Consider the following 270,043-nt stretch of genomic DNA (forward strand, 5'->3'; position numbering starts at 1 on the left):
GCAGGAAGGATATTTAGGGTTGAGTTGGGATGGATGACGGTTGGATATCTAAGCAGGTCATCAGGAACAGGAGAAGGGAGCTTTTCGTTTGGGAAATTGACCAGAGTCCAAGGCTAATTATTAAAAGTTCAAAAATAAGGTGGGCATGGTGGTGAAGGCCTTTAACGCTAGCATTTGGGAGGCAGAGGCAGGCGGATCTCTGTGAGTTCAAGTCCAGTTCCAAGGAAGCCAGGGCTACATAGTGAGACCTGTATTGAAAAAAAACAAAAAAGTTATTGATTGATTCATTGATTGTAGTTCTGAGGCTGGGAACCAAGACAGGGCCTTACAAATGTCTAGGGATGCGACTCCAGTAGAATACATCCCAGCCCCATGTCTGCACAGTTCGCTGTTTACTTATTTTCATTGGCTTGTCTGAGACAGGGTCTCACGTAGCCAGGATGGCCCCAAACTCACGTGACTGAGGATGACCTTGAACTCCTAATTCTTTTGCCTCTGCCTTCTAAATCCCCGGCTGACATACGTCACTACACCTGGCTGCCAACATATTGACTTTTTTGAAAAAGCGAAGGGATTTTTGAGGAGGAGAAGAAACAGGCAAACATTCTAAGGCCCTTTTTATAACATCAGAGAAACAGGAATAGCACCACTAAAGCCCGTGGGGGGGGGTGCCTGCTGTTTGTGGCAGCTGTGAGCCAGCTGCTGACGGCTGGCCCTGGCCTCTCTGATGTAAGGACACGTCCCCCATCCCAACGGTTTATTGTTAACCAAACACACTGCCTCCCTGGATCTCCCCCAGCTGGGACCCAAAGCTGAGTGGAACAGATTATGCACCTTTTGTTATATTTGCTTCAACGCAAACTAGTAAAGCTCAGGGCCGAACCGTGATGAGATGAGCAGCGCTTGTCTGTTTCACCATCTGCTTTCATCATTCTGCTGCTTCCAGGGTGGTCAAGGTCTCTTTCCTTTACACCCACAGACACGCCTCCATCCTGTAGTCCTCTTCTACTCCCCTAGAAGCTGGCTTGCAGTAAATTCTCACCCTTTATTGAACAGATGCATGGTTGGAGGAATATGATAGACCACTGGGAAAATCTAGCTGCTGACATGTTTTCATTCTGGTGTGTGTGTGTGTGTGTGTGTGTGTGTGTGTCTTTCCTGCACCAAAGGAAATATTTGTTTTACCTCCTTATCCATTTTGTGGACCCTTCTTCAGCAGCTGAAACAGTGGAGCAACACATTTTAGGGAGCAGACTGAGCCACGGAAAACTCAAAGATAAAAATCTGAACCCCGGAGATGGCGTGTGCAAGCGGCAAAGGGAAAGGAGCTGCAGATTTCCACTGAAATGCAGTGAAGGTTTCTGGAAGAATTGCTGGGCTCCGGGTCTGAGCATCAGTCAGGGTTGGTAAGGCACTGCACAGGCCCGAGCACACACCCTCTTGGAATTGGTGGCCGTTTGGTAGAAAGAAGAACCCTGAGAAAAGCTTGCTGACGTGGATATTTTTTGCAACACAGCTTTGCAGGAGTAAGGCCCCTTTGCAAAAATTCTCTGAGAGGGAGGGAGGGAGGCACCAGATGAGTCAGATCAGTATTCACGGGGCTACCCCGTGGGACATGACTTGACTCATCCGCAAATACTGACATTCCTTTTGAAGAAGTGGACTGCAAGTACTTTCCTGGTGGGAAAGCCATGGCCGTACTGACTTAACAATTGCTTTAGGAAGCATGTACTCACAAAAGCAAATCATCCATAGAAACTCCTCTTTAATACGTAATCTGTGAATGTCCTCTGTTAGGGAGCCGGCTGAATAAGTTATAGTACAGGCATACATTGGAAAATAGGGCAGCTCTGTGAGGAAAAAAGATCTTAGGAAATGTTAACAACTCAAAAAAGAAAAAAAAATATATATATATATATATATATATATATAATTTGATCCTTTGTGCACAAAAAATTCTTTCTTTTCTTCTTTCTTTTTTTCCTTTGAAACAGGTTATAATACTGATTGGCCTGGAACTCTCCTGTGTAGACTTAGGATGGCTTCAAATTTAAAATCAGTGCTCTGCCTATGCCTTCCAAGTGCTGGGTTAAAGGTGTATGTCACCATGCCCAGCCCCCACCCTTTTTTTTTTTTTTTAAGAAAAATAAGGTCTTGCTGTTGGAGGCCAGGTTGGCCTCCAGCCCACGCTTATTCTGCTTTGGCCTCTCGTGAGCTGGAATTACAGGCGTATACGACTAAACCTAACGTGTGCACAGAAATGTGCTATTGAAAATTCCACAGGAAAAGGCTAACAATGGCTTCCTGAGAGGATGGGAAAGTAATTACTGGGATGGGAAAGGAAGTACGATTTCCTCACCTGGGCATGGTGGAGCATGTCTGTAATACCAGTGTCCTGGAGGCTGAGGCAGGAGAATCACCGTTGAGTGTGAGATCAGCTGGAGCTAGCAAGACTCTGTTTCAAGGCACAAAAGTAGCTGCGCATGTCGGTGCATGACTATATTCCAAAAGAGAACGAGTAAAATGGCTTCATTCCAGTGTTTTACTATTTGCCGTCTGTACCTTGTCTGTTAATGTAGATCAGGCGCTGCTGGTGAGTGGCACAGCAGGTAAAGGTGCTTGCCACCAAGCCTGATGACCTGAGTTTGATCCCAAATGTTCATGGTGGAAAAGAGAACTGACTCCAAAAGTTGTCCTCTGACCTCTGCACATGCATACCTGTGTGCACACACGCACACACTTAAACACTATGTAACTAGTTATTTTTAATAAAGATTTGTTTATTTATTTATTTAGGGAGACAGGGTTTCTCTGTTTTGGCTGTCTTGGAACTCACTCTGTAGACCAGGCTGGCCTCGAACTCGCAGAGATCCTCCTGCTTCTGCCCCCTGAGTGCTGGGATTAAAGGCGTTTATTTAATGTGTGTGAGTGTTCTCCTTGCATGCATGTATGAAGAGGGCATCGGGCCCCCTGGAATTAGAGTTAGGGAGGGCCATGATCTAGCATACGGGGCTGAGAGCTAAACCAGGTGCCAGAAGAGAAGGTGGCTGATTTTCTGAAGCCAGAGGTGTAAGTGGCTGTGAACCACCCAGCTGTGGGTATTGGGAACCACACTTGGTCCTCTGCAAGAACAGCCAGCATTTTAAACCACTAGTAATAGTTATACAGTATGTAGGGTTTTGTTTGTTTTTCCCCTTTTTTTATTTTTAGACAGGGTATCATTGTGTAGTCCTGGCTGGCTTGGAACTGGCTAGGACCCGGCTTCAAACTGCCTGTCTCTGCCTCCCAAGCGCTGGGATCAAAGGTGTGCACCAAAATGCCTGCCAAATATACAATTATGTGCAGGGCTTCACTCTCATTTTTTTTGTTTTGTTTTGCTTTTCAAGACAGGGTCTCTCTGTGTAGTCCTGGCTGTGCCAGAACTCACTCTGTAGAGCGGGCTGGCCTCGAACTCACAGAAATTCTCCTAGCCTCTGCCTCCTGAGCGCTGGGATTAGAGGCATGTGCTACCACCGCCTGGCTGAGGTTCGCTCTTCTTTAACCTCAGGTGAGGAAGCCGATTGGAGTCTTGGGGACGGGATGTGTTTTATTCACTGGCCCCTAAACAACATGGCAATTTCCAGCTGAACAGGTTGGTGAGTTTTCTGACTTGGTTGATGACACCTGGATCTCCACAAGGCAGTATTTAATTCTTCTTAACGATAGTGGACACCGGACCGGAAGTGACCTTTCGCTGAGTCCGTCCAGCTAGGGAACCCCGAGCCCGGTTTCCTAAGCAGGGAAAAGGTTTTCAGCGTCTCTGTGGGAAAGGGAATTGGGGTGGCTCCAGGGACGGCTGAGGGCCAGATGTGGAAGGAGGGCAGCCTGTGCGTCTCTACAGACCTCTGTAGGGCCTTTCTGCGCACGCTCAGAACTGCCTACTCCTTGGCTGTCCACCATGAAGAACATTTTCCCCGTTAGGGAGAATTGCCATAGTTACCCCCATTCCTGCCTCCAACAAAAGGTTCTGGGTGCGGTGGGGTCCAGGGACCTGGAGCTAAGGGCAGGTGCCGGCAGAGGCCTGGAGCGAACCCTGGCGGGCCTCCTCTTGGCCTTCCTCTCTAAGAGATGGGGTTCCGTGATCCCCCTGATTGCTCACCTACTATCCGAGAACCCGAGAGAAGAGCAATCCTGATGCCACACTCTTTGAGGCCGGAGTCGGCTAGCCTTCTGCTGGAGGGGACACAGGGAGAAGTGATTTTAGAGAGGTGACGAAAAGCCTTTTTTATTTATATTTCTCACCTTAATCTTGCCCTGTCCTGACAACTCCGCGAGAAACCCGGGCCCTGTGCAGGCTGTTATTCCATCTCTTTGTGCCTCCTCTGTCACCCCATCTCTTCCCTCCCTCCCACTAACAGCCCGACAAGCTTTGGGGACAGTGGGAACTCAGTGTACAAGTGGTTGAGCGGGCTCTCAAATCCCTTTCACAAAGACTGTACAGGGCAAGGCTCCTACAAGGACGCTAGGCACAGACCACAAAAAAAAAAAAAAAAAAAAAAAGTTTACATCCAATTCATGCTCCGTGTGGCCCTGAGCTTGATCTTAAAAGGCCAGAGTGGGTTTGTGGGTGAGGGAAAAGTAAAGGAAAGTAGAGCCGGGCACAGTCCGGGGACCTGATTCCTTTCCCCGGCTCACATTCCTCCCCTCCGCCCCAGTCCCGCTGCCGCGGCCTCCACCACCAAGGGGGGCCCTAGACTCCCGCTCCAACTATTCCAACCATCCTGAGCAGGGTGGGGCTCTCGGCTCTCGGGTCCCCCTCCGCTGCCCCTCCCGGGCTGGTCTCCCCTTCTGCCCCGGTCCCTCCCTTTCTGGGGTGGGGCCAGCCAATGGCCGACGTGACTCTGGGTTTGGCTCGGGAGCTGGGCAACTCGCGGATTCCCCGCCCCGCAGTTCTGGCCGGCGTCCCGGTGCGCACGGACGTGGCTCGAGTTTCCTCCGCTCCGGGCTGCGGCTCCCTTTCCCCTCTCTCGCTCCTCCTTCTCTCGGGGTCTCCCGCTCCAGTTCCACCCGGCCGGGGCTCCCCCCGCCGCAGCACGGCTCCGGGAAGCCATGGAGGATGTCACTCTCCATATCGTCGAGAGGCCGTATTCCGGATTCCCCGATGCCTCCTCCGAGGGCCCGGAGCCCACCCCGGGGGAGGCGCGGGCCGCCGAGGAGCCGTCGGGGACCGGCTCGGACGAGCTCATCAAGTCGGACCAGGTCAACGGCGTGCTGGTGCTGAGCCTCCTGGATAAGATCATCGGCGCCGTCGACCAGATCCAGCTGACCCAGGCCCAGCTGGAGGAGCGGCAGGCGGAGATGGAGGGCGCCGTGCAGAGCATCCAGGGCGAGCTGAGCAAGCTGGGCAAGGCGCACGCCACCACCAGCAACACCGTGAGCAAGCTGCTGGAGAAGGTGCGCAAGGTCAGCGTCAACGTGAAGACGGTACGCGGCAGCCTGGAGCGCCAGGCCGGCCAGATCAAGAAGCTGGAGGTCAACGAGGCGGAGCTGCTCAGGCGCCGCAACTTCAAAGTCATGATCTATCAGGTGAGACAGGGCGCCCGCGGCCCCGGCCCCGGGAGCTGAGGGGGGGATCCCCCCACCTCACCCCCGGCCGAGGCTCGTCTCTCCTGCCAGCCCGGCCTCGGTGAGAGGTGTCAGCTGGAGTGGGCTTCGGGGAGTGGCGGGGCTCTCGGGGGCACCCGGAGAGGCGCACCCCGCGTCACCCCACCTAGGCCCCACCCCGCGCTCTCTAACTCCTAGCGGGAGAGTTAGCGGGCTGGGCTTGGGAACGCTGGGCGCTCCCGGCTCGTCTCCGTTGAACGTCTTCGCACTCGGAGGGAGGTTTGGGGGCGGGGAGGGGATGGCCGAGGTCCCCGGTGGTCTTCGGGCGCCCCTCTGTAAGCAGACGCTGAAGCTGGGGCCCGGGGCCTGGGGCCTCCGGCGCTGAGGGCTCGATATAGCGGGTGATTCAAGGCTCAGGCACGCGGCGGCGGGGGCGCCGTGCAAGGGACACGACCGCCAGCCCCTTTCACCCTACCCCGCGCCCCCCGCGCCAGCCTCGGGCTGCCCACGCGCGTCCCCTTGCTGCTATCCGCCCCTGGCCTCCGGGCACTTTGGGGACACCCAGTCTCGAGGTGTGCGGGCGCCCTTGGCGCCTGCTGGGGCGGGCGTTAGAAGTGCAGAGTGGGGATAGTGGAGGGGGCGGGCTGGGCGCGGTGAATCACCCCTGCATCGCTGCGGGGGGCCGTGCCCCCGGAGGAGCGGTGAGGGGGCTGGTGGGCGGAGGCTGCCGCACTCAGGCTCCACCCGTTGCTTGCTTTCTACCTTTCTGGGTTCCTCCCGCCTGGATACAGCTGTGGCATCCTCACACCCCTAAAGCAGCTGGGAGTCTCAGTGTTGGTTTGCCCCATCCTTGACCCCGTTAAGAGTGAGTCTGAGCTGAGTGAGGAATTGGGGCTCTTGCCCTGGGAGGGAACGTGCGAGCCTTGGCCCCTCCTGTTTGGGCCTGGTTGTTGGGGTCATTTTATGCTCCTGATAAAAAGGGAAGAGGAGGTTTCCCATATGCCCCACCTTCAAGGACCTGTGTCAGGGAGCTGTGGTCACCAACTGCTCTGCGCCTTGCTTGATTGGGATGCTTCAGAGTAAGCAGGTGTGAGATGACGATCTTCACTTGGTTTTTCCCAAGTTCCCTTGGTTTTCCCAGGAGTCTGTGGGAGACCTGAGGAGACTTTCGTGGTAGGACAGCCCGAAACAGGATTGCTCCCGGCTCCTGCCTCTCCCTGCTGCTGAGCGGACTCTTTCAAGGGGCCTGTAAAAAGTTTTGCCTTGCTGATGCATACTGTCATTCCAGAGGCCAAGGCAGCCTGGGACACGTAAAACGACTGTGTCTAAATAGTAATAATAATAACAACAACAACAACAACAATAAAGTAGCTTTGCTTCTCCCAGTTATAGCACCCACTTGGTAGGAGAAAGCGTTTACTTAGAGCTGTGTCCACTCAGCTGTTGAGAGGCAGGAGGACTGGGACGATGCGGCCTTGTGAGACCCGTGTAGCCCTTGCAGGTGACATCTAGGGAAAGAGAACAGGACCTGGGACAATAAGCTAGCGCTCTCCTTCAAGACCTGTGCTTGTTACAAAGAACTTGGAGAGGTGACTTTCTCATTTTACCTCAGCCTGGAGGTAGGCCTCCCAGCCCTGGGGATGGGGATTTTTTTTTTTTTTTTTTTTTTTTTGAGAGAAAGGACAGGTATTGCATGGGTGGGAGACTGCTCTGCTGAGGTCTGAACCCCCTCTGTCCTGTTCTCTTCATCACTGGCACTTGACAGTGGTCACCATCTGAATAGTGGGGGGGTGGGGCACTCACCGTGTGGTTTTGACTACATCTGAACCAGTGGGAGAGGAGGGCAGAGTTGAGGAAGGGTGGCTTTGGGACTGGGACTACAGAGTTGGCTCCGTTATAAACAGCACTGAACGCTCTCCTGGAGAACCAGGCTCTCGTTCCTGGCACGCACATGATGGCTAACAACAATCTAACTCCAGTCCCAGGGGGTCTGACCCCCTCTTCTGCCTCTGCAGGGGCACTGCACACACGTGCTGCACAGACATGCACGCAGCGTAACACACGCACCTGCTTCCACTACCTGGGGTAGGGCTCAGGGTTGCACAGCTTCCCTGAGCTGCCCCACGGCTGTGCCCGGTGGGGGTGAGGGACTGGGGCCTCCGATGTTGGAGCAAGGACCTTTGGGTCTGCAAAGGTCCGCAGTCTGAGAAAAGAATGGGGTAAAAATAGCCATGTGTCTTGGCAGGCCTAATAGGGAAGACGGGGGCCGCAGAGTTTATGGGAAACTCAGGATAAGGAGATGGCCAGGCAGGAGAGAGCAAGAGAGGGGAGGGGAGGCTGGGGCTGGCTGGAAAGAGGCTCCCGGATGACAAAGGCTTTTAGAGGGGAAGCAGAAAGGAGAGTCTGTGTTCCCCACTGTAAGTGTGGGAGGCCATGATGCGGCACTGCAGGAGAAGGTGCCCAAGAGTCTGGAAGCCTCAGCAGTGGGATCAGGATGTCTGGCCACCCATGCCCTGTTTCCTGGGTAGGGGATACCTTGTACGGCCATACACAAAAGGGAGCAATTTGGCATCTCATTTTATCATACAGGGCTGCAGTTACCAGAAACAGCTAAAGAAGCAGAGCAGTGAGTTCTAGTGGTAACAGACCGCAGGCGTCTAGGAAGTCTGGGTAACTTGTGCGGATGGAGGCAGTTGCTCTGAAACGCTGTGCGACACCGGAGGGCTGAAATCCACACATCCACTTGTAACGGCGACGATTCCGATACTTTCAGGACTGGACTAGAATCTAGAAGGGGGAGAGAAAGTGGAAACAAATGCTTTCTGGAAGCTGTAATCTTTCCCGTCTCAAGCACGCTGGGCAAACTGATTCGCCCCATTCTATCTGCTCCAAGGGCTTGGGGAGAGGACCTAGAAGCATTGACGAGATTGGGTTTCTCACAGGCGTTAAAGGGGAGGACGGCATGGCTGGAATGAGGGCTTGCTGGCTTCTTCTCAAATCTTCACCAGCCTTTAATTCCTTCCTTCCTGCACTCCAAGTGAATCACAGATACCTTTCTCTAGAAGAACCCTAAACCTTTATCTAAAAATACTTTCTGCTTGTTGCTCTGGTCCCTTTTGCCCCTTGGCCTCATCACTGGGGAGTAAGTATGTCTTCTGTGTCATTTGTCCTACCTGCTAACTTTGGGCTGTTTTTCTTAGCCATGGAATCCAAAGTAGACAGGGAATTTTTCGGAGCATTCCCAGGACTAAAGGAAATCTTACTATCTGCCCACCTACCCCCATCAAATAAAAGTCAAAGTTAAAAAGATGAGATGAGGGCACAGAGCAGGCAACTGGCAGCAAGCAGGGACGGGATATTATGCTAAGCAGCCGCCTCAGAGAGTGAATTTCACCATCCTGTCTCTGGAGCCCCCTGAGCTAGATGATAACCAGCTTCATCCTCTCCACTGTGTCTCTTAGGAAGCTGGGGCCCAGTCAGGGGAAGTTACTTTGCTATTGTCACTTAAGCGATGAGGGGTTGGTTTAAAACTGGGCCCAGCTGAATATGGTGGCGCCCGGCTGGACTCCAAGCTCTCGGGAGGCCACGGAAGCAGGATTGTGGTTTTGAGATCAGCCTGTGCTACTTAGGGAGACCCTCTCAGAACAACCCCCACCACCCCAAAGGAGCAAACAACAGGGGATAGGAATCTAGCTTTACTGGTAGAATGCTTGCTTGGCATGCTGCCGCCGAGGACTCCATCTCTAGCACCTGGCTAGAGTGGGCGGTGCATGCCTAGAATCTCAGCACTCGGGAGGTAGAGGCAGGAGGATTAGTAGCCAGTTTGAGGCCAACATGAGCTGCATGAGACACAGACTCAACAAGGCCAGACCTCTCAAACTAGGCCAGAACCTTGGGTACGTTGCTCCTTCCTGGAATGCTCTGTGATATGTGAGTGCACATGCGTGCAGACACGTGTGCTGTGTTGTCTACAAGTGGCCAACGGTGGAATATTGATGGCCATTAGCTGCTCCAGCTCCTGAGTGCTGAAACAGAAGCAAAGCCATCCAACCACATGAGAGTAGGAGGCGGTGCCTGGGCCAGCCGTGGGTATCCCTGGCTTGGGCTTCCATTCTAGGAGTCATTTTCCATCTCCCTGCCACTTCGGTCTCTTCCCTGTACTCCACAGGTTGGGGCCTGTTGCTGCTATGGAGTTCTATGCACACATGCCTTACTGAACATCGCTGTTATCTGAGTCTGCTGTTCCCTTAACGCCCCTCTCCTGAGTTCTGACTGCCCAAAGCGAGAGTGTGAGCTTAGCTCTCGAGGGGGCCAGAAGCTGTCAGCGGCAACCTGTGGGCCCACCTTTCCTGAAGACGGCTTGTTTCTAGATTCTGCTTTCTCTGTGTTACAGTGTCTGCTATCCTAAGCCCTGGACAACAAGGGAGGCAGGAGGTAGAAACTTGGCCAAAGGGAAGTAGCCAGCGTGTCCCTCTTCTGCGCCTGCCCCTTTTCTTATCCAGGGTGGCACCCATGCCTGCTCACTCCGCCTCAGGGCATAACAAGAAGGGAGCGTGTGTCTCTTCCACTCAGTGGAGCCTCCCTGTTAGAATTTACCAACTGGTCTCAGAACATTCCTTCTCCATGCCTGGCAGCCCCTCTCCCCTTTCTCTCCAGCCCCTCAGTAGCCATGGCCATCTCACACAGACGCTGCAAGTCTTCTCACTGTGGAGGCCCAGTGAGAGGACTGAGGAACATTCTGGAGGACAGGAAGGAGGTGGATGGGGGCTCAGTGGAAGCTCTGTTTATTAATTCATGGGCTTGGGTTCCTCCCACCCTTTCTGGCTCTAGGGCCTTCCGAAAGAGGCATTTCAAATGTGGTTTCGGCACACCCTAATCCATGGGGGGGGGGCTTTCCCTCTTCAACCAGACCCCACTCTGCATGTTACAGAGGCCTCTTTCTGTCAATCTCCCCGCACCCATCCCAAGTGCCATTTAAACCCCCTTTTCCTCGTCTTAGCCCAAGAAGAAGCCGAATGCACCCCCTGGGCCGGCCACACCCAAGATCGTGCCTCTTGACCTTCTGCCTGAGACTGAGCCCTTTCACCTGAAGCCTGAGACAGTGCCTGACCGCCCAGCCTTTGAGCAGATGCCCAGCCCACTGCCCTATTACCCAGAGCCTGGGCCCAGACCCACCCAAGAGGAGCCAGCGGCTGGTGGGAGTATCTAGGATTTCCTGGGATGAGGGGCCCAGGGTGTCCCTCCCGGCTCCCATCAGCTCATCGTTTGATGGAAGTCAGTGCCTTAATGGCCTCTTCTTTCGAGCTGTTGTCCATTACGGGCTGGCAATGGGTGTTGGGAAAATGCTTGGATGGTGCAGTGCTCAGGCAAATGTGGTGTGTGCCTTGTGGGTGGGGAGCAAAAAGAGGGTCCTCCCTCCCTTCCTTGGGTAGTGGTGGGGATGTTTTGTTCTCCCTGAGCCTCGCGCATGTTAAGCAAATGCTCAACCGCAGAACCATATCCCTTAATTTCTTTTTAAACTGTAGCTCTCCCTGCACCCAGGCTTCAGCTGCACCCAAAGGCTACATTGCATGAAGCTGCATGAAACTGGGCGTGTCTTCTGAGTCTTCTTTTTCCCTACCCCCTCACTCCCTACCCCTCAGGGACAGACTGGTTGGCTCAAAGCCTCTTTGGAGGGGGGCCTTCATGAGGCCCAGGCCTGGGAGTTGTTCTGTGCCCTCTTCACCCACTCCCCGAAGCTGAGGAAAACATTTACACTTACTTTTTTTTTTTTTTTTCATTTTCTTTTAGAAAATGTTTTGCCAAGGGATCCCTTATGTTTGCCAGGTCCTGCCTTGGGTGGGGCACCCCAAAGCTGCCAGCTCAGAGAGGCCCAAAGGGAGGACATTTTAGCTGACTCCACTGCACAAGGCTTCTCGACTTCTCTCTGTATTTCTTCCTCCACGATCATTTCCCTAAGGGGACCCTTGTACATTTTTTTTTTCCATTTACCTCCTCATGAAAATTTAATACTATAGATATACTGTGTGATCATTTATGTACGGAAGCTCTTTGGAGCACCGCAAACCATTCTGCCACCTTCTGGGAGGCAATTTTTGTCCTCTCAGGAACAATGCTATCCCTGCCGAGAAAGCGTGCTATACAAGAGAGCACCTTTCTGTTGGGCACACGCCTGTAATCCCAGCACTCAGGGAGGCAGAGGTAGGGGGATCTCTGTGAGTTCGAGGCAAGCCTGGTCTACAAAGTGAGTCCAGGACAGCCAAGGCTACACAGAGAAACCCTGTCTCGAAAAACTGAAGGGGGCAGAGGAGAAAGAAAGCACCTTTCTGCCTTTGATGTTTCATCTCCTGAAGCAGAGGTCCTGGGCTTTTAGGACACCCCCTTCACTTCTTCCTCATGATTCATCTTTTGCTCCATGATGCATCCTCTTCTAATAAGCTCTCTAAGCAGATCTTAGGTCCCAGAAACATCTCCACCAGCTGTAGACAGAACTGGTTAGAACCAAGCTGAGAGAGACTCTTAACCACAGCTGGATAATACTTGTCCTCCTCATATGAAATGCCAAGGGCATAATGGGCATTCAATTAGAGTATATATATATATTCTTTTCAGAGACCTTGTGCTTGCTAGGCAAGTGCTTGTGTGTGTGTGTGTGTGTGTGTGTAACAGCCCTGGCTGTCCCTGGAACTTCCTCTGTAGACCAGACTGGCATCGAACTCACAGAGATGCACTTACCTCTGCCTCCTGTGTGCTGGGATTAAAGGTGTGTGCTACCATGCCCAGAGATTCTAATCTTACAGTGACCTTTCTAAACCAGGTCTTACTTTCTGCAGCAGGACTGGGAGGTGAAGTGTAAGAGGTAGGAACTTCCCTTAGGGCCTCTCTGGCGATATCCCGGACTGGTGCCTTCCTGGCTTGGGGAGCTGTGTGTGCTTGGCAGGGGCTGGAGGAGCTGTGTATGCTTTTGTTCAGACCTGGTCATTAAAGGTAACTCTGGAAACCAAGCCTGTTGGGAGTGGTGGTTTTGTTTAATAAAAAACGGGAAAGCAGAACAATCAGAACCCTTCCTTCTTGCTTTCCGAGAGGCCCCGTCCATTGCCCTAATCACTCTGCCAGGGGAAGAGGAGTAAGACAAAGGTGCCTTGGCCTGGGTGCCCAGAGTAGGGGAGGTGCTTTTGGACTGTGTTGTTGGCTGTTGTAGCAACAAGCAGACTGGGTGGGCCCAAGACAGCACTCCAAGCCTGTGAGTCATGAGGGAAGCCTGCCTTGGAAATGGGGGTGGAAAAGAGAAATCCATTAACGGAGGGGGAGAGCTGACGGCAACGTGCCGTGCTCAGGGCCAGCCTACAGGACATAGTTCAGGGACTCGGGCCAAGCAGTTTCTTCCTTCCCTTCCACCCAGAAGATGGTGCCTCTGGTAGAAGCCATCACTCCAGGAAAAGCCCACCATGGCCTCTTTTTTAGAAAAGCCCAGGCATAAACTTCTCCTCCCTGAGACTGCTCCTGCTCGACACTGTAGGTGGAAGAAGCCCGTGGTGTTCTCCTCAGCCTTATTTTCTCAGCCCAGATAGCAAAGACCTTTACCTAGGAAGCTAGAGGAGCTGGCGCTGTGGTGCATATCTGTAATCCCAGCACCCTGGGAGGCAGAGTCAGACTGCTCTCTTGTGAGTTCAAGGCCAGCCGGGTCTACAAAATGAGTCCAGGACAGTCGAGGCTACACAGAAAAACCCTGTCTTGAAAAGCCAAACAGAAATAACAACCACACACACACACACAAACTCAACAACAACAACAAAGAAAGATAGAAAGCTAGAGACCAGAGAAACCAGCTAGCTTTATTTTCAGGGGTTGAGACAGAACCAGGGGAGAGTCATGGGGGTGGGAGTGGGACAGGGATTTGTCCTCCCGGAGTTGAGACTGTTTTACGACTATTCCGTATTCCATCTGCACAGCTGGACTTTAGTAAAAGAGTGTGGTGTGTGTGTGCTCTTTCCCACCCAGCCCTGGTTGGCCTCAAATTCACAGAGATCCACCTGCCTCTGCCTCCAGAGTGCTGGGATTAAAGACTTGCACTACCAAGGCTGACCCAAGAGATTTGTTTTGTTTTGTTTTTGTTCTTTTTTTAATATGGTACTACACGTGAATCTGGGCTGAGATGCACCTTTGGGAGTACTAAGATGATGTGTGTGTAAACCCTAACGATGTCAGTCCAGATATAAGTCTCCAGGTGCAGGCAGAATGACTGCAAGACACTCGGGGGGTACCACTGAAGCCAGGAGAATGCTGGGAGAGGCTAGGACCTTCCTACACTCAGTATAAGAAAAACATTCATTCCTTCAATGCCTTGGTGAATAAGAGGCCGAGGGATGACACATGTCATAGGATTCCAGGGATAATATTAAGCCCCACTTGTGGCAGTTGGAGACTACAAATCCCAGCATGCCTTGTGCTCAGGCTACCTTGCCTGCTGGGAGGTGTAGTAGTGTAATAGATAGCATGGGGTGGCTTGGTGCCCATAGTGCTAATGCCCAGTTGGGAGACGAGATGGAGACAGCATTCCCTTTTTGTCCCTGCTAATGTTATTGACAAGGAGGGAAGGAAGCTGGGAGGAGGTGTTCCTAGTTTCTAGTGTAAACCAGGAAATGCTAGGGGATGTGAATGGGAGGGAAGAGGAAGGGAATTGGGGTGGGGAAGGAATTTCTGTAGCAGGTGGTATAAAGATTTCATGTAGCCTATGAATATGTGCGTGTACTTTCTGTGAGACGGGTCGATTTATGTTGCCTCATTTTCTCAAGAGATGGGGTTTTCTTATAATTCTGGAAATGACCTTGAAAAAACATTTTAGAAAAAAAATGGCCCCCTCCCCCAATTGCTTGGACTTAAATACTTCAAAAGAGTCTCGGCCTTTTCAGGAACGCCACTTCTGTTCTGTGCTCACCCACGCCTACTCTTTGGTAGCAGTGTAGTAGGGGACCTAAAATGATGAAATGTTGATCCTCCCAAGTCAGGTTGAAAACCCTCCCCGCAGTCACGACCAGGACGGGTGCTAGGGTCTCTGAGAGGAAGAGGAGAGCTAAGCGTTGGCTTTGCGATCCAGGATTATTAGGCGGCCCAGGACGGGTTCACCACCCTCCCCACTCCTGGCTCTTTTAAGTTTTGGCCTGGGTAAGAAAGCAAGAGTAAAAACACAGTCGTTACCCACCTACCCCCGCTCATCCCAGGCCAGGGAAAACAGAACCAGAAGAAAAGTCCAGACTGGGAGAAAACAGGTCCTTGGAGTTCAGCCAACATCTTCCCTTTCCTCCATTAACTTACACGTGGGGGTTGGGGGGACGTCCACAGGAGGAGTCAAATAGCATGAGAAAGTCAAGGGCGGAAACCGGTCTGTGGGCCAAGCTCTCCTGGTTCAAGTCCTGAGAACACACTTCCTTGACCTTAGCTTAAAGTTAGTTACCCTACTCGGGCGGGGGTGGGGTGGGGGACCCCTTGGGATCCGCTGTGAGACCAACCCCCTAGCTCAGTCAACTTCTAAAACTCTCCTCAAGAGGCTTTCTGCCCCGTTTGGCGCAGCGTGTAAATCGGGGCGCCAGAGGGCGCTCTGCCATTTCCAAAGTTAAACTGTCTCTTCCGAAGTCACAGAGGCTTAAAGCTCTCAACGGGGGCAGCCACAGTGTGCGAGGGACTGAGGGTCCCGGAAGTTCGGCTTCTGACCCCGAAGCTCTGCTCTCTCCCAGTGCTGACTGTAACTACCATTCGACGCCCAGGTGGCGACCAGTTCCGTACCAGGCACGGGGGCGGGGGTGGGGGTGGGTCGCCACAGAGGTCCCCACGATCTCCCCAGCAAGCCGGGCGCCCCGCTCGGTTTCTCCCCGGGGTCCCCTCGCCCCGCCCTCTCCGGCGGCCTTTTCTCACCCCGCCTCTGCTCTCCTCTTAGGACGAAGTCAAGCTGCCGGCCAAACTGAGCGTCAGCAAGTCGCTGAAGGAGTCGGAGGCGCTGCCGGAGAAGGAGGGCGACGAGCTGGGCGAGGGCGAGCGGCCCGAGGAGGACGCCGCGATCGAGCTGTCGTCGGACGAGGCGGTGGAGGTGGAGGAGGTGATCGAGGAGTCCCGCGCCGAGCGCATCAAGCGCAGCGGCCTGCGGCGCGTCGACGACTTCAAGAAGGCCTTCTCCAAGGAGAAGATGGAGAAGACCAAGGTGCGCACGCGCGAGAACCTGGAGAAGACGCGCCTGAAGACCAAGGAGAACCTGGAGAAGACGCGCCACACGCTGGAGAAGCGCATGAACAAGCTGGGCACCCGCCTGGTGCCCGCCGAGCGGCGCGAGAAGCTCAAGACCTCGCGGGACAAGCTGCGCAAGTCCTTCACGCCCGACCACGTGGTGTACGCGCGCTCCAAGACCGCCGTCTACAAGGTGCCGCCCTTCACCTTCCACGTCAAGAAGATCCGCGAGGGCGAGGTGGAGGTGCTGAAGGCCACCGAGATGGTGGAGGTGGCGCCCGACGACGACGACGACGACGAGGCCGGCGCGGGGGAGGGGCGCGGCGGGGCCGCCGACCTGCTGCGCGGGAGCAGCCCCGACGTGCACACCCTGCTGGAGATCACCGAGGAGTCGGACGCCGTCCTGGTGGACAAGAGCGACAGCGACTGAGCGGGGGACCCTGGAGGCCTGCGCCTGATCCTGCCGCCCCCGCCCCGCTCCGCCCCGCCCACCTCCCTCATCTTTTCAAACTGTCTCTTTTGCATTCTCCTCGGGCCCCTGTCTGGTTGGGCTGTTTCTAAGCTGAAAACGCGTCCCCCGGAAGAGCACCCCCTCCAGAGCACAGCTTTAGACCGAGGGGAGGTGGTCTCCCGCCACGGACAAACGGCTCAGGCCCTGGTTGTCCTGGCCCAGGATTCTTTTCTCTGACCTTAGTTAGGCCCTGTTTGGGGGAGGGGGGATCTGCCTGCCCCTCGGTCTCCCCGCCACAGCTTCTTCCTACGCAGCTGCACCATCCTGCTTCCTGAGCTCTTTTCCCTTAGCTTCACCCCCGGGGAGACCCCCAAAGCCAAAATTTCTGCAAGAGGAAAGAGTGATTCTTTACAACCCTTGGTGGGGGCGGCCTTTTAGAGGGCCGGCTTGCTATCCCAACTCCCTGAGAGACTTGAGGCAGGAGACAGTGAGTTCAAAGCCAGCCTGAGTAATTTAGTGAGACCCTGTTTCAAAATAAGAAGAGATGGCTGGGGTGTATCGGTGATGGGACCCTTAGAAAGTGGTGGCCGATTCGGAGTACCCTGAAGAAAGAATGAGTGTAGGGAGACCTTTGCCCGCTGGAAGGCCTGAGGGTTCTGGGGGGAACCTAAGGCAGCAGGGTGCGGTGGAGGCTGAGTGTGACCCTGTCCCACCAAAGTAAGCAGGAGGCAATCGGTGCCTGGGAAAAGATGGTAGGCGTGTATGGGGAGGGGACATATTTACGATTGTACCAAATCTGCACCCAGGAGCACGTGAGTACGGCTTTGTGAAGAAGAGGGGGGGGGAGATAAGAGAAAGTTGAAAGGGGATAAGAAAGGAATGCCCCCATTAGCAGCACAAAGAAAGTCAAGAGCAGAATCCCGCTTTGGGAGGGGCTCGGGACGGCCGGACAATTTCCAGAACAGGCGGGCAACCAGTTCTAGAAAGTGTGCTGGGAGAAGAGGTAAGCCGCGCTCCTCCAGGGTCTGCGAACAGCCTGCTGGGTAGCCCTGTTTTCCAAGCCCAGAGAATTAGGGTTCCAGCAGGGGGCAGCAGCAAGCCGTGGAGAGCAGGCAGTTAGGCGAGAGGTGGGAGGGAGGGAGCAAGGTGCCAGGCGAGGGCGGAGAGTCCTCGCGGGAAGCTGGAGCAGCAGCGCCTGCTGACCTGCCCTTCCCCGCGACCTCCCAGCTGCTTCTAGCGTGGATCCTTCTCTAGCGTAAAACTGCAGAACTTTCCAAGGCCTCCCTAGGTTCCTTGCCTTTGGGGGCACCTTACCCGAAAGTTGAGGGGAAGGGAGGGTGCTGAGGCTTGATTCTAATAGGTGAGGTTTTCTTCTGAGGACATACTGGTTCTCCCCCCCCAACCCCCTTTTCTCTTCATTAAAGGCTGGTCAGGAGCAAAGACAAGGCTTCCCCCAAAGGATGGCCAGAGGCTACTTTCTTCTCCCCACCAGCTTATCTTCCCTGCTCTGCCTTTTAGAATTGCAGCTAATTGATATTGGGGGGGGGGGGTAGGGCGGGGTATAAAAACCACAAACCTTTTATACAATACAAAGCTTCGCTTTTTTATTTTATTTTTAATTTTCCTTTTTTTCCTTGGTTTCCTTCCCCCCTCAGAATGATTGGAGACATGCAAGCTGAGGAGGGCGGGAATGTAGGGTGAGGTCCCTTGGTGCTGATGGGCTGAAGTTGTGGGCGGATGCAGTTTCCTGTGGGGCTCTTCCTGAGGGGGCAGACCCTCGTGTTGCTGTGTTCTGGTGAGCAGCCGGACCAATAAACCTGCTTTTCTAAAAGGATTTGTGTAGGGTTATGTTGTCCAAAGCAGTTGCTGAGGGTGTTGCAGGGCTAAGGGAAACCAGGAGTGAAAAGGGGAAGAGAAGAGAGAAAAGGTACAGAGGGAAGGAAGGAGGGAGGAAACATTTTGGTATACATTTGCTCTGCTTCCTAGAGTGGGGCTGAGTGGATGAGGTTGATAACAGTAGCCAATGTATTGAACACTCTCTGCTGGGACACTTAATTGATCCGGTGGTACCCATCTGAGGTAGATTCTATCATTACTATCCCCTTCTCAGACATGCAGAGGAAACAGTGACATGTCTAAGGTCACACAGCAGGCAGGTGGCAAGACTGTCTGTCTCTACCAGCTGTTTAAGGGTTGCAGTCTGCGCTCTGGGTCCTTCGTAGATGTACTTCCGGGTGGACAAGGCCTTCATCCTCCAGGTGGTCCCCACCCCAATCATAGGCCTGGAAAAGGAGAGGCTGCCTCAGAGGACCTCGTGTGAGAGAAAGAACAGGAGTGTGTTTACACGCTAGCTGTACCCACACGCCAGTTGACATTCTCCAGCAACCCTGCGCCAAGCACCTATTTTGTCTCTGGCCACCTCTCCCCGGAGCAAGCGTACCCCGCCCACAAGTTATGAATTTCCCGAAACACTGGGCTTTTGTCATTTTGTGGGTTCTGCTTGTCTCAGAATCTCAGGGAGGGTGTCCCTTGCCAACGTAATGCCATTCCCGGGCTGTGCCCCACCCTCACGCTGTTACCTCAGACAGCTGAGCCCTCATGAGCTGTGCATAGATTGCTCTGGGCTTGTCTCCAGCAGCAGATTCCACGAGTCTAGAGTTCTAAGTCCTCCATAAAGAGTTGGCTTACCACCGAAAGAAGTGGACGCTGAGCTGTGCGCATGCCTTTAATCCCAGCGCTCAGGGAGGCAAAGGCAGGAGTATCTCTGTGAGATTGAGGCCTCCCTGGTCTATAAAGTGAGCCCAGGACAGCCAGGGCTACACAGAGAAACCCTGTCTTGAAAAACAAACAAAGAAAATAAAAGAAATAGGCACTGGTGCAGAAAATTCAGAGCCTTTCATGTTCCCATCTGCCAGGAGAGACAAACCCCAGCTCCCACTTCCTCGGGGAGGCACATTTGTGGCCGTGAAGCAGGGGAATGAATGATACCAGCAGCCCGGGTATAATCGGGCATGTCAAGATACCCAGCCATTTTCGATTTGTTCGCCCACCAGCTTTCCCTTCGTCTTCCATGAGCCCCTCTTTACCCCTTTTCATACTAGCAAGTCACTTCATGGTGGTGCTCACTTAGTTCCAGTCTGGACACTTCTTTTGGGAAGAGTTGTCCTGATTCTCTGACTAGCCACTTTCCTGGGTACCATGGCACCCCAGGGCATTCCTCCTGTACCTCCCAGGGTCCCCAAAGCTCTTCCAGAACCAGGATGACTCCTTTTCACTCTAATGAGACAGGCATGGCTGATCGTGGGCATCAGATTAAACATCCCATTGCCCACTGGTAGGAACAGATGGTATTCTGAGGTCCATACCCATTTGGTATCTTCCTCCAACAGGTCATGAACTTCCCTTCCTCACTGGAACTAATCCAGACAGTTACTCTGAGACAATCAAATAGGGTAATTGTCTGCCAAGGGATCCTGCTGATGTCACCGTGGACCTATGAAGCCCCTTTACAGCCTCAAATGGAGTTACCAGGCTTCTCCATGGCACCTTCCAAGTTCTTATTTCTCCTTTCTTAATGTTTGTGTGTGCACACGTGCTCCTATGTGTGTGTGTGTGTGTGTGTGTGTGTGTGTGTGTGTGTGTGTGTATGGAAGCTTCTGGTATCATACTTAGAAATCCCACATACCTGGAGACAGGGTTTCTCATTGGCTCGTAGCTCGCCAATCAGGCTAGCGCCCACTCCCCCCGCAGGGTTGGGATTTCAAATGGATGTCACTGTGTCGCCTGAAGATCACACTAATCATCTCTGACATCCCTTAGAACTTCACAGTAGCAAACCCCGGTTGAGCGATCAGATGAGTCTTCGAAATTCCTTGTCCTGCCAATGTTGTGAAACCCGTCTCTGAAAACAAACAGACAAAACGCTGCAGCTGAAAATATACGCAGAGGGGATTTCCATAACAGAAAACTCCCAGGCTGCAGAGTTGGCTCAGGAGTCAGGACAGCGCACGGCTCCTGCCTGGGACTTGAGCGTGGTTCCGAGCTTCTGTGTTGGGCGCCTCCCATCCACCTCTGACTTCAGCTGCGGTGGGGCCTCTAGCCTCCCAGGGCAGCTGCTCTCACGTGCATCTATCCAAACACAAACACGCACACACATTACGTACTAAAAACCAAGAAGTTGCTGCTCTTCCAGAGGGCATGGGTTCGACTCCCAGCACTTACACGGCAGCTCACAACCATCTGGGGCTCTTGTTCTAGGGAAACTGATGCCCTTTTCTGGTTTCTGAGGGTACCAGGGATGCACATGTATGCACGTGCATACATACATGCTGGCAAAACATGCTTATGCATGAAATAAAAATGAAAGAGATAAAATGAATGAGTAAGTAAGTCTCTAGGGAGAAAAAAACTCCCCTCAAGTAAATCCAGATGTAACTGATATGATACCAGGTTCTGATAAAATATAACCAGAAATACAGCCCTCCTGTTTCTTCTTCCTGTGTTGCAATGTACTAATCTGTAAATGACACACATGTTTGTGCGGCGGTGAAGATGATTGTCCGCAGCTGCAGGCTTATGGCCTAACAACTGAGCATCCCCAGGGACGGGTCTGCTTTCCAGACCCTTTTATCGAGAGTGCCAGGCATGATGCTTGTTGGCGCCTTTGGGCTTTCGGTGCCTCTGATGAAACAGTGATCACGTGATCACGTCTACCCCCCTCCCAGCCCCTTCCTCTCAACCTGAACTGTGGACTGAAGAGTGAAGGAGGCCAGGTGTGGTAGCACGTGGCTGTAATCTTAGCACTATGGAGGCAGAGACGGGAGGATCTCAAATTAGATCTTTGCCTGGACAACATGAGCAAGTTCAAGGCCAGCTTAAGCAACGTAATGAGAACTTTTCTTTTTCTTTCTTTCTTTCTTTCTTTCTTTCTCTCTCTCTCTCTCTCTCTCTCTCTCTCTCTTTCTCCTCCTCCTCTTCTTCTTTTTCTGTTGTTTGTTCTCGAGACAGGGTTTCTCCATGTAACAGCCTTGGCTGTCATGGAACTCGATTTGAGCAGACTGGCCTCAAATTCAGATATCCACCTCTGCCTTCCAAGTGCTGGGCTCACAGATGTATGCCACCACTGCCTGGCTAAGAACCTTTCTTTGTTTTTTGTTTTGTTTTGGTTTTTGGTTTTTTATTTTTTGAGATAGGGTTTCTCTGTGTAGCAGAGCCTGGCTGGCCTTAAACTCACAAGAGAAGCTTGCCTCTGCTTCCCAAGTGCTGGGATTAAGGGTATGTGCCACCACTGCCTGGCTCTGAGAACCTTTCTTAAGGAAAAAATAATTGAAATACTGGAGGTAAAGCTCAGTAATATGTTTTGTCTTGAATGACTAAGGAAGGCCCTACATTCATATGACAAAACCAAAACATACATACATACACACACACACACACACACACACACACACACACACACACACACACGGGGAGAGAGAGGATCATATGTAAGCCCAGCTCTTGGAAAGTAGAGCAGGAAGATCAAGAGCTCAGGGTCATTCTTGGCTACATAGTGAATTTGAGGCCAACCCAAGCTACAAAAAACTATATCTCAACACAGCATTCTAGAGAATCTCTGTGAGTTTGAGGCCAGTCTGGTCTACATAGAGAGTTATAGGACAGTTAGGGCAACATAGAGGAAACCTGTTTCACAAAATTAAAAAAAAAAATCCAAAACAAGGGGCTGGAGAGATGGCTCAGTGGTTAAGTGCACTGACTGCTCTTTCAGAGGACCTGGGTTCAATTCCCAGCACCACACGGCAGCTCACGCCTTTCTGTATCTCCAGTTCCAGGGGATCCGACACCTTCACAAAGACACACATGCAGGCAAAACACCAACACACACAAAGTAAAAATAAATAAAAATTTAAACCCAAACAAAAACAACCCCCCAACACACATGTACACAGGAACATACAGACACACAGACACACAGACAAGGGAATGAAAATCTGTGGATACAGCTCAGTTAGAGCATATATTTACAAGGCACTACATTCAGCCTCCCACCCCCGGCACTAAAGAAGAAGAAGAGAAAGAAGAGGAGGAGAAAGAAAGCATGAAGGAGGGTTGTTTGCCAAAAGGAAAAGGAGAAACTGAGTCAGTGATATCAACTGAAAGGGCAAGGAAGATATGCAGAGAAAGCAAGTGCTCTTTCTAAGTGATGTTTGTGGCTCCGTGTGAAGAGCCAGAGTCTAATGACAAGCTCCTCCCGCCCTTGATTTGAAAGGGTTTGCAATGAGTGGTAGAGACAGATGTTGGTGATAGCCCTAAAAGCCAGTACGAGCTGCAGCACACACCAAACGCTCAGACAGTGCTCCATGCCTGGCCTTCGGGGGGAATGCGGAAAACATAAAGAGTTGCTGTTGGAAACACAGGTGGCATTATGGCATTGGTGGCGTGCAGAAGGAGTAGCCTGTTGGGTGCTTTAGGTCACCATGCCTAAAAGTGTCTCCAGCGCCATTGCATCATTTCGTTGTTATTGTTGTTGTTCGTTTGTTTGTTTGTTTAAAAGTACAACCATTCCTTGCTGAAGTCCGCAGGCCATTTTCACACTGTGTGCGAGCCTCACGTAGTAAACCTACACAAACCGGGGGGGTCGCACGTCACCGGGAAGTAACAGTCTTAGGGGACCACCGGATGAGATCCATCAGGGACGGGAAGGTTGTCACGTGACACGGGACTGTGAGTGGCTAGTTTGAAGGGAAAAGGAGAGTTCCTGCTGGACAGCAGCCATGACAGGGTCACCGAGCACAGGCTGGGAAAGACTAGGAATGGGGCCTCTCCAGGGACTCTTACAGACATGACCGATGGACAAGCCTTCTCTGCCCTGATGACACTAATGGAACTCACTCTAACGGCTCTCAGGCTCTTTGTCTCGGTTTCAAATTCCACACTCCTGGCGGAGAGAATCTGATTAAGTCGGTGAACATTAATGCTCATTCTGGATTTAATAATCTATACAGGAGGATGGGACCTGTGTTATGTGTGTACGCGTTCCTGTGTTCAGGTGCACATGTGTGCAAAGGCTTGTGTGTACAGGCCAGGAGGCAACCTCTGGTGTCATTCCTGAGGAATTCTGGCCACCTTGTATTGTTTTCTTTTATATATATATATATATGTGTGTGTGTGTGTGTATTAATATATAATACTCATACATACATGTAATGTACTTGCTACCAAGAGCAAGCACAAGTGTTCATATATGTTGATTACATGCAAATGGTGAGATGAGGCAGGGTGGTTCCCTCAGGCAAAACAAACATCGGACAAAAAGGTAACAGAGAGACAGGACATTAATATAAAAGGCATCTTTATAAGTGAGGCGCGGTGGCACACGCCTGTAATCCCAGCACGCAGGGAGGCAGAGGCAGGCGGATCTCTGTGAGTTCAAGGCCTGCCCGGTCTACAAAGGGAGTCCAGGACAGCCAGGGATACACAGAGAAACCCTGTCTTGAAAACAAAACAAAACAAAAACAAGAAGACATCTTTATTTTTGTAGATCAGTTCTGGCCTCAAATTTACAGAGATGTGGCTGTCTCTGACTCTCAAGAGCACCACCATATCCAGCATTTATTTTTATTTATTTGTTTATTTTTTAGACAGGATTTCTTGTAGCCGAGGCTGGTTTCAAACTCACTAGGTAGCTGAAGATGACCAAAAATGTGTCCTGCCTCCCCAACCCAAGTGCTGGGATTACAGGCATATTCCACCATACCAAGCTGAGATATTGTTTTGTGGAAGAGGAAAACAAATGGGACACTTTACAGAAATGCTACAAGCCCCGGGAGGAAAGACATTTTTCTGTATTAAATGAAACTTAGCCGAAGAGAGGCCAATAAAAGTAGTTAGATTAGATGAACTGGCTGAAGGATGGAGTTAGGAAAAAAATAAATAAAAGGGCAAAATGTAGAATTAAAGACGATGGGCTGGGAGTGTGTGTGGCTCAGTGGTGGAGCATGTCCCCAACACACTAAAATCCATCAGTTAATGTTATAAACAACAACAACAACAACAACAAAAGGACAGGTGAGTCCTCCTTTAGATGACAGTGGGTCTAAACAGTGCGTAGTCAGAAAAGAGAGAGCCGTTTGTTGTGGTTTGAATGAAAGTGACACTCATATAGGCTTATATATTTGAATGCCAGGACACCTAGTTAGTGAAACTGGTTTAGGAAGGATTAGGAGACGTGGCCTTGGTGGATAAGGCATATTCCTGAGGGTGGGGCTTTGAGGTTTCTAAAGCCCACACAAACCAAGTCTAGTTCCGCTCTCTCTGCCTCCAACTTTCAGAGCGGATGTAAAGCTCTCAGTCACTGCTCCACCACCGTGCTTGCGTCCTGCTGCCATGCCCCCTGCCATGATCGTGGAATCACCCCCTGAAACTATAAGCAAGCCCCCAATCAAACGCTTCATTTGTGAACTCATTTTGTAAATTGCCTTAGTCATGGTGCCTCCTCACAGCGATAGGAAACGAAGACCCCTTCCTGCTGGTTCCGGTCTCCCCCGTAAGCATCCCTTTGGGCCATTCTGGTGTACATGGAATGCCCCTTGCTTTGAAACACGCTGTAGTACCTTGTAAATACATGCTCTATCACTGAGAAAAAAGGTTAATGGGGAGAGGGGACATAGTTCTCTTTAGCTACTTCCCACTGGTTAGCAGCAGTGTCGGGGGTGGAGGGAGGCACCAACAGCCTTCTTTCCTAGGAGCACCCCCTCCCCCCATAACTCTGGCATTTGTTCCCTCTCCAGAGTCCTCAGAATTAAACCGTCTGCAGCTGGCATAGGTCAAGCCCTCTCAGATCCTGCACCTCGAGGCACATCATCTGCTGCTGTGGACAATCTGGAGCAGCCCCACATCCCACACCTGGGATTAAAACAAAACCATCTTTACATAACATAACTGAGGGTGTTTTGTTTTGTTTGTTTTTCGAGACCAGGTTTCTCTGTGTAGCCTTGGCTATCCTGGACTCGGTTTGTAGACCAGGCTGGCCTTGAACTCACAGAGCTCTGCCTGCCTCTGTCTCCCCTAGTGCTGGGATTACAGGGGTGCACCACCTCACCCAGCTCATAACAGAGTTTTTAAAGACACGAAAAACTTCCAGTACATTTTAAAAAAGAATTCATTGTATGTTTATCCACAGGTAAACACTACCCACCAAATTGCTGTCTGATGAAGTTAAAGGAGTAAGTACATAGGTCTTTTTGTTTTGTTTTTATTTAAACACTTATCTTTAAATATTTACCCACAATTTAGTTCAGCAAGGCTTCATGATATACACCAATTTCCAAGTATAACAATCAAGTGGCCCAGGTGTAGTTCTGGAGATTATCGTAATCATTAGCAGGGAAAGAAGCAGGACCAGGACGGTGGGAACACGCCCTATCCAGAAGGCCGCCTCCTGGGCCTTCAAGGTGCTCCAGGATAAGCCCATCTCACAAAACAGGATTGCCTTTCCCAAGGGATGGCTCCTCAAATTTTTGTTTTTCAATTTGAGACCAGCTGCAGTGTCTTCTCTCCCTCCTTCCTTTAAACTTAAAAACAACAACAACAACAACAACAAACAACAAAGTAGAATGACATCATTTTCCACTTTCCTCCCTTTGATAACCCCTCCCCATGTACCCTTCCTCTTGCTCTCTCTCAAATTCACGGCCTCTTTTTCTTTGTCGTATATATGACATATATGACGTATATTTAACATACATACGCATACACATGTACATGTATATACTTCCCAAATATATAAAAGCAACCTGCTCAGACTAAAACATGTTACTTGTAGATTTATGATTCTAGGCCTGACCACTTGGTATTGGATCACCAGTTGGGGGGCTCTTCCCTCCCAGGAGAGGCAGTTTCTCCCGCTCCCAGCATTCCTTAGTTCTTTGTGTAGTGCTTTGTGAAAATTTCCCCTCCCATGCTAGCGTGTCAGTGTCACCCTCTTTCAGGTCTTGTTTAGGCAGCCATTTTGCTGCAACTTCACAGGTGTAGCTTCTCTGACGTTTCTAGGAGCCACAGTTTCACAACACACAACAGTTTCTCTGGCTCTTACAATGTTTTTATCCTCTCTTCAAAGATGTTCCCTAAGCCTTAGGTGCCAGAGTTGTGTTATAAAAATACCAGTTGGGGCTGGGCACCATACTTGGCCTCTACATTTTGATTGGTTGTGGATGGTATCTTCAGCCATAAAGACTTACTTTCTGCCTCTGGGAGGCAATCAAGGACAGCAGCAATGACCTGTTCTGGGAGTCTTTTGACTCTCTTGACCAATAATTTACAATAGGGCTTCTCATGCTCCGTGTTGGTGTTTGTTAGATGGTCTACAGGTCTTGGGGGAACTTTGCCATTCAATGCCTTCCTTTAAAAGATATGCTTTTTGTTTGTTTCTTTGAGAAAATATCTTCTATATTCCAGGCTGGCTTTGGACTTGATAGATAGCCAAGAATGGTCCTGAACTCCTGACCTTTCTGCCTCCTGGTCCTAAGGGCTAAGATTCTAGACGCGTACCGCCGCACCTGGCTTATGTGATGGTGGGGATAGAACCTAGGAGCGCTAACAACAGAAACTTAATGCAAGTTCACTGAGGGAAGAATTATAGTCTCTCTTTTCTGAGGAAGGTGTCAAGACTTGAGAGGGGTTAAGGAACAGCGTCTTATGTCATAGTCTAGATTAAAACCTAGTATGTCTCTCTCACAAAGTTCATGCAACCACTTCTACTGACCACTGTGCTGGTCAAGGGATGAAAGAATGTCTCAGAGGAAAATGTAGATGACCAACAGTATGTGATTCTACAGCCAAATCAAATTCCGGAGACAAGACATCAGCTCTGATAATGAGGCTCCTGGTGCCTGCAAGGGTCCTGTCCTACGGATAAGAGGGGCAGAAGCCACTTTGAAGCAAGCATGGTAAGGACAGGGTAATGATGAAATGGAGGTGGCTTGAGGAAATATCAGGGTTAAGACAGGAAAAACAGAGCATCTTCAGAGACAGGACAAGAGGGAGTCAGGAGAGAGGAGAAGAGGGCCAAAATCAGAAGCTTGTCTAGATATTCCTTCTCTTTTGGAGGGAAGGGAAGGGGAGGACAGGGTCTTACTATAGAGTCCTGGATGGCCTGGAACCCTGTGTGTAGACCAGGCTGGCCTCAAACTCAAAGTGCTCTGTGTCAGGATTAAAGGCAAGTGTCACATTCATGCCCATTCATTCATTAAAATATTTATTTTATTATTTTTTTTCAAGATAGGGTTTCTCTGTGTAGTCCTGGCTATCCTAGAACTCACTCTGTAGACCAGGCTGGCCTCAAACTCACAGAGATCCACCTGCCTCTGTCTCTCAAGTGCTAGGATTAAAACTGTGTGCCACCACTCAGCTTTCCTTCCTTCCTTCCTTCCTTCCTTCCTTCCTTCCTTCCTTCCTTCTTTTCTTTTCTTTCTTACTTAGCATTCTGCCTGCATATATGCCTGCAGGCCAGGAAAGGGCACCAGATCTCATTATAGATGGTTGTGAGCCACCTTGTGGTTGCTGGAAATTGAACTCAGGACCTCTGGAAGATCAGCCAGTGCTCTTAACCTCTGAGCCATTTCTCCAGTCCACTGCCCAGCTTTATTAAATTTTAATTATGTGCATGCATGTATCATATCTGTGTTTGAATATGTACACATGTACCCACAGAAGCCAGAAGTGGGTGTCAGCACTCTGGGATCTGGACAGTTATGCTATGCCTTGACCTAGGTGCTAGGAACCCATCTTGGGTGCCCTGAAAGAGGAGTATGGTGCTCTCTTAATCACTGAACCATTTCTCTAGCCTCTTTTTGTTTGTTTGTTTTTGGACAGGGTCTTATGTATCATATCCTAGCCTTGAACTCACCAAGTGGCCAAGGTTGACCTTGAACTCCAGATCCTCCTGACTCTACCTCTTAAATGCTGGGTTTAAAGGCCTGTGCCTCACACCCATTTTTATGTGATGGTGAGGCTCAAACCCAGGACTTCACCCAGGCTAGGCAAGCATTTTACCAACTGAGCTACATCCCTGGCCCTCCCTCCCTAGATATCAAGCACAAAACACAGGGTGTGCAGCATCGTGCTAGGCACTAGGGAGACAAAGGAACAGAAATTCCTTTTCCTGGAACTACCGGTGTGATGAGGACACAGATAAGACTGGGCAGATAAATATACGACTTTCGATGAGTTCTCAGGAAGCAGGATGGAGAGAAAGAGATGAAGAGGTGGCAAACAACGTTAGATAGAGGTGGTTAGATCAAGCCTGTCTGAGTAAGACAGAAAGTGTGAGAGAGAACTAGCTATGACAAAGCCAGGGAATGGACAGCAACAGTGCCAGCAAAGGCCCCCAACTGGGAAACGGTCTGCCTGCAACCCAATGGGCAGCAGGGAGCCTGGCAGTGAGCAGGTAGTAAGCTTTGGAGGGTGAGATAAAGAACTCTTCCTATCCTAGGGCCCTACAGGAAAGTCACTGCGGGAACAGAATGATACGCTATGAATAATGTTTTAAGCAATATAGGAAAAACCTTTGATGCTGAATGGCGAGCACCATTCTCTAGGCAGGAGGAAAGAGAGACGTTCCCATGTCCATGTTTGAGAGGTGTTGCACAGGAGAGTCTAAGGATGTCCCGGATAAAGAGACCTGCCGATTCTTCTGTGATGCTAAGGGCAAGAGTCGGGCAGGCCTGCCTGCATCTTTCTGTGCCTCTGTGCCTGAGACACGTGAGAATCCCAGCGCCTACACAGTTGCTTCTTGGGCTCGTTGATCACTATAGCAACTCACTACCTGCGCAGCATTTTTGAGGCAGGTCTCCAAATCTTGTCTTTGCCGTGCTTTCTCCTTTTGTAGAGGTCAAGAAAGGCCTCCGTGGAACAGAGGGTAAATAAAATGTTTCTGGAACCTTATGAAGTTGGAAAAGTCTCAGTTCTTGAGCTAGCCTACAGTTCCCAAATCTTTCAGGTAACAAATGGAAAACTAGCTTGGTTACCTGTTGCTGTGTGGTAACCCATCCCTAAATTTATTATTATTATTATTATTATTATTGGCTTTTTAAATATAGTTTTTATTATTACAATGTACTCATTTTGTATCCCAGCTGTAGCCCCCACTCTCATCCCTATTATTTTTTTAAAAACTAAAAAAAAAAAAAAAAAAAAAAGTCTAGAAAAGCTGGGCATGATGGTGCATGTCTTTAATCCTAGCACTCAGGAGGCAGAAGCAGGCAGAGGATCTCTCTGAGTTCAAGGTCAGCCTGGTCTATGAGTCCAGGACAGCCAGGGCTACACAGAGAAACCCTGTCTTGGGGGAAAAAAGCAGGGTGGGAGTAGAAAGCTAGAGAAATGGCTCATGGGTTAAAAACACTGGCTACTCTCCTGGAAGTCCTGAGTTTGGTTCCCAGGTACACATACATACACATCAGTGTTTTGGGGCTGGGGTTTCAGACAGGATTTCTCTGGGTACCCCTGATTGTCCTGCAACTCTTTGTAGACCAGGCTGGCCTAGAATTCAGAGATCCTCCTGCCTCTGCCTCCTGAGTTCTGGGATTAAAGGCATGTGCCACTACCGCCTTTTAAAAAAAATAATTATTCATTTTTACTTCATGTATGTGAGTATTTTGCCTGCATATATGTATGTGCACCAAGTACATGCGTTCACTGGAAGGAGACCAGAAGAACATTTGATCTTCTAGAAATGGAGTTACAGGTGACTGTGGGCAACTGCTTGGATGCTGGGAATGGAACCTAGGTCCTCCCCGAAAGCAATAAGTGAAGTCTTGTTGTTGGTTTTGGAGACAGCATTTCACTAGGTAGCTCTGGCTGGTCTGGAACTCGCTGTGTAAACCAGGCTGGCCTGGAACTCACAGAGACCCATCTGCCTCTGCCCTGAACGCTGGGTCACTACTCCTGACCCTCACTGAGTGCTCTTTACGGATCATTCATCTCTCCAGCCCCCATTCCTAAATTCGGTCATCCGAAGCAACGGCAGTTTGTTTTGCTCAAGATTTTGCTCTCTGGGTCTTAGCGCTAACTGATCACCTCTCTTGCCTGCGGCCTCTGCTAGGATGGTGTGACAGCTGGGCTCTGCGCTCACTGGCAGCTGGCCGACTTTCCAGTTAAGCTTGCTTTCGCCTGAGCTTTAGCTGGGAGGTCAGTTGGACCGCCTTCATGGAGCCTCCTCCGGGAGCTTGGACTTCCACACAACATGGTGGCTGGTTTCCAAGGGTGAATGTTCGAGCTAAGTCAGGTAGAGGCTGTGTGACCCCAGAAGCCACTTTTCCGCTTCGCCGTGTCTGTGAGAAGTGACTCATTCTGCTGGGTGTGGTGGTATATACCTGTAATCCCAACACTCAGGAGAGGGGGCCAGGAGGATCAGGAACTTGAGGTCATTTCAAGTTCAAGGCTGGCCTGGGCTACCTGAGACCCTGTCTCAGAGAACCAGGGGAAATAAAGCAAGTCCTTCAGAGAGGAGAGTGGGGTTTCACTAGTAATACAGACTGCGTAGAGATGGGAGGATTGCAAGGGTTTGCTAATGTGTAAGTTCATTGGATATAGGTTTTACTTTTGTGTTTTGAAAAGTGTAGCCACTGCTGAGATGGCTCAGCGGTGAAGAGCACTGGCTGCTCTTCCAGAGGTCCTGAGTTCAATCCCCAGCAACCACATGGTGGCTCAAGACCATCTATAATGAGATCTGGTGCCCTCTTCTGGCATTCGGGCACACACGCAGGCACAAAACTGTGTACATAATAAATAAATAAATTTAAAAAGAAAGTGTAGCCCAGGTTGGCCCTGTGTTTACTATGTATTACCACTACTACCCTGCACCTTCTGAGTGCTGGATTACAGATGTATAAAATAATTAGATTTTTTTTTGTTGCCATTTTGTTGTTGTGACACCTCCCAAGTGACAGGATTATAGCTCTGCTTCACCACACTAGAGAAGTCTTTCACTTCCTAAATCTTAGTTTTCTCGGCTGAGAAACAACTGTATGCTTGTAATCATACCCTTTGAGAGGTGGAGACAGGAGAATTAGAAGTACGTTTGAGACAAGCCTGGGCAATCGGAGACACTGATTCAGGAGAGGAAAAGAAAACCTCGGCATTGTAGCTCATACTTGCAATCTCAGAATCTGGTAGGCAGAGGCAAGGGGATCATGGCAAGTCTGAGGCCTGCCTGCTCTATGTAGCTTGTTTTAGGCTAGCCAGAGCTACAAAGCGAGACCCTGTCTCAAACCCTATCCCCAAGATGAGAATTATAATATCTGTCTGGGTTAGATGCCCAGTATAGTTTGTGGACATAGAAATTACTTAATAAATATTAAGCATTAATTTTATTTACTAGGAAGTAGGCCAAAAGATGGATTTATTGCGCTTTAAGGTGAGGAACGTTTTTTTCTAGGTGGGGAAAGGACCTGGTTATTCTAGATGGGGAAGAAGATCTGCTGAAGAGGCCTAGCAGAAGACATGAACTTCGCTGAAAATATCTAGAAAGCAAAGAGAAGGAGATTCTTAGAAGAATCATAGTTTTCTCACAGGGCAAGGGAGAAGATATTCTAGGTACAAGATAACCACAAAGATACAAAGTTACCGAGGAACTGACACATTCAAGAGGAAGGAGATACATTCAGTGTTGGAATTACTTGAGGTTCAGGCCACACTGGATTTGGTGAGTGAAATCAAGAAGAAAAAAGGGACATAGACTGAGCTCCTACTGTATGCCTGGCTCTGTGTTGGATGCTTATTAATGTATATTTAACTGATTGTTGATAGTTACAGAGGTTAAGCATTTATTGCAGGCCAGGGATGGGAGCATTTCTGCGGGTCTTTCAATTCTTTTAGTCTTCTGATGGCAGACAGATGCTATACCATCCCTATACCATCCCTGGCTTTCATCTTTCTTGAAAAAAAAAATTGTTTATTTATCTATGTATTTGTGTGTGTGTGTTCATGTGCCTGTATGCCATAGCATGCGTGGGGAGGTTAGAGAAAAACTTGGAGGACCTTCAGTCACGTGGGACCCCGGATGTTGAACTGTCAGGCTTGGTAACAAGTCAGAAAGCCTCCACCTTATCCTTTAACGTTGTTTCTTACCGAACTTAGAACTCAATGGTCAGTTGCTGGTCAGCAGGCTCTGGGGATCCATCTGTGTCTGCCCACTAATGCTAGGATCACACTTGGCCTTTTTCTTTTTCTTACTGTTTGTTGACACATACAGGTGCACTTGTGCCTGAGGTTAGGGGCATCCCTTGGACACTGGAGTTACAAGCAGTTGGAAGCTGCCTGATGTCGGTGGGTGTTAGGAGTTGAACCCTGGTCCTCTGCAAGAACAATGCACGTTCTTAACCACCGAGCCATCTCTCCAGCAATACCTGGCCTTTTTTCATGAGTGTCAGTGACCTGGGTTTAGGTCCCCCCTCCCTGGGTTTCTTTCGAGACAGGATTTCTCTGTGTAGACCAGGCTGGCCTTGAACTCAGAGATCCACCTGCTTCTATCTCCCCAAGTGCTGGGATTATAGGCCTGTGCCAGCTTGGGTTCAGGTCTTTAGGCTTGCATAGCAGGCACTGTACCACCTGAGCTATTTTCCTGCCCCCGAGCTGGGTTGATAAGCTTGAGTCACAATGCTTGTCCTTCTCCTTCCGTGTTCTATCAGTGGATAAATAACACGGCCTCTCCTGTTTGCTAACCAGGCTGGTGCAAAAAAGAAGAGTCAATGAGGAGGGCAAGGCGGCACATACCTGCAGTGCTAACCTTGGAGCCATTATAGGAATGTAGTTGTAGGCCAACCTGGGTTACAAAGAGAGACACTGACTAAAACAAACAACAGCAGCAAAAGGACAATGAATATATGTGCGTTGTCAGCAGGAAATCATAAAACGAATATTAAACTATATTGTCAGGGAGCTAATTGACCATATGGGCCATCAAGCTCAAAGAAAATCAGGTGATGTGGGGGATCCCCCTGCAGGGAAGAGGAACATTTGTGCTCTCCCTCTCCACCCCTCCCTAGGTAAATACAACAGTGTCCACACTGCGGTGGATGTCCTGGGCAACGGAGGACTTCCATCCAACATTAATGACCCTACTCAGAGGCATTCGCTTCTCGCTTTGAAATGGGTGTCAGCTGGGGAGAGTCGCTTAGTGGCTGCGTGTGCACTTAGCACGCAGCTCAGCAGCTGACCACATAGCAAGTGTGTTCAGGTCCCTGGGTTCTAGTCCACACATGGAGAGATCCGCTCCTGAAGGTGGATCTGAGGTGGTTATCTGAGATCCCAGTCTGGAGGCTTTGGACAGGCTTTAGGGAAGCCATGAGGAGATGTGAATAAAAGCTTGGGCTGTCTCTTTCCTGCGGCGTAGAATTTATAGTCTCTGCCAGTTCCACAGAAGGATCTGTGACCCAGGAAAGGTTAAGAGTCATTGACTTTTCTCACCAGAAATTAGTAACAGTATGTATCTTTGGGGAAAAGGGAGTGATGGAGGAAGGATAAGATTTTTATTTAAAAATTTCAACCCAGGGCTGGAGAGATGGCTCAGCAGTTAAGAGCACTGGCTGTTCCTCCAGAGGTCCTGAGTTCAATTCCTGAAAACCACAGGGTGGCTTATAACCATCTACAGCATGATCTAATGCCCTCTTCTGGCCTACAGGTGTACATGCAAATAGCGCACTCTTATTCATAAAATAGATAAATAAATCTTTAAAAAATATTTTTTTTCAACCTAGCCAGGCAGTTGTGGCACATGCCTTTAATACCAGCACTTGGGGATCAGAGGCAGGTGGGTCTCTGTGAGTTCCAGGACAGTCGGGGCTACACGGAGAAACCCTGTCTGGAAAAACAAAAACGAAAAACAATTTTTTTTTTTCAACCTAGATGGGGTGTGAGCACACTCAGGAGACAGGCTAGAAAATCTCTGAGATCCTGTCTCAAGTAACCATGACAATAAAGAAAACAAAAACTTCAAGCTTCCTGAACTATATGGGTGTACATTAGCTGTGGGTAAAAATCTGTCATTGGGGTTATCTGCACGGGGAGATAACAGCCTCTTTTAGATTTTATCCTTAAGCACAAGCTATACAAACTCTTGATAGACTGGTGAATCTGCCCCATCACCTATCCATCCAGAGCACTGCAGTGTGCAGAATTCATCCTGTTACCTGAAGGGGAGCATACACCTGTACCGTGAGCCACAGGTTTCAGCTCAGTCAGATTCTGCACGCCCGACAGACCAGACGGGAAAGATGCTGGACAAGTTCAAGAGCTTCAAGACCTCAGAAAAGGCTAAGTGAATATTATCCCTAACACCTGTCACCCCCGTCTTGGGCAGTGGTCGAAGACCTGCTGCAGAACTGTTTGTCTCAATCGGACACTTAAGCTTAACGCTAAAAGACTAATTAAAGATAACAAGGAATCCTAAACCCATCAGGAGAATATTTTACAAGCCATCTCTGTGTGTGTGTTAGTTCTAGTTTTTAAAGTCAGTACCTAATTTTTAAAAAAAAAGCATTTAATGTGTATGGATGTTTTTGTGTGCATGTATGTTTGTGCACCATACATGTGTTCCTGGTGTGGGCAGAGCCTCAGAGGAGGGCCTCAGGGCCTCTGGGACTGGAGTTACAGATGGCTGAGAGCCATCATGCCGGTGTCGGACGTGAATCCTCCACCAGAACCAGCCAGTCCCCTTAACTGCTTTGGTGTCCTTCCAGCCCCTCAAATAAGTACCTTTTAATGGAAACAAATTGGTCAAAACTCTGTTACAGAATTTTGTTTCTCGAGACAGGGTTTTTCTCTGTGTAGCTTTGGCTGTCCTAGACTTGCTTTGTAGACCAGGCTGGCCTCGAACTCAGAAATCTGCCTGCCCTTGCCTCTCAGCATGCTGGGATTACAGGCGTGCACCACCGAGCCCAGCTTTCTGTTACCGAATTTAAGACTCAACATAACAAAGTTTAATGGGGGGGGGGGGACCAAAAAACCCCAGACACGTGGAAATGGCAAACACTATGTATTCGTGTCAACTGTCCCGTGTAAGCTCTTTGCATTTTCTTGAGCTGATCAATAAACCTCGCTGTCGAGTTCCATGCTGGAAGCGATGGAGCAGCCACTGTTCTCCCCCACGCAATCTAGCAATCACTCTATTTCCACGTCATATTTCCGGGTGTGTGTCCAGACGCACGCAGAAATGCAAAGTTGAGAGCGGCCAGGAGTCGCCCATGTTCTTCTTGAGGTCCGCAGAAAACCCAAAAGCCCAAATGGGGTGATACCTGGGGACCGCCTAACTGGCTGACCCCCACGTGGTAAGAGGCTCGCGATCTCGCCTCCACGTGGTGCCAAGGGCCGGGAACAGGGAGAGCGGGCAGAAGCGAGCCGTATCGGGGCATTTAAAGTGTCTTGACGTCACGCGCTGCCAGGAACTCAGCTGAGTTTTCAGCAGGACATTCCGCGAACGTCTCCTCCCTCCCCCTGGGCTCCAGTGCGAGCTGGGCCTCCGCGCTTCGCTCCGTCGCGGAAGGAGGGACGCCGAGCTCCCGGAACAGCCAGCGCGGGGAGGCGTGCCCAGCGCGTCTCGGCTCCACCCCCTCGTGCAGGGGCGCTCCTCATTGGCCGCGGGGCGGGGCTCCGGCGGCCCGGCGCTCTCCGCGAGGCCGCGGGGTGGCCCAGCCAGCTGGCCATTCTTTAATTATGCACGGGGGCGTGTCTTGGCCGGTGGCGGCTGGGTGGGGATTGGCTGGAGGGGCTGTAATTCAGCGGTTTCCGGAGCTGCAGTGTAGACCGGGAGGGGGAGCCTGGGGGTTCCGACGACGCGGCGGAGGGAACGAGCCCCGACCGGATCGCTGAGAGCGCAGCCCCGCTCGGCGTCGCCCGACCGCGTCAGCTCGGAGAAGCCAGGCCAGGTCCTCGGGGACCCGGAGGCACCCGGAGCCAGCGCAGCCCGGCCAGTCGGGCCTCGGTCCCGGAGACAGGTGAAGGGGGTGCAGGGTGGGGCCGCCTCCCCGACGGCACGCCGGCGGGCGAGGGGGACCCCCACGGGGCGTCGCGCGGCCGCGGCTCTGGTGGTGCTTAGGGCCGTGAAGGGACACCTAACTGGGGCGAGAGGAGAGCGGGGGACTCAGAGGGGTCGCGCCGCCGGAGGGACGGCTGTGCGGATGACAGGAGCGGGCCTGCGAGGGTAAGGGGCGCCGGAAGTTTCCAGGGGGTGGTGCGGAGGGAGAGTGAGGAGTTCTGGGGGTGGGACCGCGGGGAAGGGCATCCCAGGCTGGGGTCACCCTCCAGGGGCTGCTCCTGGAGGCCACCAGAGCGACAGTCACGCCGGCGGAGATCCTTGGGGTTGGGGGTTTGGAAAGAGCCTCCTACCCGCCCCCGTGCTGGGCCTGGCGGCTCCGCGCTAAGTCACTTTCTTCGCCTTGCCCTGCTTTTGCTCCTTCAGTAGCCAGCTTAGGTGGTGTACCCTCTTAGGAGGTGGGAAATGTTGTGCCTCCCCCCTCCCCCGACCCCACCGCCCTCCCAGCCAATTGGGCTGGCTACTGGTGGGTACGATTCTTTTTCATAAGAATCAGATTTCCTATAGGAAATTGACAAACTTGTGTTCTTTCTAAATTCTTTCCCATCCCTTTCTATGTTAAGAACATTTTTTTTTTTTATTCAGAATAAATCCCTGGTCAAACCAGCTCTAAAGAGCAACAGACCTCTTTTCCTCTTTGACATTGTTCTCTCGTAAACACCTGGTAAACTCGACGAGACGATAAATAATTGAGCCATTGCATTTACTGGATTGTGGTGTTGCCTAATTGCATAGGACAGAGTGAGCCAATCAAGAGTGGGAGTTTTCTGTCTCCGAGCCAAGCTCTTGGGTAAATGCAGAAGCTAGGGAAACAAAGACTGGCTGGCCTGACTGAGTTCTGTGTGTAAGCTTTCCCTGTTGGGGGTGTGTGGCTGTAGATAAGTCATTAAGTTAGCAAAATTCAGACTGTCACTCGGGTCACTTTTTTTCCATACCTAAATCCACATCACTCTGTGACGTCAATTGATGTGTGCATCGTTAGAGTCAGTGGTTATTTGTTTTTCTTAATCAAAATGTGTGTAGTTTATACCTGCTGTTTGCCATGTGAACGGGCTTATTTATCCTGTGTGTGCTTTGTAAAGGTTGGGCTGCCAGTGCGGGTAAAGCATTGATTTTAATATCACAGCAATAAATCATCTCTCCACCTTTTATATGTGGAATTAGACTGTTAGGTCTTGAGCCATTTTTTTTTCTTTTCATATTAAATAATGTCTATGTTCCTTGAGGGAAACATGTTTATTTCCTTATTGCATGGGCTAGACCAGAACACTAGCAGAGTCTTTTTGTTTTAGATTTTTATCTTGATTTTATGTGTATAAGTGTTTTGCCTGCATGTATGTCTGTGTGCCATGTGTACCCAGTGTCCAAGGAGGCCAGAAGAGGACATTGGATGCTGTGGAACTAGTTACAGATGGTTGTGAACTTCCATGTGGGTTCTGGGAATTGAACCTAAGGCTTTTGGAAGAGCCGTTGGGAAGAAAATCTGGGATAAGAATAATGAAAAAGTTGGAGTGTTTGTTCTTAGTCTGTTAGCACACTCACCACAAAGAACCATTAGCAGATTCATGAATCTTTTATTTTCATGTGTAGTCCATTGGGGACGTATAACCACTTAGAAATAATCCACAAACAGGAGGACCTTCAAAGGGCCTGTGAGGTAGGTTGTTCACAGAATGTTAACCTCATTTTGTAGATAAGGAAATTGAGGCCAAAAGGACAAGACACTTGCCTAAGGCATAGTATGTCTTAGTGGTGAAACCTGTGCCTTCTCCATATTTCTTGATCCCTGCTTAAGTGTTCAGTTTCGGTTTAGAGTGAGTGTAGCCCCTGATGAGAAGTGTCAGTGGAATTCTGGATAGTGAAAAGTCTGGATAGCAGCAGGCTGAAAGAATCGGGGAGAAAACTACTTAGTGACTGCTAAGTGAAGCTAGCTAACCTACTGTTCTGTGGCTTACTTGGGAAGTCTTTTTTTTTTTTTTTTTTTTTCTTGCTAGCATACTTAACTGTCAAACTTCAGCTATTTATTAATGGAGATGTTTAGGCAAATTTTAGGTAATTGGTAGCTTTGACCTCAATGACATTTAAGCCAGAGAGCCTTGTGGTCAGTGGTCATTTCTGTCTGCAGAAAGTTCCTTTTTCTTTTGGCTTCTGTCTGTCTTGACATTCAACGGTGAGAAGGGCGGAGCTAGTGAACACCCGTCTACCGATCTACATGCCCAGGCCCAGCAGCTTTTGGCTGATGTTCTCTGAGAGATGGTGTGCAACTCAGAGAGTAAGTGCTCCTCCCAGCTTTGTGAAAGCTGCTTGTGGAAAGAGCCTCACTGCTCACTGCTCACTCTGGTGCAAAAAGTTGGGGTGGCCAGATTGTGTTTGGTGGCAAATTCTTAGAAATAATTTGTTTAAAGGAGTAACATTTGGGAGAGTGAATTTTCTCTATGGTTCTCGTTTTTCGTGTTAGATTTTGTATAATTTTATTCAGGTTAGCAAACATACCATACACACACACACCACAGACACACCATATACCACACACACACACACACATACACACACACGCAGATAGGCGGATGAGCCTTGCTGGTGGCACATATCTTGAACTTAGGAGGCAGAGGCAGGTGGATCTCTAAGAATTCAAGGTCAGCCTGGTCTACAAAGAGTTTCAGGCCAGCTGAAGCCCTGGCTCAGAATAAGCAAACAAACGAAACACTAAGCCCATGTCTGCAATTGTAGTATGTAGCTAAGCACAGAGGCAGGAAAACTGCTGAGTTTGAAGCTAGGCTGGGATACACAGTGAATTCCAGGCCTGCTCGGGGGAGAGAGTAAGACCCTGTTTCAAAATCAAAAACCAAAACCAAAAACAAAACAACCAAGAAAAGGCTAGGCAGATCCAGGGAGATGGTACATGCTTGTGACTCAAGTATTGGGGAGGCTGAGATAGGAGGACCACCACCAGTTTAAGGCCATTTGTTCTGCAGAGCTAGCTGGAGGCTACACAGCAAAACCTCATCTTAAGAGAAAACAGCCCTGCAGAGGCGGAAGGATTGTTGCAAGTTTTGAGGCCAGCCTGATCTGCATATTGAGTTCTGGACTGCCTGGGGGAATTTAGGAGAAGCCCGGGGTGAGGGAATCAACCCAGAACAACAACAAAAAACCCCTGCAGGCAGCAGATTGTAAAAGCTGGGCACGATCCAAGGAGAATGAATATTCAAAATCTCATCTCAGTTCTTATGGAACTGAAGAAGTGTTAGGGACCGGGGCCTATGCTACTGCAGTGTAGATTTAGGACTGAAGAGTGGCTCAAGACGAAGGCTACTTACAGAGGCAAAGAAATCTGGGATTGTATTCTGGATCAACTGCTTCCTGGTCAGCCCTGGCTGTAGACCAGCCTGGCCTCAAACTCACAGAGATCCACCTGCCTCTGCCTCCCCAGTGTTGGGATTAAAGGTGGACATCATCACTCCTTGGCTGAGCCTTTTTTTTTTTTTTTTTTTTTTTTTTAAGGTGAGAGGCAGGCCTCGTGGCACCTTCCTATAATCCCAGCAGTTAGGAGGCTGAGTCAGGAAGAAACATCCTGGGTTTTGGGTTAGTTTGAGCTATTCAGGGAGACCCTGTCTCAAAATGAAGCAAAGCAAAAAAGTCATTAAGATCATGCAAGCGAAATGTTTCCAGCTTGCTGCTGCATAGCTGTGTATCTAAGTTCTTAGGTGGGGTCCAAGAAAAGAGGTTCATTCTCTTCAGGGGTGAGAGGTTACCGGAGGGCTAGTTAGAGGGAACACCTGAGCACCTATGGGATGAATAGCAGTCCTAGGAATTCTTGCAGAGCAGTGAACAGTTGCTTAAAGGTGGAAGGAGCATGGATGCCCAGAGCTTAAAACAGCATAGTGTCTTGAGGGCTGTAAGTGGAAACTCTTAATTTAGGAGAAGGAAACGGAGGAAGGAAGCCACAGAGCCACATCTTTATCCCTTCTCTTCTGTCCATAGGAGACTAGGAATGCCCTTCAAATAGGTTGTATTGTTTTCACAAAAGCAACATACGCCATTATAAAAAGCTGAACTTGTTTTCCGGCTAACAGTTCGATGTGCATTTCTCCAGACGCCTTTTTAAATTTACCAGTTTGCCTTGGGTCTATTTGTTGAAAATCATTTTAACAGCTCAACAAAATAATATGGAAGGCAAATCCACCCCTAGAAGAAAATGATGTTTATCCCCTGCCTTTCTGTCCTGCTAGCTCTATCAGTGATTCTACTAACCACTGAACAATTTACCTGACCTTTGACCTTTTAATTGCATCAGTCAAGAAACTCACATTTTTGAGCTCTCCTAAAGTAACCATTGCAGTGTCAAAGCACTTGGGTAATTGCGCTTGCGGGTTCTGTGGTCTACAGCTATGATGGCATTTAAAGTAGTGCAATGAGTCCAGACACCTTGGGTTTGAATTTTCAGATGTGCCCCTTCTTTGTCCTTAAGGTTGGTTGCTTTAACTTCTCTGAGTTTCAATTTTTTTTTTTTTCTGTCTACAAACCGCCTACTAGGCCCACTCACAGAGTAGTTGTGAAGACTAAGCGAGATAATTTTTTATATCATAAGGTGTTTTGCACAGTGTCTTGCAAATAGCTAGCTTTCAAACACTATTAACTATTATTATTATTATTATTATTGAAATCTGAAGTCTTTTTCTCTCTTTCTCTCGCTACAAAGTTGGGCAAGTTATGATTCATGATACCATGAGTGACCCAAAGGAAAGAAAGAGTAATTGGGAGATTTTGACCCACCGGGAAAAAGCTAAATAAATAGGGACTGGGGATTTACACTGTGGTGGAGATGGAGGCTTTCGAGTAAAGATACAGACATGGCAAACTGTAAATTCCTGTTACACAAAGGCTCTTATGGTAAGCCTCTTTGTAGCTTCAAAGGTCTATGATTATACTTTAAGTCATAGTCAACACATTAAGACCTGATCACCGCTCAGTAATAGTCCCTTGGAGTTTTTCGTGCTGTAAGCTGGGAATGTAGCAGAGTTGGTAGGGCGCCTCCCTAGCATGCATAAAGCTATGGTCTCCATCCCTGGGACTCCACAAACCAGGATGTAGTGGCACACTCCTGTAAAACCCCAGCTCTTGGGAGATGGAGACGGAAGATCCTAAGTTTAAGGTCACCATGGGCTACCTGGGAGTAGGAGAGCAGCCTGGGCTCTCTGAGACACTGTCTTGAGAAACGGGTGGTGGTGGGTGCTGCCGGTGGCATGGCTCGGTGGGTGAAGGTGGTGGCTGCCAAGCTTGACCACCTGAGCTTGATTCCCGGAACCCCTGTGGTGCAAGCAAGAACCGAGTTCCACAAGGTGTCCTCTGATGTCCATGCCTGCAACAGTGTGTGTGTGTGCACACGCAAATACACGAGGAAATCAATGTAAATTTTTTTTTTTAAAAAAAGAGTAGAATTAGTCATATGGGTAGCATATGCCTGTAACCCCAGCAATGCCGAAGGCTGAGGCAGGAAGACTGGGTGTTTGAGATCAGCCTGGAGCCTACAGACGTTTTGCAAAAGGTCCAGAGACATGTATACCTACATGCACAGAGCTTTGGGTTCAGTCTCCAGTACCATAGAGAATCTTAAAACTGTAATTTATTATATATATGTATATGTACACATACAGAGAGACAGACAGACAGGGTCTCAGTATGTAGCTCTGGTGTTGGCAGGCCTGGAACTCATTCTAGATACATATCAAGTTGGCATCAAATTCACAGAGCTGTGTCTGCCTCTGCCTTCCTAGTATGCATATTAAAGGTATGTGTTACCACACACTGGTGCACACACACACAAAAGGTACAGCTACTATTGATTAGTTGAAGGGTAGAGGAATGATTAGCAACTTTTTCTTAGGAAGAAGCTAACAGGAGGACTTCTGTTTTGAATTAGGTGAGGAAAAATGGGTCAGCTCTTTTCTTTTCTTCTTTCTTTTCTATTTATATTTTAGAACGGTCCAAGGCTCCTGCTTCAGCCGCCTGGGAGGCTGGAACTACAGGCAGGAGCCACCGCTGTTCACTTCGCAGTTTGGTTTGGGGGTGGGAGGAGGAGTCCTGGAGGCTTGAATGACCCCCATGAATGACCAGGTGATGCTGAAAGTTGGTTTGCGGTGTTCCTTCACATATGTGTGCCGAGCATGTGTGAGGGCTTGTGTGGATGGATGTGCAGATGTTCACAGATGTTTTTCACTGGACGTGTAAAGCTTTATTTTTGTCTTATTGTAACTTTCCTTCGGACGCAACGAGTGCTCAGAATATGGCCTTATGGATAAGGGCCGCTTGTCTTCCCGGTGATTCAAACTCATTCGCTTCTTTAATTTTGGGTTGGGACAGAAGCCGGCAACCCCTGCAACCCGTGGGCCCATGTGGGGCAGGAGGAAGCCAGCTGAGCTTGAAAGAGAAAGTAAAACTTCTCGTAAATAATGTCTTCCCTATCGTGGAGGAGGGGCACAGTGTATTAGGGGGATGTTTGGGTAGTTTTTGTAGACGCCATTTCTAAAAACTGATGGGATTAGGGAAGGAAAACCCTGCCCCGTCTGTGCAAGCGTGTAGCCACCTGCTTTCCCGACGGCTGATTGATTTTACTAGTTTGCGGCGTCCCAAGTCCAGGCCTCTCTTTCTCGGTATGAGAGTCTGAGCCCTTGAGTCTGGACTGAGCCCCAGCTTATGTGAAAGCTTACTAAAATGCATGCTTCCCACATCTTGTCTAATGCTAACTTTGTTTTGCTTTTAGCAAACTCTTTTTTTTTTTCTTGGCAGAATCTAAACACATTAGATTTTTCCTTTGTCTCCCCATCCCACCCCTACAAAATCCTAAAAAAACCTCAAAACCCAAATGCAAGCTTTGTAATTACCTTTCCTGTAAACCAAACAATGTGAGTTATCATTAAAATAGTTAGCCTTCGAATTTTTTTTTTTTTCCTGCTTGTGGTTTGGACACAATAAATATTTAATGTAAGGCTGTTTCCTTGGCAAGTCAGTTTTGTTGTGGTCTTTTTGTCAACAAGTTTAGGGGGGAAAAAACCCTTTTAAACATTAATCAAAATAACTCATGTATAAGGGGGTTAGATAATTAAGGCATTCTGCCGAGTGCTTGTATATAAATATGTGTGTGTGTGTGTTGACAGGCTTCACGTCTGGCCCAGTGAACTCTCGGCATTTCCCGGCAGAAGCCTCTTTAATACTTACTCCTGATTACATGTGAAAAAAATCCAGTAGACTTCATTCAGCAGGGCAGGCTCTGCATAGGACACTGTGCTGGGGAGCATTCTGTGTGTGTGTCGGCGGGGAGGCCACGATTTCCAGCCCTAACGGCTGTGTTGAAGATTCTCAGGATCACCGAGTTATCAAGAGAGTCCACAGTCGGGGCCACTGCTCATGAGGCCAGGCCAGGAGGTATTGGGACTGCTGGACCCTGCTCCGTGAACCTGAAGCCGCCCTGAGAGCTGAATGTGGTGGGCCACACCTGTAATCCTTGTACTTGGGGGTCAGAAACTGGAGGATCTTGGTGAGCTTGAGGGCACTTGGGCTCCATAACAAGTACCAGAGCAGCCAGGGCTACAGAATGAGAGCGTGTCTCAAAGTGCCGACTGTGAGCAAGTAAATAAATGAATAAGTATATTTAATTCCCCCGGTGTTCTTTTTAAAAAGCTGCTTTCAAAGTAAAGCTTATTAACTAAAAAGTGATTGCCTTTTCTGCAGAATCGTCAGGGTGAGAAGTGTGCTGTAGGGTTTGGGGCTCAGCTTGGTCCAGTGTACCCGTGAGCTTTGCAAGGCCCTAAAAGGATGGCAGATCGGCTGTGGTGTGGCAGGCACTGTCTCAAAAATGAGAGAAGTTGTCTGTTTTTCCAAGGGGAAAAAATACTGGCAACGTTTGTTGCAATTTATAAAATCTGAACTTAGAAAAAAAAATTGTAAAAATTAAAAAAAATATACTCACCCTTTTCAGTAGTTTCCTGATACTAATGAGTGTAACTCTTCAGCGTTAACACGTGTGATTTTTGTTCCCTGTTTGGATGATGGGGAATAAAATGTATCAGCGTTTAGGTTTGTAAATCTTAAACCAAGCACATGGGGGGACATTCTATGGAGAGTTACAGGTAGAGCGGATCTTAATGTAGCTGTAAATGACCCCAGGGTCCACACCTACCTGAGCTACCAATTTCTTGCATAGCATTAAAGACTCCAAACTTCCTTGAAAGAATGTATAAAGAACCTGTTTGCTAGTTGCTATGTCTGGGTGATGCCAACTTTCACTCATGTACCAAAACAGCATATGCAACAGACATATGCAAGCAGTTCTGAGACACTAGCAGCTCCCTCCATCCTTCCTTCCCTCCTTAGATCTCATGCATCTTAGGCTGGCTTCACAATTGCTGTATAGTAGCCAAGGTTAGCCCTGAACACAGATCCTTCTGTCTCCACTTCTCACGTGCTGGGATGACAGGCCTCAGGCACCACATCCACCCAGCTTTAACACTTTTCTATTGAACCAGACATTAGATTTCTAAAACTTTCTCTAAAAAGAAAAAAATGCATTATTCGCTCCAGAACTTGGGAGGCAGAAGCAGGCAAATCTCTGTGAGTCTGAGGCCAGCCTGGTCTACAGAGTGAGTCCAGGACAGTCAAGGCTACACAGAGAAACCCTGTCTCAGAAAATAGAACAAACAAATTGCATTTCTATAATTACGATTGTGTGTGCGCGTGATGCGCCCGTGTAGGTATGTGTGGGGTGATCGAGAGCAGTTTTGTGCAGTGGGTTCTCTCTTCCACCTCTGTGTGGGTTCTGGGAACTTGGGTCACCAGGCTCGTGCAGCAAACAGCCCCCCCCCCCCCAACACACACAGCCGAGCCTACTCGCCAGCCCTAGATTTGTGAAACTTTGAGCGGTGCCACTTTTTCCACTAATTTCTCCCCTGTTGGGAAACGTGGTTACGCTTCAGAAGCTGTTGCTGTTACTTATGTTAATGTGCTCTAAGTTAACTGTTGAAGTGAATTTTGTTTGAGACAGGTGTCTTGCCTTGTAACCTAGGCTGGCCTCGGATTTAGGGGCCTTCCAGAGTGCTGGGATTACAGATGTGGGATCTCTTTGTCTGGTTTATACATATAATTTCTATTGCTAGGTAATATCTAGTAGTTTTTTTGTTTTGTTTTGTTTTGTTTTTGGTGTTTTGAGTCAAGGGTCTTATATCCCCAGGTGCCCTTGAACTCATGTATCTTAGGCTGGCTTCAAATTTGTGGTAATCCTCCTGCCTCCGCCTCCTTTGTGCTGGGATTATATGCTACCACGACGTGTCTGATAAACATGGCCTCTGTAAACAAAATTTACGGTACTCAAATATTGAGGTCACAGATAGTCCTGAGAACAATGCATTGGAGAACTGTTAATCTAAAGGTTAGTGTAAGCATTCTTGTGTGATTTGAGGAGGTAGGTTTGGGGAGAGAGATTGATTCCATGGCCCTGATCAAGTTGATCTAGAGCCATTTTAACCACTGTATAGAGATTGGTCCTTAGTTTGAGAAACACTTTTACAAGGGCCATAAATTCTTCAGATTAGTGAAGGCAGGTCCAGGGGTTTAGAAGTTGTCGTTTTGAAGATAAAATGCTTTGGCAATTTCTTCTTGACTTTTCCTCGTGTTTCCAAGAATGCATCTTGGATTGATCATGATTGACAGAAGAACTGTACACCTCCAGATTGGGGTTTAGTCTGGTTTTGCTGACAGGTGTCCAGAAGACTTTCTGGAAGCTTCTGAGTGCTTGGCTAATTTCTTCTTTCTTTCCTTCTGTCTTCATTTTCTTCTTCTTCCTCCTCTTTTTGAAACAGGGTTTGTTTTTTGAAGCACTGGCTGTCCTGGAACTCACTGTGTAAACCAGGCTGGCCTTGAACTCACATAGATCTGCTAACCTTGCCCCCAGAGTGCTGGGATTAAAGATCTTTAACACCAGACAGGGTTTCTCTGTGTACTGGCCCTGGCTGTCCTGGACTCACTTTGTCAGCTATAATTTTTAAAGATAATTCTTATGCAGAATTGCAGTCCAATTTTGTATGTTGACTTAAATCAGATATATAATCAAGTTAACTTTTCATTCTCTTCCTAAAGTGAAGGAAGACTCCTCCTCCTCCTCCTCCTCCTCCTCCTCCTCTTCTTCCTTCTTCTTCTTCTTCTTCTTCTTCTTCTTCTTCTTCTTCTTCTTCTTCTTCTTCTTCTTGTGATCGGATAACAAGTTCGAAAAGATACTTGTTAGGTGTTATCTGCTTGTAGTCTCTTTACTTTTTATCTGCTTGTCGGTCCGCTCTTCTTTGCTCTCCACAAGATGGGAATGGCTTTTTCTGGGAGTGTGCAGATGTTATCTGCCTGCCTCAGGGCTCCCTGTGGCGAGTGATTGGCCGGGCGATCCTTGGGAATTCCTGCCTCAGGCCACGGTCTGTATGGGTGTGAGTTTTAGAATTTAGGTTACTAGCTCTCCCAGAAACCTGCAGAGTGGTTCCGTCCGGTTTTTTCATTCCTTTCTTACTTTTTGTTCAAGATAGGGTTTCTCTGTTTCTCTGTGAGTTCCAGACTGTCCTGGAACTCACAGAGAAACAGAGACCAGGTTGTAGACCAGGTTGGCCTTGAACTCATGAATCTGCCTGGCTCCAGCTGGAGTGGCATCTGCCACCTGGCTTATGTGTTGCTAGGGATGGAAGCTATCGTGTGCTAGGTAAACAGTCTACTAACTGAGCGACATCCCCATCTCTAGGTGTGTCTTTTTGAAAGCTTTCCATAAAGTTAAATTAATACATCTCTCTCTCACCTTCACTCACACACACACACACACACACACACACACACACACGTTTGAGTCAGTGTCTCTCTATAAAGCTCTGCTGGGCCTGTTACTAGATGCATATTCACACTGCCCTCAAACTCATGGCAATCCCCCTATCTCTGCTTCCTGAGTGCTAGGACACCTGTAGGCTGACAAAGTCGAAAATACCTCCTACCTGTCCTCTTGGATTTCCCCATTGTTAACATCTTGTGTTAGTGCCAGACATTTGTTGCAATTGATAATAACAGCTGTATGTTGTTATCAGCTAAAGAGCACAGTTTCCATCACCGTTTACAATGTTAGGTATTCTTGGCTATTTTTTAGTGTGGTAGACAGGGTCTCAACTATAGCCCAAGCTGACTGTAAACTTGGAATCTGTCCATCTCAGGTTCCCGAGCCCTGGTGTTACAGATGTGCAGCTGTGCCTGGCCGTTTTGTGGAGCTCCACAAACGTGCTGGGTGTCCACTCCAACAGTATGATGTAAAGCGCGCACTGCCTCCAAAGCCCGGTACTCCACCCACCTACCCTTCCTGCAGTCCCTGCCAATCGCTCATCCTTTTTGCAATCTGCATAGTTCTGTCTTCCAGAATATTAAGATGACCACCATCGTGCAAGCAGTAGCCTTTTAGATGGCCGTCTTACAGTGGCCTCTCCAGGCTGCCTCCTTTTACTTGGCAGTATAAATTCAGCTTCCTCCTTGTGTTTGGTGGCTTGGTGCCCATTTCTTTTCCTTGCTGAGTAACCCTGCCTTATATGGTCCTTCCCTTGGCCTATGTACCCTCTCATCCCAAGGGCATCTTGCTTGCTTCATAGCTTGGGCCGTTACAAATAAAGCTACTTATTACTGTTTTGATTTGTGAGTCTCCATTGTGTGACGTGCTTTTGTTTCACATGTGTGGCCATCTGTGTGTTCTCTTTCATGTGGTTATCTGTTCAGACTTTCTTCCAGTTGTTTCGTTTTTTCTTTTGCTTACAACAACAACGGGGATTGCATTTAGGGTCCCCTTGCTGGGTGTAGTGTCACATGCCTTTGATCCCAGTACTCAGGAGTCAGAAGCAGGTGGATCTTTGAATTTGAGGGCAGACTAGTCAACAGAAAGAGTTCCAGGACAGCCAGGGCTAAACAAAGAAACCTTGTCTCAAAACAAACAAGCGTTTAGGGTCCCACATACTGCAGGTACTGGCAAATGCTCTCTATTACTGAGCTGCACCTCCAGTTTTGTTGTTGTTGTTGTTTTTCAAAATTCTTATTTGAGACCAGTGTCTCACTAAGTTGTCGAGGCTAGCTTTGAACTTATGTTGTAGCCCAGGCAGGGCATGTCCTCGGGAAGCACGTACCTTAGTTTCCCCAGAAGCTGGGCTTATAGGCCTGCTCTACCAGGCCCAACTCTCACCCATCTCTAAACTGAGAAATTTTTTTTTTTTTTTAAATTGTTGAGAGTTTTAAAAGTGTTCTCTGTATATTTTGGATATACGAGCATACATATCCTCATTTGGGTGTTTTTGTTTGTTCATGAAACTCGGAATTTTACACATGTTAGATTGAGCTATGCCGCCAGCCCAAATCCTAAGAGGATTTTAGGTGGTGTACAGTTTTTAGTTGTTTGTTTTTAAAGATTTTATTTATGATTAATACAGTGTTCTGTCTGCCGCATGCCCAAAGAGCTCACAGGATCTCATTCCAGGTGGTTGTGAGCCACCATGTCCTTGCTGGGAATTGAATTCAGGACCTCTGGAAGAGCAGCCAGTGCTCCTAACCTCTGAGCCATCTCTCCCTCCAGCTCCCAGTTCTTAGTTTTTCTTGTTCTAGAATGCAGTCTCATGCAGACGCTAATGCGGGGCGTTTGCAGCTGGTGAACTGGTTACAAGGAAATGAAATACTTGCATTTCACCAACGCGGGTAATCATAAACTTAACCTTTAGCTCCCATGTGCTTAGATAAGGCTGAGCACAGGGCTTCAGTCCCGGCTGCACACCTGCGTGCTGACACTGTTCAAAGTGGTGTGTGCTCTGAGACCTACACCCTGGATGATGTCTGACTCCTTAGGAGACAGCCCTTGCTGAGCCTTGCTGGTGCGGATCCTGCCCAGTTTTTTCTCTGTGTCCTGGGTTTGTTCTGGTTTGGTTCCTTAACTCAGCGTTCTCTACATAGCCCCGTGTGGCCTGGAAACCCAATATGTAGACCAGGCTGGTCTCAAACTTGCAGCGCTTGCAGCGATCCTTCTGCCTCTGTGGGATTTTTTTTTCCTTGAAACAGGATTTTGCCATGTATCTTCCAACTAGCTGTGCAGAACAAACTGGTGCTAGGGCCGTAACCTTGGGCGAGCGTTTGACTCCACGCCACACCCCAGTCTTCTAAATAACGTTTTGAGTGGGGGAGAGTCACCATTTCTAGAATTATTCTTCTTGGGCTTTTTTTTTTTTTTTTTTAACCTAAAACGTGTATGATGTATAAGAGGGATGCAGGTGCATGGGATGTGTGTGAAGGTCAGAGGTCAGCTTTGTGGTGTTAGTTCTCTTTCCGCCTTTCTGTTAGATCCAGGTCACTAGGCTTGTACAACAAGCACTCTTACCTGCTGTGCCGTCTCGTTCGCCCTCTTGGGGTCTCCAAACCTGAGAAGATAGCCTTTCAAGGGGTCCTAGTTGGTGTTTTGTTTTTTCAAGACAGGGTTTCTCTGTGTAGCCTTGGCTGTCCCAGACTGACTTGGTTGACCAGGCTGGCCTCGAACTCACAGAGATCCACCTGCCTCTGCCTCCCCTAGTGCTGGGATCACAGGCCTGCGCCACCGCACCCAGCTCTTGGGTGTTTCTTTTAATGAAAACATTTTTAATCGTTTTTATTTTATATGTATGGGTGTTTTGCTGCACGCATGCCTCCATCATGTGCATGCAATTCAGAGTCCAGAAAAGGACACTGGACACCCTGGAACTGGAGTTACAGGTGGTTGCAGGCTACCATGTGGGTGCTGGGATTCAAACCCAGGTTCTCTGGAAGAACACCCAGTGCTCAGTGAGCCATTTCTCTAGCCCCTTTTCTTGAATCTTATAGGCCACTCCTGGTGTCCTTCTTCTGAACTCAAAGGTTGAAGTGCCTTAGGCCTCTCTGGGTGGGGTTCTCTTCTCTTCCCTTTCTATATTCTCTGTGTAGGCTATTTCAGCCACTACTTTGATGTATGTATGTATGTTAATTGCTGAGGCGCAAACGCAGGGAAGACAAGATCTACCGTCTGAGCTAGGTCCCCCAGCTCACCTAGCCGTTGCTTTGGCCATGACGCTGATGCTGATTACCAGCTGCGTGTCTGCATAGCTGAGGGCTCCTAGCACCTGCCTCTCCTGCTGCTTTCGGGATATTTTCCCGTGGGTACCTTGTGTGTACTTGCCTCCCGGGCATCCTGTCAAAAACTTAACCCTACAGCTTTCTCTCTGACAGTCTGTGCCTCTCTCTCCGTCCGACTTTGAAATCAACGGCAGGCCTTGCTCTGCCGGCTCATTACTGTTGCTGTGATAACACACCATGACCAAGGGAACTCGTAAAACCACAAGGCAGAGAGAAGGAGGCAGACACAGGGGGAGGGGAGACAGACAGAGACAGAGAGAAACAGAGACAAGGAGAGACAGAGACAGAGGAGGAAGGAGAGAGAAGACACACTGGAGATGGTGCCAGTGCTCTGAAACCTCAAAGCCTCTCACCTGTGATATACTTCTTCCAACAAGGCCAAACCTCCTCCTCATCCTTTCCAAACAGTTCCAGCAATTGGGAGCCAAATATTCAAACATATGAATTTGTGAGGGCCATTCTCATTCAGACCACCATACTATGCAAGCCAGAAATCCTGCAATCATTCTTTCTCCCCTTATACTTCTGCTTCCTTTCAGATCACCAGTGGGTGTTGGTTTTGCCTCTCATGTTTTCTCAACTCCTTTTCATCTCCATGTCTCTTCTGTGGTGGAGATGCTAAAATTGTTCCTGCACAAAACTTCTAGAAATGCTGGATAAATGGAGCTCTCAAGTTAAAAGAGAAAAACTTAAGATCCAAAAGCAAACAGTCTCATCAAAAGAAAGAACAGAAGCCAGCCTGGCATGGTGGAGATGGCATCTGATTCCACACCTCTTCTAAGTACTGCTTCCCAATCACAGCCCTGAATCGCCTTTATCTCTCCCCCACCTCCCTGTTCCCCTCTCCCTCCCTTTCTCCCTCCCTCCCTCCCTTCCTTCCTTCCTTCCTTCTCTTGATAAGTTGCTCGGGCCAGCCTCAGTTTTGTAATCCTCCTGCCTCAGGTTTCTAAGTGCTTGGTTATAGGCCTGGGCCATCATGCTGGGCTTCAGGAGCTGCCCGCCCCCTCTCAACTTCTTTCCCTTCACCAGCTTGAACTTTCCCTTGACCTAGCTTCACTGTGTAACCCATAGCCCAGGCTGGCCTTGAACTTACCGTTCTCCTATGGTAAATTTCCCAGTGCTGAGATTGCAGGCATGGGTCAACACTCACTTTATAGACTTGTCACTGATTCTCCCACTATGAGCCAAGGCTTCTGACCCTTCTGTCTGCTGCACTTTCCACCTCCAGGTGTTTGAGGTTGTATGCCATACTACCCATTAGACACGAGATGTGCAGGCATCGGCTCTATTTCCTTAGCTACAATGGCTCAGCTACTGCCCTGTACTTTCTGGGTTCTAGAATTCTACTGATCTCTCTCTTTTTGTCCACTGGCATCTTATTTTTCATTTTTTGTCCATGTGTCATGTTAGCTTTTGGGACACATTCACCCAGAAGGTATGTGTCACATTCCTGTTTGCACATGCTTGTTTCCCTCTGCTTAGACTGGCTGCCCCTCTCTCTCCAGAATGACCATCTCTCACGTGCCCCTGTTCTCTTCGTGAAACCTGCTTTCTAGAGTAGCGCTGAGCCCACTTCCAGGAGCTCGCTCTTGTTCCCGAGCTGCCTTTCCATCAAAACAGTGTTTGGCGTGTTAGACATTAGGAGTCAGGTTGCATAGCCCTTGGGGGAACTCTTTTGCCTTATTAAATGCTGCCCCAAACTGCCTCTCAGGCTTCCTTCTTGTCATAGTGGGGGTTCTACTCCTTTACCTGTATTTCTTTGGGCTTAGCAAAGCACCTGGTAAAGAAGCACTCAAATATTCAGCAAGCCAGTGGAGACCTGTACGCCTGGCCTAAATCCATATGTAGGAAACCTCAAAGTATGCATTGTGCATTTTGATCTACCACAATTATACTCTTTCTTTTCCCTTTCTTTTTCTGAGACAGCCGCTGAGCAGCCTCAGCTACCCTCAAAGCCACAGAGTCTTAGTCATTTAAGTGGAGGTGTTGAGGAGGCAGCTGGACATCAGAGTCTGGCGTTGGCTGTGAGAGGATGGGGCTAGAGTGAGAATCTAGGGACCGCCAGTGCATAGAGGGTGTTCTTGAAGGAGCGAGACTGGATGAATCATTTAGAAAGTGAGTTGCAGAGAAAACAAGAGGTTTATATTAAGAGTTTTCACAGCAAGGCCTGTTCCTGTAAAATTGTGAAATATTTTCTCATGAAAATTGGACTCTGTAAAGATCGGATTCAGTTATTAGGTTGGAAAAAAAATGTCTTTGGAATCAACAAATGCAATGAACCACCTCAAACTTAGTGGTTTAAGGACATTTTCTTGTGTCCGCTGGCTCTGTGGGCAGGAATTCAGGTAGACATGGCAGAGGAGGCTTGTCTTTGCTATTTGATATCTGGGGTGTCAGCTGGGAAGCCTTGAACATCTGGGCTTTTCTTTATTTCCCAGCCAAAGCCTGGCCTAGAGTGATTGCAGATGGGATCGTAGATCAAGTGGCTGCACATGGCCTGCCTGCCTGCCTTGTTTTTCTTCCGGAATGGTTGACTGGGTTTTGGAGAACATTTTTCTTCTTTTAGGAAAATATAACAGGCATCGGAGATTCTATAACAAGCCTGGCCTCGTGGCACAAGTCTGGCATCCCAACTACTTGGGAGACTGAGGCAGGAGGACTCAAGGCCTGCTTAGACTACTGAGTGATTTCAGGACCAGCCTGAGCAATTTAGTGAGACTTTGTTCAAACAACAACAAACCCTGAAAAAACCTAGCATGTCAGGCAGGGCTCTAGGTTTAGTAAGTGAGACGGCATTTCAACACTTTGAGTGCTATGATGCCGGCCTAGGTAAGGCTTTAGCCAGGTCCAGCTGAAGAGGAGCAAGGGATGCAGGGGACAGGCTGTCCATCCACCACAAGCTGCTTGGATGTGAGGCTCTACTGCAAATCCGCGGTGACTTTAGGGGAAGAAGCTAGCTTTATTTTGGTTTTTGCAAGTGGAGGACAAAGTTTTGCATTGAATTCATGACTCTTTAGTTTCCCAAGAGCTGGGATTGCAGGTGTGCATCACCATATATCCTGAGGAAAGAAACCCTCCCTCCCTCCCTTCTTCGTTCCTTCCTTTTCTCCTCCTCCTTTTTGAGATAGGGGCTTACTTTATAATTCAGGCTGTCCTGGAACTCCTGGCCATTTTCCTGCCTCAGCCACCTGAGTGCTGATATTAAAGGTGGGTATGAACATATATGGATTCTCTGTCCACATTGGCCTGTGCTGAGTGGCTAAGGATTTCCTTAGGGTCCTTTAAAGAGATAGTGGCCTGAATAAATCTGGGAAATTTCTTTTTTTTTTTTTTTTCCTTCTTCCAGTAAGCATTGAGCTATATCATAGGCCTGTGACTTTGAAATTCCAAAATTTACATTTTCAGCTTTGTTTCAGATCCTTTATCTCTGCCTCCTGGAATGGGCACACAGGCCTATACTATGGGTGCTGGGGACCCAAACATAGGTCCTTATACCTGTGTGGCAAGGCTGTCTCCCCAGCCCCGAAATGTTTGGTTTTGGATTGAGTAACTTTTCTCTTGTTGAAAAATCCCTAAAGGGTCGATCTTCAGTCTTCCAAACAGAAAAACTTGGACTCCTCAAAGAATACTTTTTGGCTGTGAGCTAGTCCTCACGTGGGAGAATCTGGTCACCTTAATACAGAATAGTTCATCCATTCTACTACACTTTTGGTTCATCTGTCACAGCCGGACAGTCTCTCCTTGTACCTTAGAGTGCAGGCGTTCAAGGAATGAGTCCACTCATGCTGGAAGGCATGCATGCACGGGGGCCCGTGATGGAGGGGCTCGATGTCGCAGAGCTAGAATAGCCAAGGGAGTGCCAGGAGTTCAGCCAGCAAGCAGGTGGTGGCTGGACAGGAGCAGCTATCTAGGCCGTTGATCGCAGTAGCGACGCTCACGGGTGCTCGCCATGCCCACTTGCCGCATCCTGCTAGCGTGGTGTGATTTAGGTAAGGTCTGACATTGTCCCCGTGAGGGAGTGCAGTTGTCTTCCATTTTTCTGCTTAAGGAAATAGAGGCTGGGGAGGCCAGACAGCTGGCATGCATCTTGGAGAGGCGTCAGGAGCCACTGTCTCTTGCTTTCATAGCTGATGATTGTTAGTCTCGGAGTGAAAAATGGTCAGTGGGCCTTGAAGGAGGCGGATGGCAGGTCTTCAGAAAGCCTGTAGGGATGCAGGCAGAAGAGGGGAAACAGTTAAACTCGTGTGTAAGAACCCAGGAGTATTTAGAGATCCCAGACTTCTGGTTGACTTTTCTTTCAGCCTGACTCTTTCCCCAGGCGACCCTGGAGTTCTGTCAGCTGCAGTACTGCAAACTCTGGACATCTGACCCTTTATGGTTAAATGTCAATTTGCTTTGTCTCTGTGCAGCATTTATTATTGGGTTGTAGCAATCTCAGTGTCTTGAGGGAGTGGAGCTGAGTAAGCTTTAGAGGCCAAGCAGCCCCTCGCCCTCCTGGAGTCTTCGTTATGGCCAGACACATCTCCATCTCAGTGTCAAATGCAAACAGAACTAGGGGTTGTCCTTAACTCTCCCATTCTCCATGTCGCTTTTGCTGTTCAGTCTCTAAGCTTGGGTCCCCCTGCTTCATCTGTAGATGGTCACTTCAAAACATTCATGCCACCTCCCACTGGAGGTACACCTGAGAGAGCCTTTTTTTTTTTTTTTTTTTGGTTTTTGTTTTTTCGAGACAAGGTTTCTCCATGTAGCCCAGATTATCCTAGAACTTACTCTGTAGACCAAGCTGGCTCTAAACTCACAGAGATCTGCCTGCTTCTGCCTCCTGAGTGCTGAGGTGAAAAGAGTTCACCACCACTGTCTTCTGAAAGACGAATCACATTGTCACTTACGTATCTAACCTTTCAGGCTTCTCTGTCCCTGTTTCCTCTCATTGCGGCTTTCAGAGTCTTCCAGAAACCCCATCTCATGTCATAGTTTCTGTTCTGCTTTGTGACAAGCACCTGGACCCTAGAGACAAGTTAATATTCAGTAGATACGGCTGAGGACCAGCCCACGACTCTTCCTTTGAGATAGGGCCCTTTGCTGAACCTGTAGCTCCCCACTGCATTTCTTTCAGGCCGACGGTCCAGGAAGGCACAGCCAAGCCTGCTTAGCATGAGCTACCCCTCCAGCTCACAGAGCTCCAGACAGGGGCGGCTCCTCTGTGCGTTCAGCTCGGGTCTCTGGTGGGTTCCCATGTCTCCAGCTCAGCTGCTCTTCAGCGTCATCTGGGGAGCTTGCCCACTGGAAACCAGCTTGCCACCTTCATAGTCCCAGTGGCCTCTGCCTCTGTTCCCTGCACCTCCTCTTTTCCTCTTCTCTTTCCTTTCTCATCCTGTTCTGTGCTGTCCTGTCCTTCCAGTCCCCGACTTCCCTGTTTTGTTCATGTCCTAATGCTAACATGGAGCTATTGCAGGGACCTCTGGTACTAAAAGAATTATTCTAATGGGCAGAACTGGGAAGTGGATGTTAGGCCCTGGATTTAATCTTTGTGTAGAGATGTGTAGATATTTGAAGAGCCGCCCTGATGTAACTTATTTTTTTCTTTCCTAATGTCTCTTGCTGCTGTCCACTCTCCTCTTTGCTGACAAATTTGTTCAAGGACTTGTACTCCTTATATGCAGATCACCATCCACTATGTATTTGCTTTTTTTTTTTAACTGCATTTATTTATTTGTTTGTTTTGAGACAGGGTCTCACTATGTACCCTTGGCTGTTGTGGAACTTGCTCTGTAAATCAGGCTGGCTATAAATGCAGAGATCCACTCGCCTCTGCCTCCCAAGTGCTGGGATTAAAGGTGTGTGCCACCACCTCTCAGTTTAGAACTTTACTTAAATTGTGATCTACACAGTCACTGTGGCCTCCCAGATGTGGCCAGGCGCACCAAGACCAAAGGACCCTTTAGCTCAGTCACCACACATCTGTTGGAACACTAGGAAGGTTCTTTGGCTTAGCACCATGCTTGACTCATGGCTTGCTTACAGAATTCCCGAAGAGATTATTAGTAGCAGGAATTCTGACAGCAGGCTGTGTCAGGGTGCCACTTCCTGCCACGACTACGAATGAGACCTTGAATAAACAGTGTACAATTCTGTGCCTCCATTTCTCCCTGTAAAATGAAGATAAAATACTATCTTGACCAGTGAGAAGGCTCACCAGGTAAAGATGCTTGCTGCTGAGCCTAACAACCTATGTGTGATCCCCACCACCCACAGAGTGGATGGAAGGAGAGATCTGATTTCCTGAAGATTTTCTTCCAGCCATACACACACACACACACACACACACACACACACACACTTATCATCATCATCATCATCATCATCATCAAACACTGTTTTATAGGGGTAACACCAAGATAGGATGAATCAGTAAATGTATGTCAGATGCTCAAGACAATGCCTGGTCTGTGTTAAAAAGTACTATATAAGCCGGGAGCAGTGGCGCACTGCTTATACTGAGTGTAATCCCAGCACTTGGGTCAGGTGGATCTCTGTGAGTTCGAGGCCAGCCTGGTCTACAAAGTGAATCCAGGATAGCCAAGGCTACACAGAAAAACCCTATCTCAAAAAAAAAAAAAAAATTACTGTATAATATGTATCTATAGTCATTGCTCTTCTCTATTTTTTTTTCTTTCTTTCCTTCCCCCCTTTTTTTGAGACAGGGTCTCATGTAGCCCGTACAATAAGGATAACCTTGGGTCATCCACTTCCTGGGTGCTTGCCTCCACCTCCTGGGTGCTTGCATGTGCTGCCATGCCTGGCTTTTATGTGGCGTTGGGAACCCGGCCCAGGGCCTCGTATGTGCTAGGCCACCCCTTCCCAACTCAGCGGCACTTCCAGCTTACGGATTGTTCTTCAACCGGGGTTCTGACTCTCGCCTTTTTAAATATCAGTTAGTGGGTTTTTCATTGCAGTTGGTGGTGGTTGTTTTAAAACAGGGTCTAATGTAGTCCAGGCTGGCTTCAAACTCACTATTTAGAGGAGGGGGACCTTAAACTGGTAAGTTTAGCTTATCGCCTCTGAGCTCCAAGGGCTGGAATCGAAGGCGTGGGTTTCCATCTTTAGTGTTTTTTGGGCTATCCTGTGCCAAATATGTTTGGAGAGGTTTGATCATCCAGCCCTCCTGTCCTGAGGTGAAGTCACCAGACGCTGATTCCCCTCCTCAGGATATGACAGAATGGTCTATGACAATGCACATGCTTTTCCATATCAGGAGAGCTCTGTGATTGTGTCGGATAACGCCTAGCTAATTGAATGAACTGAGGTAGGTTTCTGGGCTTCCTTGGGCACTGAGAAATAGAATTCACGTTAAATACTTATGAGAGGGTCACAAACTCAGAACACAGCAAACTCACAGCACAGCAACCATGTGCACCCAGCGCTATAGGAAGGCTGCTGTTCACCTGTGACTTGAGTTTAGAATCATCCTTCCGAGGCGGGATAGTCCCTGTTCTGCTGAAGAGGAGGTGGGTTCAGCAGGCAAGTTCTTCCCCTAAGCAGATCACTCGCGGTAGGTAGGCAGTGTTTGCACCGCAGCCTCTGGGTCCTTTTGCCTCTAGGTTGGAGGGAATATGTCTGCTTAGGGGAAGGAAAGAATCTCAACCCGGTGAGGTGACTCTACATGCAAATTTAGTCTCTTGCTGCCTTTTATCTAGAGCTCTGGCTTTTTCTGAGGTAGCTCTGACCGTAAGCGTGTCTGGCTATGTCACTTTCCACCCCAAGGTTTGCTGTGCTCTTTCTCCTTTAATCTGCAGTAGTTGAGATCAGATATGGTGCATAGCCAACATCAGCTGTGGATAACACATCAGTGTGGCCCTTCCTCCCTCCTTCTTTCCTTCCTTCCTTCCTTCCTTCCTCCCTTCCTTCCTTCCTCCCTTCCTGCCTCCCTCCCTCCCTCCTTCCTTTCTTCCCTCCTCCCTCCCTCCCTCCTTCCTTCCTTCCTTCCCTTCTTCCTGCTGGTGTGATAACTCACACTTTATTCCCATAGGCAGGCAGAGCTCTGTGAGGTCAAGGTCAGTCTTTTTGAAGTATTGTGAAATGGAACAAGAATTATCTTTTTTTAGATAGGGTTATATGTAACTGAGGCCGGCCTTAAACTCCCAAGCCTCCTGTTTCTGCCTTCCAAGTTCTGGGATTAAGGGCAAGTCCCTTTACACCCTGCTTCAGAAATTACTTTGTATCACTTTCTATTGTGGGGTTTTTTTTTGTTGTTGTTGTTGTTGTTTTTGTTTTGTATATTTGAATTTTGTCCCTCTCTTCATCTTTCATCTTCTCTATCATAGTCCGCTGGTTCATACATGTGGAATATGGTTCTTAGCTTAGAATGTTTAGAAAGCTGTGTCATTAATATCACCCCCTTTAAAAAAATTTATTTATTATTTTTATAGTAATCTACCCGCATGTGAGCCAGAAGGCCAGAAGAGGGCACCAGATCTCTTTATAGATGGTTGTGAGCCACCATGTGGGTGCTGGGAATTGAAATCAGGACCTTTGGAAGAACAGCCAGTGTTCTTAACCGCTGAGCCACCTCTCTATCCCCCATTAACCCCTTTTGTCTGTGATTTCCTTGGTGTCTTTCAACTGATCTATATAAATGGTGACCGTCCCTTTAATGGCAGTCTTTCCATTAAGAAGTTCCGCCTTAGGCTGGAGTCGGTTTCCATCTGACTTATTGTGGGTAGGGCTATCCCCAAGGGTCTAAGAGGCTCCTGCTTTGAGAAGTCTAGAAAGTCTTTGGTGGCTTGCTGTTTCATGTTCCTTTTTTCTGAGTTTTAGAAACTAGGATCACCGGGGGCTAGAGGGATGGGTCAGCAGTTAAGAGCACTTACTGCTCTTGCGAAGAATGCGGGTCCAGTTCCCAGCACCACGTGGCCATCCATCAACCATCAGTAACTCCAGTTCCAGAGAATGCAACAGTCATGTCTGGCCTCTGCTGGCATACTCAGTGCAGACATGCAAACAGAATTCTCATATTTATAAAAGTAAATCTCTAAAACAAAAGAAGATAGGATCACACTGTCTTAGCTACTGCTTCTTGCCTCGGAGAGACCCCGTGGCCAAAACAGCCCTTACTAAAGAGAGCACTTAATTTGGAGTTTGCTTACAGTTTTAGAGGGTTAGTTAATGATCATCATGACAGCAAGTAGGCATCAAGTAGGCATCAAATAGGCCTGGGAGCAGTAGCTGAGAACTTTATGTCTGACCAGCAGGCAGCAGGCAGAGAGAGAGAGAGAGACTGGGCCTGATGCAAGCTTTTGAAACCTCAAAGCCCACTTCAGTGACACACCTCCTCCGACAGGCCTTGCCTCTTAACCCCTCCCAAGCACCTTCAAGAGCCGACAGGGGCCATTCTCATTCAAAGAACCACACTTTACCTTCCCTTTGTTCATTCGCATCGAGGTAATGTTCTGTCAGCTAAGCCTCATGGGAGCCAGCAGGGCAGAAAGCTTAGGTCATGCTCTAATCCAGCCACTGGAGCAAGGCTGTGACCTCTCTTCTGCCACCAGGCTGGTACTTGGCATTCAGACTGCTGGGCAGACCACTTTGTCTGCTTTGGCCTCCAGTGAAGTAGTTATTAAAGCGGAGGCCTCAAGTGATTTTGAAGACAAAACAACTTTAGTTAGAACTTACGCAGATTGGGCATGGTGTGCACTCTTGCAGCCTAGGCGCTCAGACTGAGGCAGGGAGATGAGAAGTTCAAGGCCAGCACTGACAGGCTCGTAAAAAGAACTTGCTGGGGTCGGTCGGATTAGCCTGTTTTTGTTGGTGTTTGTGGCGCGAAGGATGGAACCCAGGGCACCGAGCATGCTGGGTAAGCACCATGCCACCCAGCCACGTCCCCAGCCTCTAAATCGATTTAGAATCTGAAAAACAGAATTGAGATTGTAAAATGTCTCTTTTAAATGTTTTCCAGGAAAACAATTACAGCAAAGTTGGCAGTGGTTTCCTACAGTTTGGCTAGTTATCTCTAAAGGATCTGTTCTTGTGAAGAATGTTTGGTCCAATTGCTCTGTGCTTTCTGTTAATCCACATGGTTTGCATCTAAGCAGCATCTGAGGACACAGCTGTCAGACACTCAGGACTAAACCATTTCACCCAAACACCCATATTTTTTTCTGGAAATACAAACTGCTCTTTGCCTTTAATTTAGGATAATTTTCCTTCTTGTAGAATAGTTTGACAGTATTGCCTATCTTAGACCAAAACAAAACACAAAAATTAGTCGTTTTTTTTTTTTTTTTTTTTTTTTGAGACAGGGGTTTCTCTGTGTAGCCTTGGCTGTCCTGGACTCACTTTGTAGACCAGGCTGGCCTGGAGATCACTGAGATCCACATGCCTCTGCCTCCCAAGTGCTGGGACTACAGGTGTGCACCACCAGGTCCAGCTAAAAATTAGTCAGTTTTATGGAAAAAGGCAGAAGCCGGTCTCTGGTGTAAAAAAAAAGCCACATATCATACCATTTACCAGCTAAAAACATCCAGATATCCATGATGAAACAAGCCTTTGAGTTATAGACTAGAAATAAGTCAGTTGGTTAGCATTTTTTTATATTAGCTTAAAAATGTGCACCTGACTGGAGTCCATGACAGAACAGGTAGGGTGAGTGTAGTTTTATTTTTTTTTTTTTTTTTTAATCTTGGGACTGGCTCTGCATTTGTGTCCAAGATAAAAGATGAAATCCTCTGTTTTTGTCATTTATAGCACTGGAATTTATTATTTCAAGCAGATGATTTAATTAGGACCATAGTGCTTTTTTATAAATTGGCCCAGAGCAACGGTGTCCTTGTTTGAATACGTAGAAGTCAGGTGACATGTGTTATATTACACCTTCTTTTCTTTCTTTTTTGTTTAGGGTTTTTTGTTTGCTTGTTTATTTATTTATTTTGAGGTGGGGTCCATATGTATCTCTGGCTGGCCTGGAACTCACTGTGTAGACCAGGCTGGCCTGGAACTTGCAAATATCCGGCTGCCTCTGCCCCCAAGTATTAGGATTAAAGACATGTGCTCTCATGCCCAGCCTGTTACATTTTCTAGTAACCACATTAGAAGGTTTTCAGAAATGGGCAGAATAATTTTAACAATGTATTTAGCCCAACATTTCCAAAATAATATTTCAACATTGAGATTCACACACTCTTTTTCTCTCACTGTTTTAAAACGCTGCATATATGGGTGGGAATCATTTGTTATCACCTTTGCTAAGTGGTTGGCGTCTCCCGTGCTGAACAATGGAGTCTTTCGGTTCAGTGCAACCCTGTGCAGTGGTGTTTACATAAATTACCATATTTCTTTTGTTTTCTCCATGTGTGTGCTCGCGCATGTGTAGCTACATGTGTGTGCAGGTCAGAGGACAACCTCGGATGCCATGCCTTTCACCTTTGGTTAGACACAGCGCCTCTCCGCAGCCCGAGACTTTGCCTCGCAGGCTAGACTAACTGGCCATTGAACCTCCAGGGGTTCACGTGTCTCCACCCCAATCTCACAATCCCTGAGATTGTGGGCGGGTACCGCCACACCCCGCTCTTTATCAACATGTGAGTTCTGGGAAACCAAACTGAGGCCCTCAGCACTCCTGTGGCCTGTCATCTACTGGGCCTTCTTCCCAGCTTCACATTGACACGGATTGCTACGCAAATCAGGTCGCAAAAAACACCAAATCAGGTCGCAAAAAACACCGGACAACAGTAATGCTTTTAACCCCGGAGGACACCGATTCTGACCCGGCCTTGGTGTAAGAGGAGGGGCACCACACAAAGTCAAGTTGCTTCAGGCCGGAACGTGTGCTCTGGCAGGCCGCGCTTCTATTCCAGCCAGTGTTGGCCGTGCACAGGCCACTCCCTAATCCTGGGCTCTCACTCACAGCTATTTTTAGACCTTAAGATACTTGCTCTGGAGAGACATTTTCCTGAGTTGGTTAGCTGAGTTGGGTTCCCAGAGCTGAGCATTTCAGCGGGCCATTGCCCATCCCAGGATCAGCTTGTTTACGTGGTATGTAGCTTGCCTTCTTCGCCCCAGGCTTCGAATATGTGTGTACGTATTTAATTCCTTTGGCGTGGGCGAACTCCAAGCACATGCCACGCGTCCTTGGAAGCCTGCCGCTCTGTGTCCCTCCTCAGCACCCAGTCTGTCTGCATTTTGACTTCAGTGCAGGTTTTCTTTCCGTAGCCTCACAGACAGCCTGAGTGTAGCGGGGTGTGCAAAGGAGCTGACGTGTTCGTGCTGGGTGCTGAGCTCCTAGTTGAGGCCTTCAGGAATATTACTTCAGTGGCCCCGAGGGGAAGAAGTAATTATCTGCATTTTATAGATGAGGAAACAGAAACCCCGATGAAAGAAATCATTCAGCTTCACATAACAGCTTTTTAACCTCACTTACCTCTGATAGATAAAAAGTTTGTTGTTGTTCGGTCAGTTTAAAAAAAAAAACAACATATATTTTTAAGTTTCATTTTAATTTTATGTTATGAGTATTTTCTCCCAATGTATGCATATGTACCATTTGCCTGTCTGGTACTCTGAGAGGTCACAAGAGTGGGTCACATTAGATCCTCTGGAGCTGAGGCTATGGCTGGCTATGAGCCACCATGTGGGTGCTGGAACTTGAACCTGGGTCCTCTGCAAGAGCAGCCAGTACACTGAACTGCTGAGCCACCCTATCTGCGCCCTCCCCCCCTTCTCAGAGTAGGTCTTACTATGTTTATAGAGCTCAGGCTGGCCTTGACCTCTCCATCAGAATATCACTGGAGTGCTGGAATTACAGCTATGAGCCACTGTGCCCGGCTTGAACGTGGATTCTAGAGCTTGGGATCATGCCTAATCAAAACTTAAAAGAAACTGTGATGTAGCCATGTATGGCAGCTCATGCCTGAAATCCAGGCACTTAGGAGGCAGAGGCAGGAGATAACAAGGGTAGCCTGAGAGCCTGTTTCAAAAAATCAAGGGTGGAGAACTTGCATAGCCTGTGCAAGGCCCTGGGGCCAATCCCAGCATTAGGGTGCAAAGAGAGCCATGGTGGTAAGAATTGGTAATGTCTGTATGATGCAGAAGACTACAAGAAACATACAAGATCCTTCTCAAAGACACTGGATGTTTCCAGATTTTTTTTTTGTCCCCTATGAGGGCTTGTGGTGACCATATGTACATTTTGCTTCACAGTTGTGACCCCTGATTGCGGCAGGATGGCTCAGTGGAACCAGCTCCAGCAGCTGGACACGCGGTACCTGGAGCAGCTCCACCAGCTGTACAGCGACAGCTTCCCCATGGAGCTGCGGCAGTTCCTGGCACCGTGGATTGAGAGTCAAGACTGGTAAGTCCTTCTTGAGAAATCCCCTGAACTGGGGGAAGAGGGAGGGTTGGCTTGAGCCAGGGGACACAACTTTCTAGCTTCACACTTTCAAAGACAGATGAGGGCAGGTGTTGGGGAAAGATCCGGAGAGCAGAGGTAACGTAGCCTTTTAAAACATCCTCTGTGTCCAGAGTCCATCTGGGCCGCAGCCTCTTGGCACACTGGACCAGCCCGCCAGTAGATGCCCGGAAGTCAGATCTGCGTCTCACCCGGTGAGACCTCTGCATTTTCACTCTCCGATGGTGAGGTGTAGATTTCTTTTTTAAATGTGAGATTTTTATCTCAGAAGTTGGGGTCTACCACACACACACGGCTTCCCCTGTTAAAAAGGAGACACGGGGAAAGGGAAATAAGAGTCATAGAGGAAATGATGTCAGCTATTTACCTCACTTTAATGTATTCAGGCCCGTCTATTAGCTTTGGCTTAAATCCGGCCCATCTAAAGGTGACCTATTTTTTTCCAGAATCTATAACCTGCTTTGGTGAAGGGCCAAGAAGGTGATGGAGGACAGCCCAGCCCAGCACTGCTCATTCTGCTAATAAGCACTTATTTACACTAGTCTGACCACAGGATTGACTGAGAATAAGGCAAACAATCTATCTGTCCTTTTGTTTAAGACAAGGTTTTTCTGTATAGCCTTGGCTGTCCTATAGACCAGGCTGGCCTTGAATTCACAGCAATCTTCTTGCCTTTTTGAGTGCTGGGATTAAATGCGTGCACCATCATGCCCAACTTTGTCTGTCCTTTTTTAAAAAACAAAAGACAAAACATTTTTGTGTATGTGTGCACATATTTATATAGATGCGAGTGTGTGTGTGTGTGTAGGCCAGAGACAACCGTAAGTGTCATTTTGGGTCCTTTAAGACCAGGTCTCTGACTGGCCTAGAACTCACCAATTAGGGCAGACCCTCAGGGTCTATCTCTGTCTCCCAAATGCTGGAATTACAAGCCTGTGCTACCATGCCCAAGATTTTCTTTTTTTTTTTTAATTGAAAATAGATTTTTTAAAAATAGAGTATATCTGGCTATGGTTTCTCCTCCCCCAGCTCCTCTAGGATCTTCCCCAGTTCCCGTCCCTCCCAAATCCACACCCTTTCTCTCTCTTGCTAGAACACAAACAGGCACTAAAAACAGTAATGAAACAAAATAGACAAACAGACTGAAATAAGATGAAACAAACCGACAAAAGAAAAAGCACAAGAAACAGAGACACATGTTCCTGCACACACAGAAACCTTTTAAAAACACAATACTGAACATGATGATATATGCGCAGGAGACCTACAAGGAAAAAAAATTCCCAGAGACAGCATTAGGAAACAAGGAATCTCCAAAAATGCCACTAAGCTCGTCTTTCGTTTGCCACCTGCCTCTGGCAGCATTTTTATGTGTGTTCTATAGATAGGAACTCAGGTCCTCATTGCTTGTAAGGGGGGACCATATGCCCGGCCTTATCTGTCCTTTTCCTTTGTTTGGACATTATTTGTTTCTTTGTTTATTTATTATTATTGTGTGCATATGGTGTTGGGGGGGCCAGTGCGTGGACACACCACCACACACATGTGGAGGCCAGAAGACAGTGTCATGGAGTCAGTTCTCTGCTTTCACCTTTACGTAGGTTCCAAGGATTGAACTAATATTGTCAGGTTTCCTTACCAAGAACTTCTGTCTACTGAGCCATCTTGCTCTCCCCTGTTCTTGTTTTAAGACAAGGTCTCATTTAGTCTAGGCTAGCCCGGAACTTGCATATTCAGCTGAGGGTTCCCTTGAACTACTTATCCTCCTGCTTCTACCTCCAAGTATTAGGACTGTAGGCGTGTGCTATCATTCCAAGGTCTGGCTTGCTCGTCCTGTCTGTCTATCTGTCTGAGGCAAAGTCTTGCAGTCCAGCTCAGGCTGGCCTAGGACTCACTATGCAGCCCCAGGCTGCTCAAGTAGTTCTTGGATTATAGATGTTACATCACACCAGACTTATCTCTGTCCATTTTTGCTCAAATATTTTATTCATATAGACACTAAGAATAAATAATACTATCTGGAATCATTCTTATCTCTCTTCTTTTTCCATGCTGGGGATCAAACTAGGCAAGCCTGTGTCACCGATGGTGGCATTGTTGACCTAAGCAAGAGAAATGGAAAATGATGAGTGGGTTATAGCATCAGTTTGCCTTGTCCTCCCTGCTACCCCTTGATGGTGGAGTCTCTGTGTGTGTGTGCTTTAAATTCCTGTTGTCACTGCTCTTGACACAAAGTCCCCCCAGACTGGCCTGGAACTCTCTAGGTAGGGAAAGCTGGCCTTGAACTATAGATCCTCCTGCTCCACCTCCTGAGACAGCCATGGACAGATCTGTGCTCTCACACCAGGCTCTCCAAAGTACTCAATCCAGTTCACTTCCTTTTCCTAGGGCATACGCAGCCAGCAAAGAGTCACATGCCACATTGGTGTTTCATAACCTCTTGGGTGAGATTGACCAGCAGTACAGCCGATTCCTGCAAGAGTCCAACGTCCTCTACCAGCACAACCTGCGAAGAATCAAGCAGTTCCTGCAGGTGCGATGGGCAGCGGGGTGGGAAGCAGAGCGGAGCTATCAAGAGCTCTTTCCGGAAGTGTGTCTGTCCTCACTTGGCTGAACGATGAGAGCCTGTCTTGTACTCTCAATCAAAGAAGTAATTAGCTCCGTCTCAATTCCCTGTGCACGGGCCCCTGGGCACATTACCAAAAATTCACTTAAGCAATAAAGAGCTTAATGTTAGTCTCTCATGGCAGCGTGCTAATAACACCTGCTCATCATAGGCACGGGACTCTCAGTTCTAAATGTTAGAAATTTGGGCCATTAATTGGATACTCCTGGGTAAAGTCAACCACTTCCCTATAAATCCAGATGACCAACTCCCAGGATGGACTCCTGTGCCTCTGCCATCGCCGAGGCCGTCTTTTTCCTCCCTTTCCTCAGTCAGATTCCGAAGCCTTTGGTCTGTTGTTTCATGAAGGCTCTGCAGAAGTGAGTTTTACGTTAGCTTACATCCACACCTCCTGAGTCTGCTACAGCTTTCCACTCTCTTTCCGTCTTGCTTACAGAGCAGGTATCTTGAGAAGCCAATGGAAATTGCCCGGATCGTGGCTCGATGCCTGTGGGAAGAGTCTCGCCTCCTCCAGACAGCAGCCACGGCGGCCCAGGTGAGACTGAGAAGAAACGAGGTGCAGGGCAGGGGACAGGCACTGTCCACATAAATAAACAGTTACGGTTTAATGTGGCTAAAGAGGAGAGAGACACTGACTGGATGGAAGCCTTAAACAGACATTGAAAATAACAAAAAATTTCACACAGCCCCCTCCATCCCACCCCGCTAACCAACCAAGGATGTAACCAAGGATGAACTTGAACTCTGATTCTCCCGCTGCCTCCTCCGCTGAGCGCTGGGGCTAGAGGTGCACAGCGCCATATCCTGTATGTGAGGTGCTAGGGACAGCTCCAGAGCTCCATGCGTGCGAGACATCAAAGCTGCCCCCTCAGCCCTTGGTTGTCGTTGATGAGCCAGGCTCTTGCTGTGTTGAACAGCTGACTTCCAGTTCAGCTAATCTTCCTGTGTCTGCCACCCAGGTGCCGGGGTTACTGGCTTATGCCACCACACTCTCCACACCACTTTTTCTTGTTTTCATGTTCAGTTTTTTTGAGAAAGATCCACCTCCTGTTACCCATGCTGGGCTAGAACTCACTGTGTGGGCTGGGATGTTGCAAACTCATGGCAATCCTGCATCAGTCTCTGAGATTTCAGGCATGGGCCACCACACTCTGCTTGCATTTCAGACAGGGTCTCAAATACATAGCCCAGTGTGGTAAACTCTAGATCCTCCTGCCTCAGCCTTCCAAGTGCTGATATTAGCTATGCAAGCCATATGCCTGTCCCACAGGGACTTCCTAACGCCCAATCCCTGAGTTAGAGCTTGGGAGTATGCAGAGAACACCTCTTTAGCCAGCCATATGGAGCTTGAGAGACCCTAGACCACCGCTGGCTGATTGTTTCTAGAGACCAGGCCTTCATTCCTGCCCTAGGCAAGTTTAGGAAATAGAGGGGAGAGGCACAGCTTTGGGGCTGAGCCTTCTGAAAGCCTCTGTCTCCTCTGTGCCCTATCAGTCAGCACCGCCCCCATAGTGGGGAAGAATGTAGGGGCTCAGGTGTTTTCCCCAGTCTTCTGAGAGGTTTGCATTCTGTGGTTCGGGCAGCGGAGAGAAGCGGCAAGGATGTCAGTCTCTGACCCGTGGCAGTAGTGGAGAGAACGGACTGGCAGTGAGAGGTCGTAGAAGCAAAGGGTGGTGCTGGAGGGCTGGTTCAGCGGCTAAGAGCACTGCTGCCTTCAAAGCAGACCTGGGTTCAGCTCCCAGCACCCAAAAGGTGGCTTACAACATCCATAGCTCCAGTTCCAGGGCATCCAGCACCCACTTCAGGCAGCAAGCACTGATACGGTGTGTGCACACAAGTGCTGGTGAAACACTCATACACATAAAGTACATAAATTTAAAGAAGAGAATAGTCCAGCAGTTGGGGCCCGATCTGAGCCCTTGACAAGTGTGGTGTTTAGGTCCGTGTTTGATTAAAGTGTGGGCTCAGGGTGTGAGTGAGCTTTTCCAGCTTGGAGAACCGCACAGATAACATCTCTCCTCGTTCCCACACTCTCCAAGATTGCTATCTTCATCCTTGGGCTGCTGTCTTGTTCTTGTAGCTTCTTGTCTTTCCTGCCATCAGATGTCTGCTTCTGCTCCGTGCAAAGCCCGTCCTTTTACGGTTCATGTCCTAACTGACTCCTTAAGGCCTTGGCCTCTCCCTCTCCCCTGGCGGAAGCTATGGACGTGTGATTTTGAGAATCCTTGGGAAAAGATTTTTTTTTTCATGGAAATATTTTGCACTCTGCTGCCATCAGAATTTACTTATTAATATCCTCTCAGTGCTGGGATCAAGCCTGGGCTTCATTCATTTAAGCACAATCCCCGCTACTGAGCCGTGCCCCAAATTCTTCATAGATTTTTTTTCTGACAGTTTACCCATGAGGTGCTTGAAGGCTGAGACCATTCATAGTCTGGGCTCCTACTTTAATGCAGAGAACGGGTTTACAGTGTCTTCTGTTCATAAAAAGCCACTGACAGAATAGAGCAACTTTCGGTTCCCCCAGCATCCTCCCCTCTTGCACCACTGCGTGTTCCCCAGGTTCTGTGAATTCACCTGTGTTACAATCTTTTTTTTTTTTTTCAGCAAGGGGGCCAGGCCAACCACCCAACAGCTGCTGTGGTGACAGAGAAGCAGCAGATGCTGGAGCAGCATCTTCAGGACGTCCGGAAGCGTGTGCAGGTAACCAGGCCCAACCCAGAGAGCCGTGCTTGGGCTGTGGAGTGTGGCCTCGCGTGCACGTTTTCATTATCTTCAAAACTTTCTTTTCCCCTTTCTGAAGGAAACCTCTTTAAAAAAAAAAAAAAAAAAAAAAAACAACTTCCGTTTTTGGTTTGTTTGTTTGTTTAAACAGGATCTAGAACAGAAAATGAAGGTGGTGGAGAATCTGCAGGACGACTTCGACTTCAACTATAAAACCCTCAAGAGTCAAGGAGGCAAGTGAACAGTAGAGACGGTAAACTCTATAGAAAGCTAAGCCGTGCCATTGAGTTTCAGGACCTGCCTTCACTCATGTGGCTTCATGGTAGGGAAAGCGGGAACCTCTGTCATTTACTGGGGCACCCTTTTGTTTGCTTGTGCCGTGCAGCTCAGATTGACTTTGAGCCTGTTCCCATCTCTCCTCAGCTGTCTGAGTAGCAGGAACTGCGGGTGCACACAGGGTTTGAGGCCTCATTGAGAAGGCTTCAAGGCTTCCCCTCTGCTCAAGGAGTCTTTCCTCCCCCATCAGACATGCAGGATCTGAATGGAAACAACCAGTCCGTGACCCGACAGAAGATGCAGCAGCTGGAACAGATGCTCACGGCGCTGGACCAGATGCGGAGAGTAAGCATTCGTGGGGAGACTTGACGGTTTCTAGTGGGTTCCTTCTCTGGAACTGACCTGAGAATGTGGTTATGGACGTGGTCTGGGGAACTGTCTTCTAACTCTGTTTTGATTTCCAAACAGAGCATCGTGAGTGAGCTGGCAGGGCTTTTGTCAGCAATGGAGTATGTGCAGAAAACACTCACAGACGAAGAACTGGCCGACTGGAAGAGGCGACAGCAGATCGCGTGCATCGGAGGCCCTCCCAACATCTGCCTGGATCGTCTGGAAAACTGGTAAGAGCTGGAAGAAGAAAGGCTTCGTTTTCCTTCGAGAGAGCTGGGTTTAGTCACAGGCCTGCAGAGAGCTGCTCCCTGGCTCATGCTTCTGTTCTTCCTTTTTAGTGCTGGGGGTGGATGAACTACACTCTAGAACCATGAACTACACTCCTAACCCTGGCCAGAAGAGGGCAACAGAACCCCTTGAACTGGAGTTACATACAGGCAGTTGTGAGCTGCCCAGTATGGGTGCTGGGAACCAGACAAGAGCCCCAAGTGCTATCCGTGGACCATCTCTCCAGCCCCTCTGCTCACTTTTTTTGTGTGTACATATTATCAATATTTTGGCATAGCTCTGGTTCATCTTCGATGAATCGTCTTGGTGAGGCTCAACCCCTTCTCTTCTTTCAAGGGTCACTAAGGCCCACCGTAGTGAAGAGGCCTGGCCATGCTTGTGCAGGTTGAGAATGGCACAGCCGGCTCAAGCCCCCTCAGTCTCCTCCGACTCCCATGTTCTAATACATTGGCAACTTAGGATGAGGAAAGTGAGCACGAGCATGCTTCATATTTGGGCTTGAAGTCATTCACAATCCAGTGGCAACTCCACTAATGACCTCCAGCGATGTAAGCCTTAGCCTTCCTCCTCTGGACTGTGTGCTTCAGATTGTTGAAGTGGCCATTCTCATGCTCTGTGTGTGTTCCCTTCCATTATTTTAGACCCCACGTCCCGCTCTATTTCTGTGTGACAGGGTCTCCCTGCATAGCTCAGACTGGCCTTGAAGTCACTGTGCAGCCCAGGCACAAGGTCCCTCGGCTTGAGTCTCCCGAGCGCTGGGTTACAGCTAGACAACACAGGTGACGGGGGGCTCCCTTTCGTTCCCGGCAGGATAACGTCGTTGGCAGAATCTCAACTTCAGACCCGCCAGCAAATTAAGAAGCTGGAGGAACTGCAGCAGAAAGTGTCCTACAAGGGGGACCCTATCGTGCAGCACCGGCCAATGCTGGAGGAGAGGATCGTGGAGCTGTTCAGAAACCTGATGAAAAGGTAACCTTAAAAAGCAGGTGTTCTGGAGCAAAGAACGGGAAGGAGGTTGGTCGCCGCGCCTCTGACATGCCGCCCTCTTCTCTCCCAGCGCCTTCGTGGTGGAGCGGCAGCCCTGCATGCCAATGCACCCCGACCGGCCCTTGGTCATCAAGACTGGCGTCCAGTTCACTACCAAAGTCAGGTGCGCCCTGCCCTCGCACCGTGGGTGGGCCTCCGCTGATGCTTGGTCCTCTTCCTTGAGGGCTATAAGGGAAGGAGTAAGGCTCAGGGCTTTGACAGCCGTGGGCCCCCGTGGAGAGGGGAGGTGAATGGAGGTTCAGTGGTGTGGTAGCCAAGGGCCCCATCGAGGGGGGAGGTGAAGCCCACTCCTCACCTTGGACCAGAACAAGTGTGAGGGTTCCCCTGAACTGTGAAATCTCCCGCAGACGTAGAACTGCGTGGGATTTCGGGTCTGGGGGAAGGATTACCAGCCGCAGAGCGTGTTTGTGCAGCATCTGTCACTAAATGCTTTTTTCATTCGCTCCCTGGGAGGCTCTTACAACCTGGTTCACATTCTTAGGCCTTTCAGGACTTTTTGGCTGAAGGGTCAGTTTTCAGCTTTAATATCAAAGATGACTCTGGGTGGAGGTGGAGTTGGGTTTGTAAATATATTTAATTTCTTTTCTCCATCTATACAGGGTTTCTCTGTGTAGCCCTGGCTATCCTGGAACCCACTCTGTAGACCAGGCTGGTTTGAACCCAGAGATCCGCCTGCCTCTGCCTCCCAAGCGCTTCGAATAAAGGCGTGCGCCCACTCCCAGCAATATATTTACTTTGCAGGAATTGAAGTATTAGGGGTTTTATTTATTTTTTTAAACTAGAGGTCATGGTAAGAGGCCTACTAACTTTCCTTGACTATATGTTTTTAATAGGTTGCTGGTCAAGTTTCCTGAGTTGAATTATCAGCTTAAAATTAAAGTGTGCATTGATAAGTAAGTATTCTTTATATATATGTATATGTCTATATATGCATATATATTGTTTTAAAACAACTTTTAAATTTAAATATATTTTGCTCATATTCTTCCCCTCCCCCAAGTTCATCCAGATCTTCCCCTTCACCCTACTCAACCAACTTTAAGTTCTTTCTCAAAAAAACAAACCAAAACCCCAATATAACAACAAAAACCTAGAAAACAAAATGCAACACCCAAAAAGAAAAACAGAAGTCAAACACAACAAATCACCAAACGGTAACCAAACAAAAGCGTGCACATGATCTTCTTTATTTGTTCATCAGTGACCCCTGACAGGAGGCCTGTCCTAGAGTTGATATACCCAGCTCCATTCCATTAAGAAAACTGATTTTCCCTCTCCCAGCAGGTATAAGTGACAATTCCATCATTAATCTTTTGGCCTAGTGGTTGGGTTTACCTTCATTCATTCATTTTTTTTTTTTTATGTAACAAAATAAAGTATAAAAAAGTAAAACAAAAACCATCACATCAAAGTTGGACAAAGCAAACTAACAGAAGGGAAAGAACCCAAGAGAGACACAAGACCCAGAGCTCCGTTAATTTGCTCACTTAGGAAACCTGTAAAAACGCTAAACTGAAAGCCATAGTATCAGCATAGAGGACCCGGTGTGGACCCATGCAGGCCCTGGGCATGCTGCTTCTGCCTCTGTCAGTTCATATGAGCTTCGCTCATTGATTTAGAGGGCCTTGTGTTCTTGGTGTCCTCCAACCCCTTTGGTTCTTACATTCTTTCTGTGCCCATTCAGATATATATATATCAACAACTGTATTCAAAATCCTTGCAGAGTCTCATCAGTTTGCCCCAAGCATTGAAAATAAAAAAGGCTTGGGAGTGTATACAGCACAGTACCAGTGGGCTTGCCTAGCATGCCCGAGGCCCTGGGTTCAACTCGCGTACTGAAAAATAAAGATGCAATTAAATAAGTACTGCTTGCCAAGTTATATCACAGGTGGAAGAAATAAGCAAAGATAGCAAGGTAACTTAGTTTTCTTATTGTGTGCGTGCGTATGCGTGAGAGCAGAAGTCGACATGAAGTGTCTTCCTCTATCATGTCCACCTTCGTTTGTTAGACAAGGTCTCTCACTGACCCCGGGGCTCAGGCCGGCTGTCAGCCAGCCTATCTCTGTAGTTCCTAGCACTGGAGTTAAAGACACTTAATGCTGCACCCAGATTTTACGCAATTGCTGGGGACCCACACTAGGGTTCTCATGCTCGTGCAAAAATCACTTTACCCATTGAGCCAACCCTGCACCCCCTATCTCATTCCTAAGTGTTCAGTAGCAGTGGGCATTCACTCTGCTCTGGAGCAGGTCTCCAGAACGCAGTCACTTTACAAACCTGAAGCATTGTCCTGATTGAACAGTTGCTCTCATTCTCCTTTCCTTAGTTCTGACACTCACCACTTCCAAAAAAGTTTTGTTTGTTTGGTTTTTGAGCTAGGGTTTCTCTGTGTAGCCTTGGCTGTCCTGGACTCACTTTATAGACCAGGCTGGCCTCAAACTCATAAAGATCTATCCGCCTCTGCCTCCCTGAGTGCTGGGATTAAAGGTGTGCGCCACCACACTGACTTAACAATTTTTTTATATAAATAAAAATAGTAGGCATGGGTGTGGGAAGCCTCCCTGCCAGATGTTAAAGTGTAGCGCAGAGCTCCAGCTGTCAAAGAAGTACCGCCGGGACAAGAATGTGTTGACTAATCATGTGACAATCTGAAGTCTAGAAGCGGTCTTGAGGTTAGTAAAAGAGATCAGTGCATGTTAATATGGGTCTCACGAGGTGGAGAGGGCAGGGTACTCAATGAGCGGAAGTGGGAAGTGGGGCAGCGTCGTTCGGGTTGGAGCGGAAAGTGAGGGTGTCCCTGTTACGGACCATCAGAGGAAAGTCCAGTGTATTTACTGTATTTACACATTAGCAGAGGCGCTCACAGAACACAGGTAAATACATAAGAGCGGCACAGCAAAGCGACACCACCACTTTGAAAGAAATTCTGACAATTTCCTAAAAATTCTGACCTACCCTGTGACACAGCCCTCTCATTCCTTGTTGTTAACACGAGAGAAATGAAAAACGCACACGCACGTCCGCTAACGGGATGAACAGTGTGCAGTCCATCATACAGTGGAACACCGCGCATCACCAGAAGAAGGGGACTATTAGAAGTTGCAAGGCCTGAATAAATCGTAGTTAGGTCGAGTGAAGGCCACCAGGTCCCCTCCCCACAAAAGAGTATATATTTTATGCTTCCATGCATATATTTCCAAAAATGCAAGTAAATCTGTAGCGATGGAAAATGTTTGTCTGGGGCCAGGGTGGGCTGGAGCATGGGACGGGAGGTATCGCAGATGAGTTTGGGAACACTTGGGGCGATGACTATGTTCTGACTATGCTGATGAAACAGGTGTGCAGAGCATCTATAATCCATCCCGTGAGGCTGTAGAGTTTAAACTGTGTAATTTCTTGGTGCGAGTTATAGGTAAAAGTAATACAAAAAGGGAATATAAAACAGAAATACAATTTGGAAGGAGGGGGAGCTTTCTTATAATTGGTTTGAAACTGTTATGCATGGAAAGAGAAATGGTTTAAAGTTGATAATTTTCTTTTACATCAGGACATGCTATTTGTAAGTAAATATACAGCAATGGAAAATAAATTTCACTTCTTTGTTATTTTTTTGAGAGAGAGTCTTACTATTAAGCCCTGGCTGGCCTTGAATTCACAGTGATCCACCTGCCTCTGCCTCCCCAGTGCCATGGTTAAAGGTTTTTGCCACCTAGCTAAGAACTTGTAAAATAGCATTCTAAAAGAAGATAAATACAGAAACATTGTGATACAACCAGATGTGTCATCTGGTCAGAGACAGGGACTGCCGAGATTGCATGGGAACAGTGTTTCCAGCCCTGTCCTGGGAGGGGTTGTCAGTTGTCCGTAACAACATAGCTTTATGAAAGACCCAGTGTGGCTCAAATAATAAGGAAATTCCCAGCCCGTGTAACTGGAAATGCAGTTGGGGCAAGTACCTGACGATGAGGTCAGTGACTCACAGGTGTCTTCAGGAACCCAGGCTCTTCCATCCCATCTGCAGCGTCACCTGTAGACATGGCGTCCCTTCCAGGTCCCATGGCTGCAGGTAGCAGTTACCAAACGTCATACACCTTCTCACACACATCTGTGGGACACGAGCAGCCCGGAATAGAATTCCCTCCTTGGCCTGATTGAGACAAGGCAGACCAGCCAACTGCTTGGTCTTCAATCCCAGCACTAGGGAGGCAGAGGCAGGTGATCTCTCATTCAAGGCCAGCCTGGTCTACAGAGTGACTTTCAGGACAGCCACATCTACACAGAGAAACCCTGTCTGGGAAAACCAACAAAGCAAAGAGACGAGGCAGACCCTGTTCCCACCCAGTCTATGGCTTCCTCTGTTCTGATGACTGTAGTGACCTGGGTTCCCCGGAAGTAAGGATGGGCTCCGCCGTCCCAAGCTGAGCAGAGTGGAAAGAAGCTGTGGAGTGGACACTCAGCTGAGGCTCCTGTTCATACAGAGCTTTGTCTCACACCTGAAACGCAACTGAACATCTAAAAGCCTTTTCCACTGGAGTAGGTTAACAGGTAGTCAGTAGGTTCTGGGAAGAAGCAGAGTCTGTAATTTCAGTTTTATTAACCGTCATCTGTGTTCTCCACAGAGACTCTGGGGACGTCGCGGCCCTCAGAGGGTGAGTCCAGCCTCCTTTTGTTCTCTCTCATCCAGCTTTACCCTCTGGCTACTCAGCAGTCACTCAACATGTTGGTTTTTCTCCCATGACTCAGATCTCGGAAATTTAACATTCTGGGCACGAACACAAAAGTGATGAACATGGAAGAGTCCAACAATGGCAGCCTGTCTGCAGAATTCAAGCACTTGGTAGGTTATCAGGGGGAGGGGGCCCAGGCTCCCCTGAGCAGAGGGCCAGTGGTGGAGGGGCAGCTTGGGACGGCCTCGCATGACTCTTGGCTTCTTTTCCTTTCTTCCAGACCCTGAGGGAGCAGAGATGTGGGAATGGGGGCCGTGCCAATTGTGATGTAAGTTTTGTTCCGGCTGAAGACTAACTGACAGTGTTTTCTTTGAGAAAGAGAGAAAACTCTCTCTCTCTGTCTCTGTCTCTCTCTCTCTGTCTCTGTCTCTCTCTCTCTCTCTCTCTCTCTCTCTCTCTCCCTCTCCCAAAATTAAAGACTTTACCCAGCTATTTCAGCTGCTGTCATTTAGAAAAGTTGCTCTGGGCCAGTGTGATATGCTCGGAAGTCACAGGTGCCTCGGAGTTCTTGTGTGGGGAGCCTTTCCCTGAGTGTTGGGGAGTTGGCTCCCCTCCCCGCTTCAGCAGTTGGGAAGTCCCTTGCACAACTCTTACCCACACCCATTTGGTAGAAAAGAAGTTTCCACTATGCCTGGGGCTTCCCAAAGTCCCTTGCCACCACCTGCCAGCTGGCTCCATTTTCAGTGCCCTTGGTGAGACAGAAGGCATGAAGTCAGAGTTAAACTTAAGAAAACAACAGCCAAAAAAGCCCCCAGCACTCAGGAGCTGAGGCGGGGAGTTTGAGGTTATCCTGTCATTCAGCACCCACACGTCAAAGAACTGGAATTTGATTCCTGAGAATTCACTAGTAATTCCTGTACAGGCAGGTGGCTGCACTGCTTGACTGCTCGTGGCGGTGAAGGGTGTCACAGTCACTTTGGAAAGCGACTTGGCATGGAAATGAGCACACTCTGTAAACCAGCAGTTCCAGTCCCAGGACTGAACAGTAAAGAAAGCATAGGTGGACCAGGGACAAATACGGGTCACTCAAAACCCAGCCCAGCTCCACCAGCATTCTAGGGAGCCGGGAGCTGTGGTGCAGCCACAGCGCGGTACTCTACAGCTTTGGAAGAAGAACTGGGGCCGGATCACGTGATCACGGGCACACCAAGGGGGAGGTGAGCAGCAGGAGCATGCCGAGCAGGACCTTGTAAAATGTGCCTGCTTGGAGAAATAGCTGTGAACACGGTTAGGAGGAGCTAGGAAACGTAGAGCTGTAGACGCGGCGAGCTGCAAGGGGAGAGGAGGAAAATTCACGTGGGGAATTTCTGTAGTAATGGCTGATCCTTAAACCAGATGGTAACCCTGGCCGTAGCTCAGTGTGGGGTGCTCCTAGCATGCATGGGACCCTAGAGTTTGCTCCCTAGTGTACATGGAAGGAAGGAGGGAGAGAGAAAAGGAAGAGAAGAAGCCTAAGTAAGGCTGCCTGCCATCCATTCTCCCTCTGTCTCTCTTCCTCTCCTTCCCTTACTCCCTTTCTTTCTTTGTGTCTGTGTGTGTGTGTGTGGTCACGCATGTGCCATGATGCGCATGTGGAGGTCAAAGAGCCCCTTGTGGGACTGTTTTTTTCTTCCACCCCGTGAGTCCCAGGAGTCAGGTTCAGATTATCAGGCAAACGCCCTTACCTACCGAGCCATCTTGCCCCAAATAAGTAACTAAGCTGTGTGGTGCATCCCTGGATGTCTAGGGCTTTGTTATTCTTTGTGCCTTGAGTCTGTATATTATAAAGTATGATTGTGTATCATGTAGTACATAGTAAAAGATCGAGCCGAGGATCCTGTCTTGTGCTGAAGAGACAAGGCACAGCGCTGTGTCCCTGACACTGTCTGCGGCCACCTTTTCTAGTGTAGTGGGGTCGTTCGTTATATGTCACTTTCCTCTGCTGCTGCGGAGAACTCAGGGCTGTTCTCTGAAGAAGTGACCCCGCTGTTGTCGTAGGCCTCCCTGATCGTGACTGAGGAGCTGCACCTGATCACCTTCGAGACTGAGGTGTACCACCAAGGCCTCAAGATCGACCTGGAGGTGAGCCCTGCCTGGGACTAGGCATCCGGCATGCAGGGAAGACAGGACAAAATGCCTGCTGGGACAGTGGCTGTCTGCTAAGCCAGTCACTTAGTGTTAAAAATAGTGTTTATTTTTTATTATCTATTTCTGAAAAGTACTTGACAGGGCCCCCTGCCATTCCCCCCCTCGCCCCCCAAGACTAAAGTTTTGCTTGAGTAACTGATGAGAGTCTGTATTTAGTGACTGCCTAGGATCAATTTGAAGAAGTTTGGGCAGCTGAGTCTTAGCAGCCGCCATCTCAGTATTCAGAAAGTCACGTTTAGATTTTGTTTCCTTGATTTTTTTTTTTTTTTAAGTTAGATCTAGAAGAGCAGGCATCCTCGTGTTTTATTTCTAACACCCGAGTTTCATGGGAAGTTGCAGAGTCTTTGGATTTTGGAGATTGCCTATTTTGGAGGTCTCTCTATGGAAAGTCAGGGGCTGGGGGTGCCTAGCTTTGAACCGATTACATTTTGTAAGTCACTGGTTATGTCCTGATGTCAGCGAGTCACTCTGCTCAGGTGGGTCATTCTCCTGGTGTCGAGCTGCTTCAGTCTCTCTCCTGCCTAGACCTGGTGTCGGGTGTGGTTGTGGCGTTTTTTAAAATTCGATCCTGTTGAGAGACAGGTGAAGAGGTGTTTGACGCCAGGAGAGCCCAGCTGTCTCACTAAGCCCTTCCCACCTGTCTCCACGCTCTACAGACCCACTCCTTGCCAGTTGTGGTGATCTCCAACATCTGTCAGATGCCAAATGCTTGGGCATCGATCCTGTGGTACAACATGCTGACCAATAACCCCAAGGTGAGTTCCTGCCACACAGCCCCTCCGCCCGGAAATCCCTAAATCTTGCGGCCTCTCTGCCCCTGGCGCGGGTCTTCAGCATTGCTTTCTCATCTAAGCGAGCGAATTGTTCTTTTCAATAGAATGTGAACTTCTTCACCAAGCCCCCGATTGGAACCTGGGACCAAGTGGCTGAGGTGCTCAGCTGGCAGTTCTCGTCCACCACGAAGCGAGGGCTAAGCATCGAGCAGCTGACCACCCTGGCTGAGAAGCTTCTAGGTGGGAGTTTGGCAGCTTCAGACACATCTGGCCTGGGGTTTACTCATGCAGGCAGTGTTTTCCAGGGTCATAGGGCAAAGCACTATGCTGGGGCCAGGCTGCGAAGTCAGAGTATATTCTGGCATTTGTTTTTAGGACACATGGAGAGGGATGAAGGCGGCTTCTCCTCCTCCTCTTTTTTGAGGAGATATTTTAAATGTGTTTGAAGACAGGTTGGCATTCCCTGCCCATTTCGTTAAGAAGCCATAAACGCTAGCTTAGAGTTTTTCTTCCCTTGAAAAAAAAATCTGGACTAAAAAAGTAGCTCTGACCTGTGCTGCCACCAAATACAGCCTTCTAACCCCAGCTGTCGGCCTGTCAGTGTGTGACACCTGTCCTCAGACCCCACAAGGCAAGGAAGAGCAGGGACCCGGGAGGACATCTGTGCTAGCCTAATACAGGGGCCAAATGCTGGGCTTGGGTATTTGGGCTTGTTTGTGTACGTGAGCACACACATGCACCCACAACTGTGGCCCCCTGCAGGTACATGAAAGCAAATACACGGGCCTGATGTTTGCAAATTCTTGAGAAATAAAATCTGCCATCAAGGCTGAAGTTCTTCTGTTCTTTTTTTTTTTTTTTTTTTTCTCTTCTAGGACCTGGTGTGAACTACTCAGGGTGCCAGATTACGTGGGCTAAGTTTTGCAAAGTGAGTGATCCTGTTGATTTCTTTGGTTACCTCTCAGGAGGCAGGTGTGGAGTGCTCCTTTGTAAGGCGGTGCTTGTGAGGGGGCCGTGAATACTTTGAAAGTCTGGGACCTCTTTCTTCAGTGGTTAGTAGAGGCTGCCTGAGGAGAGAGGGGCCCAAGGTATTGGCAGAGTGCCAGGGTTCATCCCAGGAAAGGACTGGGATGAATGGGGGTGGACATGGCTTTCCCAATTTTTTTTTTCCAGGAAAACATGGCTGGCAAGGGCTTCTCCTTCTGGGTCTGGCTAGACAATATCATCGACCTTGTGAAAAAGTATATCTTGGCCCTTTGGAACGAAGGGTAAGGTTGAAACTTGGGCCCCACCGTGTAACCAAGTCACCTGCTCCCCCAGTGGCGGGGACAGCCTTCTGAGCCCAAACATGGGTGTTCCTTGGCTGTAGGTACATCATGGGTTTCATCAGCAAGGAGCGAGAGCGGGCCATCCTAAGCACGAAGCCCCCAGGCACCTTCCTGCTGCGATTCAGTGAGAGCAGCAAAGAAGGAGGGGTCACTTTCACTTGGGTGGAAAAGGACATCAGTGGTAAGACCTCCCACCTGCGCCTCCTGTCTCACTTGCTCCACCTGGTGGCCCCTGGCAGCACCCGGCTGCTTGGTGTTCTGGGTACTGCCGCCCCCTGGAGGGCAGAGAGGGCCTGTGCCTCCTTCTGAAGGGGTGGACTGCCGGTTGGTTCTGTTCACTCCATTTGGCTGATATTTGCATAGAAAAGTGTGATTTAAAATTTTATTTCCTCAGTCCCTTTTCTGCCTACCCCGTAAACACGTCTGAGGCAAGTGCTTGCCTGTGATCCAGCTGGATGGCCTCTCTAACAGCCAGCCTGGCCATTACCACAGTTCCAAGTCACTGGCGGGTGATCGGGGTCTCCAGCACTCGACTGGACTGGCCTAACCTTCCCTTCCCATGTCTTGTGACAGGCAAGACCCAGATCCAGTCTGTAGAACCATACACCAAACAGCAGCTGAACAACATGTCATTTGCTGAAATCATCATGGGCTATAAGATCATGGATGCTACCAACATCCTGGTGTCTCCGCTGGTCTACCTCTATCCCGACATCCCCAAGGAGGAGGCGTTCGGAAAGTACTGCCGACCGGAGAGCCAGGAGCACCCTGAGGCTGACCCAGGTAGTTGTTGATTTTCCATGGTTCTGGCTTCACTCGTGGGGAAGGTGCAGGTCCTTAAGGGATCTGGGTACAAGGACGTGGACACGACTGGATGTCTTGGGTCATTCCTTCTTATGGAAAAAAAAGCTGTTTATCAGGGGCTTTGACAGGGTGGCTGATGGGATTCAAGAGAAGAACAGAATTGGGCCTCACAGCGAGCTTGACAATGTGAAGATGACAATAGCAACACACATACACACACACACACACACACACACACACACTCGAAATCCTAGGAAGAGAAAATGGAGGCACTTCTCTGGTGCTTCTTACACCGTGGGTTGCAGAAGACTTGAGACAGAGTCGAGTCCAGCAGGCTTTCCTGTTAGGAGTCAGCAGTGCCAGGAGTCTGAAGAAAGGCTTTCTGGGGCCAGTGGCTGTTAGCAGCCTGGGGCAGAGCTCACAGCGGACTGAGGAGTATCGAGGTTGCAGGAGACGGCCAGAGGGAATTTGGGCTTGGCATTTCGCATGTGCAGCTGTTTAAACAAGATGCATTTTGCTATGTAGGAGTACGTGTGACTGTAAATCAGCATTTCTCAACCTTTCCCAGGGGTCACCTACAACCATCAGAAAACTCAGATATTTACACTAAGATTCGTAACAGTAGCATAATTACAGCTGTGAAGAATCAATGAAAATAATTTTGTGGTTGGGGATCACCACAACACAAGGAACTGTGTTAAAAGGTCGCAGTGTTAGGAAGGTTGAGAACCGCTGGTATAAATTATACCAAAAAATAGAAATTAGGTTAGGTTAATCTGTACTCCCTGGGGCTGTCCCTAGCATGAAGGACCACAGCCGTATGGTCTGTAAGCAATTAGTATTGGCTGCATTGACTCTGTCTCTGTCCGAACACTGGTGAGGAGTTCGGTTTGTCCGTCTGTGTTTGCTGTGACTATTCTTAATCATCGCACCATGCTGAGCCCTGTAATGCGATGTGTGAGCCGGCCTTCTTGCCCTGGCTACTTTTCACTGACTGCTTTCATTCACATAGCCCCAGTGTGTATAACACACACACACACACACACACACACACACACACGCATACACACACACTGCCCTCGCCATTCTTCGAGGAATGTCCAGTTCTCGGGCTGGAGGAGTCTGACGTGCTGACAACGGTTACTTTCCTCTCCCTTTGTTCTGCTGTGACTTCTCTCTCTGTGGAGGGGTTGAGCTCTCACTTCCTGTCTGTCCCTTATCTCTGCTTCCACCTTGCCTTCAGTTGGGAGATCTGTTTATCAGTCCCTCTCACACCACTCTTTGTTCTTTTCTTCGGGGAGGACTTTGAAGTCTGAGTGCTGATCACTTTTTTGACCAATTTTGCTATCAAGATCCAGGTCCCTGGTGCCGGGCTGCCACCTCCATCAACGCCCCTGCCGTAGGCTGCCCAGAGACACTCCTCAGGGACAAGGCACTGGGCATGGGAAAGGGATCTAGTGCCTGATGGGGTTGTCTGTGAGCATCAGGAGGGTGCAGGGATGGCTGGGGAGCCTGAGGAAGGTTAGGAGGTTCAGGTGAACCCCTCAGAGTTGGCCCCTTCTCTGTGTCTATGGCAGGGGTGTTATGGTGAAGAAATCACTTAGAGCCTCTTCCTGGGTCTTCCTCGGCTACCAGAAGTCCACACACTGTGTTCCCCTGGAGGGATTTTGAGCAAGTTTAGTCACAGCTTGTCCAGACCCAGACAGCAATAGGCCACTTTGAATTTCTTCCATCTTAGTTCTGTGTCCTACACTCCTCCCTACCTCGGGTTCAAACTGTGTTTCTCAGCTCTCTTGGTCATTGGAGAATGAAATTGTTCTCTCTCTTTCTTTTTAACTTATTGTATATGTGCACGTGTGTGTGGTTCTCGTTGGAGGTCAGACCTTGAGGGTGTCAGCTCTCTCCTTCCACCATGTGGTCCTGGGGATTGAGTGAAGGTCATCAGGCTTAGTGACAGACAACTTTAGCAGAGAGCTATCTTCTTGGTCCCCTCTGTCTTTCTAGGGTGGAAGTTCAGAACTTTTTAGGACCAGAATAGTTGGATTTGTAGAGAGCACAATTGCCCCAGGAATTCCTCTGGTTCCTTTGGTTCTGGTCTGGGTTAACCAGAAATGAACTTGGATTTTCATCTATGGCCTTTTTTTTTTTTTTTTCCAAGACAGGGTATCTTTGTGTGGCTTGGCTGTCCTGGACTTGATCTGTAGACCAGGCTGGACTGGAACTCAGGAGATCCACCTGCCTCTGCCTCCCTAGTTCTGGGATCAAAGGTGTACACCACCACGCCCAGCTTATGGCCACTTTTCAATGGCTTTCCCAGGTGTTTGCCGTGCGTCTTGCTGGCTGCATGTAAGCCCCAGGGTTCGGTCTGTGCTCTTCTCAGCCCACCGGCACGACCCCAGGCCTGCTACGTGCTTTGTTCAGCTCAGCTCCCAGGGTTTCATACCAGTGTCCCCAGGCTTCCTGATTTCTTGGCCTAACCTTTAGTCCTCCATTTCCAACATAAACAGCAGAGATGGAAGATAGCCAGCTCTGGCTCTCTCTCTTCCCTCCCACACTTGAGAGAGAAGGCGCCTTGGCCAGGTCCCCTGGCCATTGCACATGTATTCGGACCTGGGTGTCCTGTCTTCCCCAGTGGCCAGAATATGTTTTCTTACTTGAAAGTGGCTTTGGAGCCTCCAGCATTAGCCATCTTTGTGTTCTCCCAAACATTCAGTTTTGTTGGTGTCTGTGCTAGTCACCAGACAGGGCAGTCAATTCCAAGTGTGGCCAGGCCACAGGAGCAGCGTAACACCACACAAAGGTGGTTGGTCTCGCACGCAGAGTGAGGAAGGAAGCACTAGAGTTGACGGCAGGCTAGGTCCAGGTCCAGGTGGGGCAGGTGTTCCCAGAAGTCTCTGCAGCTCTGGAAACTCTGGAGGAGACAGAACTCCAAACTGCAAGATTGGATGTCAGACAGCATGCAATGAGGGGTAGAGAGAGGTGTCCGGGCAGTCTCTGTGTAAGCTGGCTCAAGAGCCCTGGGAAAGACAGATGGCTCTTCCTCTTGCGCTGTTCTTAAAGCAGGTCACAACCAGTTAAAGCCGGGTTTTCTTCTCTGCAGGTGCTGCCCCCTACCTGAAGACCAAGTTCATCTGTGTGACACCGTAAGTGGCTTCCCTTCCCAGTTCGGCATTCATTTCTAGTGTCCTCAGTTGTCCCCAGGACTAGGGGGGACTCGGGGAGAGAGTTACCCTTGAAGGGCCGGGAGCCCCTGGGCCCGTTTAGCGCTCAGAGTGACCTTGTGTGTTTTCAAAGCTTGAGTTTTATTTTTTCTGTTGGAGACCAGAGTTTGATGGCTTGTGTGTGTGTGTTTTGTTCTTTTTTTTTCCCCCTCCATTGTGTCTTGTCAACCCGGCCCTCCCCCCTCCTGCCGTTCCCCCTTCCTTACAGAACGACCTGCAGCAATACCATTGACCTGCCGATGTCCCCCCGCACTTTAGATTCATTGATGCAGTTTGGAAATAACGGTGAAGGTGCTGAGCCCTCTGCAGGAGGGCAGTTTGGTGAGTGTTTGGAGAGTCAGGCCCCTTTGATGCCCATGCAGAGCCCAGCGCCTGCCAGCCACACGGGGAGATGGGCCGTAGAGCTGGGCGCGGTGGCGCACGCCCTCAGTCCCAGCACTCAGAGGAGGCAGAGGCAGGCAGATCTCTGTGAGTTCGAGGCCAGCCTGCTCTATGAAGTGAGTCCAGGACAGCCAGAGCTACACAGAGAAACCCTGTCTTAAAAAACTGAAGGAAAAAAAAAAAAAAACAGGAGGGCGGAGAAAAAGAAAAAAAAAAGTGGCTTTACAGCCATGTTCTGCTGTGGAAACAATCCTCACACACGTGTAATTTTTTAGTAGCCACAGTATGGAGGGGCAAGTGACATTAATACCTTCTTCTGTAGGCCACACACTGTCCCTTCAGCGCCCCTGTGATGCCGAGATAGTCACTGGGCCATCTCCCCTTCCCTGCCTCCTCTGCTGAGTCTCTGAAGTGTGGTAGCCTTCGCACCGGGATCTAGACTAGTCTCAGGTGCTCAGTGGCTCTGTGTGACTAAGGCTAGCACATCCAGGGCAGCCCTAGACCCCTGAAACAGAGCTGGGCTGAGGTGGAGCCTGAGCTCTTCTGGAGGCCCCATAAGGGGCAAGAAATCTGGCTTTTCCGACCTTGCCCAGGCCCAAGGGGACAGCAGACTGGCCACCGGTGGCACCTGAACCCTGTCCGCTTGCAGAGGGGTCAGGGTTTGCGAGCTGGCTGTGGCCAGGTGGCTGAACCGGCGTTCTTCTCCGTCTGTCCCTGCAGAGTCGCTCACATTTGACATGGATCTGACCTCGGAGTGCGCTACCTCCCCCATGTGAGGAGCTGAAAACGGAAGCTGCAGAGAAGTGACTGAGACACCTGCCCCGTGTTCCACCCCTTAAGCAGCCAAACCCCAGATCATCTGAGACTCCTAACTTTGTGGTTCCAGATTTTTTTTTTTTTTTTTTATTTTCAATCTCCTACTTCTGCTATCTTTGAGCAATCTGGGCACTTTTTAAAATAGAGAAATGAGTGAGTGCGGGTGATGTGTTTTCACGTCAGGGGGAACGTGCTCTCTGAGGCCGTGATGGGGGATGTGAAAGCGGGAGGCTGGAGGGAGAGAAAGGAAACGCCTTGTGTTCTGTTGTGCTGCCCTCCTTTCTCAGCAGCTCGTGGTTTATTGTTAGAAAAGTGCCTCCTGGTGCCCATGGCATCCTTCTGCCCATTTCTGTGAGCTGATACCCTAGGCTGCCTGTAGCTGAGGACTCCTGGCACTGCACTTTTAACCTTGCTAATGTCCAAATAGAAGACAGGACTAAGCCCATAGGTTTTTCTATTTTAATTACAAAGGAAGAAAAAAAAAAGGTAATATGAATTAAAGGGCAAAACACACTGAAATAGCATAGCCTTTCTGTGTCAAAGAATCTCAGTTATCAGCCTCTTTGGTGCTTTAAGCGTTCAGCTGTCTTCAGGCCGATCATCTCTGTAAATCCTTAAAGGCTTTCAGATTAAATCTGTAAAGGCATCAGAGACTGTAGCCTGGCCTTGTGTTTGAACACGAAAGTCAGAGAGAACCTAGGTACCCCAGACTCTTTTCACAAACTGGCTTTTATTTTTGCCAGTACCCGTTGGAAGGGTAAGGGTAGACCAAGGGCATGGAAAACTTTTGTCATCACCCTACCCCAACCCAGACTGCAGACCCCAGAGCCAGCCTGCCCTGTGGGTGCCTTGCTGGGCCTGGGATCAGCTGGCTTTCTTTCCCACTTGACCTTGTTAGTGGTATGTCTCCTTCCCATATCCAAAGACCCCCTGTCCTGCTTGTGTTGGGAAACCTGGCCTCGGGACCTTGTGACAAGAGGGACTGAGTTACAGGTTTGACCCTGACTCAGACTACAGGTCCTCAGCAAAGCTCAGGGAGTATGGTCCTTATCCTGTTTGCCTGGTTCCCAGGGGTACCTGTAACCACAGGGCAAAAGCTGACTGATAAACTCCAGGTTTGCCCCTCCTGTGAGAGGTGTATCCTTGGCCTCCCCTGAGACTGGCGATTGTCTGCTCCCCACAGGGGCCCCCCAGGTCAGGTGGAGCAGAGTGCCTGCACCTACTGTGGCCTTCATGTCACCCGCTTGCCTCAGCCCATCAGCCTACTTGAACACTTAGTGGTTCAAGGCAAGCCTCCCCTGACACAGGGGCATGGCTAGATTCAGTGACTCAAAGCCACCTTGTTCAGTAGATCCGTGTCTGTGGAATTCTGTCTGTTTCACGCTAACTAACCAGTGTCTGAATTAAGAGTGGTGAAGGCATTGTCTCCAAGACAAACTGCTTGCCTTGGCTACCCCTGGCCTTCTGCTATGAGACAGTTATCACTCTCCCTTCCCCAGCAATGTTCTTTAGTACATAATAAACTGAAAGGGTATTTAGAAAGGCAGGGCTTGGGCACACTGACAGCTTGAGATCCTGGGGACCCAGGGTCAGTGTGAGGGCTTCTCTGGGGCACATGCCGAAAAACACGGGGCTCTGGGAAGTATGTGTACCTAGGTTAACCAACCATAGTGATGGCCCCAAGGAGTCCTCAGAACCGCCCACTTTCCCTCCCTTTGGCCCCCGTCTGTCCTCTGCCTTGCCCAGCCACGCCTGCAGATTGCTTAGCCTCCCACACAGTGGCTTGTATTCATTCTATCCTGGCCACTGCATTCAAATCCCAATGTATACTTTCTAGTGTAAAAATTTATATTATTGTGGGTTGTTTGTTGTTGTTTGTTTGTTTTTTGTATATTGCTGTAAGTACTTTAACTTCCAGAAATAAAGATTCTATAGGAACTGTCTGGTGGCAGTGGGGGCTGGCCGGCTGGTGGGACCACCTTTGCCCAACTTGTGTTCCAAGGACACCTTCTGTTGTGGAGTATCAGGAAGGGGTAGCACCCCAGTTTGGGCTGAGGTTCTCTGTTTGCTTCTCATTCCTGAGACGATGCAGCCCTCCCACCCCCACCTTAACATCAGCCACCATCCTCCTTCGGAGATGACCCAGGAGCCCGGGGTCATAGTCCAGTGGCAAGGCAGTGTCAGAGTGGCCTCCTCGCTCTGCCCTCCCAAAGCTGCTGTGTTTGTTCTGTAGTCAGATAAGCTGCCTGATGGAGGGTGGAAGGGCTGGGGTGTAGACCTAGGCCTCTCCTTCCACAGTTGGCCCATTATCACCTTCTTCTCAGCTCCATCACTGGGGACAACCTGCAGACGCTTCCCTGGCTGGTGGCTGCAGGGCCCCTGGGCAGTCAGCAGTGATAATTCAGGGAAAGGCCACAGACAAGCTGCCTGCTCTTAACATCTCCCCACCTACTCCACTCACTCCTCGCTGCCCCGGAGCCCAGCCCAGCACTGAGTGCCTCCGTGAGAGATACCAGCACTTCCCCTGCAGAGATGGAAACAGAGATTAGTGTTCAGTGTGGCTAAGGCGGGGGCAGACCCTGCTTCCCACCCCCAGCCGCCCTGGGCCCCTGTGCTCCCCGGGGCAGGCTGTGAACTGAGCTCCTGCCCCCAACCAGGCTCTGAGCTCTGAGGGAACCAGCTCCTTGTGCCCCAACCCTCAACCCTCAGAAGTATGCTACTGAGTCCAAGGCCCCAACCACAGGCTCTGGACTAATTGTACCTGTGTGCTAGAGGTCTAGCTAGGGCTAGCAAGGCCTCTCTGTCCTGGTCAGCTCCCTCTACTCCCTCAGGCCACAGAAGCAGGTGGATGGTGCCACCTGCTGGGTTCTGGGAAGAGGCCAGGGCACAACAGGCTGTTTTGTCCAGACTGCCTGCTGCTCCTGGCCACAGGAAGGTTAGCAGTCAGTTTGGCACTAGCCTCAGTGATCACTTAGGGGCAGCTTGGGAGTGCTAGCCTGGGCTTCAGCTTTGCTCTTCCCCCAGGTCCCTCCCCCAGTTATTCTTGCTTCTTTTTTCCCCAAGCCCTTGAGCTCCTGCTTTCCTGGGCATGCAGCCCCTAACACACACACACACACACACACACACTCAGAGTTCTTTAGCTTTCTGACACTGTTCTACTCTTGAGATCACAGTAAAGGGAGTAGAAGTAACCCCAAGCTAAAATGGGAGCGAAACATCTTCAACTTTAATGAAGCCTATTACCAGCCCACTAAACCAGGAGGCAGACCGGTAGATTTACAACAAACAAACACAAACTTTATTCAAAAACACTGTTTACATAAACATGAGGTCTATGTACAAAATATAAAAAGCATCCTTCCCTTCGGAGAGGTTGGAACCCAGGACTCCTAGTCAGCTAGCCCTGGCTGCCCTGTCACAGCCTCAGAGGGAGGAGCTGCTGAGAGGCCTTCCTAGACCACAACCCATGATGCAACGGTGCAAAGCCTGTTCCAGGTTCCACCTCCCGGCAGGGCGGACCTGACTGAGCACTCTGCCTAACCCTGCAGACTGTTGCCTGCAGTAAGCAGCTGGCCTGCTGCTAGAGGTTTTGCTCCCCAGGTCTCCTATTCCTAGCATTCCCCTCTTTTCTGAGAGCAAGCAAGGTTGCAAAGAGAAAGGGGAGAGAGGCTGAGGCCGGGTGTGGTCGTGCATGCCTGTAATCCTAGCACTCCAGAAGCTGAGGTGGGGGTCAATCATTCATGGCCATCCTGGGCTACATGGGTCTCAAAGAACAAACAAGCAAACAAATAAGAAAGCAGGAAGAACGAGTCCATACGGAAGGCTGAGGATACCAGGTGGGATGAAAGGGAGGGTGGGAATGTGGACAAGACTGGAAACCCATGTCCAACCTGGCTCAAAGATGAGAGCCCAGGGGCTGGCTGTGGCAGCCCCGACTCACATGAACCAAGGCTGCCGTGGTGTAGATGGCTGCTGCTCAGACACGCTGAGGATTCAGAGTCCGCAGCCCATATTTACTAAAATATGAAGGGTTACTAAGACGAAGCCCAGTCTCCCTGGAGAGGGAGCACATCAGTGAGGCTGTCATGTGTGTGAGGACAGGTACACACCAATCTGGGTGAAGCCTCTAGCTTAGGAGTAAAGCTTTCGTTTGGTTGCCTAAACCTGCCTGCCTTCCTTTTCTAGAATCATTTCACTTAAATAGCCATTGGACAGATAAAGGAAACTAGAGAGACAGGTTTGCCTGCAGTGCTAGGCTCAGCTCTTTCCGAGATAGACCCAGGGGCCCCTTGAGGTCTGAACCAAAAGGCCACCACTAGCTTAGCCACAGACCCAGACCTGGGCGGGCGAGGCGGCATGGCCGCTGCTCACTGCACAAATGCGCACGCGTGCACAAAGCCATTGGTATATACAGAGATCCTACAGTCACAACGGACACGGGCCCTTCACAGCGCAGGTGGTTTTCTAAGAGAAGTGTGGACTCCAGCATTCAGGACAGGGAGCCTCTGGCAGAGGTGAAGAGGCCAGCAGGTGGGGAGAGGCGGGGCTCCAGCCCGTCCATGGGCCGGCGCAGAAGTTCCTCCACATGCCTGGCCACGTCCATGGTCTCATCCAGGTCAAATTCGCCATCTTGGTCAAGGACGGGGTCGGGGCTGGAAAAGAGCAGGGATGTTGAGGAAACTGTCAGGTCTCGTGGCTCCAGACCCCCATAGAGACCCGGAGCAGCCTGGCTAGAACGCTGACCAGGCTGAACCTGGGAAGATAATCTACTTCCGCTTGGATCTCCTGCTTCACATTGTGATCTCGGGGAGTTCGTCTTCCCTCACCTGTAGTCTTCCGTAACACAAGGTGACTGGCCAGTCACCTGGGATATTCTTCACTCTATGTGCTACCAAACTGTCTACCGAGCCCCCGTGGGAGCTTTTGGCTACTTAACGCCAAACCTCCAACTGTCTTCTTCAAGATGCAAATTAGGAACAGGGAAACTTAATCTACGCCAGCTGCAGCTAGAATCAGAATCTAGGTCTTCCTGTGTGTGCTGGTACAGGATTTTAAATCCCAGCTTTCACGTGTTAAGGCAGAGGCAGGTGGAGCTCTATGAGGTCCAGCCTGGACTACACAGACCCTGTCTTTTTGGAAAAGAAAGAGAATCAGAGCTTAGGTCTTGAAGGATAAATAACGGCATCATGGAACCCATCCCTTTGTACAACCCGCACATTGCTAGTAAGAACTCTCAGAGGAGGCTTGGGACGACGGCTCAGTCAAGTCGCTGCTTCACAAGCATGAGGGCCTGAGTTAAGATCTGCAGCACCCACATAAAAAGCTGGGTGTGACAGCGCATGCCTGCAGCCTCAGCACTGGGGGTGAGGAGGACAGACACAGGAGGAGCTTTGGAAGCCTAGACAAATAGATACGCTTCAGGCTCAGTAAGAGACAGAATCAGAAAAAAAAAAAAAAAAGGTGGAAAGTAACTGAGAAACATCTGACATTGCTCCCTGCCTCCACACGCATGCACATGTCCACGGAGCTACACAGACGCATACCTATGTGCACATATATATACCATGTAAATAAATAAACAATAATAGAGGCTAGTGATACAGCTCAGTGACACTTGCCAACAAATCAATCCCGATGCCTTGAGTTCAATCCCGGAACCCACAAGGTGGAAGGAGAGAACTGATTGACATAAGTTCTCTCTCTCACACACAAAGCAAGAGAGAGAGAGAGAAAGAGAAAATTTAAAACTTTAGAGTTAAAAGAATCCAAGTCTTTGTGATTTCCACGTGTGGTGGCCCAGCTGCAGTGTGCTCCCTAACCCCAGCCATCCAGCCTACACCACCACTTAGGAAGGGCTCAGCTCTGTTCTGCTCCCACCTTGTATCCACTCTGACGACCTTACACCGAAAGGTGCTGCGTCACTGTCTCATCTGAGCCTCATCCCAGTTCCACGGGGCAGGAACACCTCTTGCCTCTGATTTACATGTGCGTCTGAGAAACTTTCCTCGGGATCATATAGACTGCACCAGAATGAGGACCAGGACCCTAGATGTCTAGCTCCAAAATGCTTGGGCAGACTAGAGCCTGGGCCTAGGCTGGGTGCAATCAAATCCGGGGACCTCTGGATGCCTTTGACCCTCAGGAGTCTAGCTTGAGGCCCAGCCCCAGTACCACCCCATGGACCCCCGTGAAAAAATTGACCTACTTCTGTGGGTACATGTTGTAGTGAGCCTGGGGACACACTACTGGGGACGGGGCCTGGTCCATGTAGGTGGCGCCGCTTCCGGCGTCTGCGGATGCATTGACGAACCTGAGAAAGGAAGCAGAACACAGCCTCGGTGACCAGAGAGACCAGTGGCACAGACTGGGGGAGGGGCTTGTAGCATCCTCATGTCTTTTGGCCAAAGTGCCCCCATTGGGCTCTAAGGCTCAAGCTACAGGTGTGAGGTCCTGGGTACCATCTTGATACCGTGGAATCTTTCCTTCTCAAGGTCTAAGCCCCAGTGTCGGGGGAAGAGCGAGAAGAGGATAGAGAGGCAGCAGGAGAACAGAGCTGGGCTCTGGACACTTACTCGGGGACCACTTGCTTGATCTGTGGCTTCACGTACCCATCCACTGCTTTTGCTGCGGGGCAGGGTTAGAAAGGGGGAGAAGAGCAGTGAGGCCAACACGCCCTCAGCCTCCTGCCCACACCACCCCGCCGGAGCTTTCTCAGGGAGGAGATTTTACAGAGACTTTTGATAAACCCCTGCTGATGGATGGAGCCTGAGGGTCGCTGTGATCCCTGCTTTCAACCTATCTTCTCTCCTGGTGTCTTTCCTGCCATTTGCATGGCATCAACAAGATGCAAACCCCACCAATGGACCGCACAGAGAGGACAGCCCATCCATTTCGCCTCCCTGTTTAGAAAGCCGGGGCCAGGCTCGCTTTCTCTCTCCTCAGGTGTGAGCCCTTGAATCATCCATGCTGAGACCCGAAGCCCACAAACGAGATGCCCTCTGCCCAGCCCTCCGGGAGGCAGGACGCACCAAGCACAGGCGTGTAATACTTGGCAAAGACCTCATCCTTGGGTCGGTCTGGAAACACATAGATGAGGTAGCTCAGGTCCCCCAACCGGTCGGCCAGAGACCGAATGGAAAAATCCCTGGTGGTGAACGGCTTCAGATTCCAGAGGTTTCGGTCCGCTGTGAAAAGGACAATTTGTTCAAAAGGCTGCCCTCACAAGAGGATCGTGGGATTTTAAGAATTGCTTTAAAAAATAAAAAAATAAATAAATAAATAAATAAATAAATAAATAAATAAATCAGAGCCTTTCCCAGCATGCACTGCAACCCCAGCCTTCCCGCTTTCTCATGCAGGGGAGCTCATGCTGGAACATTTCTACTCAGCAAACTGTGCGTGCAAGAGGTGGGGCGGCACGAAACCTCGGGGACTCACCAGGTGTCTGCCCTCTGTGGGGTCAGTGGTTTTAGGTTCTTGGAGACCAAAAGGGATGGGAAGAAAAGCTATTTCCCTTCCCACGCCTCCCATCCTCTGAGCTCAGTTCCTGCCTCTCCTGGACAGGGGTGCTCGTGGACGAGGGAGTGAGGAAGTGGCGGTCAGAGCTCTGGCGCCCGGGGTGTGGGCAGGATGGGTACTCACGGGAGTCGAACTTCCAAGCGATGGTGATGCCTCCGATCTCTGAGTCGCTAAAGCGCAGCAGAAAGGTCCCATCTGGTTTATTGATGAGCAGGTCGTGGGCCTGTTGCTTGTTCACAAAGCCGAGGATGGCCCTGGGTGTGTGGTACATTCGGCATGGTTGCTGAGTAAGCGGGCACCCTTCCCAGAGCCCTCCACCTGCCCGCTGCCCCTCGGGGCCTGCTCCTCACCCATCGTTCCAGTGAGGCTTATGGTGCTTCTTCAGTACCTCCATCACCCCGTCGAACCATTGCCAGAAGGTATAGTTCCAGCCCGGCAAGTTCTCCTACGGGGCCCAGGACAGTCCTGGTCACAGCAACTCAGGGGTCCCACCACCCCTGTCCCCGACTCTTCCCAGCGGGCCACAAACTGACACCCCCCTACCCAGGTCCTCACAAGCCTCCACACAGGGGGCAATCCTGAGTGGGGATAGACGATAAGAATTGTTGTCTGGGCTGGGGAGACCTATGAAGGTCATTCTTGCCCCGTCCTATCACGGACAGATGGAAAAAAACTGAGGAACAAAGAGCAGAGAAGGCCCAAGACTCCGTGGCCATGAGTGGATTCCAGCTCAGGGTTCTTATCAGTCTGCTTTGGCTCGCTTGGCTGGATGGGATACCTCGAGGTCCCTGTTTGCATTTCTGTGGTCTAAGTGTCAACCTCCCCTGATTATAGGAAACGTGGGGGGTGGGGCGGAGGATGGGACGCTAGCCTCAGAGGGTGATCACCTGACTTCAAGGTAAGAGAAATTGTGCCGGGACCTCGATGGTCTCCAGGTAGCAGGGGGCTGGCCACTCACCCGGTTGAACTGGGACCAGGACACGGACATGCTGCTGTAGTCCTCGAGGTGGCTGTTGCTGCTGTTGAACAGCTTCTGGGCCAGGAACACCAGGTTCTCCTTGGTCAGGCCCCGGTTGCTCTGCACTTCGGCCTTGAACTTCATGTTGAGCGCCTCACAGAGCTGCGGCCACAGCACCTTGTCAGGTACGGCAAACGGCACCCTGCCCTGAGCCGGAGAGACAGAAAGAGAAGAAAGGGCAGACTGAGGGGAGCCGGACACGTCCTCACACAGGCACACACACACACACACACACACACACACACACACACACACACGCTCACACACTCATGCCCACACGTGTACACACACAATGCATACATGAAATAGGCAGGGACTAAGGGACAGAAAGGACTGAGAAGCACCCAGAGAGACTATACAGACAGACACAGGGAGGAAAGAAAGGAAGAGATAGTGGGGTCCGACAGAAGCAAAGGCCAATCCATGGGATTGAAGACAGAGGTCAGGGACCCCAGCCACAGGGCAAAGGCAAGGCAAAGACCAGGCCTAGAAACCAGCCCTGCCCCTGAGGGAAGCAATCGGGGCCTTAGGACATGCCAGCCAGCGGGTCAGGTACTTACCTCGCTGTCTGGCTGAGGCCTAAGGAGTTAGACTAATCTGAACACAGTTCTGGGGCCTGAGGGCCAAGGTGGAGGGGCCCAGAAGAACTCACCGGCTCGGCAAAGGCGTTGTCCCACAGCACGGTGGCGGTAGCATTGTGGTCCTGGCTGCCGTGGACGATGACGACCACGGGGAGGGACAGGGTCTGTGGAGGTCAGAGAGTAAGAGCTGAAGGGTTTCGACCCAGCGTGTCCCCTGCGCAAGCAAGACTCCCAACCCTTGTCACAAACCCACCACAGGCCACGGGCCCTTCCCAAGAGTTCTCAAACGTCAGCCAAGCAGCATGAGGTAGGCTGCTTGGCTCACGCCTGTAATCCCGGGTCCCGGAAGAAGGAAGCAGAAGGACTGTGGAGTCAGGGCTACTCTAAGGCTGTAGGGCAAGACTTCGCTCTAAAACAATAACGGAGAACCCTGAGGGTCTAGGTCCTCTTAGCCTACTGCCTGAGTAACACTGTGATGAACGCAGCAAACAGGTGCCCATAGACTCCATGCAGGTTCACAGGGCGCTGCAGGGTGACCAGGCCGAGGCAAGAGAACTCGGAGCCCTATGGCCTTTTCCTTCCTGATTCTTCTCTGTGTAGCCCTGGCTGTCCTGAAACTCACTCTGTAGACCAGGCTGGCCTCGAACTCAGAGATCTATCTCGCTCTGCCTCTCAAGCGCTGGGGTTAAAGGCGAGTGCCACCACTGCCCGGCTTTGATATTTTGTATTGTGTTATTATATGACTTTTTGTTGTTGCTGTGTTGTTTTGCAAACAGGGTCTCCTGTATCTTTATGTAACTGAGGATGGCCATAACCTTCAGATCCCCTTGCCTAGACCTCTGGGATTACAAGTGTGCACCACTGTTCCTGGTTTTTTATGGTGCTGGGGATCAGACCTAGGGTTTCCTGCATGCTAGGCAGACAATCTAGGAACTGAGATAGACTCCTTGGGCGGCTTTCTAAATTTTATCTATTGTATTGTATCTATTATTTTAAGTATGTGCGTGAGAGACAGAGAGCGAGAGCATGTGTTACAGCGTGCATGGGAACATCAAGAGCAATTCTTTCAGGGGTGCAGGGATCAAATTCAGGCTGTCGGGCTCGTAAAGCAAGAGCTTGCATCAGCTAGGCCACCTTGCACACTCTACATTTTTGTTGGTTTTCTCATGTGCACGCATGTGCCTGAATGCCCGTATGTTTGCCGCAAGCATAATGGTATCTATGGAGGCCAGAGAGGTTGCCTGATCCCCTGGAACCGGGGCTACAGGCGGTTGTGAGCCATCCAGGCACTGAAAACACAATCCAGGTCTTCCGCAACAGCAGCAAATGCCTGTAAGCGCTGTTGAAAACATCCCTCCAGCTCCTTTTTTTTTTTTTTTTTAATTTATTTGTATGACTGTTCTGTCTACATTTGTCTACAAGGATGTATGTGCCCCTACCTATACTCATCATTGCGCATGGAGGCCAGAGAGGGTAATGGATCTCCAGGAACCGGAGTTACAGATGGTTGTGAGCTGCCATGTGGACGTTGGGAATTGAACCCAGGTCCTCAGGAAGGGTACCCAGTGCTCTTAAACACCGAGCCATCTCTCCAGCCTCCAGCCACTGCTCTTTTTGGTGTTTGTTTGTTTGTTTTTTGGGGGGGTTCTTTTTCTTTTTGAGACATGATTTTCCTTGGTAGCTCAGCCTGGCCCAGGACCTTGCTATGTAGCCCAGGCTTGCCCTCAACTTGCAGTCCTCCTTCTTAGCTCCTAACTTCCGTCACACCCAGCTCAATCTGTACCTTTCCTACCGGAGCCAGGTAACCTCGGGCAGGCCCCTGAACTAAGCCGTCGGCCTTCGATGGACGGAGTGGCTGGGGCCTTACCTTCACCTGGAAAACCAGCTCGTTGCTGCCAACGCTGAACTGAGACTCAAACAGGACCGTGAACTTCTCCTCGGTCACGGACTCTGCGCCACGCCTGTCAGCACGCTTGATTCTTTTCAGTGACTGAAAAGCCAGGGAGAAAATGGCCACCAAGCCCCAGCCCCGGGTAGACACACCCCCCCCAAGGCGGACCCGTCCTCACCATGTTTCTGAAGTGGGCGCTGAGGGTGCCCGTGGCTTGGTGATACTCCATGACGCAGCAGTTGTTCAGGATCTCGCCGCTGCACTCGCTGCAAAGAGAGGGGAGCCCAGCTCCACAGTGTGGTACCGAGGTCTCCCAGGGCCCTTTGCACACTGGGCAGACACAGCGTCATTAACTGAGATCCCTGGGCCTGGGAGACACGTTTTTAATGGGACCATCAAAGATGGCACAAGCCTCCTGTATCACTCACTCACTCACTCACTCACTCACTCCATGGGTGGCTTCTCCTGACCCTTTTCTCAGTTCCCATGTGCTTGTTTGTCTACACTCTTCCAGCTCAACAGGTGGTATCTGCCTGAGAACAAACTCCTCTCTCCCCACCCCCTGCTGCTCTAGCAACATCCAGAGATTTTTGTTTATTTGGTAAGACAGGGTCTCACTGTGCAGCCTCCGCTGGCCGGAAACTCTCTATGTAGATCGGGCTGGTCTTCTTGCAGCGATCTACCTGCCTCTGCCTCCCAGGCGCTGGGAGGAAGGTGCACCCCCATGCCCAGCTGAGTTTGTTTGTTGTGGGTCTTTTGTTTGTTTTCGTTTGTTTGTTTGTTTGTTTGTCCCTTTGTTGTCTAGGCGGGCTTCAAACTGACTGTGGAGCTGAGGGTGATTTTGATCTCTTGATCCTCCTGCCTCTGCCTCCCAAGAACTGGAAATGTAGGCTGTATTAACCTACCACTCCAGGCTCTAACTGTCAGTTCTCACCAACAACATGAGCCCCTGTGTGTGTGTGTGTGTGTGTGTGTGTGTGTGTGTGTGTGTGTGCACGTGCGTGTCAGCAATCAGCTTATTGAACAAAGAATGCTTTACAGGTCAGTGGTCCAGGCAGGAAGGAGGCAAGCTCTCCTTGGACCACAGTGGTGGACCCACTGCTCAGCACATGTGACTGGGCCCATGGCAGTTCAGGGACGCCCTCCTAGGTGTCAGACACAGGCAAGGCTAGGAAAGCACTCGGAAGGAGAGAGGCGTGTTACGAGAAAGAGCCCCCGACCCCAGCAGGGAGGGACAGTCACACTCACTTGCGGGTGTTCTCGTTCTTCAGCAGGGACTTGGCCTGCTGCTCGCTGATAATGGTGGCCTTCACCTGCGGCGGGTTCATGTGCACATTCAGCTTCCCCCCCACCAGCAGGCGCACGGTGGCCGCAAACTTGGTCTGGGTCTTCAGGACCTGAGGAGGCTGCTTCTCGATGATGAAGGTGCTGCAGGGGACACAGGCGGCCAGACAGTTGGCCAGAGGCTGGCTCAGGGGAGAGAGCTGGCGGCCCAGCAAGGAGGGGGATCTTCCTGGGGGGCCTGGGAGCGGGGGAGACAGGCAGAGGAGGGGGGCCTGGCCTCTGTTCCCTGGAAGGACTTGGGGGGTTGGAGAGAGGCTGGGTACCATGGTCCTTTCTGCAGTGTCCCCAACACATGTGGACAGGACAGCCACAGCAGCAGAGCTACTGGAGCCATAGTGGGTGCGGAGGGCAGAGGGCAGAGGGCAGGGTTTAGACAGCTCCTGGGCCTCACATGTCCACCCCCAGGAACTGCCATGCCCCGCTGAGCATGGCCGGGAGGCAGCAGGTCACCTGGTGACCAGGGCTGAGATGATGTCTGTGATGGTGGCGTTGACCTCGGCCAGCATCTCCTCCACGGGGCCTGGGATGGGCAGCTGCTGGCAGAGGTGCTCGGCTCTGCGGATCTGCTGCCGGTTCTGCCAGATGATCTCGGCCAACTTCTCACACCTGCAAGGAGCCCAGGGCCCTCAGAGGGACAGTGGCTCCTGCTCCAGCCCAGGCCAGGGGAGGAGGCCGCATGACACTGTTCCTCCCTGCTAACAAAGTCCCCCCCCACACACACACAAGATGCTGGCCTTGGCCACCGGTACCCTGCAGAGGACAGGCAGGGTGGCCTCACCTTGGAACCAACCAGCTCAAGAGTAGCCCTGCCCATTCCAAGACACCCCTACCCCTTGGGAGAGCCACGTCCCAGCAGGAGCCAAGACACTGCTAAAGCGAGAGCTGCCAACTCAGGGACAGAAGAGGCCGCTGGCGTCATCGCCCGAGCCCCTGTCCACCCTGCCCACCTCTCGCCCTCACCAGGACTGCAGCACATCCAGGCTGCCCTCGGGGGGACCCCCGTTCCCGGCCAGCTGCTGCCGCCGCTTCCACTGGATCAGCTCGTCGTCCAGGATGATGGTCTGCTGCTTCCGCAGCAGCTGCAGGGTCTTCTGGTGCTTCTCAGCCAGCTCCTGTGCGAGGGCGGGCACAGCAGCCTTCTGGCCTCAGGGGAGCATCCCACGGGGCCCGGCCTAGAACCCGGGGCCCGGCCCTGCCCTCTCACACCTGCTGCACCTCACATGCACCCCCGGAAAGGGGGACCTGCTCTCACCTTGGCTCGGCCCCCACCCGGTGCCCTGGGTCTCAGGTGACAGAGCCCCCTCCCGGGCGGAGGGACTCGGGACCCACTAACCACGCGGTACTGCTGCAGCGTCTGCGCCTCCCGCTGCAGCCAGGTCTCCAGGGACACTTGCTTCTGCTGGAGGGCCGTCTCCCGGCTCATGCGCTCCTGGGGGTTCAGCTGAGCCAGCTGGGCGAACTGAGCTGGAGGAGGAGACAGGGCACCCACCACCATCATCTCCTGCGTCCATCAGGAATCCTAGGGAACCTGCACTCATGTGCTCTGGAGTGGGCTTTCCAGGCAGACAGCCCATCAATGACAAGTCAGGGTGCCAACCAGGGCATGACTGCCCAATGCTTCTAGGCTCTGCTCACAAGCCTCCTGCCGAATCTCCCCTGAGCGGTTGGAGCAGGTGTCCAGAATGAGGCAGAAGGAGGGCCCTGCCTGGCGGCCCTTGCCTGCCCCACACAGATGTCGGTAGGCCCTCCCCACAGGACTTAGAAATGGGTACACATCGCCCTGCTGTCTAAAAGCTAGGTGAAGATGGGCAAATACCTTACTTTTCTGTGCCTCAGTTTCCCCACTTGTACAAGGGGAGAGTCCTGACACCAGCTCAGTGGGCTATTATGGTGACTGAAAAACCGATGATACAGGAAACTCTCTGAAAACTGCCTGTTGCATTTAGGATCTCTGCAGTTTGGTCCTAACTGGTGGACAGAGGAAGGTTAGAAATGCTGGGTGACAGAAAACACCCCCTTGGCTCTGTCCCTGACGTGGGAAACCCATTCAGAAGCACTGGCTTTTCCGTCTCCATTCATTCCTTGAGTTCAGCCCTGTTTTCTCAGGAGCAGTGAGACTGTCCATGATGCCTGACCAGGGTGGGTCTCTGTGGGTTCAGCTAAGCACCCAGCTAAGAAGGAAGGAGGGGGCCGGATAGATAGACACAAGTGTTTCCAGGATCTCCTGGATACCATTGGCGTAAGAGTCTCATCAGGGACAAGAAGTGACAGTGTCTCAACACCAGTTGCTGGGAAGCTCCTGAGTGGCAGGAACAGGTGTTGAGTGAGGTCCTAATGCCCTTACCTGTGTGTGCATGTAAGCATGTGCGTGTACATGCAGGTGAGTGTTCTCAAGTCTCTGTGTTGTGTGTGTGTGTGTGTGTGTGTCAGAGGTGTGTGTTGACACTGGGATCTTGAAGCTACATCCTTATCCCCCACCCCAGCTCCTTTTAACATTTGAGAAGAGATCCCGAGACACCGGTGGGACAGACACGAACTCAGCAGCTCTGCTTGCTCAGCTCACTCAGCTCAGCTCAGCAGCGAACGCCTGAAGCTGCCTGTCTGCCCCCGCTGCTAGCAACCCTCCCCCGTTCCACTTTAGGAAGACCCTGGATGTGGCATTCATCACGCTCTTCAGTGGCCCTGGAGCCTCCCTGAATCTTTGCTCAGGTCTAGTCAAGAAACTGTACATACTGGCACATCTTCTTCAAGTTCCCAGCTGGCCTCTGAGAACTATGTCACACTGACCTGGTTCTTGCCCCAGGGACACACAAGCTCGGATAGACAAAAGCGGCACTAGCAGCCAGGATGAGACCGCAGGACTATGGGAACCGTGCTCCTGGGTGGCGGGAGGCAGGAGTTCTTAGACTCAGAGCATCCTGCTGAACACAGAGGGCCAATACCCTGGCTCAGACTCCCCTTCAAGGATCCATTCTGGTGTCTCCTGGCTATTTGCACAGGCTTCTGGGAAGGAGGCCAAAAGACCCAAGTCAACCGTGGGCTCCACTGGAAGAACTGGGTCTACCCTTCTGCAAACAGATGAGTACTTCGTGTTTTGATCTGCAGCACTAGAGATCAAATCCAGGGCTCCAGCGCACGCCAGCCAGCCCAATGTTTGTTTACTGAACTACGTTTCCAACCTTCTGTGCTTTCAGTATCGAGCAGGATAAGCAAGAAAAATTGACACTACATGCATAGGGACACAGGCCTCACTCAGAATCCGAAGCAAGATCTGTATACTGGCAATAGGAACAGCTCAACTAAAAATGCATTGACAGAAGCTGGTGGTACATTCATCCCTGCAATCCCAGCGCTCGGGAGGCTGAGGCAGGAGATCCAGGAGTTCAAGGCCATTGTCAGGTACACACTGAGGCTGAAACCTGCCTGAGCCTAAATATAAAATAGAATACATACAAAGCAAAACTTGATAGTATGTTGTCTACATTATAAAACCTTATGTTTTATAAGGTTTATGTTACAACTAGTCTTGGCATGTTATCAATTTTTTAAAAGCATGGATAAGGGGCCAGTGGAACAGCTCATCGAGTGAAGTGTTTACTTGCAAGCAATAGGGACTTGAGTTCGCACCCCCAGCACCCACATAAAAGCCCAGCATGAAGGTGTTCGTCTGAAACCCCAGTTCCATAGAGGGGTGGGGGCAGGGGCCCGAGACGGAGAATCTGTGAAGTTCAAAGAGCTCCAAAGTTACGGTGGAGAAAAACTGAGACAGACTCTAGAGACCAACCGCTGGCCTCCACATACAGACGTGCACAAGGGCACCAGTGCTCACACACACACACTCACACACGGCGCTCACAACTGTCTGTAACTCCAGTTCCAGTGGAGCCAGCATACATACAGGCAAAACACCAACACACATAAAATAAAAATAAATCATTTTTTTAAAAAAGCTAACTTAAAAAGAAAATTAAAGACTCCAAGAGCCATCTAAGGAACCCCTCCTGAGTGAGTACCTGATGCCCTCAGAAAGGACCCATAAATGTTTCTCAGAAAGGAAAAACGTTTTTCACAAAGCCATAAGGCCTTCATTGTCTTGCCATAGTTTTTGTTTTGTCTTTTGCTTGAAATTTTTAACTTGTCAGATGACACAGTATATTGATAATATAACAACGGAGCAAAAATAATTCGTTCACAGAATTTTTGAGAGGTTTTCTTACTGTGCAATATCAACACTAGATACCCCGAGGACAAAGTCATTGCAAATAAATCTTGGATTTTAACTGGTAACTTCATGGCTGGGAGTAGTAATGCCATCTTAATTTACTTATTTTAAAATAATTTTTATTTTCTCTATGGCAGTTTTATACACATACATGTATATAATATATTTTGATCGTATTTACCCTGCCGTGTTTTTTGAGTAGGGCATATAGTTTCAGTGTGTAGCCCAGGCTAGATGGAACTTGCTGTATGGCTGAGGATGACCTTGAACTTCTGATCCTTCTCCTTCTACCACCCAATTCCTGGAATTACAAGTATGGGCCACCACATTCAATCTATGCAGACTGAATCCAGGATCTCATCATACGGGGCAAGCAAGTTACCAACTGAGCTACATCCCCAGTCCTGAGTCTCCACTCTTGATATCTAACACCGGCACAGTGGAATTTTCCAGAGGCTACAAGACGTTACCACAGATTGAAAGCAAGACACAGCTATCTTTTATCAAGGCTAACACGAGAGAGATTTGCAAACAGTCATGCGTTGCTGAAGGATGCGGATGTATTCTGAGAAAGGCATCGTTAGGGGATTTGTCATTTTGCGGATATCAGAATGCTTCACAAACTAGATGTCCTGGCTCACTACATACCGAGGCTATATGGTATGTAGTGTGTATGTGTGTAACATAGAACTGTGCTCCATTGCTGACCAACGCACTGTTAGGAAGCACATGACTATGAAAGCACTTCTGGCTGGGCGATGGTGGCATATACCTTCTTCAATTCCAGCACTTGGGAGGCAGAGGCAGGCAGATCTGAGTTCAAGGCCAGCCTGGTCTACAGAACTAATTCCAGGACTGGCAGGCAGGGCTACACAGAAAAACCCTGTCTCAAACAAACAAACAAACAAACAAACAAATAACCACGTCTGCTCTACTCACTAAATTTGACTTTGAAAAATACATTATAGGGTTTTTTTTTTTCTTTATTCTCCTTTCATGTTAACTTTGGTGGGTTGTTGTTTAAGGAGACAGCCATAGAAGACACATTCTTTTCAAGCACACAAGCCATGTTCATCAGGACAGAGCGTGTACCGGGCCGTAAGAAAGTCTCAGTCAAGCTGACACTTGAGTCATATTCTCGAGTCACAGGAGAGTTCAATAAGAGATAGCATCAAGGCCAGTAAAAGCCCAATGCTTACACACAGTAGACAGATGGGAATCAAACAATACATTTCTAAACAAAACACAGGTGATGAGATCAAGCATGAGAGAGATTAGAAAGATTTCAAAGTGAACGGCATGAACACACATAGCATCTTTAAAAGCCCAGGGTACCAAAAAGCAGTTTGTAGAGGGAGATTTGTATCTTTGAAAAAAAATATACATAGAGAGAGCATAAAATTTACTCTTTCCATGCCTTGAATCTCAGCACTTGGGAGGACAGAGGCAGGTAGATCTCTGTTAGTTCCAGTCAGGTCTGGTCTGCATATTGAGTTCTAGGTCAGTCAAGGATACGTAGCAAGATCTTGTCTTAACAAAATAAAAATCACTCTTTCCTACAGTTTCAATGGTAGCTGTAACATTTTATGTTGATAAGTATGTATACATAAATGTACTTGGGTTTGGCTTGTACATTTATATAATCTCAATACATCTGAAAGGACTAAAATCAATATCTATGTCTTTACCTTGAGAAACCAGATACCAGGAGGGGACGAGAACTCCACAAGAAGACCAATTAAGGAGCTAACCTAGGCCCCTGGGTCATAACAGAAACTGAACCACCAACCAAAGAACATGCTTGGACCTCACCTAAGTCCCATACACATGTGTAACCGATGGGTAACATGGTCTTCATGTAGGTCCCCTAGCAAGTGGAGCAGGGGCTGTCTCTGACATGGACTCCATTGCCTGCTTTTGGATCACTTTCCCTTAGCTGGGCTGCCTTGTCTGGCCTCAGAGGAAGAGGGCGTATTTAGTCCTGATGCAACTTGATGTGATGGGTGGGTTGGTAAGGGAGGGTCAGGGCTCCCTTTTTCTGAGGAGAAGGGGATGGGGGAAGAGGGTGGGAAGGTAGGACCAGGAAGAGAGGAGGAAGGAGGGGTTCGATCAGGATATAAAGTGAACAAATTAATATATATATATTTTTAAAGGAAGGCGAAGAAAGAAACAAGAAGGGCACAGGAAAAGGCAGCATGGCCCTGCCTGTTCTCACTGGACTAGTGGAGTCAGCCTATCTCTAGGGTCAATCTCAAGACAACTCAAATGTACCTGGAGCTAATTCTTTCCAAGTAAGTTTTCTTTCCCCACACCCTTACTGTAGCAGCCGTTGACAGACTACAGAGCTGGAAGACAGCAGAAATTCTTCAGTCACCCTGCCTCTAGGACCAAGTCCCCTTAGAGTCTCAACTAGGGACAAGGCTGGTATTTCAGCTCTATTGAGCCCACTCAAATAGTGGACTCCATGTCAAGTGCTCCTTCTGGCTGGGGTATACTTGGCCCACTTCCTTCTATTTGCTGACATCTCACAGGCTGTCCAAGACTAGAGGAGACTCTTGGTTAGGAAGATACAGGGGTTTTATGACCTAACTCTAGTTAAGATCTGGTTCTGCAACTTGCAGGCAACCTAGGCCAAGTTATTTGTTCTCTTTAAATTCCCCTTGTAAAACAAGGACCTCAAGCTATGCCCTCTGCAGGTTCCTTGGGAGGTCGCCTTGCATGCATTACACATGCAAAGGGTTTAGCCCAGAGCCTAGACCACAGCAGAGGCTTGGTGTCCCTGGAAGCCATGATGATTCTTACTAGGTTTTGGACATAGTGCCCAGGAGATGGTGAGCCTCCTCTCCGGCTGGAGATCACAGAATGTCTCCCCCTCCAACACACACACCCCTGAAAGATGCTCACGGCATCCCGGATCCCACCGCCAGGCTCACCTTGGAGCCTCAGGCTCTCCTGGTACTGGATGATGAAGTACTCTTGGGTCTGCTGCAGCTTCTTCAGCTGGTTCTCCGTGTCCTGCGTGATCAGGCGCAGCTCCTCGAACGTCTGGTTGATCTGAAGGTGCTTCTGGGACATGGCGTCAACCAGGACACCAGCAGGGGAGCTGCACTGGGGACAGAACAGATTGAGCTGGGCGGTGGTGGCACGCACCTTTAAGGAGAGGTAGTCGGATTGTGAGGTCAAGGCCAGCCTGGTCTACAAACCGAGTTCCGGGCCAGCCGGGGCTACACAGAGAAACTGTGTCTGGGAAAACAAACGAACAAGAAACGAAAATCAAACACAAACAAACGAATAAGACTAGACTAAGCGGAAGTGACAGGAGCAGTGTGCCAGGCTGAAAGGAGGGGAGAAAACATGAGTCCCAGGGGAGCTCTGACATTAGACACCCCAAACTCCAAATCTGGGACTAGAAGGGAAGGTTAGAGGCTAGGCAATGCCAGAATTGGAGCAGAAAGGAAAAAGAGACGGGAAACAAGTGGCCTGGCAAGTTAATGGCGACCCCGAGGCAGAAATTTCTGTTTCGGATCTGGTTTACCCTTGAGAATGTGGAAAAAGTCCATCAAACTAGAAAGGAACATGTGCCAGGTGTCATGACAGGATGATGTGTCTCGTTCCATAGTTCCCTACTGACCCAATTGGCACTAAGTGCTGGGGACAAGTAGGAGACACACACACACACAGCTTTTTAGGAGAGGAAGAGAGGAAGGGGCAAACCTTTCACAGAGGGCACCCTGGAGACCCCCCAAAATAAAGCGACAGGGGAGACATCAAGAATGCCTCCTTGAATTTTGCTATCCCTACAACACCTGGCTGAGAGGGGACCGTGTGGTCAGGGACTTTCCGACTAAGTAGTCTCAAAATAAAGTCCAAGCTCCTTCGCGTGGCTTCAGACAGCCTGGCAGGTGGCCCCCACCTGCGTCCTGCCGGCTTCCTTGTTGCCAAAGCACAGCAGGTACGCGTACTTTCTGCACCCATTCCTTCAACACGGCAATAGGCCTGCCCCGGGGCCTTCACACTTGCTGCTCTAGCAGCCTGGAGCATTCCGACAGCAGATCTTCCTGAGACAAGCACTTCAACTCCATATCGCAGGTGTGGGTTTCTCAAGCCCAGCCGAACCCTTTAGTGTGCTTGCATAGGTGGCTCTGCGATTCTCAACAACTCAGGGATGCAGAACCGGGCTGGGAGACGCAGTGCCTGGCTCTTGACTCCTCACCCACTGTGACACCCCGGCGGGTTCTCCGCTCCCCGGCCGCGATAACCACTCACAAGTCTTCAACCATAAGGCATCACCAGCACCCTCAGGCCCTGTTGTTACTTTGGGATACAAAAGTCCTCCTTCCTCCTTCCCTCTGCGCTCTTAGGACACACCCCTGCCAGCTGTCCTGTGTCTTCCCTCTAGCACCAGGCTCACTCAGCCTGGTCTTTGCTGGCACTCCTATGTGGAGATTGCTCTGTTTTAAATTTTTATTTTATTTTAAAGAAGTATTTAGTGTGTGTGTGTGTTCGCGCATGCATTTAGAACTTCCTCTTCTGTTCTAGTGTGCAGTTATTCATCCTTAGCCAGAACACAGTTTCACTTAGTCCGTATGCTAACCTTATAGTGCAAATACTATTGCTATAGCCATTTTACAACAGTGGAATCTGGGGATGACTTGCTTAGCAGGTTTGAAGCCCTGGGTCATCATTAGAGGCCAGGAAAGAAAGAAGGAAGAAAAGAAAGGGGGAAAGGAGAGAGAGGCTGGAGAGATGGCTCCGCAGTTCTTGCAAAGGACCCAAATTTGGTTCCCAGCACCCATATCAGGCAGCTCACAACTCCCAGTAGCTACAGAGGATCTGATGCCCCTAGTTTCCAAGGACACCCACACACTTGCCCACACACCTATAAGTGAATCTTATCTTTAAGACAGGAAGAGAAAGGGAAGGAAATGAAAGAAAAGAAGAAATAAAAGCTTAGAGAGCCAGGGGCTGAGCCCAAGGGGTCACTCTGCCCATAGCCTGAAAACACACCGCCTCTCACACCTGCCCCTGTCTTGTGCTCTCCTCATTAACCACATTACATAAACATAGTGGGATCTAGAGAGGAAGTCTATGGAGGCCTCTCCAGCTCCTCTCCCACACCCGCAGACACTCACGTTGTTGGCTTCCCGGACCAGCCTCTGCTCATTGTACAGAATGTGCCGGATACAGCGGACCAGCTCCATGGGGCAGCGGTCGTAGGTGTTCTGAAAGAGGACAAGAGGAACCACCAGTGGCCACCTGGTGTGGCCACGCTGGCTTCCTTGCCTCGCCCATCCCGTCCTCTCCCCTCAGCCTGAGCTTTTCCAAGGAAGCCCCAGGATTATCAGACACCCCTAGCTCTCCTTTGTCCTCCTCCCTCCCCCAGAGTTTCTTACTAGGTTTATAGTGCTGTAGAAACTCATTGTCTGAACACAAAGCACCTCCAGCCTCCCACCAGCTTTGACTCTCTTTGAGCACGGGATCCTACGACAGAAACTCAAAATGTTCTTAAGTCATGGATGGAAAAACTGATGTTCAGATAGGCTAGGCATGTGTCCTGGGGCACATGAGAGAGAGAGAGAGAAAGAAGCAGAGACAGAGAAACAGACTTGGGGCATCTGAGGCCAGAATCAAGGTACTTTCCACTAGGCACCTGGCCCTGGGTTCCTATTTTGCTTCCCCTCTGGTTTCTACTGTTTCTTCCTTTCTCTCTAGGATGAGCTTTTATTCCCCTTGCATCCTGCTGTTTGGATGCAAGAGGGGCTCTCTAAGAAACACAAGTGAATTCCGATAAATGCTTGACCTCGAATGCCACCCACACCCCTTTCCCCATTCCATAAAACCCCTGCCCCCCTCCACATAAAGGAGAGGCTATTTTTTTTTCAAAGCCTTTTATCCAGCTCTTGCTCCAGGGCAAATCTGCTTCTCTTCTGCAGCAATCTCGCCTTTAAATGAGCCCCGAGGGAACCGTCTACTTGCCCTATCCCCTCATTTCTAGACTCTGCCAGGCTTCCGTTCTCCTGCGAAGGAATCCACCTGACTCAGTCTGTCTGTCTGTCGGCTAGATCTGTCTGTAAGGCTGCTTCACCCACCCCTCCTCACCCCCTTTGCTGGAAACACCCCTTCCCCCCCCTCCCCACACACTCCCACCTCTTGATTTGTAATATGTTAAGGATCTGACAGGTCTGACTTAGAAAGAGGGGGTGGGGGAAATTGAAGGAAAGTTGCCAGTAAGCTTTGGGTCACATGGTGACTCAGTGGCCAAGCCAGTAAAAATCCCAGGGGTTCTGACGTTTGGAAGGAAAGCTAAAGGGGGCCTTCCTGCAGAAGGCAGGCCTTCACACCCACCTGGAGCTGCTTGGCGTAGTGGCCCAGCTTGATCTTCAGCAGAAACCCATCCTCCCCGACCTGGTGCTCCGCCTTCTTCTGCAGCTCCTGCACCAGGCCCTCCAGGAGCTGGGTGGCCTGGCCTCGGTCCTGAGGATTATCCAAGTCAATAGCATCCCTTGAGACGGGGGAAAGGAGAGAGAAACTGTACCGAGAAGACCAAGCGCCAAGCGCGATTCGGGGCGTTCCAGTCCCACAAGACTTGTTCCTGGCAGCTGTATAAGCATCAAAGTCTAGAAAAGTCTACCCTCCCGTAGCTCCCATTTCCCTCTTCCCCTTTCCCAGGGACACCGCCCCTTCCGCACAAGGACAGATAGAACCAGGGTCATAACCAAACCACGAAGAGGAGACCCTTGGCGCGGGAGAGCGAGGCACCTCCCCCACTGACGGTGAAGGCCTCGGGGCATGGGGCACCTACCACGGCTGGCTCTCGATCCACTGGGCCAGGTAGTGCCTGACCTCGATGGGGAAGTGCTGCCCATACAACACTTGCATCTGGCGCAGCGCATCTCCCTGCAGCTGCTGGGCCTGAATCCAGCCGGCCATGGCTGTTCACCTAGGGGAGAAGATAGGTCATTTGTCCCCAAGAGGTCTCTGGCCTGCCAGTGCCCCTGCAGTGCCACCAAAGGACCCGAGGACCGCGGTGAGGCCAGGCTCCTCCCCTCACCCCAGGCACGCTTTCCTGCGCCCGGGGAAGGAGCGATGGCCACCCTTCCCTTCCAACAAGGACCCCTCCAGGCTGGGAGGGGAGGGAGAGTGGAGATTTGGACTGGCATACGCCCTCCTCTCTTTCTATCCCTTTCACCCCATCAAGTTATCCCCAGACTCAAGGAAAGGGGGAGGGGGTGTTTACAAACCGAAAGGGAAACTTAAGAGATAGAGGCCCACAGTCCCACCCCCACCCCCAAATAGAGACGACTGCAAAAATTCTTCCCACCCAGCCTCGGACCCACATTCTTAATTTCTGGGAAGGGCAGCTGCTCCGACCTAAGAGTGAGAGCAATACAGCGACGGCCACTCGAGGTCCAGGTCTCCTCGGGCACGTGTCTGGGGTTGTCAGGGAGAAAGGGCTAGGAAGCTGTCTTTCGGGGCAGCCCTGAGCTGCACCCCAGAGTCTGCCCGCTCAGGGTGGAACTTGACAGCGTCAGCGTCCACCGCTTGAGTCCACCTCCGGCTGCGCCCCGCGCGGGTCCCTTGTCCCTGCTCCCTCCGGAGCTCGCTCGCGTTCGAAGCCTGGACGGGTGCCTGTCCCGCGTCAGGCCGTGGGGACTCCCGAGTGCTGCGTCCTGGGGACGCGGCTGCAGCCTAGATGCCCCCGCCGTCCACGCGCCCCGGGCGACGCCACGCCGCCCCGGCCACCCACCTGCTGCTGCGGAGCGCCCCGCGGCTGTGGCTCCGGGCCCCTGGGGCTCCTGACGGCTCCTGACGGCGGCGGCGGCTGTTACTACAGGAAGGAGCAGAGAGCAGCGATTTCCTCCTCAAAGGTCAGCTGCCTGCGATAGACCATACACAGCGCGCGAGCGAGCGCCAGCACCCCTCCCAGCCGCGCTCGCTCCCTCCCAGCCTCCGCCCTCGGGCCCGGGCTCCCCGGAGAGTGAGCCGCGGCCGCCCCGCTCACCCGACGGGACCGCCAGGCTGGGCGGCGCCTCGCGGAAGACCGCCCCGACGGCGGGGTGTCCTCCCGCCCCCCGCCCTCCCTCCCTCCCCCTCCTGCCCTCCCCCCGCCCTCCCTCCCGCACCCTCCCTCCCTCTCCTGCCCTCCCTCCTCCTCCTGCCCTCCCTCCCCCCCTGTCCGGGACTCCCGGTCTGTGTTCCCCTGCAGCTCCGGGGGTGGGGGTGAGGAGGGAGCGTCCTGGGACAGCTGAACTGGAGCAGCCAGAGGGTGCCGGGAAGTCCCGAATTCTGGAAATCCCAAACTAGGGCCTCAGTTTTATCATTTGCTTAAAAAATATTATCATTTATTTAAAAAAAAAAAAAAAGAGGGGGGGAGAAGAAAAAAAAAAGGCTACCTGGAGAGATGCCTCCTTCTCTCTCTCTCTCTCTCTCTCTCTCTCTCTCTCTCTCTCTCTCTCTGTGTGTGTGTGTGTGTGTGTGTGTGTGTGTTCAGGTGAGGGCGTGTGTGGCTTCCCTAACTACTGCAGAGTCAAAAGTTTAGAAAACACTGGGGATTCCAGGGAGGCCAAGTCCACTTTGGTCTCCCCACCTCTCTCTCTGCGTGACTCCCACCATGTGACCTTGCCACCCCCTTCCGACCTTTGCAGGTAAGAAATGTCAATCCAGAAGGGGGGCCGGGGCGGGCCCAGGACCACACTGTGGTCACACCGGCCTCATCAGCCAGCTGTGACCCATAAAATATTCAGCCCCTCTGTTCACCTACGTCACATCTGCCCGCGGGCTTTGCTGTGGCAGGCCTGTTCTTTTGGCGCTTTGCCTGGATCATAGTCCCCATCCCAAAGAGTTCCCCCTCAAGGCCCAAGGGTTGGACAAGGCCAGGCTGGAAGTTTGCCTTCCCCTTTGCCCAGCTTCCCTCTCCTCTGGGCCTCCTCTCTGCCTGGCAGCTGGCATGAGCCCTACCAAAGGAGGGGCCAGCCTGGCTGCCTGCTCACAGCCCATCTGGGCCAAGACCCAGTGGCCTGGGGGCATCGTTCTCATCAGCTTCCTCCCTCCCTCGTTCCTCCTTGTATCTTTTCTCTCCATTCCTAGTTCCCGGTCCCTCTTTCTGGCTCTTTCAACCTCCCCAGTTTTTATTCTTTTCACTTCAGAGGTAGGGGGGAAAAACCTGAACCTATTCTGCAGAAGTTGAAATGTCTGGATTCTCCCCGCCCTCTGTGTGTGGTCACAGTGACTTTTCTTGGCAGGATCACGAGGAAAGGAATTGAAAACGGGGGGGGGGACGGTCGGGGGGAGCACAAGGAGGACTGGGTGGGTGGGTGGGACCTTAGTTTTCAGATGCTCTGCCGGGACAGGATAGGGCAAGGGGCTCTGGGGGAGGAAGCATAAGCCTTCCCCCCTCTCTTCCTCCTCCACCCCATACAACGGGTTGGAAGGGAGCCAGTTAGACCCTCAGCCCTCAGCTCCGGGTGAATGTCAAGTTGGCAGTGGGCACGAAGGTGATTTTACCTGTGGGAACTATAAGAGACCAGATAGGGGGAGTGACTTGGCCGGAGTCTTGGAGCCCGCCAGCGGCAGATCCAAGCCCATTGTCCCAGGATAGTTGGACCCCGCTTGGCACCTGTGCTGCCAATCTTTCACGGCAGGCAGGCAGGTCTGGTGGCCAGTGACAGGTTCATTAGGCTTCCCAAGTTCTCTGGGCTATGTTCACAGGCAGAGGACCACGCCGGTCATGCCCCCCCCCCCAGACACCTGGGATCCGGTAGCACAGAGCTGCCCACCCACTTCCAGGCATCAGCTGCTCCAGACCCCTCCCCCCAGGACCGGCAGAAGTCTGGGGTTCCCACCAAACATCTGGCTGGGTTGGGCTTGGCTTGCTGGGAAGATGGCTTAGGCCTGTGTCCTAAAAGGCTAGGGTGGGGGTGTGCCAGTGAGCAGAACCGGAAGAGAGCAGAAGAGTCTGCAAGCCCACTCATGTCCCCAGACCCCATCAGGGCCCATGGGTAGCTCCCTGCCTGGATGCTGGCCCTCTCCTCATCGGGTCATTTGACTTCCTAATCCTTGTATCTTTAAACATCTTTTTCTTATCGCTATTGTGTGTGTACATGCTGTGGCCCTTGTTTGTTGGTTCGAGACGATCATTATGGAATAAGGTCTCCCTGTCAACCTTGTACGGCTTGCCAAGTGCCTTTACCCACTGAGATATTTTGCCAGTTCATCTTGTATCTTTCGCTGCTTGGATTCTGCCTTTTTCTATGCCCCCTTGTTATCTTAAGTTTACTTTATGTGTATTGAGGTGAGGGTGTCAGATCCTCTGAAACCGGAGTTACAGATAGTTGTGAGCTGCCGTGTGGGTGCTGGGAATTGAACCCTGGTCCTCAGGAAGAGCAGCCAGTGCTCTTAACCGCTGGGCCATCTCACTGGCCTGCTCCTGTTATCTAAAGAGGCACAGTGGGCAGGTGGGGGTACAGGGCACCTCTACAGCTTTCCCAAGATGGAGCCAAAGGTGTTGAGTTGGATCGGGGGCAGAATGACTATGCTTGTGATTCAGGATAACACTACTGCCCGAAAGCATCAAATTTGGCTTTTTTTTTTTTTTTTTTTTTTTTTTTTTGCTTTCGGTCCTTTAGGTTGGTCTCTGCTATCTCCCACCACAAAGCTCCCTGTTGGTTTTAGGGGAGCAAGGTTTAGGGCAGAAAACTGAAGCCTGGGGGAAGGAGTTAGGGAGATCAGAAATGGCCCGGTGCCTGGATGGAACTGGAAGTAGGGGGGCTGGCCTCTTGCCTCTGATGGTGCATGATCCCCAGTTCTGGGTTGAAGTGTTAAGTGGAATAAGGGGAGATTTAAAACAGTCACACTAGAAAGCCCAGAAGGGTGGTTTGCTCTGGGGGTGTGGAGACAGCTGGGTCTCTGGGCTTCACCGTCCAGCCCTCTTAGCATAGTCAACTCTCCCAAGCCCCAGTGAGAGGCCCTACCTCCACAAGCAAGATGGGCAGCTCCTGAGGATGATACCTGAGGTTGACCTCCGGCCTCCACGCTCCTGTATGCACAGGTGTGCCCATACACACGTGTGTACCCATACCCTCCCTGAAACACACACCCCTCCACACCCATCTTGACTTGAATCACGGCACGTTTATGCTAACATGGTAGGTAGCTTGACTGATCCTGCCAACAACCTTGAGTGAAGGCAGGGCTGGCATCACCCCAGTGATTCACCCAAGAAAGGGACCTATCTGGTGTCTGGGATTGTATGTAGCTGCTACCACAACCAGCCTGTGGGCAGGGTCTCAGCGACGGTTCCTAGGTGTGCCACTTCCAATCCAGGGCCACACTTGTAGACTGACGAGGTCTCCCTCCTCTGGCTGGCCTCACCCAGACGGCTCTGTGGTAGCCATCGTGGCCCCTGCATTCCCACTTTGAGCAGAGCCCTGTTGTACAGAGTGTGCCTGTGTGACCTCATGTTGTATGAAGGTGGGTTTGGCTTAAAAGATAATACTAGGTGGCTGTTTACGCCTTGCCCTCAGAACCCAGGACAGTCTGAAAGGCCTGTAAAGCACCTGGTACGGAGAACAGACAGGTGTCTGTCTCCCTTGGCCTCACTACCTAGGGTAGGTAGGTGGGACAGAATCGCCTCTGTTTTCTTCTGCTGTCTCCTCTTCAAGGTGAGTTTCCCCTGCTTGGGAGCCAGAGGTGTGTCCCCAAGAATGTCAGAGGTGTCCCAAGAGGTGTTTGTGTCCTGTGGCTGGAAGGGGAGACCGGGCACCCCACTCCCGAAGCTGTTACACATTCTCCTTCACCCCATCTGAGTTCTCCTTGGACCGTCTACAACCGTTCCAGCCCCAGCCTAGGCCCCAGACCAGGGCTCAGCACCTACCCTACCTCTGTGTAGAAATTCTGTCCTTTTAGTGTCCATGCAGCCAGAGCAGGAGGTGGGGAATGGGGGTACGTGTGCATGTGTGCGCATGCTTGTGTGTGTGTGTGTGTGCGCGTGCACTCAAGAGCATGCATGTTCATGTGTGTAGGCATAGGCGTGTGTGTGTGTGTGTGTGTGTGTGTGTGTATGGGTGTGTGTGTTTTCTCCGTGAACGCTGAGAAGGGGAAGGAGCCTCAGAGTTGGGGTGAAGCCCCTTCCGACCTCTGTCCCCTGGACTCTAATGCTCTTCAGAGAAGTCAGTTTACAGAGAACTCACCAAGAGAACACAAGGCTACCCTGCCTGAGGCATGGTGACTGTCCTTTGTTTCTGGGAATAGAGGGAAGGGAGGGAGAGAGGAAGGGTGTGGGACTAGCCCTGGTGGCAGTGGAGGGTTGGAATCCTGCTTTCTTTGCCCAGCGGCCATGCCCACCTACCCAGAAGAGGAGGCTGGCAGGATGGAGACTCTAGACGCAGAGAAGAGGGTGTAGCTACTGTAGTGGGTGGCCATCTCCTCCCTGGCCAGGCGGGCAGCAAGAAACCTGTGCTTCGCACACCCTGCTCATGGCAGGCATGGAAGAGAGTGGAATGGGCAGGAGTGGGCTTGGCCACAGTTCTGAGCGGCCCAGGCCAGCCTGGCTCTGTGTCCTCACCCTGATGACTATCGTCCCCTCTTCCCGCTCAGCTCGTTCGCCCTCCTTCCAACTCAACAAGAACTCTTTTGTGCCTCCACCAGCCTGTTCCCAACCTCCAGTCTTCTGGGGGGTATGTGAGAGAGGGCTCCTTCCCTGTCACCCCCCCCCAACCACAGGGTTCTGCCACTTTCTTTTGTTATGACTCCAGGGGCTTTCTTTCTTACTGTCTGTTTCTCATTGTTCCCTGGTTTCTTAAGTCTCCAACCCACCCACATGGTCCTTGCTTGCTCCCTGTACACCAAGCTTCAACATAGGGCTCCATCCATAGTCCCAGGAGCAAATGGAACCGGTAACATCAAAAGAAGTCTGATCCCATGTCCCAGCCCTCTGCTTGCGGCTTTGGGCCTGGCCTTCATGTACTGCTGAGCTCAGTCCTGAGCATGGGTCTTTCCTTCAGCCACCCCAGTCCCCTTGCACCCCTTCTCAGCCTGAAGTTTCTATTCCCTTTGTCCACCTACCTGGAACACCAATGCCCCCGTGGCCCATTGCTGACACCCTTCTATTTGTTCGCAGGGTCTTGGTGCTCCAGAGGAAAACACGATCTTTAGAGTCATACGAGCCTAACACAAACCTTTGGCTCTGCCATGTGATCTTGTGTTAGGATGGCTGTTAAGACAGCCACAAGGCCAGGAGCGATGCCTCATGCCTGCCATGCTAGCATCAGGGAGGCTGAGACAGAATTGCCTGGGCTATGCAATGAGCTGACTCTGTCTCAATAAACCAGCAAATCGACCAACCAAGACTTAGTCACAGCGCCTGGCGCTATGTATATTGTGTGTCCCAGGTATATTGTGTGCCGCTTCTTATGACCCCAATCAGTTATTTTTTTCCCCCAAAGGGTGGGTTCCACTCTTGATTCAGAATAGAGGCTTCATACATGTTTTCGTTGGATAAGAAGGCTCCTAAAGCTCAGAGCTTCCCTGGAGCTCCAAGTTTAGGGCATATCTGGGATCACTCTCCCCACCCCAGAACCCGCCAAAGGCTCTGCTATTTGTAGTCCTAGCCTCGGTCTGTTCACATCCCACTGACCTGCTTCCAACCCCATGGCAACAGCAGCGGCGGCGGCGGCGGTGGCAACAGCAGCAGCAGCAGCAGCAGCAGCAGCAGCAGCAGCAGCAGCGGCATCTTTGCCTGCTGCTGGGCTGGCTTTTGAGTTCCTAACCTGCCCTGCAAGCCGGCAAGATACTGGTTGTGCTGGCGCTGTTCTTTCTTCTGCCTCAGCCACACCCTCCCTTGGTTAATGCACCATTGCCCCAGGACTCTGGGTGTAGAGGGCATGGTGACCCTGTCCCAGGAGACACAGGGGCCCTTGAGCTTTCCGGAGAGCCACCCCTTAACTATTCCTGGAAGGGTGCCCAGATAGGTGAGGTACACAGGCGCCAGATAGGAGTGCGTGAGAATCTCCAGGTGGTGAGTTCTGTCTACACCTTCATCTCTCTACTTCCCTCCCTACCCCTCCCTACCCTCAGCAAAAATCTGCTGCCTCCTGACCCAGCAGGCTGGCTAGGACTAGGCTGAGAGAAGGAAAGAAAGCACACTTTTTTGCATGGCTTTCCTTAAACCAGGCAACATGCTTAGTTGGTTTCATAAGCATGCTCTTGTTTTCTTTCTTTCTTTCTTTCCTTTCTCTTTCTTTCTGGGCTTAGACTTGCAGTGATCCTCCAGTTCCTGCTTCCCAAGTTCAGGGACTTCAGGGCTACCTCCAAACACTCGACCACATTCCCTACTTTTTCCTCTAAAAACGCAAACATCCTTTTAACTAACATTTTACGTGGTATAAGAGGCACATGCTCCAACAGGACAGACAGAGAACAATTGCTTCTCCTTCCCCTGTTTCTCATATCCCTTTTGGTAGGACACCTGTTGTTATGAGGGTCTTGCATGTACCCTCAAAGATCGTATTAACTTTACCCTTTAACCGTGACTTATCCTTGCGGGGAAACTGAGGCTTTCAGAGACCTTAAGCAGTTCGAGCAAGGACTCATAGCTGACGAAGTTGGCTGAGATTTCGATGAAGGCATAACTTTTAATCTTGGGCAGAAGCAATCTTGAATACTGCCAGAGCCCCTCCCAGGGCATTGCCTGTGATGGCTTCCACAGGCCCTAGAGCTCCGAGGTTCCTGCTGCCTGGCTGTTAAGTGTCTGGCCTCCTCTGGCTCTAAGGGCCTGATCCGACTTCTTCCTATACCAAAGAAGGGAAATTCCCATGAATGCCCTTCCCTGGCTAATCTGTGGCAGGTGGTTCCCCGGGGCCAGCCTGATTCCTGGGATCTAGAGAAGTCTTCAGAGGGAAGCCACATAAACACGGGTCTCTGGCTGAAGGGCATCATGGTTGTGGTTTCAATTACGTTTCAAGAAGATGGTCTCATGATCTCCCTGTGGCTATGAAGGAAGGATGTGAAATGAAGGAGCTGTTCTCTGCGGCAGCCACATGGTCATCCACGAGCATGGAGGAAGGAGGCTCCAGTTAGCCCTGGCTGAGGGCCGGAAGGATGTAAGGCTTCAGGTCGTGAGCCAGGCCTTGAGGCTCTTCCATGCAGTTTCTTTCTCTCTTGGTCAGGCCGGAGCGGACTGAGAGCTGTTCCCCCAGCGGTCATCTCTGCAACTCCAGGTATCATTCTGGAATCTTCCAAGATCTTACTTTCCTATTCCTTTTCCTTCGAGCACTTTCTGTATCCTGTTGTCCTCAACAACATAGAGCAGTGTGACCCAAAGGAGAGTTATCTGGGCTCATTTGTTTTCAGGCGGGGAGAAAGCTGCTGGACCTTTATTCCTGTCCCAGAATGACAGCTTTCTGTTTTGCTGAGGTAGCCACAGAACATTCCAGCCTTTGTGTCTTCCATACACAGGACTAAATTGGCCACCTAGTGAGCAGTCGGAGATGTGCTATGGGTTTCTAGGCTGGAGTGACACCTTTGTGGATGCTGTTGGACACCAACCGTGGTATCTGAGTTGAGTCCTAGACCTTATCCAGCCTTGGGAAGAGGGATTTAAATCTTAGCTCTTAAATGATAATGATAGTTAACAGAAATATAATGTTTGACAGTGTTTGAAGGATCTCGCATCTCTTAGCTCACTTGATTCTCGGGATGCCATGAAGTAGACAGCGTCGATACTGCTATGTGGCGAAAATAGAGAACAGGGCAGAGAAATGTTCCATATAGTATGACCTGGTTTTGGACCTTGAGCTCTTGATATGTGCATAATCCTTGCAGTTTCCTTTTCCAGGGTATAGCATATTTACTGGGTGTCTACTCAGGGCTGGGTGTGGGTGGGGGGATTTAAAGGTGAACAGGATATTGTGACTGCCCTCAGAGGAGACAGATGCTAACAAGAAATTGTTCTTCAGTGCGGGAGGTATGGTGATAAGGCATGCATGAAACGTGGTGAAAAAAACAAAAAAAACAAAAACAAAACAGAAGAGTAACAGTCACGCTATGTAGACCCCAAGCCCTAGAGCAGCACCCTGTGGAGAGCAGATGACCCTTTCTCAGGGGTTATGTAAGGCCATCTGAAAACACAGGTATTTACATCACGATAAGCAGCAGTAGCAAAATCAGTTATGAAGTAGCAGCGAAAACAATTTCACGGCTGGCAGTCACCACAACAAAACTGTCTTAAAGGGTCAAAGCGTTAGGAAGATTGGGAACCACTGCCCTAGAGCATCACACTGAAGGGTAGGCCCTGAGAGGCCAGGAGCGTGCTCCTTGGCAGCACACATGAAGGTACAGAAGCTTGAGAGGAGAAATGTGCCCTAAGCTGGGAAAAGCCCAGGGCTGCTGCTTCTATCCAGCTTCCTGGCCCAGCCTCCAAGCTCCCTGCCTCTGTCAGGTAAGCTTAGGGCAGAGGCAGAAGGGCTTGTGATCAGTTGTAGTTAAAAAAACAAAAAAACAAAACAAAACAAAAAAACACCTTTGTGGCTGGTGTTACTCTTTAGAGTGAAGGGAAGGGTGCTGGGAAGAGGATCATGGGAGAGCTTGCCTCTTGGTCCTGCCTGGCTAGGAAAAAATTCATATAAAAAAATTGTAGGAGACGATGGAGAAAGGGCGTTCTGTGTGTTTGTTGGGGGGGGGAGGTCGGGAAGGGGTCCTCCCTCTTTTGCCCCTGCAGCTGGGGTTTCTGTACCTCCAATGTGCCTCGCTTCCGAGCTGGCCCTTGGAGGGTTGCCAGGGAAACCACTGGCCAGCTCGGGAGATGGAGCGCAGGAGAGTGGGTGACTCAGGTTGCCTTCTCCCACACGTACAGCAGCCCCCCCCCCCAACAAGATCGCGGAGACCCTCCACCCACTGGGTGAACGCAGACGGCCCTGGATAAACCTGTCACTCCCTTAACCCTGAGTAGTCGTAGTCGGCAAAATTTCCCAGGGAGGGAGGCGTCTTCCCTGTGCCCCATAGTCACCCAGGGGCATCTACCGATCCAGTCGGCCGGGTCCTGCCTGTGCCCGTCGGGGTGGTGCCACGGGGGGCCTTGGTTTAAGCCGCCCTCCGGGAAGCAAGCCCGGGATAATTATTGATCGGGGCTACTATGGACTTCTGCCCTCCGCCCGAGAGCTGGAAGACCCGGGACGCTGGCCTGGTTCCCGGCCGGAGGGCGGTGGGCGGGCCGCGGAGGGGGACTCAAGTCTCCAAGAACCCGGGCGCCGGTGCCCTCGGGCCGCGCTCGCCCCCACCCAAAGAACGCAACATGTGTTGGGCGCCCGGGGGGCCGCGCGGGGGTGTCCAGGAGGCCGGGGCGCGGGCTCGGCCACCGCGGGAGCGAGCGGCGCAGGCCTGCCCGGCCGAGCGCGCCCCCGCGCCCCGCGGCGCGCCAGAGGGTTCCGGGGGCCCCCGTTAGGGCGGCCGCGCGGGGGTTCGCGGAGGGAAACCTCGGGTATGGGGAGCGCGCGCCGGGAGGAACCAGGAAGCCGGGCGCGCTCGGGGCTCCGGGCGGGGGCGCGCGTCCCCGGAGCCCGAGCGCGAGAGCGGCGCGCGCGCGCGCCCCCGTGGGCCCCGGCGGGAGGAGAGTCGGCGGCCCAAGCCGTCACCCCGGGCGGGGACCGAGCGCCGGCGACGACGCGCTGAGGTCCTCCTGCACGGGGAGGGAGCGAGCGAGCGAGCGGGCGCGGGAGAGCGTGCGGGGCCCGAGAGACAGCTGGCTCTGCTGGGGCAGAACGAGGTAGGAGCTGCGCCCCGCGCCGGCCCGGGGGACCCGGGGAGCCCCGGGGTGGGGCCCCGTTCTCCTGCCGCCTTGGAAGCTGGGCAGGGCCGAGCCGCCGCCATCGCTCCGGGGCCGTGGGGAGGCCGCGGGGGCCGCGCGCCGGGCGGTTGCAGAGGGGCCCGGGGCGCTGGCAGAGGGGGGGAGCGAGGGGGACGCGCGGAGGCCGCGGCGTGGGGTGCCGTGGATGCCGTGGAAAGTATTGGAGCGTGAGTGTCACGATGGGTGTGCGAGGGGCACCCCCAGAGCCGATCCCCCCTGGGAGCGAGGGGACTGCTGTCGGCTGCCTCGTACCTTCCTGTTGCAATTCTGAAGAGTCCCTGTGATCTCCCAGTTTTTTTTTCTCTTATTATTATTATCTCCCCCAAAGGGGGAGGGGGTTTCTCCGAGACTCCGGGGGAAGGGGGAAAGATGAGCCGAAGGTGCCCAGTGGGGTGGGGGTATCAGCAAAGCTTCAAGAAATAGTGCCTTATAAGGAGTCAACACAACAAACACGAACATTTTGATAAGGCTCTGCGCTGCGGGTCCCACATCAGGATCTGCCAGGCCTGGGCTTGAACTTGTGGTGGTGGGATGTGGGCTCTTTTCTTTTCACTTTTCTTTTCCTTTCCTTTTCTGTTTCTTTCTTTCTTTCTTTTTTTCTTTCTAGCCAGAGCTAAAGAGTAAAAAAAAAAAAAAAAAAAAAAAAAAAAAAAAAAGTGCTCCTTGTGTCGGGGGTAGATATGGGGAGTCGGAAGGAGAGCTGTCTTATCACAAAAGCTGGTCTGAGGCTGAAGGAATCTGGCAAGATGGTCAGAGTGATCAGAGATGAAAAAAAAAAAAACTTGTCTGGAGCAGGAGGCGTTTGCAAACACTTGTAGCCAGCAGTGATGGAAAAGGCGAGGGAGAAAAACAAGCGCCCGCGCTTAGGAAGCTGGGATTACTGATAGCCACAAGGAATTTAAAGGCAAAAGGAGATACCGATTCTCTTGCTCAAGGACCTGTGCCCCCTTTTTTTGTGTGCCTGTCTCGCTGTGGGTCGTAAGCTTGTGGTAAATAAATAGTGGGAAACTGGGTTATAGAATCCTGGACTTGGGAAGCCTCGACCCCCGCCCCCGCCCCAACCCCCGCCCCCTATTGTACTACATTCTTTTATTGTAAAACAAAAACAAAAACAAACAAACAAACAAACAAACAAAAAAAAAAACGAGAAAACTGAGGCCCAGATCGGCGAGTTCAGGGACTCATACTTACCCTCAGGGACCCATCCTGTACAGTGAAGTAGATCTTTGCCTAAGTAGAATTCTATAGGTTGTTGTTGGAGTATCCTCAGAGAGTGTCCCTTGAAAGGGCTAGTGTGTCACCGGGATGATGGCTTTGTGCAGCCTCGTAGTAGTGGCATTTATCATCTGCTTGTATCTTGGGTTTCCAAATCGCTTGGATAGCTGCCTGAGCCATAATAAGCTTTCAGCTGTTGGGTCTGTTATCTCACATAATTTCCTTACCATTCAATTGGGATATTACCCCCCATTGTTCTGCTGTTGCTGTTTTGCTCATTTGCTCTTGTTGTTTGACGTTCAGTGTCTGTGGGATGTATTTTATTTATGCATTATTTATTTCGCGCTTCCCTAACTCCGTTTTGTGAACATTGATTTGATTTTGAACCTTTCCAGCTGGAGGTCCGGGGGAATTCTGTTGATTGGCTTCCGCTTGGCATATGTGTGAATACAGTTGTTAAAACTGACAGTGCTAAATGAGAAGGGGCTTCTGGTTTTAAGAGTCCAGTTAACGCACCAGCATACCTCTGGCCAAGTGTCACAGGAGGATGGCCCGTTTTCTGTAGGTTTTGGCGGTTCAAGAACAGTCTCTCCATCTCCCCCCAACACCTTTTTTCCCCCCTCGCATCAGAAAGAAAACAAAAACAAGAGTTGATTTCTGTCACTAGCAGATTGCTGATTGCATAACTCAGAGCTAAATTCCTCTAAAAAGCTTTGTTGCAAACCCAACCATCTCACCTCCTCCCTAATCCTTACCCTCCCTGTTTTCTTGTTTCTTCCAAGAAGCTGTTGATATATGTTGGGCTGAGTTTAAGATGGATATGTTTCTTAAACGTGCACTTCCTGATACATATAGGAGGAGGAAAAACTGCTATATGTGCTTGGAGTATTACAACATAAATATTTTGACCAACACTTCCTATTGGCTCTGACTTCTCATTTCACCTCCATTTTCTTAGTCTCAATTGATTTCTCTTCCTCCTCTTCCTCCTCCTCCTCATACCCAAAGACCACTTTAAGATTAAAAGGCATCACTTTTTGTTTTTTGGTACATGTTTAATCTTTTCTTTCCAGTGCTGTTATAGATACTCTGTGTTTGTGTCAGGCGCACATAGACAGATAAACTTGCTGCTTGTTTTTATGTTGGCTGGCGATGGAGGTGGCCTCATAGTAAAAGGAAGGTGCTAAGAAAGAAGTGAATAACATGCCTGAATCTGATGTCTTTGAAAGTGGGCTCCATGGAAGCCTTGTTGTTCTAATGCCCTACAGGGTGCGCACGCGCGCGCGTCTGTGTGTGTGTGTGTGTGTGTGTGTGTGTGTGTGTGCATGTGTGTGCATGCACGTGCCAAGTCATGCCCAGGTGTATGGGTTCTGTTAGTGATGCCTTGCCTTTAGTTGGTAGGGTAGACTACTGTAGAATTTCCTACAAAGAAAGCATGCACAGCAAAGACAAAACAAAACCCTCAGTTTTTGTTTTGTTGTTTGAGCATTTGAGGATTATTTTTTTAAAAAAGCTTACCTGATGATAACCCCAAGTTAAAGAGTTCTGAAGAATATTGTTTTGTTTGTTTGTTTCGAGACAGGGTTTCTCTGTGGAATAGCCCTGGCTATCCTGGAACTTGCTTTGTGGATCAGGTTGGCCTCGAACTCACAGAGCTCCACCTGCCTCTGTCTCCCCAGTGCTGGGATTAAAGGCGTGAGCCACCACCACCCGTTCTGAAGAACATTCTTGTAAAAAATACCAAAGTACTATAACTCAGGAACTTCTGTCTCCATCTCCCCACCCCCTCCTCTCTACCCACCTTCTCTGGTTTTTGGGTTTTGTCCTAAAGCAGGGCTTGCTTATAATTCTGGCTGTTATGGCAGAAGGTTCAGAGTTTGAGGCTAGCCTGGGCTAATAATCAAGAATCTGGCTCAACATAAAAAAGAATTGGGGGTGCAGCTTAATGTATGTGTATGTCGCTGCATCCAATGGCTGGCACGTTGGGGATCTCAGGATACCACAGTCTCCAAATGTGTCATATGGAAAGGAATAGTTTTTATCTGTTTGTTTCTGTTTGGTTTGGTTTTTGAGACAAGGTCTCATTCAGTAGTCCAATCCGGCCTTGAATTTGTGACAGTGTTCCTGCCTCAGCCTCCCAAGTCACTGGGATTACAGGCACGAGTCAACAAGGCTACCCTTTTTTTTTTTTTTTTTAAATTATGTGAATAAAACTGTTCTAAAACCAGAAGTGGCTTTTTCCTCTAGAGTGGTGTGAACAAAACAGGTCTGTGCTTATTTCTGGGAATGAGAAAGTCTAATTTAACAATCTGGTTTCCATTGATTAGGCAGTTTTTGTGTGTGTGCGTGTGTGCATTTAAACTTATTTGTTCCTACTTAGAAAAGGGCTTTATTTTCAGTAAAATATTGACGGTGGATATCTGATTAAGAATAACCCTTTACTATACTACTAAAAACAAAACAAAACAAAACAAGCAAAAAAAACCAAAAAAACCCAAGACATTTTGGAGAAGACTTGTGTATTCAAATCTACCCTGCTCTCTTTACTCATCAAGAGAGGAAAGCTTTGGTGTCAGCGCTTTACTTGACAGAATGAGACCCTCAGTTTGGTGCTGCAGAGTCTTTCGTGACGTTTTACTATTTTGTTAGTTTGTCACACCCATGACTTCCTTGGAAGGTATTTTTGAGGTTTGCTTTCCTTTTTTTTTTTTTTTTTTTTTTCTTCTTTTAAATGGTAATATTGGGGTGGGGGTGCTTCCTGTTTATATTTTCAGAATTAGGTCCACATGCTAACTTTCTCATCGGGTCACGATTTTACTGTGAACACACAAAGGCAAGCCTCGGATGTCATGTGCTTTGCCTTTCGACTCTGCTGCCCTGCCTCGTGGAAGAGCATCACTGAGCTCGGTCCAAGGCCCAGTTTGAATGTATTCCCATCTCTCTTCAAGGCGGAGCACTTTTGGAAGGAGCCTTCAAGCCGCCACAAGGGAGGCACAGTTCGCAGAGAAAAGGGGCTGCTGCCAGCTCTTTCCTCCCAGGTGCCTAGAAGACACGGGGCGAAGTTAGAACCGAATGTTTGTGCCCTAAGGAGAAGCTGCCCCAGTGTGGGATCAAACTGTAACAGCTTTCCTGACCTGACGCCTAACGCCATGCACAGTACCATGGAGAATGAAAGAAGAACCAGCGGAAACTGAGATCTAGCAGTAGATCTCTGAAGAATCACCTCAGCCTTAAAGCTCTTCCTTGATCCTCTGGGATGGCCGCCCAGGCCCTCCCCCTAGAGCTGTGGTTCTCAACCTCTGGGGTCAGAATCCCTTTCACAGGGGTCGAATATCAGATGGCCTGCCTATCAGGTATTTCCATCAGGATTCATAACAGTAGCAAAATTACAGTTATGAGGTAGCAACAAAAATAATTTTACGGTTGGGGGTCACCACAACATGGGGAACCGTATTAAGGGTCACGGCGTTAGGAAGGTTGAGAACCACTGCTCCAGGGTCTTGTGTTGCTCGGCCCGGCCTTGAACTCTGCAGGTAGCCCAGGGCTGCCTTGAACTTCGGATTCCTCCAGAGTTTGCCTCCAGAGTGCTCGCCTAACAGGCCTGCCCCTCTAGAGCTGGTTTCATGCAGTGCTGGAGAGACAGCCCAGGGCTTCGTGAACGCTGAGCCAGCGCTCTCCCAGCTGTGCTGCAGCCCAGACCCCCCCCCATGGTTTCTGTGTGCCGCTCACTGGCCGTCTAAACCCTGGAGAGTGAGCTCTGTGGAGCCCTAGTGAGAGGGGCCCAGGCCCCCAGGCCTTGCCGTTTCTGTTTCCCTGTTTCTTCACTAACTTTCTTCTAAAGAGTGGAATGACTAAAACAGGCTGGAAACCGCCCCTGCTGCTGCTGCTGCTGCTGCTGCGTCTGTGGTCTCAAGGCCGTTCTTCTCTTCTGTATTTCCCTCGGGATCCCAATCCCAAGAGAAACACCGCCTTGGCATGGAGCAGGGTTACGCGTAGTGAAATTCGCAAGCAGAGCTAAGCCTCGGGCTACCTTGACCTCCTGTGCCCTCCATGCCGTTGTCTGAGAGAGAAGAGGTTCAAATTTGTGTCACGGGGTATTTTCCTCTTTGGGTTTGAGAACAGTAATTATGCCCATTTCCCCTCGTACTGTGCCATGAAGATGAAAAATACGGTGACTGGTTGAGGGACCGGTTGTCTCTTCCCACCTGCCTTCTTGCCAAACCTACTGCCACTTCACTCTCCATTAATACTGCCATTGCCTCTGGCACTCTGAAGAGCCCTTTAAAAATTCTTTTCACATTTCTATTATGAAGAGAAATAACTACATCTTCAATGCACTGCTAGTTTTTTTTTTTTTTTTTTTTTTTTTTTTTTTTTTTTTTTGAGGTACTTGGACTGACTCATTTTAAAAAATGATACTAAGATAGAGAGAGCAGAGCAGAGATGAGATTCTCAGAAAATGTGAAAACTTTCCTCCATGACTGGTTGTAGAAAGGTTGGGGAAGACAAGGGGAAATACACCAATGAGCCAATCAATTATTGTTATTTGTTGCGATTAATTTGGTGACTAATATTTTCAATGCCCATTGGGCTAGTAGATGTGAGATTGGCTTTACCTTGCAGCGGCGATGCGACAGACCTCAGGGTTTTCTGCTGCTGCTTGCTCTTCCCGGACAGGGGATTTCTCTGGGTATGGGGAACCAGGTCAAGGTTACCAGTCATCGCCACATAGACGATTTGTATTTTAAAATTACTGTTGAAGGCCAGGTGTGGTGGCACATGGCTCTCCTCCCAGCCCTAAGGAAGCAGGGCGGGGGGCGGGGGGAGGGAGTCTGTGGGTCTGAAGCCAGCCGGGTGTGCATGGGTTCCAGGCAGCCAAGGTTACACTGCGAGAGCCTGTCTCAGAAGTTGGTGCTGTTACAGGCTGTGGGCTACAGTGTTGAATAACATGCCCTTACAGGAGGACACACTAATTATATAAGAATTGGTTTTGCCATCCTTCAAGAAAGAAACAGAAAATTAATTAAAAAGCACTAAAACTGGTGTGCAAACCCAGAGATGAATAGGTGTTCCAGTGCCTTAAGCTCACAGAAAGATTGTGAGAACAATGCCTAATACTCACTGTTCATGTTTAGTGGGTCAGACACTGTTACAGGGGTGTGTGCGTGTGTGCGCGTGTAGGCTAGAGGTACATCTCAGCGGTTAGTCTCAGGAGACATCCACCTTGCTTTTGAGACAGGGCTTCTCCCTGGGACCCTGGGCCCTGGGGCCTGCTGACTGGGTTTGGCTGCCTGGCCAATGGGCGCCCAGGAGTGGGGTCATCTTTCCTCCACCTTCCCGGGGGCTGGGGTTACAGATGTGCACCGCCATGCCCACCTCCTTCCTGTGGCTTGCAAGGACTGAACCCAGGTCCTCCTACTTGCACGGCAAGGGCTCCACACACTGAGTCACCTCCCCAACTCACTATGGCCCTGTTTTACAGTCCTCAGAGGAATGGATATGATCTCCAGATGAAAAGGAAGAAGTGACCACAGGGAAGTTAAGTAACTCAGCCAAGGCCATACTGCCGGTAACCGTGGGACTAGGGCTAAACCCTGACCTTCACCATTGCCCTCAGGGACAGCAGGCACCGGCAGCCTTGTAAGGAATGGCACAGGTGGTTTCCTTAAACCTGTCGACTCTTTGTATTCCACAGAAGAGGTATAAGCCGCCCCTGGGCCCCTGTGTGCAGACAGGAGGATAATTTGTGCCCGGTGGCAGCTTTAGTTTAAGGGAGGTATGCCTCGTTATAGAGAACCAAGAATCCGGCTTGTTTTTACTTACAATTTGATTTTGCAGGGACTTAAGCTTCTGCTACTGTTTTACCGAAGCTCTTTAGGGGTATCCATTGTAATTTCTGAAATACAGAAATTTAAGGGTGTTACTTATATGAAGTAACTGTTTGAAAACTTACGTGTGTATGTGTCTGTGTGTGGGAATATTTGCAGGTGAGTGCTGGTGCCAAGGCCAGAGGCGTTGGATCTCCCAAGGCTGGAGTTGTGTGCTACCTCACGTGGGCGCTGGGAACTAAACCAGGGTCCTTTGCAAGAGCAGTATGTGCTCTTAACTGCTGAGCCATCTCTCCAGCCCTTTGGGACACCTTTTAATGGAGCTGAATGAATTGTTATATATTTGGACCAAAGCAAAGGCTGTTAGAAGTTCCCCAAGGGCAACTGGGAGTTAGGTGTGACATTAAATCTTAGAGAGGAAAGTCACAGCCCTGAAAGGATGCGACATAAATTCGGGAGCTCAAGTCACAGTGGAGAAAAAAACCCGAATTCCCTTGGGCAGAAAGTCCTGCCCTCTTCAAACAAACAGAGGGTGTCAGCACCTGTGATTGTCACCATCACCTTTGACCGGGGTTGAATTCTGTTCGAATGTTGACAAAAGTTACGTTGTCAGTGGAAAAAGCTTACTGTGAGATATCTTTAAGTCAGAATTTCCTTAGGCTCTCTGCAGTGGGAGCCTACGGCTTGAGCTGTTCTCTCTGTTTCCCCCACCACGTCTGATAAGTTTGTAAAGCCTTCAGTGGGGTTTTCCAGCATTTTGGGTGAGAGTAAGTGAGAAAGGTCGTGGAAGCTCATTCGCGTTGTCTAAAATGCAAAGCCTATAGCTGGTACAGCACGGTCTGGGGGAAGCGTAGGATTTTAAAAGTCTGACCTAGGCCAAATCTCTTAAATGAACTACACTCACAGAATTTATCGGAGTACAACACCATTCTAGGAACAGAAGGGGACCTTGGGGCACTTAGTCTGTTAAATTACCACACACTGGACTTTTGTCAGCCCCGAAACACGCGCAGGATAGCTACAGTTTTAAATAGGCGACAATGTTCCCTCGGAAATAGGGTACTGTTTGTTTGCTTGTTTTTGTTTTAGTTTTTGAGGCAGAGTAAGACTATGTATAGTCCAGGCTGACCATGCACTCCCAATGTAGCCCAGGCTAGCCTCCAGCTTGTTGGGCGCTCAGCCCTCCAAGAGAGGAGATATACAGGTGTGAGTTACCACATTTCTCTTAGAGTCAAACCAGTGACGTATTTTGATTTTGTTTAATGTGGGCGGGGGGGGGGAGGAGAGAGAGAGAGAAAGAGAGTGAGAACGGGGAGAGGGAGAGATTGACCCAGGGATTTGTACACATTAGACAAGTGTTCTGCCACTGAGTTACCTCCTCAGGCTGAGGTCAGGTTTTAGGCCTGGGAAATATTGCACTCTAGGGAGTGACAGGAATCTACAGTTTTAACCAGGTGAAGCAGTTGACCTTGTGGGTTAGTCTCGTAGGGCCGTGTTTTTACCGTGAAAACCGGGCAGCTCGGCATACGAGGCAAATATCCCCCCCTCTGACTTCTTCTGTGGCCGTTGTTTCAGTGTGTAACTAGTGCATTTGTAAACCCGGAATGTGCTTGTATTGCCAAAATGAACTGCCCTTGCACCAACTTCGAGCATCAGGTACGGACGCTGGTTGTGTTGTGGCATCAGATGCCCCTCCTTCTGACTGTCGAAGATATCAGAACAAAATAGAAAACGTTTGCCTTCCTGGATGACACAGCTGCGGCTCATGAGCCAAGCTGGTCGCTCAAGTGTGACCCTCCGATTTCGAAATACCGGCGCAGAGCATGAATGTTAAAGGGATGGGCATTTAGGTAAGATAACCCACCAGCACGAGGCTTTACATTGTGCCCCAACAGTGTGCCATTTGCGGTTTTCAATTTTAATTTATTTTTAAGCTTTCTGTGTGTGTGTGTGCTGATAATTGAACCCATGGTTTCATGCCTACAAAGCAAGCATTCCAGCAACTTAACTATATTCTCAGCAACCAATTTTGCATTTGTAATACCCATATGTGAAATACACTATAGATCTGTACGTGAGAGTAAGCTAGAAAGGTTGTGAAAACTGCCGTTTGAAAAGGACAAATATAGCTTCTGTGAAATAATTTATAAAGGAAAAAAATATATAGAGAGAGAGAGAGAGAGAGAAAAAAAAGTAAAACAAAACAAAACATTTATATTCCAAGTGTCAGAAATTACAATGACAGCATAAGAAAAATGATGCCTTTGTTATAAGGTTATAGGTTAATATGTATTATTTTTATATTTATTTTAGTTGTATATCACATACAAATTTATATTTATATATATGTATTATAGTCTACATTATTTATATATATATAAAAAAGTTGGACAAGAGAAAATGGCCAATAATTATATAAAATCGTGTTCAGCTGAACTAGAAATCATGTTACAATGTTTTTCCAGTTAGATTTACAAGGACTAATAATATTGAAGAAAAAAAAAAGTGTTTGGTGGTGAGGGGGTTCTGGAACCCTTGGTGTTTTGCTTCAGAGAATTAGTGGCCTAAATGGTTCCTCAGTCTCTGTTTACACAATGTGACGTTCACTTGGCTATTTCAAAGCATGTTATAAAACAATATTTAATGCTTACATAAAGTTCACAATACAATTATTAAGTGAAAAATCAAAATGTAAAGCAATTTTATACAGACGATTTTACTTAGAAAAATAAAACCAAACAAGTGATTTCTGGGCTGTAGGATTTTAGAGACCTGGGCAGGGCATTTTCTAGTCTCTTGCCATTCTTCCGTAACGAACAGATAATAGCAAACAGGATTTTTGTATTGGTTGTTTTTAAAATGGCTTTTCTGTGTTGACTCATCTTAGAATATAAAACTTGTTTTTGTTTTCAGTTTTAGGGAGCAGAAAAATGAGCAGTGAGGTTTCTGCTAAGTGTTTGTCAGCTGCTGTTTGCAGTATCTTTTGTTGAAGGCCTCTATTTAAATCACCTTCATTGTGTTCAATAGTTTCAGAATTCCAAGAGCTTGAATTTGAGGACAGAGTTTGTTGATATCCTTGGGGAAATGACCTGCGTTTTTAGGTAGAAACTGATGAATCATACCGTTTTGGAAATATAATAAATAATATTCTTTTATATGTGCACGTGTCTTGTCAAACTACCATTCATTCAGTACTGAAGATGTGGATTTGCGTTTTCTCAACTTTCAAGACCTGGGAGTCTGAAGTGTGCTGTTTCCATTGTTTTGCATTCGCCCTCCTACCGCTTTCCCTGTGGTGAAGACACGTGTGAGAGCTGGCCAGCCCATTTGGCCAGCCCGGTCCATCAGCCAGGCCTAATGACTTCTCTAAATGTTTATCGTACTCGCCTGGGAATGTCTGGTAAGGGAAACCTTCTCAAGAAGAGTCTCTCTTGGGCATATGTCACTTGCCAATACCTGAGGCGTGTGCTCTCCCTTAATTAAACCCACACCAGCTTCCTTGTGACTTTGTGCATGAAGACATTTTTTTAACATTTGAAGAATTACAGAAGACAACTGGAAATAAGTTGCAAGGTGACGTTGCTGGAGGATTCGGGAGCTGTTTCAGGCTCGTCAGGAACGGAGCGAATATGGAGGCAACTACATGAAAACACCTTTGAGCCTAGCAGATCCGTTTATTTCATATAAAGTAACCAGAAGTCTGCCTTAGAGTGGGTTATGCTTTATACTTTATTGTAATGGAATTTGCTGTACTAGAATTTTATGTTAATCCAATTTGGGCAATAATAAAATAAAATAAATACAGCCATTCATTCCTTTTAGTGCTTTTCAAGTCTAAATCCATGATAACTAAAATGCATGAAAACAAATATTTTTTTATGTGTTAAAAACTCATATATATATATATATATATATATATATATATTTCTTTTTTTTTTTTTCTTGAGACAGTATCTCGCTTTGTAGCCCTGGTTGATGATGTTAAATTTTCTCTGTGGACCAGGTTGACCTCCAGCTCACAGAGACCCATCTGTTTCTGTTTGTAGCTCATGTTAAAAAAGGAAAACAACAACCAAAAGTATGGTTGTTGACTTTTGGGCTTTTGTTTGTTTTTATTACCTCTTACCTAATCTGCTTTCAAAAATACTCTTTTCCCATTTAAATCAAAATTATGTTTTCTTGTTGGGGGTGGGGCACACACCTTTAGTCCCTGCACCCAGAGGCAGGGACAGGCGGACCTATGTGAGTTTAAGTCCGCTGTGGCCTACACAGTGAGTTTTAGGCCCGTGAGGGATACACAGTGAGACACTATCTCAAAACATAAAATACACTAAATAATATGCTTTTTTGTGTTTAGTTCATTTGTTACTGCTATTTTTGTTGGGCTCTTGATTTACCAATAAGATACTCTAATAACCAGTTACAATCATTTCTTCCCCTCTCCCCCTTAGGTATCAGAATCATTTTACCAGACCATGAATTGTTTTTTAAAAATCTATGCAAATTTGGGGCCTCAAACGTGTCATTCCGTACTTTAATATGATACCAGTAAATTGTAAAGTATATTTTTAAATTTATAACAAATTTAAGAATATCATTTTCTGCCTTCTTCATTTAGCACTAACTACTTGATTGTGCCCTAGTAGTTATTTGACTTTTTGAACTTAAATAACAAGTCTTTTTCCAAGTCTGTACATTTTGAGGTTATCTCCAACAAAGGAGTTCAAATGTGCATAAGATTCAAGAGACAATTTAAGAAACAAATCAAAACCTAACTTTGGAGGTGGGGCACGGTGGCACCTGTATTTAATCCAGGCACAGTGGAGGCAGAGGCAGGCAGGATCTGTGTGTGTCCAGCCTGGGCTCCATAGCAAGCTCCAGGCCAGCCTAGGCAGCGTAGTGAGACCCTGTCTCAAACAGATGATGTGTTGTGGGGGGGGGGGGGGGGGGAGGAGAGTCAGTGCTGGAGAGATGGCTCAAGTCAATAGCACTGGCCACTCACTCGACCCAACGACCCAGGTTTGATGGTTTGATTCTGAGCACCCACAGGGCATCTCAGGGGGTCGGACGCCCTCTTCTGGCCGCTGTGGGCACTGCAGGCACACAGTGCGCAGATACACAAGCAGGCAGAACACCCACACACGTAAAAGAAATTAACGCGGTATACAAAATTCTAAAAAGCAAAGCCTAATTTGGAAAGTTAATTACAAAATTTTCTTTCTATTTGTCTTTGTTTGTTTGTTTTATTTCAAGACCAGGTTTCTCTGTGTAGGCGTGGCTGTCCAGGAACTCACACTCTGTAGACCAGGCCGGCCTTGAACTCACAGAGATCCACCTGCCTCTGCCTCCTGGAGTGCTGGGATCACAGGTGTTGCTGCGCCGCATGTGGCTTCTTTATAATTCTTATTCTACTTTTTTTTGTCTCTTGGTTGCTATGGAGACTTTGAGAGGATCTGTGTGCGCCTATGTGTCTGCTATGGTTATAAAGTGAATAGAGAAACTGGTCCCTAACGTTCTTGTGTTCTTGTTAGTTGTGGTACCAGGCAAAGTATGGCGTAGAGCCAGGTAAATGTTTGTGACCAGTGAATGACTGGGCCCTGTAATCACATTTGCTTCTCAAGGTCAAGGTAGTCGGCCACTTGACCCATGGAAACTATATGACCCAAAGATTTCAACCGTTTGAGAACCAGGGAGGGGCTTTCAAGATTCTAATGAAACTTGTGACTGTCCTGACCCAGAAAAATTTAACCTGCGGTTTAAGGGGTTTATAGAACTCAGGGTAGGATTTAACAGGGGCCGATAACAGAGCTCAGGGAGTACAGGAAGCAGTGGAAGTGCCCCCAAATGTGTGCTTAAAACAGACCTCCAACTTGATTTTTGTCCGGGGGCCCAGTAGAGACCTATGTCCCCAGAGAAGCCTATCAGCGTTCAGCATTTTAAAGACTTGTGTTTCATGGTGGAACTCCACCGTACCAATACTTAACCTACTAATAAATGATGTAAAAATAATATAACGATATCATAAATAATGGAATAATAATTAGTAGATGTTTGCTTTAGTTTCCAGTTTGATGAGCATGGTGGTGGAGGCTCGGCTTATGTGGATCACCTCCACTGGACTGAGAGTAAAGAGCCGTTTGTGTAAACAGAGACAAACGCCCGCCATTAACTGATGCATGCTGAGGTGTCTCTACTTCCGAAACCGCTGCCTGACGCAGCGCCGAAGCCTACACCAGTCTTACATACTTGTTTGCATTTTTTTTTTTTTTTTTTTGTTTCTGGCAAGGCTGGACCTCACTTTCTAGAGCCCATTGTCCGTTTTCTCTCTTCTTTGTGGTTTTTCTTCTGGCGTCTGTCACCCAATGAAACTATTCCCAATGCTTGTTTAAAGATTTTATATATTATGTATTTTTTTCTTCTGTTTTTGTTTTTGGCATTTAACTTTGTATAAAATGCCAAAACTTTATGTAGTCTAGTTTAATCCTAGCCTGGTCGAGAAGACCTAGTGATTTTAAAAATTCCTGCAAAGAAAACTATGAGACTTTATGTTTGCATTAAAAGGTATGGGGGGGGGTGGGAGGGTGCTGGTGAGATGGCGGGTGAAAGTGATTGGCACAGAAGCCTAAAAACTCCCATGTGAAGGCAGGAGAGAACTGGCTGCTCAGGGCTGTCCTCCAGCTTCCACACTCATCCGTAGCATGTGTGTGCCACATATGTGCACATCATACAAAAGGTCTTCATTCTTTGTGGGGGGGGGGGGAGGGTGCTAGAAAGGACCCGAGTTTGGTTGCCAGCACCCACGGCAGTGGCTCACGACTGTGACTCCAGCTCCAGGGGTTCTGATGTGTCCAGTCTCAGCAGGCGGCTGCATTCCCCCACCTACCCCCAAAACACGCACAATTAGAAATAAAATGACAGTAAAACATTTTATTTTATTTTTTAAATTCCTATCTAAGAAGTGAGAGGGAATTAGTACTTTTTTTTCCTCACTGATAATAACTAATATGGGTATATATACATCTAACATACGTAGCTATTATTTTTTGAGATAGGGTCTTACTGTAGAGCTGAGGCTAGCCTGTAACTCACTTATAGACCAGGCTGGCCTTGAACCCACAGATATCTTCTTACCGCTACTTCTCAAGTGCTGGGATTAAAGACATGTCTCACTAAACCATTCCAATAATTAATATTTTGGTACTCACTGTGTGCCAGGTGCTTTGCAAATATTTTATATAAACTGACACTTTTGACCTATAGTTATTGCAAATAACGAACTTGACAATTAGTTCAAACAAAACCAACCAACCAAACAAACAAACAAACAGAAACCTGCTGTCACTCACCCTATGGCATCTGGTGTGAGAGTACATTTTCAACAGATACCAGAGTTTTTGTGCATGCTCAGCTCTGCTCCCTAAATCAGTGTGTCCTTGAATGTGTCAAAATTACTAGGCATTTTATTTGAATTGTTACCTTCTTTTCAGAGAATAATTTAAATAAGAGTGGCACATACATTTTCTTTGAAATATGCATTAGGATAGATTTTTTTTTTTTCCTTTGAAAAAGGACTGGACTTCTTTATGTAGATCAGGCTAACCTTGAACTCACAGAGATCCATCTGCCTCTGCCTCCAGAGATAAGGAACCAAAGGTGTGCGCCACCTCGCCCAGAACTGGGATAATTTTTTTTTTTTAAGTGTCAAAATGACTTTACTTTCTTTGAACAGGAGCTGGACACTCACACTGTCCTGGATGAATGAACTGCTAGGCTGGGCATGATGACACACAGCTGTAATCCCAGCACTCAGAAGGCTGAGGCAGGAAGCTAATGCATTTGAGACCAGACTGGGCTACATAGCAAGGCTCTATTGAAGAAGAAGAAAAAAAAAGTTTTGTTTTATTTTAGTTTTGCTAGGTCTTTATAGACATATTTCTGTAGAGACTATGTAACAGAACAGTAACTTTTAAAATAGTATCTGCACTTTGAACTCTAAATACTGTAATTTCATTCTGACATTTTGGTAAATACTGAGCTGCTCTGAAAGTTTCCTCCCAAGTGACACATAGAATGAAGCTTCAGTGTTATGGCTGGGGGAGGTTTGTATGAGCCAGAAAACTACAAAAATGAGATGTATAGGAACATGAAGTACTTACTATCTAAACTTGCACTGTCTACTACAAATGATATGTAGCAAATGTAATTGTTTGGTAGTCATCATCTTAAACAGCAAAGCAATAAAATCAGGCACAATTAAGTTTAAGCTGGTTGTGGCAGTGTATACCTGTAATCCTAGCACTCACTCAAGAGACTGAGGCAGGAGGATCACAGCCAGGACAACAGAGTGAAACGGAAACATTTTCCCCAAAATGCAAGGAGCAACAAAAACCCACCAAACATTAGCATGTAACTCCAAACTACAAAAATCCTCAACATGTAATCAATATGAACATTACTGTGAGATAGTTTGCATTTCATTTTTTGTACTTACTTCAGAAATTGGTATATATTTTACCGTTTTATAATATCCCACAGAGCTTTCTTTTAGAGTTTTTTTTTTTTTTTTTTTTTTGAGACAGTTTCTCTGTGTAGCCCTTGCTGTCCTAGAACTGGCTCTGGAGACCAGGCTGGCCTCGAACTCAAAGATCTGGCTCTACCTCCCTAGTGCTGGGATTAAAGGCGTGTGCTACCGTGTCTGGCAAGACTTCATAAAACTTTTATTTGGTAAAGTAGATCCAAATCCTCACTCGATTTGTTTGCAGTAACTAAACTAAACATGAGTTTTCGGATTTATTGTGGGGGTGATGAGAGGATGTTGACACCAGAGTCTCATGTAGCCTGGGCTGGCCTGGACCTCCCTGTGTAGCCAAGGATGACCTCGGGATTTTAATCTTCCTACCTCTTGAGTGATAGGATTACACACACAGCTTCCTACGTTAACTAAAAACGAAACGTAAAAACCAGCTCCTTAGTATCAGGAGCTCGGTTTGCAGCAGAGATGGTTCGAGGCTGCAGAAGTGGACAGGGCAGCTGTAAGCCCGCTATCAGAGGACCGTGGTGCCTCTTTACCTGGGTCCCACTTCCCTGACATTCCTGTTCCTCACCATCGAAATGTGGCCTGAAAATAATACGTAGACAATTTCAGAAAGAAAGAAAAAAGCACAATCCGCATCTTGAGTTGGACAGTTTGCAAGGGCGTGCGATCTCACACCTGGACCTGACCTAGCCACATGCCGGCGAGTCACCGCCCTCAGAACAAGCTTTGTCAGGGCTTACATTTAGCAGCCCCTTCACAGGGGCTTCATGTGCACCACCTCCTCCCATGGGTGACCTCACATGAGCCGGGGAGCGCAGGGCAGTAAGTGACCGTGCTGTTACGATTATTCTAATCCGTTAGCTATTTCCATGGCTGTGATAGAACACCGTGACCAGCAGCACCTCGGGGAGTAAAGGGTTTATTTCAGCTCACAGATCGACACCACCGTCGATCTGAAGGAAGTCAGGGTAGGAACTTGAGGCAGGAATCTGGGGGCAAAAACTTGAAGCAGAGGCCGCAGAGAAGCACTGCGTGCTAGCTTGCTCTTCACCGCTTGCTCCATCTGCCCTCTTATACAACCAAGGACCGTCTGTCCAGGGCTTGGTCCACCCACAACGAGCAGGGCCCTCCCACACCAGTCTGTAATAAAGAAAATACCCCCCAGGCCGGCCTACAAGCTGGTCTGGGGGGAGGGGGTCTTCAAGACAGGGTTTCTCTGTGTAGCCCTGGATGTCCTGAAACTCACGTTGTAGACCAGGCTGGCCTCGACCTCGGAGGTCCGTCTGCCTCTGCCTCCAAGAGTGCTGGGATTACAGTCCTGTGCCCCCATGCCCAACTTGCCTACAGTCTCATCTTACGGGAGTAACTTGAGCTTATGTCAATTTGACGACAAACTAGCCAAGACTGTTGGTAATTTCTCATTGTGCCTCACACATCAAAGCAAACGTGGCGTAGGGGCGTACGTCTAAAGAGAAAACACCCAGCAGCACTGCGCATTCCAGGGTCTGATTCTCTCTGAGGCGTTAAGCCTCTTCCGGAGTCTTTGGAATGCAGCTCCTGAGGACAGGGGACTGCCCGCTGTAAGACAGAGGCAGATGGCCTCCTGTCCCGTGATGTCTAGCTCACAAACAGGAGGTGCACAAAGGGACTCTTGCCCTGTAGGGACCAGAGCCGCTGTTGCCTAAAAGGCCCCGACACCCACCTCGAGACACACGGACACCCCCAGGCGCACGCTGGTTTGGAAGCCGTGGTCCCTGTCGCATGGTGGAAGTCTTGCGCCCAACCTCCAAGCTCCCACAGTCAGCCTCCTTCTGTTTGTGGAGGTGAGCGTGTGTGTGTGTGTGCTGGCCAGCAAGCCTCCAGAGATCACTCTGTCTCTGTGTTTCCAGGGCAGGGATTGATTACAGTAGTGTTCCTCCATGTCTGGCTGCTGGGGATTGAACTCGGACCCTGGTGTCTGCACAGCGTTTCCCCAGCTCTGGGCCCCTCCCCTCTTAGGAACAGAAAAGCTCATTTAGAATGGGGAAGGGGAACGCATTTGTAAGGGGGGGGGGGTGTCCTTTCTTATTCCCGGTATTCCTGTCAAGAAGTTCTAGTATCTTTTCCTCAGAAGTTAAACCGTGGGCATGATGGCACACACCTGTCATCCCAGTTCTGGGAGATGGGACTAGAGAATCATGAGTTTAAGGCCAGCCACCCAGGAAACACATGAGATGCATATGAGATCCTGTCCAAAAAGAAATAAGTAAGCCAGGCGGTGGTGGCACACGCCTTTAGTCCCAGCATATGGGAGGCGGGGCAGGCAGATCTCTGAGATCAAGGCCAGCCTGGTCTAGATCGACCAGGACAGCCAGGGCTACACAGAGACACCCTAACTTGGGGTGGGGGGTGCCATAGATGATGGATGGATGGATGGATGGATGGATGGATGGATGGATAGATAGATAGATAGATAGACGGACAGATAGATAGATAGATGCCAAGCATGACAACCTGAGTTGGGTCCCCAGAACCCACACCGTGGAAGGAGGGAGCCTCGCCCTAAAATTAGCCACTGACATCCACCCATGAGCCGTGGGATAGAGGCACTCACTCCCCAACAGATTTGTTAAATGCAACTTAAAAGTGTGAAATAAAATAAAACCCTGAAGTGTAAGAGGTTAAGTGGGGCCTTGTCCGTCTGTGGAGCAACTGGGGGGGGGGGTTCGCCAGACATTCCTGTTGCTTATCATGTGTCGGTGGGGAAGTGTTCCGTGTTCCAGCGAGCGAGCGTAAGTGCCGCTCAAGTTTGGAATGTAAGGAGACTGGGGGTGGGTGGGCAGGGAAACAGGGCTCGGGTGGCTTCACCGCAGCTCTGAGCAGGGCGCGCTGCGCCCCACTGAGTTGTCTCCAGGCGCCGACAAGCCTTTCACGCCCTGAGACTGAAACGGCCGTCCGGTTTCAGGTGTGCCTCAGCCAGCCAGCGGCGTGCAGGCAGCTGGGAGTCTTTGCTATTTTTGCTTTTGCGACAGGATGTGTATGTGTACGGTGTTTTGTTTTGGTTTCTTGCTTGTCTCTGTGAAACTGAGTTTGCCGAGAAAAACAAAATCGCGCCGGTGTTTTCGGGTGATGAGGCAAAGCCGATGCTGAAGGGGCGGGCGGGACGGCTCGGCAGGGAAAAGGCGCTTGCTGACGCAGCACGGTGACCCGAGTTCGATCCCCGGGACCCGCGTGGGGGCGGAAGGCGAGAACCAACTCCCACAAAGTTCTCCTCCAGCCACCACATGTCTGCTGCGCTGCACGATACACAGAAAAATAACAACGCCATAAGCGCTGGCGTCTGAAACCTGAAATCTAGTTACAAATGAAGAATTGCTTTTCTCCAAGGACTTTCCACCCTCGGTTGCTTTAGTTCGGGGAGCTACTGAGGGTGTGATTTTCAGTCAGATAACCAGAGGTGTCCTCCAGGCTCTGAGACAGCCACCGTCTCCAGGCAGGTATGAAGATCTGACCCGAGAGCTTCGGGGCCCGGTGCGGACAAATGCTGGCACACGCAGGCGGTGCCGAGCTCCGCCTTCTCCATGCCCGCTCCCTACTTGGCTGTTTTTGTTTTCTTCTTGAGATAGGGTCTCACTGTGCAGCTCAGGCTTACCTTGAACCCGGGAACTTTTCCTGATTGTACTGCCTCTGCCTCCCAAGGCCTGGGGTTCTAGGCATGAGCCCCAGAAATGGACCTACTTTTTTTTTTTTTTAATCCTAATAGTATTTTTAGATCCCTAAGTTCTTGAGAGGAACTTGTGAGGAAATGGATAGAACTTCTGTGTTGCTTAGGTCTGTGGCCTCAAACCTAAGTGGAGTGTGTTGGTCTTTGAGATGTCAGGTAGCCATTAGCCTTCACTACAAGGTGAGCGCTAGGCTGCTGCAGCGCCCAAGCGAGTTCACTGCGATGCTGAAAACATCCCGGTGCAAATTATTCTCCCGTAATGTAATTTATTTCTCCCCAAGAAACGAGGGCTGGGACTGGAGAGATGGCTCAGCCTGTGAGGGTATCTGGACCCAACCCTGTCACTCGGCAGAAAGAGAAGACCAGCTCCCTCTAGCTGCCTGCTGACCTCTCCACGCAGGTGCCGTAGCACAAGCATTCCCCAAATACATACGAAAAAAAATGTAATAAAAAGGGCTGGAGAGATGGCTCAGGGATTAAGAGCACTGGCTGCTCCCCCCAGAGGTCATGAGTTCAATTCCCAGCAACCACACTGTGGCTCACAACCACCTACAATGAGATCTAGTGCCCTCTTCTGGTGCGCAGGCGTACATGCAGGCAGAACATTGTGTACATGATAAGTAAGTAAAACTTTTTTAAAAAATACGTAATAAACAGATAATAATGAGGGAGGATTTCCGTGACTGGAAACAACGCCTCCTCCCAAATAGATCATCACAGCATAATTTAGGATCGTGAAGCCACTTCCTTAAGGGTGGAAATTTAAGAGCCATTGTGAAACCTGTCGTGGTCCAGAGTGACCGATTTCTTTCCCTTTGAAGTTTATTGTGTTGATCCCACCACGGGGCTGGATTAAGAAACCAGTGGCCATTTTCACACATGTTTCTGTTACAGGCGGGTTTTGAGCCTGATGATGTTTGCTGTGCTAGTAGCGGGGAGAAGAAAGGGCCTGCCACCGTACTGTTCCCCCTGTGTGGGACCTTTCAGTCCCTCGGAATTTAACTCCACCACCAGTAGAGGTTAATCTGCAGATCCTCTTTGAAAGAGGATTTGGTTTGATTGTGTTAAGTTTTCCCCAAGTGAAGCTGCATGAGGGCTGGGCTCCTTCCGCACCGTGCCGTCCTCGCTTGACCCCGATTTGTTTGGCACAGGGAGATGATGGGCTTTTGGCAGCGGTGGGCAGATGTCCTGATTTGATCAGAAATTGCTTGCACGTGTCTGAGGCTTCCCCAAAGTCAGTAATCCCTGTTGATCTGGTAGGGTTTTTTTTGTTTGTTTTTTATTGACAGACTTTTGAGAGTATTTTTCAAATACTGGTTTGGATGCACACACAATGTAAACACACGCTGTGAGACTTTAGGATCAGGTGGTGTCCTCTTTCCCCCAAGAGAAATAGAATGAAATGGAAAACAAGAGCGTGAAATGCAGCAGAGGCACAATTAAAGTACGTGTAACAACCTCCAGGCCTTTGATATGAGTTCAAGTCTGGGGAATGTGCGTCTGCTGTGGCCATCACTGTGTGTTGGTATCTAGAACGCAGCCTGGCATGTAATGGGAGCCCAACAAATGCTTTCTGTCCCTGTGTGAGGCTTGCTCCGTTTCTGTCTGCTGATGGCAAGTGCTCAGCTCTGAAGGTCGCTGTCGACTGGCAGAGGGACCCCTTGATTCGTATTCCCCTTCAGTCTCCGCACAGCTGGGATAGCCAGAGGCTGTCCACTCTCAGGAAGACTTTCCCTTTCCTGTGGAAGAAAGGAAAGGGACAGGAAAGCTGTCAGCTCCCTTGGCGTTTCCATGTTAAAGATGGGAGGAGTGTGTGTTTACAAGATCAAAATTGCTCCCTTGTTTTTTTAAAAATTATAACAACACATAATGAAACATGCTTCTTTCCTTCCCTCCCCCACAACAGCACAGGGAGACTGTGGTCTGTCCTGAGCTTGGAGCCCAAGGCCTCTCACATGCGCTAGGCTAGCCATCACCAAGTTCCTGCATCCCCAGCCCTGACTTTAACCACCCAGTTCTCATGTGCTCAGTTCAGTGTCACCGAGGACACAGGCATTGTGCAACTGCCCTGTCATCCAAAACAAAAATGGTTCGTTAAAGAGTAACTCTTCATCCGCCCCTCACCCCAGCCTCCACCAGTCTACTGTCTGCATAAATTGGACTCTTCTGTGTACTTCTCCTGAGTGGACTCACACAGTAATTGTCCCTTTGTCCCTGCCACCCCTCCTCCCTGGTAATCTAGTCCTCGCTCTGTGCCCAGACCTAGGCAGCGATACGTGCACAGTAAGGATCCAGAGACAAGTTAATGAAACAGTCTGTGGCGTACCGCTAGGGGGGAATTAAGCCTTTGAAGCCATGATTCCTAATCAGGATGCCTGCAGGCTTATCTCCTCCAAGTCTTGCTGATAAGCCTGCCCCAACAGTAATATCCGAGATTAGTCCTTCTCCATGTTTCCTAAAACAAATTGTTCTCCTTTAAACTTGATTATGGACCGGACGGTCACTGGTACATTGGTGTAATTGCTTATACAGATGCTGAGCATTCTCCACACAGAGGGCCTCAGCGACAAAAGAGGGCTTGATGGTGGCCCCGCTATGAAATCTTAATGTCCATCCTTATTGTCTTTCTCTCTGCCCTCATTCTTACATTTTCTTTCTTCCCTTCCCTTCCTTCTCTTCTTTCCATTCCTTTCCTTCCTTCCTTCCTTCCTTCCTTCCTTTCTTTCTTTCTTTCTTTCTTTCTTTCTTTCTTTTTCTTGTTCATTCTAATTTTTTGGAATAGCTGATACAGAGGCAACCTGACCCTCTGGGTCCACATAGAAATGAGCTAATCCCACCTCCCTAGTAGAGCACCTTAAAGGAGAGAGATGCAAAGGTTCCCGAGTGTGAAAGCAAAGGCAAGGCTATCTATAATGTTTTTACAGACCTAACGAGGACGGACGAGGAGAGGGCCCTGGAGAATGAGAAGTGTTCCAAGTGTGATAATTCCCGACCTTGGGGATGTCGGTGGGGGAGGATCAGGATTTCAAGACAAGCCTTCACTTCATAGCACGTTCAAAGCCACCCTGTGCTACCTGAGACCCTGACTCAAAAAGAAAAAAAAAAATCTGAATTTAGCTTTCAGATACAATCTTGGGTTTTTTGGATACAATCTTGGGTTTTTTGGTGCTGGGGATTGGGTCCAAGGCCCTGGGCTCTAACACTAAGCTACACCTCAGCTTCTGATTCTGAACCTGTGTGTGCGTGTGTGTATACAGGTGCATGTGTGTTTGTGTGTGTGTGTGTGTGTATGTGCCTGTGTGGAGGTCAGATGTCAGGAGCTGTTCCACTTTTTTCTTCTTCCATGTTCCAGTGTGTGTGTGTGTGTGTGTGTGTGTGTGTGTGTGTGCGTGCGTGTGCGTGTGCCTGTGTGGAGGTCAGATATCAGGAGCTCTTCCACCTTTTTTCTTCTTCCATGTTCCTGTGTGTGTGTGTGTATGTTTGTATGTGCGCACATGTGCACACATATGTAAAGACCTGAGGTTATTGTCAAGAATCATCCTTGATTGTTCTTCCACCTTAATCACGAGGCAGGATCTCGTTAAACCCAGAGCTTGCAAGTATGGCTAGTGTCACAGGCTAGCTTGCTCTGGGAATCCCGTCTCCATGTCCCAAGGCTGGAGCTACAGGTGGCTCCTGTGCCCACTAGAAAGTTATGTGGGTTCCAGGGGTGTGAGCTCAGGTCATCGCCAAACAATCACCACTGAGCAAGCTCCCAGCTCCCATCTTGTCCGTTGAGACAGTCTCTTACTGGACTGGTTAGGCTGGCCGGCCGGCCGGGAAGCCTCAGGGATCCACCCGGACTCTTTTTTTTTTTTTTTTTCCATCAGGTGGACCCACATTGCCTCCCTTGACTCCATTCCTCAACCCGTGAACCATAGACCAACAGTTCAATCCAGAACTGTAAATGTTTCAGCTGAAGCCGACAGGAGGTGAAAAGCGCTTCTAGAATTGCATTTTTTTTTTATGGCGATTACAAACACCGGTGCTATTGTACCCAGAGACAGAGAACCCGACAGTGAAGGCTTACCCGTGCTGGGATCATCCTGGGAAGGTGGAAAGGGCAGTGATAGGACTCTGTGACACCGGCACCCCAGGAGCATCCTCCCTCCCTTCCTGTTTAAAGAGGAACTGGCATCTATAGCCGTTTTTCCCCGCCCCCACTCCTCCCAGATTTAGACTGTGAGTGTGTGTGTGTGTGTGTATACAGTTCACCAGCCACAAATAGGTTCTGCTTCCCACTCCTCGTTACGGGGCCTTCCCTCATCCCAATCTGCTTTCGCTGGCACATCCGCTGGTGTGCTTTACAGCAGCGGCTAATTAGTGGCGGCTTTTGAGCAAGCAGCTTGTCATTTTTTGGCAGGGACAGGGGACATCCGTAGCTAAGTCTACCATGCTCTGTGGAAAAGACATCTTGAGTTTTAAAAGCGTCTGTAGTCAAAGGTGGCTGTTTCTACTGAAATATCATCTGGAGTTGGCGCCGTGTCCCACAGTTGAAGAACTCTCGGGAGGAAGAAACAAACAAACAAACAGACAAACAGAGGTTCTATGTTGTCAAGCTGATGCCGTGAGCCCTGACTCACCCGCCTAACCTGAATCTGCGCCGGGGTGTCGGTCCTCATGGCGTTGTTTCGGCGTGGCAATAAATCTCGCCGGGTGGCATTTAGTGGCAGGCCTGGTAACTGAGGGAGCGCGCGGCTGCCGTTGGTGAACGCCGCCCCTTCCACTTAAACTCAGCCTCTTTCTCGCAACATCACGAAAGGAAACAGTTCAGTTTGCATGGAGACGAAGGGATTTTTTTTGGTTTTGTTTTTAACTTCACACTCAGATCAGCATTATCACAACCCATGTCATTCTCTCTTCGGAGTCGCTGCGGTGAGACGTTAGCTCTGATTTACAAACTCGTCACGATGTTTGTGGATGGTTCATCCGTTGATAAACGCTAATGATGAGTCAAAACCTCCGTCACCATTTCTATAAAATGTGATTCACTCCCATTACTCCTATAATAAGGACTCAAATAACGTGTTAAAAATAACACATTGAAGGAAATAATTGGCCTACCATCTATTCCTCCCAGTTCGGTTCCGTTTGTAACATGGGGATCTACTGAAATTATGTGTGTGATACTCAATTACCAAATACCTACCCCGTGCTGTGCAGAGCACAGGGTAGGTTGTAACTCTGAGGAGGTAACGCAGTCTGTCTTTAAAAAACAAAACAAAACAAAACAAAAAAAAAACAAAAATGAGATCATCAAAATGATGGAAGACAGCACACAGGCATTGCTGTGGTTCTGTTTCTCACTAGGGTGTGGAAGTGTTCGAGGGACCTTCTTTCTGAGGAGCTTGGGATTGCCAGGTGTCCTTGTCCTCAATTTCCTCCTTGGCATGTCACGCATATGGTGGAGTCCAAAGGTTGTCTCCCCTCATCCATCCTTTGTAGCTTGGCTTGCGGAACGCTGAGGATGCTTGCCCCTCAGCTCTTATTTCAAGCACACCGAGATGGCAGCGTAGGTGGTGCTGCATCTCCCAACCAATCAGCATCTAGTAGCGCAGGCGCTTACCCATCTCTTCAGTCTTAGGTGCAGCAGCGCTAGGTAAACGGATGCTAAATTACTGCTGCCGTGTAAACAGCTTCCCAGATGGTGCTTGGCTTTAGCCCCCTTCCCTAGACCATCCTACCCTGACCCTTAGGATAGCTAATGGATTACTTTCTCGTTGGTATGAGTGACATTGTCCCTTTATTTAGAAGCAGAAACAAAAACAGGAGTTGAGTATGGCCTGTGATGAGTTTTGGGGATGGACAAGAACAGTACAGCTGGCATCTTAACACGACTCAGTGCCCACTCTAGCCATGAGCTGTCAGGCCAAGGTTTTAACCTGAACAGAGAGCCGTCCTCTTCCAGAGTGGCCCTCCCCCAACTCCCCTTACAACCTCAAGCTTTTGGCTAACTTCTGATCGGTTCAGAAGACAAAGATGACACCAAACCCTGCTTCCTCCAGTCATGCTTGAAGGCTTCCAGAAGGACCCTGATTTCTTTCTTTTGGGTTGTGTCTGTTTGGAAGTTGCACTCTGGGATACCTTGTTCTGTCGCTTTTACTGTAAGGCAGCCCCGGGACAGAGGTGTGCTTCAGAAAGAACTACTTTGGCTAAATGAGGATTTTTTCATTTAAAAGAAATGTTTAGTGTGTGTGTGTATGTGTGTGTGTGTGTGTGTGCGCGTGCATGTGTATGCCACAGTGTGCGTGTGGACGTCAAAGAATTGGTTTCCTGCTCCCATTGTGTGGGTCCCTCCCGGGAGTCAAACTCAGGGTGTCAGGTTTGATGGCGAGTGCCTTCCTCCACTGACTCATCTTGATGGCCATTAAGAGTGAGGATTTTTAATGAGCGCCTGTCCTCTGAAGGCGAGAGGCCTCTCCGGGAATCTGAGAGCTCCGGTCTTAAGCCTGTTGCCTCATCTGCAGCATAGTGACACCGTTAGAGACACCTCAGGCGTCCTTGGGAGACTCACTGAGGACATATGCACAGGGCACAGGTGCCCAGGGCGTGTGGTAACAGCTCCTCGGTGTTTTTCATCCCTTCTGCTACCAGGACCGTCGCCTTCTCCCCCGAGTGCCCACCCCCTCCGGCTGTGGAGCAGAGAGTGGAAATTAAGTAGCTTACTTTGTGTCGACATGAAACAGTTTCCAGCATGTAGCTTAATTTAGCCTATGTAACAAGTTTTTTTTTTTTTTTTTTCACCCCAGGAGCTTTCAATTGTCTTCATCTGGTCCTGGGTGCTCTGAAGCTGGGGTTAAGCGCTCGGTGATCAAAGCCTGGCTTCTGCAGAAGAGCACCTCCCACAAAAAGCCTGGGGTCTCTGTTGCCACCACAACCCGAGAGAGAGTAGTTAGTTAGAAACCACATGGAGCCGAAGGCATGTCATGTGAGCCTCTCACGGGGACTCTTCATTTGTTTTTGTCTCCTCTCCATGTGTGGGGAGGTCAGAAGACAACTTTGTTTATCATTCCTCAGCCACCTTCCACCTTTTGTTGGACAAGGTCTCTTGCTGGCCTTGAACCTAATCAATTAGGCTGTATTATCTGACCAGCGACCTCATGTCTGCCTCCTGTCTTGCCATTGTAAAGACATTTACCACTGTGGGCTCTAGGGATCTGAACTCAGGTCCTCGTGCTTCCCAGACAAATTCTTTACCAACTGAGCTATCTTCCCAGTCTAGGCCACCACACCATGGAATGTAAATAGTTAAAGCAGGAACTGATCAGGCGGAGAAACTTAAAGCCTTCATCTCTCTTCCTTCTTCTTCTTCACATTGTTGCTGCCTCTGGGAGAACCGAATGCAGGTTCTTCTGTAGTTCCGTGCTCTTTTCACTCACAGAAGTCTGTGTCGGGACACAATGCTGTTGGGAGGGTGTGTGTGTGTGTGTGTGTGTGTGTAGGGGACACTAAAATCTTCAGTGCCATTTTAAACATTTGGAATTACTATCTGAAGAAGACTTTAAACCTCTCTTTGCTCATCGGTTTAGTGATCTTTTCTCTGGGTCTAGAAGCTGTGTGTGCATTTTCTGTGGCCTCCGGGGTTTTAGCACTGCGTGAGTGCCTGCTGGGCCTAGTAGGTGTCGAGGCTTTTTTTTTTTAGACTGCGAGGCTTTTGTTAGTTTGATTGTTTTGTTTTAAATTTTTTTTTATGATTTCTTATTTTTGTTTTGTGTACATTGGTGTTTTACCTGCATGTATGTCCGTGTGAGGGTGTCAGATCCCCTGGAACTGGAGTCACAGACAGCTGTGAACCGCCTGTGGGTGTATGCTAGGAATTGAACCCAGGTCCTCTAGGAATAGAAGTCAGTGCTCTCAACCGCTGAACCAACTCTCCAGCCCCATGGCTGGTCTTGCCTTTAGTCTGAGAAAAGAAAAGGCTGACATTTTAATTTTGTCAGTCACGCAGAGACCTTAAATGTCACTCTTATCATCAGATTACTATCATATTTTTAGATACAGACTTCTGGATTTTTCATGTAAAGTACAACAATGGGGAGGCCAGCGTGATGGCTCAGTGGGTAAAGGGCGCTCGCCACCGAGCTTGGCGACCCAAGTTTGGTTACTGGGACCCAAAAAGTGGATGGAGAGAACAGACTCTGTTCTCTGACTGCCACACGCACGCCACAACACACATGCACCTCACGTGTAACATACAAAAGAAAAAAACCAAACTCTTAAAATCATTCTTGGCCAAGTATGACCTCACTCTGGCGATTCTAAACGGTGCCCTGGCCTACCCGGTGCACAGGGCCTCGTGTTCTTTTACTGCTTTTAACCTAGGCAGCCTCGGCCCGTTGGTGGCAGAGATTCTGGGTCTCCGTCTGCTTGTTTTTCTTGGGAGCTTTACTGGAAACAGAATGTGATTGCGTACTAGCTGCGGAGGGGAAGTTGGCGAGCACTTAGAGCCTTCTGTTTGGTCTGTCTGAAGCAGCTGACCTTTTGGAAGGAAATCGCTGCTCTTTGCTTCTTCCTGTAACACCGCAGACGGTGAAAGGTGCACAAGTGCAGACAGACAGAGTTCTGCCCCTCGCCCGGCTGCCTCGGGCACAAGCCGCTAGGACCCGCACAGCCCCTGATCGCGGCGCGGCGCTGAGCTCAGACGTGCTCGTTGCCGCCTAGTGAGGGAAGATCTTTTCCCCGAAAAGCCGTTTTAGCAAAAGTGACGCCTTCGATGGCAGACCCCCAGTGGTAGTGAGGCGGACGGCGTGCAATCTCAACTCATCCCAGCGTCAAAAGCCCTGATATTGATTCTCCTACCTGGATAACCTTTTTTTTTTTTTTTTTTTTTTTTTTCCCGTAACCATTTTTTTTTTTCCTGGCAGGAAAGCATTTTGATTTTCTAAGCAAGAAACTCTTATTCAAATACCATGTCTGTGACCCAAGGTAAAAATGGATGATAATTCATGTAAATGCGCGCAATAGAGCAACCTGAACCTGCGTTTGATTCGGGCTCGGTAGGTAGGTGTGCTTTTCCGATGTACTCTTGGTCTGTTTCCAGCTCGACTGCTGATGGCGAAGGCTGTTGAGAGTGAACGTTGATGCTCGTAAGTGGTACAGGGTTCACTCTTGCAACGCTAACACTCAGACTGAGGCAGGAGGACTGAGAGATCGAGGCTACATCGTTCCTGTCCAGTCTGGGCTACGTATTGGTGCAAACTAAGCTGATACCAACCAAGGAGCCTGTGTCTCCCAGTTCCGTGAGCCTTTGAGGAGGAGTTAAGTCAGGAGCGGAGAGCTGAGGTGTTGGATTGCCTCATCTCGTCCCAACAGCTTTCCAGAGGCCTTGAATTGCTGCTCTTCCCTGTCCAGGGCCATCGTGCCAGCCGATTGCGGGCAGGTGTGTGATTCACAGGCCACAAGTGTGATTTTTGAAGGAATGGTTGTACTGTTCTGAATGGTTTTCCGGGTTTTTCGTTCTGTCAACAGTTGCCGTCAAGTTTTTTGGTCCTGCCAAGGGTGAAAAGGGAGCTGACAGCATGTATAAATAGCCGTCAGTTCTCCGTTAATCTTAGCCGCTCGTAAGCTTCACCCACCACTTAAAAACATATTAAGTTGCTAAGTATCTGAAAGTGATAGGATTGCATTCCTTTAAAGAAATATTTTATTACTCAAGTTCTACTGTTTCAGGTCCTACTTAAGTCAAGGATATCTAGTTGGTGAGGCAGGGTCATAACCCAGACACTGACGTGTTGGGAAATACTCTCTTCCTCTGTCTTTAAAAAATTGAGTAATTATCGTGTGTGTGTGTGTGTGTGTGTGTGTGTGTGTACAGGTTCGTGAGTGGGAGACCAGAAGATGCTGGATCCCTCTGAGACAGAGTGACAGTCATTTGCCAAGCTTGTTGTGTTGGTGCCGGGATCTGAGCTCTGGTCCTCAATGCTACACCGCAAACTCTTAACAACTGAACCCGGTACTCTCGCCCCTTTCTGTGTGTTTTGTGTCTTTGTCTCAGGGACTCACCGTGTGGTTCAGGCTGGACTTAAACTTCGGATCCTGTCTCCTCAGACTTCCAAGCGCTGGCATTACAGCCCGTGCTGTCCTCCCCACGCCATCCTGCGTGTTTGCACAACTCTTTAAACGTAGTTCCCACGGAGCGTTCCTTAGTGGAGGGTCCATCGTCGCTAATTTTATATTTCAACTGTTATATCTTGACAAGTTTATTTAGTTTATGATATGGGGGTGGGACTCAAGCCTTTGGCCTCACTCATGCCAAGAACACACTCCCAGATGCTAGACATAATTTAATAACTGCAGCAAAAAATAAAATAAAATAAAATAATAAACAAAAGGATCAGGACACCTTTGCCTAACGTAGCAGGTGAGTTTTCTTCAGTGGCCTTCTGTACACACTCCTGCTACATCGTTTTCTGAATCCCCGGAGGCGCGCTGACACGCTGTTTGCGTTTCCGCGTGGTTTGGCCTCTGTGCGTGGTGTGTATAGATGGGATTTGTATAGACGGCTGAGCGTCATTCCATCCGGTTGACACGCTACAGCTTCCCCGTCCTCCTAGTCTATGTTATTTCCAGTTTCTTCCGTGATAGCTCATACTGTTTAACTAATGGCCGTCCTTAAGAATTGACCTAGAACAAAACACTCTTCAAAGCAAATTTTCGCTAAGTGGAAACAGTACTGCAATTCTCAATGGGACGAGAGAGGCTATGAATTTTAATGAAGAAAATACTGGGGACATGTTTCTTATTTTCTGTACCGCAGATGCCATTATTTATGGTCTGCAGCAAATGCCCACAGTCATCTGGAAAACGGTACGGCGGTAATTCTTCTCTAATGGCTGTTCAAACTGCCCGTTAGGCTTGGGCTTGGAGACAAATGTGCTGGCATCCTCCTTCCTCAACGCACAGCCCGTGGAGTCCAGACTTTCGGTACCTCTCAGGACCGGTTCCGGAGGAGACACCGTGGCCGGTGTGGTGGCCTTGCTTTCCTCTTTTAAATGTTTGCTCTTAATTCTGCAAATTTTGAAAAGAAATAAGTTAGTGTCCTGGGAAGTTGACAGACCAGAACAGTGAGCCCCAGACAGACTGCGCCCCAGCTGTGAGCAGTTTCCACATCTGCGTTATCACTGCCTCACACTTCCCTTCTTTTGAAGGTGAGAGCGCAGACTCTGTGACCCCTCAGCCTCAGGGGCTGGCGTGCGCCCACTGAGAGCGAGGGCACCCCCTTGCTCAGCCTCAACGCCGCGTCACTCTCAAGAGTGTCGACGCTGACTCGAGGGCTGGAGATGTGCCCGCCATAGCCAGTGAAGCTCTTGCCTAGCTTGTGCAAGCCCCCGGGCCAGGTCCTCAGCACTGCAGACCCGGGCCTGTCATCCCAGCACTCAGGAGAGTCAGACTTCCTGGGTCATCCTCGGCTAGACAGCCAGTTTAAGGCCACAGAAAACACAACAATATCCAACGTAGAGGCCATGGTTAACTTCCCCTAATCCTCTCAATGATGAAATTTAAAGCTGTTTCTGCTTAAAACAAACAAACAAACAAACAAAGACTTACCTCTATCTGTGTGTGTGTGTGAGGGAGCCCTCACAACCGAGATCAGAGGACAACCCTCAGGAGCTGGTTCTTTCGTCATGTGGGTCATGGGGATTGAACTCTGATCATCAGGCTTAGCTGTAAACATGTCGTAACACGATGGGCCAATCTCTCCACCTGTGAATTTGCTTTTAATGTGCCCTTGACAGTTACATCCCTGTACTCGTGCCTCCTGTGTTTCTAAAGCAATTTTGCTTTGTTCTTTTGTTTTGTTTTCTACCATTCCTTAGAGCTTACACTTTGGATTTAAGGGAATTTGTTTGTTTCTTTTTTCTTCTTTTTCTTCTTCCTTTCTTTTCTTTTTGAGATAGTGTTTCTCTGTGTAGCCTTGGCTGTCCTGGGCTCGCTTTGTAGACCAGGCTGGCCTAGAACTCACAGAGACCCGACTGCCTCTGCCTCCCGAGTGCTGAGATTAAAGGTGTGCACCACAGCTTTTGTCTGGTTCTTGACTCTTTTTCCTTCTTCCTCTTTCTTTCTTTCTTTCTTTCTTTCTTTCTTTCTTTCTTTCTCCTTCCTTCCTTCCTTCCTTCCTTCCTTCCTTCCTTCCTTCCTTCTTTCCTTCCTTTCTTCTTTTCTTTTTAAGGTGTGTAGTTTAGTCATGGCTGTTTTATACATTCCTCCAGCAGAGCAGCCCCCAATGCTGCATGCTATTTCTCAGCTGGAGGATCTTGAGCAACAGAGAGTTTCATGTGTGTTCTGTCATCCTGTGTAGGGGTGATGGTGGGGAGAGGCGCGATGGCATGCTAATGGCCTCTGTTGTTCCAGTGTCTATGTGCTGCAGAGTAGGGGGCACTATTGATTGTTTCTTCCTGATTCTTCATAATTTCGTTCTTTTCTTCTCAGCGTGTCAAATCTGGAGATGCATAGTGTCTCTGTGCCCTATGCTCAGCGTTGTCCAACCCCTCTGTTAGAGTTTGTTTGCCAGATTCACCTACTGATGTACCCTTGCCCTTCTCTTTTTGTTTTCGAGGTTCAGGGAATTGATAGCAGGGCCTTGTGCATTCTAGACCAGAGCTCTACCACTGGGCTGTGTCTCTTCATTTTGTGACCAGTAAGAAGCATGCAGCCGTTCCCAGAGACTGGCATCACCCATGGCTTTAGCAGCCGTGATGTTTCTTGTCTGGGTCTACTGTGTGTGTGTGGGTGTGTGGGTGTGTGCACATGCATAGAGGTCAGAGGTCAGTGTTGGTTTGTTTTTGTAATTGTTTTGCTTTGTTTTTGTTTTTCCCCTGAGATAGAGTTTCTCAGTTTAGCCTTGGCTGTCCTGGACTCGATTTGTAGACCGGGCTGGTCTTGAATGCACAGAGATCCACCTGCCCCTGCCTCCCTGAATGCTGGGATTACAGGCATGCGTCACCATGCCCTGTTAATGTTGGGTGTCTTAATTGCTCCATAGTAGCATTTCTCCACCTGTGGGTTGTAACCTTTGTGTGTGTGTCTGTGGGGGGGGGGGGGTGTCAAACAGCTCTTTCACAGGGATCACCTAAGACCATCAGAAAACAGATATATTTATATTATGATTCATAAGAGCAACAAAATTTCAGTTACGAAGTAGCAACTAAAATAATCTTATGTTGGGGGGGTGATCACAACATGAAGAACTGTATTAAAGGGTTGCAGCATTGGGGAGGTTCAGACTGGGTATCAGTGAACCTGGCCCTGGCCAACTGGGCTAGAGCGGGCAGCAGACTCCAGGTATCCTCATGACTGCCTTCCCAGCACTGGGATTATGCGCACATGCCGCTGTTTTACATGGGTCCCGGGGCTTGAACTCAGATCCTAATGACAGTACTTTCAGCGGTCAGCGCTTCACCAAACGAGCGGCCTCCCCAGCCCAGCCCACTTTAGCTGTGACCTTATGCGTGTTGTGATGATATAAATACCCGTTGTATTTAGGTGAGAAGTTTTAAATGTACGAGAACCCGCTAGTGGACTTGCTTCCTGCACTCACCAAATAGCGCCCTCCCTTCTTTTCCCGCCCATCCTTCCCGTCATTACCTCTCTTCTTCCCAAAGTAACTGAGACGTGGTGACCCGGCTCTGACATGAAGATTTATGCCTGACTGTCATCCCACAGCGTTATTATCTGTGCTGCCTGGACAAATGTTTCCTTGTTTGTTTCTTTGTGGGACAAACACTTTTACTCCTGTTTCCCTTCCTAGCTGCCTAATAATACGATTTCTTTTAACTAAAAGAGAATTACTTTTCTGGTTGCTTATAAGCTAGTGTTACAGGTTTTTTGTTTGGTTTTTTTTTTTTTTTTTTTTTGGTTTTGTTTTCTTTTTAAAGGGCAGATGGCTCTGGTATTGACCTACTTTTAGATGTGGTCATTTCACTCTAACCTTTGCTTGATGTCAGGCCAGTACAACACAGTCTTAATCCCCCATCACTGTGTTTAGTATCTTCTGTCTCTTCCTATCCGGCAGCCATCACCACCTAATACAGCCGTAACGTTGACACTGACGGTGAAGCCGTCAACATGACCAGGGACCTGGCCCTTTATCCTCCCAGGGTCCCTCGGTCCTCAGCGGGTACTGGGGGTGGGCGGGGGAGGGGGGATGGTTAACAATCTGTGAGGCTGGCTGGCTCCTCTCCTGAGCCAGTGTTTATATAGTCCGTCTGCCAGCTTGCCTCCGCTAAAATCAGAGTCCCCCAGTGTTAGGTTTCCCATTCTATTTTCTCCTTCTTTCTCTTCAAGTTATGAGATGTGACAACGTGAGGGAAAGTACAGAGAGTGACATGACAGCTCACCACAAGTCCTGGGGACACGGGCGGCGCTGGGCAGCAGTAGCAGGACACAGCACAGACAGGGCCTCCCGGCACTGAGAGACGGGCCCAACTAGTCCGCTTCTGTCTCTGTTTTAATTTTTAAATACAGGGTCTCACTGTGTAGCCCTGGCTGGCCTCTGCCTCAAAAAGACCTGCCTGCCTCTATATCTTGGTGCTGGGACTAAAAGTGTGTGCCACCATGCCTGGCTTTTGTTTCTTCGTCAATAACGGCTTTATTGAGATAGATTCAAATATCATAAAAAGTCACCTTTTTTTCTTGTTTGACAGTAAAAAAGCTTTGTGTGTGTGTGTGTGTGTGTGTGTGTGTGTGTATGATGTGTTTGTGGATGTGCCTGTGCCATGGGCATACTTGTGGAGGTCAGAGGACAACTTTTGGGTGTTTGCTTTTGATTCCACTGTGTGTAGCAGGGGTCAAACTCAGGTCACCAGGCTTGTATGACCAGTGCTTTTACTGAGAGCCATTTTGCTAGCCCCATCACCCTTCTAAGACGCCCAGAATTTATTGTCTTTCGGACAATAAATACTACAGCCATCACCACTGTCCAACCCTAATGGAGTTTCATCACTTCCCCAAAGGTCCAACGGACATTCCAAGGATGGATTCACAGTGTACGAGCAGGTTTGCGCACATGCGTGCATTCATGTGTGTGCTCGTATGTGCATATAACCCTAGCTGTTCTCGTGTCCCCTTTGTCCTCCACAGTTTTCAGTGCCCTCCTTTCGAGTCAGGAGAACAGGACTCACCGTGCCTCTGCCCTTGCCCTCCCATAGGTTCTTGTCCATAGTCGTCCTTGTATTGGTGAACTTGATTAAGAAATCGGAGTATCAGGGGCCAGCAAAATGGCCCAGTGGATAATGGTGATTGCCACCAAGTCTGACAACCGGAGTTCGATCCTCAGCACTCACAGAAGAGTGAGCAAGCTATCTTCTGGCCGCCACAGGCAGGCTGTGGCGCGTGCAGGAGTGTGCACATGCACACAATGCAATAAGACCAAGAGAAAGAATACCTTCTTTTTAAAGGAAGGTAAAATCTATCCTGTGGAATGCTATTGGTCAAGCAGACGGAGAGCAAGAGCTGTTCGTCAGCTAGAGAGCCGACTTTGGAAAAGTTTGCTGAATTGGGTTAAGGTGGAGGTGAGGAGGAAAAAATAAGTCCTTCGTATAAGTGTGAAAGAATCGTCTCTTCTGGGTGGCTGACTGTGTTCAGGTGCTACGTTACACACTTGCAGATAGTAACCTGGTTTTGGTTTGGTTTTGGTTTGTTTTGGTTTTGAGACAAGGTTTTCCTGTAACAGCCCTGGCTGTCCTGGGACTCACTCTGTAGATCAGGCTTGCCTCAAACTCAGAGAGATCCGCCTGCCTCTGCCTCCCTGAGCGCTGGCATTACAGGCGTGTGCCAGCACACCTGTCTCACATATTAACCCATTTTTATTCAACCCCTTCCCCAGACAACCACATCTCCTCCTCATTTAGTGAGTCTGAAGGTTGAGGCACAGACAGGTTAGGAGGGCAAATGTTTTGAAGAACTGTAAGTCGCTGAGTTCAGCAACATCTTTGGAGTGTTAATCTCATTTTCTACCCTAGTTCTACTGGGGACATAGCTTACTGTTACACAGTGCTCACCTGGCTCGCAGGAGGCCCTGGGTTCAAGCTCTGCTACCTCCCCCCCCCCGCACACACACAAAAGAAAACCTCAGCAATGATAAAAGCTCCAAGTAATAAAAAACTAACCCAGCAAACCAAATCTCTCTGCACGGGCCTTAAACCCTCTTCTCTCCTCGAGCTGGAATTTGTTCAGTCCATTGGCATAGCTTCAGTGGGAGCGTCCAGCCAGGGCACCTGCTTTCTGCCAGGGTAGTTAACAGCTAAACAGTCCCCAGTGCTCTGAAAACCTTCAAAGGGTGACGGTTTTCTTTGTAAAGGTTCGTGTTTGGGGCTGGGAGCATATCTCAGTTAGTAGAGAGCTCTTGTCTAAAAGGCACAAAGCTGTGGGTTTCATCCCCAGCACGGGAGTAATAGAACACACCTGTATATAATCCCAGTACTCAGGAGGGCCTGGCATTGAACTACATAGTGAGTTCAATGCTAGGGGCAAGCCTGCGCTACCCTGAGCTGACCTAAAGATGTATTTGTCGAAGGGAAAGTTTCTGATAGGAGAATAGTTGCTATTGATACAAAATAATTCCTACCACCTGCCTAGTAGGCAGCCCCTTCCTTTGGCTTTCAGTAAGCCTGCAACATTGCGAGCAATCAACACTGAGGTTTTTATAAACAGGCACCTCTGGTCCCTTTGTTTGACTTCCCCCACGCTTGGCTAGGTCCAGATGTTCTGGGTCAACATGGGTGCTGAGTGTATTTAGCAGGTACAGCACTCCTAGTCCAGGCTTTGCTGCTGTGTGGCTGGCTCTGGAAGGCTGTGGACGCCCCAAGCGTGGCTGCCCAGAGCTCAGCAGGTTGTCAACAGCGTCCTAAAAATACGAGAGCGAATCCATTTCCCAGTGTTTAGATCGGCCCCTGTGATGACTTACGGGAGAGAGAAACCACTTCCCTTGTCAGAATGTCACGCATTGAAGGCTGAACTGCCTGTCAATAGGCAGAGCAGAGCATGCGCGTGGCGGGCCGCCTCCATGCCGGCGGCGGAGCAGCAGCTGGTGTCTGGATAGACAGTCGGTAGGAGGGACAGGACCCCGATGACACCTGTGTGCACACTGCTGCCTGAGGAGGGTGAAGGGTGCTGACAGGCCTGGGAGAAAAGCACTATTTACACTACAGATACTCTGCACTTAAGCTGATGAGGAGTGGGAGCAGCTTTTTGTCTGGAATTAGCATTTAGGAAGTGGAGGGAAGAGGGCCAGGAGGTACGTAAGGACCTCCATAAGCCACTCACAGTCCATGTGGATAAAAGCCATGGTTTAAACGGAAAATGAAAATGACGGTGCTACTTAATGTGGCTTTTATTATATATATATAATATTATATATATATATTCTTTTAATTTCAATTGACACAAACTTTCCGTATTTGGGGAAAGGCATGCTATCTGGTACATACAATGCGTAATGCCATGTCAGCCTAATCGTCAGGTCTGTTACTCAACATTTATCACCTCCCTGGGCTGGGAGCGCCCACATTCCTTCCCGCTGCCTACACCCTTCTCGGCCGGCAGTAAGCAAGCTGCTCTGTAGCCGTTCTCCTCCGCCACTAAAACACTTCCATGTTGGGAGAAACTACCCTGCATTTATCAAAATAAGGCAATTACCACTTTGTATTTGTCAGCTATTACCTTTCAAGTAGCGTGCTATTAAAAAAAAAAAAATACCACAACGTGAACTGAAATCGTAAAAAATATTCTGACAAATCCTCAGAGCTCAGCATTCCACTCTTTAATAAAAACTGAGAACAAATATAGAGCTTAAGACACGCACTGCGCCTGGTACAGCACCCTGCCTGTCGTGGCACACCCCCACAGCACCCAGGAGGCAGAGGCAGGTGAATCTCTGGGAGCTCAAGGTTAGCTGGTCTGCAATGTTAAGTCCCAGACCAGCCAGGGCTACCTAGTGATTGTTTCTGAGAGACAAGGTAGCACCTTGTAAGCCCAGGCTGGCCTGGAACTCACAGCCCTCCCTCCCGCCTGCTTACGGAGTGCGGGGATTACAGGTGTGTGCCGCCGCGTTGCGCTGGGTCTCTCTCTCTCTCTCTCTCTCTCTCTCTCTCTCTCAAAGCGATAATAGGCTCCTGCGATAAGCTTGACCAACGGGACTCGTGAAGTCTTTCCGTATTTGTCCACTTAGCACAGCGGTCCTCTACCTGTGTGGGTCACAACCCCTTTGGGGGTGGGGGGAGATGTCGAATGAGCCTTTCGCAGAGGTCGCCCAAGACCACCGGAAAGCACGGGTGTTTGCCTTACGAGTCACAACAGAAGCAAAGATCAGGGTTATGAAGTAGCAATGAAAATAGTTTTACGGTTGTGGGGAGGGGTCCCCCACGGCACTGTATCGAAGGGTCGCAGTGTCAGGAGGGGTAGGGAGCGCTGGGTTAGCGAATATCTTTTTTGTCGATTTCTGTGCTGAGCTGCTACACATGTCCTTTGGGGACAGGGCAGTAAGACAGGTCCTCTTTCCTTCTTTCTATTGGAGTTCGGTGGGGGGGAATGAATGAAAACTAGACAGAAAAAAAAATTACAGACATGTGGGATGTCACCCCTTGAGTCATTGGAGTTATACAGAGTTATACAGTTATACAGAACCTTCTAATTTTATGATTGAGACAGGGTCTCACTATGTAGGCCTGGCAGGCCTGAAACTTGCTATATAGACCAAGCTGGCCTTGAACTCACGAATAGCCACCTGCCTCTGCTTTGTGACTGGGACATCCTACCCAGCCTCTTTTTTTTTTTTTTTTTAAAGACAGTTTCTAATTGGCCTGGAGTTGGACAATTAGGTCAAATTGACTGGCCAATGAGCATCAGCAGTCTCTACCTCTCCAGCACTGAGATTACAAGTGTGCACCACCCTGCCTGGCTTATTTACCTGGATTCTAGGATTTGAACTTGGGTCCTCAAGCTCGCAAGGCAAACACTTTGCTAGCTGAGCCATCTTCCTGGCCCAGTCCTTGTTTGTTTGCTTTTGTTTTTTTTTATAAGATGTGTTTGTGCACTTCCTGTGTGCAGTGCCCTCGGAGACCACAAGAGGGCCTCAGCTCCTCTGGAACTGTAGTTACAGATGGTGGTGAGCATCACGTGGGTGCTTCGAACCAAACCCAGGTCTTCTTCAAGAGCAACACCCGTACTTCACCACTGAGCCATCTCTCCAGCCCTCTCATCCTTGCTTTTAACTACGAAAGACTGCTACCTGAAACCTCTGTTGTGCTTCTACGTACTTAAAACTGTGTTCTCCTCCATTCCCCGTCCATTCACCCTTCCTCCCAAATCATGAGCTGCACCTGTTCCGATTTGGAGACGTCACTAAAAAATTGTGCAGACGTCTCCCAGTCGTTTGAATGGGCAGTAGAGTTGTTCTCCTCTCCCAGTTTTCTTCTGGTGAACTCACACCCACTGAAATTCGCTGTCTGGGAAAATCTCACTGTTGTCCCAGCCCTAACGCCTGAAAGCCCCCAGTCAAACCACGCACCCTTCAACTGTTGTATAGCGGCACACACATCTAAAAGTGGTAACCGGCTCCCACCCCACACCTCCTTGTTGGCTAACTGACTCGTCCCATAAATAGCTCAGTGTCACTCGATCAGACAGCCACCGCTCACAGAGAGGGATCTTTGTTTCCTGGCACACATGTGCCGCCTCTGGTAGTCAACAAAACCCAGGTCCAGTGCACCGGACCATGGCTGTCACATAGCCCTTAGGAGAAATCATCTGCTAAGTCGTTTTCAGATGGGAGTCAAGATGCACAGCTCCACTTTACGGAAAGCAGCGTCAGAGCAGGGTCTGGCTTTAATGCCTTCCTCCTATGGTACCGCTTCTCCTGTCTGGGGAATCCCGGAAGCGCTCTGCCACATACACTAAGTTCTCAGGTCTGTCTGAAAAGGTTCCTGGTAGTTTCAGAAAGCCGTTTTCTGAAGCATGCTTTCTTTGGTGCTGTTCGTCTGGGTTTGGGTGTTGTTTCTATAAGAGAAGGGTCTCAGGAAGTCCAGGCTGATCCTCCTGCCTTCACCTCCTGAGCTCTAGAATTATAGACATGCTCCACCACAAGAACCTGCTTAAAAAACAAAAACAAAAAGGCTTCTCACCACCACTGAGGCTAGTGGCTCAAGCCTATAATCTTAAGTTAAATTTGAGGATGGCAAGTTCAGTGGGGCACGGTGGTGCACGCCTTAAATCCCAGCACTCTGGAGGCAGAGGCAGGTAGGTGTTCTTTGAGTTCGAGGCCAGCCTGGTCTACAGAGCAAGTTCTGGGACAGCCAAGACTACACAAAGAAACCCTGTTTCAATATAAATAAATAAATAAAATAAAAAGAAAGTGGCAAGTTTAAGGCCAGCCTTGGCTACAGAGTGAGTCACCTCAGCCTAAACAACCGAGTGAGACCCTTGTCTCCAAATACAAAGTTAAGAAGAGGCCTGGAATATGCCCTCAGCCATAGTCGAGGTCATAGGTTCAATCTCCATTACCAAAGAAAAGCAACAACAAGCCCACCGAAAGCCTGCGCACTCCTCGCCCACAGAGCACAACAGTCCGTTCTTCTCCTGTATTGTCAAGTCCTGTATTGTCAAGTTCGTTCTTGACATGTATTGGTTTTGTGTTGGACTGTACATGCTGCAATTTGACAGATCCCACGGCAGCAACTCCAAAGGCGAATGAACGCTGGGGAGCATGGCCAGATAAGCCAAGCTCTGCCCTGTGGCGGAGCGTGGCTGCTAAGCTGACCAAGGTAACGCGTGGGCCTCGGCCTGGCGTCCGTCTTTTCACCTCCTTCAGCTCCTTTTCAAACGGCAGCGTGCGCTTCCGTTTCACAAAGCCTGGACGCCGAACCCGAGGCTACCTTTTCTGGTCGCTCTGCCAGCCGTGCACGGGGACTGCTGGAGGGCTGCCTAGCCCCCACAGCAGTTTCAAACAAAAGGAAAGACTGGCTGTAGGATGGCAAAGCTGGTGGCAGAGCCTTCCCCAAAGCTGGCTCTGCGGTTTTGCCTTTTGTGCCGCAACAGTCGGCGCTCCAGGGGGCCCTTCCCACAGCCGAGCTGAGTGTCTGCATTTTGAAAATGTTATAAAGCTCGAAGTCAGTTTGGCAGTGTTGATCCTGGGCAGGTGGGATGGTTCAGGGGGTAAAGGCAGTTACTGAGCAACCTGGCAACCCTCATCTGATCCCAGCAACCCACACAAAGGGTTCAAGGAGAGAACCAGCTCCACAGAGTTGCCCTCTGACCTCTACACTTTCACCCTGGCGCGTGTGCACCCACACACACACAACACACAATAATAATGAAAAAAAATTAAAGACTTGACCTTTAGTATACCAAAAGGAGAAAGACCATTCACTTTTAAACCCTTTGCCTCTTTACGCCCGTGGCTTTGAAGGGACTGGGGTGGAGACTAGAAGCAAACAAACAAATAAACCCAGGCCTTTGTTTAACAGGTTGTGAGCCATGGCAATGTGGATACAGGCACAGCAGCTCCAGGGCGATGCCCTCCATCAGATGCAGGCCCTGTACGGCCAGCATTTCCCCATCGAGGTGCGACATTATCTATCCCAGTGGATCGAAAGTCAAGCCTGGTAGGTGAACAGTTTCTACATCGCGTTTGGGGGAGCGCGAGAATCTCGAGCTTTGACTAGAAAAATGTTATGACTGAGACTTTGAAAGTTGTGCATATCCTGGGCCCAGGGGTCCCCACCAGGAACCCCCGTGATTCTAGCATCCTGAAAGTGCGGCGCGAGCCTGCGGCCAACCTGAACTGCAGAGACCCCGTCCCTATCTTTAAATAAATAACTGGATAAATAAGAAGAGCTACGTGTGCTGGGCTGGGTGTGCAGCTCAGTGGTAGAGTACGGGCATGAGGCCCTGGGTTCAGCCCCTAGGGCCTGTCTCCAAGGAAAGCTTTCTGCAAAACTTTAGGCAATCCACGGAAAAGGCGTTTAGCCTTCTCTCAGAGTCAGAGAGACGGAGTAACTCATGGAGTTTTAATTTTTGTTAACTTTTAATGATGTGTGCATCTGTGTGTCTGTATATAGATATGTACACAAGAGGACAGGTACCTGCACAGGGCAAAAAAAACAGCATCCGAGTCCTTGGAGCTACAGGTGGTTGTGAGCCATCCAGTGTGGGTGTAGGGATTTGAACTCAGGTCTTCTGGAAGAATAGGACATCTTCTTAAACACACAGCCCTCTCTCCAGCCCCTGAACTTGCCTTGTTTGTTTGTTTGTTTGTTTTTTGAAACAAGGTCTTTCTATGTAGCTCTGGCTGTCCTGAATCTCGAAAGTGCTGGGATTAAAGGCATAAACCATGCCTGGCTTTTTTTTTTTTTTTTTTGTAAGGTTTCACTGTCTGGGCAGCCTGCATTCATTATATAGACCAGACTAGTCTTAGATCTGAGGTCAGCCCTTGCCTCTCCTATGTGCTGAAATTCATAGCTTATGAGCCAGACATTTAATATATTAACTTAACAATCAAAACGGTCATGGCTCTTTTGTTTTTTTGTTTTTCTGAGACAGGGTTTCTCTGTGTAGCCTTGGCTGTCCTGGAACTCACTCTGTAGACCAGGCTGGCCTACAGAACTCACAGAGATCCACCTGCCTCTGCCTCCCGGGTGCTGAGATTAAAGATGTGTGTCACTCACTACACCTGGCTTGAGACATTTGTATTTTTTAATTTATATTTACATCTACTCTAAAATCCTAACAGTGGGGCAAGAAGGCTCAGTGAGTAAAGGAATAGCCACCAAGCCTGATACCCTGAATCTCATTCTCAGAATCCACATGGTAGAAGAAAACTGACTCCTGAGATTTGCTCTCTGACCTCCATACTGCACTGTGGCATGAATGTTGTCTCCACGCACACACACACACACACACACATGCACACACACACACACACACACATTTCAGTGCTGACTTAGCCAGCATTTTCATCTTATTTCCCCAATGAGCAGTTACATACTCGAGTTTCAAAATCGTTAGGTTGGTGCAACACAGCCCAGTGAGGACGCACCTTACTCTGCCGCGCTGGGGCAATGCTTCCGGCCCGAGAGACAACCTGTCTGCCGCCGAGCTGGTTCCTCAGCCCTGCGGCACCGTAACCCCCCAGCCGACGTTAAACTCCAGCCGGGCCCGGCAGTGCTCAGGGCAGGCAGCTTGCTGGTTGGCCCCAGGCTGTCAGTCAGCGTGACAAGTTCATCAGACTAGTCCAGGTGTTCACCAGGGTGGTGGGCTCCTCTTTGGAGAGCCGGCCCTGGCACTGCCGGGAGAAGGTGGTCCACACCCGCTGACGTTGCCACAGGGCGATTGTGACAGCTCGTTAGCAAGGTTTTGCCCAGAAACAAGCGTTCCTCGGGAAGGCAATTTTCTAGGCAATTAAAAAATATATATATTTTCAGCTTCATGTTTAAAATTAAGAGGAAAACAAACTGGCTAAATATGAGAACATCGAACACACCTGGGTTAGTCCTTGTGATTTTCTTTTCTGTCTCAATGATTTGGGGGATTTAGAAAAAAACATTAGTAGGGAGTCTCTGTTGGTTTACAAATCTCACTCAGAGGCTTGAGACGGAATGTCCACCAGTGGTAGAGCATTTGTCCAGCTCCACAGACCTGGACTCAGCACCCCAAGCAAACAAGGCACAGTAGCGCATGCCTGTCGTTCCACCTATTGGGGAGGCTGAGGCAGGGGAATTACTTGAGCCCAGAAACTGGCGCCAGTCCTTAGGCAAGTAAGCTTTCATCCAGCAGGTCTTCCGTAGACCTTCCGGCTGAATAAGCTCTGGAAGATCTGTGTTGATGTTAAGGAGATCCTGGATTTTAGGTAGTTTTTGTTTTTCAGGACAAAACAAAGACACCACCAGATGGTGGTAGCACACGCTTTAATCCCAGCAGGCCGAGGCAGGTTGATCTCTGGGAGTTCGAGGCCTGGTTGGTCTACAGAATGAGTTCCGGGACGGTCAGGGCTACACAAAGAAACCCTGCCTCGAGAAAAACAAAAGAGATAAAAGTAAAGAAAATAAAGATCTTAATGAACACTCTCCAGCAATTCATATTGACGCTGTGGTGAAGTCTTTTGTCTCGGGCAGTGGTCGAGTCCAAGCCGCTGAGTTCTGCTCAAGGACTGGATCCTCTCAACGGCGTGGGCTCTCAGTCAGAACAGAGGAGCGGAGCCGTGCCTTCAGCCCGTCCAGCCCTTGACTCAATACATATTTTTAGTGAACAACAGAGTATGCGTATCAAAAAAAATTGGCTTTTGTCACTGCTCTCTCGAGACATGGGTGGGGTGGTCCCTGATGACACGGTCTCCAGGCTTTGGTGCACGGCTCTGTTTGCCACCAGGCACTCACTAACTGCAGGGATTTGCGGGTGGCTGTCTTTTAGCTGGCGCTGGCCCTCTTCCCCGGCACTGGACCTGGCCAGCAGTAATTAAATATCATTTCAGCCCGACAGCTGTTTGGTTTCTCGGCGCGCTAAGTCACTTAAGTATTACCCGGTAGCAACTGTTGCCTAATGTGTAGACACAGATTTTAAAAGGACAAAAGAGAGAAGGTAAAGAGGAAGTGGGCCCAACCCCTGTCACCAGTTGAACAGCTCTGAATGGCACCGGAGGGCCATGGACTGGCTTCTCGCCTTCGCTGAAGGAGCTGGCGTTGCTTCCAGGCCCCCCATCTGCAATGATGACATTTATTTCTCATGGGTGCGAATACTTGTAGGCACCTTCACTTCCGTGCCTCCTCTCCGGGTGTTCCTTAGGAGGGGCAGTGACTGCGCGTCTGGAGCCAGTCAAGTGGGAAAGGACGCCAGAAGTTAGCGCACCCCTGACTCCCTGCAGAGTGCAGGAAGAAACTTTTCCCCTTCGGATCTAGGAGGTGGATGGGTTAATACCAGAGTCGGTCAGGAAAGGGAAGGAGAAGGGAGAGTGTGTGTATGTGTGTGTGTGTGTCTATTTGTTTTAAGAAAGAAGGGTACAGTTCTGCTAAGGTCATTCGAATAGAGCAATGCGTGCTGGGATGTCCCTTAACACGTGAGATTAAGAAGTCATGTTTGAGGCTCCCGTGCCAGCTCATACCTCTGGCCCCAGTCCTCAGGATGCCGAGGCAGGACAGTTGCGAGTTCCTGGCCAGTCTCTGACATCTTGTAGGACCCCGTCTCAAAGGGAAGAAGAAAAAAATAAAAGCCCCACAAAGCAAACGTAGCATGTAGAGGCTGCGTGTGTACAGGCTCCTGTGCATGTATGTCTACAGATTGTGTAATTTTTTTCCCCTAGGGACTCAATAGATCTTGATAATCCACAGGAGAACATTAAGGCCACCCAGCTCCTGGAGGGCCTGGTGCAGGAGCTGCAGAAGAAGGCGGAGCACCAGGTCGGGGAGGATGGGTTTCTGCTGAAGATCAAGCTGGGGCACTACGCCACGCAGCTCCAGGTGGGTGTGATCGCCGGCCACACTCAGGCCCTGTCCATTTGAGGGCGTCCTCACGTAACCTCCCGTAGACACGTGCGTCCTGATCTTCGGCCCAGCACCGTGGACTCGTGTGCTCTACGCACATGGTTCTGATTGGCTCTGTGGTTGTGGTTGTTACCGTCTTTGAGACAGGAGTCTCACTGTGGGGCTGGAGAGTTGGTTCTGTGGTTAAGGGTGCTTCCTGCTTGTCTTGGGGTAATTATTGCTGTGATGAAACACTATGACCAAAAGTGAACTGAGGAGGAGAGGGTTTGTTTGGCTTAAGCTTCCACATCGCTGTTGTCATTGGAGGAAGTCAGGACAGGGATCCAAGCATGGCCTGGAGGCAGGAGCTGATGCAGAGGCCAGGGAGGGGTGCTGCTTACTGGCTTGCTCCCCATGGCTGGCCCAGCCTGCTTTCCTGTAGCTCCCAGAACCACAGCCTGGGGTGGCCCCACCCACAATGGTTCCTCCCACACACACACACATCAGTCACTAACTAAGAAAGTGCCCTGATTGAGGCTCCCTCCTCTGATGATCCTAGCCTGTGTCGCAATGACACAAAACCAGCCCTCACATTGCTCTTCTGAGTTCAGCTCCCAGCACCCACATCAGGAGACTCACAGTGACCTTGATTGCTCGGCTACCCTCTTCTGACCTCTTCAGGCGCCCACCCACATGTGGCCTACAGACACACAGACATAACTAAAAATAGAAAATAAAACATATTTTTAAAAAGAAATAAAAAGCTTCACTATTTAGTTCAGGTTGGCCAAACTGGAAATTCTCCTGCATCAGTTCCACTCCAACCCCAGGGTGGGTTATAGGTGTGCACCACTCCCAGCCACGACTTCTGCTCCCTCTTTTAACTTTTTGTTCCAAAATAAATATGAATTTGCAGGAAGTTGCAGCAGTAGTACAATGAGGCCCCTATTTATGCTCACACTCATCTGTTGCCATCATTTACTTTATCATCTCTCACACGTTTCTCTCTTTCTTTCTCTACACACACACACACACACACACACACACACAAACTCATACACACACACACTTTTTAGTTGAGAGTGAGTTGTCTGCCTTATATCCCGCCCCTGAGTGTCTCAGCGTGTATGTTCTAAGAACATGAAACTTCCCTTACATGGTCATAATGCAATTATCAAGTTCACGGTACTTAGTATTCTGTCTCTAAATCCATTTGTCAACTGACTGGGAGGTGTCCTTTTGGGTGTGTTACACTCCCCAGTTCAGGGTCCAATGCAAGATCACACATCATACCAACTGTCACATCACTTTAACATTTTAGTTGGTTTGGTTTCAATTGCGTGACTTGTTTGTTTCTGAGACAGGGCCTCCCACTGTAGCCCGTGCTAATCTTGAACTTTAAGCAACCCTCTTGTCCCAGCCGTCCTGTCCGCTTTTTACTGTTCTTTAACCTAAAAAACATTTTTTGCAACCTTGTTTTGGCTTTGATATTAGCATTTTAAAATAACTGCTTATTTCCTTACTTTTAATATTTTTATGTTTTATTTTTAAATTTGTGCATGCGTGCTAGCGCATGTGTGTGTGTGTGTGAGAGCATGCACACGCGCGCGCACACACACACACACACACACATTCAGAAGGGAGCATCATATCACCTGGAGCTGGAGTTACAGGAAGCTGTGAGCCTCCTGACACTGGCGCTGGGAATTGAACTCTGGTCTGTAAGCACAGTATGAGGTAGGGTCTCACCATTTTGTCTAAGCTGGTCTCAAACGCTAAATAAACTTGAATGCTCTGTCCTTCTGGTATGCCCCATCCAGAAAGAGAGAACGCCCATTTCCCCCCTAACTGAGAAAGTAATTCTGATTATAACTACGGGAAATGTCCGCGTCCTGTCTCTTGCCTGCTGTGGCCTTTTAAGAACTTAGCCGTTTCCAAGAATGCTGCCGTAGGGCTTTCAGCATTAAGATTCAGAAAATAGAGCAGCCTTCCCTTTTTACTGTAATTGCATTTTCCCATGATGTCTTTGTCTCATTCCTGCCCGCATGGGAGGAACCTCACTGCCCACAACTCCACGGTTACGGCGCCTCCGTCACCAGCCTCCCGGTTAACCCACAGCGCAGGCTGGAACAAAGTGATGTCTGCTGTTGTCCTCTTTCAGAACACCTACGACCGCTGCCCCATGGAGCTGGTCCGCTGCATCCGGCACATTCTGTACAACGAGCAGAGGCTGGTCCGGGAAGCCAACAACGTGAGTGGCTGCGGGTGTGGGAGGGGGATGCTGGGAGCCCTCGTTGATCCATTTCCCCCAGAACCGCACTTCGTCCAGGTGACCCGATACGCCCTAGTGTCTCTTTAGGGAGCTGTTCTTAGATTGATGACTTCAGTGCGACTACAGCCACAAAGCGAGGTGAAGCTGTGCAGATAACCCCAAGCAAATCGTTTTTGTGTGGAAGCATGCTCGCAGTCAGTTAGGAGAAACGTCCGCACACACTCCAGGCCAGCCGATGAAGGACCGAGTCAAACCGGGTCCCTAATCACCCAGATCCACAGAGGCCTTGCGTGCGCCTCCCCCATAACTTGTTCTGAGCGGCCTCTGGGATGTGAGGCTTCATCCCTGGTGGAAGCAAATGACTCCATTACCGGAATGCCTTGAGATAGATACAGACCATGTACTCCCAACATGTCCCCTAGGTAACTACAGTCATGGCATTGGGTCCATGAATGAATATGAAATCAGAGGACATAGTCATCAGTAGGAAGACCCTAGTGACCTCTGGGGCACGTGGAGTTTGAGTTTCTTAAGGGATTGGGCATATTCTCTATGAGATACCCTGGTGGAGGCCAGAGCTGAAACAGAAGTTTTTACCATGAAGGTGTCCTGTCAGGTCACCTGTCTCCCCACACTTTCCATTCTCCACCTATCCTCACGTGTGGTATTTGCGATTTCTTCTGTTTTGAATCTCAATTGTTGGGGGTTTTGGCTTCACCTAAGGATTAAGACCCAAGGCTTCCTCCCACGCTCACACCCTGGACCTCCTTACCTGTCCCCCAGGGGAGCTCTCCAGCCGGAAGCCTTGCTGACGCCATGTCCCAGAAGCACCTTCAGATCAACCAGACGTTCGAGGAGCTGCGCCTGATCACGCAGGACACGGAGAACCAGCTGAAGAAGCTGCAGCAGACCCAAGAGTACTTCATCATCCAGTACCAGGAGAGCCTGAGGCTCCAAGGTGAGCCTGGCGGTGGGATCCGGGCACTCTGGGGGTGGGAGTGAGGTCTAGGAACAAGCGCTGAGGAAGCAGAAGTGAACCTGGTTCCGTTCTGAGGCCTGCCTCTGTGTGAGTGGGGTGTAACCATTCGCATTGAAGAAGGAGCTGGAAGGATGGGGCTTGGGGAGAGCCATGGTACCCGGTGGGGAGAGTGTGACGTCTCACTCAGGCTTCCTGTGCTCAGGAAGTTTGGGGTGGCTGTAGAAGATGTTTCCTTTTAAGAAGGCATTCGTGGGCTAGAGAGATGGCTCAGCAGTGAAGAACACTGGCTGTTCCTCCGGAGGCCCTGAGTTCAATTCCCAGCACCGGCCTAGCAGCTTACAACCACCTAGAACTGTAGTCCTGTGGGAGGCAATGTCCTCTTATAACGTGCATACATACAGACAAAATGCCCATATACATAAATGAATAAATCTTCGCCGGGCATGGTGGTGCACCCCTTTAATTCCAGAACTTGGGAGGCAGAGGCAGGTGAGTCTCTGTGAGTTCAAGGCCAGCCTGTTCTACAAGGACAGGTCTGGGACAGTCAGAGCTATTACACAGAGAAACCTGATCTCAAAAAACAGACAACAACAACAAAAGCATTCATAGTTCAATAAATAGCTTATAGAAGGCATAATGCAGTTGATAGAGGAAGCACTTTTAAGAGTGAACATTTTATTTCTTTGCTTGTTTGTTTGTTTGTTTGTTTGTTTGTTTGTTTTAGACAGGATATCTCTGTGTAGTCCTGGCTGGCCTGGAACTTACTCTGTAGACTAGACTGGCCTCGAACTCAAGAGATCCACCTGCCTCTGTCTCCCAAGTGCTGGAAGCAAAGGTGTGCCCCACCATCACCCAGCCTAGAGTAGGTATTTTATAAATGCAGCCTTGCTGAAGTGATAAATAGGAAGTGCATCACGTGTCGGGGTTCGGGGTGTAGCTCAGTGGTGGATTGCTTCCCTAGCATGCGTGAGCCCTGGCCTCCGTCCCCAGCACCGAAGGAGCGCTGTCTGTGGTGCCCAACATTTAGTGTTCTATGCGGTTGTTCAGAAGGACTTTCCGATGACCCTGAATGCCCTGTGGACAACCTTCCCTAGCCTTTGTCCTGAGGCACACAGAAACTGAGAATCCTCCTAAGAGTTGGGGTGCCTCGCCAGAGCTCCCTCCTGACCCTACAGGGAGCATTAACACTTTCTTCTCCACGCCTATCTGTATGTCTCCTACTCTCAGAGGGGGCTGGGGCCGTGGCTCCGGTGATGAAGAGCGCTGTCTGCTCTTTCACAGGACTCGGGTTTGAGTTCCAGAACCCACAGGGTGGCTCAAGACCCTCTGTAACTCCACTTCCAAGTAACCCAATACCTTCTCCTGACCTGTGGGTACCAGGCATGCCCGTGGCACACAGGCACGCACGTATGCAAAAACACCTACGCAAATAAAATAAAACAAATCTAAAAACAATTAAAAAGAGACAAGACCTCGGGAGACTTTTGTTCCACACTCCCAGGCACGTAGCCCGTGTCGTCTTAGGTCATGGTTGTAGAAGGCATCGCCATGCTGACATTATTTACTGCCTTCCCAGGCGTCCCAGCTTGTAAATCACTGGAAAGAACCATGCCTTTCGGTCCGGTACCCTAAGGCCAGCATAAATCATACTTGTGGGCTTATCCTGGCTGTCTTAATGTTTCTTTTGTCTGTCCCAGCTTGCCTGTCCCTGGGGCAAGGATAGGGTCAGTGTGACACGATTGTCAGGGGCCAGCCACGGACTTAAACGAGACATGCCAATGTGCACAAATTTCTGGCAAGACCTAAGTAAGGACGCTGCTTCCCAAGGGCCACCGGAGGCAACAGTGATGCCAGCACTCAGGGTCCTTTCCTGCGTGTGGGGTAGGGAACAAGGAGAGGTCGCAAGCAGCGGTGATGGGCAGAGAGTTCAGCCCCGGGCATGCTTGGTTGAGCAGAGCTGCTGAGGACATGAACTCTTTACATGGCCCTGCATGCTGCTTGTGTCTCAGGATTTGTCCATATGTGTAGAAGGGTACCAAAAGAAAGCTGAGGATGGTAGCTCAGTTGGGAGAGTGCTTGCTTAGCAAGCACCACGTTCTGGGTTTGAGCCCCAGCCTGCACAAAGAGTGGTCTGGGAGCATTCGTCCCCGAGCAGCCCGCTGAGCTGGCATCAGGATTCTCCCCTTATAAATGGGAGGCTGAGGCACAGGAAAGAAAGGGGTTTGCCCGTGTTCACCCCGCTGGTAAACCACAGAGCCACTTGTAAGTGTCTGACATCAAATCTGATGCCCTCTGCGGAGGGCAGATGCCCTCTGTGTGCTGGGCAGAGAGGCAAGAACAACCAAGGAGTTGCTTTGTCATCAAGTGACCGCTCCCAGCCCAGGAGAGACTAGGTCAGGAGAACCCTAAAGGGAGACTAGAGACCACCTTCTGGGAGAGCCCCTTCCTCACAGGACGCCATGACTGACTGAAACCCTGACTCAGGTGGACGGGATGTCTGACCCTGAGAATGGGAGACCCTCCAGACTTCCCGCTGGACATAAGAAATGATGGTGGTGGGTACCCTGTCCCCTCCTCCAGCTCAGTTCGCCCAGCTGGCTCAGCTGAACCCCCAGGAGCGCATGAGCCGGGAGACGGCCCTCCAGCAGAAGCAAGTGTCCCTGGAGACCTGGCTGCAGCGGGAGGCGCAGACGCTGCAGCAGTACCGCGTGGTTAGTGGGTCCCGAGTCCCTCCACCCGGGAGGGGGGCTCTGTCACCTGAGACCCAGGGCACCGGGTGGGGGCCGAGCCAAGGTGAGAGCAGGTCCCCCTTTCCGGGGGTGCATGTGAGGTGCAGCAGGTGTGAGAGGGCAGGGCCGGGCCCCGTGGGATGCTCCCCTGAGGCCAGAAGGCTGCTGTGCCCGCCCTCGCACAGGAGCTGGCTGAGAAGCACCAGAAGACCCTGCAGCTGCTGCGGAAGCAGCAGACCATCATCCTGGACGACGAGCTGATCCAGTGGAAGCGGCGGCAGCAGCTGGCCGGGAACGGGGGTCCCCCCGAGGGCAGCTTGGATGTGCTGCAGTCCTGGTGAGGGCGGGAGGTGGGCAGGGTGGGCAGGGGCTCGGGCGATGACGCCAGCGGCCTCTTCTGTCCCTGAGTTGGCAGCTCTCGCTTTAGCAGTGTCTTGGCTCCTGCTGGGACGTGGCTCTCCCAAGGGGTAGGGGTGTCTTGGAATGGGCAGGGCTACTCTTAAGCTGGTTGGTTCCAAGGTGAGGCCACCCTGCCTGTCCTCTGCAGGGTACCGGTGGCCAAGGCCAGCATCTTGTGTGTGTGTGGGGGGGGGACTTTGTTAGCAGGGAGGAACAGTGTCATGCAGCCTCCTCCCCTGGCCTGGGCTGGAGCAGGAGCCACTGTCCCTCTGAGGGCCCTGGGCTCCTTGCAGGTGTGAGAAGCTGGCCGAGATCATCTGGCAGAACCGGCAGCAGATCCGCAGAGCCGAGCACCTCTGCCAGCAGCTGCCCATCCCAGGCCCCGTGGAGGAGATGCTGGCTGAGGTCAACGCCACCATCACAGACATCATCTCAGCCCTGGTCACCAGGTGACTGCTGCCTCCCGGCCATGCTCAGCGGGGCATGGCAGTTCCTGGGGGTGGACATGTGAGGCCCAGGAGCTGTCCAAACCCAGCTCCCTGCCTCTGCCCTCCGCACCCACTGTGGCTCCAGTAGCTCTGCTGCTGTGGCTGTCCTGTCCACATGTGTTGGGGACACTGCAGAAAGGACCATGGTACCCAGCCTCTCTCCAACCCCCCAAGTCCTTCCAGGGAACAGAGGCCAGGCCCCCCTCCTCTGCTTGTCTCCCCCGCTCCCAGGCCCCCCAGGAAGATCCCCCCTCCTTGCTGGGCCGCCAGCTCTCTCCCCTGAGCCAGCCTCTGGCCAACTGTCTGGCCGCCTGTGTCCCCTGCAGCACCTTCATCATCGAGAAGCAGCCTCCTCAGGTCCTGAAGACCCAGACCAAGTTTGCGGCCACCGTGCGCCTGCTGGTGGGGGGGAAGCTGAATGTGCACATGAACCCCCCGCAGGTGAAGGCCACCATCATCAGCGAGCAGCAGGCCAAGTCCCTGCTGAAGAACGAGAACACCCGCAAGTGAGTATGCCTCAGTATGCCCTCCTGACCACTCTCCTTGGTCGCTGAGAGAGAAGATAAAAATTCTTCCTTAATTAGCTGGGTGGTGGCAGCACGTGCCTCTAATCCCAGCACTCAGGAGGCAGAGGCAGGAGGATCTTTGATTTCATGGCCAGCCTGGTCTACAGAGTGAGTTCCAGGACAGCCAGGGCTACACAGGAAAACCCCATCTCAGGAAAAAAAAAAAAAAAAAAAAAAAAAAAAAGTGACTTCTGTGCCTTGTGGCCAAAGCAGCTGTACCTAGCAGCCCTCTTTGTTTCCTGGCTCCAGCTTGCCCTCTGTACCCCCGTGGGCCTGCAGCTCGTTTTCTGTCTGCCTTGCAGTGATTACAGCGGCGAGATCCTGAACAACTGCTGCGTTATGGAGTATCACCAAGCCACGGGCACCCTCAGCGCCCACTTCAGAAACATGGTGAGGGCCTGGGAGAGGCAGCGTGATCCCGCCCTCGGTGTCTCCAGCCTCTTCATCTCCCGCTTGCTTCTCCCTGCAGTCCCTGAAACGGATCAAGAGGTCTGACCGCCGAGGCGCAGAGTCGGTGACGGAGGAAAAGTTCACAATCCTGTTCGACTCACAGTTCAGTGTCGGTGGGAACGAGCTGGTCTTTCAAGTCAAGGTGAAGTCAGCGCGTGTGTGTGTGTGTGTGTGTGTGTGTGTGTGTGTACATGGCGTGTGCCGTTTGCATACGATATATGCAGTGAGTGCACACTGCACGCATGCGCGTATACCATATATGTGTGGCGTGTATGTGCAACGCGGTGTAAAACCCACGTAGTGTGTGGGCGTACATTTGCAGTGTGTATACCGTGTGCGCGTTCACATAACATGTATACAGTCCGTGTGCAGTGTTTGTGCACAGAGTGTGCACAGCGCGTCTATACTGTGCTCGTGTAGATGGTGCATACAGCGTGCGCCCGCCGTGCGGGTGTACGCAGCGCGTGTGGTGTGCGCACGCAGCGCGTGTCGTGCGCACGCGCCGTTCGCAGCACGCGTGCATGCCGCCAGAGTGGCTGCACAGTGTGTGTGTTCCGTGTGTGCCAGATGTGTTTGCGTGTGCGGTGTGTGTGTAGAGTGCGCAGCGTGTGTCTGGTGTGGATGTGCAGCACGCGTGTATAGAGTGTATATGTGACATGTAATGCCTGTTTGTATGGTATGTATACAGTGCGTCTTTGCAGGCTGGTTTTTGTTGTTTTTTTTTTCTTTCTTTCTTTCTCTCTCTCTCTCTCTCTCTCTCTCTCTCTCTCTTTCTTTCTTTCTTTTTTTTTTTTGCCAAAAGAATCGTGACCACAAAGCATCTTCTTTTTCAGTGTTGATAAGTGGGAAATGGAGAGACCCTTATTACTTAGAGCTATTATTTTTTTTCCAATTCTTTTTAGGTACAAACAACAACAAACTGAAACAGCTAGAAAGATGCCTGAGAAACCACTCAGTGTGAATTTAAAATAAGATTGGAGCTGGAGTTTTTGTGGTTGTGTGGCTTTATGTTTGCTTATTTAGTGGATTGTGGTTTTTGTTTGCTGGGTTTTTTGAAATATGGTCTTGGGGCTGGAGAGATGGCTCAGAGGTTAAGAACACTGGCTGCTCTTCCAGAGGTCCTGAGTTCTATTCCCAGCAACCACATGGTGGCTCGCAACCATCTATAGTGAGATCTGGTGCCCTCTTCTGGTGCACAGGTGTACATGCAGGCAGAACCCTGTATAAATAATAAGTATTAAATAATAAATAAGTGAGGTCTTGCTATGTAGCTCAGGCTAGCCTTAAATTCACCCTGTAGCCCAGGCTAGCCTTGAGCTTGATGTCCTACCTCAGTGTCCAGTGCTGGGATTACAGGTATGTAATAGTTTAATAGGCATTTCTTCCTGTAGCCTTTTCTAAAAGTGTCTCCTTACTCTTTCTCTTTTTTCCTCTCTTATTCTTCATGTGAGAAAGTTGTTTCATCTTTCAGAATGGCTAAGCAGCTTCACCTATAAAATATCCACAACTTCACTTGGATACTGTGGCACATACTCATAATCCTAGCCTCCAGGAGGGCTGAAGCAGGATCAAGTTTGAAATCAAGCTGGGCCAGGTTGGCATATGCCTTTAATCCCAGCACTTAGGAGGCAGGTGTAGGAGTAGCTCTGTGAGTTCAAGGCCAGCCTGGACTACAGAGTAAGTTCCAGGACAGCCAAGGCTACACAGAGAAACCCTGTCTCAAAAAAAGAACAAAAACACAAACAAACAAAAAAAAAATGAGTTTGAAATGAAAGCTGAGCATGGCAGTAGTATATGCATGATTGTGAGCCCAGCACTTGAAGAATCAGAAGTAAAGGCAGGAGTTCAAGGCCAGCCTCAGCTTCATAGGGAATTTGAAGTTAGTGTATGCTACATGAACTTTTCTCTTGAGGAATGAAAAGATTGAGCTGAAGTCAACCTGGGCTACATAATGATTTGAAGATTAGCCTAGGATACAAAGATTAGTTAGTTAGGGAGCTAGAGAGTTAGAGAGATAGATGGACAGCTTCAATAGCTCAGCCTTTTAAGCTTCTGCCCCAGCTGTTTCCAGCCCCATCTCTTGGAGTGTACCACTGAAACCTGAGGGGAAACAGGCAGAAGGGGAGGAAAGCAGTGCTCAATCCTTCTCTGTGTTCTAGACCTTGTCGCTCCCGGTGGTGGTGATTGTTCATGGCAGCCAGGACAACAATGCGACAGCCACCGTCCTCTGGGACAACGCCTTTGCCGAGCCTGTGAGTGGATTCCTTGGTCCGGGGTCTTCAGATCTCAAGACTGGTGTCATGAATTTCTCCTGTGTGTGCTTGTATGCTCTCCTTCTCTCTCTCTCTCTCTCTGTGTCTGTGTGTGTGTGTCTGTGTGTCTGTGTGTCTATCTCTGGGGGGGGGGTGTCTGTGTGCCATTTTTCTTGGGAGGCAGAATAGATCATATGAAAGAAGAAGGGCTTGGCATCCAGACAGAGTTGTCAGACTCTGTCGACTCATGGTCCCTCGGTGACCATGGAAGTTCATTTGGCCCAGAGAGGCTGAGAGGAGCTTTGATTTCCACCCGGTACCTGCAGCCCAGGTGAAATGGTGCTCTATCATAACCTAAGCTCAGTGACACGGAAGGTGCTCAGTAAATCCTGGAATCTTCAGGGAAGCCCTAGATGGTTTGGGGACCCTTAGGCCCTTCCTAGAGTTTCCTGTAGCTGAGAGCTTGCCTCAGTCATTTGCCAGTAAATAAGGATGGCATTCAGTGCTCTTCCCAGGTCTCATATTCTATGATTCATCCCCGGTCTCACGAAGAATGTTGTGCTTTGTCTGAAGAAACAGATAATCATGTTATGGATTTATTACCCCCCCCCCAAAAAAAAGTAAAATTGCACTATCATGCTAGCAAGCATTGTACTCTTCCTCTCTCTCTCTTTCTCTCTGCCATGCTTCCCCACCCCTCTTTATTTCTTTCTTGAGACAGGGTCTCATGTAGTATCCCAGGCTACTGTTGAACGCAGTATTCAGCCAAGAACCCCTTACCTTCTTGCTTCCTTCCCCTGATGAGTGCTGGGATTGCAGGCATTCACCAACTATACCCATTTTTCATGGTGTACTGGGACTAGAACCCAGAGCTTTGTGCATGCTAGGTGAGCACTCTACCAACTGAGCTATAATCTCCCAGCCCATGGTGAACATTTTCAAAACATTTCCGTGAGGTGAGATCTGTATGGCATATTTCCAGTAGACCTTAAGTCATGGAAGGATGATAAAAAGGGCCGTCGGCGTTCGGCACATCAAAGTTTGTCTTTCTCTAGTGTGTAATGTGAGATATTCTTGACGCTCCAGCTGCCATCTTTAGAGGACCAGACTTTATTGCAAAGGCAGGGTTTCTAAGAGATCTTCCCTGTGTGTGCTGCAAACCCGGAGGTTAGACTCTTGAAGGAGGCCGCTGCACACTGCCTTCATAAACCTTCTGGGTGAGATTGCTTCATCTCTGTCCCTGCCATTCACAAAGCTCTCCGTGACCTTGACATGCCCTGCAGTGTGTAATCCGTACAGTATCTTGTCCAAATAATATGAATTTTCACATTTTCGGTTATGCTAATGACTAGGGTATCTTGAATGCTCTTTAAAAATAAATGCAGGAAGTTTGACATGGTGTTATGCCTTTAATCTCAGTACTTGGAAGGCAGAGACTAGCCGGGTCTACATAATGAGTCCCAGGCCACTTGGGGTTACATGATGAGGCCCAGATAGATAGATAGGTAGATAGATAGACAGACAGATAGATAGATAGATGGAAGGATTTGGGGAATGGTTCATATTTCCTAGAGCTCATGTGAAAAACCAGTGTAGCTGCTCTTGATTGTAATCCTAGCTCTGGGAGGCAGAGCCCTGGGGATCTGGATGGCTTGCTGGCCAGATAGTCTCGCCGTATCACTGAGCTCCAGATACAGTGAAAGAAGCAAGGAAGACACTGTATGTCAACCTCTGGCCTCTACCTAAACGTACATGAACTCCTAGGAACACCTACACACAATACAACAGATATGTTCTATTGATATTTTGTTCTACACAAATATTCTGTATACGCTACATAACAAGTACATTATGGCCTTGTTTGTCATAGCTAAAGACTGGAGGCTGGCACACAGATGCCCATCTGTGGGGCTTGGCAAGTATCAGTCTTCTCTGTTGCAGAATATTTCACAACCATAAAAGAAAGTGAACAGTTTGCCAAGCAGTGCTATATCCCTATAGCACCCCCAGAACCTAGGAGGCTCAGACAGGAGGAGAGTGAGTTCCAGGCCAGCCTGGGATACATAGCAAGACCCTCTCCTCAAAAAGGAGGAGAAGTAAGAGAAGAATCCCTTTTTATTATTTAATTGGCACCTTAAATTGTACATATTTTTTGGTATATACGATTACGTTTTGATTTATACATACATTGTGTGATAATCAGATCAGGGTAATTAGCATATCCAGCTCCTGAACATATTATTTTCTTGTGTAAGAAGGTTGAGAGACTGGAGGGATGGCTGACAGGTTAAGAGTGATTACTACTCTTGCAGAAGACCAGAGTTCAGCTTCCAGTACCCAAATCAGGTAGCTCACAACCACCTTTAAGTCCAGGTCGAGACTCTGATCTCTGCCTTCCTCTTCTGGCCTCCATGGTCAGCTACACACACACACACACACACACACACATACACACACAACTAAAAATACGTATCTTTTTAAAAAGAAAGAAAAGTCAGGCAGTGGTGGCACACACCTTTAATCCCAGCTCTTGAGAAGCAGAGGCAGACAGATCTCTGTGAGTTTCACGCCACCTTGGTCTACAAAATGAGTTCCAGGACAACCAGGGCTACACAGAGAAACCTTGTCCGGAGGAAAAGAAAAAGAAAAAGAGAGTTAGAGGGTGGGGTAGAGAGGAAAGGGAGAGAGAGAAGAAAATAACAGAACATCAACAGTCCCCTGACCAGGCATGGTGACTTACTCCTATAATCCTAGCATTTGGGAATTAGACTGAGAAGGATCAGAAGTTCAAGGTTGTCTTTGGCTACATATTAATATCAAGTTTAAAGCCAGATTGGGCTGCATGAGACCCTGTCTCAAACAAACGGAAAAGGGGATTGGGAGATAGCTTAGCAAAGTACTTGCCATGCAGGCATGGAGACGTGAGTTTTCATGTTTTATTTTATATGTATGAGTGTTTTTACCTGCATGTACATATGCATGCCATGTTGTGCCTGTTGCCTATGGAGGCTAGAAGAGGGCATCAGATCCCCTGGCACGGAGTTACGGATGATTGTGAGTGCCATGTGGGTGCTGGGACTCAAAGCCAGGTCCTCTGCAAGAGCAGCCAGTGCTCTTAACCACTTGAGCCATCTCCTCAGCCCCAGCAATAAATTAAACAATAAAAAGTAGAACGCTCATGAGGAATGGAACCTGAGGTTGAACTCTGGCCTCTACATACATGCACATATGTGCACCACCCCCACATGCCCCACAGAAAAGGGAGGAGGAAGGAAGAAAGTAGAAAGGGAGGGAGGGAGAGAAAGAGAATCCCTTCTGGCGATTTGGAAACATGCAAGTGGTCTGTACTGTGCCATACAAGCACCAGACCGCATCCCTCTGGCCAGTTTGCACGTTTGTACTCATTGACCAGCTAGCTGAATAGAATGAGAAGCAATTTATTGAAAGTTCATATTCTAACTATTTCTCGACAAAGTTGCCAACTAGAAATTTTCCACTCTTTCATGCCAAGTTGCTTCACTTTGAGCTAGAGTTCTTGGCAGGTGTCAAGGGCAGGCGTCACACTCGGGGCCGTCCCTGTGGGTGCCCGTTCTCTCTCCGCTCACTTAGAAGGCTGAGCTTGTCTTTCTATCTTTTTCTTTTTTTTTTTTTTTTAATAGGGTCTCTTGTAGCCCAGGATGACCTCAAATGCTATGTGGCAGAAAATGACCTTGAACTCCTGAAGCTCCCTTCCCTCCTTCTCTCCCTCCCGGGTGCTAAGATCACAGGCATGTGCCACCACACCTGGCAATGTTCTCACTGTCTAAACTCCCAGTGAACGTAGACCATGAGCCAGCGCTTGGCGATACTTTGTTCTGACGATATTTATTAGACCCTGAGTCTGACTGCAGGGCCAGCAGCTCCCAAGCCAGCCCACGTAGCACGGGGTGGTCCTCTAGCTGTGTAGGAGGACAGCAGAGCAGAACCTTGTATGTCTCTCAAAACTGGACACCCCGCAAACGTCTGAATATCCTCAGGTTTGGCAAGACAAGTCTCCCTAACCCCTTCTAGTCACTGCTGCTCTTCTCCTGCGGCTTCAGAGCATCAGTCTTGCAACTGTTCTCTGATACGCCGGCGTCTCTCCGGCTCAGGGCAGGGTGCCGTTTGCCGTACCTGACAAGGTGCTGTGGCCGCAGCTCTGTGAGGCGCTCAACATGAAGTTCAAGGCTGAAGTGCAGAGCAACCGGGGCCTGACCAAGGAGAACCTGGTGTTCCTGGCCCAGAAGTTGTTCAACAGCAGCAACAGCCACCTTGAGGACTACAGCAGCATGTCCGTGTCCTGGTCCCAGTTCAACCGGGTGAGTGGCCAGCCCCCTGCTACCCTGACTCTAATCTTTCCAAATGTTTGAGTGCCAGCGTTTCCCTGTGGAGGGCCCCTGTTCTTCATATTTCTCATAAACTACCCAAAGCCACCTTGAAACATCTTGAGAGTTAGTCGGGTCTCAGCGTAGAGTGACACCTTTTTGTAGGGTCAGTGAGCTGGGCCTGATGTGCACTTACTGCATTTCTTCCTCCACAAAGGGAACAGTGAAGCAAACATAAGCCAAACTCCAGCCCTGTCCCACCAGCTCTGGTGTAGAATGCTTCTTGGGGACCCTAAGCCCCTTAGAAGGGGATTCGGACGAAGGACACACTTCCTCTGACATCTGGCAAATCTGTGATTGCATTCTCCCTGCTGTGTCTGCATCCCAGAGTTTTAGGTGCCCTCAATTCAGAGAGCCTGTGGCTTCTGGGTCGCCTGAATGTGCTCACAGTTGCTGGGAGTCAGAGGAGGTCGGGGAAACAGGACTCAGCGGTCTATCTTTGCCATTGTGGTAAAGCCCCCGCCTCCCACAAAACCTGGTTACTGTACTTGGCTGATAATTACTAGGAATGTGTGTGTGACGTCAGCCTCTCTTTGGCTTAGTGTGATCTAATTCAGGTCAGATCTACAAACTCACCCTGCATCTTGATAGTGTAGGCTGTGATTCATGGCAGGTCCAAGGTGGGCCTGGAAAAAAAAAAAAAAAGTGCATTTCTCAGAATCTCCCAGGGGATACTGGTGCTGCTTGTCACAGGCCACACACGTCAGAAATAGCCAGAGGTGAGTCCACCAAATCTGGAGGTGTAGCTGGAGGTGTAGCAGGGTCCCCTGGGGATTGGTACCAGCTCTGTAGCTTTTGCCCCTCACTCCTCCCTTCTCCTCTATGGGGCTGTAAGACTACTTGATAACAGGCAGACAGGCAGGGACATTTGCATGCTTCTGTCAGTGGAGATGTTTGCTTTCCATGTAAAGTGTCTGTAAGCCCCCTGTGCTGTCCATCACGGAAGCACAAGCCAGGATTCGAAGCTTTTCACTTTATTCAGAGGGCTGACAATCTGGGAAGTCAGAGCCAAATCTGCCTTTCCCATCCTTTCCTTGTGCGTTTTTAATAGCGAACCAGAAAAGGGCAATAAATCAATCTAAAGTTCAGTTTTATTCTCTGGTAGCTGGGTCCCAGGATTCAGTCCCATCCTCCTGGCATTTGGGCACCTGGGCCTTGTCCCTGAGTTCCTGTTCTCCTCTTGGCCATCTTGTTCTCTGTGACCAGGGATGGGTTCACATACAGCAAGGCCACTGAGTCTTGTGTACCTCCGAGGTGACATCTAGATTTGAAGTTAACTTGGAACAAGCTGACCCTTAGCAGGCTGCATGAGGAGGGACTGTACACAGAATTCAGTACAACTGTCTGCTAATGGCAGACTGGGAAGTGCCCGTGTCCTACGTGTAGCTGATATTCCAGTGGTCACTCTGGCTTTCTTGTCACTCTGGCTTTAAAGACAGGGTTTCTCTGTGTAGCCTTGGACTCCATTTGTAGACCAGGCTGACCTCGATCTAACAGTGATCTCCCTGCCTCTGCCTCCCGCATGCTGGGTTTACAAGCATGTGCCACCACTCCTGGCCTTGTCACTCTGGCTTTCTAACTTGCTCACTGTTGTGTCTCCAACCAGGAGAATTTGCCAGGACGGAATTACACTTTCTGGCAGTGGTTTGACGGTGTGATGGAAGTGTTAAAAAAACATCTCAAGCCTCATTGGAATGACGGGTGAGAATCACCTTTATTGTTATTTATTTTCATCATATGTTGCCAAGGCTGGTCTTGAGCTCAAGCAAACCTCCTGCCTCAGTCTCCCAAGTAGCTAAGTCTGCTTGGGAGACTGCTGCTTAAATCAATACTGGATGACAGAGGGTCTCCTCTCTGTCATTGTCACCCTCTGTTCCTCTAACTCTAATCCAGGGCCATCCTGGGTTTCGTGAACAAGCAGCAGGCCCATGACCTACTCATTAACAAGCCAGATGGGACCTTCCTGCTGAGATTCAGCGATTCCGAAATCGGAGGCATCACCATTGCTTGGAAGTTTGACTCTCGTGAGTGCCTTGCCCTTCCTTTTCGAGACTCATTTTGGCCCTGAGTCCAAAGCTAGCTGCTTTTGCCACAAAATGATTTTAACACGTCTTATTGAGAACATATTGTTTGTGAGGGACAGACCCAATTACAGGAATCCCTAGCCTAGCCATGACACAGCTGCTCGTAAAGCCGACTGTGAGCAATCTCATTATGGGAAATGCTGGATGTGCAGCCTTAGGAGGGGTGCGGGCAGAGTCGCAGCCACTTCCCTTTTGAAAGGTTCGCCTCATTGTTACTCAGCCCGGAGCTCGTTTCAGCCGTCCATGACTCCACGATTCCCTAATTAATGTAAGGTGTCACCGCCGAGCATTGCCACCCAAGAATGCATGCCCCTTCCTTAGTCTGGCCCTCGCGGTGAAGTAGACTGGCTTGCCAGTTTGTGTGTTTTGTGTTTTTGAAGACTCTTCCAGCTTATACTAGCTCTTAGGCTTTTTCTGGCTGTGAGCGTGCTTCTGAGAGAATAAGATTGGGGTCCCTCAGAGCTACTTCTTTTTCTCATTTTATTTTATTACTTTGTGTGTGGATGTTTTGCCTACATGTGTGTCTGAGCACCACACGTATGCAGTGCCCAGAGTCCAGAAGAGACAGTAGGATCCCCCAGAACTGGAGTTATGGATGGTTGTGAACCATCTTGTGGGTGCTGGGAATTGAACCCCAGTCCTCTGCAAGAACAACAAGTGCTCTTGGCTGCCTGGCCATCTCTCCAGCCCCAGTGCTATTTCTTTTAGAGAGGGGAGGACTCTACTTGAACTTGAGTCCACCGAGATCACCAGGTCTCTAGGGAAGTCATGTGTGCGTGCATCTGCTTATACACCAAAACACCTAAGAAGTCCCTTTCCACAGCCCGTGCGATTTGCAGATGGACATTTCCGTTAGCTTTGACTTCCATACGGGGCTTGGCGTTTTCAGTGTGTGGATTTTATGATCTCGCATTTGGAAACCATGGTTAGAATGTGATTGTTCTGTTTATTGATCTAGAGGAGAGAATGTTTTGGAATCTGATGCCTTTTACCACCAGAGACTTCTCTATCCGGTCCCTGGCCGACCGCCTGGGGGACTTGAATTACCTCCTATACGTGTTTCCCGATCGGCCAAAGGATGAAGTGTACTCTAAGTACTACACGCCAGTCCCGTGCGAGCCTGCCACCGGTGAGTGTCCACATGCAGTGGGTTTTGTACCGACCTCCGTTTCGGTTCTGTTTGCGTTTTTGCTAGTGTGTGTGCACATGCCTTCATTCATGTGTGTACGTGTGTATGTGTGTGTGTGTGTGTGTGTGTGTGTGTGTGTCTGTGTGTGTCTGTGTGTGTCTGTGTGTGTGCATTGCAAATCTCTTGCTTGCACAAAGGCCCAAACAGCACCACACTGGAGTTCAAGCACTACCCAGGGCGCATGTGAGCCCGGTGCAACATTTGTCAATGAAAACGCCTCTGCCTCCTGGACGCTGGGGTTACAGTTGCACAACGCCATTCCTGCGCACGATATTCCACGTTATCGTGAAGTGTTTGGGAGATACACAGATCTGCTAAGAAAGACTAGAGGCTAGCCTCTGTAAACAGCTCCGTGGCATTCTTCAACATTCTGTAGACGTGTGCTCTGCCCTCCCCTCGGGTACTTGGGAGCTCCTTATGTGGAGGCTGCAGGAAACCAGCAAGTGAGTCAGCAGAGACGCCTTTCACTTAGCGGTGGATACCCTCAAGAGAAATAAAGTAAAAGTGAGGGGATGGAGAAGTGGTGAGGAGGCCGGCATTGTTTCTCTAGAGAGTGGTCGGGGGAGGTTTCTGAGGAAGTGACCTGTGAATAGACTGGAACAAAGGAAGGAAGCTGGCTTGGCAAAGACCAAGGGACCAAACTTCCTAGGCTGAGAGACTAAGTACATCTGGGATGGCTGAAAGCTCCCCAGAGCCAGGAGGCTGCTTCCAGCCAAGCAGGAAGCTAGCTAGTGATGGGAACTGGGGCCAGAGCACCTCAGTAGTGGACGCCAGGGTGAAAGGTCAAACTATGCATAATCCTTAGCTCCTTGATTACAGGTCAGTAATGCATTCACGCCACATCATCCTCATGATTGCACAGGATTCCATTACATAGTGACTCTGGACTGTATTCAGGGTTAGGTAATTAAGATGCTTATTACTTAATTTATTTTGTTTTCACTTATGATTGCTATTGAGATAACCTAGTACAAATACGTTGTTTGGTTATTCCTTAGGATAAATTCCTGAGCAGAAATAGGTCAAAGGGCATGTGATTCGTAAACTTTTTGATACATCTTTCCCCAAACTGCCTTCAAAAAGCCAAATTCACATTTCCTCACAGACATCTGCTTCTCTGTCTTTTTGCCAGCCACGGGATAGCCTCCATTTCATGTCTGCCAGTCTGGTTGGCATAAAAATGGTACCTCGTAAGCCTTATGGGTACCCCTCCGATTCTAGGCAACCTTTACATATGGCGATTAATAATTCCAGAATAATACACTGTGGCATTTGCTGAAGGCCTCTTTGTGCCAGGAATTTTCCTAAACACGTTTCTGTCTTAGTCACTGTTCTGTTGCCGTGAAGAGACAGCGCGGCCAAGGCAACAGCTGGGAAAGCATTTAATTGGGGGATGGCCTACAGTCTCAGGGGATGAGTCCGTTATGATCCCGGCAGGGAACATGGTGGCACAATGACGCTAGAGCAGGAGCTGAAAGCTACATCCTCATCTTCAGACACGGGAGAGACTGGGCCTGGAATGGAGTTTTGAAACTTCAAGGCCCGCCTCCAGTAACACCTCCTCCAACCAGGCCACACCTCCTAATCCTTCTAATCCTGTCAAGCAGGTATGCTCCCTGTTGACTAAGCACTCAAATACATGAGCCCGTGGGGACCATTCTTATTCAAACAACCGCAGTGTCTCACTTAATCCTCCGACCAACTCTGCAAAGTATGACTCTTTTACATAAAAGGAAACTGAGGCATAGAAAAAATAATTTGTCAAGGGTCACATGGCTGGGAAGTGGACAAGCTGGTATTTCGGCTTGGTTTAGCTCCTGAGCCTAAATTCATCATCTTCCACCATTGGCCAGCCCTAGCCATTTGTAATTTTGTTTTTCTGTGGAAACCATGTTTGTATTTCTTCCTTTATTTTTTTTTTTTTGAAGTTATGTTTTTATATAGAGAATAGATTAATCTGAGGTTGAGGAGACTGTTCGGTGAGTAGAGTACTCGCTGCGAGTTTAATACTTAGAGCCCCCACAAAGCCGGGCGATGCGGTAGGTACACATTTGTAATCCTGGTGTTGAGGAGACAGAGACAGGTGGGTCCCTGAGGCTTGCTGGCCAGCCAGCCTAGCCTACTCATTGGCTTCCAGTCCAATGAGAGACCCTGTCTCAAAAAAAAAAAAGGTGAGCAGTGCCTAAGGAATGACGCCCAAGGTGTCTTCTGTCCTCCAAATGCATAGGCACACACAGGTATGTGCATGCATCCAAAATGTGTACACACATGCACAAGAAAAATATGTTAATCCATTATTGCTACGTTTATATAGAAAGTATTTTCTCTGTGTTATTTAAGATTTATTTTCTCAAGTACAAAGACCTGTGATTTCTACATAGAAATTGTTGTTTTTTTCCGGCTGTGTGTGTGTGTGTGTGTGTGTGTGTTGTGTGTGTGTGTGTCTGTCTGTCTGTCTGTCTGTCTATCTGTGATGCACACATATTCCATGGTATGCATCTGGAAGTCAGAGGACAACCTATGGGAGTCGGCGCTCTCCTTCCCCTGTATGGGTCCTGGGGACGGAACTTGTGTTATCAAGCTTCATGACTTACCCACTGAGCTGTCCTGCCAGCTCCACCTGTGAATCTTTCAGGCTTTTATTTCCCAATCAGTCCCGTAGGCACGGGCCTCCACTCTCAGTTTGGGAAGCTGAGGAAGGAGGATCCAAAAGCACAACACTTGCCTGGGGTAGACAGGGAATTCAAAGCCAGCACGTACTGTCCCCAAACACAAGTGAAAAGAGGCCTGGGAATGCGGATTGGTGGTAGAGCCTTTGCCTCGTATACACAGTGCCCCGGGTTCCAGCCCAGGTACCAGACAAAGGGTCAGGCAATAGTCGTGAACTCATAAGGCAGAGGCAGGCAGACCTCTGCGAGCTTGAAGCTAGCCTGGTCTACATAGTGAGATCCTGTCTCAAAAGAAAAAAAAATTACGTTCACAAATATATAGACCTCTAGCAGTTGAGTAGGCGTGCATGGCGGTATGGCCTTCTCTCTGTGGGACTTTCTGAAGCACGCCAGCCAGCCTGGAAGACAACTCCCTTTGTGGTCTGAGTGCTGCTGCACCTCTTCCGCAGGCCTCCCGGCGCAGAAATGGTACCCGCTATGTTGTGTCCTGAGTGGAGGTTAGGTGGCTGTGTCCTGACCCAGGAAAAGATGGGTTCTTGAGGAAGCTGTCTCCGAGGAGTCTGGTTTTTCACTGCTCTTCTCTCCCCCCCTTCCCCTTCCCCCACAGCAAAAGCAGCTGACGGATACGTGAAGCCGCAGATCAAGCAAGTGGTCCCCGAGTAAGTGTCCGGGGCCCAGCTCTGTTCTCCTGCTGCCTTCCCCCAGCACCCACCCATTACTCTCTGTTGCTGGGTCTAGCATCCCTAACCCCCCCCGTAGAGCTGGCTTAGCCTTTGAGAAGGAACTGTGTTCCGGCCATGCTGTGACCAGGCCCCTGGGCTCCAGCCTCCTACATCCTGAAAAAGACAGGAAGGTGTCCCCGAACCCCTCCTGCAGTCCATTTGGCCGAGACTGTGTTCTGCCTCCTTCCACAGGTTTGCTAACGCATCCGCAGACGCCGGAAGCGGCGCCACCTACATGGACCAGGCCCCGTCCCCAGTAGTGTGTCCCCAGGCTCACTACAACATGTACCCACAGAAGTAGGTCATGATCTCGGGGCCATACACGGGAGGAACTGGGGGCCGTTAGCCTTAGGCTGGACTTGCCGAGGCCCAGAGTTGGGGGCAAAGGAACCTGAAGGTTCTCCGGGTCTTACCTCACCCAGCCTAGGCCCAGGCTCTGGCCTGCAGGAAGGGGAGATTCCACCAGATATTTAAATCACCAGTGGGCGTGAGCACGTGGCATCTGCTCGTCTTCTCCGAAGATGGAGATTTGCCACACTTTGTGTCTTAAGGACTGGGCGGAGTCTGGATGAGGGCAGCTAGGGTGGGTACCGAGGTCTAATTGCCTACAGACCTAGCCAGCAAAGGATTTTATCAGGAGATCTTTCAAGTGAGGGCCTAGGTAGAAGGGACAGCCCTGGTGTCTCACGTGACGGGTTGTGGGGTTTCCGATGACCTCTGATAACCTTTGCCCCTCCCCCCCATCATCTGTCTTTCCCTCCGAAGCCCCGACTCTGTCCTTGATACGGATGGGGACTTTGACCTGGAAGACACGATGGACGTGGCCCGGCGCGTGGAAGAGCTGTTAGGCCGGCCCATGGACAGTCAGTGGATCCCTCACGCACAGTCATGACCAGACCTCACCACCTGCCGTTTCGTCGTCCTCCTGGAGGGACTCCTTGTGGATGTCTCAGTTCCACGAGTCGCTTCTCCTTGGAAACAATATCATAATGTGAAGTGTCAATAGTAGTTGTGACATTAGTGTTTCTGTGCATCGTGGCACCAGTGAAGGGCGTGTGTGTGTGTGTGTGTGTGTGTGTGTGTGTGAGAGAGAGAGAGAGAGAGAGCGCGCGAGCGTGAGCGTGGGAGTCTGCACGTCCTGTTTTTTTTTCCACCCCTCGCTGTCCAGTCTAAGCTGCAGCACCAGGGCAGAGCCGGGCTTGTTTTTACCTTGTGCAGAACAGGCCGTCGCTTCCCTGAACCCTGGAACCTGTCCATGTGTCTTAAGGGTGGCTGAACTTTGACACGTGACTGTTGAAGAGAAGGACAAAGGGAGGAAAAAGCCTTCCCTCTCCAGGGAGCCTCCGCTCCGCCGCCAGGCAGTCCATAGTCCACGCTGTCATTGTCTCTGCCTGTCTTCTGAAGTGTAGATGACTGTTGCCCGAGAAAGCCGGTGTCCCCTGTCCCCTTTGCACACGGGGATGGAAAGGGAAGCTGAATGAAGAGTGCTGGGGCAAGGGTGCTCACAGGGTTTGCTGGATGGGTGATAGCTGTCTCTACCACTTAACCCATCTTGACACTGGCTCCTTGCCCCCTGCTCTCTCAGTCCCCGTTTCTAGACTTGCCACTCAGCTTAAGTGTGTGTGCTCAAGTGGATATGTTTAACCAAACAGTGGAAAGGAGGGAAGGCCACCCGGCCCCGGGCTTACAGGCAATGCCCCAGGCTCTGCCAGCGTAGTGTGGTGTGCCCGGTCCCGACACTGATGGGGCCTGTCTGTGCCACCCTTCCCCACCCTGTACTGTGGTGAGGCTGTGCCTGCAACATCCAAGGCTTTTCTCAAAGCTTGTTGATAATGGCTTTCTGCAAATGTCCAATGGTGTTTCTGTTTCTAAATCAGGTCCTTTCTGTGTTTTTCCCATTCGCACCCTAATTTGACATCAAATTTCTCTCTTCCTGCATCAGGTCCTGGGTCCTCTCTACCCAGGCCACCTCTTTTTCCTTCAGTGTTACATAGTGTCCTGAGGACTAGGTGGTAGGAACATGAGCTGCACCTGGGGCTAGCCTGCCAAGCAGGCAGCCGCCACCATGGGGTGCTGGGTGCTGTTGGGAGCTGGGGAATTGCAGTCAGCAGGTTTGCTAGGAAGTCTGGTAAAGCTGTAGAGACAAAATGAAAGCCTCAGCGCGATTTTGTTCCACAGTCTCCTTTGCAGCGTCACCAGAGGAAGGAAGGGGCTGCAGTGGGCAGGCAGAGAGAGGGGCCGGCAGAGAGCGGGTACCACTCGGGCCTGCAAAGCCCTCCCTGGCTTCCTCTCCCAAACCAGGGCGGAGCCACACCCAGGAGAGGAGCCCCAAAACCTTATTTTTATACACGCAAGTAAATAAACATATTTTTTTTACAAAAAATAACTTCTGAATTTATCAGTGTTTTACCGTTAAAGGAAAATACTCCTGTGTAGTAAATTATTTATTGGAAGATGACTTTTTAAAAGCTGCTGTTTGCCTTGGCTTGGTTTTGTACACTGATTTTTCTATGCCTGGCGGTAGCCTCTCTGCCTCAGGTGCTCGATGGATAGAGGAGGGGTGAGGCCCCTCAGGAGGAAGCTGGAACTGTTTGGGGAGCCCAGGCTGAAGGGACTCTTCCCCACCTGTCAGTCAAGCGGCCCATTTGTCCCTGTAACCCTCACAAGGGTGTGGACTTGACAAACTTCTAGATTTACGGTAGACACGGCCCCAGGGCCTGGGGAGAGCAGAGCAGCCTGGAACCTCCGGAAGGTTCCAAGTTTACTCCCAAGTTGGGCTGGAGAAGCAGGTCCCAAACTGTAAGGTTTTCACACAGTTACCAAGCTACCCTGGATTTCCTGAGGCTGTGCCTGGAGAGGGGAGCTTTTTTTTTAACTGGAAGGTGTGTTCTCTATCTGCATGCTGGTCTCTCTCTTTGCCCCCACTCCTGCACACAAAGACAAGGTGAGGGCAGGTCTCCACCCACCTCTTGCCTGTTTGCAGACCCACACGCGAGTCCTGGAAAGTCTCAGCTTTGGGTGTGGCGTGCATGTGGGGCTCTGTGGGGGGTGGAAGGAGATTCAAAGTGGCTATCTCTTACAAGCAAAATATCCTTTTATAATTTTTCTTTTAAACATTTTATTTCAGATACATATTTTAGTGTCGAGGCAGATTAGTATATAGCCACCAAACAAGTATTGTGTATAAATTGGGGCAGCCACAAAATTGTGTATTTTATGTTACAATAAAGGCGTCTTCTGAAGGACGATATTGAGTCCTGTTTCCTTTCCATCATGTGTCAAGGGAAAGGGAGGGTGGCTTTAACAGAAAAAAAGTTTCCAGTCATCAGTGTGATGCTAAGAAGGGGAACTAGCTGGGACTCAGCAGCTGGGAGTGACATGTCGTGGGCTTTAATGGCAGACAAGGGCGTCACTTACCTTCCTGCTGGGAAATGTTTAGGAAATTGGAGTGATAGCAATTTCAGCGTCTCCTTACACTCTTCCTGATGGAGAGCTAGCCCTGAGTGTGTTCAGATTTCGCCCCTGAGCCTGGCACCATGTCGGGGAACTGGTGATAATGACAGGACGTTGGTTCCTGCCAACACTATGAAATAAAAAGAAACAAAGAGTCATGGGAGGGTGAGCTGGCCTTTCTTCCTCTCTTTTGTGGTGCTGGGGCTTGAACCTGTGGCCTCAGCCTTCCTGGGAAGCACTCTACCACTTAGCTATGGCCCCTAATGCCCAGCCCTCTCTTTCTTTCGAGACAAGGTCTAAGGCCCTACTTGAAGTCACTGTCTTTCTTTCTCAGCCTTCAGTATATCAGGCCTGCATCAGCAGCCCAGTGTCTGGGCCAGCTCTGGACAAATAGGAGTTTAGGAAGGAAGAGGCATTCAGCCTGAGGGAGCGGTGAAGGGTAGACGGGCTTAGAGGAAAGCCTGAGCCAGGGCATTAAGTGTGTGGCAGAATCTTCTGGAAGGCTTGGTGCTGAGGTTTTTTTGCCCACTCCTCACAGAGTCTCTGGAGTTCCTGGGCCAGAGGCCATGCTGTGGGAAGTCTCTTGGATGGGGATGAAGATACAAGACAGGCAGGGGACCAAGGGACCTCACGGGCCTGGCTGAGTTTGAACTTTGCCTGAGGGAGATGGTAGGGGGTGAAATCTCAAGTTTGGAATGACCAGATTTCCATTCTTTTTTTTTTTTTTTTTTTTTTAATGTCTTAGGGTTACGATTGCTGTGATGAAAAAACGTGAGCAAACAGCAAGTTGGGGAGGAAAGGGTTTATTTGGCTTCAACCTCCACAGCTCTGTTTATCATCGGGAATAATTGTGAAGGAGCAGCAGGATGGAGGTCTAGAGTCTGCAATCCTCTGGTTGTTGCTTGCAGCCTTGACTTTTGCCAAGCCCATCAGACACCTGAAAGGAGTTATGTGAGGTCGGGTTACAGATACTGGTCCTATCGGTAGGAAGTCTTTCATGGGTCAAATCAAAGATGGTAGCCACATTCCTCCTTCAGGAGACAGGAGGAAGTCAAGACAGAAACTCAAACAGGGCAGGAATCTGAAGGCAGAGGCCATGGAGGGGTGCTCCTCACTGGCTTGGTCTCCGTGGCTTGCTCAGCCTGCTTTCTTACAGAACCCAGGACCACCTTGCCAAGGGAAGGCTCCACCCACAGTGGGCTGTCACTAATTAAGAAAATAGACTAGAGGCCTGCCTACAGCTTGGTCTTATCGAGGCATTTTCTCTTGTTGAGGCTCTCTCCAGTGGCTCTAGCTTGTATCAAGTTGACATAAAAGTAGGCAGCGTGCCCTATTGTGAACTAGGCAACTCAGTATGTGTCCGTAATCCCAGCATCAGAAGTTCAAGGCCAGGGGCTGGAGAGATGGCTCAGAGGTTAAGAGAGCACTGTCTGCTCTTCCAGAGTTCAATTCCTGAGTTCAATTCCCAGCAACCACATGGTGGCTCATAATGAGATCTGGTGCCCTTTTCTGGCCTGCAGGGGCAGAATGTTGTGTATGTAATAAATAAGTAAATTTAAGAAAACGAAGAAGAAGAAGTTCACAGGCCATCCTTGGCTGGATAATTACAAGGCCAGTCGAGGCAATGAGTGACCTTATCTCAAAAAAGGAAGTCAGGAGGCCAAGTGGTGGTGGTGGCAGCCAGCACCTCTTTAACCTGAGCACTCAGGAGGCAGAGGCAGGCAGATCTCTGAGTTCAAAGCCTGATCTACAGAACAAGCTCCAGAACAGCCAGGGCTACACAGAGAAGAAATTTTGTCTCCAAAAATAAACAACAAACAAAAAAACACAAAAGCACTTACTGCTTTTGCAGAAGGCCTGGATTCAGTTCCCAGCACCTAGATGGTGGCTTCCAACCATCTGTAAACTCCAGTACCAGGAGAGCCAGTACCCTCTTCTGGCCTCCATGAACCTAAAGGCACACATGTACATTCACGTAGGCAAATACTCACACACACACACACACACACACAAAAAAATAAATAAATAAATAAATAAATAAATAAATGTTAAAAAAAGAAAACTCCTACTGCAGTTCCAGTGTGTGTAGCTCCAAGCAAGGCAGAACAAGCCACAAGAGAACACTGGGAGATCATTCCAAGAGAAGATGGTCATCATGTGGACACCCACAGCCGTGGGCCTAAAGCACAGTCACAAACCTAACGACCAACATTGGAAGATGGTTTGAAATCTAAACTTATTCCAAGTTTGAGGCAGGAGAAATGGTCATCAAGTTCTATGTTCCTCTAAGGGCTGGGACTGTAGCTCAATGGTGGGACTCTTGCCTCTTGTGCAGTAAGGCTCTGGGTTCAATCCCCAGCACAAGAAGAAGTAAAACAAAAACTGTTTGGTCAGAGACAGATGCTTCTCTCGGGGTGACGGAGGTGGGGGTGGGAGGGCATGGCTGGAAAGAAAGGGAACAGGGGCAGAGAGGGCTCTGAGCCCATTATGCGCTGAGGATGTATCTGCGCTGGCAGAGTGCTTACCGAGCATGCACACGGCTCCAAGGTTGACCAGCAGAACCATCCTTGGCAGTATATGCCTCAAATGCCGGCATTCAGGAGGTGGAGGCAGGAGGAGCAGAAGTAATCTGTTTGAAGTCATCCTGGGAGACCCTGTGTTCTGTAATAGCTAGCTACAGTAGCCACACTTGGGGTTTTGAATGAGTTTATTAAGTATGTAGCAAGTAAAAGCCAATGAATAGATAACAAGTAGCAGATACATAGCAAACATCATAGCAGCCGTTCATAACAGAGATGAGGAAAGTAGCCAGCAGAGATGGGGTGGGCGAGCTGAGGAAGTCAAAGGGAGTTCCTGATTGGCCTTATTCTCCATCAGTGAGCTCCTGGCTTCCTGCTCAAAAATGCCTTATTTATTTATTTATTTAGTTAGTTAGTTAGTTAGTTAGTTAGTTAGTTAGTTTTCCTACAATGGGATGAGCTAACACTCTTGTTGGAAATGTTTCAGTTCGGAGCTACTTTGCTGTTCTTCTGTATCTCCATCCCAAGACAGGGGACCAGCAGATCTCAGGACAGGACACCTGCATACACGTCTGCCTCCCATAATAATTAAAATGTTACGTTTTTAAAATATGTATTTAATTTTATGAGTGCGGGGGTTTTGCCTGCATGTGTTTATCTACACTGTGTGAGTTTTATGCCTACAGTGACCAGAAGAAGGCATCAGATCCCCTGGATCCAAAGGGAAACTGAGCCTGAGCCCTCTACTAGAGCAGCAAGTGCTCTTAGCTGCTGAGCCGTCTCTCCAGCCGCACAAACTTTTTGAAAGTGTAAGTATGGACACTTTCCAGATCATGCCATGGAACCAATATTGTCCTAATGACAAAGGTACAACACAAGACCAACACAACTCAAGAAGATGGACACAGACATCCTGAGTTAGCAGATTGAATCCATCAACATATAACAGGAACCACAAGCCAGATTTATCCCCATCATTCAGAGTGAGCTTAGCATATTTGCATATCAATATAATTAACAATAAAAAGGGAACTGGGCAGCGGCAGCGCACACCTTTACTTCCAGCACTTAAGAGGCAGAGGCAGTTGGATCCTTGAGTTCGAGGCCAGCCTGGTCTATAGAGTGAGTTCCAGGACAGCAAGGGCTATACAGAGACACCCTGTCTGGAAAAGCAAGCAAGCAAACAAACAAACAGCAACAACAAAACAAACCAGAGAGGTAGAGAGGCGTGTCAGTTGGCAAAGTGTTTTCTGTCTGAAGCATAAGAACCAGAGTTTGAATGCCCAGCACCAATGCAAAAAGCCAGGTGTGAGGACAGGTGTGGTGTCCCACCTTTAATGCCAGCACTTGGAGGCAGAGACAGGTGGATCTCTGTGAGTCTGAGGCCAGCCTGGTTTACAGAGTGAGTTCCAGGACAGCCAGGGCTACACAGAGAAACCCTGTCTAGATGAGAGAGAGAGAGAGAGAAGAAAAACAGTATTATGCCCAGATCTTAAGGTCCCCAAAGACCACCAGGAGCCGGACCACTCATGCAAGAGCAAAGAGCTTTATCTGGGCTTAAGCTCGGTCATCACCAGTTCAGTGGATCAGAGAGGAGAGCCCCGAGCAGGGTTTTTATTGGGGTTTGAGCAAGAATCGGGAAGTCCCAGCTTAACAGTTAGGAGACTGAATGACATTCAGCAAGGGCAAGCTTGTTACAAAGTGACTGGCTAACATAACATTGAGCAAGCGACCTATAGTCTTCAGGACTGTTAGGTATTTTCTGTGCCATGAGCGTTCTACTACAAGGTCAGTGGGCTGCCCAGAACAGATGCCCCACCCCCATTCTTGTGGTTATCCTCAGGCTATTCCTTGGGTAGGGAATTTTATGACCTAGAATTGGTGATCCATGGTCTAGTTCCTGGTAACTTTGGGGGGAGGGGTGTCACTAGTTCCTGATGACTTTTGGGGGTGTCAGGCCTGGTTCTCTAACAGTAGCACCATTTAAGAAGATGCTGAAGATAGACTAAGATCAGAATGGAGAGGAGGACCTCCCCTATCAGTGGACTTGGGGAAGGGCATTCGTGAAGAAGGGGAAGGGAGGGTGGGATTGGGAGGGGAGGAGGGAGGGGCTTATGGAGGGATACAAAGTGAATAAAGTATAATTAATAAAACTTTTAAAAAAAGATGCTGAAATCTGACAGCTCCCAACATACTGGTAAAAAACTATATACTCTCCCCTAAAATCAGGTACAAAAATGGTAGCAGCAAGCATGATGCTTCTGAGTGGAAAAGCATCTTCAGAAGTAAAGCTCCTGCCCCTCAAGAACATCCTGAGAAAATGAACAGTGGTGGCCCAATACAGGGTACTTAGCCAAATATACATCAGGAGGCATGAATGCAAAGTATAGAAGAGATGCTTTTTTGCTGTTGTTGTTGTTTTGTTTTTCAAGATAGGGTTTCTCTGTGTACCCTTGGCTGTCCTGAACTAACTTTGTAGACCAGGCTGGCCTCAAACTCACAATGATGGGCCTGCCTCTGCCTCCCAGAATGCTGGGATTACTGGCATGAGCCACCACACCTGGCCTACAAGAGATTCTTGCAAGAAGGAAAAAAGAAAGGAAGAAAGAAAGAAAGAAAGAAAGAAAGAAAGAAAGAAAGACAGACAGACAGTTCAAATGTGAGTAAGTTATATGACTAGGTATTTCCCTATATATGGGCAATAAAGACATGGAAAGATGGTCATCATTCATAAGTGTATATTAAAACTACAATGAGGCCAGGTACTGGTGGCTCACGCCTTTAATCTTAGAACTGGGGAGGCAGAAGCAGGCAGATCTCTGAGTTCGAGGCCAGCCTGGTCTATAGAGTGAGTTCCAGGACAACCAGGGCTACACAGAGAAACCCTGTCTCGTAAAAACAAAACAAAACAAACACCACCACCACCAACAGAAAGAAATACTATTTAGTTTAAGAGGAAAAAAAAAAGTCTTAAGCTGTGATTCACAGGGACTGAAGATAAAGCTAAACTGATAACATATTTGCCTAGCATATGTTTTAAAGATTTGTTTATTTCATGTATATGAACACTCTGTTTTCATGCACACCAGAAGAGGGAACCAGATTCCATTACAGGTGGTTGTGAGCCACCATGTGGATGCTGGGAATTGAACTCAGGACCTCTGGAAGAACAGCCAGTGCTCTTAACTGATGAGCCTTCTCTCCAGCCCTAGGATTTTTTTTTAAGACAAGATCTCTGGGAAGCTCAGGGTGGCCTTGAACTTGTTCTGTACCTGAGGATGACCTTTAACTCCAGATCCTCTTGCCAAATCCCTGAGGGCTGGAATGACAGGTGTGCACAACCACACCTCCACAACTGTGGTTTATAAGCTGTTTTCAAGTCTGAGCCTGCTCCAGAATGGAGTGCAGGTACTCTTTCCACCACCTCCCTTTCTCTTTCACGCTATCGTGGCCCTGACTCCCTCATCTGCCAACCTGAGCCAGCTCCCAACCCTTTAGGTGAACTGTTCCTTTAAGAACACCCCACCCTTTCCCCGCCCCACCAAGGTCCGCCCAGTCAGGCCGGATTTCCTGTCCAAGCCCTGCCCTCTAAAGTCATCACCACAACTTTCTGGCCTGCTGTGTACAGAGACCAGAGGCACTGAGGGAGCAGAAGGGATCTCGGGTGCTGAAAGTAGGCAGAAATGGGCTGTGACGGATGCATATATCCCCTGGGCTCTAGCGGGGAAAGGGGACCAGGGCAGGCAAGATCCTGCCCTGGAAAGCAGGGAAAGCAGAGTCACTTGGGAGTGGGTTAAAATGCTCCATGTTGTGCTCAGCCTTCACAGGGAGCAGCTATTCAAGCTGTTCTTCCAGCTACAGGCATAGGGGATTGAAGATGCTGGTTAGTAGGATGCCAGCGTCTTGAGGGTCTCTCCTCCGTACCGCTTGCCCAGCAGGGCCCTGGCCCATCCCCGCTGTCTTCTTCCTCTGTTTTTTGTGTGTGGCGGAGTGACCTGGTTATCCTCCCCAGGGCCACACTCTGTTCCATTCTTCTCCCAGGAGCTGCTTGGAGATGCTTCTCCTGCTGCTGCTGCTGCTGCTGCTGCTGCTGCTGCTGCTGCTGCTGCTGCCCCCGCTGGCCATGTTCTGGCAGCAGAGGTGTCGGGATGCCAGGCCATCCTGGCTGCTCAGCCTCCAGCACCGGATGGCCTGGGGGGCACTGGGCTTGGCAGCTGCCTGGCAGCAGCGGAAACTGAAGCAGAGGACACTGTGTGTGGACCAGAGCCAGCAGCAGACCCTCATGTGGTGTCTGAAGAGAGTTCGGGGTCTCTGCTCTCTCCCCAAGGAGAACACAGGTGTGTTTCTGGCACCTGGGGGAAGTGCCCAAAGAGAGACAATAACCCACAAGACAGTCAGACTCTACAACCCAAAACGCCCCTTCATTTACCACTAATACCCTGTGGCCTGGCCCAGAGCCCTACCACAGCCTACACCTGACTCCTGTTAGGATGGAGTCTCCTTTGCTGGGTCCAGTTCAAGCCCTCACTCCACTTCCCAGGTCCTTTCTGCGTTCCTTCCATGAGGGTCTCCACAGTCTTTTCACTTCCTGAGGAGTTTCTTATGTTTGGGTGGGGGCAGGGGATGTGCTTACAGACATGAGATCCTTCCGGAATCACCTCCCATTGACCAAAAGCAGCCACACCCAGGAAGAAGAAAGTGAAGAGAAGCTCCTGCCCCCTACCTTACCCCAATACCATGGAGAGGCCTCTCTGCAGGTAAACAGAGGTACCCCCACCCCACAGCAGCAGACCCTCACCAAAGGATGTACAAAGAAGGCTCACAGCGGGAGCTAGGGTCTGATTCTGAAGTCCGAAGTCCTTCCTGTCTCCCTCCAGGCCACCCTGCTGGGTCTAGTAACCCTAAACAAGGCCTACCCAAAAGTGCTGGCTCCAGGAAGTACTGCCTGTGTGACCCCTACATCCCCCTGGCCCTACTCTGTGCCCTGGCTCGGGGATGCCCTGGGCCGGGTGAGCCCTGTGGGAGCCAAGGACGCCCGGACCCTGCTGTTGGAGGCATTGATAGCCCCAGGGCTGAGGGTGCTGGAGGCAAGGACTGCAGTGGAGCTCCTAGACGTCTTTGTGGGCCTGGAGGCTGACGGCAAAGAACTGGCGGAGGCCATGGCAGCTGGGGAGCTAGGAACGCCGCTTCCCGGACGAGCAGCCGAACTGCAAGAGGCCCTCGAGCAGGGACCCCGAGGACTGGCCCTTCGTCTCTGGCCAAAGCTGCAGGTGGTGGTGACTCTCGATGCAGGAGGCCAAGCAGAAGCTGTGTCTGCCCTTCGGGCCTTGTGGTGCCAAGGGCTAGCCTTCTTCTCCCCTGCTTATGCTGCCGCCAGAGGTCAGCATGATGTGGGGACTGGGTGCAGGTGGAGCTGGGGACAGAGGTCACACAGCTAGCTGACATACATAGAGCCACATACGCTTACCTTCTTGAATCCTCCTCAGTGCCCGGGCTGGTATGGATTCCTAACTCAGTTGAGCATGCCAAGGTTCACTGAGACATAGCATCTCACACAGACTCATGAGGTACCAGGATTTGTGTCCAGCTCTGCTCCCTGCAGAACCACACCCTGCCTCCACCCAGTCCAGACCAGGAGGGAGCTGGGTAGACCTGGGGGAGTCCAGAAAGGCTGTAGCAGGAGGACCAGATGCTATTGTTCAGAGTGAGGCGTTGCTTTCTGCTTGTGGCCTGGAAGAAAGGAACGCACCAGGAGGTTGACAACAACGGGATTGTTTTGCTTTCTGTAGGGGTATTGGCCCTAAACCTGTGGCCAGAGCAACCCCAAGGAGTCTATCTTCTGTCCCCTGAACCCCCCTTTATTGAGCTGCTTCCAATCAAGGAAGGAACCCAAGAGGAGGCAGCCTCCACCCTCCTTCTTACTGATGCCCAAAGGGAAGGAGAGTATGAGCTGGTGCTGACTGACCATACCAACCTGACAAGGTGATCCCCTACTCGCCCCTGTCACCTCCGATGGGGACCCTGCCCTTGGGAGGAGACGAAAGCTCACTCTTTCTCCTAACCCACTCATCAGGTGCCGCCTGGGTGACGTGGTACAGGTGGTTGGTGCCTACAATCAGTGTCCTGTTGTCAGGTTCACCGGCAGGTAGGTGACCCCAGGGGAGGCTGAGGGGTCGTCCCTATGCCTTGGGTCCACTCCCTCCTCCTCTTCCTTCAGGCTGGGACAGACCCTGAGTGTTCGAGGAGAAGTTACTGGTGAGAATCTGTTCTCTGTGGCCCTGGCCCAAGCAGTGGGGCAGTGGCCAGGGGCCAAGCTGTTGGACCATGTCTGTGTGGAGAGCAGCATTCTGGGTAAGCATCTCTGCCAGCTCCTGCCTCCTGCTATCCCCCAATCCATGTTCACCCTGACCAGAGACATCTAGGGAGGACATGAAACTCACCCTTCCCCACGGTTCCTTACAGAAGGCCCTCTCTATGTATAACTCCCATCTCTCTCATTACAGTCTCCACCCATTTTCTTTCCCGACCTGTCTCCTGCTTAGGAGTTCTAGGTTCTCCTCCGTTTGCTACTTGCCACCAAGAATCCTTTCTTCCCCCCCCCCCATGAACCTTAGACTAGGGAAGAAGTGCAGGCAGAGGGTGCTGGCTCTGGGAGCCGCCTTGTCCTCAGGAAGTGCCTGTTCGGGTGGCTTTGTCCTCAGACTCCTGTGACGGTTCCGCCCCACACTACGAGGTGTTCGTGGAGCTGAGGGGGTTGAGGAATCTGTCCGAAGAAAACCGAGACAAGGTAAATGATAAGACCAAGGTCCGATTCTAAATCTCTTTTGCTCTACAAGCCCCCCCCCCGCCCCCATAGTCATGGAGATGAGAGATTTAAGGGAAGTGAGTGTCAGGGACGAGAGCGCCCCTTCAGGGAATCTGGGGAAGGGAGCATGGGTCCCACGACACGCATTCCCACACCAAAATCCTAAGTGCATGTAGCCTTGGATATGGCCACCTCCTCACAGCCTCACCCCACTGTTCTGCCCTTAGCTTGACCACTGCCTTCAAGATACCTCCCCTCACTACAAGTCCTTGCGGTTTCGGGGCAGTGTGGGTCCTGCCAGAGTCCATCTGGTGGGGCCAGGCAGCTTTAAAGAACTCCGGGAAGCACTGGCGGCCAGCCCCTCCTCTCCCTTCCCTCCTGAAATGCCTCGGGTTCTCAGGCTCAGGCACCTGGCCCAGCTCCTGCAGAAGAGGGTGATATCCTAACCAGGGCAGCCAGGCTCCCCTTGGCCACCTCGCTGTTCTCTGTGGCATCTCCGGATGTTGAGTCCTGGACCAGATATCATATAATATTGGCCCATCAGAGCCATTGGAACTTAGGGAGGCCTTAGACTCATTTGGCAAGTTTTAAGGTGCAGGCTTTGGGCCTACAGCAGAACCCGTCTGTGTCCTAAAGCTGTCCCCCTCAGCCTACCGTACGTGATGCTGCTGAGGAGTTCCGATGCACCCTGGTGGCTTGCTGTGTCTCAGCCCCTCTCGTGTACCTGACCAGGGTACAGCATGGGCTGAAAGTGTAGGGGATGCTCCAGGAGCAAATGAATAAAGACCTCAGCATCACTGTCTCATGGTCTGAGGTGTATCTTGCACAGTCTCCTGAAAGCATGAGTCTGCGGTCCACAGTCCACAGGAACAGTCCAGTGTTTAATACTCGCACTAGCTTTCGCCCCTTCCTTCAGTTCCTTTCCCTTGCCCACTCTGTCATTTTGCTCCCTGAACCAACCTCCAAATAAACTTCTTTTTTTAAATGTCTGTGTTTATTTTATAGTATCTGTGTGTGCCTGAGTGTGTGTGTGTGTGTGTGTGTGTGTGTGTGTGTGTGCACCAGATGTATGCAAATGCTCTCAGAGGCCAGAAAATGATAGTTAATTCTCTGGATCTGGCCTTACTGTCAGTTGAGAGCTTCTGTGTGGGTACTGGGAACCAAACCCAGTTCCTTTGTAAGAACATCAAGTACTTGGCTGCTGAACCATTTCTTCAGGCTCCCAAATAAAACCCTTATAGCCAGATTCTGAACCCCACTTTGGGAACACCGGGTAAGGTCCTATCCATGCTGCTTCAGGCAAAGTCTGGGCTCCCCTCCAAAGCCCACCCATACATCCCCTCTCTCCCCTGAGATTCACCTATTCTGCACATTGGCTTAGTTTAGTCCCAGTAGTGTGAACACACAGGGACTCCTCAAGCCTCCCACCACGGTTTGACATGACCAAGCATACAGATGCCCTCTGCCCTCCCGTCCCAAGCACAGCTGGAAGGTGAAGGAGCAATTGCCAGCTTCTCAGCACTGGGCTCCTTCCTGGCCTGGCTTGCACAAACCACTTCCATGAGGAGGAAGGAGGAAGCTATACTTCACAAAGTGTCACAGTAGCAAAGAGCCTCATAGCAGTGAGAAAGCTAAGTTTCAGGGCTAGGAGGCCAAGACCAGCAACTCTCCTGGAGTCCAGCTCAGTATTCAGCTTTCAGCCCTGCCTCTGAATCTTTTCTCTCTCTTCCCATATCCCCACCTTTGGGTTCCCACTTCCTCCCTAGTCAGTCCCACATTAACCTTTTAAAATCCACCACCACTGACTGCCCAGCCTGGCACACAAGGCCCTGGAAAGTCTTAGCCATTTTTAGCCCCATAGAAATTATGACACCCACATCCCTTGTGAGCCAAGCACTGTCACATCCAAGCATTTGTTCACTTTGTCCCTTCCCAGCCATACTCTGTCCCCTTACCCACCTAATAGAAGCTACTTTTCAGGCAAAGCCTCTGAGGGACACCCCCCCCCAAGGAAGTGGCTGTCTCATCTTTACTGGTATCTGAGTAGTCCCTCCCCTGCATTGAGCTATCCTTGAGCCCAGAGGTCACCCTACCCAGTCTTTCGTGCTCTTTGAAAGTGGGGACATACAGGCTAGGGAGATGGCTCCACTAAGAGTAATTAATTATTGCTTTTGCAAAGGGCCTGGACTCAGTTCCTAGCACCCACTTGGTGACTCACAACTATCCATAACTCCAGTTCCAGGGGATTCAAAGCCCTCTTTTGGCATTCACAGGCATACATGAGGAACAGATCCATACACACAGGTAAAGCACTCATACATATAAATCTTTGAAAGAAGGAAAGAAAGAAAGAAAAAAAGAAAGAAAGAAAGAAAGAAAGAACAGAGAGAGAGAGAGAGAGAAAGAAAGAAAGAAAGAAAGAAAGAAAGAAAGAAAGAAAATGGAGTCATCCTAGGCACACTGCTGTCCCTGCACCCATGGAGATGCAACCATGCAGAACTGATCTACATCCTGGAGGTAGCATGAGTCCTTTACCACCCCCACCCCCATCACTCCCACACCCTGTTCCATGATGGCTTGGTCCTAGAGATGGTGGAATAAGACTATCCTCTCCACCAGCTTCCAGAACCGAGGTTTGGAGGCTTTCTCACATCTTGCCCACAGTAAGTTTCCGAGACTTTCTTCCATGGAGGAGTTTGGTGAAAGGAACAGAAGAAAAGGCGAGCTGTAGGGGTGGAAGGACAGTTCAAGAGTTGTTTCCATGGAGGAAAAGGGCCTTGGAATCTAATGGACTCCAGAGTCATGACAAGGAGTAGGAGGTGATGGGAGCATGCTACCCAGGTCCCCCCCCCTACTCCTCCACCCTCAACATACCATGGCCAATGGTTCTCAGGCTGCCACTTCTTCTGCCCCTAATTAGCACCTGCCCCCTCCCCTTTTGTCTCTAGGCAGTGCTTCAGCTGAGGCCTCTTTTGTGAACTCAGATTCCTGGGTTTGAGGTAACCTCATTAGTACCCAGAGACCGCCCCATCTCCAAGGAACAGGCAGACAGACAAGCGGGGGACCAGGGACAGGGTGGCCATTCTTTGGGTCCGACCTGGAGACGGCTCCCGGCATGATGCTAATCTGAGACATGCCTTTGTCTGGTTTCAAGTGCTCATGTCTCCCCCAACACACACACACACACCTCGGAGCACTATAAACCCCCGGCCCCCGAAAGCAGGTCACTGGAGAAGACGGCCTCAGACTTCCTGGGTATTTGGAGCACTACACTGAAGACAGCATCCCTCCAGACTACCCTGCCCTGACCTCCCGACACCATGAATCTTCCTTCTACAAAGGTAAAGAGCTAGGAACAGGAATGAGCTTCATCAAACCACTGAGACCGTTAGAGTGTTTGCCCAGGGCCTGGGCCGGTGATGATCACTGAGGCAGGAGTCTGGGTGGGTTCTTGGCAACCAGCCTGCTTGGTTAACACTGGGTATGCCATTCTGTAGGGGTTCATGTTTATTGAGCACCTGTATTCCTGGTGCTTTAGCACTGGTCAGCTATGTCTTCCACCCGGCAGCCCTGGGCAGTAGGAATACAATGCCTAGTTTGTAGGTGAGCAAAGGCTGTCCCAAGAAGGTGAGAAACTGGTCCAAAGCCTCAGTGGTTCACTTTCCCCAGCAAAGGAACAAACAGGTTTGCTCTGTGTACAGAAGGAAGGACCACACTGAATAAACCTTTTGTTTCCATCAAGCTTGTAAGTTCCGGTACAGACAGACCCTGGCACCTGCAGATGGAGGGGTAAGCCTTTAAATATGTTTACAAGGGACGAACTTACTCTATCCGGGGAAGTCTGAGGGCTTCCCACAGGAGATGGCTCAGTTGTATTGAAGGATGCGCTGACAAAGGAACCAGACACGGGAAAACTCCGTGACAGCCAGGCACAATCTCAGGCAAGGAAAGGTTCCGAGCCAACTGGGTGTGGACTGAGTGAAACCCTTTCTCACCTTGTTTCTGGCCCCTTTAGGTTCCCTGGGCCGCCCTGACGCTCCTGCTGCTGCTCCTGCTGCCGCCGGCGCTGCTGTCGCTTGGGGTGGACGCGCAGCCTCTGCCCGACTGCTGTCGCCAGAAGACGTGCTCCTGCCGCCTCTACGAACTGTTGCACGGCGCTGGCAACCACGCGGCGGGCATCCTGACTCTGGGAAAGCGGCGACCTGGACCCCCAGGCCTCCAGGGCCGGCTGCAGCGCCTCCTGCAGGCCAACGGCAACCACGCAGCGGGCATCCTGACCATGGGCCGCCGCGCAGGCGCAGAGCTAGAGCCTCGTCCCTGCCCCGGTCGCCGCTGTCCGGCCGCGACCACCACAGCTCTAGCTCTCCGGGGTGGGTCCGGAGTCTGACCTGTCGCTGTCCTGGTCCTAACCTCTCCCCTCTGCTCTGCAGTGTCAGCCTCTAGAAAAACGGCAATAAAGACGAGAGTCTCTGTTGGTGTGGCTAATCTTTGTTCCCGTGTGTCAAGTTGAGGCCTCCCCCAGGGGGCGGGAAAGCGTCTTGAGTCAGGGCCTGCAAGGAGCTTGTGTTTCTCGTCCGAAAGGCTTGGTCCGGGGAGAACCCAGTGCAAGGAACCTTGCAGAGTCCCGGGGAGCGCGCTGCACGCTTGAGAGGGTGGAAGTGAGGTACCGATGCACCCGCCACGTCGTTCTATAAACAGGGCCTTAGGTATCCTTGGTAGTCCTCGGAAGATCAGATGACCTTAATTTAATGACCTTTTGATCCCACTTGCCGCCCCCTCCCCGGCGACGCTGATATTGCGAGTGTGCTCCGCCGCGCCTGGGTTGTGCAGGTCTCGGGGACCGACCGCTTCGTGTGTGTTACTGAAGCGCACTACCGGCGTCGCTACATCCTCAGCCCCTACTGCTTTATGACAGGGGCGTGCAGAGAGAGGCCCAGGATAGCCGCTCGAGGGCACAGAATCCAGCCGGCCGGGGCTCCGCGGAGGGCTGCAGAAAAGGCAAGGCATAGAAGCTCCCGCGAGGAGCCTTCCAGGGCGTTTGTAGGTGGCCCGCTGTGCTGAGGGTGAGCACTGTCACGCCGGAAAGGAGGTAGAAGTTTGTGGAGCCATTGCACAGGACCGGGTTTTTGTTTTGGTTGTTTGTTTTTTGAGGCAGCTTTTCTCCGTGTAGCCTTGGCTGTCCTGGACTCGCTTCGTAGAGCAGGCTGGCCTCGAACTCACAGACATCCGCACCCACCAGCTAAGGAATGCCAGAGGTCACCAGCAGCCCGCTAGAGGACAGCATAGAACAGACTCCTCCTCACAGCTTTAGGAGTGATCCAGCCCCGAGTCCGCCTTTATTTGCACCCTGATGAAACAATCCCAGAACTGTTCAGGCCGTCCATCCTGTGTCACTTTGCTGTAGCAGCCCTAGAACTGCGATAGAATGATGCAAAATTCAAGAGCAGAGACACGAGGGCTGGCAAGAGGGCTCGGCGGGTAAGGACGCCCCCTTGCTATCAAGGCTGAATAACTGAGTTCGGGCCAAGGGACCCCACAAAGTTCAAGGAGAGAGCCAGCCGCTGGATGTTGCCCTCTGACTTCCTCCACACTGGCGCAGGCATGTACACACACACACGCAACATAAAGAAATGTAACCACCTTTTTAAAAAAAAAAAAAAGAAAAGAAAGAAAGAAACATCCCAACTCCAGCAGGCGGCACTGTCCACCAGACACCATCCTCAGCGTGGGCCGCACGGGGAAACCCGGGAGGTGGAGCCACGGTAGCAGCCAGGGAACCACGCGTAGGGGCGTGGCCACCCTGGAAGAAGGGCGTGGCCAGAGCGCAAGCCCCACCTCCTCAGCGCGAGCCTCGACGGTGGGCGTGTCTCCGAGTCTCTCTCCCCAGGAGACACGCGTGGGCCGCTCCCCTCCGGGAGGAGGGCCACCGGGGAGGAGTGCGGTGTCTCTGGCGGCCCCTCCCGGCGCGGAGCCACGTGGTGGGTGCGGGCCGAGCCCTCCGGGAAGAACCTGACCCGTGGGGAGGGGAGGTGGGGTGGTGGGGGTGGAGTGCTCCCGAAGTGCTGCGGCGGAGCAGAGCTCAGAGCTACCGGGTTCAGAGCAGAGAGGCAGTGGCGGCGAGACGAGGGGAGCTCGCAAGGCCGGCGCATGGGGCGCCCCGGCCCCGCCGGTAGCGCGCCCCCGCCGGCCAGGCCGCGCTGAACACAGCCCGCGCGACGCCTGGCATCCGCACCCGGGGCCATGCCGGTCATGAAGGGGTTGCTGGCCCCGCAAAACACCTTCCTGGACACCATCGCCACCCGCTTTGACGGCACGCGTGAGTTGAGTCGGGGCTGGGTCGGGTCTCCTTGGGACGGGGTGGGTATCCTGGATACGGTGAGATCAGGCCACAGAGAATGGGGTGCAGGAACTCCTAAAGCCGTGGCGAGGAAGCAGGGTGGGTAGCTGGGGCGAAGGGAGAGGGGGAGACAAGGGTAGGGGGGTGTGACTCGAGGCGAAAGCGGCTCTTTTGTGCCACAAGACGGAGGAGGGGCCTTGGGAGCCACCCACTCCAGGGCAGAGCGGAGCTGGGGGTGTGTGTGGAGGTATCTGAGTCGTGGACACGGGGCAAAGTGGACTGATGACTACAGCCGCCTCGGCCGGAAAAAGAGAGAGAGAGAGAGAGAGAGAGAGAGAGAGAGAGATATCAGACCTCGGCAAGACCTAGTCTGCAGTGAGGTCACGCGCCCCCAGTTCACGAGATATCCGTGTGTGAAGTGGGTGAGGCCAAGCCGGGGCAAGAACGTGAGACCGAGGGAACTCCTCCCCACTAGCCCACCTGAGCTTCGGTCCCGAGTTCAGCACCTTGGACAGCCACACGGCTTCCTCCTAGCCTCTTCTCCCGCCCTTCCCTCTCCCAACTCTGGAACCCCCAGGTCTTCCTTTGTCCCTCTCCGAAACCCTGGCCCGCATTAGGAGGGTGGGGGAGCGGTAGCCGAGGGCGGAAACCGAGCCGCCAGGGCCCTACCCCCCCTTGTTTCCATAGCGCCAATCACCGAGGCAACGGGGCCCTGGGATGGAAGAAGTAGGCTGTGCCCAGGACCTAGAGCTTCCTAGGCACCTTCAGTGTCCAGACCAGCCACCTCATCCCCTGACAGTATACCCTCTCCTAGGGTCCTTGAACCGTGTCTCACACTCAGCCTGTCCCTGGATGCCCCCACCCACAGCCTGAAGCTAGAGGGAGCAACTCAGGTTCCGGTGCTGAGTTCTCCCCGTTTGACTTTGAGCATCAGGAGCAGATCCCCTGTTAACTAGTTAAATAAATAATAATCAGAAAGTCGGCATTTCCTGGAAGGCAAGAAAAAGGATGTGTCTCCAGTCTTTCCCTCACTCTAAGCACATTTATGAGTTTGGAAGTGTTCTGCCCTTTGGTTTAACCCTAAGAAAGTGCGTTGTCATCAGAATCTTTGTCCTCCCCTCCTTTATCCAAGGATGTGCTTCCAAAACCGAGTGACTATGGGGGGATCTTTTTTCCTTCCTCACAGTAGCACTTCCTGAGCTCTGGGAGACCTTCTTTCTGAGTTACCTGATGCAACCCACATCCATGAGGGAAAGGCACACTGTGTCCCACTTTGCAGATAAGGATGCTGAGGCACAGGCATCATGGTTAACTCGCCCAGAGTTGTGTTCTGTAGGTGATGGAAGTGAGAGCTGGGACTCATGTCTTTACCATTCTATGTTGCTCTCTGCAGTCACAGCTCCCCAGCTTGTGGGCAGGAGCAGGGACGGCATGGCCTTGTGGGGTTCCTTCTGAAGCCATCCAACAGGCCCTGCATGGACTCTAGGCCACCCCTGAGTCCTTGCCCTTTTATTCTACCTCTTGTCCTCATTTCAGAACATCTCAACGGGAGATTAGGAATCACCTGGAAGCTTCTAGCCCTCTGGTGTCTGCCCATGTCTTGAGTGAACTGTTGTTTATCTGGAAGTTAGCTCCCATCTTGGCCTGGCCCTGACCTTGACTTCTCCCTCCTGTAGACAGCAACTTCCTTCTGGCCAATGCACAGGGCCCACGGGGTTTTCCCATCGTCTACTGCTCTGACGGCTTCTGTGAGCTCACTGGCTACGGCCGCACCGAGGTCATGCAGAAAACCTGTAGCTGCCGGTTTCTCTATGGCCCAGAGACCAGTGAGCCGGCCCTGCAACGGCTGCAAAAAGCCCTGGAGGGCCACCAGGAACACCGAGCTGAAATATGCTTCTACCGAAAGGACGGTGAGGAGCCTGAACTGGCTTGCTTGACATCTGCCCAAATCCCAGGCCTCACCCAGAGTCTGCTGGGCACAGAGAAGCAGAGGGGCTTATCCTTCCACAGCCCCAGGCTGGTTGCAGGACCGAGGTCATACCTGATCCTTTCTGGGCCTTGGTCTCTCCATTTGTAAAGGGAAGGAACCAGGTGACAAATCTCTGGGGTGTCTCCCAGCCCTAAACCTTTACCAAAGCCTTTGACCACATGAAGGAACCAAGGAGGACCAAAGGCATGCACGAGGGCTGCTCACACACCTCTTGCCCTCTCTCTGTTGCCCACAGGCTCAGCCTTTTGGTGTCTTCTGGACATGATGCCCATCAAGAATGAGATGGGCGAGGTTGTGCTTTTCCTATTCTCCTTCAAGGACATCACTCAGAGCGGAGGCCCAGGACTTGGCTCACCAGGAATCCATGGGGACAATAATCATGGTAACTACAAGTTGGGGTCACAGTAGACCATGCCACACATAGTCTCTTAGGATGCACCCCAATTCATATGTCTAATTTTCCCCCCCCAATAGAAAACTCTCTTGGGAGGAGGGGAACTAGCTCTAGACTTCGGTCCACCAGGAGGCAGAACCGGACCGTCCTACACCGATTGACTGGCCACTTTGGTCGCCGGGGCCAGAGAAGCATGAAGGCCAATAATGTGAGTTCTACTCCCAACAGACATTTCCAAGTCCTCCAGCCCTAATTCCCAGCTACCTTGTCCCTGTTTTTCCTGTCTGCTCAGTCTCCCTCTGTTGATTTATTCCTCCGTCCACCCATTTTCCATATACTACTTTCTGCTTCTTTTCATATGGCCCCCAAATCCCTCCTCCACCCCCATTTCCTTTTCTCCAGTAGGTGATTGACATTGCTCTGGTGATGTCACCGGGGATGGGGTTCTAGCGGTGATCCTCCCCCTGAGTGTGAGGGACAAACTCAGAAGCTGCAGTGATCCTAAGAAGAAAAACCCGGTTGTGGACCTAGCATCCCACCCAATGTACCACCCCAAGGATCCTGACAAAGCCAAATAATGAGGCTCCCATCCCCTGCTACAGTCCTTAAGGCCGCAGGGTCTGGATCAGCAGTGCTAACTTCCCCCCTCTGGGAAGTACTCACCCCTCACCTGGTCCCTAGAGCTCAGAAAGAACTACAGAAAAGTTATGACCCCTCAGGCTAGGACATTTACCTAATTGTCTTAATCTCTTCAAGTAGGGCAAAGGTCGATCCATGTAAACACTGCTGATAAAGCATGATTTCTTCAAAAGGGGCCTGAGGGTGTTTTGTGTAGATTTAGCTGAGTGATAGGCTGCCTTCCTGGAAAGCCCGAGGCCTCTAGGTTCAGTCCCTAGCACAAGAAAGGAAAGGAAGAAGTGAAAAGAAACAATTACAAAAAGGAGCCTGAGCCGGGTGGAGTGCCTTGAGCCTGTAATCCCAGCAAACGGTGAGGCAGAGGCAGATGGATCTCTGTGAGTTCAAGGCCAGCCTGGTCTACAAAGTGAATCCAGGACAGCCAAGTCTACCCAGAGAGACCCTGTCTCAAAAAACAAACAAACAAACAAGAGCCTGAGCAATAGCTTGGTACAGAGACGAAAGTGCCAGGTGCCAACCTGAGAACTCCCCCTCCCATATCTTCCGTCGTCTCCTTTCTGGCCACCCTTACAATGCGTACCTTTCCCTTTTCCCTATCCCTGACTCTCCCTTCCCCCAGCCTCAACTTCTCTTTCCCCCAAGTGTCCCCAACCGCCACCCCTCTCCCTTTAGAACGTGTTTGAGTCAAAGCCATCAGTGCCTGAGTACAAAGTGGCCTCCGTGGGGGGCTCCCGCTGCCTCCTCCTCCACTACAGCATCCCCAAGGCTGTCTGGGATGGCCTCATCCTCCTTGCCACATTCTACGTTGCGGTTACCGTCCCCTACAACGTCTGCTTCTTGGGTGATGACGACACCCCCATCACTTCCCGACACACCCTCGTCAGCGATATCGCTGTGGAGATGCTCTTCATCCTAGGTCAGACCCTCTGCTCTACTAACCTGGAGGGTGGGCTGTGGGGACCCACTCTAGCAAGCCTCCCTCCATCCTGGGTCTACAGGGCCCTTTCCAAGCTTGAATAGTCTCCTCCTTGTAGTTCTGAGTTCTAGGGGCCTAGTTAAGGCATGAGTGTGCCCTCAGAATGGGAGGAGCCTAACACATCCCCTTCCCCAGACCCTGAAGGTCCCATAGTGACCAGTGTCCTGCAGCTTTCAGCCTTGTGGCCTCTCCTTATAGATCAAAGAGTCTTAGCTGTCTTCATTCTGCCTTCTCCTTCATTCTGGGTCTCCAATGCTCACACCTCGCTTTCCCCATTCATTAGCAGCCTGACCTTAGAGTCCAGGCCATGGTCCCTGGTAACAGCCTCTTACTTTCCGCAGACATCATCCTGAACTTCCGCACCACCTATGTGTCCCAGTCAGGACAGGTGATCTCTGCTCCTCGTTCCATTGGCCTCCACTACCTGGCCACCTGGTTCTTCGTGGACCTTATTGCTGCTTTGCCCTTTGACCTTCTGTATGTCTTCAACATCACTGTGGTGAGTGGCCCCCATCCCACCATGCATCCTGGCATCTGAACTCCAGCCTCTCCCATCAGAGGAGCTACCACAAAGCCAGCCATAGTCCTCCTGTTAATTCCTGTCTCTCTGACCCTGCGATGGGCACAGCCCTGAGCTAGTGACTGGGAAGGAACCCAAAGGGTCTGTGTTCTTGGAGAACTCAGCTCTCAATCTCTGAGGGAAGCTGAGAGAAACGAAGGCTAACTATGGCTACCAAGGCGGCATTGGTCGGGTGCCAGATGAGCGGCACTTTTCACATCTTTGTATTTCACAAACAACTGATGAGCATTTAGCCGTCTGCAAAACACTACATAGGGCCTGGCCACTATGGTGGGGAGAGACAAGGAATTGGCCCCCCTCAAGAGCCCCCTCAGATTGGTGAGACAGTACCAGAGACGCAGAACTGCTGAATGGGAGTTGGCAGCCGCAGTATGGCAGCGCTTCTCGAGGTCTGGGCTGGCTGTGGAGAGCTGGGCAGGAACCCCAGCATATGCAAAACCCTTCTGAAATCAGCCCAGCACCCGGGGGCAGAAGCATCCCAGTTGGGCAGGGGCTGAGTGGTCTGGGAAGAAACTGTTCCTGGGGGAGGTGGGAGCAGAGCCAGGCCTCCAAGAATGAACAGGACTTGGCTAGCAAAGGATGAGAAGCCGGAGAAAGAGCAGAGTAAGTCAAGCCAAGAAGTCAGGGGCCAGGCACTGTACCTGCGCCTCTGTCTTCACTTGGGACTGCCTGGAGAGGCCCTGGATGGTCAGTACAGAGCCAGACAGTAGGTCTTTTCTAGTCCAAGGTGAGGCAGCCTTGCCCTGTGTCCCCAAGCCCCCTCGCCATCGTGGGGGAGGAGAGGTGGAGAGCAGTTTTCCTGTGTGCTCTCCCCGCTGCACTCAGCTATAGCAGGAAACCACCTACACGAAGCCGGATTTAACTAGCCGCCAACGGGCTGTAGGCCCCTTCTCCTGGGCTGTGCACATGTGTGTGCATGCTCCTACACACGTGCGTGCGTACGTGTGCGTGTGTGTGTCTGTCTGTCTGTCTGCCCTGGGGGTCCTAGCCATTCAGAGAAGGCTGCCTGTCCTCAGGCCTGTAGCCATACCTCTATGCCCAGCAGGTAGTGTCAGCCTGGCAGACAGCTGTCCTTCCAGGAGAGGGTATGCTGCAGAGAGCCACCAGTGCCTCCTCTCAGGCTCTCTCCCCTCCTCCAGTGCCTTTAGGAGTATTTTACAGATCAGTACTGTACTTTCACACACGTCATATGGAACCCTTCAGGAAAGCTTCTTAAATCTTTTTTTCAAGTGTTGATATGGAAGCTCAATCCATACCAAATCTCCAGATTCCTGCTCTAGTATTCTTTTCTATATATAGTCTGCTTCCCAGATAACCAGGATCTCCAAATGTACGGCTTAAGGGAGATGAGGAGCGACCCTGGAAGCCTGAGAGAGCTAGAACAGAAATAGAGGGGAAGATGCCCAAGTGTTAGATGGTGTCAAAAGAGTCATGCCAGTGGCATTCCGGCTAAGAAACAATGAGAGGAGGGTCTCTAAAGGTGTGGGACACAGAAGAAAGCGACTTTGGGGAGCCCTGAAGTTTGGGGATTCAAATTAGGGAGCCAGGTGTTCTGGGACTAGAGGTAGGTGTATTTAGTGGTCCGTGTTGAAGAACCAGGGCCTCCTCCTTCCTAGCCCCTTCACTTCACATTAGACATATGCACGGTGGTTCTGGAGCAGTGTAATGAATGCCAGGGCTCTACGGTATGCTCTTCCACGGAGCTCCCTGAAAGGGTGGAGAGGGCTTTTACACGGAGGCCTAGAGCCTACAGCTCTAGCTGCCAAGCTGCTCTATGAACAAATAAGCCCCCAATCTACTCCCTGTCTGTCGTATGAGAAGGCCTTATTGAAGTGTTCAGAGCTATAACAAACACAGCAGATTCAGGGATAGGGCGTCACTGTTTAAACAAAAAACAAAAACAAAAAAAAAAAACTTGTCTAGAATGTATAAGGTTCTGGGTTTGGTCCCTGAGTTCCTCTCCCCATAGCAGTAAGATTAACAAATGTTTACAGGGCCCTTTGCTAGATGGCATGGCTCCACCAACCTCTAGCTCACAGCAGGTGTCCTCAAGCCCTGTTTCCTTCTCATCTGTAGCTGACCTACAAGGGGAAAAGCCCTTAGCCTTTGGTAGTCCTTAGGCCCCTTATTGGTCCCCATTCCATTCATTACCCTTCTCCATGCCAGTTGCCACCCCCGCTTGATGGTTCCCAGGACAGTGGGACTCTGAATAGGAGTCTTCAATAGATCGGTCTACCCCATCCTCATCAGCTCTGACCAGGCTTTCCTCCTGTATCACCCTGGAGTCCTGTGAGGCAGCTTATTCCCAAATGGACTTGGTGTCCATCATCTTAAACCTGAGTTACAGCTTCATTATTTCCTTGGCCTGTGACCTTGAAGCAAAGCCACCAGCTTCTGTGAGCCCCTAGTTCATTTATCAGCAAATTTGGGACCTGGGATGGTAACTGGACCAAAGGCTCAAAGGTGGTTTTGTCTGTTTTCATGAGGATTACGAATGCCTGGCATAGTGGTGGCGACACAGTGTGGTCCTCAGTGGCTAGGTTAACTATTCTCTCCCGATGCGTTTTCTAGTCACTTTCTCAGGACAGCACTGACGGTTATTTTTGCATCTGCCTCCGGCCCCGGGGCGCCTGGTGGGAAGGACCTGGGTGGGGGTGGAGCTCTGTGAGGGCTCTGGGGAGGTGTGCCTGCTGACAGCCTCCCCCACCGCCCTCCCGCAGACCTCGCTGGTGCACCTGCTGAAAACAGTGCGGCTCCTGCGGTTGCTGCGGCTGCTGCAGAAGCTGGAGCGGTACTCGCAGTGCAGCGCGGTGGTGCTCACGCTGCTCATGTCCGTCTTTGCACTCCTTGCCCACTGGATGGCCTGCATCTGGTATGTCATCGGGCGCCGAGAGATGGAGGCCAATGACCCGCTGCTCTGGGACATTGGTGAGACACTAGCCCCAGGCTGTCACTTGCTGCCCCTCCACCTGTCCTGTCCCCAAACTAATGCTACCAGGACTCAGCATCTCCTGATCCCGTATTCCTCGAGCCAGGCAGTAAAATGCCCTGTGTCTCTTCTGGATCAAGTGCGGAGACACTGGTTTGAAGACAATGGCCCTGCCTAGGGGAAAACTTCCAGCCTAGCAGGAAAGGAAATCAAGATCAGCAACAGGGGAAATGCAGGGATGAAGAGAGAGTATTTTGAACAAAGGAATCAGTGTGTGTAAAAGTTCAGGAAAGCTTGGTCTCTGCCATCGTCAACTCTTCCTTAGACGCCATTAATGGAGCCTCTGGTCATGAGGCAGACCCAGACCCTAAATGTCTCCTTGAAAGGTCAGGTCCTAGGCACAGTCCTTGACACCTCCCTCTGTTTCTGCCCACACTGACCCAGCACTCGGATCTGGCATCATCTCTCCATCACTACTACCTTGACCCCTACAATGGTCTCAAGGGTTAAGAGCACATGTTGACCTTGAGGAGGACCTGAGTTCAGTTCCCAACACCCCAATGATGGATAGGTAGATCACAGGGGATCCAGTGTCCTCTTCTGACCTGTGCAAGCAACACAGACACACAGTACAAATACATAACATGTTGGCACACACTCATACACATCATAAATAAAATAAATAAAGCTATAATAATAATTTTTTTAAAAGAATAGACACTGCTCCACTCCCAGCTTCTACGTGGGCCGTGACACTAGCTCCGCACTGCCCGCAAACTTAAGTCCATTCTTGGTGGCCATGCGTCCGAGGCAGCCCTGTGTGATCTGTGTCTCCACCACTTTCCTTCTTCCTGCTCAGCCCCTGTACACTAGCTCTCCTCCTGGACCTAGCACCTGCTGCTTTCTCACTCTGGGCCTTCTACATATTTTCTTCCCGGGGAGGCCCCGACTTCCTTTCCTTCCCCAAGGTGAATTTTCTATTCTCTCAGCCTCAACCACAAAATATCTCATGTCCTAAGAGAACAATATCCCTAGGATCCATGCAGGCTCCTCCTAAACTGCTGTGATTTCTAGTACACTCTGTTTTAGTGCTTGACTTCCACCTGTAATGGCTTGTTTTCCCTTCCCTTTGACAGTGTTTACAGGTGACAGCCGGGACAGCCCTGACTGGGTCAGATCTCCGTATCCTCCCTGCCACACACACACTGGAAACATACAGAAACATACCAGGGAGTCAGTGGGGCCCCTGTAGCGGAGGGTAGCCTTGGAGTGTAACTGTAGCCAGTTCATGGCCTCCAGGCCCAGTCACAGCTTGTTCTCAGCTGCTACATATATGCCTGTCTCCTCTGTAAATGTGTCTCCGAGGTCAAACAGGCAGATCAGGTCAAGAGCAACGCTTTCCCCAGCGCTTGGGTAGCCGGCCGTAATTTCTTGCATCCCTCCATAACTCAGGTTGGTTGCACGAGCTGGGCAAGCGGCTGGAGGAGCCTTACGTCAACGGCTCGGCAGGTGGACCTTCTCGGCGCAGCGCCTACATCGCCGCGCTCTACTTCACGCTGAGCAGCCTCACCAGCGTAGGCTTCGGCAACGTGTGTGCCAACACCGACGCTGAGAAGATCTTCTCCATCTGCACCATGCTCATAGGCGGTGAGGCCAGACCCTCTATTCCCAGGGAGCCCGGGAATCCGGGCTTGTGCACAGGCAAAAACAGGTTACCTCTTGCAAGGGGTAAAATACCCAAGGTCATGACCTAAGGAGGTGATGCGAGGAGTATGGGTCTGCTTCACCTATGGATCGTCACCTACTTCCCCTGCCTCTGATTGCTAGATACCCTCACGGGACTCTCCCAGCTCTCCTGTGCCTCCCCAGGACTTCTGAGACCCCTGCAAGGCAGGGTGATCGGGGTGGGGAGGGCACGGGGAGTAAATGGAGGGGCGAGGGCGCCTCATGCTCTGTGGGTCACCACCTCTGCAGCGCTGATGCATGCAGTCGTGTTCGGGAACGTCACGGCCATCATCCAGCGCATGTACTCCCGACGCTCGCTCTACCACAGCCGCATGAAGGATCTCAAGGACTTCATCCGGGTGCATCGCCTGCCCCGCCCCCTCAAGCAGCGCATGCTCGAGTACTTCCAGACTACGTGGGCCGTCAACAGCGGCATCGACGCCAACGAGGTAGGGCCGAGCAGGGGCTCCTGCCGTGTGGCCGTGCGGTGGGGAAGGGGTACTGCCTTTTCACGATTGGAACGGAGGCAACCAGGGTCTAGGGAGGCCCAGGGCTCCGAGCAAGGATGTGCACCCAGCCAAATCCAAATCCCTTCCTTTGGTGCCTGAACATGGAGGTTGAAAGGAAGCAGAATGCTTCAGGCTGGACTTGGGTGGACATCTTGCCTTCTCTGGGCCTCAGTTTCTCCATCATGGTAGGTTTCCGTTTCTCCCAGTCCCGTGGTGGGCCAAGCCATCATTTCCCATTCCTTCTCTATATTCTGAACACACTGGAGGCTGGGAGTAGCTAGAGATGGTTACATGCAGCCTGAACTCTAAAGGAGACCCTGAGAAAGGCGAGAGTGGGAGAAAGGTAGAGAGAAGCACGTAGTGAATGGAACCATACAGAAGTGACGTTTCTGCAGGGCCCTTATTGAGTCTGAGCCTATAGGAGACAAGGGAGGTGGCAGAAGAAGGGGTACATTATAGTCAAGAGAATCGGTCTGCTATGAGAAGGCCATGCAAGGCAAAAAAAACCAAACCAAAACAAAACAAAAAACCCCACACAAACAAACAAACAAACAAAAAACTAGATTCCTGGGTGCTGGTAAAGCAGAGTGAATGAGCTCAAGGATCTGAAAGTAGCTGAGTGAACCTTGGAGAAGGGGAGGTTGTATTGGAGGGGTACCAGTGCCAGAGCTGGAGCTTGGGCAGCTTCAGCCTCAGAGAGCAGATAGCCTTGAGTTTGCAGTTTTATTCTAAAATGGGGTGTGGCAGAGGGTGGAGGAGGAAGGGATGGGAGGAATTTGCTGGGAAAGGATCCACAAGAGCAGGCACTTTCTCTTTTTTTTTTTTTAAGCCATTTATTATGTATACAGTGTTCTGTCTGCATGTACACCTGCATGCCAGAAGAGGGCACCAGATCTCACTGTAGATGGTTGTGAGCCACCATGTGGTTGCTGGGAATTGAACTCAGGACCTCTGGAAGAACAGTCAGTGCTCTTAACCTCTGAGCCATCTCTCCAGCCCTGAGCAGGTACTTTCTAGTCAGTTGCAAGAGAGCAGCTCACAGTGATGCCCAGTGATGCCACAGTGATGGCTTGGGGTCAAGGGATGAGATGAAGGGATGCTGAACTTAGGGATGGAGTTGAGAGTCCAGGGCTAAGCCGTCACAAGTATACAGTGTCTATGGCAGACTCAGGTGGACGCTGTCCATCAGGTAGTTGTAAATACATATGTAAACCCAACATTAGGGCTTCCAGCCATGAGGAGCGTTGAAGACAGGCTGGTTGCCATATGGGGACAATGAAGAAGTGCGTTGAGGGGATAGGCTATACGAGGAGGCTCAGGAAGAGATGAGGAAGGAACACCAGAGATAAGGGAGGAAAATTGGGAGGGAGCCCCTTCCCAGGGCCCAGGCAGGACAACAAGAGGCCAGCAAGACAGAGTTGCTGAGGGGGCTCCATGATATTACGAGGGAAGTGTGGAGAGAACTGATAAATAATCCAGACCTAGCACAAGCCTGCATTTTTACAGATAGGGATACTGAGGCCCAGAGATGAGAAATAGAGGTCCAGAGTCCTCAGGAATGTAAGAACAAAGATGACTCCTACTTTCCCAATTCCCAGTTGAAGTCTGACCCACCAAGGACCACTATTGACTACACAGAATTAAGCCATCAGAATCCACGAGTGCTCAGTGTGTGTAGCCACGTGCGGTACCCAGAGAGAAGACTGGGTCTCTGCCCAGGAGTTAGATTCAGTGATCAACATGGCAAAGAAAATTGAGGCTAGAGAGAGAGAGAGAAAAAAAAGTCTTCCTGAAGGTCCAGTGGGTGGGTAACTTTAAAGAGAGGACAAGTTGGCACCCTGGCCTTGGGGACAGCCCAACTCATTTGTAGATCTGAGTAGTGATTGCAGGGGGATGGCCAGAACGACCTCTGCCTCTTCTGCAGTTGCTGCGTGACTTCCCAGACGAGCTGCGGGCTGACATTGCTATGCACCTGAATCGGGAGATCCTGCAGCTGCCGCTGTTTGGAGCAGCTAGCAGGGGCTGCCTTCGGGCCCTCTCCCTGCACATCAAGGCCTCATTTTGTGCTCCTGGGGAGTACCTGTTGCGCCGGGGGGACGCCCTACAGGCGCACTACTATGTCTGCTCCGGCTCGCTTGAGGTGCTCCGAGACAACATGGTGCTGGCCATCCTTGGTGAGGTCCCCCCACCACACACTGCCCATCCTAAGACCTTTCCCAGAGGCCTTGGAAATAGCCTGGAGACCCCTAATGAGTCCCTAGAAGGACCACTGAAGAATATTCTTCCTTGATCCCTTCACCCTATTAGTTCCCCTTTGGCCATCACCCCTACTCTCCCCTAACTCTTTGGCCACTCCTTAACCCACTGGCCCTTCTTCAGTGACCATCACTCACCCTTTTCCATTGCATCATCTTCCAGTTCCATTGTCCCTTCCCCAATGACTCTAAACCTGTTGACCTTCACCCTTTAACTGGTCCCTGTGGCCACTCTTTATTGATCATCTGATTCTATTGGTCATTTCTCCAGCACTTTTAGCATCTCCCGCCAGCTGTCACCCAGCTTCGCTGGCCGTTCTCTATCGGCCTTTTCCAAGTTCCCTGATTCCCTCTTCCAATGAGCTTCATTAACGTACCTTCAACCATCCTTAACTATACTGACCGTCTCCCACTGATATCCAACATTCCCTTCATCCCTCTTAATTGCCCCCTTCCTTTATCCATAGGGAAGGGGGACTTGATTGGGGCAGACATCCCTGAGTTGGGGCAGGAGCCTGGGTCAGGGACAGGCCCCAGCTGCGTGCTGAAGACCAGTGCTGATGTGAAAGCACTGACGTACTGTGGCCTGCAGCAGCTGAGCAGCCGAGGGCTGGCCGAGGTCCTGAGGCTGTATCCGGAGTATGGTGCTGCCTTCCGGGCCGGCCTACCTCGGGACCTAACGTTCAACCTGCGCCAAGGCTCTGAAAACAATGTACGTAAGCACTGTGTGGGCTGCTACCCCACCAAGGTACCTCCCTTCAAAACAGATCTCTGCTTGAATCTCTCTCCTCCCTAAAAAGATCACCTCTTAACTCCAGCTACCCTCTTCTGTTGCTTCATATACACCTACATCCTCCCAGCCCCCGACAATCTCTCACAACCTTCTACTCTTGCTGAGCACCTCTTAGCCTCATCTTAGCTTGATGAACATCCAACTCCTCCTTTTATGTCCTTCTCTGAACTGGTGTCATAACCCTCCCCCCAACACACACACACACACACAGAGGTTCCTCTCCTCTGCTATTGTCCCAGTGTCTCCCACTCATGCACTCAACTACTTCACGCTGTTAGGTAGAGTGAAGAGGGGGTGCACCAGAGGAGCGCAGAGGTAGGAGTCAGCTTGAACCCCCATTCTGTCTCCACAGGGCCTCGGCCGCTTCTCACGTTCTCCTGGCCTCTCCCAGGTAATCACCACATCCGGGCGGGGTGAGGTTGTTCTGTGGAGAGGTTGGGAGGGGGACAGCTTTCCTTGGCAACTCTGCCACAGGGAGAAGAAAGAGAGGATGGAGAGAAGATTGTGGTGCCAGGGGTTCCATCCTAAAGGGTCCTGTTGTCCACTGTCCAGTAACAACTGCTGCTCCCTTTTCCCGCAGTCACGCTCTGACACTCTTGGTTCCTCTTCGGACAAGACTCTGCCATCCATCACAGAAGCTGAGGGTGGCATGGAGCCTGGGGCTGGTCCCAAGCCCCGTCGGCCCCTCCTGCTGCCCAACCTCAGTCCGGCACGACCTCGGGGGTCCCTGGTCAGCCTTTTGGGCGAGGAGCTGCCCCCATTCTCAGCCCTCGTCTCCTCTCCTTCCCTGTCCCCATCTCCTTCCCCTGCCCTGGCTGGCCGGGGTCAGGGTCCCTCCCTGCACGGCCCTCCCAGGGGCTCTGCTGCCTGGAAGCCCCCCCAGCTCCTCATTCCCCCACTGGGAACATTTGGACCTCCGGACCTCAGTCCCCGGTGAGATGCCAGCCTTCCTTGCCTTTCCCATATCCCTGCTGGCTTCCAGAACCTTCTTTGGGCTCCATTCCCAGCGTTCCAACCAGTGCTCCTTACTGTCCCTGCCCCATTTGCCAACCCCGCCTTTCCAACCACAGCTTGCAATCCCATTCCGCTTTGACCACTGTTCTTCCCTACTTTCCTGCCTCTGCTGTCCTCATTCACCTTCTGCCTGCTCTACCCTGGCCCCGCACCCTCCCTATGGTGCTGATGAATGCTACTCTACCCCCAGGATCGTGGATGGCATTGAGGACTCCAGTAAGCCAGCTGAGGCCCCTACATTCCGGTTCAGCAAGAGGCCAGAGCCCACCAGAATTCGCTCACAGGCTGCCCCTTCAAGTAAGGAACCGCCGTGAATTCAGTTCACAGTCAGTCATCTGTCTGCTCAATTATCTGTCCATTCACCCATCCATCTATCCATCTACCCATCCATCTATCCATCCGTCCCCATCCACCTTTCTATTCACATACCCATCTGTCCACGTACCCATCCATTCACCTGGCCTATCATCCACTCATTCATCCACCCACCCATCCATCTCATCCATCCATCCATCCATCCATTTATCCATCCACCCCATGACACATGTATTACGGGCCATCCGTGGGATGTAAACCAGATCCTGCCGAAGGAATACATGCCATTCTAGGAACACACAGTCAAACCAAATCCTGCCAACATTTTAGCTGGGGGTAGGGAGGAGAGGAACACCTGTGCTCACAGATAAACAATTCTAGAATTCTGTGCCGAGTACTACAACTGAGTGAACAGGACTCGGTGGTGGGAATGGAGGGGACACTTTGGCTACTTCTTAAATAGACTGTAAGGAGCCACTGGCATGGTTCAATGGTAAAGCTTGATGAACTGAGTTTGACCCCTAGAATCCATACGATGGGAGGAGAGAAGTGACTTCCTAGCACTCCCCATTTCTCTGACACCGGAACATTCTATTCCTTGCTTTCTGCTTGTCCAGCAAGAGAGAGATGTGGGGACTTGGGTATTTTTGCTCTTCAAACTCATCTGTATCTCTTTACTCCCTTCTGCCTGTAGGCCCTAGGCCCAGCCGGGAACTGGCCACAGAGGCAGCAGAGGAAGTGAAGGAAAAGGTCTGCAAGTTGAACAAGGAGGTGGGTTTGGCTTGGTTCTTCCCCTCCAACCCCAGAGAATATTGTCCTGGGGTCGGAGGGGAGCAGGTCATGTTCTGGAGCCAGCCAGAGGCCTGTGTTCTGTTAGGCACACCAGCTAAATCACCATGGAGAAATCCCACAGCCATGCTGAGCTTCTGTTTTCTCCCCTACAAGTTAGAAAAATATGTGGGCAGTGGTGACGCAGCCTTTAATTCTGGCACTTGGGAGGCAGGGACAGGCAATGTCTGAGTGTAAGGCCAGCCTGCTCTACAAAGTTCTAGGACAGCTAGGTCTACACAGAGAAACCCTGTCTTGAAAAATCAAATAGCCTATAATCTCAGCACTTGGGAGGCAGAGGCAATTGGATCTCTGTTGAGTTTGAGGCCAGCTTGGTCTAGAAAGCCAGTCTAGGACAGCCAAGGCTACACAGAGAAACCTTGTTTCAAAAAACCAAAGAGAGAAAGGGGGGAGGGGTGTTGGAGAGATGGCTCAGCAGTTAAGAGCACTGGCTGCTCTTCCAAAGGTCCTGAATTCAATTCTCAGCAACCACATGGTGGCTCACAACCATCTATAGTGAGATCTGGTGCCCTCTTCTGGTGAGCAGGTGTACACGCAGGCAGAACACTGTATACATAGTAAATAAATAAATCTTAAAAAAGAAAGAAGAAAAATAAAATAAATATGTCGGGGGTGGTAGTGCATGCCTTTAATCCCAGCACTCAGGAAGCAGAGGCAGGCAGATCTCTGTGAGTTTGAGGCCAGCCTGGTCTACAAAGCAAGTTCAGAACAGCCAAGGCTACACAGAGAAACCCTGTCTTGAAAAACCAAAATAAATAAATAGATAAATAGATAGATACATAAATTGAAAAAATAATATGTCCTTCCCAGAAGTGTGAGGATGAGACAGAGTGCACGCATTTCTGGCCCAGTCCCTGCTGCATTTCAGGTACTGACACCTCTTCCACCCAGAACTGGGTCTCCATTTACAGCCTGGGACCATCCAACCAAACACCAAGTCTAATGCTCAAGGCTCAAGTCTTTTCTCTTTACCCAATCATGGAAAATGTGGGGTGTGTGTGTGTGTGTGTGTGTGTTGGGAGAGGGTCAGTGGATAGGGAAGCTTGCTTTTAGGCTTAGAGGACCTATTCCCACAAGGCTGAACCCTGGCCAGGAAGAGCCCATATTCTATATGCCTAGGCTAGGCACCGCCTCTACTTGTTCCCCAAGGGATCTCGGTACTGCCGCCACACAGCAACCAAGCCCAGCCCTTGGGAGTTACCTTCCTTCAGTTCTGATAAACACCAGGTAGCCCAGAGAGGTGGCACCTGGGCCAGAGCAGGGCCTAGAGCTATCTCCGGATCACGGTTAATGGCAAGTCCGGCTTCTGCTCCCTGCCTCAGGCTGCCCTCAGCTCTAGGCCAGTGATTCGATTCGCAAACCTGAGTTTGTGTCAGAACTACCTTTTAAAATACAGTTTCCTGGGCCTTAACCAGTTTGGAATGTCTGGGGTGGGGCCAAGAACTCTGCATTTTGACAAGTTTCTCAATAGATTCTACCCTCACTGAGGTCTGGAAAACCCTCATGAAGACACCTGCGTGTGTGTGTGTGTGTGTGTGTGTGTGTGTGTGTGTGTGTGGTGAGCAAAGGATGAAGGGGGAGCCATGCCTATAACCCTAAAACTGCAGGGGTAGAGGCAAAGAGGATCAGGACCATCCTTGGCTACATGGCAAATTTGAGGCTAGCCTGAGCTGAGACAGTCTCAAGGAGATGACTTAACTGGTAAAGTACCTGCCACACAGGCTTAAGGACTTGAGTTCTGATCTCTACATAAAAGCCAGGCATGTCTGTAACACCAGTGTTAGGGAAGGGATGCTGGTCCGCCAGTCTAGATGACTGGTCAGTTCCAGGTTCAATGACAAAAAACTGTATCTCAGTCTTTTTTTTTTCTTCCTTCCCTCCCCGCCCCCATCTTGGAACTTGTTCTATGGACTAAGCTGCCCTCAAACTCAGAGATCTGCCTGCCTCTGCCTCCAGAGTGCTGGGATTAAAGGTGTGTGCCTCCACTGTCCAGTGAGGCTCTGTCTCAAAACAAACAAACAAACAATCCCCAAACTAAAACTAAACAAACCTATAGAGAGTGATGAGAGGAAGCTATCCAATGTTGACCTCTGGCCTAGAGGATCACCTGCATTCAAGTGCGTGAGTGAGTGCGTTTGTGTGTCACACACAGATTAAATAAATACATAAAAAAGCAAGGCATTGGGGGCAGCAGTGTCTGTGGCTAAAAATCCTTTTTGGAAATAAACTGGGGTACTTACCCCTGGGGTATTATAGCCCCTGCCCTTTCTTCCCACATGGCTGAGAGCAGACAGTGGTTGAAGAATTTTGTAAACTAGTAGGGGGGATGAGGGGTGGGCCTGGTTACTGTTCTGGCACCCGTGAGACACTTTGCTACGTCTTCAACAGATCTCCCGTCTCAATCAGGAAGTGTCTCAGCTGAGCCGGGAGCTGCGGCAAGTGATGAGCCTCCTGCAGGCAAGGCTGGGCCCCCCAAGCCACCTGGCCGACTCAGCTTGGCTCGCAGACCTTCCTTGCCCCCACCAGAGGCCACCGTGTACCTCTCCTCATGCATCTGGACCACCACCGGGTCTCCAGGATACCACACTCGCTGTGGTCCACTGTCCAGCCACGGTGGGGACAGCGGAGACAGGGGCCACTCCCTCAGAGCTGAGATGCGCCGTGATGCCGCTCTATCCCTCAGAACCTGATCCTCTCGGACCCTCTCCAGTGCCCGAGGGTTCTCCCCTGACCCCAAGCCTCATGAGGCATAGCTTCCAATCTGGGTCAGACACACTCCACTGACCCTGGCCTTCGGGCCTAGGCCTGTCTGGGGTGGGCGTTACCACCTACCATCCAGGGAGGAGCTGGACTCCATGGTCTCTTGCCACCAGCTGGTCTGGTTGGCTCTGGATTCTCTGGACTTTTTAACAAGGAGTGGCCACATCTAACCCCGTTCCATTTCCTAAACCCTCCTCCACCCCCCTCTTCTGTGAAGGGGGCCACCTGAGGCCGTGGAATCCAGCAGGCATGAAATGGAGGACCATGATGCCCTGTTGGGCTGGGCAGAGGAGATGACCTACTTTCTCGCCAAGACTTGGAGGCAGGTATAGACTGAGAAGAATAAGTGTGGTCAAGAGCAAGGGTCTAACCTAGTGAATGAAAGCTGAGTCTAGAGCAAGAGGGCTGGATGTTATTATAGTACTATGGAGCTCTTCTGTCCCAGATTTTGGGTCCTCTGCAGAGGACCCTGAGATCAGCATCACCCTGAGAGGAGTGAATTTGAGAATTCTAGCTGCCTTTTGAGAAACCCAGGACCTCTTAGGCCTCCTACTAGCAGCCAAACTGGAGGAGCTCACTTCATGCCATGGGACTGATGGCTCCAGATGTGTCTTTGGCTCTCAGAACATTCTTCTTTATAAAAATATTAGTTACCAATATAAAAGTCCAGATAGGGCCACAAAATATTCAGTATTCTTAACTTCTCAAGAAAAACAAAGATGTCTGGCTACCAAGAGCCAGCATTCACTGGCAAAAATCAGTAATCACCTGATCTTGGGTGGCTGAGAAATAGTGCCCATTTCTTCATAGTCTCCTGTTTTTGTTTGTTTTTTAATTTTCCTTATGCCCCATTAGCTTCCTTTATTTGTTGGTCTCTGTGTTATTTCAGCTTGCAATCCCTGCCTTAGAATGGGCTCCAAGAGTGTCCTAATAATGTCTGTTCCTACTCTTGCACTTGGGCCTACCAACATCTCTGTTTCTGTCTCTCTACAGGCTGTCATGCAAAGTGGTCCCTCTGCTGCCAGTGGCTAAATGCATTCTAGCATTACCCTTCTGCTGCTCCCACCTCCAGACCTCAGCCAAATCTGCCTCCCTCTCTCCCTCTCTCCACATGGTCTCAACTGAGGGTCTGGGCAATTCACAAGCCCACTCTGGTTTCCAGTCCTCCTTTCCCACTCAATGCCCCAGGCTCACTTTTGGATAATAAATCCTTATATTTTTGTAGACCTTGACTCTGGCTGTTTCTGGGAGTTAGTCCGAGAGCCCCAGGGCTTTGAATAAGCCAACACAAGCAGACACACCCTAGCGTACCCTAGGGCCCTGTTGCTGTCTCTAGGAAGGGCAGAGGCGCCAGCCAATCCACTTGGCACCGTATTCACGCCAACTGAGACTCCTGGGATAAGGGAGAAACCTTAATGAGTCACTAAGGGCCTGTTACACTCCTTCCTCCCCAACACCCAGTTACAACCACAAACACACAGTACGTGGAAGAGACATCCGACCAGGCTGATCTCTACCCTCAGGAAGAAATCCCAGGGGTTTCCCTGCCCTCCTGAATAAGGAACTCTGCTTTTCAGGATAGGTATTTGGTGTTGAGCTAGGTATGGGCAGGTGGGTGGAGAGAAAAGCTCGTCACCAGTTAAGAACCTGCCAAGAATGTATTCTCCCAAGCCTCGTCCTCTCTCGGCTTACGTCATTTCTCTGAAGATCTGTGCATGTTGTGTGGTAGATGAGTTGTAGGAAACTGGCACCTTGATGAAAAGTTGAAACTAGATGTGGGCATAGCGCCGTGGCGGTCTGTCTCAGACCACCAGTCCGTTCTTCAGCTCAAGCTTGCAGAATATGACTGATGGACGTTGTCCCATGCCACTGATGTCGGCACCATGGCCACATGGTCTCTGGGGTGGGCTTTGATTTCATAAAGGTTTTGAACGGTGTCCCCGGGAGAGAGATGCAGAAAGAGGCCAGCGTTGGAGGTTGGGGTTGAGCGGAAGCAGAAGTGGTCCTAATTCACATAGAAGGAATGAGAAGAAACAGAAATAGGACTGACCCGTGTTGGGAGGTGGGGTGGTTTTCATTTAAAGAGAGAACCCAGGCAGTTTTTGAAGGAGCTAATTCTGACTGGGGATGGAGGTGGGCCTGGTGTTTGGGAGCCGAGCCTAAGACAGAAAGCTTAGTCTGCTGTGGTAGTTGCACACACCTATAAACCCAGCATTCCAGAAGGAAAGGCAGGAGAAGCTCCGGGTGTTCAAATACAACCCAGTCTACAAAGCAAGTTCCAGGCTAATGGGACTACATAGTGAGAGCCTATGAGGGAAGGAGGAAAGAAAGAAGGAGGGTAGGAGGGTGGGAGAGAGAGGGAAAGGGGAGGGAGGGGGGAAGGAAGGAAGGGAAGAAGAGAGGGAGGACAGCGGGAGGGAGGGAAAGAGAGGAGGGAAGGAAGGAGGGAGGGAGGACAAGCCTATGGTGGGCTGCAGAGTTGTTTTTGGTTTTTGTTTTTTCCATTCCTCCCAGTGTCCTCCAGAGAACTCCTCCTTTTTAAAAATTACATTTCTTCACTTATTTGGGGGACGGGCGGTGGGCGGGTTCTACATGCCATGGCACACATGTGGGTGACAGGGGACAACTTGTTGGAGAATGAGTATGTTCACTTTTTACTCCTTGTGAGTCCTGGGGCTGGAACTCAGTCAGGCTTGGCAGCAGGCACCTTTACCTGTCGAACCATTTCGCTTGTCCATTGCTTTTTTTTTTTTTTTTTTTTTTAGCTAGTCTTACTATATAACTGTTACTCACAGAGATCTGCCAGCCTCTGCCTCCCGAGTGAGCCGCCACGCCCGGCTCCAGTGCTTTTCCTATAACAGAATGTCCTCAACAATCAGCCTCCTGGACCGGCCTTGGCCGCAAAATGTGGACAGGGGGCTTCGCTAAGTTGCCGAGTGCACTCGAGTGGTCTAGGCGACCTCAAGAGCATCATATTTTTTTTTCCTTTCTCAATTCTGCATGCACAGCCCTCTTGGAAGGCTCGGCTACACGTCTTTCCTCCCGGCACCTGGAACCGGCGGTGACGCGATAAGCTCGCCGGGACCGGCTCCGCCCCGCCAGTAGCCGGTTCCACCCTAAACGCAAGTGCCAGGCAGCCCCCGGCGCCTCCCCGATTGAGAACTACAAGTCCCGCCACCCCTCGCGCTCATTCTCCCTCCTTTCCCGCGTTGATTGTAGGTAGGATCGGAGTGCCTCCCATTGGTCTGTCCTTTCTGTCAGTCACCTGGGAGTCTAGAGAGGCGGGGCAGAGCTGAAGATCCGGATCCGGAGCGGCTGAAAGGCGGAAGTGGAGGCCGGAGCCTGGGACACCGCCGGGGGGGAGAGGAGCCCAGTCTGTGGGAGCCCCGGCCCAAGTAACGCTGCTGCCCCGGAGCTGCGGTGAGTGTGCCTATCCCAGGGCCAGTGTCTCGCATGCGTGGAAGCTTCCCTGGGGTCCTCTTTCCTCCTGCTCAACCTTAGCTTAGGGGGATACTGACCCCTCCCCCGACCCGTAGCCCCCTCTCAGGGGCTCCCCAGGGCGTCGGGCCAAAGGGGGAGCTCCTCTTTCCTTCGCTTACCTGTCCTTTGGGAGCCTTTGGGAGTCCTTTAAGGCTCTCCTCTGGCCTGTCCAGTCCAGTTATGGGAGAGAAGGACCCCAAGTTCCTCTCCCCACCCTCTCAGCTTTTAGAATCAAAGAGTCTTTGCCAGGTGTGAAGGAACCTGTCTCTCTCCCCTTTTAGGGGTGGCGGGGAGTGCTGTCTCTCCTGATTTTCCTTTCCTGTGTCCAACCTCCCCCCCAAAATCCCCACCCCCAAACAAGAATAACAACACACACAAAAAAAAAAAAAAATAGTTGTTCCCTGCAGCCCTGAAAGAATTTTTGTCTCGGTTTCCTTTAGGCTGTGCGGGGATAGGGGGTGTCTGGATGAGAATGTTCTACACGCTGTGTTTGCGCTCTCACAGTCCCTTACTTCCTCCCGAGCCTATGAGGACCTCAGCAGAGTTTGAATTCTGGGTCACTTAGAAGGAATCCGCGGCCCTCTCCTTGTGCTATTCATTATGCCCCCAGCCCTTAAGTTCTCTCAGTGTGTGTCCGTCTTCCTGCCTCTAAAGAATTTAGCTGAGCTTTGCTCAATCCTAGCGACAGATCACAGATCAGGGAGGATCTGCCCATTCATTATCTTCTTTCTCCCCTCCTCCTTCCCCCTGCTTCAGGCTCAGCCCTGTCCTTCCAGAGCATGTGAGCGGTTTCCTTAGAGGGAGTAGGAGACTAACTGTGAGGATTGTGGAACTGAGGGATCATCTCTCTTCCACCCCCAGTCACACCTCTACACCTGAGCAACAGGTCCACTGCTCTCCAGTCTCCTCTTAGACATACTACAGAGCAGTTAGCCCCGAGCCCAGTGGCAGCTCTAGTTCTTTTAGGTAAAGGCATTGCTTGTATGTGCCAGAAGGTGCCGGTCCCCCAACCATATTGACACAGGATCCTTGTGTTCTCCTTGGGACTTAAGTGTGTGAAATGGCTGCTGTCCCTGACCAAGCTGGAAGGTTCTTTTGTTATGTGACCAAAGTACAGGTCAGAGACTACCTTCCTGAGGAGTAGCCTGATTTCTGAGGCCACAACTGACCCTTGCTGCCTGCAGTGGAGCAAGAGAGGAAAAGTCATTTAGTCCTTGGGTATTCCTGACCAACTTAAGGCACTGCTTATTACACAAAAGCTAAAAATGTTGCTTTGAGATCTTTCCAGCATACTTCTGTACAGTTGCCAGTGTCCAGTCAGTACAATATTTTAAGCTAACTCTGTGGTGTATTTACTTCGCTTCTTATTGAACAACTCAAACCCCTTCCTTATTTAGGATCAACAGCTAGATGAGTCAGTCTCTCTTTCTCTATCTGTCCTGGCTCATTGGAGAGTGCCTCAGCCAGCCTCCTTTCTCTGAGCTGTTCAGCATTAGCCTCTGCTGGGGAGACCCAGTGAAGTCAGTCTGCTCACAGGGATTGGTTTCTGCTAGACTTACCTTCCAAGGAGTGGCTTGTGCTTCCTGGGGTCCTGGCTGAGGCAGGTGAACCTTCTGATGGGCATATCTGCCATTTGTCTGAACACTGTCTCCCGGCTCTGGCTCTGAAACGCGCTTTTGTGGAGACACTCTCAGTGGAGCAGGAGGCACTAGAGTCCTGCACAGTTCCACAGCCACTTTTGGCTTTCAGAAATTGTAGAGGCCCAGCAGAGAGAAGCCTGTGCCTGCGCTGCTGGGAGAGGGAGGGCACTGATGAGAGGAAGTCCCTCCTCTCTAAGTCTGCGCTTCACCTCCCCTCTTGCCTCTCACACCTACTTGGCCTTTCTGCATGTTCACTCTAGGAGGGGTATAAGAGCAAGTGTTTATAAAATACAAGGCCCCAGCGTTCTTCCCATACCTATTTCTCACAAGTGTCCTGGAGATAGTGGTATTTGGAGATGATTCTTACCTAATCACAGTTAGAAGTGGTCAGGCCCGGTGTTTGGAGCTTGGGTTCAAATGTAATCCAAAAGCAGGGCCCCCTCCTGGTCTGCTGTGCTTGCTAAATGAATGAACATGCAAGGAGAGTGAACAGGGCCGTGAGTTCAGACTTTTAGCCCTCCTCCTCTCCAGCACTTCTTTTATGCTTCCCTCTTTCCCAACATTCTGTCCTCCTTTACCCTCTTCTTTGCTGTGGAAGTCATGACAGTCCTGAGCCTGTACTTTTAGGGGCCTGAGAGTCTGATAATGTCTGTGTGCCATTAATTTCTCCAGAAGACTTAGGATGGCTAGAAAATGAAAGTAAAAGTGACAAACGGGAGGGTCCCACGGGGCAGGCTTGAAGGGTTGTACTTTCTGATTCCCCTTTGATACTGTCTGCTGATTTTGAGACAGAGACTCACTGTTGCGTCCTAGCTCACCTGGAACTGCCTTTGTGGACCAAGCTGGCCTTGAACTCATGGAGGCCCACTTGTATCTGCCTCCCAAGCACTAGGATTAAAGATGTCCACCACTGTGCCCAGCTTCAAACTCACAAATTCAAACTGAGCACCACCAACAAGCATTCCTTAAAAAGAACTTGCATGTACTCATTTATTTTCTGTCTGTTTATGTGGACACACATATGCCACAGCCCACATACAGAAGAGAGAGGACAATTTGTGGGAGTTAACTTCTCTACTTCTACCAGGTGGGTCCTAGGCTCGAACTCAGGTCTTCAGACTTGGTGGCAAGCACCTTTACTTGCTGAGTCATCTCACCAGCCCAGAAAGAACCTTTTTAATGGGCTGAGGATATAGCTCGGTTGGTGAGTACTTGCTTAACACGCCTGAGACCCATCTCTGCATTGTCTAAATCGGGAGGGTAGGCACATCTGTGATTCTAGCACTTGGGAGATGGAGGGAGATGGAAGCAGGAGGATCAGAGTTCAGAGTTGTCCTTGTCTACATAGCATGTTGGAGGCCAGCCTGTGGGCTACATGAGACTGACTCTCTTGGTAACTGTCGCTCAGCAGTTAGAAGGGCATTACAGATAGAAGGCTTATTAGAAGCTTGAGGCTTAAAGTTAGAGAGTTGACTTCCCGTCCTCAGTCCCTTGCTTACCAGTTGGGTGACTTGGGCTCACCAAACCTGTCTCTTCCATAAAATGGGAATACTAGATCTCTTGCAAAGGTAAAGGAGCCAGTCCAGTGCCAAGGCCAGATCAGATCATCACAGAGTGGCCTCCTGTGGGCAGATGAGGTTTTGATGATGTAATGTAATTCATCTCTAGAATTCTGATTCAGTTTTACTGTCAAAAATCTGCTGTGACCACTGGTGTTTAGATGGTGTCACATGCTCCCTCATTTTAGAGTTACTGAGCAGAACTGATACAGGTTGTGGTTCTTTGTAAAGAGTTCCGGGCATGGCAGCTCAAGGCTTTAATGATAGCACTTGGGAGGCAGAGACAGGAGGATCTCTTGAGTTCAAGGCCAGCCTGGACCCTAGTGAGACCCTGACTGAATGAAAAGTGAACAGAAGAAACTATTAAGGCAGTCACCATAATTGTCCCATTTGTTTGGTTTTGTTTTGTCTTGTTTTCAAGGCAGGGTTTCTCAGTGTAGCCTTGGCTGTCCTGAAACTCACTCTGTAGACCAAGCTGGGCTTGAACTCACAGAGCTCCTCCTGCCTCTGCCTCCAACTGCAAGGATTAAAGGCTGGTGCCACACTTGACCTGCATCTTCTTGAGCTTTGCTGCCATGTAGCGGGCACTGGTCTGAACTCTGAGCCTACTCCTTTCATCTTTAACACTCTGGAAGGAGGTCTGTGTCACCGTGAGGAGCCCTGCTGTGAGTGGCCGGGCAGGAGTCTGCACATCCCATCATGCAGTACAGCCTCTCTCTAGGCTAAGTGTATACCATTCCCATTGCCTGGAATGCTCACGTCCACCTCACCTGCCTGGAAGTGGCTTCCCCCATTTCCTTCGGAGACTTGACTTGCAACCTGAGGCAGTACCAGCTCCTCTTTACAGGAGCTTGCTTTTCAGTGCTGGCTCCCTGATCTTTCTATCTCAGATACGTGAACACCCCAGGCCACAGACCTCGTCACATTGTAGGCCCCTCATTGCAGCTGCTAAAAGAAAAAGCATACAGACGTGGAACTCTGCCCTGAAGTACCTGCCTACCTGTTTTCTTAACACACCGGTTCCCAGACTTACAGCTTGGCTAGTTAAAGCTGGGATCTGAACTGAGCCCCAGCTCATTCCAAGCCTGAACCCTATCTTCAGCTGTTCAGACAGGTAGCAGAGCAAACAGTTGAGTAGAATGGTTGCTACTGGGCAGATACTGCAGATCAGGTAGGGTACAAACCAATTCCCATAGAGTAGAGCTTTCCAAATCTCCTTTTCCTGTGAAGGCTTTAGTAGGAGAAGTGGGTGTGGCTCTGACTGGCTAGAGTGCCCCCCACCTGCTTCTGCAGGGTGAGTAAATGTCCTGGATAGCAGGACAGAATAGTCTGCACTTTCTGCAGTTGTGAGTGATGAGGCAATACCCACCCAGGCAGCAGCGATCAGTGAAGTGAATTTTACTCTGGTCACTGGGTGCAATTTTGCATATCTGCAGAGTGACATTGGTCCTAAGCTCTAGCAGTTCTGGGGTTATAGCTCAGTAGTAGTGTGCTTGCCTTGCATTTTCAAGGCTCTGGTTCTATTCCTTCACACCAAAAGAAAACAAAAAGCCAGGGTGAGGGCAGCCCTCCTTCCCATCAGCATCCTACTGCTGTGGCCTTTAAACTCCCTGCTCCTGTCTAGCTGTTGGGTGCGCTTTCTCTTACCTGCAGTTTGTCTTACTTCCACCATCCCCTCTTAGGGGTTTAACCTGCTCCTTCTCACATTAAACTCATCTTCAAAAGCCTGAGTTGATAATACTAGCAGGCCTCAACTCTCTTCTTATCTCAGGATGAGCTACTCCCAGTCCCCTCCTCTGCCCCCTGATTTTTCTTTGAACTTTTCAGAATATTCTTAGAGAAATTATGAGGATAGTACAGAGTTCCTCACAAGCCCCAGACCATGTTCCCCTGTGAGTGTTGATGCATGAAAGTTCGTGCCCTATCCATAATTCTGTGGACCACACCTGAATGTCCTGTTTCTGCTGCACTTGTCATATCTCCCCAGTCTGCTGTGGGTGGGTAGCTTCAGCCTGCACTTGTTTTCAGTGACCTTGATGTTCTCGAGGTCAGCAGCCAGCTAGTTTATGGGATGCTGACATTTTTTCTCCTGAGTAGAGTGGGGTTAGGAGTGGTAGGGGTTAGGGAGGGAGACTCAAATGGGAAGTGCCATTTTGTTCCGCTTTATGAAGACGCACATAATCAAGTGTGATTTACCACCACCACTGTCGGCCTGACCACAGGCTCGGGTAGTGCTTGTGAGGTCCACCATAAAGCCGTCCCCTGCTTCATTTGTTCTCAGCAGAATGTCATATGTAGTCCACGCTGAAGAGTGGCAGCCCCCTTTGGAGGGCGGAGTAGCTGCATGACTTAGGAAGGCCCTTTATGCAAGCTATCTGATTATTCTCTCATTTATTTAGTTATTCATCTGTCGCTATTGGCTCACAGGTACTTAACTTTTACACTTTAGTTTGTGATGTGTTTCTTCCTCACATTGTCTTTAACCATAGGCTACCTTTGACCTACCCCTGTCATTGTAAGATTTTTCTAATTTTGTTTTTGGAGCATTTCCTTACTTTTTGGCACAAGATGCTCTTTGTGTATTTCCTGCCTGGGCCCTGGAATCTGCTGCCTTTCCAACGCCTGTTTAGCAAACATTTTCTCTCCAGTGCCCTGATCTGGAGTTCAAGTTGTCCCTTTTGGTGGTGGTCGGCGCTCTCCCCAGCTGGGTGAGGTGGCAGAGTAGCACATGGTGAGGATCCCCTCCAGCCCTGGCGCCTGGTTCTTGCAGTAGGTTGCTGCCCTCTGTTCACCAGCTCATGGTCCCCATCTGCCCGATGCTGCACCTGAGCTAACAGTGATCACATTTGGTCTTACCCTGGAGTCTACTTTCGGGCTGTGGAGAGGCACTGGATGTAATCATTCTCTGGTTGGGGTATTGAGTTCTCCAGCCTAACCTTCCTGAACTCTGGGCTGAAAGTCCACGTGAAATCCCAGGTGGTCTAGTCACACCTCTTTTGCTGCCATTCATAAACAGACCTCTCATTTGGGAAGACTTGTACTGTAGCCTTTGTGGCTCTAGGCAGGCTCAAAGCAGACTATCACTTGGAGCTGTGATCCTGAATCATTGACTAGCTTAAATCCTCCTGTTGCACATTCACCCTCTGAAATATGTAACTTGAGCCCTGAGCCAGCCCTTTGCCTCTATTCATAGGTCTGTGTGTGTACCCTTCAGGTAGCTCTGTCAGAAGCATTTCAGGCTTGAGGAGGCTGTGGGTGGCCTGCCTCACCCTGGCTGCTCTCCTAGTCATCACATTGCTCTCCGAGCTGTTCAGACTCTGTGGCCACGAAGGATGCCAATTTGCAAACCTCTAGCATTTGCAGCCTGATTTTTAAAAGGAACTCCACTCTGGTTTTGTCATCAGCTGCCCTGTTCTTGCCCCCTCCCTCCTGCAGCTGAATCACTTCTTCCCTTTCCTGAGAGAGGCTATGAAATGGAAGCAAGGTCCTCAAGATGCTTTGTATCACAGGACCTTTAATGTTTATTTATTTACTTGCTTATTATTTAACTTAATGAAGCTGAGTCAGGATTTGTTAAAAGTATTTTCATATAGACTTTAAGCATGAGGACTAAAACACACCCCAGAGTGTGTGTGAGCTTCTTGAAGAAGAGTCGCCCTTTTTCGTTGTTTTTGAAGGGGTTGTGATTGGTCTTGGTGGGGGAAGATTTATAGGATGGTGATGGTTTAGTCAATGGCATCGTGATTATCTCCAGAGAATTCAAAGTTGGGCTGTTGACAATGCATCATGAGTCTTCTAGGAAAGGAGCCCGTGTTCCGGTAATCTAGAGAAAGGCTTCCTCTTTCAAATGGAGGGCATCGGAGGATGTTGTCCAGGGAAGCTAGGGTGAAAGGTATCTGGGCATGGAGTGGGGGGTGGGAGTTGAGGCTCTACTTGCTTCATGGAGGTGGGGGGTCCTTCAGGTGGGACTTGCCCTGGCCTACTTGAGTTGCTGGAGCTCACTCTCTTATGCATCATCCTTCCAGCAGCCCTGGATGAGGGTGCTAGTCTTTCCCTCTCAAAGGCTCAGGGATATGTTCAGGGTCACAGCAAAGGCTAACCTAAGTGATGGCCACGGGACTTGCCATTTGTCTGACTTACCCCCACTGTGAGGGATGTGAGGGAGTCCTTTCAAGGGAAGTTGCTTTCTCTCAGCTGTCCTGGAGTGCTCTTGCAGCGGGGTCCAAGTCATCTGGAATATGGCTGTGGGTGTGAGCTCTAGGGTGCCCACATCTATTTGTCGGACTTAGCCAGCCTGACCTGCATCACATAGTCACCGTATTTATGACCCCTTACCCTGCGCTAGGCTCAAGCTTCAAATACAAGAAAACTACAGTACAGCCTTTTGGAGTTCTCTATCACGGTCCCTTTTATCTGTGGCAGTGCTTTGGGTTTTCTTGCCTTCTCCTCCTCAAACATTCAGGCTCCCAGGTTCTCTAGCCTCTTCTCATCTGCAGTAGTCTCTGTAGAATGTGGGGCTGTGGAAGCAGAGATGTGGTTAATTTATTGAAACTTGTTTGGACCTCTTTATTGTCTGATTGGATCCCTTCTTCAGCTGACACCATTATGTATTCTGTTCAGCAAAAATTAAGAAAGAAAAGTTTGTCTGAAATACTTTTCTCTGGTTTCCAAGAGCCACTGTCCCCCAGATCGCCCCACGAGAACTTTGACCTTGTTCTTGTTAGCTAGGCAGCTTATGACCAGTGTGCATGTGGTGTCTGGGCAGGAGGAATTTGGCTCACTCAGTCTGATACCCCCTGCCCTCCCCTTAGATACCACCTCTGCTTGCTGCTTGGGAGCTGAGGGTGAAACAAAGAAGGTAGTGATTTAAGCTCGTTTTCTTCTGCTGGTTGTTTGTGAAGACAGGAAGGGTTTGTGCGAAGTGTCCATTGGTGTGAGTGCCTTACAGCACAGGTGCTGCTGATCCTGACTTGAGCAGTGGTTCTTGGAGTCCTGCTGGGTCGGAACAGCAGAAGTAGCAGCTGTCCTGGCTCACACTCCTGGCCCCTGTGGAGCCCTTCCTGAGACAGACAGGGAGACAAGCCCTGCATTGATGAGATTCCAGTGAGTAACAGCCTAAGTAAGTGTATAACTACACAAACCAGACACAGGAAACCAGCATGGTGGTGCACACCGGTGATCCCAGTTCTTGGGAGGTCGAGGCAGGAGGATTCCAAGCTCCAGGTCTGCGAAACTCTATCTCTAAAAAAAAAAAAAAAGAAAACATACAAAAACAAACAAAAATCTCAACTCCCCCAAACCAATTTAGAATTAGATACAGAGTAATAAGGTACTGGGCCAATAGGAACCTCACATCCGTCTTACCTGCCATCCAGAAAGCCTGTGCTCCATGCTGCAGGTTGAGCTACTAGTTACCTGTCTTACCATCCTGCCTAGCACAGGATGGTAAGCCATCATTCGACTACAGCCTCACCTCGCCGTTCCTGCGCTGAACGTGTGTATAGGTTTATGCTGCAGAAGGGGCCACATTTCAAGTTGAACTTTGTCTTGGGGCTGGCCCAATTTCATTCAGGGATGTTGAATCACTAGACAGGATGACCCTTGCCAGTTCAGCTCTAGGCAGCCAGCCTGTGTGTTGGCTCACAGGACCAGTGACTGAAACTCTTCTAGTTCCCCATCAGTCATGGAGTCCTCCTTGGCCTTTACATACTGTTGTAGGTGGTTATTAATATTTACTAGTGGTTTATCTTCTGGTAAAGCTTGCTGTTAATCTTAAACAGCTGTATAATCAAATCACCACACAGAGACTGGGTTTTTAGTTAACCTAGAACACAATGCTGGGCAATATTTACTCCCTCCTAAACCTCCAAGCCCTCAGTTTCCTAACATTTAGATTTCCCACATTATACTTGCTTTTTGTGAAATCTTAGATCTGGTTCATGCTCCATGTCCTCCAAGCTCTCTCCTCCAGCTCTGCTCTCCTCGCTCTCCTCTTGCCCCTTCTCCTCCCACTCTTTCCTGCTCTGTAGTTCCTCCCCTCTTTCCTGTCCTCTGGCTCCTCCCATTGCACAACATTGTATCTAGTTGCTTTATTTTGTCCTGTTTACACAAGAGTTGAGACAGGATGCTTATAATGAGTATCACAATGCAATATCTGGATTGAAACCAGAGAGTTGGGGGTGGGGAAATCAGCATTTGAATTAACAAGGGTAAGGCCTATACATTTTAAAAGAACATTATACCAACAACATACTTTGCGTCTTTTCCTCCCTGTGGGTGCAGGAAGACAAGGGAACTTCACTGGAGGTTTCTTTCTTTGCCTGAAAGTTAGCTCTGACCGTGTTTCCCTGTGGCCTCGAGGAACCCATCTGTGGTAGAGAGCTGAGAAAGCAGCTTGACAGGGAGGGATTTCTTTTCTATATTTTTAATCGTGTGTGTGTATACGTGTGTGCATGTGTGTACCACTCACATGTATACATGTGGCTCATAATGGCTCATTAGCCATTTAAAGGAGTTGGCTTTCTTCTATCCTGTGGGTTCTGGGGACTGAATTCAGTTTGTCAGGCTTGGTGACAAGAACCTTTACCCACTGAGCCATCTTGCCAGTTCTCAGGGAAGTTCTTACTCTTCTTTCTAGGACAGGACTCTGGAAGCTGGGGGTCTGTCTCTCAAGAGATGGCTACAGTCTGACTTGTCTTGGCATCTGTCCTCACTCCTACCCAGCACATGAGGGAAAAGGATTCGGGAGCTCACCATGCTCTTTCCTGGCTGACTCTTGGCAGAATGTTCAGCTTGGCTATCCAGTGGTGTTTCCAGAACCTCTTTTCAGGAGTTGCCAGAGTTGGGGCTCTGAGCTGGCACTTTTAGGGTCTCCATGAGGTTTCACTGTGCATTGAGCTCAGGCAAGTGACATGGGTAGCCTGGGGCAAGTAGGGGGTTCTGTCTGTCCCAGTGGCAGGGAGTCCAGCTGACTCTAAGCACATCTCTAGGCTGCTCGCATGGTTAGAGTTATCTGCTGTCGTTGGTAAAGGAAGCTTCTTCATTTCCTACATCTTCTCCCCTAAGTCAGCTGCTTAATGGCTTTCCATTAAAGTCCTCAGAGCCCCACCTGGGCGGTAGAGTGCCTGGCTCTGGAGCTGAGCTTTTTGCTCTGCTGATGAGACATGGCCCCGAACACTGCAGTACCAGAGTCCTGCCACCCTATCCAGTTCCCCTCTCCCGACCCCCAGACTCTGCAGATAGCCTGGGCTGGTGGGTCTATCGAGTATCATACTACTGTCACCTCTTCCTCCTCATCAGAAAGTGCTGGCTTCCTGCTTTGAGGAATATTTAAAGCTTCACAAGTCTCTAGCCATAGTTAAGTCTACGCAGTATTGGTGTTCTGAATCTTTTCACTATGTAACCCTGAAACTTGAAATGTAGATGAGGCTGGACTCAAATTTACAGAAATCCACACACTTCTGCCTTCCAAGTGCTAGGATTAAAGGTGTATGCTCACCATATTTCTAAGCTTTAGCGTTTCATTGTATTATGGAAATTCTATACCATAAGTATTTTGTTTTTTAACGTGTAATTTTTTTTAAGATTTATTATTTATACAGTGTTCTGCCTACATGCCAGAAGAGGGCACCAGATCTCAGTATAGATGGTTGTGAGCCACCATCTGGTTGCTGGGAATTGAATTCAAGACCTTTGGAAGAGCAGCCAGTGCTTTTAACCTCTGAGCTATCTCTCCAGCCCGGACATTTCATTTTATGTTTATTTTATTGTTGTAGTGCTGTTGACAGAACCCAAGGCCTTGTGCATGGCAGGCAAGCACTCTACCACTGAGCTATGGCCCCAGTTAACTTGTAACTTTCAGATACAAAGTTTAGGTACTTAGTTAATTTTAGGAATCTAAAGTAAACAACTAGCTAAAATTTTAACTAATTTTAAAAAGTGTTTCTTTGCTAAAAGCCATTATTTTTTTTTTGAAGCATTTTATGGGGTATCAAGATGGCTCAACAAGTAGGAGCACTTGTTACCAAGTCTGATGGCCTGAGTTCAGTTCCCAGAACCCACACAGTGGAAGGAGAGAAGTTCTATTCTGGAAGTTGTTTTCCGACCTCTACATACATTCAGTGACATATGCACATATACACACACACACACACACACACACATCCATTATAAGTATAAACTACACATTAAAAACCATCTCCTGCCAGGTGGTGGTGGCACACACCATTAATCCCAGCACTCAGGAGGCAGAGACACTTATGTCTCTGTGAGTTCGAAGCTAGTCTGGTCTACAGATCGAGTTCCAGGAGAATACAGAGAAATTCTGTAAGGGCAATACAGAGAAATTCTGTCTCAGGAAAAAAAGAAAAAAAAAAAATAGAAAAACCAACTCCTTGTTATCCTTCGTAGATGTGACTATGTTTATAATCTTGGTATTTCTTTCGTGGGAGCCTTTCCTAAGTCATGGGTTTGAGCTCCACTGTCACCCTGCTGTGTGTCCCTAGGCAGGTCCCCACACCTTACCTCTGTAATTGACGTAGTTAGGATTAAGGTTATATGGCCCTTTAAGCCAAAGATTCAAGAGTTGTTTAAGTAGCTAGCCTATCATTTAATTAGCATGCAACTTGGAACCTTACCTTCCTTTTACTTCTGTGTTGGATATCGTGTGTTTATTTAACCTTTACAGCAACCCAGTGCAATTAGCATTAAATAATACGTTTTGTAGATAAGGAACTAAAGCAGAGAATGACCACTTGTATGACTTGGCCAAGGTCATAGAGCTAACCAGCTGACCAATGCTGGAGCCAGTTCCCCTCTCTGAGCACTGACCTGATCATGCTGAGGTTGGGGAGGGGACAGGGGATTCCAGAGAGCTGCCATTGCCTCTGGCTCTTCAGCCTGGAGGTCCTGCCAGACTGTCCTGGGCTCCAGTGTGCCATAGCAGTGGTTTCCCTGGGAGGATCCACTGTGCCCTTAAGACTTTGGGTCAGTCACCACCTCAGCACCCTGAGGCCATCCTTGGCTCTGTTTGGCTTTTTTTTTTTTTTTTTTTTTTTTTTAATATCTGTCCCCTTAGCCTTTATCTTTTTATCTCTCAGGCTCAGGCCCCTGCATCCTTCTCTTAAACCAACAAGTTTCAGGAGGCAACTGTGTCTTCTCAAGCTCAACCAAACTCAGCTCTTGCTTTTTCTCCCAGAGTAAAGGATAGCTGAAGTCTCTGCTAGACCACCTCCCTGGAGCTCTGGGCAGGGCCACTTGGTTGTCAGTGCCGTTCCCACCCCCCTCACCCAGCCGCTAACCTTAAGTGACTGCATCTCCACCCTGAGGCCCACAGTCTGGTTTCTCTAATCTGCTCCCTATTCAGGCCGTGCTCACTTGCAGCTAGAGGAAGTCTCTAAAACAAACAGGAAGCACCAGAGACACCCACCAGCTGGAATTGCTAGACCTTTTACCAGGAGGGACAGCAGCATGAAGCCGGTGTATGGATTAGAGAAGCCCGAACATTTCTCACAGGGACTGAGGAGGGACAACGTTGCCACAGCTCTTGATGTCTGAGGGCTTCCATTTAGTAAAGTGAGGCTCCCACCCTGGCTTGATGGTCTGTGCACAGTGTGGATCTGTGTGCCTTCCCTTATCAGCTGTAGTTCTGGTGTTTAGTCAGCTACTTCTTCTGTTTGTTTATTGGAGACGGGGTCTCACTGTGTAGTCCTAGCTGGCCTCTGACTCACAGGTCTCCTCCTGCCTCTGCCGCACAGTGCTGGGAAGAAAGACATGCTCCACTGTTACCCACTGGGGACTTTATAAAGCCTCAAGTTCTGGACACTACTCTAAAGATTCTGACGAGAAAAGTGGCCACGGATCTGCAGCCCCCAAGTAATGGGAGGAACAGCAGCTTGATCTCCCTTTTTCTTGTCCACTCTTGGCCTGGGCACAGAGCTGGCGTGTCCAGGGTCCTGGGACTTCTGCCCTTTTGTGTGTGCTATGGGAAAAGGCATACTGATTAGGGTGCCTTTAAGTCCTCTGTTCTTGGTGGTCTGTGAATGAACCAGGGTTCTTATTTGGAGGGTTGGGAAGTGGGCCTTGGGAGTCTTTTGCTATGGGCCTGTAGCTCTACTGTTGCCAGACACCAGGGAAAAAAAGATTGTTGCCTCGTCCTGTCTCCAACAGGCAACTTTGATACTCTTAAGGAGGATTTGATTTTTCATTCTAGACAGCTTAGACTTATTCTGTTACTTGCTCTAAAATATGGAATATCTTTGCTATTAGTTCAGGAAGAATTACACACACGTATATCAACACATACATACACCACACACACACACACACACACACACAGCACATATACACATAACCACACACACACCCCAAAAGGCAAGACAGCTCAGTACATGAAATCATTTACTTTTACCACATGCCAACAGTACAAGTTATGTTTTTGTTTTTTTGTTTTTGTTTTTTTTAGTCTTCGGAGGAGAAGGTGTAAGCCTTCCTGGGAACCTGGGTGTGACCTTCACCTGTTTCAGACATGGTCTTATCTCTGCATTACTTCATGACAGAAATTGTCTTGCTTAGTATTTTATTGGCTGAAAGGGCCAGACACTTCTGCTCATGTGATTCCTTCTTGGGGCCAGGAAAACCACGAGGCAGCAGACTGTAAAAAGTGCAGTGAGCACCTGCTCAGGTGTTTCTGGAGGCGGAACCAGTGATCAGGAAGGACATGTCAGCAGGCAGTTTAGGCCAGCTGAGTAGAACTTGTCTCTGTGGACTAGGGAAGCCAGGGCCTGCTTACCTGTCTCTGTGGAAAAGATGTTGCACACTGCACAGACATAGGCATTAACCCTGTGCACCCAGCATTCATTGTCCTGGTTTGACTTAGCTCAGTTGGCTTGTGTAAACTAACCCAGAAGTGGGAGGAGACAGTCTGCACTCATGCCACCCAGTCTATGCTCCTTTGCTTCATGCTAGCTGCTGTATCCCTGGTTGAGTTTCAGTGGTACCTCCAGATACCATGGCTGGCTCTGTTCTGAGCCTGGATGAGCACTCTAACCAGCCACACCGATGGCTTCCACATACAGAGAGGTTGAGAATTGCTAGGTGAGAATTTATTTGCTCCCCTTCTGGCTTTAAAAATAATAATAATAATTACATTTTGTCTGGGCAGATTTGTTAGGGATGAGGCTCCCTCTCAGCTTGTAGGTGAGGGTATGCCCATGCCAGTGGTTGTCTCTCCTCCACAACTGCTTTGTTTTCTTGCAGCTAGACTCTTGCTTGTCTCTTCCCTTGTCCCATGCCCTTATTCTTCTTTTGTGCTGAATTTTTTTGCCCTATGTCATGTGCACTCAGGGTAATCACCAACCTGTAATTCCATTGTATATCAGGGTCACTTTTGCCAGAACCAGATCTTGCTGAGCCTGCAAAACTGCTGCAGCCACCTAAAACCAAACACCAAGGGTGGGTGTGGCCCTCATTGTTCTACTCCAGCTGGGAGAATAGCCTGATAACAAACGGGCTGGTTTGTAGGAACCCAGGTTGTATCCTGGCTCTGTCACGTGTATACTAGGTGGCCTGGAGCAGGGCACCTAATGCTATCAAGTTATGTCTGTAAAAGTGGAAAGTTATGTTAAAGCTCAAAAGAGATAGTCGTGCAACCTCTCCACGAATGCTAGCTGTCTTTCAGAATGGTTTCCTGAGGTAAGCACTCTGAGTTCCTAGAACACACATGGGCATTTTGAGGAAGCCCTCCTGATGAAACTGCACAGGCCTTGTCTTCGCTGTCTAGGGTGAATGAGAAAGCATCTTACCTATGGCATCTCTAGATGCCATTTCTGGTTAGTAATCAAATTGAACACACCCCCCTTCCTTCCTTGTACTTTTGGGGAAGAGGTAGTCCCCATTTCAACACTTTTTTTCCTTTGGTTCTGCCCAGAAAGGAAACCGTTGTTCCTGGTTAGTGAATCACTCTTCCTGAGGCTCACTTTTTAAATGAGTTGCTGGGAGATCCTGGATGTGGAGAAGGATTTGAGGCCGAACAAAGCAGGCTCTTTGCTTCTTGTGGGGCACAGAGCACTGGCTTCCCACAGGAGCTCTGTTCATCACACTCCTGCCCTTGACTGTAGGGGATACACTCCTCCTGATCGGGGCAGCTGAGCTCTCTCCTGTGCATGTTCTGCTCTCTTTTGGTATATGTGTTCTTTATCCTCTTGTACAGGTCGGAAACTTCCAAAAAGTTTGAGCCTCTGAAGCTGAGTGGTAAATTCTGGGCTGGAACACCAGCTGCTAGGGGTGTAGGTCTCAGTGTCTCATGTTTGCCTCCATCCCTGCCCTCCCCCTTAAGCTTTCTTTGTGTCACCCACTGCCTCTGCCAGTAGAGAATGGAAGCGAGGTCTCTATTTAAAAGGGAGAGTTGGCAGCAGAAACTGGGAGCAGAGCTCGAGCTTCAGAGCATGTTTGTTTTTCTGTGTGGTTTGTTTTTTAATGTGTGTGAGACTCTGGCCTGTCCAAAATGAGATTGGGGAAGGAGACTGAGGATGTGCAAGGGAACATTGCTCTGATTCTGGAACACATAGTTCAGCATCAGAAAGCCAAGAAAGGCATTTCATTCCTCTGTGTGGTACAAGCCTGGTCATTCTGATAACAACTCACACTGGCTAGGCCTTGGTCTCTGAGTGCCCATAAGCACCTTATCTGAGGAGCTGGCTGCCAGGACTTTGCTGTGCCTTCACCCACCTCCCCACACACTCCACTCTCTGTGGAGAGCAGGCTGTGGTCCTAGCATAAGACCACAGGCTTATTGTTTGTTGACCTAAATCCTAGTGTCTTCTTGGGCCCTTTTTATTTGGGGTGGGGAGGGAGGAGTCCAAAGAGCCTGTTGACTCATGCAGTTCTCTCCTGGATTTTGTTAAGTGAATGTATGCATTTGAGAGAGGGAAGTCCTAGTGCTTGCTCAGGATCTATGAACCTAAAACTGGAGAGCCGCTTTGCTCTTCACCACTCTGCAAGTTGCAGATCCAGGAGAGGTGTCTGTAGTTCAGTCTAGTGAAGACTTATGCTCAATCCTGCAGGGAGGGTTGGGAATTCAAGGGCAAGAACAATCACCCAGGTCATCAGGGAGGGTACCTCTGATAGTCTCACTCTAACCCCCTACTTCTGATTTCTCCCCTGCAGTTGGAGGCCTCCCTCCCCATCAAGTGCCTCTTTGCATAGCACCGCCCGGCCCCACCTCACTGGTACTACTGCAGAGCATCGTGCCATGGCGGGTCGGGGAGGTGCAGCACGACCCAATGGACCAGCTGCTGGCAACAAGATCTGTCAGTTTAAGCTGGTCCTCTTGGGGGAGTCTGCAGTGGGCAAATCCAGCCTAGTCCTTCGCTTTGTCAAGGGACAGTTCCACGAGTACCAGGAGAGCACAATTGGAGGTGAGTAGCCCAGGAGTGTTGGGAAGGCCTAAGGAGCCCAGAGGAGAGGGACCACTGTTGTGCAGAGACTAAATCTGTCTGGCCCCAGAGCACCTTTTGATCAGTGGGCCCTGGAATTGAGTCTAGCCCTCAGTCTTCATGCTTCATTCCCAAAAGCAAGAGTTCTAATAATCATCTAGGGATTGAAAACTGGCTTCCTCCTCTGTTCCAGCCTCTTTATTATTTCTGTGGCTGTGACAACCGCTTCCAATGATGTGGCATCACGGAGGGCTGGCTGTAGTTTGGGGGGGGTGTCTTTTCTTTTTTACTTTCTCTCCTGCAGGGTAGTATGTGTGTCCTGTTCTCTCTGGGGCTCAGAAGGTGCCACTGACACCCTGTTGGTCAGCATTTAGGATGTGATTAAGACTCTGAACTCAGCCTCTCGCATCTGTAGTCAGTGTGAACCTCGAGAGGCCAGGGCCACCCTTGGACTTGAGTCATCCTTCTCGCTCTCTTGGTTGGTAGGAGGTTTCTAGGCAGCTGGAAACAGAATTGGCCATGTCAGCAGTCTTTTAGCTGCCTCCTCAGCACTGTCAGGAGCTCTAGAGGGGGAAGTGAGGTGGCGCCCAGGCTCCTCAGTGGGCTGGGAGGTGGGGGTGGGACGACAAGGAAAAGAGCTTCCCACAGAGCTGTCATAATCCTTTGCTGGGTCTAGTGTGGGGGGGGAACCCTACCTGTCTGTCCCAGCTCCAGGGATTCTCCTTGAAAGCATGTTTGCCTCAGTGCCCTGTGTTCCCATCTCAGGTAGTGTCTGTATTCAAACCACAGGCTGGCCATTCAGGAATGATTCTGGGTCACAGTGGGGATGGTGGCTAGTTTGGAGCGCCTGGAGGTGGCAGGGGTGGTTGGGGAGCCAGCCATCCAGCCTGGCACTTTGACAATATATATTTCCCAGTGAGAATGCCTTCCCGAAACTGAAGGTCACAGTCACCCCTGAGCTGAAGTGCATTTGTGAAAGGCAGCAGAAGGAAGGCTAGGGGGAATTGAGGGCTCAGCATAAGGGTTCCCCCAGGCCTCCCTTCTCTGGCCCTTGCTGTGCTTTGCAGGGTACCTCAAGTGCAGGCCCTTCCCAGACAACACACGAGTGCAGGCCCCACCTGCCCTGCGTGGACAGGCTTCTACTTGCCAGAACCAAACAGAATAAATCAAGGTGCTTTCCAGTTCTTTCTTGCCTAATGACCCCGCCTTTTCTCTTACAGCGGCTTTCCTCACACAGACTGTCTGCTTAGACGATACAACGGTCAAGTTTGAGATCTGGGACACAGCTGGACAGGAGCGATATCACAGCCTGGCCCCAATGTACTATCGGGGTGCCCAAGCAGCCATTGTGGTCTACGACATCACCAACACAGTAAAGATTTCCCTTCTTTTCTCCTTGCCCTTCGTGTCTGTAAATCCCCAAGAATTGGGTTACAGAAACCTCATTTCAGACCTCTGTGCCTTCTGTTCCCGAGTGGGATATGGGCAGATTCTCTGTTGTTTGGGGGCTCTCACATGAAAATCCTCAGGATTGAAGTCCCAGATGCCTTATGGCTGTGCCAGTTTGTGCTTGCTAGTGAGTGGCCCTGAGTCGAATGTCTCATCTTCCCTTTGACGCTTTGATCGTCTCTCCTCAGGATACATTTGCACGGGCTAAGAATTGGGTGAAGGAGTTACAGCGGCAGGCCAGCCCCAACATCGTGATTGCACTCGCAGGTAACAAGGCAGACCTGGCCAGCAAGAGAGCCGTGGAGTTCCAGGTGAGGAGATGACAGAAGCTGGGGAAGGGGGAACCGGCTCTGAGGAAGGCCTCCCTAGACTGCTTGGGCCGTGTAAAGTGGCAGGTGGCGGCAGCTCTCCTCTGCTGCCCGCTCATGACTCAAGCACAGGTCACAAAGGAACTGTCTTCGTGGAGCTCTTGGTGTTGTTGGGGGGGAGTGGATAGGTGACACTCTGCACGTTCGCCTTATAAACCGAATGGACTGAAACAGTACTTCTCCAGGCAGTGCAAGCATGTAGTGAAATTTGAATAGCCCAAGAAGGTGTAAAGAGTGAGTTTGGTCTCTCTAGTCTGAGAAGCCCAGCCTCTCTTATCCAGAATTCCCATTTAGTCTGAGAAGCCCAGCCTCTCTTATCCAGAATTCCCAGGCTGTTTTTTTCTTTCTAAAAATGTACATGTTTAGCCTGGCAGTGGTGATGCACACTTTTAATCCCAGCACTTGGAGGCAGAGGCAGGCGAGTCTCTGTGAGTTTGAGGCCAGTGTGGTCTACAGAGTGAGTTCCAGGAAAGCCAGGGCTACACAGAGAAACCCTATCTTGAAAAGACAAAAAGAAACAAAAAGTACACATTTATGAATCCTTTTCTTTACAAAGTGGCTGGGAGCATGCTGTGTACCACATGTACTGTATGTTACAGCGTCACATGTTTGTGGAGTAGGTGGGGAGAATCTCATATGACATGTAGCCCAGGCCGCTGGCCGTGAACTCGGAACTCCGTGTTTCTGCCTCCCAAGTGCTGGGATCACAGCGGTGAGAACCTCTCCGCACCCTGCAGTTCATGTTTCACCAGCTCCTCACTGATGGCCTCCTAAGCTATGTGTAACCGCCGAGGACTAGGAACAGTGCTGCAGGCAGCATCCTTTTGTCTGGATGTGCAAATGTATGTGCAGGATATCTTTGTAGAAGGATCTCTTGCCTAGTGATGCTGAAGAGAAGTAGGCAGAGAGGACCTAGGGAAGCCACTGAATAAGAATCTGGCAGTATTTGTGAACTGAGAGCTGCACCTCGTGAGTGTGGGCCAGGTGATGTTGCTGTTTTGGGGAAACCCAGAACAGGGAAGCCCCAAGCCTGAAGCCCTGCATTTGCCCAATCTCTGTTTTATAAGGACAGAGACCAAGGAAGATTTTATCCTGTGCCCTAGCCCCTGCCATCCACCAACATTCCTCTCCCACCCTCTTCTTCCTCACATGCCTGACTCAGGAAGCACAAGCCTATGCAGATGACAACAGTTTGCTGTTCATGGAGACATCCGCGAAGACTGCAATGAACGTGAATGAAATTTTCATGGCAATAGGTAAATTGCCCTTCCCCTGTCTTTCCCCTGAGCAGAGAAGAACGTGTGTGCTGGTTTCAGTGGGATTATGAGGTACCTCCCTGAACAGAATTTCCACCATTTTAAATGGATAAAATTGTTGTCTAGCTGACTCAGATGCCAAAGTTTATAACACCTGGGCCAGAGTCTCCATGTTACACTCTGCCCATATCAGAGCCTTCCATGGCCATCCCTTCCCCCATAGGACCTCGGGAGTCGTTCTGCCTAGGTTCAAATCCTGGCAATGCTGCTGTCACTCTGGTTTGGGGCAAATTCTTAACCTCTCTGCTTCAGTTTCCAGAGACACACAGTGCACCTGGCACACAAACCCTCCAGTACTCTGGTTGTCATTGATTAGGGGAGAGTGTTAGTTAGGGTGGACCCACAGTGTGTTTCCCCTTCTCTCTCAAACAGCCAAGAAGCTTCCCAAGAATGAGCCCCAGAATGCAGCTGGTGCTCCAGGGCGGAACAGAGGTGTGGACCTGCAGGAGAGCAACCCAGCCAGCCGGAGCCAGTGCTGCAGCAACTGAGCCCCCACCTGCCAGTGCCCCACTCCTCCACCAGAACGACCCGACTGGGATCCACTCTAACCAATCGCACTTAACGACTCGGGCCACCACTGGGGGCAGGGGAAGGGTCCATCATGAATCCTCCGCATAACTTTGATCCTAGGCTGGAGGGAGTTATTCCACCTGCACCTTTCTGTACAAATACTAATTCAATTTTAAGTCTTAAGTCACTTTTTTAATATATATGATCTTCTGCTCTTCCCAGTTCCCTCTCTTCTGCTCTCCCACTTGCCCTTTGCTGTTAGTAGCCGAGCTCCCGTGCCCCTCATTTGTGGGGACAGGGGTGGAGCGGTTGCCCTGCCCTTCCTTCTTGCTGGAGAGCAGACTCGGCAAGAATGCCCACATCTTACCTTGCTGGGAGAGCTCTCGGCCTGGGGCAGTGAGCAGGCCCTGGGCTGGGGAAGGGACAGGCAGCTCTTCCCTCGGCTAGCTGTCATCAGGCTGCAGCCCCCTCCCCACCTAACTCCCAGCTGGGAGAGAAACCGCAGCATTACTGAAGCATCATTGTGACAGCCACACACCCTATGGCCCAGGACCCCTCCACCCTCGGTCACCCTGACCTCTGGCTCTGAGCCCTGTTCTGACCAAATCACGATGATGAGTATTTGGGGGTGGGTGGGTAAGGGGGGAGTGGGAGGGGATGGAACCAACTTTTTCTGTATTTTGTATTGTATGTTTTCTTCAACATGTAACCAATCAGTATCTTGTCAATATAGTCAGCCGATCGATCGACCTCACACTTGTCTTCCTCGTCTTTCTCCAGCGGTTTATCAGACCATGCATATCCTCTCTATTTCTCCTGAAGTTAATTTAAAATGAATCATCCAATCTGATTAAATGGCCCTGTCCCCTGTGTGTGAGAGGATGCTGGTGGTCATGGTAACCAAAAGAAAGAGGCCCTGCTGTTGGCTGCTCTGGTGTAGGAGGACAGTACTCAAACCTGGAGCTGACAGCTGGCTCCCCTCGGCTTGCATTAAAGGCTGTGCACCCTGTATTTGAGGATTGTTGGTGTATTTGAAATGACCTGAGGGTTTTCTTGGTAGGACTGCGTTAGGACCCTGAGACCCATCTTTCTGCCTCTCCCTGATGAGGAACACTGAGGGTGAGTCACTAGGCCAGTGCTGCAGCCCCCCGTGCCAGGTTCAGCATTGTCCATCCAGGCTCAAGACCACCTACTGACTGATTATGAACATGGGCAGCACCTGCAGCCTCTGTTGCTCCCTGCTGGAGTTGTTGCTGTTGGCTGTGTCCACAAGCCCCTCCAGTTTATCTCGGAGCCCCTAGTTACTGGTGCACTGCCACCTCAAGATGCCTCCCCTGGCCACTCCCCTCCCTCCATCCCAAGGAAAAAACCGCCAACGGACTCTTAATGCTGCTGCACATCTCGGTTTATTGGGTCAGGGTAGGTTGGCGCCCTTAGAGCTCCCGGTTCCTAAGCCTCGGGGCCTGACCTATTTGGGCTTCCGAGGGATGGAGCGACTTGTTTTGACCGCGGACCCACAGATAGCCAGAGGGCGTCAGGCTACACGTCATGGCTGCTGGATCTAAGTTCGCTGGGAGTTGCATTTTCCGGTGCACCTTATGCTCTAGGCGGTAGCTGCCCCTGACCGGGTCATTCGACTCCTGTAGCCGCTCACCGGTCACCATCAGGTTCTGACCGTCCACTCGCACCACCAACTCCTCCGGAGTGAAGCCATGGGCGGCCACCTTCATCTGGAAACTTTGTTCGGTGTGGTCATCGCCCTGCACCGCCGCCAGATCATCCCTGAGCAGCCGCACCGGTAGGGTGTCCACTTGATTTCCTTCAGCGAAGAACGCGCTGGGACATCGGGACGCCACCCGGTTCTCCCCCCGTTCTTGTTGCCCGGTGGAGAAACTGCTCCCTACCCGCTGCATCCGAGATAGCAACTGCTGCCAGAGGGCACGAGGGCTCCCAGAATTCTCTGGGTATCTGCGTAGAGGCAGGGCCCGCCCACTCTTCCCATCCGGAGGGGCAAGTGCTCAAGTCGGCTCCCTGCGTCGGTCTCTGAAAGCGGCAGGTTGTTAGTGACTTAGTTTCCCACTGCTGCTTTTGTCCGGGACCTGCTCTTCCCTGGGTCCTTCCCTTACTTACGTGAGGGCAGGAGGCTGTGAAGGAACTGGAGCACCCTGAATATGCGGGATTTCAACCTCCATCTCCGAAGGGATTGGGCAACAGGGTTAAAGAGGTCTGCCCTGTCCTGCCCTGGGCTACGCTGACCTCCTAAGAATGAGGCTTGGGGCAAGGAAGATTGTTCCATTGACTGAGACAGAAGAGGAGCAGGGCCTTCCTGGTCTTCCAGAAAGAAGTCTCTCCCTGACCTTTCACAGTCCTGAACTAACACTCGGGTGGGAAGAAACTGGTTATTTCTATGTTTTTTGTTTTTGTTTTTTTAACTCCCCTAAGGGGTAGGCAGGGGAAAGATGGAGATAAGAGGGAAAGAAAGGAATAAAGTGAGGGATCTTTGCTCCAGCTTTAAGGCTGGGTAAGTCCTATTTGCCTAGTCATAGAACAAAACCGCCCCCCCCCCCCATATCTGCAGTGTGGGCTAGCAATGTCTCCGGTTCTTTAATTCGCTCATTTGCCAATCTCAGCTCCTCTCTACTCCTTTCTCTTTTCCCCTCCATCCCCTCCCCCTTTCTCTCTCACACACACACCAGCCTCAGCAGCATGGCCCACTACTCTGTGTTCTTTTGAAAATAAACTGTTTCTGCTTAACCGCAATCTAAAGTACAGAAAAAGCCGAATGTCAAAGTTAATCCATCTGTGTCAACATCACACAAAAGCAAATGTAGAATTAATGTTACATTTCATCTCTATTGTAGCTGCACTTGTGAGATGGCAGCCACTTTGGAGCAGGCTTTTGTACTGCGGGAGCCAAGCTCAGATCCAGGCCTGTTCTTCCACCTATGGACTTTAAAAAGAGCACAGCCCACAAAGCTTTCACACTGCCAGTGTTTTGGGTTGCCCCTTGCCTCCAAGAGGACAGTAATTGTAACTATCCCAGATGTATTTAAAAAGACTAGTACGAAGTAGTGGTCAACCTAGGATGCTCAATCGATCGACGCTTGGTTGTCTGGAACCGAGAAACGGGGCAGACAAGTCTGGAAGGCCAAGGCATAGAAAGCGGCAAGTTAAGACTACGACTCCCATAGTGCGTCGGGGCAGCGACGCCTGCGCACTGTGCTCCGGTTGCCCATGCGGCCCTAGGGCTGGGAGCGCGGCGCCGCTCCGCTGCGGGGGAGGCCATGGCGGAACCTTCCCAGGCCCCAAACCCGGCCCCGGCCGCGCAGCCCCGGCCCCTTCAGTCCCCTGCCCCGGCCCCAACTCCTGCGCCCAGTCCGGCTTCAGCCCCTACTCCGGCTCCTACTCCGGCACCAGTTCCTGCCCCAGCTGCAGCACCAGCCGGGAGCACAGGGACTGGGGGGGCCGGGGTAGGAAGTGGGGGGTCGGGTAGTGGGGGGGATCCGGCTCGACCTGGCCTGAGCCAGCAGCAGCGCGCTAGCCAGAGGAAGGCGCAAGTCCGGGGGCTGCCGCGTGCCAAGAAGCTTGAGAAACTAGGGGTCTTCTCAGCTTGCAAGGTGGGGGCGGGGCCTAGGGTGAGAGGGGCGGGGCTTGGGGCATCCTAGGGCTCGGGGTGGGAAATGGGGGCGAAGCCCTAGCGGCAGGGCCGCTCTTGCGCTTGGGGTTGCAGCATCAGGTGACTGATCCTTCCGCCTTCAGGCCAATGAAACCTGCAAGTGTAATGGCTGGAAAAACCCCAAGCCCCCCACTGCACCCCGCATGGACCTTCAGCAGCCAGCTGCCAACCTGAGCGAGCTATGCCGTAGCTGTGAGCACCCCTTGGGTAAGGCAGGCAAGCATCTTCGGAGCTGGGGCGGAGGCCAGGTGCCAGGTCCTGTTTGGACAGGGTGACATAAGTACCGTAAAGCCTCTTAGAGAAACCAGAGAGACTCCTAAAGAAAGACCGGGTTGGGACCGTATGTGTATGTTCTGAGGAAGGAAAAAGGAAATCGGCCTTCCCAGAAGAAGCAGGGAGCTACCAAGGGCTTCTGGAAGAACTGGGAACACTGGGTCTCCCTGTCCCTCAAGGATTGGAGGATGATCAGATAGTCAGGAGGAGGTGCAGGAATCAAGCAAAGGCCCATGGCTCTCTTCTATCTGTTCTTCCCAACCCTAACATAACGGTCTTGCAGCGGACCATGTGTCCCACCTGGAGAATGTGTCAGAGGATGAGATTAACCGGCTCTTGGGAATGGTAGTAGACGTGGAAAATCTGTTCATGTCTGTTCACAAGGAAGAGGACACGGACACCAAACAGGTGTATTTCTACCTCTTCAAGGTGAGCTTTCGTGGAACGGAAGAGTAAAGGAGGTGGCGAGGCATTTGTGTGTGTTGGGGGTCTGGTTCTCTGGGTTCTGTCTGCTACGCCTCCTTCTCCCCATCTCTCTTCCTTACAGCTCCTCCGGAAATGCATCCTGCAGATGACACGGCCAGTGGTGGAGGGTTCCCTAGGCAGCCCTCCGTTTGAGAAGCCTAACATCGAGCAGGTAGGACAGGCATGCTTTGTAGTAAGAGCAGAACTGAGGGGTGGCTTAGGGGGTTGGGGAGTCTGTTCTTCTTCCTCAAGCCGAGAACAGAAGAGAGTTTCAAAGAAGGGACAGGGTTTGTCTGCTGACCTCAGGGTGGGCGTGGAAGTTGGAAGGGTCAGAGTTTCTCTTCACAGAACCCCGGAGCGAGGGGAGAGCCTCCTTCTGCTCGTATTTGAGGTGTCTCTGCTGGCTGCTCATGCCCTCTACTGGTTTTTTTTTTTTTTTTTTTTTGTCTCCTCCCTAATTCTCAGGGCGTCCTGAACTTTGTGCAGTACAAATTTAGCCACCTGGCCCCCCGAGAGCGGCAGACAATGTTTGAGCTCTCAAAGATGTTCCTGCTCTGCCTTAACTACTGGAAGCTGGAGACGCCTGCCCAGTTCCGGCAGCGATCCCAGTCTGAGGATGTCGCTACCTACAAGGTCAATTATACCAGGTAAGCCCGGGCTGGGCCTCTCCGGGGAGGCGAGTACGGTCCGGTGACCTCCACCCTCACCGACCACGCCACCTCCCCCAGGTGGCTCTGTTACTGCCACGTGCCTCAGAGCTGCGATAGCCTCCCCCGATACGAGACCACCCACGTCTTTGGCCGAAGCCTCCTGCGCTCCATTTTCACTGTCACCCGGCGGCAGCTGCTGGAAAAGTTTCGGGTGGAAAAGGACAAGCTGGTGCCGGAGAAGAGGACCCTTATCCTCACTCACTTCCCCAAGTAAGGCTCGGTCTGGCCTGTTGGGATTTTGCCCCCAAATTCATGTCCTCGCTGTTGTCCCCTTTTTTCCAGGAAGACTTCCTGGATTGGTCCCTCCTCTCCCTCCATGGGCCTTCTGGGATCTGGGTGTCTACCTGGCAGATTTGCCCATGGCCCAGAAGCTACTTGCTAGTATGTGCTAGTCTGGGGATGGCAGGTACATGGCCCAAGCTAACGCTACCCCCTCCCAACCCCTGGTAGATTGTTACTAATAGTTTCCTGTGGGCTCCTGGATGCAGCCTCAGAACCCCTCCCACCACAGTGCTCCAAGAAGTCAGTTTACGTCTGAAGGGAAGCCAGTTACCCGTCTCTGTTCTAGTCCTTTCTGTGTGCATTTGCCTGTATTGTGCCACGCCTTCCCCCCATTTGAATCTGGGTCATAGCTCCCTAGTCAAAAAAAAAAAAAAAACTTTGCTGGGAGCCAGCATGTGGGGACAAGAGGTGGCAAGACTGGGTAATTTTCAGGCCAGTTTGACACAGAGGGGAATGAGGGAATTCAGGTGACTTGAGTGCCCTGCCTGACCACACAGCATGAGATAGCATCAGCTCAGACCCGTTCTCCTGTGCCATACATCATGGCAAAACTGGGTCTCTAATCTCTATCCTGGTTGTGTCCTGTCCTCAGCAGGCGGAGAGCTGAGCCTCCCTCTGCATACTAGGCCTTCCCAGACAGCAGAAGCTGCTCTCTCCTCCCACCCACCGAGAACAGGGTCTGTCTGTCTGGCCTCTCGTCCCTCTGGGGTCTGGCCCAGGCTGCTCCCTGTTGAAGGCTGGAGTCGTGGGACAGTTGTACCCTCCCCACAGGTTCCTGTCCATGCTTGAGGAAGAGATCTACGGGGCAAATTCTCCCATCTGGGAGTCGGGCTTCACCATGCCACCCTCAGAGGGCACGCAGCTGGTGCCCCGGCCAGGTTGGTGGCCCAATAGCACTCTCTGCAGGGCCTGCGCAGGCCGCCCTGGCTGGCCTGCTGCCTCTGGGATGACAGAGTGGTGGGGTGTGGCAGCAGTGGTAAGACACCGTGGGGCTCAGATAGGGCTGAGAGAGCCGGGATCCTCCCAAAGACCCCGCCACCCTCTCCACTCCCCGCCATTGACTTCTCTCCTCTCGCAGCGACGGTCAGTGCCTCGGTTGTCCCCAGCGCCCCCATCTTCAGTCCCACCATGGGTGGGGCCAGCAACAGCTCACTGAGCCTAGACTCCACAGGGGCAGAGCCCATGCCAGGTGGGTCCTTGAACCCTGACCTCTCCACCCCACCTGCCCCCTTCCCTTCCACAATTCCCTGCTCTCCCGGGGTGACCTTGTCATCCTCCCCAGCAGGAGAGAAAAGGAAGCTTCCTGAGAACCTAACCCTGGAGGATGCTAAGCGGCTCCGGGTGATGGGTGACATCCCCATGGAGCTGGTCAATGAGGTCATGCTGACCATCACTGACCCCGCTGCCATGCTGGGGCCCGAGGTAGGCGGCCCAACCTGTTGACCTGTGGGGGAAGGGAGCCTCACTCACCTGAGGCCCTTGTTTACCCCTGCCCCCTGCCCCTCGTCTGCCTAGACAAGCCTGCTCTCAGCCAATGCGGCCCGAGACGAAACAGCTCGCCTGGAGGAGCGTAGAGGCATCATCGAATTCCACGTCATTGGCAACTCTCTAACACCCAAGGCCAACCGGCGTGTGCTGCTCTGGCTTGTGGGGCTGCAGAATGTCTTCTCCCACCAGCTGCCCCGGATGCCCAAGGAATATATTGCCCGCCTCGTCTTCGACCCGTGAGTCCCGGGGCCCCCCCAGCCCCTGAGCACCTTGGCTTTCCCATCCCTCTACATTGGGCACTCTCCCAGTTCCCAAAGCTCAACCTTTGGGGATTGCCTTTCCTCTGTTCTTATCCCCGATGACACTCCACTCTTTCAGGGCAGAGGGACCTGGGGAGGAGCAAGGATGGGACGGGTAAGTTTCATGACCTGTCCCCTCTCTCTTAGGAAACATAAGACGCTGGCCTTGATCAAGGATGGGCGGGTCATCGGCGGGATTTGCTTCCGCATGTTTCCCACTCAGGGCTTCACGGAAATCGTCTTCTGTGCTGTCACCTCAAATGAGCAGGTCAAGGTGAGCACAGTACCCCTGACCGTGACCCCAGCTCACCAACAGCTTCTAAATTTGGACCAAGCCAGCTAGACCGGCAGGATGTCTGTGCCCCAGCCCTCCTCCAGCAACGAGGCATTTCCACATGTTCCGACAGGGTGGGAGCTCCGCCTAGAAAAGGGATCATTCAGAAAACACCCGCTTTTAAAAAAACATCACTGAGGCGGCACACCCCTCTAATTCTAGCACTCAGGAGGCAGAGGCAGGTGGATCTCTGTGTCCAAGGCCAGCCTGGTCTACAGAGTGAATTCCAGGGCAGTTAGGGCTACACAGAGAAGCCCTGTCTCAAAAAAAAAAAAAAAAAAAAAAAAAAAAAAAAACAAATAAGAAAAAGTACTGGAATCAGCAATTTTTGTTTTTTTTGTTTTAAGATTTATTTATTATTTATAGTTTTCTTCCTGCATGTACACCTGCCGGCCAGCAGAGGGCACCAGATCTCATTATAGATGGTTATGAGCCACCATATGGTTGCTGGGATTGAACTCAGGACCTCTGGAGGAGCAGCCAGGGCTCTTAACCACTGAGCCAGCTCTCCAGCCCCAGCAATGGTTTTGTTTTTAACCTTTCTTCTGGTGTTGGGATGGAATGCAGGGCCTTGGGCACACGAGGCAGATGTCCTACCGCTGAATCCCGCCCCCAACAAGCAACGCTTTGTTCTGTTTGTTCTGTTTTTGGAGACAGTTTCTCTGTGTAACCGCTTTTAAACAAGCAATGTTTTTGAGTGAACCTTTGGGACTTTCTGTTTCCCCATGCGGCTAAGTCGGGCTTTAAACACCCCGTGTAATCCAGGGGGACCTTCAACTTGTGATCCTCTTCCCCCGCCACCAGGGTGCCGAGCTCCCAGGTGCGCGCCACCGCGCCAGGTTTTATCCACTGCTGGGGACTGGACCCGGGTCTCCGTGCATGTGGAGCAAACGCTGGGCTAACTGAGCTCCACCCCAAGGCAGCAGTGCTTAAAGTGAACCTTGCTTTCTTCACAGAAAAAGGTTTACATACCTTGAGGAGTTGATAGTTCCAGAGTCTTTTTTTTTTTTTTTTTTTTTTAATAACAATCAATTACTTTCGGGTTTCTCGTTCTTTTGTTTTATATATATTTATGTGGTCCTGACATGAGTGAGTTCAGGGTTCAGATGATGTCATGAACAGGCCTCTGTGACCCCTTTGTTCTAAAAACTCCAGATGTGAGCCAGGCATGGTGGCGCACACCTTTAATCCTAGCACTCAGAGAGGCAGAGGCAGGCAGATTGCTGTGAGTTCAAGGCCAGCCTGGTCTACAAAGCAAGTCTAGGACAGCCAGGACTATACAGAGAAATCCTGAATCAAACAAAACAAAACGAAAATCGCCTAGGTGTGGGGCTAACAGGCTGTGTTGGGTTGAAACTCAGCACTGCTGTTTCTGTGGTCAACTGACCTTAGACTGTTCTTTGTGTAACTGGCTTTCGGGTTTTGTTGTTTTTCCCATGAAATGGGCCGTTTAATACCTATGTGTAGGCTAGCTGGCAAATGGGTCTTTGAAGAATCAAGTGCCGAATCTGGCCCTGAGCAAGCACCTTAGAAGCCTTCTCTTTCTCTCCATAAAGTCTGGTCCTCTGCTGGCCACCGGTCCTCCCTGCCTCAGCTTCCCTATCTCCTTCCCGACCTGTTCCATTTCCCCTGCAGGGCTATGGCACCCATCTGATGAACCACCTCAAGGAGTACCACATCAAGCACAGCATCCTGTACTTTCTCACCTATGCTGATGAATATGCCATCGGCTACTTCAAAAAGCAGGTAAGACCCCGTCCCATTATACCTGCTGCCTCGGTCCCCAGTTTGTATGCACAATTTCCAGTAGTATAACAGTCCCTTCTTTTCCCTCTTGCACCTGGCACCAGTGAGGAAGGGCCTCTCTTACTGTTTTCTCCCTAATGCCACCCAGTAAAGAGCAGGGGTTGGAAGGTCATCCTTTTGGGGATTGGAGGAGGTTAGGAGCAGCCAGCCGGCTCAGAGCCTTTCCAGGGGCAGGTAGAGTTCCCACGCTGCCGCCAGGATGTCTAGAGACGTGGCGGAGCCCTGCCACACACTGTCTCTCAGTTACTCCTGAAGAATTGGCCGTGAAAGTCGGAGAGCCCTTGCTGATAGATTGGGTCTTAACTATCCACTCACCTAGGGCTTCTCCAAGGACATCAAGGTGCCCAAGAGCCGCTATCTGGGCTACATCAAGGACTACGAAGGCGCTACGCTGATGGAGTGTGAGCTGAACCCCCGGATCCCCTACACGGAGCTGTCCCACATCATCAAGAAACAAAAAGAGGTGCGCATGTGTATCCATAGGGGTCTTGCGAGCTTGCACTGGCAAGTAAGTGTGCAAAGGCTTGTTTTAGGTGTACGTGCAACGTGCACCTGTGATGGAGACAGGCCACGTCTTGGCTCTTGCCCTACCTCTTAGGAAAAGTCAAAATGTTGCCATTTACTGACCATGGCCTTGGGGGGTGATTGGACTAGAGTTGGCCCCTCAGACCCTTGCTTCCTCAGATCATCAAGAAGCTGATTGAACGCAAGCAGGCACAGATCCGCAAGGTCTACCCCGGACTCAGCTGCTTCAAGGAGGGAGTGAGGCAGATCCCTGTGGAGAGCGTCCCCGGCATTCGTGAGCAGGGGCCTTGGCTGACAGGGCAGGAGGGCATTCTCAGAGCACGGGCAAGCATTCTTAGGGGTGTTTTCTTCTCCTCTGCAGGAGAGACAGGCTGGAAGCCATTGGGAAAGGAGAAGGGGTAAGTGTTTAGTCAGGGGGAGTGAGCACGGGGCCCTGGGGTTAGAGAAGGTCCCAGACCTCAGACTTGCCATCTCTCATTCCAGCAAGGAGCTAAAGGACCCCGACCAGTTGTACACAACCCTGAAAAACCTGCTGGCTCAGATCAAGGTGGGAGGCCCAGGTTCTCTTCTAGGGTTAACTGAGGCGGGTGGCAGTCTTGGGTTGGGCAGTGTGCACCGTGGGCCTGTCCCCAGCTCAAATCTTTCTTTCCAGTCACACCCCAGTGCCTGGCCCTTCATGGAACCCGTGAAGAAGTCGGAGGCCCCCGACTACTATGAGGTTATCCGCTTTCCCATTGGTGAGAACCCTCCTGCCTTCACTTTCCCAGCTGTGCCCCACATCTGCTCCTGCCCGTGTTGAGTCAGGAACCCGCCACGGTGGGCAGCCCCAGCCACACCCCTTCCTTTCTTAAAGGCATGTCCCTTCTCCCCTTTGACCCAGACCTGAAGACCATGACAGAACGGTTGCGCAGTCGCTACTACGTGACCCGGAAGCTCTTTGTAGCCGACCTGCAGCGGGTCATCGCCAACTGCCGGGAGTACAATCCCCCGGACAGTGAATATTGTCGCTGTGCCAGTGCCCTGGAGAAGTTCTTCTACTTCAAGCTCAAGGAGGGAGGACTCATTGACAAGTAGTCACCAGCGAGGAGCTGCAGTCTTCTCCTCTGTCTCCTCAGATCCATTTGGGTTTTCCGGGGACCCCCTCTCCCTGACTCAGCAGGAGAAACTCCAGCCAGGGTCCCCAGATCTTGCAGATCTTTCGGCCAACAGGCACTCCCAAGCCAGCAGCCCTGTTCCTGCCTTCATTGCATCCGACCTGGGGGAGATCTGGTCTGGGCCCAGCCTCTTGTAGAACATCTGGCGGCCAGGAGATGAACTGCTCAGCCGTGGTCCTTCTAGAGCTATGTAGGCTGGGAGTCCTGATCCTGGTCCAGGTGCCTGTTTCCCAGGGCCAGGACTATTTGATGAGTAGCCTTGGCTTGGAAACAGCCCAGACTAAGGGGCCATGGCTTTTCCTACACTGTTTTGTCCATCTGTCCCCCAGAGCAGGGGTCAGGAGGACCATTCATTCCTTGGCATTACTCCCTTGGAGGGAACAATAAAGCTTTTTTTTAAAAAACAAAAACAAAAAACCCTGTGTGATTGTTTTAGGGGGACAGGTATTGTTGGTATAATGTTCTTTTGAAATCTGTACACCTTACCCTTGTTCATTCAAATGCTGATTTCTCCTCCCCACTCTCAGGTTTCAATCCAGACATTGCATTGTGATACTTTTTCTAAGCATCACCTGTCTCTACTTTGTGTAAACAAAATAAAACCACCAGCTACAATGTTGAGCAATAGAGAGGCAGGGGTTGGTGGGAGAGGGGAGGAGCCAGAGGACAGGAAAGAGTGGGGGGAAAGGGCAGGGGAGAGATCTTGGAACTATGTGGAAAGATGGACTGGACCTAATATATCACTAAAAGCAAATATAATGTGGGAAATCTAAATGTTAGGAAACTACGTGGGCTTGGAGGTTTAGCATGGAACAACTATTGCCCAGCATTGTGTTCTAGGTTAATTAAATAAATCCCAGTCTCTGTGTGATTTGGCTATACAGCTGTTTAGGACTAATAGCAGCATTACTAAAAGATAATTAATAGTAAATTTTAACAGCAACTTACAACAGGGTATAAAGCTGCAGTCTTAGCAGACCAACCTTCACTCCTCCAGTCCTCCTCACAACCTGGAAGCCTGACTTCAGGCTCGGGTACCACTGACCCCTGCCATGCATAGTGTGTATGTGGGGGGGGGCTGACTGCTATCCCTCACCCTCTTCTCCAGTAACTAACTTCCAGCCTGACTTAACTGCTAAGGGAGAGCAAGAGCTTGCCCCTAATGCCTGCCCATTCTTTGACTCCAGCCTGGTCCTGCTCCAGGCACCAGGCAACCAAGGGTAGAACCTCCAGGCTTTAAGTCTAACCCCGAGGGCAGGATTACTGCTGTCAGTGGGGAAAAAAAAATAAAAATGAGGAAGTAGAGGACCCAGGAGCAACAAAAGCACATTCCGGTCAGTAACTGGAATCTCCCTAGTCCTAGTCTTCTTTTTTTTTTTTTTTTTTTTTTTTTTTTTTGTGGCCAGAATGGGCCAGGCACAGCGCAACTGGCTCCTCCCCTTGTTTCAGTTTCATTTCTAATGACTGAGCTGCCAGCTCTGGAAAGACAGTTTCAGAAGGCTGAGCAGGGGCTAGGCTAGCCTGCTACTCGCCCCTAACAGCCACCACAGTCATGGCCAGAGCAGGTTCCAGGTGGGTATACACGGTGCTCTGGCCCACCTCCCACAGATCACCTGGGAGTTCTTAGCGGAGAACAGCCTCTGCAACTGATTGGACTGGCAGGGAGTGGGGGAGGGGTTGGCTAGAGGGCAGGGGTTCTGAGGCTTCTGCCATTCCAGAATGGAGCTGCGGCCCTACCAGTGGGAAGTGATCCTACCTGCTCTGGAGGGCGAGAATGTCATTATCTGGCTGCCCACGGGTGCTGGGAAGACCCGGGCAGCTGCCTTTGTGGCCAAGAGGCATCTAGAGACAGTGGACAGAAGCAAGGTGGTGGTACTAGTCAACAGGGTGAGTGCTCTGCCCTTCCCGAAATGGGGTCTCATCTCTTTGGGACAGTTCTTGGTCTCTTCTAGACGACATCTCCTCCAGGTCTTCTTACCTGGGTTCAGAACGCAGCGATGTCCTGAAGGATCCGCCTTACTCCTCACGGCTTCCCCCACCCCAACTCCCAACAACTGATGTTTCCCAGTTTCCCACCCTGACCCCCATGTCAGTCCTCTCCTTTCATCCTTCACTGCCCAGGTGCATCTGGTGAACCAGCATGCTGAGGAATTCAGGGGCATTTTGGATGAACGTTGGACCATGACAACCCTGAGTGGGGACATGGGATCCAGAGCTGGCTTTGGCCAAATAGCCCGGAGACATGACCTGCTCATCTGCACGGCAGAGCTGTTGCAGCTGGCACTGATCAGTTCGGATGAAGAGGAACACGTGGAGCTCACAGGTGAGGGCAGGGGGTCCTGGGAAGAGTTGAGGCCTCCAGTCAGTGTGGGAATGAGCAGCCCCCCATTCCTGGGCAAAGAAGCCCCTTCCCCACAGCCAAACCTCAATGTTCTAATCTGTAAATTGTAGAGAAGTCACTCCTGCCTGCTCCTTGTCTGGGACCCAGCCCAACGTTGGGAAGGGAGGAGGGGAGTCTTCAGTCAAGAGGGGGAGGAAGAGGTCCGCCGGGCGCAGCTCATAACTCATGTGCCCGCCCCCCCCCCAGAGTTCTCGCTGATTGTGGTGGACGAGTGTCACCACACCCACAAGGACACCGTCTACAACAGCATCCTGAGCCGGTACCTGGAGCATAAGCTCCACAAGGCAAAGCCCCTTCCCCAGGTGCTGGGTCTCACCGCCTCCCCAGGCACTGGAGGGGCCACCAAGCTTCAGGGAGCCATCGACCACATCCTACAGGTCAGCTGAGCCCCTGAGGCCCTCCCTCCTCGCTTGCTCTGCCTCTCCCAGCCCTACCAACCCCGTGGCTACACTGTTCTCCAGTATCTTGGGCATATTGGGCTCGTGGCAACTGTTGAACTTACTCTTCCTTTTGCCTGGAATGCCCTTGCTTTTGAACCTCCGTCTGGTTTCCTCCCACCTTTCCGCAAACAGTTCTGTCACTGTCAGTCTTCCCCCCCTCACTCCCCCCCCCCCCCGCCATCCCCACTGCCCTGTCATAGCAACAGTTGTTCAGACTGCCTGGTATGTTCTTGTTTTATATTCTTTGCTGTTTTTTTTCAATGGTTTCTTCATGTTCATTCAAATCTAAGTTTCTCTCTCACCAGTGCTGGAATATTAGTAATTCAGAGGGTGCATGTTCAGACTTTTTGCAGAGATGGATCCTAACTTCCAATGGTCCCCAGCCAGGAGCCCTACCTCCCTCAAAATTCTGACTCCTCTTTCCAGTGATGCCTCTCTGTTGTCTCCAGCTCTGTGCTAACTTGGATGCATGGCACATCATGTCACCAGAGAAATGTCACTCCCAGCTGCTGGCATACAACCCGAAACCCTGCAAGCAGTATGACCTCTGCCAAAGGCGCAGACAGGTGCGTGAGGGGCCACGGGGCAGGCTTGGGAGTCTGGTGCAGAGTTAGGGTGCGTGAGGGGCCACAGAGCAGGCTTGGGAGTTCGGTGCAGACAGGTGCATGAGGGGTCACGGGGCAGGCTTGGGAGTCTGGTGCAGAGTCAGGGAACCTAGGCTTGGGCCCTGACCCCACCTTCTCCAGCTCTTTGTCACTTCGGGCCCGCCTGTACCCATTAATCAACCTGCCTTTTCTGTGCTCTGAGACACATGAGCCCAAGTCTATAGCCTACTGTTGATGATACGGTCACGCCCTGAAGCTGGGGCACTTGGTGTCAAGGCTAGACCAGTTCTCTTCTTCAGTAGTGACGCTTGCTGATGTCTGTAAGGACAAGTCTGCTCCAGGGCTCTCAACATCACTGTGCCCAGGCCACAGGGCCAAGGTATACAGTGGGTGAGACGGTAGAAACTGCATACAAGGACCTGGCCTCTGTCTCTGGATGCTTCAACACCCAGAACTTTGAAGTTCTCATTCTCAGGGAAAGGTCCTGAGTCCTATATAACACCTAACCCTCCCATGTGTATAGGAATCCCCATGGACGTTGCTTTCTAAAACTATTTTATTGGGGTGTCTCATACCTTTCTCCATCCCAGTCCCTCCCAACACCAGGTAGGAGAGAAAGGTTAGTGGGGAGAGAGAGCATAGTTCTCTTTAGCTACTTCCTGCTGGTTAGGGTTGTCAGGTCTCTTGGGGCAAGTCCAAGCCTCATTTCAGAATATCTCCAACTTCTTTTCAGGCTGCATCAACAGCAGCCAGGAGCTGGGGGGGGAAGCACCAGCCCTATTCTTCCTGGAGCCCCTCAACACTCTCTAGGCTCTGGCATTTATTCCCTCTCTAGAGTCCTCAGATTTCAAACCATCTGCAGCTGGCAAAGAGCCCCCACTCAGAGCCCACACGAGGCAGATACTTTGCTGCTGTGGACCATCTGAATCAGCCCCATAGCCCACACCTGGGCTCGTTCACATATCATAAACCAAAACTTCCACAACAAATTCCCTCCTCCGCCTCCCTCCTCCTTGCCCAGGATCCCTTTGGAGACTTGCTAAAAAAGCTCATGAACCAAATCCACCAGCAACTAGGGATACCTAACCTGAGCCAGCAATTTGGAACCCAGACATATGAGCAGCAAATCGTGGAACTGAAAAAGGCTGGTGAGAGAGGCAGCTAGGGAGGGCCTGTGTGGGCGGAACCGTGAGGGATGGAAGAGCCTCAGGATCGCTGACCCTGCGACCCCGCGTTCCTTTCCTGCAGCCGCGGAGGCCGGGCAACAGCAAGAGCGCGTGTACGCGCTGCATCTGCGGCAGTACAACGATGCGCTGTTCATCCACGATACTGTCCGTGCGAGGGACGCTCTCAAAACGCTGAAAGATTTCTACGACAGAGAGCGGGCCACCAAAACGCAGCTGCTGCACGCCGAGCGCTGGCTGCTGGAACTCTTCTCGGGTGAGGACCCCATCCGGGCTTTAGAACTGCTTCAGAGCTCCAGGGCACTTGCGGCTGGGCAGCAGCTTACCAGGACCCAGCGAGGGTCCTGGGTCTCTTGTTTTTCCTAGCCAAAACCCGAGGCTACTAGTAGGGCAAACTTGTTTCCTCGAATGGGGACGGTTTGTAACAGGAAAAGGAGTTCGGGTTGCTGACACAGAGGTATTTTAATTTCTTGTTACACGCGTCTCTTCTGTGGAGAGAGGAAGGTGTGTGGGCGTGGCTACCGTGTGCCACCAAGCACGTGTGGGGGGGTGTCAGAAGACGACGTGAAGAAGTTTGTGCTCTCCTCCCAGCGTGGGTGCCGTGGGGAATGAACTCCCAACTGTCAGGCTTAGTAGCGGACGCTCCTGCTCTCTGAGCCATCTTGGCAGGCCCCAGCAAAGACATTCTGAAACAATATAGGATGTCTCCATGGCGGTATATGGATTCAAATCCCAGAAACCCACTTAAAAACCAGGCACAGCAGACTTGTCATCTCAGCACCTGGGTGCTGGGGGCACCAGGATTCCTGGGGCTCGCTGGCAAGTTTATCGTGCCAAATGGTGAACTCTTCTCAGTGAGAGAGATAGGATGGAATCCACACCCTCTATACGTAACATGCCGTGGCACACACACCCATGAACACATGCTGTGCACATACATGGTAATAACAAAATTTTGATGGACGCCTGACATGACCGAAGGTGGTCCGGGAAAATCTGGCTTGAAGCTATCCCGGTATCAGAGATCGGTCTGCAGAGCTCAAAGGCCAGATGGTGGTGGCACACACTTTTAATCCCAGCACAAAGGAGGCAGAGGCAGACAGAGTTCGAGGCCAGCCTGGTCTACAGAGTGAGTTCCAGGACAGCCAGGGCTATTACACAGAGAAAGCCTGTCTTGGACAAAAAAAGAAAAGGAAGGAAGGAAGGAAAGGAAGGAAGGAAGGAAGGAAGGAAGGAAGGAAGGAAGGAAGGAAGGAAGGAAGGAAAAAAAGGAAAAGAAAAGCACAAGAGTGGGACTGGAATGCTGGAGTGCTGCTCAGTGGTTAGAGCACTTACCTAGCATGCATGAAGGCCAAGTTTGCTTCCCCAGCATACAGTGCAGGGACCCATGACTGTAACCCCAGGACTTAGGAAGTGAAGGCAGAGTTTAAGGCCAGCCTGGGCTGTTCAGCCTTGAGAGTAAGTGGCACCTGTGTCCTTGAGCATGCTCTTAGATCAGCTCTGGGAATGAACAGGAGCAAGTGTCCCAGCCTCCTTCAGCCCTGTCCCTGAGAGCACCCTGTCTACAACCCAGGCCTGAACCCTGTGCCCCTGTGTCTGTTTTGGTGTTCTCAGGCAACAAACACAGGCTAGCGCACTTAGCGGCTCACGGACCGGAGAACCCGAAGCTGGAGATGCTGGAGGGGATCCTGCTCAAGCAGTTTAGGAGTCCCAACTGCCCTCGGGGCATCATCTTCACCAAAACCCGCCAGAGTGCTCTCTCCCTCCTGCTCTGGCTTCAGCAGCACCCTGGCCTACAGAATGCGGATGTCAAGCCCCAGATGCTGATCGGAGCGGGGAGTGCCAGCCAGAGCACACACATGACCCAGGTGTCTGCTTTTGGCTGGAGACGTTTCATAGGGAAGAAAGGAACAGGGTCCCCAGCGCAGAGTGACAGCAGGAAGGCTGTGGGGGAGGGAGGAGTGGGATTGAATCTTCTAGGCAAGAGGCAGCTGACAGGATGCTTGCCTCACAAGCACAAAGCCACCAGCCAGGTGCTGGTAGTACCTTGTAATTCCGCCACTCAGAAGCTAGAAGCTAGGGGCGGTAAAGCCAGAAGATCAAGGTCTTCTTGGCTGCAACAGCAAGTTGAAGGGCAACCTGAGATGTGTGAGAATTTCTTAAAGGAAGGAAGGAAAGAAGAGAGGGAGGGAGGAAGGAGGGATATAAAGAAGGAGGAGTGTCCTAGGGATTGGGGGTCACTAGGGGAGATGGGCAGGATCTTGGGGAGACCTGGGGATGAGATTGGGATTCTGGGTTCCCATAAACGTTTTCCTCCTCCCCGAATCCTCCAACAGAAAGACCAGCAAGAAGTGATCCAGGAGTTCAGGGCTGGTACCGTGAACCTCCTAGTGGCCACAAGTGTGGCGGAAGAGGGGCTGGATATCGCCGAGTGCAATGTGGTGGTGCGCTATGGGCTCCTGACCAATGAGATCTCCATGGTCCAGGTACTCTAAATCCCTCCTCCCCACTACAACAGCCCCGGAAGGATCCCTTACAACCCCGGACCCTAGCCCAAGTCTGCCTCACCTTTGCCATTCTTCCCAGGCCAGGGGCCGGGCCCGAGCCGATCAGAGCGTGTACTCCTTTGTGGCGACAGAGGGCAGTCGGGAGCTGCGTCGGGAGCTGACCAATGAGGCTCTGGAGGTGCTGATGGAGCAGGCAGTCGCTGCAGTACAGAAGATGGACCCCAAGGAGTTAAAGGCCAAGGTCAGCAGGCAGCCTGCCGCAGCCTGTGAGAGCCTGAGGTTCCGACTGCACACACTCCTGGGGTCCCCGTCAGGCTTGCCCAGGGAACTTTTATACAATGCAGAGAAAGATCAAGGGCAAGGTGATGTTGCCAGGAGATGGCAGGCCTCTAAAGTCCTCTGCAAGACTTTAGAAACAGGCCTTGTCCCAATGTACCCTTACCCTTCGTTACAACAGCAAGTTCTAGGCCAGCCTGAGATACATGGGAATCTGCGTTTTAAAGACGGTGGGGGACAGCAGAGGAAGGACGGGTACTTTGTTTGTGAGAGTCATTCTGGAAATAGAAAGAAGGAAAACAAAGACACAAGCAGAAGCTAAGATTGGAACAATGTACTGATCTTGGGAGCGGTGTCCAAATTGTTCTCTTTAGTCCTGTTGTCCCAGTATAATGATGTCCCATGATAGAGTTAAAAAAAAAAATGCTTTGCATGACATTTCTCAAAGGGAAAACAGATTCTGCATAAATGCTGTCTTCTGTCCCTGTATTTTTGTTTGTTTGTTTGGTTTGGTTTTTGTTTCTTAAGATAGGGTTTCTTTGTGTAGTCCTGGAAGCTCACTCTATAGACTATGCTAGCCTCGAACTCACAGAGATCTGCTTGCCTCTGTCTCCCAAGTGCTGGAATTAAAGGCATGGGCCGCCACCACCCAGCCCTGTACCCATATTTTTGTTCACGAAGCTTCAAAACTCATGGGAATGGGACATGGTTCAGTCAGCAAAGGGGTCACATAAGCACAAGGACCTGAGTTCAGATTCCCAGCCTGGTACAAATCTGGGCGTGGCAATGTGTTCCTGTGATCTCAGCTCTGAGAAGATTGAGACAGGAGGAGTTGTGTGCTTGCTGAGTCAGGAAGCTTCAGGCTCAGTGGCAGACGCTGCCTCCAAAAACAGATCATCTCCTGGGTCTGGGTACAAACGACCTGAGGTCTTTGGGGACCCTGGGGGCTTTCCTGAGGTTGGGTCTCTTGGTATCCATGTCCCTGTCACCTCTCCTCCACCTTTGCCCCCCAGATCCGGGACCTGCAGCTGGCAGCTCTCATTAAGCGAGCGGCGAGGACGGCCCACCGAGAGAGCCAGCAGCGACAGTTCACGCCAGAGCAGGTGCAGCTCCTCTGCATCAACTGCATGATAGCCGTGGGCTACGGCAGCGACCTTCGGAAGGTGGAGGGCACCCACCACGTCAATGTGAACCCCAACTTCTCGTGAGAGCCGTGGGAGGGCTGGCAAGATGAGGAAGGACTTTCGCAGGGCGTGGGAGGCCAAAGAACGTGTTAGCAAGCGGGTTTTATCCCCAGCCCCAGCCCAGAGGCGAAGAAGCAGAGGTGCGGTGCCTTGCTTCAGCTCCCACAGCCATGATGTGATTGAAAGAGAACTGAAATTTAGGATACAAAGAATTCAGCCATAAACTGACTTCCACAGGTCCACCTGTCAGGTGAGGTGGCCTGTCTCTTGCTACCCAGGAGGCTGAGGCAGGAGAATTACTTGAGCCTAGGAAGTCAGAATCAGCCAGAGCAACAGTAAGGCCTCCATCTAAAAAGAAAGAAAAAGAAAAGTAGTAGTAGTTGTAGCTGAATTGGTATGTGGTGATGTGGGTGCTTGTAGTTCCAGTACCCGAGAGGTAGGAGGAGTTCAAGATGTCACCCTTGGCTACACGGAGATTTCCAGGCCAGGCTGCAAGGGTCCTGATCTTCACTGTGAGTTTCAGGATAGCCAGAGCTACATAGAGAAACCCTGTCTTTGAGATGCAGCTCAGTTGGTAGAACTTGTACCCAGAATGCACAAAGCTCTGGGTTGGATCCTGAGCAACTGGGTGTGATAGTACACACCTGTAACCCAGCACTCGGGCGATAGAGGCAGCAGGATCAGCAGGCAGGTCAAGGTTATCCTCAGCTACAGGGGGAGGTGGAGGCCATCCTGGGCTGCATGAGACCCTGTCTCAAAATCCAGATGACCCAAGCTTGATTCCAACACCCCCATGGGAGAAGGAGAGAGACTCCCAGAGCTTCTCCTCTGACCTCCGCAGGAGTGTGGTCACTCCCAGGAGCCTCCCCAATCTCTGCCACACGCTGAATTAGTTAAACAGCCCAGGCTCTCCCACTGAGCCTCCCCATCCTGCCTCCTAAAGTGTCACCTTACTTCTTAATTCACTAAGTAACTGCTTATTAAACACCTCCCCTGTGTCAGGCCACGGCACCAGGGTTCTTCACACAGTCCCCCTCTGAGAGCATTTCAGCTAGGTAGGAGAAAGGAGGGTGGTGGGGTCTGAACACAGGAAAATGCTTCTAGGCGAGAGTGAGGGATCACACTCACTCTGAGAGGATGAAGGTCGGGAGTGACTCGGGACTCAGGATGAGGACAGGCCGGGTCATGGAGCAGCTTGTAGGTTGGGCCTGAAAGTTAAACCTTGATCCAGGAGGCACTAATGCATTCTGAGCCAGGGAATGTCAGGATGGGTGGATATTTCTAGGCCACTTTCTCAGGTGTTGGGAGATGGCTCGGGGCTGGGAATAAGGACGAAGGAGGAGATCTATACGGAAACTTGAAATCACTCATGTGAGAGACAAAAGGTTCCCAAGCCTGGGTGCAGGAACAGGATACAGACAGAGCAGGCAGATGGTCCCGAGGGTCTAGACTTCCTGGTTCTGGGAAATTCTGTATCTTGACAGGCTGAAAGGCCTGCTGCCCTGGCAGGGACTCAGCCAGTCACAGGGCATGAAATCTGGGGTGCAGGGGCTCCCAAGCTGCTCTGTTTACTCCATCCTCTCTAGGACCTACTATACTACCTCCCAGAAGCCCGTGGTCATAAACAAGGTCTTCAAGGACTGGAGGCCTGGCAGTTCCATTAGCTGCAGTAACTGTGGGGAGGTAAGTGAGAGACCTTAGACCAGGCCAAAAAGCTCCCAGACTCCAAAGGCCTTTGGTCTGGGAGAGGAGGCCCAGCTGATGCCTTCAAGCCCTCACCCAGAGTGGGAACCAGCCCTGCTGTGAGAGAGCCACAGTCTGTGGTGGTCCTCTCTCAGGAAGACCCACTGTGTGATGGTCTCTGATGGCCTCTACCACCAGAGGCCTGGTCATCACAGAAGTCCAGCTTGAGGACCGAAACCCACCAATGCTTCCATCTTTTCCACCGCCAGGCCTGGGGCTTCCAGATGATCTACAAATCAGTGACCCTGCCAGTACTCAAGATCCAAAGCATGCTACTGGAGACACCTCGCGGGAGGATCCAGGCCAAGAAGTGGTCCCGGGTGCCCTTCTTGGTAGCCAACTTCGACATATTGCAGGACTGCGCCCGGAGCCTGTCTGATCTCTCCCTGGACTGACACCCTTGTGGCTGCAGGACCTAGCTCAGGCTGCAGGGGGCAGGAGAGTCCAGCAAGCCAGCCTCCTTCCTCTGGGTGGCACTCTGGCCATGGGGTGATGAGGTACCCTTTATTCTGCCCCAGTTACTCTTGCACACATTAAATGATGCTGGGAAACTGATGCAGGAGAATTGCTGTACTGGGAACCGCAGCATCCCTCCCTTGCCCAGGAAACTTCTGGATTTTTTGTTTTTTTCTTTTTTTGAAGCTCTTCATAAATTCAAAATAAATGATAAAATGAGGCCGGAAATATGTCATTTTATCTTGAAGTGTAATTGATGGAAAATAAACCTCATTAATAATGTGCAATTTAATACATTTTACTTCATATACCACCTGTAGTCAAGATATAAACATACACACACACCCCTAAATGTCTTTGTTCCCATTGTAAGCCCTGTCTTCTACCCCTCATCACACACTTAACCTGCTTGGCAGTAATTGTTAATGTTAAAATATTCCCCTTGGGACTGGAGACATAGCTCAGTGTCTTGGAGTGCTTGCCTGCCATGTACAAAGCCCTGGGTTTGATCCCCAGAACTGCACATAGGTAGTGCCTGCCTAGGACACAGCTCTCACAAAAGAGGCTCTGGAGCTGGGCACGGTGGCATGCACCTGTAATCCCAGAACGTAGGAGGCAGAAGCAGGTGGATCTCTGAGTTCGAGGCCAGCCCAGCCTGGTCTATAAAGGGAGTCCAAGACAGCCAAGGCTAAATAGAGAAACTCTGTCTTGGAAAAAAAAAATGTTAAGGTCAGCCAGGCATAGTGATACATGCCTGTAATCCCAGCACTTGGGAAGGAGAGGCAGGTGGATCTCTGTGAGTTCAAGGCCAGCCTGGTCTACAAAGTCAGTACAGCAGGACAGTCAAGGCTACAAAGAAAAACCCTGCCTCTAAAAAAAATAAATAAAAAATAAAAAGCCATTGTGTCCCCTCCATCCTGTGACAGATTCTAATCCCTCTCCCTCCCCCTCTCACTCTCCCCTCTCACCTGGGGTGAGGAGACCCCTACAAGCAGCATTTATGGGCTGGGATCAGGTAGGCATGGAATAGAATCACAAAGGCCTAAATTTTTTGTTCTCATTTTAATAGAGGCAAGAACTAGGTTGATTCTTCAGGGAAAGGGCTATTTCTGTAGGAAGAGGCCCAGCAGGCACGAGTCACCTTCAAGGGGGGAGGAAATGATTAGGGCAGAGATGCGACAGAAAAATGACAGTTCTTCCTGCTCTCCAACCTTCATCTCTTCGGTTTCATCCTTGCCCCTGCCTCAGAGTGCATGGAGGATAAATTCATTCTCTCTTCTCCCAGTCTTTTCTGGCTGAGGGCTAAAATTTCCCTTTCATTCTTTTGGGCCTCCATCTTAGCTCAGAGTAAACTTGGAGTTTCTCTTCCTCCCTCTCTGGCTGTCCTTGGCCCCTTCAGGAGTTCTTCTTCCTCATGGGTGCTTTCTGCTTGTTCACTCTCCACTGTGTCCTGAGTTAGTTCCCCCCCACACGCCCTCCCAGCCAGGAACGTGCCTTTTACAGGTCAATAAAATTAGCGACTGATGGGGGGTGGGGAGCAGAGGCAGAGCGTGCTAAGCCCGATGGCCTTGAATGTGGCTGGACTCACGGAGTCTGGACACCTGTCATTCCAGCACTAAACAGTGACAGCTGAGGGACCTGCGAGGGTGTTTGGGGGAGTGGGGGAGGGCCCTGTGTTGCAAGGACAGAGGGAAAAACGGGCACCTAACATCCCTCTGGAGGCTGAGTCTCTGCATGGCTGACACTCAGATTGGGAACTGATCTTTGGAGGCGGGGAGTGTTCCCCACCCACCTTCAATATTGTGAGAGTCTCATAC

General features: G+C 50.3%; 11 protein-coding genes and 2 long non-coding RNA genes across 30 annotated transcripts; 9 read left to right on the forward strand and 4 right to left on the reverse strand.

Annotated features, from left to right (window-relative positions):
• Positions 1-4,906: 4,906 nt before the first annotated feature.
• On the forward strand, positions 4,907-18,083 carry Cavin1 (caveolae associated protein 1). Its single transcript, XM_021641200.2, has 2 exons — positions 4,907-5,565; positions 15,518-18,083. Exons 1-2 carry the CDS (start codon positions 5,089-5,091, stop codon positions 16,229-16,231), a joined length of 1,191 nt encoding a protein of 396 aa, XP_021496875.1. The 5' UTR covers positions 4,907-5,088; the 3' UTR covers positions 16,232-18,083.
• A 17,871-nt stretch (positions 18,084-35,954) lies between these two features.
• Positions 35,955-87,381, forward strand: Stat3 (signal transducer and activator of transcription 3). 4 transcript variants are annotated; one of them, XM_021641204.2, is made up of 24 exons: positions 35,955-36,240; positions 63,708-63,858; positions 66,304-66,448; positions 66,978-67,076; positions 69,149-69,244; positions 69,417-69,498; positions 69,792-69,886; positions 70,010-70,161; positions 71,030-71,188; positions 71,277-71,369; positions 72,100-72,159; positions 75,886-75,915; positions 76,010-76,103; positions 76,214-76,261; positions 77,971-78,054; positions 78,777-78,875; positions 78,998-79,133; positions 79,769-79,821; positions 80,067-80,161; positions 80,263-80,402; positions 80,795-81,007; positions 84,126-84,168; positions 84,455-84,567; positions 85,348-87,381. In XM_021641204.2, exons 2-24 carry the CDS (start codon positions 63,731-63,733, stop codon positions 85,401-85,403), a joined length of 2,313 nt encoding a protein of 770 aa, XP_021496879.1. In that variant the 5' UTR covers positions 35,955-36,240; positions 63,708-63,730; the 3' UTR covers positions 85,404-87,381. The 4 variants fall into 4 exon arrangements, with proteins under 4 accessions (XP_021496879.1, XP_021496880.1, XP_021496881.1 ...); XM_021641205.2 differs by having other exon boundaries at positions 80,795-81,004; XM_021641206.2 differs by having other exon boundaries at positions 36,018-36,240; positions 84,505-84,567; positions 85,348-85,486.
• Positions 87,382-88,718: 1,337 nt separating this feature from the next.
• LOC110550874 (signal transducer and activator of transcription 5A) lies at positions 88,719-115,777 on the reverse strand. Of its 2 annotated transcripts, XM_060386702.1 has the most exons (20): positions 115,651-115,777; positions 109,765-109,845; positions 108,820-108,957; positions 108,363-108,519; positions 107,150-107,239; positions 104,951-105,125; positions 99,129-99,259; positions 98,756-98,907; positions 98,246-98,401; positions 97,700-97,879; positions 96,630-96,717; positions 96,428-96,550; positions 94,632-94,724; positions 93,920-94,126; positions 93,312-93,406; positions 93,085-93,215; positions 92,472-92,627; positions 92,016-92,067; positions 91,649-91,753; positions 88,719-90,095 (listed from the first exon to the last, which is right to left on the reverse strand). In XM_060386702.1, exons 3-20 carry the CDS (start codon positions 108,945-108,947, stop codon positions 89,933-89,935), a joined length of 2,382 nt encoding a protein of 793 aa, XP_060242685.1. In that variant the 5' UTR covers positions 108,948-108,957; positions 109,765-109,845; positions 115,651-115,777; the 3' UTR covers positions 88,719-89,932. The 2 variants fall into 2 exon arrangements, with proteins under 2 accessions (XP_060242685.1, XP_021496799.1); XM_021641124.2 differs by lacking the exon at positions 115,651-115,777 and having other exon boundaries at positions 109,765-110,003.
• Positions 115,778-119,498: 3,721 nt separating this feature from the next.
• LOC110550889 (signal transducer and activator of transcription 5B) lies at positions 119,499-189,072 on the forward strand. 7 transcript variants are annotated; one of them, XM_060386698.1, is made up of 19 exons: positions 119,499-119,775; positions 160,636-160,773; positions 164,463-164,619; positions 166,784-166,873; positions 167,678-167,852; positions 170,454-170,584; positions 170,788-170,939; positions 171,295-171,450; positions 171,816-171,995; positions 172,358-172,445; positions 172,525-172,647; positions 174,665-174,757; positions 178,888-179,094; positions 180,767-180,861; positions 181,054-181,184; positions 182,203-182,373; positions 185,710-185,761; positions 186,017-186,121; positions 186,590-189,072. In XM_060386698.1, the coding sequence occupies exons 2-19, from the start codon at positions 160,646-160,648 to the stop codon at positions 186,714-186,716; spliced, it is 2,361 nt and encodes a 786-aa protein (XP_060242681.1). In that variant the 5' UTR covers positions 119,499-119,775; positions 160,636-160,645; the 3' UTR covers positions 186,717-189,072. The 7 variants fall into 7 exon arrangements, with proteins under 7 accessions (XP_060242681.1, XP_060242684.1, XP_060242680.1 ...); XM_060386701.1 differs by lacking the exon at positions 119,499-119,775 and adding an exon at positions 147,987-148,102; XM_060386697.1 differs by lacking the exon at positions 119,499-119,775 and adding an exon at positions 148,114-148,173 and having other exon boundaries at positions 164,491-164,619.
• On the reverse strand, positions 140,617-150,844 carry LOC132655131 (uncharacterized). 5 transcript variants are annotated; one of them, XR_009592772.1, is made up of 4 exons: positions 150,725-150,843; positions 149,180-150,184; positions 143,208-148,666; positions 140,617-140,877 (listed from the first exon to the last, which is right to left on the reverse strand). It is a non-coding gene; the product is annotated as an uncharacterized LOC132655131 (long non-coding RNA). The 5 variants fall into 5 exon arrangements; XR_009592773.1 differs by having other exon boundaries at positions 143,208-148,687; XR_009592770.1 differs by having other exon boundaries at positions 143,208-150,184; positions 150,725-150,844.
• Positions 189,073-193,382: 4,310 nt separating the features above from the next.
• On the reverse strand, positions 193,383-202,735 carry LOC132655132 (uncharacterized). Its single transcript, XR_009592775.1, has 4 exons — positions 202,597-202,735; positions 198,406-198,559; positions 197,264-197,526; positions 193,383-196,148 (listed from the first exon to the last, which is right to left on the reverse strand). It is a non-coding gene; the product is annotated as an uncharacterized LOC132655132 (long non-coding RNA).
• Ghdc (GH3 domain containing) lies at positions 195,851-199,586 on the forward strand. Of its 3 annotated transcripts, none has more exons than XM_021641208.2 (8): positions 195,851-196,133; positions 196,417-196,553; positions 196,674-197,175; positions 197,586-197,778; positions 197,870-197,941; positions 198,014-198,147; positions 198,498-198,583; positions 198,829-199,586. In XM_021641208.2, the coding sequence occupies exons 1-8, from the start codon at positions 195,851-195,853 to the stop codon at positions 199,045-199,047; spliced, it is 1,626 nt and encodes a 541-aa protein (XP_021496883.1). In that variant the 3' UTR covers positions 199,048-199,586. The 3 variants fall into 3 exon arrangements, with proteins under 3 accessions (XP_021496883.1, XP_060242686.1, XP_021496885.1); XM_060386703.1 differs by having other exon boundaries at positions 196,432-196,553; XM_021641210.2 differs by lacking the exon at positions 198,829-199,586 and having other exon boundaries at positions 198,411-198,548.
• Positions 201,739-202,988, forward strand: Hcrt (hypocretin neuropeptide precursor). Its single transcript, XM_021641224.2, has 2 exons — positions 201,739-201,942; positions 202,617-202,988. The coding sequence occupies exons 1-2, from the start codon at positions 201,922-201,924 to the stop codon at positions 202,986-202,988; spliced, it is 393 nt and encodes a 130-aa protein (XP_021496899.1). The 5' UTR covers positions 201,739-201,921.
• A 1,623-nt stretch (positions 202,989-204,611) lies between these two features.
• Kcnh4 (potassium voltage-gated channel subfamily H member 4) lies at positions 204,612-223,887 on the forward strand. The gene is made up of 17 exons (XM_021641199.2): positions 204,612-204,917; positions 206,615-206,848; positions 207,164-207,310; positions 207,403-207,530; positions 208,631-208,874; positions 209,276-209,433; positions 212,235-212,442; positions 213,896-214,090; positions 214,418-214,617; positions 216,602-216,851; positions 217,400-217,644; positions 218,078-218,116; positions 218,306-218,658; positions 218,930-219,036; positions 219,749-219,825; positions 222,292-222,989; positions 223,657-223,887. The coding sequence occupies exons 1-16, from the start codon at positions 204,842-204,844 to the stop codon at positions 222,685-222,687; spliced, it is 3,057 nt and encodes a 1,018-aa protein (XP_021496874.1). The 5' UTR covers positions 204,612-204,841; the 3' UTR covers positions 222,688-222,989; positions 223,657-223,887.
• Positions 223,888-225,927: 2,040 nt separating this feature from the next.
• On the forward strand, positions 225,928-247,429 carry Rab5c (RAB5C, member RAS oncogene family). The gene is made up of 6 exons (XM_021641179.2): positions 225,928-226,083; positions 242,507-242,757; positions 243,996-244,147; positions 244,413-244,535; positions 245,755-245,848; positions 246,281-247,429. Exons 2-6 carry the CDS (start codon positions 242,592-242,594, stop codon positions 246,394-246,396), a joined length of 651 nt encoding a protein of 216 aa, XP_021496854.1. The 5' UTR covers positions 225,928-226,083; positions 242,507-242,591; the 3' UTR covers positions 246,397-247,429.
• Positions 247,430-247,805: 376 nt separating this feature from the next.
• Positions 247,806-248,419, reverse strand: Hspb9 (heat shock protein family B (small) member 9). Its single transcript, XM_021641202.2, has one exon. It carries the CDS (start codon positions 248,329-248,331, stop codon positions 247,852-247,854), a length of 480 nt encoding a protein of 159 aa, XP_021496877.2. The 5' UTR covers positions 248,332-248,419; the 3' UTR covers positions 247,806-247,851.
• Positions 248,420-249,638: 1,219 nt separating this feature from the next.
• Positions 249,639-257,847, forward strand: Kat2a (lysine acetyltransferase 2A). Of its 2 annotated transcripts, none has more exons than XM_021641169.2 (18): positions 249,639-250,035; positions 250,178-250,301; positions 250,651-250,796; positions 250,915-251,004; positions 251,298-251,479; positions 251,561-251,752; positions 252,596-252,702; positions 252,903-253,013; positions 253,107-253,246; positions 253,340-253,548; positions 253,759-253,885; positions 255,581-255,691; positions 256,071-256,214; positions 256,436-256,550; positions 256,638-256,674; positions 256,760-256,823; positions 256,929-257,013; positions 257,157-257,847. In XM_021641169.2, the coding sequence occupies exons 1-18, from the start codon at positions 249,703-249,705 to the stop codon at positions 257,348-257,350; spliced, it is 2,511 nt and encodes an 836-aa protein (XP_021496844.1). In that variant the 5' UTR covers positions 249,639-249,702; the 3' UTR covers positions 257,351-257,847. The 2 variants fall into 2 exon arrangements, with proteins under 2 accessions (XP_021496844.1, XP_021496845.1); XM_021641170.2 differs by having other exon boundaries at positions 253,110-253,246.
• Positions 257,848-258,887: 1,040 nt separating this feature from the next.
• Positions 258,888-268,446, forward strand: Dhx58 (DExH-box helicase 58). The gene is made up of 13 exons (XM_021641121.2): positions 258,888-259,002; positions 259,149-259,317; positions 259,552-259,753; positions 260,018-260,208; positions 260,721-260,837; positions 261,898-262,024; positions 262,125-262,316; positions 263,675-263,928; positions 264,397-264,546; positions 264,647-264,808; positions 265,857-266,047; positions 267,614-267,710; positions 267,980-268,446. The coding sequence occupies exons 1-13, from the start codon at positions 258,983-258,985 to the stop codon at positions 268,163-268,165; spliced, it is 2,058 nt and encodes a 685-aa protein (XP_021496796.1). The 5' UTR covers positions 258,888-258,982; the 3' UTR covers positions 268,166-268,446.
• Positions 268,447-270,043: the final 1,597 nt, after the last annotated feature.

This window comes from Meriones unguiculatus, chromosome 7 (genome assembly GCF_030254825.1).
Source record: "Meriones unguiculatus strain TT.TT164.6M chromosome 7, Bangor_MerUng_6.1, whole genome shotgun sequence".
Classification (NCBI taxonomy): domain Eukaryota; kingdom Metazoa; phylum Chordata; class Mammalia; order Rodentia; family Muridae; genus Meriones; species Meriones unguiculatus.

What these genes read in the sequence shown, in the direction of transcription:
- Cavin1 (XM_021641200.2), top strand. Translation starts at nt 5,089, where the DNA reads ATGGAGGATGTCACTCTCCATATCGTCGAGAGGCCGTATTCCGGATTC. An exon ending in TCAAAGTCATGATCTATCAG is followed by an intron (nt 5,566 to 15,517) that starts GTGAGACAGGGC and finishes CTCTCCTCTTAG; the next exon opens with GACGAAGTCAAGCTGCCGGC.
- Stat3 (XM_021641204.2), top strand. Translation starts at nt 63,731, where the DNA reads ATGGCTCAGTGGAACCAGCTCCAGCAGCTGGACACGCGGTACCTGGAG. An exon ending in CAGCAGCCACGGCGGCCCAG is followed by an intron (nt 67,077 to 69,148) that starts GTGAGACTGAGA and finishes TTTTTTTTTCAG; the next exon opens with CAAGGGGGCCAGGCCAACCA. An exon ending in TTGGCCCTTTGGAACGAAGG is followed by an intron (nt 80,162 to 80,262) that starts GTAAGGTTGAAA and finishes CCTTGGCTGTAG; the next exon opens with GTACATCATGGGTTTCATCA.
- LOC110550874 (XM_060386702.1), bottom strand. Translation starts at nt 108,947, where the DNA reads ATGGCCGGCTGGATTCAGGCCCAGCAGCTGCAGGGAGATGCGCTGCGC. An exon ending in TGGATCGAGAGCCAGCCGTG is followed by an intron (nt 108,520 to 108,819) that starts GTAGGTGCCCCA and finishes CCCCGTCTCAAG; the next exon opens with GGATGCTATTGACTTGGATA. An exon ending in ATCAAGCAAGTGGTCCCCGA is followed by an intron (nt 91,754 to 92,015) that starts GTAAGTGTCCAG and finishes TTCCTTTCTCAG; the next exon opens with GTTCGTCAATGCATCCGCAG.
- LOC110550889 (XM_060386696.1), top strand. Translation starts at nt 150,048, where the DNA reads ATGTGCTGGCATCCTCCTTCCTCAACGCACAGCCCGTGGAGTCCAGAC. An exon ending in AAGAACGAGAACACCCGCAA is followed by an intron (nt 171,996 to 172,357) that starts GTGAGTATGCCT and finishes TCTGCCTTGCAG; the next exon opens with TGATTACAGCGGCGAGATCC. An exon ending in ATCAAGCAAGTGGTCCCCGA is followed by an intron (nt 185,762 to 186,016) that starts GTAAGTGTCCGG and finishes CTCCTTCCACAG; the next exon opens with GTTTGCTAACGCATCCGCAG.
- Ghdc (XM_021641208.2), top strand. Translation starts at nt 195,851, where the DNA reads ATGCTTCTCCTGCTGCTGCTGCTGCTGCTGCTGCTGCTGCTGCTGCTG. An exon ending in TGCTTATGCTGCCGCCAGAG is followed by an intron (nt 197,176 to 197,585) that starts GTCAGCATGATG and finishes TGCTTTCTGTAG; the next exon opens with GGGTATTGGCCCTAAACCTG. An exon ending in CCGAAGAAAACCGAGACAAG is followed by an intron (nt 198,584 to 198,828) that starts GTAAATGATAAG and finishes TTCTGCCCTTAG; the next exon opens with CTTGACCACTGCCTTCAAGA.
- Hcrt (XM_021641224.2), top strand. Translation starts at nt 201,922, where the DNA reads ATGAATCTTCCTTCTACAAAG. An exon ending in TGAATCTTCCTTCTACAAAG is followed by an intron (nt 201,943 to 202,616) that starts GTAAAGAGCTAG and finishes TGGCCCCTTTAG; the next exon opens with GTTCCCTGGGCCGCCCTGAC.
- Kcnh4 (XM_021641199.2), top strand. Translation starts at nt 204,842, where the DNA reads ATGCCGGTCATGAAGGGGTTGCTGGCCCCGCAAAACACCTTCCTGGAC. An exon ending in CCATGGGGACAATAATCATG is followed by an intron (nt 207,311 to 207,402) that starts GTAACTACAAGT and finishes CCCCCCCAATAG; the next exon opens with AAAACTCTCTTGGGAGGAGG. An exon ending in CCTCCGGACCTCAGTCCCCG is followed by an intron (nt 218,659 to 218,929) that starts GTGAGATGCCAG and finishes CTCTACCCCCAG; the next exon opens with GATCGTGGATGGCATTGAGG.
- Rab5c (XM_021641179.2), top strand. Translation starts at nt 242,592, where the DNA reads ATGGCGGGTCGGGGAGGTGCAGCACGACCCAATGGACCAGCTGCTGGC. An exon ending in AGAGAGCCGTGGAGTTCCAG is followed by an intron (nt 244,536 to 245,754) that starts GTGAGGAGATGA and finishes TGCCTGACTCAG; the next exon opens with GAAGCACAAGCCTATGCAGA. An exon ending in TGAAATTTTCATGGCAATAG is followed by an intron (nt 245,849 to 246,280) that starts GTAAATTGCCCT and finishes TCTCTCAAACAG; the next exon opens with CCAAGAAGCTTCCCAAGAAT.
- Hspb9 (XM_021641202.2), bottom strand. Translation starts at nt 248,331, where the DNA reads ATGCAGCGGGTAGGGAGCAGTTTCTCCACCGGGCAACAAGAACGGGGG.
- Kat2a (XM_021641169.2), top strand. Translation starts at nt 249,703, where the DNA reads ATGGCGGAACCTTCCCAGGCCCCAAACCCGGCCCCGGCCGCGCAGCCC. An exon ending in TACAAGGTCAATTATACCAG is followed by an intron (nt 251,480 to 251,560) that starts GTAAGCCCGGGC and finishes CACCTCCCCCAG; the next exon opens with GTGGCTCTGTTACTGCCACG. An exon ending in TCGGCTACTTCAAAAAGCAG is followed by an intron (nt 255,692 to 256,070) that starts GTAAGACCCCGT and finishes CCACTCACCTAG; the next exon opens with GGCTTCTCCAAGGACATCAA.
- Dhx58 (XM_021641121.2), top strand. Translation starts at nt 258,983, where the DNA reads ATGGCCAGAGCAGGTTCCAG. An exon ending in AGAGCACACACATGACCCAG is followed by an intron (nt 263,929 to 264,396) that starts GTGTCTGCTTTT and finishes ATCCTCCAACAG; the next exon opens with AAAGACCAGCAAGAAGTGAT. An exon ending in ATGAGATCTCCATGGTCCAG is followed by an intron (nt 264,547 to 264,646) that starts GTACTCTAAATC and finishes CATTCTTCCCAG; the next exon opens with GCCAGGGGCCGGGCCCGAGC.